The sequence below is a fragment of the Lampetra planeri genome, chromosome 30 (genome assembly GCF_965212315.1).
Source record: "Lampetra planeri chromosome 30, kcLamPlan1.2.h2, whole genome shotgun sequence".
NCBI lineage: Eukaryota > Metazoa > Chordata > Hyperoartia > Petromyzontiformes > Petromyzontidae > Lampetra > Lampetra planeri.
In genome coordinates, this window is record NC_136136.1 from 4,007,365 (window position 1) to 4,295,722 (window position 288,358).

Here is a 288,358-nt window from a genome sequence, read left to right on the forward strand (position 1 = left end):
GGGCGGCCGTGCGCGTTGATTGGCGGCGCGCGCGGCGACGCGCAAGCTGCGATGTGGCGCAGGGAGCGCTTTGTCCGAGAGATGCACACACACACAGATACACACACAGAGAGATGCACACACACAGATGCACACACACAGAGAGATGCACACACACACACACAGAGACGCACACACACACAGATAGATGCACACACCAACAGATGCACACACCCACAGATACACACACACAGATAGATGCACACTCACACACAGATACACACACAGAGAGATGCACACACACACACACAGATACACACACACAGATAGATGCACACACACACAGATGCACACACAGAGAGATGCACACACACGCACAGATACACACACACAGAGAGATGCACACACACACACAGAGACGCACACACACACAGATAGATGCACACACCAACAGATGCACACACACACAGATACACACACACAGATAGATGCACACTCACACACAGATACACACACAGAGAGATGCACACACACACACAGATAGATGCACACACACACAGATGCACACACAGAGAGATGCACACACACGCACAGATACACACACACACAGAGATGCACACACACACACAGAGACGCACACACACACAGAAAGATGCACACACCAACAGATGCACACACACACAGATACACACACACAGATAGATGCACACTCACACACAGATACACACACAGAGAGATGCACACACACACACAGATACACACACACACAGATAGATGCACACACACACAGATGCACACACAGAGATACACGCACAGATAGATGCACACACGCACACACAGAGATGCACACACACAGAGACGCGCGCACACACACACACAGATAGATGCACACAGAGAGAGATGCACACACACAGAGAGAGATGCACACACACAGAGATGCACACACACAGATAGATGCACACATACAGAGATGCACACACACACAGATGCACACACACACGCAGAGAGATGCACACACAAAGAGATGCACAAACACACACAGAGATGCACACACACAGAGATGCACAAACACATACACAACAGCAACAACAACCGCCATTAGCCACTAAGTGGCGGTGACGTCATCACGATGCTTGTGCCAGGCCATGTAAACCTTGAGGCCACGTGAAGTGTCGAACGCCCGCTGGCAGGAGGTCACGGGGCAGACCCAGGTGCCACGGGTCGACTGACTGAGATGACCGAGATGACTAGCTGATGCACCACCTGTGCCCCCTACTGTGCCAATTTGCTGTGCTTTAGCCACCCGGCGCCGAGCTCGTTGTTGTAAGCATCGCTCCTCCATTGTTGTTGGAGGGCGACTGCCTCCAACTGAACAGTAGCGTCCTTCACGAGCCTCCTCCACAGAGGCCGATCTTGACACCGCTGGTACCAGTCATCGGCAATTCTACTCAGCTCCACGTCCTCCTGTACCACATGACTCCATATCTTCTTTAGCCCGTGCCGCGCCCGTTTAGCCCCCTCGATCCGGCCGAACAAAAGCTGTTTAGTCATGCGGTGGCTGGGCATGCGGGCTACATGACCCAGCCAACGCAGCCTTGCCTGCCGGAGGAGCTCACCGATGGGACTTTGCCCAGATCTTTCAAGAATATGTGAGCTCCTCACACAATCCAGCCTGGTTAAACCCAGGATGGATCGTAGGCAGGCCAGCCTAAATGTTTCTAACCGGCGAAGATGCTCCATTAGGGGGGTCCACGTTTCGCAAGCGTAGAGAATGGAGAGAATGACTGTGGCCGAGAGGACTGAAGCTTCGTGCAGAGCGACAGACCAGGTAGCTTCCACACAGCGTTACGCAACCCATGAAAAGATATTGCCGCTCGACTGATTCGGAGTGAGACCTCTGTTGTTAAACTGGAGCCGGTCAAAAGCACACTGCCCAGGTATGGGGAACTCTCCACTCTCTCCACAACTGCCCCATCACCGATTGGGAGTTGTGGGGCCGTAGTGTCCGATGGTACAAAATACCCAGGCAGCTACCTGGTCTGTCGCTCCACACGAAGCTTCAGGTCTTCTCAGCCACAGTCATGCCCTCCTTTCTTTACGCTTGCGAAACGTGGACCCCTGCAAATGGAACATCTTCGCCGGTTAGAAACATTTAGGCTGGCCTCCTTACGATCCATCCTGGGTTTAACCAGGCTAGATTATGTGAGCTCGCAAATCCTAGAAGATCTGGGACAAAGTCCCAAAGGTGAGCTCCGGCAGGCAAGGCTGCATTGGCTGGGTCATGTAGCCCCCATGCTCAGCCACCGCATGCCTAAACAGCTTTTGTTCGGCCAGCTAGAGGGGGCAAAACGGGCGCGGCACGGGCTAGAGAAGAGATGGAGTGATGTGGTACAAGAGGATGTGGAGCTGAGTGGACTTGCCGATGACTGGTACCAGCGGTGTCAAGATCGGCCTCTGTGGAGGAGGCTCGTGAAGGACGCTACTGGCCAGTTGGAGGCAGTCGCCCTCCAACAACAACGGAGGGCAGAGGAGCGACGCTCACAACAACGAGCGGAGCGCCGGGCGGCTAAAGCACAGCAAGTTGGCACGTGCCATCTGGAGAGTGGAACAAAGCAAGGTAATAGAAAGGCACTTGAATAATGTGTATATATATATAGATATATATGGACGGAACACGCGGCCCATCGATCGATCCACTGCTGGTCGTGAACGTGTTGACGCGGAGTGCACGGACGCACTTGCGACTCCCGTCGATTACAACAGACGAGAAGAGCAATCGCCGCTACTCGCTTGGCTCTACTTTTATTGGCAGTCCCTTATCAATCCACCGCGTGGACGAGGTGCCTCCCTACACACAAACACACCCAGTGCCGGACTATCCTTGGTACACATGATGCTACGGGCCCCGCACTTTCAAGGGCCCCGCGCTAAATGCTTTCAAGCTATCAATTCCGGTGCAGTGATTCTGCACTTGCTCTATTACTATAGTACTATACTGCCTTAAACTTTTATGAACGACTGGGTGTTTAAAGTAAGCGATTTGTTGAATTATCTGGCTGTATGGCAAATTTAAAAATACAATGACTTTACTATGCAAGTGAAACAATTTGTGTTTTAATATTTGTTTTTTTATTTTATTTAGGGCCCCTTTATACCATATGCTCCAGGCCCCGCACTAGCTTCGTTCGGCACTGCACACACCCCATTGCCGTTCATCGGTGGCTGTGTTTGACCAAACTTCGCCGGGCAGCTCAGTGCGGTGGCGGTGGGCAGCAGTAACCGGCTCGGGCATCGCCAGGCGCGCGACCCCGCCGGCTGCCGCCGGGATTCGTGAACCCCCTCCCCCCCCGGGGCCACGCCGCTCTGCCTCCCAAGGGCGAGCTGCGCGCCGCGTTAATGCGACGCCACAAAAGAACCCCGACAGCGTGGCGCTTTGTCGGCGGCGCGAGCGTGTTGCGTGCTTGCGTGTGGGTGGTGAGTGGGCCGCAGCGCTAATGGTTGCGGCGCCCTCGGATGTCTTTGACGCGTTTGTTTCGCCGAACATTTCATTCCCCGCACCACCCCCCCCGGTGGCGGGTGGAATGCCACGTGGGGGTGAAAGAGGGGGAGCGGTGGCGCAGCGGTTAGCGCGTTTCGCTACGAACTCGCCAACCCCCGTTTTGTTTCCTGGAAGAGCGTGGTTGACGTTGGTGGCGACTGCGGAGATATTTGGGGTGAGGCCTTCATTCAGCAGTGGATTTACGATTCGCACTGGCCACGCGCTGGTCAGTCTGTATGTGGGGTGGGGGAGGGGGGGTATCGGTGAACTTCGCCCACAGGTGCTCGATTCCAGGCCGTGACGAACAGAAGTGGCGGGTGATGTCCTCACCGTCGCCGGCTCCCCACGGTGAAGTCTGGACAGACGACACCCACAAACCACGTGACTTGGAGGCAAGCATTCATCCGGCAGTGGATTGCAAAAGCGGCTGTTTATTAATACTATTAATAATTCTAATTAATCCCACATGCCAGGCCATAGGGGCGCGCATGCGCGTGGCCGGGTTTCAAGATTCAGAATATGTATGTATACTGGAGGAATCCGATGAGCTATGAAGCGCTTTTTTACCCAAGTCCAGTAAACAACAACAACAACATGCATTGGAAATGTTACTTTGGTGCACAGAGCGCGGCGATTCGCGACGATTTGCCGCGGCTTTTATTTGAAGTGCCTTCGACTTGGTACAAATGTTGATTGTCTGTGGCGTCACCCCACCCCCTACCCCAGTGGCACGACGTTTCGCAACAGGAAGGGTGGGCAGGGTCGTTGCAAGTTGCGGACCCGGAGCACCGGCTGTTGTTGAATCGCTAAACAATTTCGAGATAAATCTTGGAGGGCATTTTCATGGCCGGATGTGTCTCATCACACGCGGCGAGGAAGTGAAATGGCTATCGGGCGGATGAATCGAACCGCTCTTGGCAGTCGCCGGTGATTCGGCACACGCAGGCGTGCGTGATGTGACCACGTGCGCCAATGTACTACGATGCAGTACCAACAACAATAATCATAATACTTTAGTCACGTGATTCACGAATATATTTACACAAGAATGTCAGTGTGTAACGCGCGTCACGTCACTCCACGTCGACCAGCCCCCCTCATTAATAAGCATGCACAGGTGACGTCCTCCACATGGACCCGCCCCTCAATAATCATGATCGGGTGACGTCACTCCGCATGGAGACCCCCCCCCAACCATTAATATTCATGAGGTGACGTCACTCCACATCGAACAACCCCCCTCATTAATAAGCATGCACAGGTTACGTCCTCCACATGGACCGCCCCCCCCTCAATAATCATGAGCGGGTGACGTCACTCCGCATGGAGAACCCCTCCCCCTCATTAATAATCATGGACAGGTGACGTCCTCCAAACGCGATCACCGTCATCGCAAACGTCCTCTGATGATTCGTATATACGCCAACATTACCAGCACCACCACCACCAGCACCAGCTGCTGCTGCTGCTGTCGTTGCCCCAATAGTCCTTCGCAACAGCCCGGGTGACGGCAATTAAGCGGTGGCGCACGTGAAGTGGTGACAGGTGGCTGGCTGGCAGAGGCGATGGGCGCGCTCCCACAGATTCCACCCCTGCCGCTTCATCCTACGCACGAACTGGAACGTGTTCTTTTTTTTTTACGGGGTGTTTTTTTTCTCTTCCATTTCCTCCCGCTAAATGATGGCTCATCGCCGCCCACCCCACCTCCACATCCCCCACGCTACGAGGCTACATTGTTAGGCACCTGTTCAATTACAATTTCATTACGGCCGGGGCTGCACTGCGTGGCGCGGGGCGGGCGGGCATCGCGAGGCCACGATAACCCCGGCAGCGGAGATTTGGGCGAAAGCCCTCTCGTGAATAATTCGCCGACAGTGTCGAATTAGTGAACCCAAATTGGCGAGAGTCGTAGTAGTCATAATAATAATTTAAATCCCCCCCCTCCCCCCTGTTGCCACACGTTTCAGTCGAGTGCCGTGGGAGGACCGGTAGTGCGGGGGTTGATGAATCGCACCTGGATGTGATTGTCACGTGGTCTGAGACTGCTAAGGCTGTCGGTGATTGGCAGTACGGCAACTTAGGGGTGCGCTGAGCTCTCCGACGTGTGTCCTCGGGTTGTTTGTCAGTGATGGTCCGACGTTTCGCTCCGTGTGCTGGGAAGCTGCTTCGTCTAACGAGCTGGAAGATTCGTTTCTTGAAAAGGCTATCGGCACGTGCGGCGTAAACGTCGGACATGGTGCAAAACAACCACAACAACCAGACATTTGAGAGATATACAGCACACGTTTTTTTTTTACCAATTCAGAGTTGTGTATGTTTGTTGTGGTGAGCGGTCGTGTAGCGGTTCGCGTATTGCGCTACGAACCCGGCGACCCGAGTTCGATTCCCACAAACGGCCAATACCAATGACGATTATCCGAACCGGTCCTGGGCCTCCCCTACGTCGACTCAGCCTCTATTGACTATCTAGTGGGATGCGCAAAAATAGTGCCACTAGGGAGACAAAGGCGGCCGGGCGTGGTGCTGGCCACCCACCACCTTTTATGCCGTTCCGGCCGCTTGCTAACATCACTTGCCCAACAGTCTGTTAAAGCTATACTGGGGCATCTTTGTCTATGCATGCTGAATTTCTTTCACACCGTACGTAGCCAACCGTGATAATAATCGGAGGTGCGGGGGTAGGACAACAACCTAAACACAATGTACGCTCAAGTGCAAAGACAAAGATACCCCATATAGACTTCCACCGACTATTGGGAGCAAGTGCCAGCGAGCGGCATTGACCCGACGTGCTACACAGGAATCCCCTGTACAGAGGTTTTTTTGACTCGGAAAAAAATTCCTGGAAAGAATACGTTCAAAATCGGAGAGCTTGGCAATTTGAAATTTGGCAGTGATTAAAACGAAAGCAGATCATCAAAATTGCATTGACGACACATCCCAATGTAGTAAAAGCCTTTGAAAAAACATTTATTGAGACCAAGGAAGAATATTCTGAGTAACGAAAGGTGATCAGTAGCGAGTGTTTGTTGACTCAAATACACAAATGGGTTGAAGATTACTCTCGTTGAGGTGGAATTGGCGAGAAGGGCCCTCCTGTTCATGAGACCCGGGGAGGCTTGTGTGGGTAAATAGTCATTCAGAAACGTAACACGTCTTAGTTTATCACATTAATTTATATCTGAGTAGCAACACCCCCCCCCCCCATTACCCAGCTTCGCACATCTCTCTCTCGTTTAAACCTCCCTCGCTCCACACTCACGCGGCGTTTAATGTTCATCAGCTTGAAGTGGTCGATTGGCTCTGACATGGTGTATGTAGGAGGGGAAATGCTCTTAGAACCAATCACGTCGGCCAAAGTGTCGGCGTGTGTTCAGCACGCCTGGCTGTACTGACGAGTCCCAAAGGGGCGTAAAGAGGAGCTGAACGGCTCAGTGAGGCCTTAACCTGGTCAAATAAACAGTTTCGTGAGTAAGCGCTCCAAATGTCCGTTCTAGCGAATTCCGCTTGCCGTCGTTACGTTGCGCGTAAGAACAAACAGCGGGCGAATGCCCCCCGAAGCTAAGCAGGACCCCCCCCGGTCTGGATTGCGCTCGGATGGGTTACAACGATGCATAATACAGGTTGTCATAGCCTGCGTGGGCTACTTCTAGATTTGAAGCTTTCGTGACTGCAATGATTCATATTCTTAGGTTTTTTCGTTAAAGTCACTTAGGTAAAAAAATAAAATTAATAAATGTAAAATAATAAAATAAAATGATATTTTTATTTTACTTTTATTCATTTTAATTTTTTACCTACGTGACTTTACCGAAAAACCTAAGAATATGAAAATGCGTGGGCTACGTTTAGTGCAGCGAAATCCATTGTTGTACTGTACTCCCGCGGCTACGGTTCCCCCGACGACGCCCAGCCCATCGCGGCACCTCCGATTAGCGCGGTCGGCTACGTGCGGTGCGAAAGAAATTCGACATCGCGTCCATACAAACCCGTAGAGTCCATTGCGGTGAAACTCTGTCGGGCAGCCGCCGTCACAACCCACGCGGTATTCAGGGCCGGGTTGATAGCAGGGGGTGGGTGGGAGCTATACAACAATGAAGAGCGTGCACATACTGAAAGATATCTCTGTAATATCTCTGTAAATCAATAAACATCTAGTGGAAAGCCGTGGCGGTGCCGCGCAGCGCTCCTCCGTGTGACGCCTTACGCAACATCGGCGCTGACAGGCCGCTGTCTCAAGCAGTCAGTCGGCGGATACTCCCGGCATCATCACCCCCCCCCCCCCCCCTCGTGCAGCTGCGTCGCACAATGAAGGGTACAATTTGGATTTGTATCGCGTCCTAAAATGCAACGCTCTACTGGACAGCGGTACATGGGCACCCCGGGAGGCTACGTTTATGTTTTAAAAAAAAAGTATTCAATAATGAGGAGACAGTCAAAAAGCAGAGGAAGAGGGGAAGGTGTTCGTTTTAGCGTTTGAATCAGGGGCAGGGAGTTGACAGCACGGATGGCTGAGTGAAGGGAGTTCCAGACTCTAGGTTCCCCTAGGAACCTAGCTGGTGTTGTGTGTGAAAGACAAAACACGTTTTATTTCACCAGGTAAGGCCCACTGAGCTCTGTACAGCTCTTTTTTCAGAAGCGACCTGGCTGCACATGACAACTCGACGAAGTGGCTTATCGCGTGGAACTTTACAGCAACCAAATATTCTAAACGCGCGTTGATGCTAAACGTGGATGGAAAATCCGGAGGACCAGGAGAAAAAAAAGCCACGCGATCACGAGGAGAAAGACATCGCAAACTCCAAATATCGGAATTGAACCCACGACCTCCTGCATACCATGAGTACTGTGGAGTCGAAAGCAGCCACTGCGGTAACGTTGCCCACACCACCTCCTACTGCCTTGTGAAGGCAATAGGTTCTCACTAACAGCAGTTACCCTAGAAACCTCGATGGCTAAACATGCATATGTATGTGTGTGGATTGGAGCTGGCAGACTGTGGTGCATCTGCCAGTCATCTCAGTCAAGCCATGGCACCTGGGTATGTCCCGTGACTTCCTGCCAGCAGGGAGCCTTCCACAATTTCAAGCGGCCCGAAAGTGCACCTAGCCTGGCACAAGCGCCGCTTTGGTTTCACAGCCATTTGGCGGCGATTGACAGCTGCTGCTTTTGTATTGGGCGAGGGCTTCATTCCATCGCTGACGGAGCCTTGACAGTGTATTAAACCAAGCGTGACTTTGACTCATTTCACCCAATTAATTTATATTGCATGTCTGTGCGTAGAAATCTGATGAACACTTATGAATACCCAGGAGGGTTGGTGTGCCACGCAAACTGGAATCGCATTTTCAAAAAAAAAATTCGGAAAACTCTTGACGGGAGCTGCCATGGCATGAACAAAATACGTCACGTTGCTTTTGTATCAAAGGTCAGGACTGTGGTCCAAACGGCTGCGCTTCCTTGAGTGTAAGGAAAAGTAAGTGGGCTAGGGCCGGATGGCCACGTCACGAGAGAGCGATGACAGCTGCTGCCGCTGCCGCTGCTCGAGACGAGCGACGGAACAGCGACCCAAGCGGAATCGGGCCGAGAGGCACGTTCATTGCGGAGATGGAGCGAAGATATCAACTGGCGAGCAGCAACTGGGTGGATGCTCGCGTCGCGAGACCGCGAGGGTGCGCGGCGCCGTCTTACGTAGGCAGGGCTTCATCCAGCAGTGGATAGCAGAGGTGGGACAAAGTCATTGTTATGCAAGTCCAAGTCGAGTCGCAAGTCATCAAATTCATGACTCGAGTCTGACTCGAGTCCAAGTCACATGACTCGAGTCCACATCTCATAGGTGGGACAAAGTCATTGTTATGCAAGTCCAAGTCGAGTCGCAAGTCATCAAATTCATGACTCGAGTCTGACTCGAGTCCAAGTCACATGACTCGAGTCCACATCTCATAGGTGGGACAAAGTCATTGTTATGCAAGTCCAAGTCGAGTCGCAAGTCATCAAATTCATGACTCGAGTCTGACTCGAGTCCAAGTCACATGACTCGAGTCCACACCTCTGGTGGATAGGTTATAGGGTTTTGATGACGATTGCGCTGCCTTCACATCTCCTCCGTAGGCGGCTTTCATATGAAACTTATCGCAGGATCCCCCGGGGTCCCATAAGCCCCCGGCTCTCGCATAAACTGCGTTGCGACGTAATGTTACGTCTGTTGAAGGCGAACGGCACGGCGATCTGTTCCTCTCGACGAGCTCTACAGGATGCGCTAATCGAAGTTTCAAAGTTTTGTTTCTTCTGCGCGTTCGTCCTCGCTGCGCTTGGACGACACGACAACAAGAATGATCCGCGCCAGGCGGGTCGCGGCGTTCGTGTGCGCGGTGGGACGGAGTTGCCAAAAATAAATAAATTATTTGCGATTTTTACTCCTGTTTATTCGGGACCCCGGGGTCCCTCTATGAGGTTCATTATGTACTGTATGAATGTTGAACTTTTTTGGCACCGTACGTTTGCCAACCGTGCTTTAATTGGAGGTGCGAGGGAAGGACAACAAACTTAACACAAAAAGGAGTTCTAAAGAAATGAGTTTTCAATCTAGATTTAAAAGTTGCAAAGCTTCCTAATATATGAAGGAAGAGCGTTCCAGACGGCCATAGAATCGCATCTGGGGACATGCCAGAAGACACAAAGGCAGACATGTACATACACATACGCAGACGATGAAGGAGGGGCAGACACAACCGTGAAGAAAGACGGAGAGGACGTGATAAGCTGTGGATCTAGAAGAGAGTACACAGAGAGACGCAAAGAGAGGTGAGACGGAGACACGTGAAGCCAAACAGAAAGACAGGAATAAAAACAAGTGAAAGTGACTCGCAGAGAGACAATTTGACGGACAGATATAGAGGAATGAACAGAGTCGATAATGTCCTGTAATTAATCAATTCCTTTCAGCATTTGGTTCAGATCTTAATGATGGAGCTGTATTCAGGCTCCGCTGTGTTTGTTTAACATGTAGGCTTCCGCGACCAATATTATTCATAACAAAGGTTAGATCGCTTAAATATCAATGTGTCATATTCTTGGTTCTTTCGGTAAAGTCACGTAGAAGGGAAATAATAAAATAATAGAAATGAAAACATTTCTTGCTGTGGATTTCACACCTGATGATGATTGCTTGTGTTGCAGTCGAAACGTCGTGAGAATTTTTATTGTTTTTATATTTATATTATTTTATTTTTTCCCTTCTACGTGATTTACCGAAAGAACCAAGAATATGAATCCCTGCAGTCACGAAAACTTTAAATCAAAAACTATAAATGTGTCGTTAACCCACCACCACCACCACCACCCGAAACAGCCAATTAGTAAAAAGTTTGTCGCGTAAGAAACGTGCCAATGAAAGACTACTTCAGCACCCGGGTGTGTTGGACAGCAAGTCCACAACAATTTGCAATCTCGAGTGCTGTGACGTTTCCCGCGGGTGATTGCAACCAGCCTCGCCAGGATAACTTGGCAGCGTGCTGGAGTAGTAAACGAATTGGCACGTTTCGTTGACGTGACGAGCCTTACTATAACTGCCTGCCACGTGTCGGTCGGTTGTGGGTCAACGACACGTTTCAATTTGCGTGATCTAACACAAATATTACTAAAAGAATCAACCTTTATTATGGATCGGCTGGCTATGTTTATGGGGCGAGCACCTGCCAGGGGTGAAATGTAATTTCTGACAGCGCTGATCTCTGCAGAGGGCACAGTCCGCATCTGTCTGCCTGACTTCTTCCTTTCGCCGATAACCCCTCTTTGGCTTCTGTCCAACAATATATATATTCCCAGGAGCAGCGTTTTTTTTCCTTTGTTTGTTTTTTAAACGGTATACAACATATCGCGGCCTTTTGTCATAACGTTGAAAGGGAACGCCAACGTATAATAGCGTCGTTATCGTTGCACTATTGTAGTGTTGCACGTGCACTATTTGGGGGATATTAAGACCTTGATCGGCCTCACAGTGCGGTGCAGGACTTGGCGTTCGGTTAATTCGTTGAAAGAAACGTCCAAATTATTCACATCGACTGCTACTTAAAGTCGCACAAAGACACAGATCACCCCACGCGGTCTTGTCGACTGACGGGGCGAGTGCTGTTAGCGAGCACGTGTCAACGCCGGCACGGTCAGCACGACCACGGCCGGCCGCATTTTGTCTCCCCAGTACCTGGGCAGGAGGGGGTAGCTCTGGGGGTGATCGCTCCCTTCCCTTGGAGACCCCGCGTATTGGTATTGTGCTGATATTTACCAGAGAAAATACATTCAATACATATATATTAATGTTGGGCCCTATTTGAAAAGGATGATAAATGTTGAGACGCCCCATCCCCACCCTGGATCCGTACCCATATTTTATACATCCAACAACGTACTAATTTAAGGCTGAGTTGACCTAGTGGTGGCTCAGAACTGGCTCGGATATCGCTCGCCACCGATGTCGTCCGTGTATGGGAATCGAACTCGTGTTGCTGGGATTTTCGCGCAATGCGATAACCACAGCCCTACGAGCCACACACGCACACACGCACGCGCGTGCACGCATGTATGCGTTTCACATGTACCTACATACACGCACTTGTGCATACATGCTAAATGTAAATGTCTAATATTTACATTGAGGCGGATGAGCCAGATGCTTGCGTCAGGAGTCGCGGAGCGGTCCATAGCTGTTGTGGTGGTGATGTCTCATTCGTATTTATGAATATGGCATTGAGTCATTGTTCACGTACAGTGCCTTCATAATACAAGTGTACATACAAAGATCACCCGTATAGCCTTAAACAGACTGTTGGGGCAAGTGCTGTTAGCGAGCACCTATGAAGGCCGGCACGGCACACGAGGGGGTGGGTGGTCAGCACCACGCCCGACCGCCTTTGTCTCCCCAGTGGCGTTGTTTTTTAACACACCGCACCAGGCACTCATTTGAGGTCGAGTCGACGTAGGAGAAGACCAGGATCGGTTCGGATAATCGTCACCAGTGTTGGCCGCGAGCGGGAATTTGAACTCGGGTCGCGGGCTTCGTAGCGCAGTGTAGCGCTAAGCGCTAAGTGCTGCGGCTATCCGGTGTGGGACAGTGGTCATCCAGATCAGAGACCGGAGTGCAACGTGTTAGGACGCAATGCCTGGTCGACAAATACGAAGGAGACATCAGGGCGATGCCCTCCGCTACTCCTGCCGCGGTTGTCTGGGCTCAACCACCTGAATGTGAAGTTGCAATTGTCGCTCTGCATCGACATCAGCCGCGGTACGAAAGATGGAGAAGGATCCGATGAAGAGGACCGCTCCCTACGTACAACAACAACGACCGGCATTCGCCACTAAGTGGCGGTGACGTCACCACGACGCTTGTGCCAGGCCATGTGCACCTTGAGGCCACGTACACACACACACACACTCGTGAGCGTCACCCAATGGGCACACATTACACTGGTCAACACACTTTTTCTGGCATAAGGTATTCCAACGGTTGTAAGGTAATTTTGGGGTGCTGATTCCAAATTCCTGGCATAAGTTTTTGTCTATCACATCAGGTTTTTGAGATATCAAATATTGCATTTTCAATAAAAACTGCGGAGGAAAAATATTAAATAAATGTGGATATCTACATAAAATGATATTATAAACACACTATCCTAAAAATACAGCACCATATTTTAACACTAAAGCAGTCACTGACTCGCAACAACTTGCAATCATAAGTGACAGAGTTAATTTCGGGTAAAATCAATGAAAATGGGATATGCCGATAGCATAAAAATGAGATGTGATAGAGCAAATCTGAGATCAGATTTGGAATCAGCACCCTGAAATTAGTCTAAAACAGCTGCAAAAGTCTAGGCCAGAAATAAAAATCTTTTTTTTTGTTGACCAGTGTAATCAATGCATAATCAATACATTACGAATGCATTATCAACCTTCATGGAAAGCGCCACAATGGTAAAATGTAGACATCTTACTGATGTTGAAGAGAGCCACAAGTCGGAAATTAGTCTAAAACAGCTGCAAAAGTCCAGGCCATAAAAAATGTTTTTTTTTTTTTGACCAGTGTTAGTAGTGTACTGCGAGGGGGTCAAGGAACCCTTTGGCTTGATTGCGAGCCTGCCAAAGCCGCCTGTCACCGTGAAGCCGGCCCATATGTGCCGGCTTCTGGCCCATTAAGACGCCAAGTAATACGCGGGCAGTGCGCCTGGCTGTCAGACCCGTGCTCTCATTGTGTCCACGTGAGTTTGTCCTGAAGCGAATTGAAGGTGGCTTATTATTATTATTATGTCGGGTCTGGAGTCCTTGACCGGGGGGGAGGGGAGCGGGGTGGGGGGAGCGGAGAGCGGCTTGCGAAGTGAATTCAGAATTGTCGAGCGCGCATCTGTAATTATTGGGAGGACAGAAGTGGCCATTTCCACGAGGAATTTGCCATGGCAACTGCTGCGTCACGAATTTGGCTCGCAATCAGCTCCCCGCTAATTAGTTCACGCAGCCTCGGAGATGTGGAATATTTGACCTTTCCGGTTTCTCACCCCCCCCCCCCTCCTCCTCCTCTGCCCCTCCCTCCCCAACATCTCCCACCGAGCCATCGGCTCACCCTCTCCCGAACCTTCTCAACCACGCTCCCTCCACTCCCTCTGCTACTTCTGTTTCCTCGGCCCCTCCAACCGCCCTCTATCCCCTGCTCTCTGTGCGTCGCAATTCCACTGAACCCTCGGCTATCCGGGGTGACAGCGGGAGCGAGCCATGACCCCGAAACAAACACACGGACACTGTCAAACCCATGCGTAACTGAGGCTATCGAAACGCATTTGATCGCCCACCGAGGTGCAAAGACTGTGACGACGCAAATCGTCGTCCGCATTTCATTGCCTCACAGTGGTCGCTTCGCCTGCCGCCGCGATGGAGGTCGCGTCCGCACCGAGCCACGGACCCTCCACAAGTGGGGCAGCAGCTGGTAATTATTAAGCCAAAGCGTGCGTAAAGACATGTTCGGTTTTTTTTCATCTCTCTCTCTCTCACAATCTCCGGTTAATAGTGCAAGCCCGATCGTCTACTCGCGAATACTTGGGATAATTGAGTGTGCACTGTGCTCTCGATTATAACCTCAATGCGGCGACGTCACTGGAGTGCGTCTTATATAACGACAAGAGCTCCACTATTTGCGATTTTTTTTAGGTCTGCGTCTCCCAGCTCGTCTTCATTTTGCCGATCGAGCATCGCTGGTGGCCCGTCCCTTGCGCGCGCCTGCGGCTGGAACCTCGAATTTACGAGCGTCGCCCATCATCAATACTCAACGTGCACCTAAGTCCCCCTCCCTCTCCGTATCCCTCTCTCTGTCCCGCGATTATCATATTTCGTTTGATGGTGATGGAAACGCGGGCGGCAACGCGCGCGCTCGCGCATCTCATTGCTTCCGCGATGTACAAAACGCTCCCCGCGGAGAAAACCAAAAAAGATCACGATCCACGTCGCTGCCCCGATCTGCCTGTCCCGCTCACTTTCACCGTCGCGACGCGGGCCGGCCTCACGCACCGTTGCCTTCTCGCCGCGTCTCGCTCCCTCTCGGAGCCGAGCCGCGAGCGAGACGTTTTTTCGGAACCCCGGGCCAAGAAGGCCCACTGCGGCGAGATGTTAATTACCTCGCCTGGTATGCAGGATTCATACTCTTAGTTCTTTCGGTAAAGTCACGTAGGTAAAAAATTAAATTAAAATTAATAAAAATAAAAACAATAAAATCACGACGTTTCGGAGGCAACACAAGCTTCCGTCTTCAGGTGAAACTGTCACAGCAAAAAATCTGTATCAAGTGATACAGATTTTTTATTTCATTTTTTACCTACGTGACTTTACCGAAAGAACTAAGAGTATGAATCCTTGCAGTCACGAAAGCTTCAAATCTAGAATTGGTATGCAGGAGGTTGTGGGTTCGATCCCGACCCTGACGCCCGTTGTATGATTTGGAGTTTGCATGTCTCTTTCCCCGTGGTCGCGTGGATGCGTTATAAACATGCGTGGACGAGTATGTGGCTGCTATGCATTTCCACGTGATAAGCCACTTCGTTGAGCTATAATTTGTGGCAAGGTGGCTTTTGAAAAACAGCTCTGTGGCTCAGTGGGCCTTACCTGGTTAAAAAAAATCGTGTTTATTTTAGAAGCCATCCTCGTGTTCGCTGCCCATACCACACACTTGTAAGCTCCCAGCCACAATCACGCCGCTTTCTTAATTCCTGACCATTCGGGCTACGCGTCCGGACTGTGCCCTTCTCGGGAGGAGCACCTGGGGCAGCCTCCCTGCCCCCCAAATATGCCAATTTAGTAAGACAATGTTCTTCACTCATTTTCTCAGGGGGGCCCACATTCGCCTGTAATCTATCAGTGTGAGGGCGGGTATTTTCACATTCGTCGGGGGCGGCACTAAAGCCCACCAGGTGGCCGCCAGTACCCCGTGGGCCTTGCGATGTAGAACACTGCAAGAACTTGTGGAAAAGAGACGGTGCGAGTAAGAGGCGGGCGCTTGGCGTGCCGAGCGTGTACGCGAGCTCGCGTACAGCGGCAGGGGATCGGACAGCAGGATCGTTTCCGCCATCTACCCCCCGTTACCCCCCCCCGGGGTCGCGACACCCTCGCCCGGAGACAGCCGCTCGCCGATAACGTCCCCGCGGCTCGTTATCGCGGTGCGGTGCGGTGGGGCGGGTGGCGAGTGGCGAGTGGAGGTTGGGGGAGGTGGAGGACTCCGACCCGTCTCGTCTTCTCGTTCCCCAGCGGCCACGTGGCGGGTGAAAAACACCGGTCAACGCACTTTGTTCTGGCATAAGGTAATTCCAACGGCTTTAAGGTAATTTTGGGGGGTGCTGATTCCAAATCTGGCATCAGTTTTTGCCTATCGCATCAGGTTTTTGAGATATCAAATATTGCATTTTCAATAAAAACTGCGGAAGAAAAATATTAAATAAATGTGGATATCTACATAAAATGATATTATAAACACACTATCCTAAAAATACGGCGCCATATTTTAACACTAAAGCAGTCACTGACTCGCAACAACTTGCAATCATAAGTGACAGAGTTAATTTCGGGTAAAATCAATGAAAATGGGGTATGCCGATTGCATAAAAATGAGATGCGATAGAGCAAATCGGAGATCAGATTTGGAATCAGCACCCTGAAATTAGTCTAGAACAGCTACAAAATTCCAGGCCAGAAAAACATATTTTGTTGTAGTTGGCCAGTGTAATTAGTGAGGATAGCAGCTCGGAGGTTTGCTTGCGTCGGGCGGCTTGGCGGGCGAGTGGGGAGCGCGTCTTGTAGAACACGACTACGTGCCGCTCCGGTGGAGAGTAATCATTGCGAGACGCTATTTACTATTTAGTGGAGCCAGCGTCGGAACGCTCCGCGCGTGCGAGATCGCGTTAACCAGCAGAGATGTTAACTTCGAGATGTTAACTCCCTTGCCTGGTATGCAGGAGGTCGTGGGTTCGATCCCGACCCTGACTCACGTTGTACATTTGGAGTATTGCTGCGTCTCTCTCCCCCGTGGTCTCGTGGATTTTTCTCCGGGTCCTTCGGGTTTTCCATCCACTGTTAGTGTATATGCTGAGAGTATTTGACTGCTATAAATTTCCATGTGATAAGCCACTTCATTGGGCTATAATTTGTGGCCAGGTCGCTTTTGAAAAATAGCTGTATAGCTTCAGGGGATCTTACCTGGTAAAATACAAAATAGTTTATAGTTTCACAGGTTCTTGTTAAAATATAAATGAAGAAATGTGAAAAATGTTGCTGTAAATGAATCTCAAACAATATACAAGAATTATGGAGAAGACGACACGGCCGTTGTGCATTGTGCAAAATAAAAACCGTCAGCAGTTCTCGTCTTAGGTCACCATCGTCAAAATAGTGTCGAGTGAATGTGGCCAACTGGCAGCAGCAGCGATGGACAACTGTGGAACCGGCTTTGTTCTTTGTTCTAATTGGGAACTCATCAGTTCGAGTACTCTCACCAGAGCTCGCTGCTGCGAAGCCTGCCTCTGGGAACCCCACACACACGGCTACATTGAATTGTTCGCACGTCGCTAATAAACGACGGTTGCAAGCGAAAAGGGAAACATTCATTTGCATGCCGATGTCAGTGAATAACATCTTGGTGTTTGGGTGTCCTTGTCCGTCAGGCAGCAAAAATACCACGAGTTTAGAAAAATGTGTGGAGGATTAATTTCCATCTCCGTTCACACATTCAGCACAACTGCCATCTGTTTACCCCGTGTCCCATTATTTGTTCATTGTGAAGCCAGTGAAATTACACAGTACCAGCTGCAAGCTTGCAGTCTATAATTCAGTTAAATTTGGGCAGGGGGGTGGGGGCACAGCGCGGTTCAAGATTCGCTTGCCTCACAGCAAGAAACGCCTGGGTTCGATTTCTTGACTCGGGTGCCCCTCTGCGTGGAGCTGGTGTCTTCTCCCCCTGTTCTCCAGGGTCTCTGGTTTTTTTCCCATTGCTAAAATTGAAAAAAAAAACGCGATGTCTAACTGCTTTCGGCCAAACATCCCAATGCTGAAAGAAATAAAAAAAAAACCTGCGTATTATTATGAATTACACACGGCCGCATCGCTGCCTACCCCGTACGTTGTGGCAGGACCCTCCTGGAAAAGTAGTGTCTCGAGACTCGCCGAGTGTTCCGTGGGTAAACAAACGTAATCATCATCATCATCATCACAACAATACATGCCCTGGTATGTGTGACGTGCCGAACAGTACAGTTGTCTTAAGATTTCCCCCTACTCACTATCATCGCGATCATCATAATTGTCGATGTTGCTATGCAATCTCGGTTGGCCCAATATCCCTCGGGCTCCTGCAAATCACAAAAATCTCTCTCCTCCCCACGGGCTAATCGCGTCGCTCCGTCTCCATGGTGATGATCATCCTTCCCCCTCCTTCTTTGTGCTGCCAACCCATCATCAGTATCACCGTCATCATCATCAACACTCATCGTCGTCTGCGTCTGGCCACTATGCGCGTGCTCTGTGCTTTTCTCGAACAGACGACTCGCGTCCCGTGATCCGCGTGTCCGGCTCTCCGCCTCGCGTCTCTCGGTGCGACGCTGAGAGACGCGCGACCCGACACGTTACTTACTTCGGAACACACACAAAACACCTGAAGAGCTTTTCAGATTTTTGTCAGCGTCCGTGCCATCGATAAGTCACGCCCAGGTAATGCGCACCAATAATAAAACAAAAAACATTTTGCTCCAGGTACGCCGGTGCGCGGGTTTTCATTATGAAAATTCATATTTATTTTCCAACGCGCTCGCGCGTTTCCCGGTCGTGACCCTTCCAACGACACTGAATGCGACGCGTTGTCTCTCGGGACCAAAGTAGACTTCTTTGTAATGTTGCGGGTCGGATCGTGTCGCGTACAATGCCCAATGTGCGTCGCACGCCCTCGTACACCCAACGCTCGCCGAGTAAATGAAGCTGTCGCGTGAACAAAAAACGCGCCACATTTGCATTGCTTCGGCACGCCAGGTGTGTCGAAGGGCACCGCGCACACGCGAACACACGCACCCGGCCCACGACGCGCGTGCGCGCGCACGTACAGACAAAGATCCCCAGGATAGCCTTGGCAGACTGTTGGGGCAAGTGCCGTTAGCGAGCACCGATGAAGGCCGGCACAGCACACGAGGAGGTGGGTAGCCAACACCACGCCCGGCCGCCTTTGTCTCCCCAGTGGCGATGTTTATACACCGCACCAGGTACTCATTTGAGGCTGAGTCGACTTAGGGGAGGCCCGGTTAAGATAATCGTCACCGGTGTTGGCCGTCAGCGAGAAATCGAACTCGGGCCGCCGGGTTCGATTAGCGCAGCGCGCTAACCGCTGCACTACCGCTCCCCACGTGCACACGCGCGCGCACGCGAGCCGGACGCAGGCATCTCACGAGCATTTCACGTCCACTGGCGCAACCTTCCCGCGCGCTCCCCTGCGCACGGAGGGGTACTCGGCAGATTAGAGTCGGCGCAAGGTCATCCAAGGTCAGGCGCTAATGCGTCCGCGTCGCCCCTGTGTCCGGGGGCCTCGCGCGCCGAAACGACACCTCGCCGACGTAACGCCGCCGGGCTGTGATGGGACCCGCGGAGCCCCCGGGGGTTTCAGCCCCCGGGGGCTCCGATGAGGACGCATCTCGTCGTTGTTTTAGTTCGCCCGCTTCTCTTGCCGCGCGCGACGGTGTTGCGATGTGTGCGGTGTGTGCGGTGTGTGCGGTGTGCGGTGTGTGCGGTGTGTGCGGTGTGCGGTGTGTGCGGTGTGTGCGGTGTGTGCGGTGTGCGGTGTGCGATGTGTGCGGTGTGTGCGGTGTGTGCGGTGTGCGGTGTGCGGTGTGTGCGGTGTGTGCGGTGTGTGCGGTGTGTGCGGTGTGTGCGGTGTGCGGTGTGTGCGGTGTGTGCGGTGTGTGCGGTGTGCGGTGTGTGCGGTGTGCGGTGTGTGCGGTGTGTGCGGTGTGCGGTGTGTGCAGGGCGAGCGGGCGACTCGAGGTCGTCTCTCGCCGTCTCTGGCTCCCTCGGCCGTCGTGAATTACCCCCCCCCGCCCCGACCCCCCCCGCCCCGAGCCCCTGGCCATTGTTCTGCGCGACTCTAGAAACCCTCCTCCCCACCCCCCACTTTCCATTTATCTTTTATATATTCATTTAAATATTTTTTAGAACACAAAATAATTTAAAAATAAATGGGAAAGCCCTTATCGCGGGGCAAGCAAGGACTTTCCGAGGGTGTTAATATATTTTTAAAATTGTGCCCCGCAGCTGACGTTGGAAGAGACTGAGAGAACGAGAGACGCCGAGAGAGAGACACCGAGAGAGAGACTGAGGGAGAGACACCGACAGAGACACCGAGAGAGAGACTGAGAGAGACACCGAGAGAGAGACTGAGAGAGAGAGACTGAGAGAGAGACAGAGAGAGAGAGACCGAGAGAGAGACTGAGAGAGAGACACCGACAGAGAGAAACCGACAGAGATACCGACAGAGAGTGACACCGACAGATAAACGTTTGACTTTTAAACCACTTTTATTGCTGCCAGCAGCAAAAGCACTGGAGCCGATTTCGATACAAGTCACATCGAATACAGCATCACGTCGCAAAACACTACCCACGGCACGTGGCGCTGCACGTGCCACGCACAACACAAACAGGGCGTCGATACGCACGCCACGCTTGACGAATAAGCTCATTAACAAAGTGAAATTCAGAATGCCGTTTGCGCTGGTGCAGAGGGCTTGACCCCCCCCCCCATCGTTCGATGAACACGAGCGTGTCACCGGCATTGGAGTGGTACACCTCGTGCTCCAGCTGGAGCCGTGCCTTGAGCAGGCCACGGAACATTGGCACCGCAAAGCAGCCACCGCCAGAGAGACCGAGAGGGACTGAGAGAAAGAGACAGAGAGACCGAGAGACTTTGACTTTTAAACAACTTGTATTGACGCCAGCAGCAACAGCACTGGAGGCGATTCCGATATGAATTACACAGTCGCCAGCAAACAAACGCTATAAATCCACGCGCTGTGACGCTAAAAGCACCGCGCACAACACGAAAGAAAAGTCACGTGGTGGTGGTGGTGGTGGTCATCGCGCACGCCACTGTGACGAGCGTGCGCTTCAGAAGGTGAACACGAGGGTGCCGTCCACGCTAGTACAGAGGGCTTTTCCGGCTCCCCAGCGTTCGAAAAAGACGCGCACATCACCGAGAAAGAGACCGAGACAGAGAGACCGAGAGAGAGAGACCGAGAGAAAGAGAGAGACCGAGAGAGAGAGAGAGACCGAGAGAGAGAGAGAGATTGGGCCCTGGCCGACGTGTTCTTGAGTGACTTAATTAGCGCTCGCTCGCGCCTGTAATGTAATTGGCGCGGTGGTGGAATGGCTTGGGCCTCCGTCCTGACATCTTAATGACTGAAAATAATGTCCTCTTTTTAAAAAAATTTTTTTTTAACATTTTAAAATTAAACCGAGCTACTATGCGCCCCTGCGGAAATTGTACGAGGCGTTGTCGCTCGCTGTGGGATTTAAGTGAGATCCGGAGCGAGGCGTGGGGGGAATGCTGAGCCAGCGGAGAGTAGTGGGAGCTCAATTACGTGGTTCTAAAAAAGATCAGACGACGATTGTAAGGGCCCCCGCTATTGTTTCTTTTGCTTTTTTAACGGATAACGAGCCGTGCGACTCGTACAGCGATGCCAGCGATTGCTAGAGAGAGAGAGAGAAAAGACTCGACTTCATTCTGATTCGTTTCACGTTAATTGGAAGTCCAGGGTGGCCCAGAATATAACCTAGAAATAATATTCATAGCGATCATCATTTTGTACGTTTGATATTCACGTGGTATCCATTCTTCTATCACAAGGCTCATCACGAACGTGCCGCGTTTCACACACGGGTATCATCAGCGGGTACGATGTTACCCTTTGCTTTTCCGAATAAGGTCATTGCAACTCATTAATTGGCTGAAAACATCTTAATATGTAGTCGATGGCAGAGCTCGGGCTCAACCCCTGGCTGCCTTTCAATTATCGGTTCCTTTAGTGTTGATGCCTCCGCATCAACGCGCTCGGCCACGACACCATCCGAACACTCGCAAAGTGACGCAAGTCTTGTGGGGGGGGGGGGGGGCTGGGTGGCGAGACGCGTGTGACCGCTCCATGTGACCCCAGACTTTCAATCTCTCACCGTGACAGTCGCAGCCCGCTAGAAAACGTACGTGTGCGTGTGTGTCCACGCGCGCTTGCACGCACTCTCTTCCGCGCTGTGCCCCCCCCCCCACCCGCTTTTCAAAGTTGTGCCATCTGTTAGAGGACCTTTCCCGTGACAAGGTAAACGTTTGCAGTGGGAACATTCGCCGTCGAGCCTTTTGATTGATTGGCCCATCTGTGCCGCAAGGAGACAATGTTTTTTAGCAGGTGCCCGGTGCATCGAAGTCAAGTTTGTGAATGCCCCACACGATTGCTCTATCTCGCTCTCTCTCTTCGACTCTTGTCTACCCCCCCCCCCCCTCCGCTCCCGGCTCCTGGGCACCGCCGCTCACGTTGTTGTTTTGTTGACCGGATTACCTCTGCGCTCTACCCCCCCCGCAACGCACCCCTACCGACCCCCCCCCTACCCACCGCTCACTCCATCGTCTGTGTCCCACTGCCCGTTGGTTTTGGCTCCTAATGCGGCCGCCAATTAGGGGGCTCTGAAAGGCAACCACGTGGTCGCCCAGAGAAGGAGTCCCACTTCGATTCTCCTAAAATGTGTGCACTGCGGCCAGTGGCGTCTCTCTCCTCTCGTCCGTAACATATCTCTGCATTTCATCGGCCGGCCTTGACCACTCGATTGACAGCAGTATACCGAACCTAGGGAAGTAAGTATGATCGCGTATTTTTATTTTAACGGATGGCATCGTGAAAACGAGATGCGAGTTTAAAAGAGGTGGCTTGGAAAATTATTTGATCATTTCTCCAAAGTGCTGTGCGGCCGTGTTATTCAATTCCGCGTTTCAGCTTCTCTGCCCGTGCAAAATAATAATACAAATCAGTTATTACGAAGTCCTCGCTTAACGCGTTTTCGCTATACACGGTTCTTCTCCAAGGGAACACTTATCGCGCAGCGTGGAACACGCACCGTTACGACGCGGCGTCTGAGAGGTCGACGATGAACGATACAGCATGTGGAGACATACCCTCATCTCAGTTCTTTATCCCGCCATGAAATGGCTGCAGGCTGATATTCTAGTGCAAATGTGACATGTATCTATTCACAGCCCTCTTAATGTACAAAGTAATTCCTCGCTTAACGAGGTTTCGCTCAACACGGCACTGTTTCAGACACCCGTCTACCGCGTTAAACGAGGGGATCACCGAAGCGATAACCTGCGACCCTTTGTGAGTCATCGCTGCCCGATGCGAGTGTCTCTCCGTGCCCTGGTTGGCCGTGCAGATTCTTTGACCGTACGTCACCACGAGCTGGCGATGTCCTTCGCCACCGATGGTAGCCACGGACAGGAATCTCACCTGGGGCTGCCGCCGACCGAGTTCGCGACACAGTTGCAACAGCCACTCTGCCACCGCCGCTCCCCCGTGGGCGATGATTGTAACCCGTAACAAGTTTCCGTAATTCCCGGCTTTATTTCGCCGCGCCGGTGACATTCCTCGGCGGCGTTTAGTTTTAAGTGTCTACGCCGTCGCAAAAGGCACGCGCATCCCCCGTGCCATCTGCGTGCCCAGCCGCAAGCCATATGCTTGTGTCTCGACGGGAGGCGGGCTGCGCCTACTAATTCAATCAAGTGGCTCATCTCAGCGCTTAATGAAGAGGCACGGAATCGCTTCGGGACGATGCCTTCGCCCACGCCGATCCTCTCGCCCGGTCGCCCATCGCCGCTTTCATCGCCGCGCCTCCTGCGAGCGGACGCGGCTCGAAGTGTGGTCAAGGTCAAATAACACCCCCCCCCCCCCACCGGCCACCACCGCGTGACCCCCAGGTAGCGCGTGGGGGAGGGCATCGTCCAGTGATGGTGACCGTGGGCGCGTGTTCGCGATCGAGTTGCCCGTTTTGGTGTTTTATTTTTTTGCGTCACTCTTCTCAACGAGTCGCGATTCGACACGGAGAGTCGATTCCTTTTTTATTTGTTCGTTCGTTGTTGCTATTGCGGCGGTCATTTGTATCTATGGCGTTTGTTGAACTTCTTTTGCACCGTACGTAGCCGACCATGCTAATCGGAGGTGCGGGATAGGGGGGGGGGGTAGAACGACAAACTAAACACACCAAAAGACAAACCATCACGTGCGAGGCACTGTACGTGAGGAGAGGCCACAGCGGTGCCGTGGACTTGCGATGCCGGTTCGATCTACCGGCGTGGCAGTAGAAACAGTGGGGCAAATTTATTCAATCACCCCCCTCCCTGCACAATATGGTGGGGAAAAGTGTGGGTACTCCCTTGTATATAATTAATGTATAGCGTAGTGGGATGCTGTTTGCACGAATGGCGCTATATAAAATGTAAGTACTACGACCTCAAAGTGGAAGAGTAGACCAAATACCCTCCCGAGTTCGCTCTAAACGGAGGGCCGTTGGGTCGCTCTCGTGGAGGCCAGCAGTGGCGCGAGTAGGCAATTGCAGGGCTGCACCTTTGCCTTTGCTCATCGACGAATTGATCCATCGTTATAGCCCGTAATGTCCACGCAAGGTCGCCCTTCGCTATCAAGCCATCGCCTCGCAGCGCATGAATTAAAATACACGAGCGCGCGCGCGGGCGGGCGGGCGGGCGGGCGTGTAGTTCTTGACGCAGCGTGACCCCGGTGACCTGGGCTCGAATCCCAGCCGTAGCTAGCATCGGCAGTGGTGGGCCACGCGAACCCCTGCCAGCCCCCTTTAACCAACCCGCGAAGTCCGCTCAAGAAACCCGCCCGTGATCGACGCGGCGTTGACAGAGCCTTCATCCAGCAGCGGAGTGATGAAGAGCTGTGAATGTGTTGCCACGGCTCGGATCGAATTCGCCTCGGCTCGTCTGAACCGAACAGAAGCGCTGACGGGGGAAATGCACGCCTCTTGAGCTTGTGTGTTCGCAACATTCAGTGGGGAGAATTGCATTAGGCGCGGTCTCATCCATTGTGTTGTTTCGCGCACAAAAAGGTCGCTATTCTGACGGGAGTGTCCGAAGCATTAGTGCCACTCAAGTGACAAATGCATTGGCGCCGCGCGGGATCAAGCAAATGGGCCCGCGCGCGCGCGCGCGTGTGTTCATCCGAGCAACAACGGTAGCAATCGGAAGAGGAATTGAAGCGTTGTCATGATGGCTTCACGCCACGTGTGTGTGTATTCAACAAACAATAACCACGCCGCTTACCGAATCGCCCGGATATACCTGGCACATGGCAACAGGTGTGCTGGACGTGGTGTGCCGTTTTGGCCCCGCCTTCATTTCAGCCGGGCCCCTTCGTGTCGGCAATCTATGGGGCCGTCCATAAATGACGTCACGCGATTTTGGACGATTTTTGACCCCCCCCCCCCCCCCGTTCGTCACACGCGTTGACGATGGCGAGGATGGCGATGTACAGAATGACACGTGGGATAAGCCGCAGGGGCTCACGACTCGCAAAATGGCCACTCTGGCAAGTTCCCGTGCAGACGGAAAACGGCGCTTGGGGGGGGGGGGCCCGGGGCGGTTTTGGATGTGAGCGGCGGCGGTGGCGGCGGCTGGGGAGCCGAGCGAAACGGAAGATTGATTAACTGGCGCCGTCAACGCCACCGTCGTGGGCATACGGAGTCCCCAGCCGCTTAGCCAGGGACCGTGAGCGGTAGGAGAGTGGTGAGGATGAGGGGAGGAGGGAGGGAGGAGATACGTGTTTTTCGTGTGATGGGTACGGTGCATGTATGCAAAAGGTTGTACATAGAAGAGGACCTGATGCAGGCAGTGATGAGAAAGAAACTGGCAGTATACATAGGATGGGCAACCACAGGAACATTACAAGTGTTGTTGTTGTTTTGGAAAAATGGAAGGAACCGGAAAGAGAGGGAGACCTCGCAGAGAATGACTTGACGAGAGGAAAGTGGAAACAACTGACGAGATATACAGTAGACATCTACGGGTCATCTGTCCGCGGATCATAATGAAGATGCTGGAGTTCTTTCGCACCGTACGTAGAGCCAACCGTGCTCATCGGAGGTGCTGGGGGGCGGGGCGGGGGGGCAACAAACGAAACGCAAAAAGCAGTTCTCAATAAGAAAAGAGTTTCAAGGCGAAGCAGAATTTTTACGGCTTGGGATCGGAGCGAGAGAGAATTGAATGCGTGAGCGCTGCCGGGCTGCAACGACGCAGTTTCCGTCTGTGGTGCGAGAGGGCCTGCGTCGACCCTTGGGGGTCACGTGCGACCGTTGGCACGTGGCGGGTCGCGTGGCACGTGACACGTGACGGGTCTCGTGCACGTGGCACGTGGCGGGTCACGTGGCACGTGACGAGGAGGGAGCTCGTAGCACGTGGCGGGTCACGTGGCACGTGACGAGGAGGGACCTCGTGGCTCCTCCGTTTCCCCGCGCTCTCGGGATGAGCACCTGCTGACCGGAAGCAGAAACGCAAAGGTGGAGAGAGAGCACGAGGGGACGTATCCGTAACCACGTCTGTCCAGCGGCTGGACGAAGCACCGCGCGACACAAGCGGAGTGACAGCGGCGGTAGTAGTAGCACGGGGCAGTAGCGACTGTTGCAAAATTATCACTGAAGGTCAACGCAACAGAAGTGCAACAGGGCCGACAAGAACCTCGAATCCGGCCCCGCAAATCGGCCAGTTTAAGACTCGATTTAGAATCCCTCATGGACGGAGGAAGGAAAATCCACGATCGCGGAGACTGGCTCGCTGGAGGCTCCGTCTCCCTAAACATCGACTGCTGGGGGCACGTGCTGTCACAGAGCAACACGTGGAGGCGCGCCTCGGCGTAAATTGGGTCCCTTCACCTATTCGTGGATAGATCATGGCCCGGTGATAATGATGATGATTGGTGACTGGACTCACGCGATCTAAGTCACGAGAAACGGATAACCCAGTTTAACCACGGGCGGCAAAACCTCGGATCTGAACGCATGGGCTCATGAGCTGTCTCGGCTCGGGTGATCGCACCAATCGTCGTCATCACTGAACATCTGTGAAAAAAAGAGCTTCACAGCTCATCGGATTTCTCCAGGATAAATAAAGATTCTGGATTATGTCTCTGAACCCACGTGAGCTGTCTGGGAAGCGAGAGAAGGCGGCGTCCCCTTAGTGAACGACATCGCCTCTGAGGCAATGCCCCGCGTTAGATTTAATTGCCTTGGCCTTTATAAATGTCAGCCTTCATCAATGTAACCCTCCCGCTGCCCGTGTGAAGTTGGCACACGGGACGGACCACCTGTTGGTGATACGACCGCGTAGGGATTTCGTGGTCGGGCTCGTACCGCTTCTCTCCTCTGCTGTGTCTTCGGGGGGGGTCGTGCTCGCCACGGTGTTGTCCGGCACGACGTCCGACGTTTTCGCCTCCAGCGTGCTGCAGGAAACTGAATTCGACCGGCTGTGTGTGGATTCGTGCAATTGCTTGCGACAAGAGAAGTGCCTGCAGCAAACCGCACTAGCGGGGAGACTGGCCTACTATTCCACGCTTGGTCATCACGTCTCGGAAGAGTTTGGAGTAACCCACACTTTACCACACCGCCCCACACTTTAGCCCGCACCTCCGATTAACACGCTTGGCTACGTACGGTGCGAAAGAAGTTCAACATATAACATAGATAGGCCGCCATGGTGGCGAGACGTTAACTACCTCGCCTGAAGGAGATCGTGGGTTCGATCCTGACCGTGACGCCTGTTGTATATTTGGAGTTTGCGGTGTCTCTCTCTCCCCGTGGTCGCGTGGAATTTTCTAAAGCTCCTCCGGTTTTTCCCTCCACTTTTAGAAACACGCGTTTAGAGTATTTGGCTGCTGTGAATTCCACGCGATGAGCCACTTCGTTGAGCTATCATTTGTGGCAAGGTCGCTTCTAAAAAAATACCAATATATAGCTCAGTTGGCCTTATCTGGTAGCATTAAAGAATATAGTTTGGTTTAAACACCCACGTGTGTTCTGCGGATCAACTAACTGCGGTGACCGCATGCTGCTGGGTGGACGGAGGCAGGGCGCGGTGGGGGGGGGGGGTTAATGAACTTGTCCCCAACTTCCAAGGCGGGAGATCGAATCAAACCGGCGACCTCTGAATTGCAAGTCCAGTGATGCGAACCGCCACACCCTGGCTGGCACCATCTTCCATTCGGGGAGTAGAAGAAATCGCTCGGCTTGTTCGAACTGCGAGGAAATCGGCTCGCGACGATGCCTACTGGGATGGCGAGGGAGTTCTTACATCGCAGGACCGCGGGAGATGGCGATGGCTTTGGGAAAGATTTCATCCAGCAGTTGATCCATCATCGTTCGTGAGGCTTTGGCTTCTCGTTGGAAGAAACCGGAATACCCTAGAGACAACCCACCTCACGTGCGAAGAGGTGGTTACTCAAGGCTCTGCACAAATAGATTCAAGAATCCACTCACTGCAACTGCCACTTCCTGGCCATCTTGTCGGCCAAGGTGGCATTGGCAGCTCTTACCAGGCAGACTCCCATCTAAGCACCGAGCCGGCGCAAACCAACTTCGCATTCAAACTATAATGAGGTGGAGCCTATGAATGATTATTTAGGCATAGGCTGGTTTTCATTAAAAGCTATATCTCTATATATCCACCTTAATGTGGTTGTGTTTGCTTTAGACATGGCATACTTTTTCCAAATACATTGTTACGCGGCTATTTTATGGTTGTACGTAAAACATTCTATCTACAAATCCATTCTAATGATCCATTTTAAACAGCAAACATTCCAACACGTGTATTTATGGGCTTATTATGCATGTTGTCTGCAAGCTATGCAGATGGGAATATAAATTGAAAATACACTTCAATAATTCTTCGAACGAAATGCAGTGTCACCGCGAAACATACGCCTGCAATACTAACATTCTTCATAACCCTTGTCATCAACGGCAGCAGTTTCAACATTATCATAGGCATCATCATCTTGATTATCTTCAGCAGCGTAATCACGAATTCATCATTGTTATCTTCAGCACCATCACGACCATCTTCATCAATAACAGCAGCAGCATCAGCGCCAGCATTATAGCAATCACATGTTATTGTGCATACTCACATTTCTCAAATTCTAGACGGAAGATCAAATATTCCGCAGAAATTTAATTGAGTAAATATGAAGATGTTCATTTTTCTTTCTATTCAAAACAATTCATCACCTGTTTAATTTCTCACCACATTAAATATTTAAACAAGCACGCCTTTACTACCATCATATTTTTTACCACATGCTTGCTGAGCACAGACTTAGATGATTATTATGACTCTGGCTACCCATGCAAAACTCAAGATTTGTTTCCAAGAGGGTCCTGCCAAGGTAGTTGCTGTAGTAGGTGGTGATGTTCCTGTGTGCATCCACAATTTGGTAACTCGCGGGTAATGTTTCAACATGGGGATATTTTTGGCCATTGTGTGTTTAGCGAAATGATGAAACCGAAAAGCCCGGAGTTACCCCACGCAGAACAGTGGGGGAGATCATACAGACTGCACACGGAAAATTATCCCAGTCAGGAATCGAACCGAGTCCCTTCGTGGGTGTCAGGCACGAGTGTTAGCGCTGTTGCCACTCTGCCACCCCAAGGGCCAATCAAAAATAATTGCAATCGGTGGGTGGTTAGCCCAGGGGTCAGACAGCACAGAGACAGCACCGCTCAGAACCTGAGTTCGAATCTGGGTCGCGGCCGCCTGGGGGGGTTCTTGAGTGCAGCGAGTTGATGGCGGCGAGACGCGTAGAGAGAGAGAAGGGAGGGAGGGAGGGAGACGCCTTCAGACGAACCGCACGTCGTCGATTACACGCGCAGCACTGTACGTGTGTCGTTAATCTTAATTAATCTTTTAATTAGCCCCGCTCATTTGTGCGCGCGTGAGTGTGTGTGCGTGTGTGTGCGTGAGTGTGTGTGTGCGTGCGCGTGTGTGTGCGTGCACGTGTATGTGTGTGCGCGCGTGTGTGTGCGTGAGTGTGTGTGCGTGCGCGTGTGTGTGCGTGCACGTGTATGTGTGTGCGCGCGTGTGTGTGCGTGAGTGTGTGTGCGTGCGCGTGTGTGTGCGTGCAAGAGTGTGTGTGTGCGCGCGCATGTGCACGTGTGTGTGTGTGCGTGCGCGTGTGTGTGCGTGCACGTGTGTGTGTGCGTGCGCGTGTGTGTGCGTGAGTATGTGTGCGTGCACGTGTGTGTGTGTACGTGTGTGTGTGCGCGCGTGCGTGCGTGCGTGCGCGCGTGTGCACGTGTGTGTGTGTTGCGAGCGCCTCTGTTTAATTCGCCATCATTTGAGGACGTGGGTCGAATTCGTTCTGCCGTTGACCGAAGGCGCCTGGAATGCGCGCCGCGACATCGTCAAGGTTTCCTTTGTACGGAAATGCCAATCCGCAAAAACAAAAAATGTGAATACGTGTTGGGGGAAGAAGGTGGGGTTTGGGAAGGGGGGGGGCAAGCCAACATTTTAACGCGATCGTCTTTTTGCGCAATCATCGGTGAACTCACGCCACTTAGACAACCGAGCTGGACTTGCGTGCGGCCTGACACCTGGATACGTACCCTCGCTCATCGTCCCTGACCCCCCCACTTCAACACCCCCCGAAGCCACCCGGCCACCTCCCTAATTGTTTCTCTTAAGTGGTATCTTGCTCGGCGCTTTTCTGCTGCGCAAGGTTAAGTACAGGACTTGCAAGCGTGGCCGCTGCCATGAGGAGTGCGGGCGTGCAAAGAGCCGCTGCCTAAAAAGAACGGGCCCAATCGTTGACCTGGTTTCTCCTCCAAATCGTTGTCGTCGTCATCATCATCGGCAGCAGCGGCCGTGGTCAATCCACTGCTGGCTTGAAGGCCTCCCCAAGAACGGAGCCGTCTCCCACAATAACGGCGACGCAACGTTCGATCCACTTCAGTGCTTGCGCCAAGAGCCGCTCCGTTTCATTTTTTTCTCTTAAACACGGCAGGCGTGAAGGATTATAATTAAACGTGCCAATGAGAGCCTGCATACTAATGCCCCCCCCCCCGGTTTTTCCTGCCAGTATTGGCCAGCCCATTAAATATGGCCTAATGTTTTTTCCGATGCGAAGCATTTAAACTCGCCGCTCCGCTCTCCGTCGATAGCCGTTCTGCGCTCCGGTCCACTCCGTCGATTTGTCTCAACACTTCGCCGCTTACTCAGCCCCCCCCCCCCAACCCCAATCCCCGTGCGCACGAAATTGGCGAATGCGCTCGGCCAAACTTTTGGTGACCTTGGCGGGTTCGTCCCCATTGATTCCCGTGGGGGGGGGGGGGGGGTCGATGCGAACGTGTTCGGCTGCGATGAGTTGTTTGGCGGATGGGCGACGGTTGTTTTAAAGAATGAAACGCCGTGGAAAGTTCCTTCTTGGCGGATGACTTCCCCCTTGCAAAGCAAGCGGGGGGGGGGGGGGCGAGAGGTGGTGGCCCGGGTTAGGGTTGGAGAGGTCAAGAGCGCTGACTTGAGTTGCCAACCGCTGAGGGTCTGGGTTCGCATCCAGGCAACTTGTGTGGAGCGTTGAGTGTCGCCACCTCGTGACGAGTGGAGGGTGTTTTGTTGTTGTTGTTGTTGTTGTTGTTGGGTTTTCGGGTTTCCTACCACAAATTGAGGGAGGACCTTCACTAAAAAAGAGTCTTGAGGATCGCCAGTAAACAAAGAGCATCATTAATATGATCAATTGCGGTACAGGTTTCCCTCGCTTTATGCGGGACTAGTAGATGCGTTCCAAAAATCAGGGCGCACAAATCGAAACCGCACAAGGAGACGGCTGCCTGCCGAGTAATGCACACGGTACACAACACAGTACACACACAGTACACACACAGTACACTACACACAGTACACACACTACACACAGTACACACACAGTACACACAGTACACAACACAGTACACAACACAGTACACACATAGTACACACACAGTTCACTACACACAGTACACACACTACACACAGTACACACACAGTACACAACACAGTACACACACACAGTACACACACTACACACAGTACACACACAGCACACACAGTACACACATCACACACAGTACACTACACACAGTACACACACTACACACAGTACACACACACAGCACACACAGTACACACACAGCACACACAGGACACACACTACACACAGTTCTCACACAGTACACACAGTACACAACACAGTACACAACACAGTACACACATAGTACACACACAGTTCACTACACACAGTACACACGCAGTACACACAGTACACGCACGGTATATAATGTTGTCCCCCGTCCGACATATCAATTAACCACATAACAATTTATTGAAACGCATAATATAGCGTAGCGAATTTCGGGTACCGCATATACATCGCAAAATCGCACAAACCGAACCCGCCTACATCGAGGGAATCCCGCACAATGATCAAATATAATCGTTATCGGCCCCATTTATCTTTTTAAAGCACCGCCGGTGGTGGTGCAACCATACTTCACCACGCTGGTCACTGCAAGTTGCCAAAGGCTGTGGTTGTCCAGGACCGGCTCTGACATTGGTATGAGCCCTTTCTCTCTCTGTGTGTCTCTGTGTCATCTCTCTTTCTGCTTATGTGTCTGTCTATGTGTCTCCGTGTCTGTGTTTTGTCTGTCTCTCAAATTTAGCTATCTTTGAGATAACGTAATCAACCAGGTAGGGGTGTTGTATATCGTTTGTTTTTGGATATGAATCACAGTTCCTATGGCTTTATTTTGGTGATTTTGAGGACGGTTTGGTCTGGCCATGTTTGTTTGTTGAAGTACAGAGTTGTCCTGATAACTTTAATCTACATTGTCTTATGGTTGTTATTGTTTGAATTGCATTCCACTGGGAATTTTTGCACACAGTGTTGAAATGCGGTGTTTTTTCTGGAAGACTTTGCTGTTTTTTCCAGGATTTTTTGTTGTTGCGTGTAGTCACTTTAAGATGTTTCTTGTTCATGTTTTTGTTTTATTGCGGTTGCACCCGAGTCAAGAGCCACATGACTCACGGGGTTATACACCTAATAAATGAAACTGAAAAACTGAAAAAACATCACTCGCTCAGCGATGTCTACCACGGGCCCCGCGTCGCTGGCCTGGTAAACCACCGTGCCCAACCATCGCCTTCATCACCTTGACTTGTAACGTTGATCCTTAAGCGTGCGTCGATAGTGCAAGATTGATGTGCAGTTTTATTGCGGGGCTGCTTAGTGTGTTGTTGTTAGGGGCGGTTTCTTCATTAGGGCGATTGGGCGACGCACCACCAATGTCATTCAACCACAGAGTCACGCTAGCCGTCACTGTGCCTCTGGATATAGTCCAATCAGCGTCATGCTACGTTCTGTGGAGTAACGCCTCTTTTTGGGCGATTTCCCTCCAGCTGAGAATCGCCCCGAGTGGCCCCATAGACTTACATTCAAAGATGTTTTTTTTCGAACGGGGGCGCTGCAATGCATTCTCTATGGCTTCCGGGAGGGCTCGCCCTAACGTGCTTACGTCATCATACGTGCTTACGTCATCATACGTAAGCACGTTTCATCCAACACAATTATTTGTCGCCACCTAGTGGAATCTTTAATAAAAGAAACATGAGTGGTTTGTTTTAATAGTGAGTATAGAAACAAACAAGATGTATTGTAAGAGTCACTTTATTTTTCATTAATATTAAAGAAGTGAAGTTGCCTTTACATGCTTAAGCTGTTAATTTATCCTTTGCATGGGTGGACCTTATCCTTATCAATCATCCAGGCATTTGCCCCCCCTGATAGATTTTGCAGGAGCCGCCACTGGTTGTTGTCTTTGTGTGGTTTGGGACTGTTGTTGTTGTTGTATTGCTGCCTTGCCCAAGCTTCGCTGTCGAGTGGAAAGATCTGCAGGAATTGGTATACTTATGCATTTTGAAATTAGAGACGCTATTCATTTTCAGTGACTTGCTTGCCTTTCCTAAACGTTTCACTGCTATGGTGTTTCGTATTTGTTTGTTGTAACTTTCTGACCCGTCCCCCGACTGGACATCAGTAAAAAAAAAGAGCTTCATAGCTAATCGGATTTCTCCAGCATAACTAAATAAATATTCTGAAGTCGGGCCACACCTCGCCACACCAATGAGGCACCGACACATCTCCCCCGAACCTCTCACAGCCAGCGGCTTCCACATTCACAGCGGGACGCACGAACGGCTGGGGAACTCTGGGAAAGCGATAATTAAACACTCGCACAATTGACTAATCAATATTCGCAAGGGATGGCCCATCGGCAGCCTCTGGGCCTCTTTGAGCAACGTGCACCAGATCACAAGTTGATACCAAAAGGCTTCCTTCTCTGGATGTGCGCTGTGTGATTAAAACAAAAACCGGTATTCTTGTTTCAAATCCGCATTGTGCATCTTGTTCCATACTTTCGACGACCAACTGACGTCTCCGAGTTTTGAATCGAGGTGAAATCCTGATTGTGCTGTGGGCGTCGCGTCGCGGGAGGAATTGGCGACGCAAACCCTTTGCGTTAGTTTTTCTAGGGATATCTCGATTTAGACGCTGGGTTTTATTCTATCACTTCATGACATTTAGTCACGTGTCTTTTTTGTTGTTGCAGAAATGTCAGCTAGGAACGCAACCCCCGATTTTAACATTACGTCCGTGGGACATTAGATTTCGCTTTAAGTAATCTCGAGTGAAGTGGCGTTTCCCAGGAACGCAACCCCCTTTTACGTGTGGCGGGGATATTTCCACATTAGATTCTGACTCCTTTTGTGTGTCCGTTCAACGAACAGTCCGCACCTTCGATGAGCGTCGTTGGCGGCTACACACATTGCGGGGAAGACGTTCAACATACGTACATGATACATTACGGCGGCTCGCACAATAGCTTCACTTAGTGGGCCGGCTTCTGTGCAGCTAGTACCACGCTCGGTCTATTGTTCCAATTTTCTATTAAACATTGGCAAAAAAAAAATCTTATTTTTCTTTCAGATTTTTTTTCCCGTTTCCATTTATTTACCTTCCCCGCACCCCTCCCCGTTTTTTTTTTCCACGCGGAGAAAGGGCCAGAGGGCAACTTGTCTGAAAATCAAATTCATTGTTTTTTTGTCCGGGATGAACAGAACATTGGGAAATTACCCGTGCTCTCGGAGACGCGCGCTGTGGAGGATTTGGCTCGTGAGGCCGCGAGTGTTCGCGCTCAAGGTCCCGACATCTCTCGAGGAAATTGCACGGCGGCCGCGCGACGCTTAGAAAGAATTTAGATTTTTTTTTGCGTGCCAATTTTCGCGAGGCTTCATCGTATTTTTCCGCAATAGTTTCATGGCTTTCCGCTCGGTGTGTGTGTGTGCTGTGTATGGGGAGCGGTGGCACAGCTGGGTAACGCGATGCGCTACGCACACCGGCGACACGAGTTGGATTCCCTCTCACGGCCAACACCAGCAACGATTATCTGAACTGGTCCTGGGCCTCCCCTCAGCCTCAAACTGAGTACCTGGTGCTGTGTGTAAACATCGCCACTGGGGAGACAAAGGCGGTCGGGCGTGGTGCTGGACCACCCAACGCCTCGTGTGCCGTGCCGGCCTCCATAGGTATTACTCGCAAACATCACTTGCCCCAACAGTCAGTTCAGGCTCTATCGGGGATCGTTGTCTTGTTCTGTTTCTACACACAAATATGGAAGTACCCACATTATACCCCGCCACACACGATCGGTCGCTCGTCTGACAGTATTACTTTTGAATGGGGCCGTGTACGCACGCACACATGGGCACACACACACACACGAGTGCATTCAAGCGAGCACCCATCGGAGAACATGTGTGCGCACACACGCACGCGAACCCTGGCATATATTCGCAATTCTCTTTTTTTAATGGGGTCACGCGATCGATGGCGGCTCGTGTGTGTGCGTGTGGTGGGGTAAAATGTGGGTAACCCGCTCCTTGCAAGACGTGTGGTGGGGTAGAACGTGGGTTCCTCCCAGCCCACGGAAAAGTCAACCAAAGATGGTCATCTTCTGATGCTTCTCTCGCGAAGGGTTCATCCCACCAGCGGTGGAGCGAGCGAGGCGTTGCCGGGTTGGGCCTTGTTACCACCGCTGCCTGTTGCAAGGGGCTTTGTAATTGCCTTCGCACAACGTGTGGGTTTCCGCTCCGATACGTATACGTGCGTGTCCAATGTGCTAAGCTGCGTCGTGTTGCGCGCTCAACATTCGCGGTTGCACCTTGCACGAGGGAGCCTCGGTCCCAGCAGGGCATCGCAACAACAACAGAACACGACTGAGCGCGCGCGACAAATGATCTGTGCGGCAGTGTTTTTGATTTATTTTTAGTTGAGCATGCTTTTAAAAAATAAAAATCTTCTCCAATTGGCTGTGATGCAGGATGTCAATTTGACATGTGAGATCATTTTTCATGTCTTGTGTTTTCTTGCGTGTTGGCTGTGTGTTTTGTGTCTGTGTTTTGTGTGTGTCTGTGTGTTTTGACTGTGTGTGTATGCGCGCATATCTGTGGTGTGAGGAGCGATGGCGCCGCTGTCAGCGTACTGCGCTACGAACCTTCCGATCCGAGTTCGATTCACGTTCACAAACAATAACGAACATTTTTGTAATCGATCCTGGTCCTCCTCGAGGTTGACTGAGCCTTAAATGAGTAACTAGTACGGTGTATAAACATCCCTGGTCCTGGATTAACACCACATGGCCGGGCGTGGTGCTGGCCACCCATCCTCTAGTGGGCCGTGCCAGCCTTAATAGGCGCTCGCTAACAACACCATTAGGCCAAAAAGTCTGTTCACCCTTTCTCGTTCCGAGACGACTGCAAGTTGCAGAGTGAGGTCATGTTCACCGCTGGAGAGGTCGCTGTGTTTAAAGACACTGTACTCACCGCAGAGAACTGTAGCGACACGACCGCGCTCTATAATAGCTGGCGCCAAACTGTGCCACTCGCCCTTCCGCGTGGCCTTATGGGAGCCTCAGTACGTCTTCAGGTCGGAAGATATTTTATTTGAGGTTTTCTTCCGATTCCGTTCCGATGACGTGTACGGGTGCGATGGGAGAGAGGAGGGGGGGTCTTTCTTTGTTGCTTGTGTGCGTGTTCCCGTGTACGCGTGCAAGTGCGTGTGTGCACACGTTTGTTCGCAAACACAGCGGTGGTGTAGCGTTCAGCGCAATGCGCTACGAACCTGGCGCCCCGGGTTCGATTCCTACTCACGGCCAACACCAGTGACGATTATCTGAACCGGTCCTGGGCATCCCCTAGGTCGACTCAGTCTCAAATGAGTATCTGATGCAGTGTGTAAACATCGCCACTGGGGAGACAAAGGCTGCCGGGCGCGGTGTTGGCCACCCACCCTCTCGTGTGCTGTGCCGGCCTTCATAGGTGCACGCTAACAGCACTTGCCCCAACAGTCCTTCAATGCTATACGGGGGGATCTTTGTCTTTGTGTGCCACACGTGTGTGCGTCCGTCCACGCGTTCTCCTGTGTGCTCACCACCCCCTCCCCTCCCCCTCCACTGCTAGCCTGGCCCTGCACCCAGACCGCAGCCTCGTCGCTACGGGCCAGGTGGGACGCGACCCGTACATCTGCGTGTGGGACTCGTACAACGTGCAGTCCGTCTCCATCCTCAAGGACGTGCACACGCACGGAGTGGCGTGCCTCGCCTTCGACGTCACGGGACAGGTATCCATCCGCGCACAAACATAGTTCCCAGAGCGGGATCGTTGGTGACGCAGTCGATAGGTGTGTGACGTCGCGAACGCTGCACAGCGAAGGCGGTCGTGCCGTGTGTGCTGGTATTGGCACCGGCACTGCCAATGCAGTAGCAGCAGCATCGTCTGCCTAGTGGGTTAAATGTAAAATCGTTGGCACGCGTGATGGTTGTTGGCGATGTTCCTTCCCCACGTGGCCGCGTTGCCACGTGGGGCTTTGCCCAATTTGGCCATTCGCGAGTAATTTTTCCTTTTGCAATTTCAGAGAAAAAAAAATGTAATTTGGACCGTGTCACCAGCACACTTAGGCCTGCTCAGTTGCGAGGTGTTAACTACCTTGCCTGGTATGTAAGAGGCAGTGGATTTGATCCCGACCCTGATGCCTGCAGTATACTTGGAGTTTGTTCCTTCCGTGGTCACGATGATTTTTCTCCAGGTCCTCCGGTTTTCCCCTCCATATTCAGAAACATGCGTTTAGAGTATTTGGCTGCTATAAATGTCCACGTGATAAGCCACTTCGTTGAACTATAATTTGTGGCCAGGTCGCTTTTGAAAAGGAGCTGTATATCTCAGTGGGCCTTACCTGGTCAAATAAAACATAGTTAATAGTATTTTTCGAACAATGTCACGGGTCCTTTAACGGCTGCCGTAAAGCAGACCGCACGTAGTATTTTTGTTTTAAATCGACGCACACCGCAAGTATTAACCAGGGCGGCCTCTGGCTTCGAACCGCGAACTTCTGCAACAGCTGGCAAACGCGCTACAGCCGCGCCACCACCATGCACCTGCAGCTGCTGCCGCTGCTGCGTTTAAACAAACCATTTTAATTGGAATGTTTCACGGCAATAATGATTTTCGCGAGCCAATTATTGTATTGTTGTGTGAATTAATGAATCTACTCCGGTTGAGTCGTAGGCGTGTTGACAAAAAAAAGAGAAAGATTTCGAAGCGTTAGCGCAGTGATTATTTTGTTTTCATTGGCAAAAAAAATAAATTGCGCAGGTATTTCCGTGAGCCTGTTCTAGTTTTTTTAACGTTAAACTTCATCCGGTGACGGTGGTTGCCGCCATAACAACACGGCTGGCTGAGGAAGGCCACATGGCCTACCGGATTAGCACGGTGGGCTACGTACGGTGGGAAAGAAGTTCAACATATATACAGTCCAGACCACCTCACCCACCATCCCAAATGGACGGCTCAAGAAACCTATTGCGGATTGTGGGATTCTTGCTTTCTCAGTTTAGAACAAAAAGACGCAGATAAATAGATGCGCTGTTCGTAAACAAACAGCCTCTTGGTGAACGTTTCTAGAGAGAAACGGTTCCGTAGTTCTCGTTGTCGTTGGCTCCACCGCAAGCCGCATCTGTGGAAACAAAAGAGCTTCACAGCTCATCGGATTCCTCCAGAATGAACAAGAATTCCGATTCCGACACCTCGTTTTCGTGCGGCGTAAGAAAAAATAATCTGGCGACGATCGCGACGCGTTGCCCCCCCCCCCCCCCCCCCCCCAATAGACGAGCGAGCGACAACGACCGAGAATGCCAGAGGCCTCCCTAACGACCCCCCCACCCCCACTCCCCGTCTCTCATCAGCTGCTCGTGTCCGTCGGCCTCGATGCCAAGAACTCCATCTGCGTGTGGGACTGGAAGCGTGGCAAGCCGATCGCCGCCGCGCCCGGGCACACGGAGAGGGTGCGTGAGCCGCGTGCCGGCAAAACTCTCCCCACAATTCACGCGCAACACGACCGCAGATCGATGGACACAGGGACGGGTTGGGGAATCGAACGCGTGCGTTGCTTGGGTTCGTAGCAGAGGTCGCAACCGGGTACCCGATACCCGTACCCTACCCGATACCTGGCTACCCGTACCCGGCCGGGCACGGATACGGGTAGCCGTTTGCGACCCTGGTGCGGCCGGGTACGGGTACGGGTAGACCGTGAGTCACTGGTGAGTAACTGTTTGTCACTCATTTCCCAACGTCTTGTCTCTTCTCACAATTCAAGTTCCTAGAATCAACCCACTCGCGCCTGCAACATGGCTTCATCCCAGAGGTCGCAATCACGTACCCGATACCCGTACCCTACCCGTACCCGGCCGGGTAGGGTACGGGTACGGCCGGGTATGGATACCCGTTTGCGACCCTGGTGAGGCCGGGTACGGGTAAGGAATCAAAACCCGTTTGCGACCTCTGGTTCGTAGCGCAGCGCGATAACCGCTACACCGCCGCTCTCCACGCTTCACGCACGCGCACGCGCACCGAGTGACGTATCCCAAGACAGGTGGCTGTGAGCTGGAATCGAACCCGAGCCTCGCCTCAGCTCGGAGCGCAGCGCGCTGACCGCTGTGAATGCTGCGGCAACACCCGCTCTCACTCGTCTCAAACGGTGTTAGACCAGAGGACGCCAAAAGCCTTTTGGCGTCCTGTGGTCTAACAGCTTTCTTTTGAGACGAGGCTCAAAAAGAACGCTGCCTCTGGTGTGGACCAATCAGTTTCAAGGACAATGCATATATTATCAGAGTACGTTTTTTGTTTGCATTCTGACCGCAAGCATTAATTGCAGACATGATTCCTTGTAAAATGCTTCAGTTTGGTGTTTTAACATCTTCACACCTGTTTTGTTGCCAAAAAAGGGGAAAAACCTTTAATCACAATAATATTATTAATTCTAATTTTCTTTTCTTACAATGCGGTAGAGAAGAGGGGGGGGGCAAGATTGGGCTGAATTGCTACGTCGTAATTGCTTTGGAATTTGTGTTGCCACGGATACCTTGCTGGGTGCATTCTTGCATGCGTGCGTGCGTGCGTTCAAATGAAGCTGATGTTGATTTGTGTGCGGTAGGGACGGATTTGGCTGAATAGCCCTCACCGTTTTGAAAACCTCCATATTCGCACGTGTGTGTGTGCATCTACCTACTCCCCGGCACGTTAACGCGCACACGCACGTTCAAATATTGCCAATTATAATTAGTCAATTAGAACTATACATAAGCAAGCATCACGCATCAACCACTACCGTGAAAACCTGACAGGACCTTCCCCCCGTGTGAATCATTACCGCTGTAAAAATAATAATAATAAACTGAACTGTTATATTCACTAGGTAGATCCCACTGAGCTATGAGCAATTTTTCAGAGGCGAATTAGCCACACGTGCCAGCTCATCAAAGTGGCTGATTATCGTCACCGCACGGGAAGGATTTAGAGCAGCAGCCAAATAATCGAGACGCGTGATGCGTCTAAAGGTAGAGGAGGGCAAAGCCGGAGGAAACCGGAGAAAAATCCACGCGGCCACGGCGGGGAGAGAGAGAACTCGCGGACTCCAAATGTGCAACAGGCATCGTCAGGGTCTGGGATCGAGACCTATGACCTCCTGTGTACTAGGCGAGGGAGGTAACATCCCAAACTCGCCACCATGGTGTCAACAATGAGAACAATATCTTCTGTTGATATGAGGCAGGAGCCCACTGAGTCTGTAAAAGCCCTTTGCATCCGATGAAGACCTGGGTCAAAACAAGCGAACGCATAATAATTGCTCGAGTTACACCAATTATTAAAGCATTAAAAAGTATCGCAAATTAAATATATTTAAAAATGCGGGGGAAATAAAGTACCAGATCAAACGTAACAGCAAAACGGAAGAATAAAGATTAAATTAAAAATTTAACGGAGATTGAATCTAAGGGAAATTAGATTGAACGTGCAAATTAAAATTCTCAACAACAAAAAAGCGACTGAAACGAAGAGCAGATTAAAAGCAAACGGCTGTACGTATTTCATAACACTCGAGTTTCTATGAAAAATAGATTCCTCGGCGTGCAAATTCGACAATTGTAATTCGACGGCACTTACCCGTTCACCCAGTTAACCCTTTCCCATTCCGATGACGTCCGTCGGTTTCTTTTCCCATTCGGAAGCGTCGAGGCCATGCGGGAGGGCGTGTGTCGCAGTCCGGCTGCCGGCTATCATAGAGTGCGTGACCGAGCACCCTTCCAAACCTCCAGATACAAGCCCTTATTATAATTTTTTAGATTTGACGCTTTCGTGACTGCAAGGATTCATACTCTTAGTTTTTTCCGTAAAGTCACGTAGGTAAAAAATGAAATTAAAATTAATAAAAAATAAAATAATAAAAATCCACGACGTTTCGGAGGCAACACAAGTCTCCGTCGACGTATACCTCGTGCTCTCTTTTAGCCCCGCCCCCCCCTCCCAATACGTTCCATTCATTGGCTACCACATTCTGATAAGCCCCCCCCGTCCCCCCCCTTAACTTGTATTTAAGAACGTGCATCTGGAATCCCTGCCTCACTTGATACAGCAAATCTGGCTGTGACGGTCCCACCTGATGACGGAGACTTGTGTTGCCTCCGAAACGTCGTGATTTGTATTATTTAATTTTTATTAATTTTAATTTCTTTTTTTTTCCTACGTGACTTTACCGAAAAAACTAAGAGTATATAAGCCCTTATTTGCCTATTTCCAAAAAGTTTAATGTTTACAAAATATGACCCTCCTCCACCGCCTCCCCCCCATGCAACCCTCCCAACATCGGTGAAGTTGTGCCTGTGGAACTCTCCAAAACAACATTTTCATAGCCCTCGGCCGAACCACTGATTTTGGGGGGTGTAGAATTATTGCCCCCCCCCTCCCCACCAAAAAAAATTACTGGAGGGCTAAAGAAAATGCTTTTCAGATGTTTGTAGCAAAGAATTCGAATTCGATATGTATACATAAAATGTTAGTTCTCTAGCCGTTCTAGAACCATCTAGAACGTGATATGTATACAACACATTTTAGTTATCTGGACATTCTAGAACATTCCTACAACATGATAAGGGGGGAGCGATGCTGTGAACTCTGCGGCCCGAGTTCGATTCCCGGCTACGGCTGACATCAGTGGCGAAGGATCGTCCCGTCGGTGTCGTCGGGGTAGAACAACGACCACAACTTGACAAGAGTGCTGGGGAAGAGGGCATCATTCGAGCAGCAGATTGACAAAGGGCAGTGAAGCAAACCAATCACCTTACTCATACAGTCACTCAGTACGATTGTGGATATACAAAGATCCCCCGTATAGCCTTAACAGTCTGCTGGGGCAAGTGCTGTTAGCAAGCACTTATGAAGGCCGGAACGGCACACCAGGGGGTAGTTAGCCAGCACCACGACCATAGTGGCGACGTTTTTACGCAACCAAATCAGGTACTCATTTTAGGCTGAGCCGACCTAGGGGAGGCCCAGGACTGGTAAAGATAATCGTCACTGGTGTTGGCCGTGAGCGGGAATCCAACTCGGCTCGCCAGGTTCGTAGCGGAGCGTGCTCACCTCTACACTACCGCTCCCAACAGCAACAACCTCTAACCTCTACAAAACAACACAACAACAAGATTATAAACACACACACACGCACTTACAAACATATTGCAGCCTGTTGAAGAGCGACGGTCACGTTTTAATTTAGGTACAAGCGCCAAAGGTGCAATTCCGCCGAGGCGTTTGGCCCTCACCACTTTAAGAAGACCTCCTTAAACGATGGCGTCACCTGTCAAGGTCTCTCTGCGGAAACTCGCTTGGAAGTCGGATTAGATTTGGTATTTTCCGGCGCAAATCTGATCATGATTTAAATTACGTTTTCGCGAAAGAGTGAGAAAAAAAAAAGATTCGACGACGGACGCGTCAACGAAAGTGATGGGAAAAAATGAAATCCGCGGTGCCATCGGCGTCTGTTCGGATCACGACGTGTCGCGGATTGTGCAGGAAGATAATGAAACTTCCCTTTCTCCGAAATGTAGCAGCGGCTGATTGCGTGAACGCGGTTTTTAAGCTAATTATTGGGGGTGCGATGAAAGCGACAACGATCTGAGCGGTTCGATCTCAGACGCTGGGGGAGGTCGGTGGGTGGGAGCTGGGGGAGGGCGGTGGGGGGGGGGGGGCTTGGTGAGGGCGGTGGGGGTAGCTGGGGGGGGGGGCGGTGGGGGGGAGCTGGGGGAGGGCGGTGGGGGGGGGGGGCTTGGTGAGGGCGGTGGGGGTAGCTGGGGGGGGGGCGGTGGGGGGGAGCTGGGGGAGGGCGGTGGGGGGGGCTGATACAAACCATCGCGCTCGTTGCTTCTTTCGTGTATCTTGTCAAAAATAATAGGCTTGCGTTTTGTTAAAAATACATATGTACGGCAAGATGGTTTGAGTGCGTGCGAACATGTGAAACTTGTGGAATTTTTCTTGCAGATTTTTGACATATCCTGGGACGCGTACCAGCCGCATCGCCTGGCAAGCTGTGGGGTCAAGCACATCAAGGTAACGGCATGAGGAATACATCCATCCACGCTCTCTACCCACTTGGGGGCACCGCGCTGGCGAGATGTTAACTACCTCGCCTGGTTATACAGGAGGTCATGAGTTCGATCCCGACCTGACGCGCGCTGTATATTATTTCGAGTTTGTGGTGTCTCTCTCCCCGTGGCTGTGTGGATTTCTCTCCGGGTCCTCCAAATTTTCCTTCCACATTGAGAATTAACGTGCCGTACATTTCCACGTGATAATCCACTTAATTGAGCTATCTATCACCTGGTCGCCTCTGAAAAAGTGCTTTAAAAGTCAGTGCGCTTTACCTGGTAAAATAAAAAATAAATGTAAAAGCTTAAAATAGTTTAAAATGAAGGCCGATTCATGGTACGGTTGGTTTGGTTCCAATGTTCAAAGCCCCATGCAGCTGTGTCTATAATATGTCTACCGTCTATTTTTTTGTCAATGGTAATCGTGCCTGGGTAGCACATGTCACGAAGGGATATGATGGCAGATGATCAATAATAAAAAAAACGGAGTGGGCATCCAAGAATCGGGACGCACCAGCACCGCCATGGAGATGGAGCGATAAAATCAGCTCGTGTGCAGGAGTTTCGCGGTGTTGTTGCTCTGCAAGACTGTGAGAGATGATGATGACCTGGGGGGGGGGGGGCCCTAAATGTTTAAAAACACGTAAATATTAAAACACAAATTTGTAACTTGCATAGTAAAGTCATTGTATTTTTTCATTTGCTATACAGCCAGATAATGCGTAATATTGCTAACCTCAAACACCCAGTCGTTCGTAAAAGTTGAAGGCAGTATAGTACTATCGCAATAGAGCAAGTGCAGAATCACTGAACCGGAATTGATAGCTTGAAAGCATTTAGCGCGGGGCCCTTGAAATTGCGGGGCCCGTAGCATGTGTCGCTACTTTTGCTCCGAGGATAATCCGGTACTGCCCAGCAGTGGATAGATCACGGCACGGCGTCTGCTGCTGACGACATTTTCAATTACAACAAATGTCGGCGAATGGTCAATTGGCGCGCCCCTTGCACCTGCTGCACGGAATTGGGCGGCCGAGTGGAAAGTCTCCGTGTCCCAACCATTCTCCCGCCTAATTGCGCAGATCATAAGGGGACCTCTCGCCCCTGCTGCTATCCCCGGCCCATTCATGTTCACTTATCAGTGAGCGGCCAGCCATCCTGCTCATCCGCGCGGCTTTTTATAGCACGGCTGCACTTACCTTAATTTTTTTTTTCCTTCGCTACCTTCTCCACCGCCACCACCACCGCCGCCACCGCCGCCACCGCCATAATTCCCGGCACAGAATCGCGGCGGCTTTTGCCGTTAACCCTTAAAACGGGCGAGGAGAGTCTGGAGCGAGCTGCCAATGAAACGTGGCTGCCCGTTTGGTGTCGCCATGCTGTTGAATGCGGTTGGCTGCTGGCTTCGCTAAAAGTAAACTCAACTATTTTTTGTTAAAATATTTTACCAGGTAAGACCCACTGAGCTACGTGTAGCTCCTTTTCAGAAGCGACCTGGCCACAAATGATGGCTCGACGAAGTTTGCTTATCGCGTGGAAATGTACAGCAGCCGCCAAATACTCGAAACGCGCGTTGAATTCTAAATGTGGAGGGAAAAATCGGAGGATCCGGACAAAATTCCACGCGGCCATGGGGAGAGACACATATACAGGCGTCAGGAATGTGATCGAACCCACGACCTCCTGTATACCAGGCGAGGTAGTTAAAATCAGGGCCACCGCGGTGCCCCCCTTTGCCATGGCTAAGGGGGGCTTGGCCACGATTTACCAAGGGCACTCACTGAGCCACGATTTGCCAGCTCGCGTCATCACTCAAGCACGGCGGGCAGGGCGAGACCTCTCGACACGAGAGCACCGTCGTCAGAGCCGGTCGGTCGTGGAACACAACGGGCATGGCCCACTGCTCACGTTCGTTCAGCTGTGGCCGTGTATCGGAGCTCGTGGTTCCGACAAGCGCGCCACCACCCCCCCCTTCCCCCCACCCCACCCACACAAATTCACATCTCTACGAATAATATGTAGGAGCGAATTGTGTTAATTGACAGAACACGTAATTACAAAAATGAACGTCATTGGCATTCAATATATATATATTTCGCACAAAGGCTAATGAAGGCGAAACTAAAACTTTAATTGGAGTTTGTTTGTCATCTCGCTAAGAAATGTCTCCGAGCCTCGGCAGATGGCTGCGCTCCGACGTGCAAATTGCACGTCGGAGAGTCAGCGACCGCTTCGGCAAGTGTGGTGTCTCCACGGTTCTCCGCGTACGGTCACGTCAGTGCCGCATTATCCTCGTTGCAAAAGTAGCTACATATGTAGCTACGGGCCCCGCACTTTCAAGGGCCCCGCGCTAAATGCTTTCAAGCTATCGATTCCGGTTCAGTGATTCTGCACTTGCTCTATCACTATAGTAATCTACTGCCTTCAGCTTTTACGAATGACTGGGTGTTTAAGGTTAGAGATTTGTCGTATTATCTGGCTGTATAGCAAATGAAAAAATACAATCACTTTACTATGCAATTTAAAAAAATGTGTGTTTCAATATATTTTTAGGGCCCCTTTGTAACATATGCTACAGGCCCCCGCACGAGCTTAATCCGGCACTGGACCACGTCACATCGCCCTCCAGCGCTCACCACCGTCGTTAGCTTTTTTCTTCTTCTTGGTTCTTTCGGTAAAGTCACGTAGAATGGAAATAATAAAATAGTCGCTCCAAGCCTGGAGTGTGTCATTCAGACTCTGTCTACTCGACAGACATGCTCTCCACCTGAGGACGGCTGCTTGCGTTGTGGCCGAAACGTCGTGAGAATTATTTTATTATGTTTTCTTATTTCCATTCTACGTGACTTTACCGAAAGAACCAAGAAGATGAATCCCTGCAGTCACGAACGCTTTAAACCGTCGTTAGCGTCGTCGTGCAGAATGTGAATAATATTTTTTTTGCGTCGACCCGCGCCGCCCCTCCGCCGTGTCGCACAAGAGAGAGGGTCACTTGCCCGCCGTAAGATCGGCGATTCGTCAGCAGCAGTGGCGTCGATTTCGAGCGAGCCTGACTGCCGATGGGACACTGTTTGTCGAACACCGGTTCAGAGTTCGGTTGCCTTGAATCGATGCGACTGAAATTTCGCACTCCCAGAAGGCTGGGCATGCATCTGACCACGATAGCTCATATGGTATTATTATTATTACTTTTAAAAACAAATTAATTTCACCACGTAAGGCCCCACGGAGCTATATATCTCTCTTTCAGACGCGATCTGGCTGTGACATATGATAGCCCAGCGAGAAGCGGCTTATCACGTGGAATCGCAGCCAACTACTATTAAACGCATGTTTCTAAATGCGGAGGGAAAAACCGGAGCACCCGGAGAAAAATCCACGCGACCACAGGGAGAACCCGAAAACTCCGAAAATATAGACGTCAAGGTTGGGATCGAACCCACGACTTCCTGCATACCAGGCGAAGTAGTTAACATCTCGCCACCGCGGCGCCCATTAAACCCAAGCGTCGGGCATTCGGGCTAATGCGAAGTGCTCGCTCGTAAATAAAGATTGACTGGGTGACCCCTTTGACCTTTTCTCCTCCCGCCCAAGTTCTGGACGATGTGCGGGAACGCCCTGACGCCTAAGCGCGGGGTGTTTGGCAAGGCGGGCGACCTGCAGACCATCCTGTGCCTGGCGTGCGCCCGCGACGACCTCACCTACTCGGGCGCCCTCAACGGCGATGTGTACGTGTGGAAGGGCGTGACGCTCGCCCGCACCGTGCAGGCCGCGCACGCGGTACGCTCGCTCGCTCACAGGCCCACTCACCCGCTCGCTCACAGGCCCACTCACCCGCTCGCTCACTCGCTCACAGGCCCACTCACTCACTCGCTCACAGGCACACTCACCCGCTTGCTCACTCGTTCACAGGCCCACTCGCTCGCTCGCTCACAAGCCCACTCACCCGCTCGCTCACAGGCACACTCACCCGCTCGCTCACAGGCCCACTCACTCACTCGCTCACAGGCACACTCACCCGCTTGCTCACTCGCTCACAGGCCCACTCGCTCGCTCGCTCACTCGCTCACAGGCCCACTCACTCACTCGCTCACAGGCACACTCACCCGCTCGCTCACAGGCACACTCACCCGCTCGCTCACAGGCACACTCACCCGCTCGCTCACAGGCCCACTCACCCGCTCGCTCACAGGCACACTCACCCGCTCGCTCACAGGCCCACTCACCCGCTCGCTCACAGGCCCACTCACCCGCTCGCTCGCTCGCTCACAGGCCCACTCACCCGCTCGCTCACAGGCCCACTCACCCGCTCGCTCGCTCGCTCACAGGCCCACTCACTCACTCGCTCACAGGCCCACTCACCCGCTCGCTCACAGGCCCACTCACCCGCTCGCTCGCTCGCTCACAGGCCCACTCACCCGCTCGCTCGCTCGCTCACAGGCCCACTCACCCGCTCGCTCACAGGCCCACTCACCCGCTCGCTCGCTCGCTCACAGGCCCACTCACCCGCTCGCTCACAGGCCCACTCACCCGCTCGCTCGCTCGCTCACAGGCCCACTCACTCACTCGCTCACAGGCCCACTCACCCGCTTGCTCACTCGTTCACAGGCCCACTCGCTCGCTCGCTCACAGGCCCACTCACCCGCTCGCTCACAGGCCCACTCACCCGCTCGCTCACAGGCCCACTCACCCACTCGCTCACAGGCCCACTCACCCGCTCGCTCACAGGCCCACTCACCCACTCGCTCACAGGCACACTCACCCGCTTGCTCACTCGTTCACAGGCCCACTCGCTCGCTCGCTCACAAGCCCACTCACCCGCTCGCTCACAGGCACACTCACCCGCTCGCTCACAGGCCCACTCACTCACTCGCTCACAGGCCCACTCACCCACTCGCTCACAGGCACACTCACCCGCTTGCTCACTCGTTCACAGGCCCACTCGCTCGCTCGCTCACAAGCCCACTCACCCGCTCGCTCACAGGCACACTCACCCGCTCGCTCACAGGCCCACTCACCCACTCGCTCACAGGCACACTCACCCGCTTGCTCACTCGTTCACAGGCCCACTCGCTCGCTCGCTCACAAGCCCACTCACCCGCTCGCTCACAGGCACACTCACCCGCTCGCTCACAGGCCCACTCACTCACTCGCTCATAGGCACACTCACCCGCTTGCTCACTCGCTCACAGGCCCACTCGCTCGCTCGCTCACAGGCCCACTCACCCGCTCGCTCACAGGCACACTCACCCGCTCGCTCACAGGCCCACTCACCCGCTCGCTCACAGGCCCACTCACCCGCTCGCTCACAGGCACACTCACCCGCTCGCTCGCTCACTCACAGGCCCGCTCGCTCGCTCACAGGCACACTCACCCACTCGCTCGCTCACAGGCCCGCTCGCTCGCTCACAGAACCACTCACCCGCTCGCTCGCTCACTCACAGGCCCGCTCGCTCGCTCACAGGCCCACTCACCCGCTCGCTCACAGGCACACTCACCCACTCGCTCACTCGCTCACAGGCCCACTCACTCGCTCACAGGATCACCTGCACACTCGCTCACAGGCCCACTCACCCGCTCGCTCGCTCGCTCACAGGCCCACTCGCTCACTCGCTCCCAGGCCCACTCACTCGCTCACAGGCACACTCACCTGCACACTCGCTCACAGGCCCACTCACCTGCACACTCGCTCACAGGCACACTCACTCACTCGCTCACAGGCCCACTCACCCGCTTGCTCACTCGCTCACAGGCACACTCACCCGCTCGCTCACTCGCTCACAGGCCCACTCACTCACTCACAGGCCCACTCACCCATTCGCTCACTCGCTCACAGGCCCACTCACCTGCACACTCGCTCACACTCACTCGCTCGCTCACTCGCTCACAGGCACACTCACCCGCTTGCTCATTCGCTCACAGGCTCACTCACCGGCACACTCGCTTACAGGCCCACTCACCCTTTGATTCATTCCCAGGCCCACTCACCTACTCTCGTACCATTGCTACACCAGTAAGAAGAGTGAACTTGCTTGGGGGGTCAAAGGGACATAAACTAAAAAAAAATATTTTACCTGGTAAAACCCATTGGGTTAAATAGCTATTTTCCAGAAGCGACCTGGTCACTAATGATAGTCCAACGAAGTGGCATATGTGGAAATCTAAAGCAACCAAAAGACACTCGCTCACAGGCCTACTGACCCACACACAGGCCCACTCACAGATCCATACACGCACACTCGCTCACAGGCCCACTCACCCACTCACCAACTCAGGCAAACACAGGGCCACTGACCCACACACAGGCCCACTGACCCACACACAGGTCCCACTCACCCACACTCGCCCACAGGTCCACTCACTTGAGTTCGGGAGTTGTGCTCATGTTCAATGATGACTCTGAACCAGTAGAGGACATTCCACATTGCCATGCACGTGGTTGATCTTCCATGGGAATCGCTGTTGACACCACAAAGTTATTTTGCTTTTATCGACCCTGGATGGATAATGGGATCGATTCGATAGATCGATCTGTTTGTTATTGCTCTGCCGCTAATCTGGATAATATAATCTTAACAATGGTAACAATTGAATGGCCACTAACTTAAACTTAACTTAGAGACCCTTTGTAAATCCATTGGTGGACAGGAAGAGCTCTGCGCTCCGCGTCGGATTTATTTATTTGACTCTTGAATTGAATCGTAGTCCAGAATATGCATTAATTTGCTGGCGTGATAAATAGTTTCTTGTTTGGCAAAATCGTAACAACGAACTGAGACACCGAATACGCCTTTGCAAGCGGTACCTGGGGTGAAACGTGGGCGAGTGGAGATATTTAAATGGTGGAAGGGGGTGGGGGCGGAGAGGACATTATAACATAGGAAGCTTAAGCAGCGTCAAAATACAACCGAAAGTGCTCCAGATGATTTACGTGACGTCCTTCAACACCTACATTTGGGTTGTTTTTGTTCGCAGCATCTCCTAAATGCAGCAATTTCTACCGCTGTAATCAGAATAATAATAATTGAAAACAAAAAACGCCACGCGGAATTTTACGCGAAAGTCGTTCACAGCGGGGATAATGGAGCAGCTGCAGAGCGAGTGTGCGGCACTTATCACGAGCGCGTTGTCAAAGCTGCAGGGATTTCATGAAACATTCTTAATTACAGCAGCAGCAGTGGCAGCAGCAACAACAACAACAATGCAACAGAGGGATGGGCCGTTTCTGTGAAAGGGTAGCCTGCCATGCCAGCATGTCTCCAGTGGAGCCCTCTTCTTCGCGTAACCATCGCCGATTCGTTTTCTGGAGGCGGTGGGGGGTGGGGGTGATGGTTGTGCCTGCGTGCCGTTGGTTACGATGTCCGACGTTCGGCCTGCGCGTGTCCGGGGCTTCTCGAGGAAGTGGAGCGGTTGGCACCGGACATCGTGAAGCACGGGGGTGGCGACTGCCCCGTGGGTTATTCGCAGCGGCGCTCTGCGGCACGCGGCGTGGCTGGTCGCACGTCACGTGCCGGAGCCGTTCAAGTTCAAGTTCATTTATTAGGTATAGAGCCCTGTGAGCCATTCGGCTCTTGAATCGGGTGCAACCGCAACAAACAAAAAACAAAAACATGAACAAAAAAACATCTTAAAGCGAATATGTGACTGAGTGCAAACAGAAAATCCAATAAAAGACAGCAAAATATGGCGGAAAAAACACCGTACACCAACGCTAGCAGTGCGGAAGAGAGTGAACCTGGGTGGAGGGTCAAAGGGACGTAACAGCTTTAAACGAAACTGTGTTTTATTTTTGTATTACACCAGGTAAAAGCCCCACTGAGCGATATAGCACTTATCACGTGGAAATGCATGGCAGACAAATATTCGAAACGCGTGACGCTGATTCTAAATGTGGAGAGAAAAAACGGAGGACCCAGTGAAAAATCCACACGACCACGGGGAGAGAGGCACGCAAACTCCAAATATACAGCCAGGCGTCAGGGTCGAGATCGAACCCAAATCCTGCTGTATACCAGGCAAGGTAGTTAACATCTCACCACCGCGGTGGTAAGGGGGGGGGCACATTTAGCGGTGCGTAGCCCACCTCAGCAGCCGCCTCGTGCCAGCCCTGGTTGCGGGACCCACCGTTAGAAGAGCGACCGGGACACAGCATGGCGCAAATGAAGCGGGCAGTGACAAACCCATCTCTTGATGCGGCGGCTGGCATTGGCAGCATGGCAGTAGGAGGGGGTGGTGGTGGAGGAGGGCGGCGGTGGTGGTGGTGGTGTGGGAGGAGGGGGGTGGGGTGATGGAGGCGACCGATGAAAAAGAATAGCGTGGCGTTGGATGTGGAATTCTGATTGCCTCCTTGCGCCGGGCTTGACTGACCTCTGTTAAGAAACCCCAACCCTCCCCTCGCTCCCTCCCGCTCCGCCTGCCCATCCGGTTAGAGCCGCTCGCTGGCACGGGTCTGGCCTGTGTATCATTCTCGTATTCGCCGGTCCGTTAAGGGGCCCATTGCTTGGTTTAAACGCGCACAATCAATGCCACTGATCTCCTCCCTCGCTCAACTTAACCCTGACCCCATTAGAGAGAAGCATGGTCCCAGCAGCCTATGAGCAATTTTTCCTATCGTTGTCATGATTTTAAATGTTATTTCTAGCCCTGTCAATTTTCCAAAGCCACAAAGCCGCCCCGGTGGCGATGTAATGGCTCGGACACCGGATTTGCAGTCCAAGAGGCGACGGTGCGACTGGGTGGTGAGTTCAGCAGTTCCACTGCTGGATTATATTTTTTCTGCCTGAGGACGACCGCTTGTGTTGCGATCGAAACGTCGTGATTTCTTTTCTTTTATACCTACGTGACTTTACCGAAAGAACCAAAGAGTAACCTCTCCTTGTATACAGGAGGTCGTGGGTTCGATCCCGACCTTGACGCCTGCTGTATATTTGGAGTTGGAATGTTCTCCCCGTGGGCTTTTTTTCCGGACCCTCCGCTTTTCCCCTCCACATTTAGAAACAACACGCGCTCAGAGTGGGTGGCTGCTCTAACATTTCCACGCGATAAGCCACTTCGATGAGCGGTCATTTGTGGGCCAGGTCGCTTCTGAAAGAAATAATTATACGGCTCAGTGGGCCTTACCTGGTAGAATAAAAACACAAAATAGTTTCGTATAGTTTATACTCCATCTCCCGGCGCTGGGGTCGAAATCGATGGTGCAAGTTTTATTTTGTTTTAAATCCTCCCCACCGCCTCCGTCCACTCGAAGCAGGAGTTTGGCGTTGTGCGGTGGGGTAACGCGTGGGTTAACACCCACCGCGACCGAAATGTCTTTGGCGCGCCCCTTGCCGCCAGCATGGGCCCGAGGAGGCGTTTGCGTGTCCGCGTCTCTTCTGCCCGCTTTTGTTTGCGGAGCCGCGCTTCGGATGACGCTGACGGCGCTTGTCACGTCTGCGCCTGAGAATCCTCCTCTCGTGCGTGCACACACGTGTGTGTGTGTGTGCACGTGTGTGTGTGTGTGCAAGCGCACGCGTGTGTGTGTGTGCACGCACACGTGTGCGTGTGTGTGCCGCGTCGATGTCGCTGAACGATAATTGTTCCGCTTAAAGCGTCGCAATCATCACAAATTACAGGGCGCCGACCGGTATAAGTTTTCTTCGCGCGTAACCTTCACCTCGCGAGCTCGTATCCGTCTAATGAATTCTGCAAACGATCGGCTGTTGGATTGATGGGGAGTCCGTATATCGTGTTTGCGTAAAATGTACAGCGGTGTTTTTTTTTCTTCAAGGGATTGATTTCCCCGCCCCCTTTCCTCCTCCCCTTCACTCCCCACCCCCGATTCCCGCAGTTATATGTCAATTGTGTTATCGACATCACATCACGAGACAAAGGAATTCCCGTTTGTCACTCGTGCAGACAGCAGTGTATCACCTTGTGCCTGAGAACGGCCTTGGAAGATGACGTTATTACGAATACACTTGTGAATTCACTTCCACAGGTCTATCCTACGGCATACGTGAGTGCATGCATTTTCATATTCCCTGAAAATGTATGTTGAACTTCGTTTGCACCGTACATAGCCAAATGTGCTAATCGGAGGTGCGAGGAAGGAAAACAATCTAAACACATGAATCAGTTCTCAATAAACGACTTTCAAACTAGGTTTGCTTTTATAAGTGCATAGCTCCAAGTGGCTTTCTAACATGGGAAGGAAGAGCGTTCCAGACGGCCGCACAAGCGCATCTGAAAACGAACGATGCAGTGACCGTCTTCCCGTCAGCTAACCAATAGCCGCTGCGAGAATGTGATATCGCATATTCATCTCATACTTTATCTCGTTTGTACAATTTTGCCAACGCAATTACCCCTATAATGCACACGCATAATTTGCATTGAATTTTAATTAACGTAAATAATTGAGTCTCACGCGCACGATTCCACACGTGCATCTCGAGCGTAAGAATTGGAATTCAGCCGATTAATCTATGCATTGTTACGTTACATTTTTTCATACGGCGGTATTAAAATGTATTTTTTATTTTTATACTTTATCTACTGGTGTTGTCATTGGTGTGGCTGAGCTGAGACCACGTTTGCTTACGGTGCAGCGGAATTGTGGGTTTTGAAATATAATTCTTCGTACACATTTTCTTTTTCATCCGGGTGCGAAAACATGTTTTTTTTTAATCTCCATAACAAAAATTACGTGCCGTTAATTTTCTCCATCAATGCTTTTGTTTATTTGTTTTGTTTGCCACGCACGTAATGCGTGTGCCGCTCATCGTACTCTGGGGCTGCATCGCTATCGCCAGCTGTGCGAACAACAACACGAATAACAACACGAATAACAACACGAACAACAACACGAACAACAACACGAACAACAACCAAATGTCGAATGCAAAGGAGGAATATTCGAAAAATCTGGTGAACACCAGCAATCGTCAAGGTGGATGTTGTCGTCACCCCCAGATGACGACAACGATAACACAACACAACTTGACGCGCTCAGCCTGATGGCTATTCTTTGCGTTGTGATCGAAACGTCGTAGTTTTTGTTATTTTCTATGAACCAATCTACGTGACTTTACCGAAAGACCCAAAGAATATGAATTCCAGCAGTCACGAAAGCTCTCAGTCAAGATTCAACCCGATGGCGTCGATAGCGGCCAAAATATATTACCAGCGTGTAATAAAATGTACCTGCAAATATCTCGATTGGGATTGTACACGGCAAGAACGCCCCCCCCCCCCCTACCTAACAGGCACTTACTGCCAAAACGTGGCAGAACCCCATCCCGAACAAAGCATTGAAGCTTGCCGTGGGTGTATCAGCGTGCTCAGTGGTCGTGATAATAGGCTATCGTCGTACCCGTGTGTCCGCGCGTTGCACAGTCGGCGATCTTCAGCTTGTACGCGTGCGAGGAGGGATTCGCCAGCGGAGGACGCGACGGCTGCGTGAGGCTCTGGGACACCGACTTCAAGCCGATCACGACCATCGACCTGGCCGAGAGCGACCAGGGCTACAAAGGTAACGGCACGCACGGAGCGACAAATACACACAGACTGACGTGGAGACAGGCTGACATGCAGAGAGGCACACGCGCACACACGCACATTGACACACAGACCGGGAGACAGACAGACGTAGAGACAGGCTGACATGCAGAGAGGCACACGCGCACACACACGCACATTGACACACCGCAGACAGACCGAGAGACAGACAGACGCAAGCAGACAGAGGCTTTGTGCCGTGAGAACATTTGAAGAGCTAATAAGTCACTTTTCAAGGGAGTCCAGTCGAGTCGGGTGGTGGGGGGTGGGGGGTTAAACCGGACTGAGCCCCCCCCCCGCCCCCCACTCCTGCTGCAGGCTCATCCACTCCTTGTAAACTATTCTCGTCAATCTTGATTTGAAGCTTTCGTGACTGCAGGAATCCATACTCTTTGGTTCTTTCGGTAAAGTCATCTGATGACGGACGCTTGTGTTGCGACCGAAACTTCGTGCTCTCTTATTCTTTTTCCTATCTACGTGACTTTACCGAAAGAACCAGAGAATACTCTCGTCAAGGCACCAATGATTCGTGCCGTGTTCACCGCTTCCAATCGTCGTCTGGCGCGTTGTCTCTCTCGCGAGTGCCTCTCCCGTCGCCAACAATCTCGCCCACGCTCCGGGCTCCTCCACCCCCCGCCGTGTAAACCCCCCAGCAGCAAGCGCGCCACGTCGCTTGTCGTCTCGCGCGTTTGTTTCGTCTTAGCGGCGCCACGGTGGCGAGATGGTGACTGCCTCGCCCGGTATGCACAGGAGGTCGTGACCCCGACGCCTGTATAGTTGGAGTTTGCGTGGTCTCTCTCTCTCTCTCTCCCCGTGGTCGCGTGGATTTTTCTCCAGGTCCTCCGGGTTTTTCCTTCCACATTGTGTGGAAGAGTTGTTGGCTGCTATACATGTCCACGTGATCAGCCACTTTGTTGGGCTGTAATTTGTGGCCATGTCGCTTCTGAAAACGAGCTGTTCAACTCAGTGAGCCTTACCCGGTACGAAAATAAAATATATAATTTAGTTTATAGTTTTAGGTTATTTTAACTTGCGTGTAGTGCCTTGCGGTATGAAAGGCGTATCAATAAAGATTATTATGATTTATTCTGCCTCATTTTTACCGTTTTGTTCGCTCCACTAGCCGTAACGTAAGGATTTCATATCGCTTGCATCAACCGTAAAACAACCAATTCGCGTGTGTTGACTTTGAGCTTCTTTCGCACCGTCCATATCCGACCGTGCTTCTCAGAGGTGCGGAGGATAGCACACGTCGCAAACGCAGGGTTCAATTCCCAACTAGGACTTCCTGTAGAGTTTGTATGTGCTCCCCCACAGTACTGGATTAAGTTAGTGCGGGGCCTGTAGTATATGTTTTAAAGGGGCGCTAAATAAAAAAAAAACATAAATATTAAAACACAATTTTTTTACTTGCATAGTAAAGTCATTGTATTTTTTCATTTGCTATACAGCCAGATAAATACGACAAATCGCTAACCTTAAACACCCCATCGTTCATAAAAAAAAGTTGAAAGCAGTGTAGTACTATAGAAATAGAGCAAGTGCAGAATCACTGAACCGGAATTGATAGCTTGAAAGCATTTAGCGCGGGACCCTTGAAAGTTCGGGGCCCGTAGCGTGTGTAGCTACTTTTGCTACGAGGATGATCTGACACTGCTCCCCTCCCTGTCCTTAATGGGTTCGCTCAGCAGGCGACTGCCACCCGATTAAAAGCGAGCGATTCGACGCGCGAGTCACGAATGCAGGGGCAGTTTGAACGTTTGTTGAATCACAGCTTGGGAGCATCTTTCACGGACCCTAGTGTCGAGCAACTTCAACTTCTTTGACCCCATGACCTTGGGCGAGGCGATGTTCGGCGGTGATGCAGTGGCGCGCGACGATTTGAAATTGTTTGAAGCGATCGATGACGAAAAGTCGTGCGTTGGCACGCAACAAAAATAATTTATAGATTTTTTCGTATTATTATTATTACGTGGCGAGACAAACAAAACAAAAACATCGCTCCGGCTTCAGATGTTTAAAGTGCCATCTCCTCTCGGGGCTCGTTTGTCTTTGTCACGGTGTTCGTCTCGCACGGACCGCACCGTCAAATGTTCATCGACGATTATGCAGCTCGCTCGTTATCATTTTTCTTTCCCCCAACTCCCTCCCTCCCCTCCCGCGTTTGTTTCCAATTAAGAAAGTTTGGAGCCTCGCTCGGTTGTAAAAATACAGTCTCCGCCTGCCGTGTCACGGTTAAACATCGTATCTGGCGACACGTCTTAGTATTCGGCCTAATTAAAATAAATTACCACTGCTCCGTAAATAGCAACGTATAAAAAAAATTGGCGTATGAAATGTTATGTTTTTCCTGCATTCTATCGCTTTGGGACCCCCGCCGCCGCCTCAACACCCCCAAACCACCCCCCCAACCACCCCCCACCACTCCCCCCACCACCACCGCCACCACCCCCCCCCCACCATCCCTCACCACCCCCCCACCACCCCCCCACCACCCCCACCACCACCCTCACCACCCCCAACACCTCCACCACTCCCCCAACCACCCTCCCCACCACTCCCCCCACCACCCCCACCCCCCCAACCCCCCATCACCCTCCCACCACCCCCCCACCACCCCCAACACCTCCACCACCCTCCCAACCACCCCCCTCCACCACTCCCCCCACCCCCCACCACCCCCACCACCCCCCCAACTCCCCCCACCAACCCCCACCACCACCCCCACTACACCCGCACCACCCCCCACCACCCTTACCACCCCCACCACCCCTGTCCTCCCACCACTGCCCTCTCCATGTCCGAACGCGCGAGTAGCTCTCGAACCAACGCCGCCGACAGCCTCCACGAGACGTCTCGTCCGTCGTTGTCCGTCGTTGTCTTCCGGCCTCCGGCTGCCCGTCCCCCGTGTGTTTGCGTTGTTTATTCCGTTACCATTCCTCCTCCTCTTCTACCTCTTCGCATCGCTCGCTCGCGCGATCAACGCAGCGACCTCTGGCCCCTGCAGGGATTAACGTCGCGTGAACCCAATCACATACAACACATAGGACTCGAAAACTCCCTCCCTCCTTCCCTCCCTCGCTCTCATCGATTGTTAGGCACGCGATCACGCGCGTGTATTGTTAGCTTCAGGATCGATACTAATGGCAGAATTGACGCCTCTAACTGGAATAGTGGCTGGATGTGTGTGTTCCTGTCTCTCTCGCGCGAGCTAGCAACGTACGCGCGCGTGTCCGTCTTGATCCTGCGTGCGATTCAAGCCGATGGACTTTAAAAGCCGCGCGCCGCTAAACGAAGGCGATTTTTTTGTTGTCGCTGCTGCTGCTGCTGCTGTTGTTGTTGTTGCCGTTGCTGTTGTTGCTGCTCTCGTTCGCCCACGGCTCTCTTCGCTGTGCGAGCGCTCCGACACGCGGCGCGGCAACCCTCTCGATGTGGCCGGCATCGATGAACGCCGCAGGTCGTCACCGCAGACTCACGCCCGTTGTGATTGCCACCCTCTTCCGTTCGCGTTCTTACTTTGAGCAACGGCAGTCGGCCCGATATGCCCTCGGTGTTTCTCTTGTAAGCAAACTTGTAGTTGTGCGACGATCCGTCTAAAAGCAATCTGCCCCAGGGGATTTGTGTATTTAACGTTGAGCGATGTTTGCGCAATCTTCACAATTGCTCACGTGACACCGTGGTTTTTGTGCTGATTATTGTTTGCTTCATCCGCTGTACTTGAATGAATTTGTTTTCCATTTCGTCATTTCTGGTGCACCCCAGGTCACTCGACACTAAACCGGCTTCTCAAATGTAGCGTGTTCATGGTTTCAACCTGGTTACCAATGTCTGCATAAATAATAAGTCGTAATACAATTTTTCTCTTTTTTTCCCTTCAAGTAAATCTCAGCTATGAGAATGTAAACAATGTAATGGGCGCTGCCGTAGCGAGATGTTAACTACCTCGCCTGATATGCAGGAGGTCGTGGATTCGATCCCGACCCTGACGCCTGCTGCTGTATATTTGGAGTTTGCGTGTCTCTCTCTCCCCGTGGTCGTGTGGGTTTTTCTCCACGTCCTCCGATGTTTCCCTCTGCATTTAGAAGCATGCGTTTAGAGTATTCGGCTGCTATAAATGTCCACATGATAAGCTACTTCGTTGAGCTATCATTTGTATGAACGTACGTATGTTGAACTTCTTTCGCACTGTACGTAGCCAACCATTGCTAATCAATGGGCCTTACCTGGTAAAATAAAAAAAAATAGTTTAATGTCATATTCTTGGTTCTTTCGGTAAAGTCACGTAGAAGGGATATAATAAAATAATCTAAATATTAAAAAAAAAAGCTCACGACGTTTTGATTGCAACACAAGCAATCATCATCAGATGTGAAATCCACAGCAACCTCCTCGCATCCCAACCAAAATTTTCTTGCTGTGGATTTCACACCTGATGATGATTGCTTGTGTTGCAGTCGAAACGTCGTGATAATTTTTTTTATATTATTTTATTATTTCCCTTTTACGTGACTTTACCGAAAGAACTAAGAATATGAATCCCTGCAGTCACGGAAGCTTTAAATCAAAATTTAGTTTAATGTCAGTTGCTAATTGGCGAACGCGTTAAGTCGTGAGTAGATGGTCCTATCTCGTTCAGCGATTACAAAGTTAAAATCCATCGCATGAGTCATTCCTTTTTCGTTTCGTCCAGCGTAGCTCTTCTGCGAGCAATGCAGCGTACAGGCATCATCGATTGACGAATTGCCGTGCATATGATTTGCTCTCATCATGAGAGATAATTTCTGCAGATGTAGAAGCACTGCGCACGAGTGCTGTATTTTTTTTGGGCCGCACCCATTTAATGGGGCACTTTGTTCTGTTTGTTTACGGTAAAACGAGAAGCCCATGCCCTTAAACAAAAATGAAGAATTCGAATATTGCGCACACAACAAAAAGCCATTACAATGACGAATGCGGTGCACACGAGACGCTAAATCCTCGTCTATTTTTAGCCACACCTACTGTCTCGTGACGTTCATTTATTACAGTAATTTATTTTTTTCACAGATCCACTCTCCCCACGCGCTAAAGCACAACCGATAGTCCGTGGAGACAGCTTCTTCTCTCCCTCCTCTCCTCCTCCTCCTGCTGCTCCTTCACTCCCTCCGTCCCTCCTCCACCCTCCTCCCCTCCCCCCTCTATCTGCTCCTCCTCCCATCCATCCCTCTCATCATTCTCCTCCTCTCTCGCCTCATCATCCGTCTCCCACGTCCTCCTCTTCCTCTCCTTCCCTGCTCCACCCCAACCTCCTCGCATCCCAACCCCCTTGCCCCCCCGTGCGTCTGCCGTTCGCTCGCCCACGGTGTGACGCAGGGTGACTCTGAACCATGGATAGCTAGCATGGGCCCCACACGGTTTTTTAAGATTGAGGAGGGCTTTTAACAACATCGAGGAGAAATGCGATTTAATTCCATATCGATGCTCTGATTTTACGATGTTCATTATAAGACAATGATATATACCGATATATAAAACCGCAAACGCGTCGCTGTGGAGAACATAGCGTGAAGTGTTACGGATAGTTTCAACGAACTCGTTTCGCAATATCTATCGGGGACTGCGTCATTGCCTATAAACAGTTGTCAGTTCGTCAGCATTGGTTGCAGCAAGCCTGACTTCTGATGAGACACTGCATGTCGAAACTGGTGCAGAGGCGTTTGATGTTGAACAAATGTTGCTGATATTTAACTAAACTATAAACTTAACTTTTTTTTTTTGAGCAGGTAAGGCCCACTGAGCTATATCTACATCTTTTTCAGAAGCGACTTGGCCACAAATGATAGCTCGACGAAGAGTGGCTTATCACGTGACAATTTATAACAGATAAATAATCTAAGCTCTTTGCATATGGAAATGTGAATTTTACCACAACTCAATCTATCGGTGCCAAGGTGAGTCTACGGGTGTTCATGCAAGTCGATCAATCTCCGTTAGTCTGCGTGGAAAATCTTGTCTCCATGCAACTCCATGGATCTCTATGCATGCCAATACGGGTCTCTAAGTCTACGGCTCTCTATGCATGTCTATGAGTCTCTAAGTCTACGGGTCTCTATGCAAGTCATTGGTGCTGTGGCCGAGACGACCGACTCGCTACACTTGGGAACCCCGTTTAATCAAAGGCAACTGCCGCTCGGATTTTAATGCAGCGTCTCAGCGGGTCCCTGCCCGGCACGTGGCCGCCTCCTCCTCCTCCTCCGCCGCGTCTCCCCGTCACAGCTTCACTTTCTCCGCGCTCGCCGGCTCATTTATGCCGGCCTCGCGTAGCGGCACCATGGTGCTTCGCCCGCCTCTTGCTGCCACGCGATCACCTCGATTGGGGGGGTAGTGGGGTGGTTGCAATAAAAAAAACACGACGCCGTACGGCTCCCGCAGCAGCAATGCTCGACTCGATTCCGCGCACGCGTCTAATCGGATTAGAGCGTCTCCTAACGGAGGGCGTGTTGCTCCTTTGAATTGTGTCACCCCCCCCCCCCCCGTTTTCACTTAGAAACTTTCGTGGTTCCCGTCCCCGTGTCTCCCCCCCCCCGCGCGCAAGGACTTTCCAGAAGCGTTGCTTAATGCGTGCGTTGGCATCTTCCCCCCTCCCCTCCCTCCCCCCTTAGTGCCTGAAACTCTTGCCTCTGAGCTTTCTTGCCCGTATCGAGGCTTCTTTAACAGTGGCGTCTCAAGGGGGTACGGAGCCTTGCAATCACCGAACCGACGCGCTTTACAACGTCCTATGTGTGTTCGTGGTTGTATGTGTGTGTGTCTGCGAGCGAACCCAGGGTCAAATGCTGCATACAGATAATGTGCTCAACAGCACGCTATATTAGATGCTCCCAAATCGCGCTGTCTCCCTGTCCCTCTACCTTTCTGTCTCCTGATCTCCACGGCTGTCTGTCTCCCCATCGATCTCCCCATCGATCGCTCTTCTTATCCCGACCTCCGCATCTCATTATCTCCCACGTATTTCCATCTCCCCGTCATCTCCCGAATCTCCCCGTCTCTTCGTCTCCCCCCCCCCCCCCCCACGTCGCCCATCGTCTCCCCGTCCCCTCCCATCTTCCCGTCACAACTCCGTGTCTCTCCACCTCATTCCCCCATTGTCTACCGCGATCATCATCATCATCTCCCTCCCCCACCCATCCAAACCTCCCGCTTCCTCACCCTCTCCTGCCACCCCTCCACCCATATACCCCCCCCCACCCACCCAGGCCTGTCTCTCCACCTCTCCCATTCCCCCATCGTCTCCCGCGATCATCATCATCTCCCCCATCCAAATGTACGATCCTCCCACATCCTTACCCCCCACCTACCAACCTGCAACCCCCGCCCCTCCCGGCCCCCTCCCCCCCCCCCAGGGCTCTCCGTACGCAGCGTGTGCTGGAGGAGCGACCGCATCGCCGTGGGCACGCAGGACAGCGAGATCCTGGAGGTGGCGGTGCGCGAGCGCGACTCGCCGCTGCTCGTCATGCAGGGCCACTGCGAGGGGGAGCTCTGGGCCCTCGCCGTGCACCCCGCCAAGCCGCTCGCCGTCACGGGCAGTGACGACCGCTCCGTCAGGCACGGACCCTGCTGACCCCCCCCCCTTCTCTCCACACACCCCCCGCGCTCCTCACCCCCCACCCCAGGACTCCCCCCCCACCCCCCCACCGCTTCCTCACCAGCCTCTAGCCCACTCCGCTCTTCGTCAACGAATCAAGCAAGGAGTTTGACTGGTGATGCAGAGCCGGATTATGACATGCTGGGGCCCTAAGCTATGTCAAGCTTAAGAGGTTCTGTCGTATTATTTTTTCAAAATGTGTATTATTGGAACAGAAAGGGCAATGGAAATATAAATATGAAAGCTTTGTAATTGCATATTTTGTTGAAACTGAAACCATTTTAATTTTGCTAGGTAAGGCCCACTGAACTCTTTTTTTAGAAATCACCTGGCCACAAATGACATCTCAACTAAGTGGCTTATCACGTGGACACTCATAGCGGCAAAATATTTACGGTTAATTATTTAATTTATTTGTCTAAATATGGAGGTAAAAACCATCACACGGTGGCCTCCCTATAACCCCCCCACCCCTACCCACCCACCCAGGCTATGGAGCCTTGCCGACCACGCGCTCATCGCTCGCTGCAACATGGAGGAGGCGGTGAGGTCGGCGGCGTTCAGCCCCGACGGCACGCAGCTGGCGCTCGGCATGAAGGACGGATCCTTCACCGTGCTCAGAGTCAGGTGAGAGCGCGCCCCCCCCCTCACCCCCCCCCCCGATGGTTACCTGCCCCCCCCCCCCTCGGCCCCCACCGACGGTGCCACCTCAAAGGAGCTGCGGGAAGTGGCTCCGAAAGGGATCGAGCTACCGACGGGGATACATTAACACTAAACTATTTCAATTGTAATCTTTTTTTTTATTTTACCAGGTAAGGCCCACTGAGCTATGCAGATATTTTTCTGAAGTTAACGTGGCCACAAATGATAGCTCAATAAAGTGGATTATTAAGTGGAAATTTAGAGCAGTAAAATACTCTAAATGTGTTGTTTCTAAATGTGGAGGGAAAAACCGGAGGACCCGAGAAAAATCCACGCGACCACGGGGAGAACATGCAAACTGCAAATATCCAGGCGTCAGGGTCGTGATTGAACCTACGACCTCCTGTATACCAGGCGAGGTAGTTAACATTTTGCCACCGCGATTCCATTCACGATCTCGCGGCCCTGCCTCCGGCAAGACCTGCCCACATTTACTTAGCCACGCCCACCCAACCACTATCACTACTCACAGCGAATTGCCTTGCTCCTCCTGATCCGGGCCCTACCGACTGCTCATAGGCCCCACCCACTGCTCATGTAGCTCCACCCACTTCTCGAGTCGCCCCGCCCACTGCTCAGGTTGCCCCGCCCCCTACTCAGGGTAGCTCTGCCCTTTGCCCGCATCATGAGTTCAGTAAGAGGCCAGAGATTGGGAACCAAATGCTGATTTTCACAAATCCTTCGCAACGACCGTGGCAGGCTTCTGAAAACACGGGTGTTGTCCCAGCTAAACCGAAACGTTTGATAGCCTCATTTAAAAGGACGTATGCAAGGTTGCCACATTGGCATAATGGGTGAGCATGGCAAGGCTTTCATCCAGCAGTGGATCTTTACAGACCAGTGAAATCCTAAGAGTGACATTTTTTTTTATTTACCCAGGAAAGCATCACCCGAGTGTTTTTTCACCAATCAGGTCCTGTGCTGTGGAGGTTTGGCTATGTTCATCCGGAGTGTTTTACAGTGTCAATTCCACAAGCCAGGGACAGCCCTCTTCATTGGTAAGCTGCTGAGGGGACAGCCCTCTTCATTGTTAAGCTGCTGAGGGCCCAGGCTGCCTCACGGCCAAATCTTTCATTGGTTTCTCATTCATTTAGTTATTCATAAATATATCATCCATCACATTAACTAGCAACGCATCGATACATGGGCATTTACTGCCCTTTGTCAATCTCACCGCTGGATCAGGGGCCTCCACATGTCACGTGCATTTTGGGGCTTATCTGACGATACTTCACTACGCTGGTCATTTTGAGTGAAGGCGGAGAGTGTCCATGTTGGAGCACAGTGAAGTACAATTTTGAACATTTCCTGAACTGCCCGCTGCAGACAACGTATTTCCGCAACAGCCTGCGACTCCTGATCTGTGCATGGTGGTCGCCCAACAACACGCGATCCAGGCTTCAACTTGGCTTCCAAGAGTCGGCTATATTGGGCACAATCCAGGTGATTTGGTAATTAAATAATGCCCTAAGTTTACTCGTCTTTATTTTTCCAGGAGAGCCTCACTGAGGCTTGACACATTTTTCAAGAGGTCCCTGCATTGGAATGTTCAGCCAAATTTATTAACCCTTTTCCGTTCCTAGACATCTGCAAGTTGCAGGGTGGGTTCCTATTCGCCGCTGAATCTCGGTAACACGTAAGCGGTTCAGCGTTAATTTTATTTGGAGAGGCGTAGCGCCGCTATTTTTAAGACCTTGTACTCACTGCAGAGAACTGTAGCAACGCGACCACACTTTACGAAGCTGGTGCCAAACTGTGCCACACGCCTTCCCGCACGCCCTTGTGGGAGCCTCGGTACCCATCAAGTTATTTTATTTTAAGTATTTTTCGTTCACTGAAGAAAAACTTATGACGTACACACACGTCATCGGAACGGGGAAGGGTTAATGAGCGTTTGGCTTCGTGTGGGAAGAATTTTGGGAATCTGGAGAAAATTCACCATGGATATGAAGGGGTAATTCTCAAAGCTCCATGCAGAGACATTCAATAATCTATTGCTATACTGCCATGTCCTTACCATCTTGCCTGGTAAGTGTCTCTAAGGTGACAGCCGTTCTCTGCATTAAGTATTCCTTCAACACAGTACTGTTGCACGCTGCATTTAAGTGCAGCCCCATTTGCAAGACCCAAGTTATTGTGATGAGGAAAGAGAAACTGCCCTTCTGTAAATTATCGGGCGTGTGGGAATTCACAAACGCTGCAAAACGGATCGCTTAGGTGTTTGTGTGAGGATCTCGCGCGCCACCAAATTGAAACCGAATTCAATTTATAAACCTCGGCACAATCCGTGCACCCAACCCATCTGTCCTAAAATGCTGTCCATCAATCTCTCATTCCCCACCCGCCTATACCATCACCTTCAAGAGCCTCCCTCCCTCCATCTCCCTCCCTCCCACCCTGCCTGCCCACACCCCCACCACAGCTCTTACACGCCGCGTAGATAACGCAGAAGACGAACACGCAGCAAAGTGTGCTTTGTCGTAGGACGGTGGAAGAGGAGGCCAAGAGGATTCGCTCTGGAGGAATTCTCTCGAGCTCTCGCTTCAGGGAGGCAGGCGTTGGGGGGGGGGGGCGCATTAGGGAGGCGGGGGTTAGGGGGGCTTTAGGGAGGCGGGGGTTAAGGGGGCTTTAGGGAGGCAAGGGTTGCGGGGGGGGGGGGTTTCTTTTGGCAGCAGTTGAGGGGCGCTGTCCTTACCGCACGCGCCACCGATGGTAGAACACCGCTCAGCCATCACGCTTCACCATTGCGCCACTCGGTATAACCTTGCGCCAACCGGTGAGGCTCTCGCGACGTCACCACTTATTTTCGTTGTTTCTTTTTCTCTCCCCCCATCCCAACACCCCCCGCCCTCCCGCCCGCCTCAACGGCTCTCGAAACAATTTTTCAAAACTCGGGACGCGAGCAGCAGAACTAATTTCGCTCTCAAGATTGAGAGATTTATTTCCACGTCATTAAACACAAACTCGCTACCCCCCCCCTCCGCCCCCCCCCGTCCCTGCTTCTCCCCACCTCACAAAACCCGACTCGGCACTCTCGGCCGCGCCATTAACTCTTCTTCCATCGGGGAACGAGCAGCTGAGAGCAGTAGGGATGGGAGAGTGGGTTGGGGGGTGGGGATGGGAGAGTGGGTTAGGGGGGGGCTGGGTGGGGATGGGAGAGTGGGTTGGGGGGTGGGGATGGGAGTGTGGGTTGGGGGGTGGGGATGGGAGAGTGGGTTAGGGGGGGCTGGGTGGGGATAGGAGAGTGGGTTAGGGGGGGGGGGCTGGGTGAGGATGGGAGAGTGGGTTAGGGGGGGGGGCTGGGTGGGGATGGGAGAGTGGATTGGGGGGTGGGGATAGGAGAGTGGGTTAGGGGGGGGGGGTCTGGTTGGGGATGGGAGAGCACGAGACGGTGGAAGATGAATGTAAGTTTCTCTCCCCAACCTCTCGTCCTCTCTGTCTTCCCGATGTGCCGAGGAGCGTGAGTCATGGAGCTTCTCTCCGACGCCCGCGACGCTTCATCACTGCTCGAGCAACATACGCGAGCTTGCCCTGCCGTGCTTCCCACTCAGTGTGTGCCCAACATTTGCTGGCGGCACATACGCGCGCTTATTTCCTGGGATATTATAACGGAACGACCGCCAAATCTCTCGCCATTCATTGAAATTCGATTCAAGGATCGGTTCTTCTTTTGAAATGTTGCAGTTATTGTAGCGGCCCCTATTAGCTGGCGGGGGTCAACGTTAACCTTATATGAATTAATAAAAAGGGCAATGATTGTTACACACGTGAGTGCAGAGGTGCGTTGATCGATTGAGAGCCACCGATAAACCACAACACCTTGCTGACCTCGTCAAGGAGCCTACAACCATCATCACCTGAACTCCGGTTATCCCTGCAGGAGCAGCAGCAGCTGTTGGCTGGCCATTAGACAAAGACGGTCACCACACTGCGCGCTTTCAGATGCGCTACCGCGTCCGTCTGGAACGCTCTTCCTTCCGATATTAGGAAGCGACTAGAGCTATGCACTTTAAAATAATCTAGATTGTAACTGCTTTTTGTGTTTAGTTTATTGTCCGGGAATCAAACTCGGTTCACGCGGTTTTACAGCACAGGGTAATGTTAACTACTGCACCACCACCTCCACCCATTATTTGAGTTGGCCGTACGTAGATTTATATCACAGAATAAAAACAAGCAAGTGGGTTTCTGCATCACAGTAACACCAGCTGTGTGAATCACCTCCAGGTGAATACACAAAAACCAACCTACATTTGAATGCATGCTTAGAGATATCGTGAGTCATAAACGGCATTGTATTTTTTTTATTTCGAGGCCGGCGTGAGGTGCATTTCTACATCTGCGGATCGTGAGAGACGGGTGGACAGCTTGGGAAAGCCTTCATCCAGCAGTGGATTGACCAAGGCCCACTTTGTTGATGATGAAGATGATAATTACTCCAAGAATGTGACCTCAGAATCACCTTTTTTCTTACGTCTGTCTGCGGTTTGGGTTCCACGGGCGGTGCAGAGCTCGTGCCAGAGAACGCTGTCGCGATAGCCAGATGAAGCTCTCAGTTTAACGCGTGTGCTTTCGCGACCAATTTTATCCATAATAACCTTTTTTTTTGCGTGGTTTAATCACGAGCAAAACGTCGCCTTCGAATTGTAAATGTTTTACTCTCCAACACACCGGCGTGTTGAAGTGGTCCCCAATTGCCACGTTCTGTTCACGCGACAAACCTCACTAATTGGCTGCGTCGGGTGGTGGCAGGGTTTAACGACACATTTGCATTTACGCGATCTAACCCAAGAACGCAACCTTTATTATAGATGGAGCTATGTCAGGCAAAGGTGACGCGGGGGTGGTGGGGGGGGGGCGGTCCAGAGAGGGGTGGCGGCTATAGAGGGGGGCGGCAGTTGTGGGCATGAATGATGGAGTCACGGTGCAATCGCTTTAACAACGAGCATACTGCCCGAAGCTCCGAAGCCATTACTGACGGCTCATCCCGCTATTAATTCACGAGAGGAGACAACGCGATGCAATGCTCCCGCTAGCGCAACCGCGTCTGGCCTCGTGCCTTTCAGACGCGCAAAATTGAATCACGTCCCCCTCTATTCCCAGCCCTGCAATTTTTTGCCCGTTGTTAAGAGCGAATGAGATGAAGATTTCAGACGTGCGACGAGGGGTGGGGGGGGGGGCGCGTGCCGCCCGCTCGTCGCTAATCGGCCGCGTTCGGTGCGGTATTTTTTTTCTGAATGCGTTTTCAATGAATTCGGCTCCTGTGGCGTAATTAGCAAGTGGGGGGGGGGGGTCCCTCCGTTTTTCGCCGGCCCCTTGCGACGCTGGAGAACTGGCGACTGAACACGCAAAAAAAAATGATCTAAAAAAAAAACAAGGAGCCTTGCGGAGATTGCTAAGTATTAAACATTGTGACAGGCCCCACAAGACCACATATGTCTGCTTCGAAGCAGGGCAATAGAATATATTTCTTTGGAAATTACATTCCGATTGTGCGAGACGGAGAGAGTGCACGAGCGGTGTGGTTGTCGGTTTTTCAGGAGCGGTGGCATAGTGGTTCGCATCGCTGCGTTACGAACCCGGCGATCCCGGGTTCGATTCCTGCGCACGGTCGACACCAGTGACGGTTATCTGAACCGGTCCCGGGCCTCCCCTAGGTCGACTCAGCTTCAAATGAGTACCTGGTGGGGTGTGTAGTAAACATCGTTACTAGGGAGACAAAGGCGGCCGGGCGTGGTGGTGGCCACTCACCCCCTCGTGTGCCGAGCTTGCCTTCAAAGGTGCTCGCTAAGAGCACTTGCCCCTACAGTCTGCAACAGGCTATAGGGGGAGGGTCTTTGTTCGTAGATCTGTGTGGGGGGGAGAGCTGTGGCATGATGAGAGCACTGTCATATGAACCCGGCGACCTGGCTTCTATTCTCTGCCGAGGCTAATATCAGAGGCAGTTTTCCAAATTGGTCCGGGCCTCCCAGGAATCACAGCTGATGTCTTGCTCAAGTTCGGATGGAGTCGGTGCACGTCTTCCCTGTACAGCCTTGAGCCAGTGGTGACAATTCCACATTCCTGGGGCAAGTCTCTCCATAGGGTAGCCGCTGTTGACTTACCTCCAAAGCGTTACCCATTCTATCAACACCCAACCGGGAATTGAATTCGCAACCTTCCGATTGCGAGCCGCTCGCTCGTACTGCTGAGCAACCTGTCTGGATGACCCCCAGGTCGACCTGGCCTTAGTTTAGTACCTGGCGCAGTGTGTACCCATCAGTACTAGGGAGACAAAAGCGGTCGGGCGTGGTGCTGGTCACACAACCCCCTCGTGCGCCGCGCCGGCCTTCATAGTTGCCGCTCGTAGCACTTGCCCCAACAGTTTGTACGGCTGTTCGTGGGGGGTTTTTTAGTCTTTATATTTCTGTGTATTTCTTTTCGTACCTTTTTCTTTAAAAATATGTACGCATTGGAGCGCAAACTGATGCTTTTTGCGAACCCGGCCAAGAGATATTAAGCATTTAGCCATTCGTTTACACGTATTTCTGCACTTGTGCATGGCAATACGTTCAAGAACTGAATGCCAATGTTTAGGTCTGCTGGTCACGACGAGAGGGTATCCTCCGGTTTTTGTTACTGCTCTGTTGCTAAACTACATTTGTTTTATGTTACCAGGTAAGGCCCACTGAGCTATGTGGCTCTTTTGCAGAAGCGACCTGGACACAAATGACAGCTTTAACGAAGTGGCTTTTCACGTGGACACTTATAGCAGCCAAATACTCTAAACGCGTGATTCTAAACGTGGAGGTATAAACTGAGGCACTTGTGAAAAATCCACACGGCCACGGGGAGAGAGAAACCACTAACTCCAAATATACAGCCGTCAGTCGAGATCGAGCCCATGACCTCCTGTATACTAGGCGAGGTAGTTAACATTTCGCCCCCAACTGAAGGAGCGCAGACTACAGGTGTGTACTCTGTGGGATGCATGGCCACAGTTGCACAACCGTGTCGTGTCTTTACTTTTCCAATTAAAAATAGCCAATTGGGATGGGACGTAATGCTTATGCTGTGGGTGGGGCACGGGTCCCTGACGTGAACATATGGACTCACACACGCAAGCAAAGCACGCACATCCAGCTTCGAGCCAAATTCCAAGAAATCGTCTTGGAGATAATGCGAAGCCCGAGAAAGCGATTGTGGAACAGGTGTGGTAATTATATTTGTGTGGGGTTATGTGGAGTTGAATTAACCGACAGTTTTTCTCCTGTTGCCAATTTCAGTCATGTCCTTGAGCAAATTGCATCATCCGTACAATGATCAGCCACGATCAATCTGCCTCTGGATGATTGGAGCGGTGGTGCAGTGGTTCGTGCAACGCGCGAAAAATATAGAAACCTGAGTTTGATTCCTGGACATAGCTAAAGTCAGGTGGCAAGTGGTATCTGAACCGGTCCTGGGCTTCCCTATTTAACCAACCTGAACTTAACCAGCGTGGTGAAGTATAGCTAAACTAACTGACATGGCGTCGGGAGGCCTTCATCCAGCAGAGACTGCTCAGAGACTCAACACTGCCCCGTAGACTCAACAATGCGCATAGACTCAACACTGCCCCATAGACTCAACAATGCGCATAGACTCAACACTGCCCCGTAGACTCAACTCTGCCCATATACTCAATACAGCCCCATATACTCAACACTGCCCCATAGACTCAACACTGCCCATAGACTCAACACTGCCCCATAGACTCAACACTTCCCCATAGACTCAACACTTCCCCATAGGCTCAACACTGCCCCATATACTCAACACTGCCCATAGACTCAACACTGCCCCGTAGACTCAACACTGCCCCGTAGACTCAACACTGCCCATAGACTCAACACTGCCCCATAGACTCAACACTTCCCCATAGACTCAACACTTCCCCATAGACTCAACACTGCCCCATAGACTCAACACTTCCCCATAGACTCAACACTTCCCCATAGACTCAACACTGCCCCATAGACTCAACACTGCCCATAGACTCAACACTGCCCCATAGACTCAACACTTCCCCATAGACTCAACACTGCCCATAGACTCAACACTGCCCCATAGACTCAACACTTCCCCATAGACTCAACACTGCCCATAGACTCAACACTTCCCCATAGACTCAACACTTCCCCATAGACTCAACACTGCCCATAGACTCAACACTGCCCCATAGACTCAACACTTCCCCATAGACTCAACACTGCCCATAGACTCAACACTGCCCCATAGACTCAACACTTCCCCATAGACTCAACACTGCCCATAGACTCAACACTGCCCATAGACTCAACACTGCCCCATAGACTCAACACTTCCCCATAGACTCAACACTTCCCCATAGGCTCAACACTGCCCCATATACTCAACACTGCCCATAGACTCAACACTGCCCCGTAGACTCAACACTGCCCCGTAGACTCAACACTGCCCATATACATTAAGCAGTCCCCGTCAACCTCCTTTCGCTACGTTTTAAAGCCTCGCCTCTTCTCCATTGCCCATTCTCTTCCCTGCCCTGTTGTGACCCCCCACGTGGCCTCTGTTACGGTCACTCATTCCTCGGCCCTTGCACTGCCCCTGCCATCTAATCCATTCTATTTTTTTTTGTCATCGCTCTGAAACTATGTTACAGAGCGCCTTGAGATAAGGCGCTCCCTCGTATGAATACGAATCAAGATAAATGTTTTGAGACGCGGCGATTCGTCGCCCCATCTCTGTTTTATACACGAGGATGCCCCGCACCGAGCCTCAATTCCTTTCCGAGATACCAGTGCCACCAGCTGCGCGCCTAGGCCTGCTCGGCTTGTGCCCTGCGCGGTGGCGAATTCTAAATCTCGCCCCGTGTGTTGGTGTGGGGAGGGGTGGCCACGGAACAATAAAAAACAACGAAACGTCAATGTGTACGAAGCGACGCGTCGCGGTTTGCGTGCGTGCGTTCATCTGGGCGGGCGGCAACGGCTGGACATTGACACGAAACGTGGTGGGCCCTGCTTGCTTGCTTGCGTATTTTCTAAATTTGTTTAGTCTTTGCGCGAGCCAAATTAACGCGGCTTACGATCGCATCGACGCTCCTGCGGCAATGCCGTTTTGGACGGCACGTTATCCACGCGCATGTTGTCCGTGTGCGGTTATTCATTTATATTCCCTTTGTTTTTTTTATCGACGCAATTTACCCCACCGCCCCCACCGTTCCCCCCTCCCGCCCACCCCATTCCCCCATCCATCCGTCCGTGGTTTTTTTTTTATAAACCGCTGATGCGGCATGAAGGCCATCAAAAGCCTAAAAGCCACTCCACGGCACGCGGCGACTGGTCTGTAATTGCCGACCGGGGGAGGGGGGGGCGCTGGTCGCCCCTGAGTGGTTGTTGACTCTCCTCGTATCGACGACGACGACGCCGCTTCCTTCAGAACGAAAGGGCTCGCGGGGCGGCTCCCGCGAAGTGTCCTCATGACCGACAACCTCACCACCCACCCGCTCTCACCACACCCACCCTCACCACACCCAAGACACCCGCCCTCATCACACCCGCCCTCACCACAACCACCCTCACCAGACCCACCCTCACCACACCCGCCCTCACCACACCCGCCCTCACCAGACCCACCCTCACCACAACCACCCTCACCAGACCCACCCTCACCACACCCTCCCTCACCACAACCACCCTCACCACACCCTCCCTCACCACAACCACCCTCACCACACCCGCCCTCACCACACCCACCCTCACCACACCCTCCCTCACCACAACCACCCTCACCACACCCGCCCTCACCACACCCACCCTCACCACACCCTCCCTCACCACAACCACCCTCACCACACCCACCCTCACCAGACCCACCCTCATCAGACCCACCCTCACCACACCCTCCCTCACCACAACCACCCTCACCACACCCACCCTCACCACACCCGCACTCACCACACCCTCCCTCACCACAACCACCCTCACCACACCCGCCCTCACCACACCCACCCTCACCACACCCTCCCTCACCACAACCACCCTCACCACACCCGCCCTCACCACACCCACCCTCACCACACCCTCCCTCACCACAACCACCCTCACCACACCCACCCTCACCAGACCCACCCTCATCAGACCCACCCTCACCACACCCTCCCTCACCACAACCACCCTCACCACAACCACCCTCACCACACCCGCACTCACCACACCCTCCCTCACCACAACCACCCTCACCACACCCGCCCTCACCACACCCTCCCTCACCACAACCACCCTCACCACACCCGCCCTCACCACACCCTCCCTCACCACAACCACCCTCACCACACCCGCCCTCACCACACCCACCCTCACCACACCCTCCCTCACCACAACCACCCTCACCACACCCGCCCTCACCACACCCACCCTCACCACACCCTCCCTCACCACAACCACCCTCACCACACCCACCCTCACCAGACCCACCCTCATCAGACCCACCCTCACCACACCCTCCCTCACCACAACCACCCTCACCACACCCACCCTCACCACACCCGCACTCACCACACCCGCCCGGCAATTTCCACCCCCGAGTTCCGTCCGCCGCGAGCGGCCGTCGCTGGTGGGAAAAACAAAAACCCGGCGGGTGGAGTTGGCGCGGGGTGGGGGAGGTGAGGGGGTGGGGGGAGGTGCGGGAGGTGGGGGGAGTGGGGGAGGTGGGGGGTGGAGGGGGTGGAGGAGGTGGGGGGGGGTGCGGGAGGTGGGGGAGGTGGGTGGGGTGGGCGAGGTGGGAGAGGCGGGGGAGGTGGGAGGGAGGTGGGGGGGACCTTCGGAGCGCTCGACCCCAGGGCGCCGCACCTCTTCCACCACCCCGCCCGCCGACACGCGTGCGCTCTCTCGCCGCCGATTGATTTCCACTGCGCGCCTTCAGCGGCCGCTCCGCTCTGCTCGGCTTGGCCGTTGCCCCTCAGCTTCACGCGCGCGCGAGCTGCGGGGAGCGGTAGCGTGGTCGGTTAGCGCTGCGCTACGAACCCGGGGACCCGAGTTCGATTGCCCGCTCACGGCCAACGCCGGTGACGATTTTCTAAACCGGTCCTGGGCCTCCCCTAGGTCGACTCGGCCTCGAGCGGTGTGTAAACATCGCCGCTCGGGACACAAAGGGGTCCCGGGCGTGGAGCTGGCCACCCGCCCCCTCGTGCTCCTTGGCGGCCTTAATGGCCAGTGAGGGCTATAGGGGGCGACCTGTCTGTCGTTGGTATGGAAAACGCGTGGGGAGTGCTGACGTATCGGTCAGCGCCGCCGCGCTATGAGCCCGGTGACCTGGGTTTCATTCCCCTCTGCCAAGGGCAACATCAGCGGCGCATATCAGAATCGCTTTCTGGGGCCTCCCCTATGTCGGTTCGACCTGAAGTGACTACTTGGTGCGGTTTGTCAAGCCGAGCGCAGGTGCACCGTTAAGGGCCTCCAAAGGCTGCTCGACAAAAGCAGCACTTGCTCCCGCAAATCCGTAACCCTGTATTGGGATCTCTGCATGCGCCGTGAACTACATGGGACCTCGGCGGAGGCCTCGTGTTATGCCATCGGCCGTGCCCGTACAGTGCTCGCCGAGCTTGCATTGGCTTCCGGTTGCTGCCCGAATAAGTGATGAGATCGCACTCACTACACACAAAGTGCTTTCCACGAACGAGCCACAGTGCCTTGCTCATCTCGTCAAGGGGCACAAACCACCGTCACGCGCATTCCGGTCATCCTCGCAGCAGCGACTTTTGGCTGACCATCGAACAAAGACGGTCACCGCACCACCGCGCGCTTTCAATATGCGCTTCTGCGGCCGTCTGGAACGCTCTTCCTCCCGATATTAGGAAGCGACTGGAGCTATGCACTTTTAAATCATCTCGATTGAAAACTCTTCTCTTCAGAACTGATTTTTTGCGTGTAGTTTGTTGTCCTTCCGCCCGCACGGTGCGAAACAAGTTCAGCATACCGACATCGTCGGGACATGATCACTACCCGGCTCCCTGCTGGACGTCTGCTGGAAATAAAAAGAAAGAGCTTCATAGCTCATCGGATTCTTCTCTCCCCCCCCACCCCCCGCCCTACCAGGGACATGTCGGAGGTGGTGCACGTTCGCGAGCGCAAGGACCCGGTCCACGTGCTGCGCTTCTCACCCGACGGCGCGTATTTAGCCGCGGCGTCGGCGGAGGGCGGCGTGGACGTCTACTCGACGTCGCAGCGCTACAAGAAGGTCGGCGAGTGCTCGCCGGCACCCGCGGGTGAGAAGGCCGTGGCTCGGCACATGGGGAAGGAGCGGGCAGAGCGGACGAACACGTGCGCGGGAGAACGGCGGGCGAGTGAAAGGCATCGTGTTTGGCGGCGGGCGTGGACAGGACGCGTCGTGAGAAAGGCATCGGAGACTGGCAACGGATGCGGATCGAGCGCGCGGGAGTGAGGACGGATTATTGCGTCGCGAGACGCGCGAGAGACGACGACGGCTTGGGAAGGCCTTCATCCAGCAGTGGATAGACCGCGGCTGACGACGAGAACGGTTGTCACTCACAGCGCCCTCGTTGTGCAAATGTGGCCTTTTCTGCCCGTTCGAATAACGGAACGCTCGGATACGGGCGACACAAAGGCCTCCTCCCTTCGATTTTCCCTTCAGCTCCACGAGGCGGACCAACGCCTCCATGGCAACAACTGCGTTCTTGTTCTTGGTTCTTTCGGTAAAGTCACGTAGAAGGGAAATAATAAAATAAAAATAAATAAATCAGAATTTATTATTTAATAATAAAATAAAAAAAATAAAACAGATTTTATTATTTTATTATTTCCCTTCTACGTGACTTTACCGAAAGAACCTAGGAGATGAATCCCTGCAGTCACGGAAGCTTTAAATCGAAATTTCACTGCGTTCGTGTTCTCGCCGCAGGCGCCTGCTCGCTGCAGGGGGCCGTGGGGGCGTCCGGAGTTCCGCTCGACGGCGGGATGGCCCTGGGGCCAGCGGCCGTGACGCCGGGCGCCGTGGTGGCGATAGGTCTCGGCGGGCCGGCTGTCGGTGGTGGTGGGGGCGGTGGTGGCGTTGGCAGCGGTGGCGGTGGTTTGGCTGTGCCGGGCGGCCCGGCTGTGGTGGTGCACATGGACTGGACGTTGGACGGCCGGTTCCTGCACACGAACGACACCAGCGGGCACCGCGCCGTCTTCAGGATGCCCTGTGAGTGGGCCATGCACCGCCGGGCATCAACAATCGATTGACGGTTCATCCTTAAGTGGGACATGCGCGTGGAGTTGTTTTGTGGTTGTGGGTGCTTTCATATTGTTTGTGTATTACTTTTGGTTTTTGGCTGTTTCGTGGGAATGAAAAAATAAGTAAATAGCTGTGGGTAAATAACGATGATGATGGTGATGATGATAAAATAACGACTGACAATGGCAATGTTTAATGCCCACCATCGTCAAGATTAGCTGGGACTCATCCCTGACTACCTCTCCCATCTCATCTCCCTCATCTCACTCTACTACGCTCTACGCACTCTCCTACCTCTCCCCTCTCATCCCGCTCCACTCCCCTCCACGCACTCTCCTACCTCTCCCCTCTCATCCCACTCCACTCCCCTCCACGCACTCTCCTACCTCTCCCCTCTCATCTCACTCTACTCCCCTCCACGCACTCTTCTGCCTCTCCCCTCTCATCTCACTCCACTCCTCTCCACGCACTCTCCTACCTCTCCCCTCTCATCTCACTCCACTCCTCTCCACGCACTCTCCTACCTCTCCCCTCTCATCTCACTCCACTCCCCTCCACGCACTCTCCTACCTCCCCCCTCTCATCTCCCTCCACTCCTCTCCACACACATTCCGCTCCAGGAACTAAGGCTTTCAATCGAAGGTCCTATTCATTCAACCATTGCTCAGTAGAATGTCACTAATTATCCTCCACTATATCCAAGGTCTGGAACTCCATCCCCCCAATCGTCCCTGCTGTCCACTCCCTGCCCAGGTCCCAAACTAAACAACGTCCTTTGCCCTCTACCTACGGCTGACCACTTTTCAACGTCAAATCAATACCACCCGCACCCCCACTCCCCGCGTTACCGCCGTACGCATGCACGCTGCGTTGGCGTTTCGGTGACGTTCGCCCGTGTCCCGCGGCCGCAAGTCGGCAAGGTGCTGACGGAGAAGGAGGAGCTGGAGGTGAGCCCGTGGGTGTCCTGGACGTGCCCGTACGGCATCGAGGTGGCCGGGGTCCACCCCAAGTACGGCGGCGGTGGCGGCTCCGTTGGCGGTGGCTGCGGTGCGGGCACCAACGTGAGCACGCTGGACGCCAACATCGCCGGAGGGGTCCTCGGGGCGGGCGACGAACAGGGCCTCGTGCGGCTCTACCGCTTCCCCAGCTTCAAACGCGGTGCGGCGGTCACGCATGTCACACGCGTGTCACACGCATGTCACACGCATGTCACACGCATGTCGCACGCGTGCGGCACGCGGGCGGCGCGGGCATGACACGGGCACGTGACATGGGCGCGTCACGGGCACGACACGTGCATACACACATGTCGCACGCATGATACAAGCATGCCGACCGTGGAATATATTGCAAGGCCCCCGCCGATGCCCATAGCATACGTCACACTCGAGTCACACGCCTGCAACACGCGTGTAGCGCGCACGTGACACACACGTGACACTGCGTGTGACATTGTACACGCGTGCAACACGTGATATACACGTCACGTACGCACGTGGCACATGCACGACACGCGTGTTTGACATTGCTCTTTCACTCTACATGTGACCGACTGCCTCCGTGTACGGAATCTCAGAATACGGCCACGTTTGTAGGTGTAAACATTGCGGTTTACATGTTTTGAAGCAAAAACATCCTAATTGTGTTGTGTTTATCCTATTCGTATATGTGGTGTACGTCATGGGTTCACGTGACCTCTCGCAGCCACTAGTGGCTGCTGCATTCACCGCAACGTCGCCACAACGTAAGCAACAACAAAAGATAATCGATTGTTGAGGCAACCGCGACCCTGAATGGGGATAATTCATCAAATGAGAGCGTAGGCCAAATGCTCCAAACGCCTCTCAGAGACAGACAATATTTCACACATTTACGCGTGTTATTTAAATAAAAAGTCTCAAACGACATTAGCGTAAATTTCGATTTAAAGCTTTCGTAACTGCAGGGATTCATCTTCTTGGTTCTTTCGGTAAAGTCACGTAGAAGGGAAGTAATAAAATAATAAAAATAAAACATTAAATTTCGATGAAAAGCTTTTGTGACTGCAGGGATTCATCTTCTTGGTTCTTTCGGTAAAGTCACGTAGAAGGGAAGTAATAAAATAATAAAAATAAAACAATAAAATAATTACATTTCGATTTAAAGCTTTCGTGACTGCAGGGATTCATCTTCTTGGTTCTTTCGGTAAAGTCACGTAGAAGGGAAGTAATAAAATAATAAAAATAAAACATTAAATTTCGATGAAAAGCTTTTGTGACTGCAGGGATTCATCTTCTTGGTTCTTTCGGTAAAGTCACGTAGAAGGGAAGTAATAAAATAATAAAAATAAAACAATAAAATAATTACATTTCGATTTAAAGCTTTCGTGACTGCAGGGATTCATCTTCTTGGTTCTTTCGGTAAAGTCACGTAGAAGGGAAGTAATAAAATAATAAAAATAAAACATTAAATTTCGATGAAAAGCTTTCGTGACTGCAGGGATTCATCTTCTTGGTTCTTTCGGTAAAGTCACGTAGAAGGGAAGTAATAAAATAATAAAAATAAAACAATAAAATAATTACATTTCGATTTAAAGCTTTCGTGACTGCAGGGATTCATCTTCTTGGTTCTTTCGGTAAAGTCACGTAGAAGGGAAGTAATAAAATAATAAAAATAAAACATTAAATTTCGATGAAAAGCTTTCGTGACTGCAGGGATTCATCTTCTTGGCTCTTTCGGTAAAGTCACGTAGAAGGGAAGTAATAAAATAATAAAAATAAAACAATAAAATAATTACATTTCGATTTAAAGCTTTCGTGACTGCAGGGATTCATCTTCTTGGTTCTTTCGGTAAAGTCACGTAGAAGGGAAGTAATAAAATAAAAAAAATAAAACATGAAATTTCGATGAAAAGCTTTCGTGACTGCAGGGATTCATCTTCTTGGCTCTTTCGGTAAAGTCACGTAGAAGGGAAGTAATAAAATAATAAAAATAAAACATTAAATTTCGATGAAAAGCTTTCGTGACTGCAGGGATTCATCTTCTTGGCTCTTTCGGTAAAGTCACGTAGAAGGGAAGTAATAAAATAATAAAAATAAAACAATAAAATAATTACATTTCGATTTAAAGCTTTCGTGACTGCAGGGATTCATCTTCTTGGTTCTTTCGGTATAGTCACGTAGAAGGGAAGTAATAAAATAATACAAATAAAACATATTAAATTTCGATGTAAAGCTTTCGTGACTGCAGGGATTCATCTTCTTGGTTCTTTCGGTAAAGTCACGTAGAAGGGAAGTAATAAAACAATAAAAATAAAACAATAAAATAATTACATTTCGATTTAAAGCTTTCGTGACTGCAGGGATTCATCTTCTTGGTTCTTTCGGTAAAGTCACATAGAAAGAAATTAATAAAATATTAAAAATAAAACATAATAAAATAATTATTTTATTATGTTTTATTTTTATTAAGTCACGTAGAAAGAAATTAATAAAATAAAAATAATTATAATAAATTTTTTTTATTATGTTTTATTTTTATTATTTTATTAATTTCTTTATACGTGACTTTACCGAAAGAACCAAGAAGACATTAACGTCGTTTGAGAATTGCTCCGCGTTGCTAATTATAATATCCTCGCAATGGGAGCAAATGACCTGTCGTGCGTAGCGCTTCCACCCGCGGCGTCAAGTGGCGACTCCGATGAAGAGACGAAGTGACGGGGGGGGGTGGAATAAAAACCGGCAGTGCCGCATTCCGCCAAGGACGCGGGGTGAGGAAGCGGCGCCTAACGTTTTCGCGACATGGGGACTGTGCGTCGTCGTCGTCGTCGTCGTCATCATCATCATCATCACCGTCATGGTCGTCATCATCATCATCGTCATCATCATCATCATCGTCGTCGTCGGCATCATCATCATCGTCGTCATCATCATCATCATCGTCGTCGTCATCGTCATCGTCGTCATCATCATCATCGTCGTCATCATCACCGTCATCGTCGTCATCATCATCATCGTCATCGTCGTCATCAGCATCGTCGTCGTCATCATCGTCGTCGTCAGCGTCGTCGTTACGCTTGTGTCATTACGCGGTCGAGGCTGCTGAACGGACATTATTTGCCACGTTGGGGGGTTTGCGAGCGTGCATCGTTGAGGAGGGGTTCATCGGGCGAGGGTGGAACCCCGGGGCGCCTCAGCCGGTCTCGGCCGGCAACTGTCCCGAAACGTCGATTCCGCAATATTTTTGGGAGCCAAGGCACATCGCAAACCCCCCCCACCCTCCCACGCCCTGACTGTGTGTCGGCGTCGTCGCGATGCTGCGGTGCTGAGCGAGTGCCGTGGTGTGACTTGTGTGTGATGATAATGTGTGTGCATGGCGTGTGTGTGATGCTGTGTGCGATGCTGCGTGGTGCAGTGGTGTGGTGCAGTGCTGTGGCGTGCACGATGATGTGTGGTCCTGTGCGGTGGTGCTGTGCGGTGCGCTGGTATGTGTGGTGCTGTGTGATGTGGTGGTGCATGTTGTGTTATGTGTGTGGTGCAGTGGTTCTGCGTGGCGCTGTGCTCTGTGGTGCGGTGGTGGCGTGCGGCAGCGTGGTAAATATTTGTTCGCGTTTCCCGTCCTCCTTGAATGACAGCACTGCACTCGAATTGAAAACTTCCTTGTCCTGAAGATGAACGCCGTCTGTGATCACAAGGGACGCACAGACGCCTGCGACCACAAATCACGTGACCGCACGCGTGACATCGGCGTTCCCGGAGCGAGAAATGAAACATCGCGTCGAGCTTTAGCATCGTCGGTGGGAAAACTTGAATCGAATCACGGAAATCCACATTCCGCTGCGCCCCAAAGGAGCCAATGATCATCACCTTGCGTCGTCACCCGCCGCGACGCTTCGATATGAAAAAAACGAAATCGGCCGTCGAACAAAAACAGGGGAGCGACAATGAAGAGCTTGCAACATTCGCAAAGCAGCGGAGGGCAGCGAGAGAGAGAGGCTCGTTGCCTAGAATCGCATCGAGACAGAAAGAGACAGAGAGAGGTGGGGGGGGGGGGGGAGCGGACAAACACGTGGATCAGCAAAGGGAGCCACCACAAATCAGCGACGTCGTATTGACCGTTAATAAACGTAAGTGGGGCTTGAGTCGTTAGGAAGGATGATGGCGGGCGGTCGATAATGACGACGACGACGACGCGGGCGTGGCACGTGGCACGTGCTGCGTTGCTGGCGTGCAGAGCTCGACGTCGAATCGTGAGCACGTGACATCGCAGGGTGCCATCACGTGGTCATCCGCAGCTGGGCCCATTGCAATGCAATGCAGTTGTCGCAGCGTTGCAAACGACGTCTGCAGCGGGTGACCCTGCTGGTGACCCGCTAAGCAGGTCGGGACTAAGTCGTTTCGACTGATTTGCCGATGGGGTCAAGGTGACTGCGATGAACGAGGCTGGACCTGCACCCGAATGGCAATCTCTGCGGGTACCCGCGGGCGATCCGTGGGGAACCCGCTGGTACCAGCAGGTGGTCTGTGGGTAACCCGCTGGTACCAGCAGGTGATCTGTGGGTAACCCGCTGGTACCAGCAGGTGATCTGTGGGTAACCCGCTGGTACCAGCAGGTGATCTGTGGGTAACCCGCTGGTATCCGCGCTGATGCAGGATTCCTCATCGCGGCGTTCGGCAGCCAGACGGTCAGGTTGGTGCGACACTAAAAGAGGTGGCCGCATTGTAGTTGCGTTATCCCGCTGGAGTGGGGGGCGGGGGCAGGAGGTGGTAGGGTGGGGGGCAGTTCAGACTCTCTCAAGGGCCCTCGCTCGTAATTTCGCCCCGCGATAATAAATTACGGGGGGGGGGGGGGGGGGGCTCGCCGCTCCGCGCTCTTGAGAGATTGCACGAGCTGATGGTGACGGGCATCCAGCACAGGGAGCAGAATCGATGGGAGAGTGGCTGAGCGAGCGAAGAGGTGTGAGAGAGTGGGGGGGGAGGAGGGAGGGGCGGGGGGAAAGACGCTCAGGGTGAGACGAGAAAGGGGGGCGGGGATTGAGGAAATCGGAAGGGAGATGGGGGGGGGGTAGAGAGGGAGTTGGAGAGACGAGGGGGTAGGGGAGGATGAGACACGAGTGGAAAAACGGGGAGATAGAGAGGGGGGGGGGGGGAGGCAGAGAGGAGGGGGATTAGGAAGCAGCTACCCCGTGCTTCGTCTGCACGGTTCCGTTAGGAGCCGTTCCCGAGCCGTGCCGTGCTGTGCCTTTGTTGGTTCCAGCTCAATTATCTGTCCCGTCACCTTAGGCCGTCGTGGTGTATTGTACCGACAAGTGGCAGTGAGTGATGTTTTGTTTATATTAATAATACTGTCATGTATTTATATGCCAATGTTACATTTAAGCTGATCGATGAACACAACTATTCGAACGTGGCAAGGGGGCGAAAAACAACCCTACTAATAATACAAACGAGGCGGTAAAAACAAGACAAATAAAATACATCATTGGATTGAACCGCGGCTCTCAATCACGGCGATTCGTGAAACCTCCTTGGGTTGGGCGTTGGGTTTCGGGTTGTCGGGGCTCGTTCGCCCGCCGGTGATCTTCGTAATTACATTCATTCGGTCGCTCGTCTCAGAAGCGCCTTGCACGCGCCATGCAGTGGCGGCATCTGTTTCATTAAACGGACGCGTCGCCTGGATGCGCCTCGAGCTCCCGTCATTCCGCCAGTGCGCGCGTCTCTCGCGATGACAATAACTTCAGGTGTTGTGCGCGACGACGTGCAAATGAATCAAATGATTGGCTCGCCGGGTAAGCTACTTTACTCGCGTTTAAACCCTCGTGTTACATCCAGGACTCAAGATGACATTTGCTTTGTTGATTACGGTGAGAGAGAGAGAGAGCGGAATTAATCGGAAGATCGCGTGGATCGGCGGAGGGACGTCGTTTTTACCTTTTGGGGTAAAAAAATAATCAAAGTTGGGCCCTGGGCAGGACGCGTCACTCGATGACCGCTCACTGCGTCGCGCGGCGCTTTCAGACGCGCTTCTGCGGCCGTCTGGAACGCTCTTCCTTCCGATATTAGGAAGACACTTGGAGAAATGCACTTTTATTTCATCTAGATTGAAACCTAACTTCTTTCGAACTGCTGTTTGTGTTTAGTTTTGTTGTCCTTCCCTGTTACCAGGTAAGGCCCAGTGAGCTAAATGGCTCTTTTTTTCCAGAAGCGACCGGTCTACAAACGAAGTGGCTTATCACGTGGACATGTATAGCAGCCAAACACTCTAAACGCACGTTGATTCTAAGCGTAGAGGGAAAACCCGGAGGACCTGGAGAAAAATGCACGTGACCACGGGGAGAGAGAGAACATGCAAACTCCAAATATACAGCAGGCGTCAGGGTCGGGATAGATCCCGCCGCCTGCATACCAGGCGAGACAGTTAACATCTCACCACCGTGGCGCCCTCATGGAGTTCACATGGAGTGCTCTTACCAATAACACCCGGTTAACCCAGCAGCATTTGCTTCACAAGCGCGATTCTGCTACTGAGACCCAGAAGGTCAAAACCGGTCCAGAGTTAGCCTCAAACAAATGCTCCCGGATCATATCTGGTCTAGAAAGCCGATCGGCTGATGGGCCGCGCCATCGTTTGTGTTTCCGCGTGGTGACACTCGCACAAACCGGGCTGTACGTGTTGTCGCTCTCCGCGTGTTCTCACGACGCCCGCCGTGCACTTACCTAACACGTTTCTTTTTCTACAAATTGCATGTTATAAAATATATACCCCGAGGCCTGTTCGGATCCGATCGCGCCCGCCAGGTTACGGCAACGGTTGGTGGCTCTGCCCTGAGCTTGGCTTTATTGGGTTCGTTCCGATTCAATCGTAGCTCTTTCATCGCCACCCCCCCCCCCCCCCCCCCCCGGGGTTTCTCCTTGCGCCGCTGTCAAAGTTCTTCGCTCGAAAGCCGCAACGCCGCGCAATCGCCTGCGGTGCCTTTTTTGCTTTCACGCAGTGGTCACAGGCGTCGGCGCTTGGGTGGAAAAAACCCGATTTTTCCAGCGGCAGGCATCGGGTTTTTTCTTTAATACAATTAAACCCGATTTCGGGGAATTAAAACCTGGTTTAATGAATGCGAAACTCTGATCCAAGGCTTAGGCTGCTTCCTCGTCGGTGCTGCTATCGTACTCGGGGCCGTCGGGCACGGGGTAGCCGTAGAATGCGGCGGGCAGGTTGGTCTTGATGAACACGAGCTTCTCCTCCACAATCGTGGGTGCCAGTGAGTTCCTTCGCTTGGAATGGATGAAGCCCATCGTTGAGAAGTGCGGTTCTGCTAATTAGAACCAATTAAACCGGATTTCTCCCAATCTAAAATGATCGGGTTTAATATAAAAAGACAATCAAACCCGATTGTAAAACAACCCGACTGTGCCACCCTTGCGTCGGTGAGCGGCTGGCCAATTCACGGACGACGTCGTTCCCACGTTCGTCCGTCCGACTGCTGAGCCGTTAGCAAACCTCGTGGATGTTCGCCGTCTGATTCTATTGGAATCCAATTCCTACTAGGGACGGGCTTTGTGTGCGCATGATGAAAGCTCATTCGTCAGGGGCGCTTTTCCACCTTGAACACCCCGTGCTGTGATTTACAATCGGAGCACAAATCACCGTCGTGTGCTCCGTGTGCCGAGCCGCGTTCCGGCCAGGCTGAGAAGTAGCGCTATCGGTTAGAAACAATTTTGGTGAAACAATGTTTGTTGCACAAAATACGTTATTATCACCACGTTCACAAGTCGTTAACATAAATCATTGATGGTCATCATCGTGATAAGCAGCCGGCACGATCGAGAACCCGGGTTCAATGCCAGGTTGTTTTCGGTGGCGTTTGACTAAATCAGAATCTCAGGTGCAGTGAGTTGATCTCAGCTTGGTCACCAATGGAGTGCGCTTGCCATTTAACGAATACCCGTCAAGTAAATTTTGGATGTTTTACTTACATTTCGCAAAAAATTCCACTTCTTAGAATGAATGACGTTGGGTTGACTGCCATGTGATAAACATCCCTTTGGCAGGAAGCCAAGTGGGGTTCAGCGGTCAATTGGAAAAGATCTAAGAAGTGGTTCTGTGACATCCATTACCATGGCCCGTTCTCTGACTAGGGCCACTGCTCTCCGAGGTTTTAGAATTTTGGAATAAAATTGAAAGACAGAAAAAAAACTCGAAACAAGGCCTACATTGAAGTCCATCAGCCGGGGTTTGTCCCTGCCAGCCGCACCACAACGAGTCCACCTCCCGCTTTGAATTTGGAGCCCTGCGTGAGTGCATGGGCTTCGTGATATTGACAACTCCCACGGTGAGAATTGATCAAAGGTGGTCGGGGTGCGGTGGGGAGGTGCAAGAAAGCTTAGATTTCCAGGGTGAACATAATCAATATTTATTGGGAGAGCCATTGCCCAAAGCTTTGCCTATTATATATTTTCGCTTATTAAGGCCACACACATTGTTATTGAGGAACGTGTTAAGTTTTATTCTTAATTGTGCATTTGCACCACTGCCAACGCAGCATCATCACCAATTAAATCATTGTTGAAACGGTTTAATTATATGAACAGAACCCATTATTTGCTCTTCGTTCGCGATTGCTATTACTTTTTCTTCTTCCTCCTCCTCCTACGCGCTTTGTGAACGACGCGACCACGAGTCAAAGCACGGCTCCGGAGGCTCAGCGCCGTCCCACCGATTCATCGCGGGCAACTCGGCCGCTTCAAACAAACAAACGACGGCGGCCCCCGCGGGACACCCCTCGTTCGCTCCGCAAGACTTTCAAAGTTCATTTATTAGGTATAGCCCTGTGAGCCATCCGGCTCTTGAATCGGGTGCAACCGCAACGAACAAAAAAACATGAACAAGAAAACATCTTAAAGTGACTATGTGCAAACAGAAAATCCAAGAAAAGACAGCAAAATATTGCAGAAAAATCGCCGTACACCAACCCTGTGCAAATATCCCAGTGGGATGCAAGTCAAACAACAACAACTTTGACCGATGATATCGACGATGGCTTGGGGAGGCTGTCATCCAGCAGTGGATTCATCGTGGCTGACGATGGCGGTACATACTGGATAGATATAAACTATCGGGGGGGGGCATCTTAAGATTTACGCAGGAAAGGTTTATTGAGCTTCACGACTACTTTTCAGGAGGGTCATGTCTTTGGGATGTTTGGCTAAACCCATATTAATGAGCCTTGGCAAGCGGGATGCAACAAGAGTGCCCGGGTTCTAGCCCACCATGGATACGAGGAGGGGAATACTTAGAGCGCCACACAGATGGATTAAACATTCACGAACGCACTGCCATCTCTTGCAATACTTTGTGGCTCTCCGATGGTGTTGTTTGTCGGCTTGAACTGCCCACTGTTGGGCGTGATGTCGGGGCGTTTCGCCTTGTTCTTGCCAGGAGCTTCTTCGATGCTGGGAGCTTAGGGATGTGGTGCAAAACGTCGGTACATAGTACCGGTGCACACCTGAAACGCTCGTCGCGGGGGGGGGGAGCTCCTACAGCGCGAACCGCACCCCCCCCCCCCCCCCCGCGGCGTTAGCGGCAGCAGCCTACCTACCCAGTCATGTCGGATCGTTCATTACCCCCTCGCTTGCGTGAGAGCTCACACGCGTCTCGGCAGAGGGGGTGGCCCAGCGTCGCGCAGTCGCGAGCCGCCGCGAGCCACGTTGTAGGCAACCGCGTGCCCGTTCTCCCCGTTTCAGCCTCGCCACGATCATTTACCAGCAAAGGAGCGGCGGAGCCGTGGAGGAGAATGCGTCAAATTAAACCCGAGGAAGAAGAACAGAAAGTATGCGCCGCCCGCCGTAGATTATCACCGCTCTCACACGGCGCAGACCGCCGCGCGTGTGGGATTAATGGCAATCGATTGGCCCGGTAACTTCCCCTGATGAGATTTCATTAATTGTCTGGGAAGGAAACAATCGCTGTGCTAGATTTTAATTTGGATAACTGTGAGCAGCTTTCTACGCCCGCCCACGACCCACACCTCTCATAATCTCTGTGGGGTTCCCCCGAGTGCTTAAGAAACTTGGGCTAAGTAAGTTAATTGTTCACAAAACCTAATTGGCCAACCAGCACTTTCTGTACTTTAATTGTAAAGGTACCCTTGGTGGCATTGCATCATCGTAACACATTTTCCCGTGTCCTAATCTTTATATTTTTTTAAATTTTACTAGCTAAGGGTCAGTGAGCTGTAAAGCTCTTTTTCAAAAGCAACCTGGCCACAAACGATAGCCCAACGAAGTGGCTTATCGCGTGTTTCTAAATGCGGAGAGATTAACCGGAGGTCCTGGAGAAAAATCCACGCGACCACGGGAAGAGAGAGAGAACATTCAAACTACAAATATGCAGGTGTCAGGGTCGGGATCGAACCCACGACTTCCTGCGTACCAGGCGAGGTAGTTAACATCTCGCCACCGCGGTGCCCCTGGGTAAGGGTTAATCACCCACCCGGAGTGCACCCAACGCCTGTGATGTCGGTGGTGAGTGATGTCCCGAACTGGTCCAGGGCCGCACTGCTTATGTGATGTGGATTCTCTCCGTTCTCGTGACGCGATGATGACAACGTCGCAATTGGGATGGGAATTGGGAAGTAGACTTAAATACACATTGAATGCAAATGCCCTTACTGTTGATGTTGTTGCTACTGTTGTTGTTTTTGTTGTGATTTGGTAGTCGATGTAGTCGTATTGTTGTTGATTTCACCGTCGTCAGCCGATGATGATGATGCTGATAACGTCTTCGACGTCACTTTTATTGTCACTGCCGACGATGCTGTCACGTGTTGCCACTGTTGTTGACGCTGATGACGACGACGATGTCACTGTGGGCGATGATGTCATTGACGCCGTCGCTGTCGCCGCCCGTCTTCGCGACAGGAGCGAAGTTCCGCAAGTACGTGGGCCACTCGGCGCCGGTGACGTGCGCCCGCTGGTCGCAGGACAGCGCGTGGCTCGTGAGCATCGGCGGCACGGACCACTCGCTCTTCCAGTGGCGCTTCATCCCCGAGGGCGTGCCCGTGTCCGACGCCCCGCCGCAGGGTACGCCCTTCACCGTACCCACGCATCATCATCATCAACAGTAGCAGCAGCAGCATCATGGTCCATCGGCAGATAGCCCGTCGTAGGTGTCCACTGCGCATTTTGTTATTCGGACGTCGTCACGTGCGTTGGATTGCCGTCCTTTTTTCGCGGCCGACGTATCGTCACCCTTTCGCCCGAACCTGCTGCTTTATCTCCAGGCTTGGGACTGTCTCAGATACCCGCTTGGATTGAACCCAAGTCAGCAGTCATGACAGAGGGCACGTGACGTACGAGCAAGGCCGGCGCGTCTCTCGGGGTTTTACCCGCCGGGTAGTCTTTTCTCCATAAACTCGGGGCTTGTTAAAGGTGTCCCTTTTGGGAGATGTGATAACTCACTGGCGGATCCCTTCGCCAAGAAAAAAAATATTCTGTCCGCGCGACGACCGAGTTCACATTTTTCACGAAAAATGCTAAACCCATAAACCGGTCACCATGTACCGTACCGCGGCGGCTTGCTTAGAGCACGCAGTAATTCAGGTCCCATAAACGTCTCAACGGAAATGTCACGAAATCAGCGTCCTGATCGTTTTCAAGAAATCGCTTACACTTTTTTTTTCCAACATCCATATTATGCTGCCTTGTGCCATCCGCCTCGTTGAGCGATCGGCTTGCATTGGAATATAATTTGCGTGCAATTTACCTAATTCCTAAATAATGGATTCAGACGCACGATTTTGTGAGTGCAGCGTGAAGGCCAACGGGCCAACGGAGACTCTAGCGCGTTTGTTTATGCGCCGTGGACACGAAAAGGAGTTTTGGTTGTGATTGTTTGTTCTCTGCTTATGAGGGTGGTGGTGGTGGTGGCTACAAAGACAAAGTGGGGAGCGGTGGTGCAACGGTTTACACAACGCTGCGCTACGAACCCGGCGACCCGAGTTCGGTTCCCGCTCGCGGCCAACACCGGCAACGATTGGCTGAACCGGTCCTGGGCTTCCTCTAGGTCGACTCTGCCACAAATGAGTACCTGGTAGCGATGTGTTAACATCGCCACTGGGGAGACAAAGGCGGCCGGGCGTGGCGCTGGCCACCCACCCCTCCGTGTGCTGTGCCGGCCTTGATAGGTGCTGCTCGCTAACAGCGCTTGGTCCCAACCATCTGTTAAGGCTACACGGGGGATCTTTGTCTGTTTGGTGGTGGTGGCTGAGCAGTGGTATTGGTTGGGACATGTGCTCTCGGCTCGCTTTGCGACGTTCATCACTAAATTGGCCTGGGCTGTCACGGAAGCCGGGCCGTGATCGCCACGGAAGCTTCATCTTGCGGCTTAAGAATAAATTGAAGCGGGGAATCATCCGTGCATTGTTTCACAGCCTTGGCTGACCAGCACCATTGTCCAAATATGTATTGTTTGTGGGCAAGATTGGATGCAAAACGCTCTCACAATGGTGTCTCTGTTTTGTGAAATATTTTTCCCTTCACCTTACGCTCATTCTTCTTATTGTCGCGGCAAACGGCTCGATTAAATGTCGCGCCGTGCAGCAGCAGAATGATGAGCATATGCGCGTTGGTATGTGTGTGAGCGCATGCGTTGGCATGTGTGTGTTGCGCGTGCGTTGGTATGTGTGTGTGCGCGTGCGTTGGTATGTGTGTGTGCGCGTGCGTTTCCGTGTGTGTGCGCGTGCGTTGCCGTGTGGGCGAGAAAGAGTGCACACTCGGGAGTCGCAAGGCAACGGGCGCGAGGGTTTCGCGTGCACGTTGCAGAATCATCATCAGAATATTTATTCAGGCTGGAAGAATCCGATGAGCTGTGAACCTCTTTTGCACGGATGTTTTTTTCCGAGCACTTACTGCAATTTCCAAGAAAAAATCACCTTCCATTGCGCGGTGCGACCCCCGTAACGGAATGGAAGCTCCCTTAATTTACCGGCTCACCGTCTTGTTTTTTTATTTAAGTTTGTAATCGATGCCCACGTCGATTTTTTTGGCGCTCCACCGTTCAACCGTGCGCGTGGCCGGGCACCGATGCCAGCACACTCCCGTTGGCCCCGGGCTGCAGCTATTCGTTGGTTAAACTGATGACACGTGCTTTGGAATGGTGAACCCCGTGACCACCACCACCCCCCCCCCCCCCACACACAAATATAGGGAGCTGCTCATCCAGCAGTGGATTGACAATGTATAATATTTATAACACCACGTTTGAGTCTAGACATTATTACCGCTGTATATTCCGTATTGGATGGAATGGTTGGCGCACTGGTTAGGGACCACTGCTATGAACCCGGCGGTCCGAGTTAAATTTACAGCTACGGCTATTATCAGCGGCAAGCGATATCTGAATCATTCCTGGACACCCCCCTCCACCAACTCCCATCCCATCAGCAACCGCCACTCACAGGCCTGGTGATGTGTAATCACACAATGCCAATGATTGAGGAAGCCCTGATTCATCAGTGGATTTGCACTATGGATCGGCATGTAAAATCATTAATAACAAGGCTATGCCGAACAAAGGGCGCAGGCGTAACAAGCGAGATAGACGATGCACACTCGAAGGGCACTGTGAACAACATGTCCAGTATAGACGGCACAGAGAGTCTAATCAGTTCTTGAACCAAATCACGACCCAGGATCGTGACAACCGATGAAATTTCCCGAGTGCTTCTGCAGTTGTCTGGCTCGTGTGCAATATTACAGCACTTTGTCAGTCCACTCCCAGATGAAATACCTCCCTCCCTACAGGGCGGTGATTGTTTGAGCGCACTTGATCGGTGCGGAACATTTGAATAAAGTGGCCGGCAGAAGTGGAAAGGGTTGCGCCCTCACCGGTACGGAATCCGCGGCTGAGAGGAGAGGGTTTTTGTTGTCGTCGTTGTCCGTCACTTCGCAAAGTGGTCTGGCCGCCATTTAGCCCGAACGGGAGACCGCGCCGTGGATCGTGCTATGGCGCAGCGCGGCGAGTGGCCAAGGTGGGCCGATTCATGGTAAATACACGCGGCACCTGGTCAGTGTAGTATGTGCAAAATGTGCGTGTCTTTTTTTTTACTGTCACTCTTGCTCGATCGTGCTCGGGTTGTGTGTGCTGATTGTCGCCGTGTCGTGAGTCGAAAGAAACACGTTTGCGTGAAATCCCTGGCAGTGAGCACAGAAGGAGATATGCCAGAACTACATTCGAGTGCAATACTGTTCAGTTTTAGACAGAATCTGCATTCATAGAGCCGTGCAAGACGGCGTGCATGATAAGGCGCGCGTGTGTGTAGATGTGGGGAGAAGTAGTCAGCGCGCTACGCTATGATCTCCGGCTACCCGAGTTCGATTCCCACTCACGGCCAACACCAGCGACGATTTATCTGTACTGTTCCTGGGCCTCCCCTAGGTCGACTCAGCCTCAAATGAGTGCCTGGGGTGGTGTGTAAGCATCAGCACTAGGGAGACAAAGGCGGCCGGGCGTGGTGTTGGCCACCCACCACCTCGTGCGCTGTGCCGGCCTTCAGAGGCACTCGCTAACAGCACTTGCCCTAACAGCCTGTTCAAGACTATACGTGGGGATCTTTTCCGTTGTATATAAATTCTAAATGCTGCCTATATATTTTTTTTGGTAGAGTCACTGGCGATTGGGCTGGGACCATCGGCGTAATGTATCCTCGCTTTAATCAGAAAAAAAAACCGGTGTGCGGTGTGCGTGTGTAAACTCAGGGGTTGGTTGGTGAATGTGCGTCGCTGACACGCGCACCTTGTTCTCTTCCCGTGCCTCCTCTGCTTCCGATGACCCAAACAGAGACGTACACGGAGTCTAACAGCGAGGGCTCCGACTCGGATTTGTCCGACGTTCCGGAACTGGACTCTGACATCGAGCAGGAGATGCAGATCAACTACGAGCGGCACGTGGGTGGAGCTCCCCGCGACGAGCAATTTCACTTCTGCGCCCTGTAGTCCCGATGGGGGGCGGGGATGGGAGCGGTGGGGGAGTGGTTAGCGCACCGCACTACGAGCAATGGCACCTGGGTTAGCCACTGACCTATGACTCACGCCGGCACTAATGCCGCCGGCACGAATGGCAAAAAAAAAAAGTCAAATTGTGTTCCGTGCTGAAATGTACAATATGGCAGCACTCGTAAAAAATTTTTTAAAAGATAATATCAACTTGTAACACACTACGAGCAATGGAACCTGGGTTAGCCACTGACCTATGACTCACGCCGGCACTAATGCCGCCGGCACGAATGGTAAAAAAAAAAAAGTCAAATTGTGTTCCGTGCTGAAATGTACAATTTGGCAGCGCTCATAAAACATGTTTTTTTAAAGATAATATCAACTTGTAACGCGCCGAACAACATTCTCTCTTTCTCTCTCTCCGTCATCGTCAGGACAAGATCCAGAAATTCAGAGTGACGGTCCCTCTGACAGTTAATTTGTTTGGCTGTGTCATGTTGTGCAGGGCTCTCAATGGCACAAATTTGGGCACGCCACTAAGTGACCGAACATTAAACAAATCTGATGAAGTTGAGAGTTATCGTTCGTTGTGAGTGAGTCGACATTAATGCCTTTTCAACTAAATGCTTAATTTCAAAACCAATTAAAAAAAATATTTGGCAAAATAACTGCTCAGTGTGCTTCCATATCATCTGTTGTCCAAACCAAGGTAGTGCCCATTATCCCTAACCCTCTCCTTCACCCAAAGGGGTTCACTGTTGGAAACATATTTGCACTGCAGTATTTGCCCATGCTTCTGAGCAACGCAGTCACACAATTTTTGGTTAAATTAGCATTTTGACTTTTTAGCGTTGTGCTGCGTGCATGCGCGCATGTGTGTGTGCGCACGTGTACGTGCATTGTGCTGCGTGCGTGTGTGTGCTCGCCCGTGCATTTGTGCGCATGCATTGTGCTGCGTGTGTGCCTGTGTGTACGTGCGTGCGCGTGCGTGCGGGCCCAGATCTACAAGGAGGACCTCCCGCAGCTCCGTCAGCAGAACCGCGAGAAGAAGCGAGCGGCGACGTCTCAGAGGCGCGAGCGGGCGCCCGGCAGCAGCCTGCGCCTGCACTTTGTGCACGGGTGCGTCCCCCGCTCACGCACTCGCGTTCCCCGCTCCGTGTGCGCGTTCCCACAATGTCGCTGAATGTGGAGGGAAAAGCCGGAGGGGCCCCGGAGCAAAAATCCACACCGCAAACTCCAGATATACGGCAGGCGTCAGGGTTGGGATCGAACCCACGACCTCGTGCATACCAGACGGGGTGGATGACATCTCGCCGCCGCGGGACAGTGCGGGTGGGCTTGGGGCAGGCGGCCGTCGTGGCTAGGCAGCCAGGTGGCCTTGGTGGAGACCAGCGACGGAGTTGCAGCGCCCACCCTTAAGGGACACGTCTCATCGACGGAGACGGAGCAGTGAAATCGTCTCGAGCGCCGGAGCTCGAATGGGTCGTTACGTCAACGACATCGTGAGCGATTGCGACGTGAGTTAGTGGGGGGCGGCGAGGTATGGGGGGCGAGGTTGGTGCCTTCATCAAGCAGTGGATAAACCGTAGCTGACGACGACGACGCTGCTGCTGCTGATGAGGATGATGATGATGGTGGCGGTTAGCGATGCGCTGTCCTTTGGCTCCACATTTACGAGCTCGCACACTCCGCCGGAGCTCCCGGCCGTCGGGCAGTTCGCTCGCATCGCTGAATAAAAACAAACCTTGAAATGAAACAACAAAACACACAAACACACACACACACTCCTCTGCATGAATTACGTTTCGCGTGGCATACGTTTGGCGAGGGAGGGGTACGACAGTGGCGCAAGTGGATGGGACGCCGGGCTATGAACTCCGGCAAAACCTGAGGTTGATTCTTGACTGTGGGTCAAATTGGTTGTGAGGAATATCTGAACCGGTCCTGAGCTCTCCCTAGGTTGACTCGGCCTTAACTGAATAGCTGGTGTGGTGCGTAAACATCGGCACTGGGGAGATAAAGGCGGCTGGGTGGTGCTTTCTCGCCACACCACCCCCTCGTGTGCCGTGCCGGCCTTCATTGTTGCTCCCGATTATCACGGTTGGCTATGTATGGTGCGAAGGAAGTTCAACATAATACGCATACACTCGCGCCAACGGTTTGTTAAGGCTTACCGGAGGGTAAGCGTGTGTGTGTGTGGGGAACTGTAGCATAGTGGTTAGCGCGCTACGCTACGAACCCACTGACCCGAGTTTGATTCCCACTCACGGCTAACACCAGTGACGGTCCTGGGCCTCCCCTAGGTCGACTCAGCCTCGGGAGACAAAGTCGGCCAGGCATGGTGCTGGTCACCCACCCGACTCCTCGTGTGCCGTGCCGGCCTTCACAGGTGCTCGCCGACAGCACTTGCCCCCGACAGTCCGTTAAGGCTTTACGGGGTATCTTTGTCTTTGTGTACGCGCGTGCGAGCAGGTACCGCGGTTACGACTGCCGCAACAACCTGTACTACACGCAGACGGGCGAGGTGGTGCACCACGTGGCGGCCGTGGGCATCGTGTACAACCGGCAGCAGCACACGCAGCGCTTCTACCTGGGCCACGATGACGACATCCTCTGCCTCGCCATCCACCCCGCCAAGGACTACGTCGCCACCGGGCAGGTCTGCGGGCGCGTCCGTCCATCCGTTCATTTGTCCAGCTGCCTGTCCCTCCGTCCGTCCATCAGTTCGTTTCTCCCCTTGTGTATGAACGTCCATCTGTCCATTCGTCAGTCTGTCCAGGTGATGATGCGACTGGCGGTCCTTCCGGCTGTTCGTCTGTTCGTTTTGTCCAGCTGTCTGTCCCTCCCTCCGTCCGCCCGTCTGTCCGTTTGTCCGTCCGTCATCTGCTAGCCATGGCCTCGTAATCCGCTCCGCCAGTGACAACATCGCCACGGGCCAGGTTGGAGGGCACCTGCTGATGTCGTGGTTGTTGTCCTGTTTGTCCATCCGTACGTTCTTCTGTCTGTCTGACTGTTCTTCTGTCCTTACGTTTTGTTCATCCATTTGTACTTCTAATCGTTCATCCTTCCCGCAGTCCGTTTGGCTCTTTGTCAATCTTTCTGCCCATCTTCATGTCTGTTTGTCTATCAGCTTATACATCTTGTCCGTCCGTCTGTTTGTCCATTTGTAACATCCATTTGTACATCCATCCATTGGTTTGTCCTTCAGTTTGTCCATCTTGTCCATCCACGTGTTTTTTTTTCAGCCCATCTGTCCATTCATCCATCTGTCCATCCCCCTATCCATCTCTTCATCCACCCATCTAGCACTCCATCCACCTCTTCATCCATCCAATCATCTGTCCGCCTGTCCACACACCCGTCCCGCACCATTCGCACGTCCATTTGTCCAACGCGCCCCGAGTCGGTTTTCGCCACCCTTGCTTGCTCGACCCGGTGCGAGCGACAGCGGAGGCTGAGAGACGCGTGGGGGGCGGTGGGGGCGCCGTGCGCCCGGTGTGGTTTGCCGCAGGTGGGGCGCGACGCCGCGGTGCACGTGTGGGACACCGAGACGCTGCGGCCACTCGCCGTGCTCAAGGGGGAGCACCGGCGGGGCGTCTGCGCCGTCGAGTTCTCCGGTACGAGCCGTAGACACGTCACCGCGCCACGTCGGAGCCACGCTCACTCACGCCGAGCCATTTGTACTCGGGGGCATATCTCAATGTGCAACCTGCAACAGATTTTCATCGTATTTGCGGTCAAAGTAATTTCTATGTGTGTGTGTGTATGTATATATTAAATTCTCAAATAGATATTCATCCAATAGGATGGGGGCGTGGGCAGGGGGTGGGGGAGTGGTTTATGTGCAGTCATTGGTGACCGGGCTGGCACCATCAACTCGACGCACGCCGGTTCAATCTCGGGCGACTGAAACCTGGACTCAAACCCATGAACCCCGCCCGGTGGCAGGATCCCCGGCCTGCGCGCGGCTCCACTCTCAACACAGCCCCAGCCTCGCGCCCGCGTCCTGAGCCCAGCTGCCACGTTTTTGAGGGGAGGCCTCGAGAGGGAGGGGATTATCCTAAAGCTCATAATTCCCCGGCAAACGTGATCGCTATTAGCCGCGCACGCGCACACACGCGCGCACACACGCTTGGTGTTGCGCTCCCATGGCCTAATTCACGCGCTGGTTTGGGACGGGAGCTCCGGCAAAGTCGCCGATGTTTGAAGCTAATTTGGCTGTCCCTTTTTCTTTCTTTCTTTTTTCTCTCTCTTGCCAAAGAATCGGCGCAAAAATCTTCGCGGTCAATACAGCTGGCTCAAGTCCCCACCGCCCACACACGGCCCAGTGTCCCAAAACGATCATTCCATACCAGCTTATAGCAGACACTGATGGAAAGTGTGACTGAGCTTCCAGAACCAGGAATATTAAAAAAATTATACTGGTAGGAACCTTCTGGTTCCACCAGCCCACAGGGGATTATTGTGTCCGTCTGTCTGTCGTGCATCCAAAATGGGAGGGGTGGGGCTGGAGGGAGAGGGGAGGGTGGGGAGGGGCTGGGTGGGGAGGGTGGGGCTGGGTGGGGGGTGGGAGGGGTGGGGCTGGGTGGGGAGGAGCTGGTCACCCCGTGGTGCCCTTATAAAACTCAACGTTTAACCTACTCACGCCGGCTTGTGCCCGCCCTCACAGTCGGGCATATTTGCGGAATACACCACGCCGCCGTTGACCCTGGCCATTGACCGAGCAACCCAACGTTCCTACCAGCTCCCTCCGCAGGAATGTGTTGTAAACATTCCGTCGTCAATTCACTGGCGGATGAAGGCCTTCCCAATGCGTTTGTTCGACCATACTTCACCGCGCTGGTCATTTTGGGATGACTGCTAGGGACCGGTTCAAGCATCACTCGCCACTGATGTTAGCCCTGGTCGGGAATCTAACTCAGGTCGCTGGGTTCATAGCGCAGTGTGATGACGTCTTGCGCCCGCCGCTCACCCCTCGTTGTCTTACGCACACAAGCGACACCTCTGTAACCGAAGCGCGCTTCGATTTCTCATCGCGTACGCTTTTTATTCGTGATACGTTTCACGACAGCACGACCGGGAGGCTTGCTACTTTGGCGGTGGTGGCCGGTGATACGGAACACCGTTCGATTTGTGAATGCGAGCATTCACTTCCATCCCCGGTGGCGCACGTTCATGTGAAGTCGTCGCGTGAAATGCGTTGACTGCTAAGACGCCAATGTGTGCGGATGTAATATAGCGAACGCTGTTTTCAATGCGCACATGACGCGCTTATAAATGTATATATATACGAACAACAAAAATTACCAAATTTTCCATTACAATGTTGCTGCTATCCTCCGATGAGCACTGTTGGCTACGTACGATGCGAAAGAAGTTCAACGTACATACGCGAAATGAACAAATATCCGTGCCGATTTAAAAAAAAAATTTGCAGAGCAGTGCCATCACCCCTGTGTTTATGTTAGATGGCAGCCGGTGCAAGGTGCTACCGCTGAGCTCCTTCTGAGAGCCCTCCGAGAGACATGTTGATTGCGTTGCTAATCAAACCGAAATGTTTACTCTTTAATTCACGGTGCTGTGGTTTCCTCGATTAAAAACGGAAAAACTAATTTTGCTCCGATGCTATTTCGTGCGCTCAGCGGTGACCCAGCTGAGAACCCCGTTGTAGTCGCAGGCTGCTGGATCATGGATTTGACCTCTGACCCACCCGACCGCCTCCACATCCACCCACGTTGCAGCCATCGTCCCGCTTAGCCACAGCGGGTTGAACGAGCTTACCGCTGCAGCTGGAAAGAAAATCCATAATGGAGGTTTTTTTTGGGTTAGATTGCGTAAATATAAATGTGTCATTAAACCGGGCAATTAGTAAGGCTTGTCACGTAAACAGAACGTAGCCAATTCGTTGCTCGTACAGCACACCGGTGTGTTGGAGAGCAAAGCCACACACCCCGGTGACAAACCTTACTAGTTACTAGTACAGCACATCAGTGTGTGCGGATTTGCTCTCCAACACACCGGTGTGCTGTACTAGTGACGAATTTGCACGTTCTGTTTACATGACATCTGTGACACACCTAGTTGGCTGTGTCGGGTGGTGGCGGGTTTAACGACACATTTATATTCACGCGATCCAACCCCAACAAAAAACTATCATGGATGAACGCCTGCGACGGTCTCATTCCCGCAGCCGGTGCCGCCATTGTGTAATCACAAACAACTATTCTCAAATTCACAGCCACAATTCAACGTCACCGTTGCCCTAATCCGTTAGCCGGCCGACCACCTCCATGCGTGTTTGTTTTTATTAGTGACGCTGTGATTATTGTTGTTGTGGGTGAGGGGCGGGTGGGGTTTGATTTTTTTTTTATTCCGTTGGAGCGCAAAAAAACAAATTGAATGTAAGGTGGTGAGCCGGCGTGACTCCGCGAGTAATGACTCTCGTTTGTTATTAAAAGCCCACGCGGCATACCGTGCGTGATGCGGCGGGCATCACGCAATGCCAAGCACTGCGCTACGAACCCGAGCACCCGAGTTCCATTCCCGACCATGGTTCACATCGGTCGTGGGGGCCTCCCTTAAGTTAAAGGTGCTGCCCTGCGATTGGACATCTGAGACACACCTGGACATCTGTGACACACCTGGAGATATGAGACACACCTGGACATCTGAGACACACCTGCACATCTGTGACACACCTGGACATCTGTGACACACCTGGACATCTGAGACACACCTGGACATCTGTGACACACCTGGAGATCTGTGACACACCTGGACATCTGTGACACACCTGGAGATCTGTGACACACCTGGACATCTGTGACACACCTGGACATGTGACACACCTGGACATCTGAGACACACCTGTACATCTGAGACACACCTGGACATCTGAGACACACCTGTACATCTGTGACACACCTGGACATCTGTGACACACCTGGACATGTGACACACCTGGACATCTGTGACACACCTGGACATCTGTGAATAATAACTTAGTAGCTCAGCACTGGGGAGACGAGAGACGGCTGGGCGTGGTTTCCTGGCCACACCACGCCCCCGCTCGTTCGCCCCCTACGTACGTACGTGTGTATGTCGAACTTCTTTCGTGCCGTACGTAGCCGACCGTGCTAATCGGAGGTGCGGTAGGGGGGGGGGACAACGGGGCGCTCGTGCCAGACGGCTCTTGCCCCCTACGGTCCTAAAGCTTTCGTGACTGCAGGGATTCATCTTCTTAGTTCTTTCGGTAAAGTCACGTAGAAGGTAAATAATAAAATAATAAAAATAAAACATAATAAAATATTCTTATGTTTTATGGTTCATTATTTTATTATTTAAAAAGAAAACATAATAAAATATTATGATGTTTTATTATGTAATATTTTTATTATTTAATTAGTTCCCTTCTATGTGACTTTACCGAAAGAACCAAGAAGATGAAACCGCACGGTCCTGTTGAAGGCTGCGCCGGTTGACCTTCGTCTCTGTTGCGTGTGTCCGTGACGCAGCCGACGGGAAGCGGCTGGTGAGCGTCGGGCTGGACGATGCCCACACCATCGTCGTGTGGGAGTGGAAGCGCGGCGAGAAGATTGCGTCGGCCAGGTGACGGGGGGGGGGGGCGTTACCCTTTGAGTTTTTTTTCCCACCGTCATTACAGAGCCAAGAATACAGCGGGAACATCAAAGCAAGGGCAAAACTTGAGTGGTACTTTTTTTTGCGACAACTCGCACGTGGCTTGCGCGCACAGTTAATGTAGATTCGATCTCTCTCTCTCTCTCGTGTAGAGCTGAATGAGCAGCAACTTCCAAGTCCATGTCCAGATTGGTTATAGCCATGAAACGGCTTCTTAAGTTGATGTGCGGTGGATTAATTCAGCGCCACGCGTTTCACATTGCTTCGCCATGTCGGTGTGCATCTCGCGGAGTATGCTAAGCACAAAGACAACAATCCCCCGTATAGCCCTTTAACAGTCTGTTGGGGCGAGTGCTATTAGTGATCACACACACACACACGTACAGAAACACACACAAGACAAAGGTGCTGCAGTTGGACTTTAGACGGATGACACTGTTAGCAAGCACCTAGTACGGCCCATCGTTTTTTATTATTTCCTGCCGTTTGTCAATCCACTGCTGGATGAAGGCCTCTCCCCCCCATGCCACACCACGCTTTGTTTCATCATCACGCTGGACGGTGAAGGTCGGACGTCCAGGAAACCGGTTGGGATGTCACTCACTCGCAACAGGTGTGAGCCGTGCCGAGGCTCTCGAACTCACCTCACCGGAGTTCAGAGTGCAGCGCTCCAACCACTGCGCCCATGTGGCACACGGGCTACTTGTTGACGAGTTACTTGCGAGCTATTTTTTGTTGTTGTACCAGAGAAGGCGCGCTGAGCTGTGCAGCTCTTTTTCAGAAGCGACTTGGCCACAAGGGATAGCTCAACGAAGTGGCTCATCAGGTGCAAATTCATAGCAGCCAAATACTCGAAACAGACGTTGATTCTTAATGTGGAGGGAAAGACAAAAATCCATGCGACCACGGGGAGAATGTACAAAAACTCCAAATGTACATCAGGCGTTAGGGTCGTGAGCTCGCATGCCGGGCGAGGTAGTTAACATCTCACGACCGCGGTGCCCCATATGGATGGCATGCGAGGTGCGGTCTCGGGCAACCGATGGCATGCGTGGTGGAGTTTCCACCACCTCACTCGGCCGGCCACCATTTGCGCTTTCTCTGCTGCAGCCTGAGAAGTGAACGGAGAAAGCCGTGCCCAATCCAGGCTCACCGCAGGAACCGTGACGATCGCCTCCATCCACTTTTGAGACGAGGAGAGAGCGAGTGAGAGGCGGCGGAGCCACGTTTATGAATTCCGCTTGCGTGGGGCAAAAATATCTGTCCCTCCTGAGATGTCCACCGACTGAAATGCTTTCCTCCGACGCCGCATTTTCACTTATTTATTTTGACTCCGCTCGGAGATTTATTTTGGCTGAGTGCTTAATTCGTTTAATGACGCCGCTGGGAAATTACGCCTTGAATTCAAGGGGCCCGGGCAGATTTAGGGCTCGCACGCAGAACGCGCAGCAATGGTTGACTAATAATGCAACCCGCTCGTCCATCGCATGAGCAGCAATTTTTTATAAAAAAAATTACAGCCCTAATTGAAATCAAATTCACCCCAAAATTGCACACTTCGGCTACACAATGGCGTAATGTGTATTGCAATTACACCGGCGTTGAACTACAATTCTGATTGTAAAAATTATCTGCGTAAAGTTTGGGCGAGCGATGGCGTAATGGTCCGCGCGCTGCTCTACGAATCCGGTTGGACCCGAGTTCCATTGGCAGCCGTGGCAACATCGGTTGCGAGCAATATCTGCACCCCCCGCCACCCCCATCCCCCCCCCCCCCCTCACCATGCTCCCGTACTTTACCAATCCTCACTGACCATCGTGGTGAAGTATGGTCAAAATAACGCTAATGACTGGCAAGTGTTGGCGACTCCTTTAGGAAGTGAGTTTGCCGAAGGAACCTCAACAATTTGTGAGATGTTACTGTTTAGTTCAGTGTTCTTCACTAATTTCCAGAGTGGGGGGGGGGGGGGGGCACTTTCTCCGATAAGACATCATCAGCGTGAGGGCCGCCACACCATTTGAAGCCGTTGGGGGTTTGACAGCAGCACGATACTGATGATCGGGTTTTTTTTCACAATTTGTGTGATTGTCGAGCGCCGCACATCACGGGTCGCCCAGTGGCCCTTGGGGCCCTGCAATGAAGAGCACTGGTACAGACATTCGAAAGCCATCAGAAATGTCACTCGACAATTTACAAAGCATCACCCTTCCTACACCGGTGCAGGAGCCGCAGTAGAGAGCCGTGCAGTCGCTGCTAAATCCACGCCACGTGCCTCGTCCCAGAAAGTCGACGGATTATCAGAATCTTTATTTAGACTGGAGGGAAGGAATCCGATGAGGTGTGAAGCTCTTTTGCACAGATGTCCAGTATGGGGCACGGGGTCACCGAGTTACAACAACAGCGACAACAAACGACACAAATCATCGTTTTGTCGCTGGGACGCCTTGACGGGGGATTTGTCCTCATGATCGGGACCCACGGCGAAGTCGTTGGATCTGGAGACCAAATCTCCGTGACTGGCACGGTCACGCGGGGAGGCCTTCATCCTGCAGTCAATTGTCAAGGAAACGTGGAAATCATTCTTATTTTTGTTATTATTAGTATTATGCTTGCATCGTGCAATTTTGGAGAGTCTCGCACACGGAGCCGTATTGCGGGGGAGGGGGGGGGTATGCAAACACGCAGCAACCGCGCTTGACTTGACGCCCTAGATCGAAACCTCATTTCTTCAGAACTGCTTTTAGTGTCTAGTTCATTGTCCCCCCCCCTAACCCTCCCCCCGCCCCGGACCTGCCATTAGCACGGTCGGCAATGCACGGCACGAAAAAAGTTCAATGTACATACAAAAGAGTAGTAGGTTTGTACCCTTTAAACTGGTACAAAACTGACACCTTTATACAAGGCATCATGTTTGCAATAACCGCAACACAAGCAGTCAAAATGCATGTTGACTGCTTGTGTCAAAATGCATTTTGACTGCTTGTGTTGCGGTTATTGCAAACATGATGCCTTGTATAAAGGTGTCAGTTTTGTACCAGTTTAAAGGGTAAAAACCTACTACTATATTTTGCCAGTGGTAAAGGAGATGTCTCATAGTACATACAACAGAGTTTGAACGTTGGGCACGGGCCCCGTCGTGCACCAAGACCACCAGGGTGGGAGCGGAGCACCGACGGACACCGCCCCCCCCCCCCCCCCCGTGACAGCTGTCACATCGCGCGGTGCCGTTTCGACGCAAGCGGCCTCGCGCTGAAGGCCAGCGGAGCGTTCGGTTGTTTGCCGTTTGTCTTGCGCTGGTTTGTGTCGTCGTGTGTTTTTTTCTTTCTTCCATGAACGGGTCAGCGGCATCATTGGAGCGGCGGTTATCGACGATTCAACTAATTTATTCGCATATCGACGATTGCTTTAGGTAATCATAGAATCGACATTAGTCTCGTAATTAACACGTATTTTTTTTTTTACATACAGCGAGCGCCTTTGAGATATATCGACGTGGAAGATGCCTTATGAAATAAATATATACAGTTCAATCATTATTATTTTTACATGAAGTAATTCCGCCCCCTGTGGTTCGACAAACGTGTTCTGACCTCTTACATTTCCTTTTGACGTTTGCCGTCTTGAATGTAATTACATTGCTGCAGCCTCAGCGATTGCCGATCTTTCCAGGGGCTCTTACTGGTGGCAACCCTGTGCTCTTTGCCAAAGGCCCGTACACCAGAGGTCGTATACGGGTTTTGATTCCTTACCCATACCCGTACCCGGCCGCACCAGGGTCGCAAATGGGTACCCGTACCCGGCCGGGTACGGGTACCCGTTCCCTACCCGTACCCGTACCCTACCCGAAATGAGTGACAAACGGTTACTCATCAGTGACTCACGGCCTACCGGTACCCGTACCCGTACTCGGCCGCACCAGGGTCGCAAACGGGTACCCGTACCCGGCCGGGTACGGGTAGCCGGGTATCGGGTAGGGTACGGGTATCGGGTACCCGGTTGCGACCTCTGCCGTACACGCTGGCGCTGGTGAATCAGTGTGACTGTTGCCCTGTTACAGCCACGAGCCACCTACGTCTGCATCGCATTCAAATGTATATACTGTGTGTGTATTTGCTCTCTCTCTTTGTTTATGTCCTGGCCACCACGGCAGGGGTCACAAAGAGAAGATCTTCGTGGCCCGGTTCAACCCTCACGACGCCGACAAGCTCGTGACCGTCGGCATTCACCACATCAAATTCTGGCAAGTCACTGGTGAGCTCTCCACCAGGGATGGTGGCCACACGCCACTGGCGGTCAGTCCTGACGTGTGACCGGTTAACGTCACGTGTGCGGGGGATCGGGGGGGGGGGGCGGCAAGGGGGGGGGGACCTGTGGACCCAATGCCCCTTGTGTGCGTGAGTTGTGGTCGAATGTCTCAAATGTCCATCAATCTGTCCGGCCGTATCTTGTTGGGTCCTATCTCGTGTCCTCTGACGTTCATCACGCGAGAGTTTTTTGTTCCCTCCCCCAAATGAAATAAGGGTCGTGCGTTGGCAGATACGTCAGGTGTTCCCACCAGGAGGAGTCCGCTAGGACTCGTCGCTCGAGACTAACGACGGAGTGGCTGCCAAAGTTACGGGCGCCGCGGTGGCGAGGTGTTAACTACCTCGCCTGACATGCAGGAGGCCGTGGGTTCGATCCCGACCCTGACACCTGCTGTATATTTGGAGTTTGCCTGTCTCTCTCCCCGTGGTCGCGTGGACTTTTCTCCGGGTAATCCGGTTTTCCCCTCCACATTCAGATTCAACATCACGCGTTGAGAGTGTTTGGCTGCAATTCATTTCCACGCGATAAGCCACTTCGTTGAGCTATCGTTTGCAGCCAGGTCGCTTCTGAAAAAAAAGAGCTGCATAGCTCAGTGGGCCTTACCTGAATAAAATACAAATTGTTTCATCGCTTAGGGACCACACAGAGATGGAACGACACAGATCGCTACGACCGCGTGGGTGTTCGCCGCTGTGCAGCAGCGCGGCTCTCCGGCGTTTCGTCCGCGGTTGTGCCGCGGGTTGTTCGGCACGGCGTCCGACGTTTCACTCCACGTAGCAGTGAAAGGGGAACCGAAGGAGCTTCCAGTACATGGGGGGGGGGTAGAAACGTCGGGGGAGGATGGGTGGTAGACGGCTTGCCACAACAATGCGCGGAACGACCCCAACAGGTGGCAACTGCCCGCGGACACCTTCAACTGGCAGTGGATAGACCATGGCTCGCAATGCAAGGCAAGGTGCTTTTATCAGAATCTCACGAAGCTCTTCCAGCGCCGAGCGAGGTGAATGCCGACCTGTAGTGGCGCCGACGACCGTGGTGTAGGACGCTCGCCAACAGCGGCATCCCTCAATGAGCAACGGCCGCCCCCGCTCACGACGCCGTTGTGGTGTCGTTCGCGCCCCCACCCCACCCCCCTCCACCGCAGGCGGTGGGCTGACGTCTCGGCGCGGCGACTTCGGGGCGCTGGCGCGGCGCGACACCATGATGTGCGCCGTGTACGGCAAGGCGGAGGACACGGTGTACGCGGGGGCGGCACGCGGGGACGTCTACCTGTGGAAGGGCGCGACGCTGCTGCGCACCGTCAAGGCCCACGACGGGCCCATCTTCAGCATGCACGCCCTGGAGAAGGTGAACCTGGCGCGCCGCATCGCGAGCTCGGCTGACAGGTCGGCTCCTCCCGCTCGCCGCCCTCGCTTAAGTTGACTCGGTATTAAGCGAGTGCTCGGTGCGATGCGTACAAAACCCTGGGGAGACAAAGGCGGCCAGGAGCGGTTGTGGCCACCCAGGCCGCTCAAGTGCCGTGTTGTTGGCCTTCCTTCGTAGGTGCTCGCTAACGGCACTTGTCCCAACCAGCTGTTAAGGCTATACGGGGGGCCTTTGTGTTGTGTGCAGGAGGTCTCCCGTCCTCTTGTGCGGCCCGCGTGGTCCGGAACTCCGGTCAGCACAAACTCCACTCCAGCAACCGAGGCTTCCCGTTCTAGTCACGGTGGCGAGATGTTATCTCCCTCGCCTGGTATGCAGGAGGTCGTGGGCTCGATCCCAACCCTGACGCCTGCTGCTGTATATTTGGAGTTTGCATGTTCTCCCCGTGGTCGCGTAGATTTTTCTCCTGGTCCTCTGGTTTTTTTCCCCTCCCCGGTTAGAATCAACATGCATCTCAGAGTATTTGGTGCTGCTATAAATTCCCACGTGATAAGCCGCTCGGTTGAGACATCGTTTGTGGCCGGGTCGCTTCCCAAAACGAGCCGCATAGCTCAGTGAGAACTTTCCTGGTGAAATAAAAAAAATATTAGTTTAGTTTTAGCTTTAGCCCCCAGACAACTCTTGACTTAAAGCTTTCGTGACTGCAGGAATTTATATTCCTTGGGTCTTTCGGTAAAGTCACGTAGATAGGTTAAAAAAATAACAAAAAACTACGACGTTTCGATCGCAACACAAGCGTCCGTCATCAGCAAGAGGGGAGGGAGGGTCAACTTTAGCTCAGCGGGAGGTCTCGCTGGCTCATCCTTCCTCCACTGTCCTCGCCGTTCTGCAACTCCCTTCACCCGCACCATCTACGCTGTCAACTCCTTGCCCCCACGGGCTCTAAACCTTCTTTGGGGTTATGTGTTTTTTGTTCTTCTTCCTCTGTCTATTTCAACAAACACCCACCCAACGATGCTGCTGCACGGCCCCTTGAGACGCGGCTGCGTCGTGCCGTGTCGTCCCGACGTCGTTGACCAGCGTCGGACCCCGCGCGAGGCGGCCCAGTCCGGCCGTTGAAACTTTTTTTTTCCATCGAACGGAGCCTCAAAGATTCTTTCTCTGCCAGACAAAAGCGGCACAGCCATCAAACTGTCAGGCGCGGCCTTTTAACGCCGCCGTTTTCAACACAAAAGTGGTCATCATTTGTCAGCAGGCATGCACCTGCCGTGGCCCCTGTCTTACCAGACAATAATGCGTTTGTCAATTTTTCTCTATTTTTTGGGGGGTGGAGGGGGCGTTGGGCTTGGGACAGTGGTGGTGGTGGTGGTGGGTTGGGGCGGGGATAAATGGTGCCAATACGAGATGAGATTCTGTGTTGGTATTGTCATATCTAAATCGGTCAACCGTCCGACAGCCCAAATCGATATTGTGCGTGTCGGGGCTGTCTTCTGCGTGAGACGGGCAAAGTAACTTTGATTTTGGGACGGCGCGCCCCCCCCCCACCTCTCTCTCTTACCGAACGCCTATTAATGGCCTCGGCTGTTATGTCAATAGCCAAACACCTTTGAGGATTGCCCGAGCAAGCGTAACAAAATGATCCACAGCACTTGAAGAAGCACTTTGTTCTGAAAATAACTATTACCGTATTCCTTGGATTATGACGCAACTTTATATTTTTACTGGGGGGGCCTGCGAATTCGAGCAAAAGTTGTCGGGCGATCGTTGTAATACGGTAGGCGCGCATGCACGTGTGTCTGTGCGCGTGCGTGTGTCTGTGCGTGTCTGTGTCTGTGCGCGTGCGTGTGTCTGTGCGCGTTGCGTGCGTTCAGCGCTACGCTGCGCTACGAACCCGGCGACCCGAGTTCGATTCCCGCTCACGACCAACGCCGGTGACGATTACCTAAACCGGTACTGGGCCTCCCCTAGGTCGACTCAGCCTCAAATGAGTACCTAGTAGGCGGTGTGTAAACATCGCCACTGGGGAGACAAAGGCGGCCAGGCGTGGTGCTGGCTACCCACCCCCTCGTGTGCTGTACCACTCTTCATAGGTGCTCGCTAACAGCGCTTGCCCCAACAGTCTGTAAAGGCGACACGGGGGGATCTAAGTGATCATTGTCGTTGTGTTTGTGCGTCGGCCCCGGCGTGTGCGTGCGAGTGTGTGTTTTCTTGTGTGTACGTAGGTCTGTGTGTGTGTGTGTGCAGTTCTGTGCGTGTGTGTCTGCAGGTCTGTGCGCATGTCTGTGCGTGTCTGTGTGCAGATTTGAATAACTTAATTGACACTGGCCAGAGGTTTGGGGTGCTTCTTATTTTCCGGAGCGTCTTATAATTCAGGGAACATGCTACACCTTGTGTGTGGTCACACCAATGATCACAATACAAATAACAACAATAAGAATTATTTATTCATTTACAAAGTAAAGCCTTCGCTTTCCCAAGAGCACTGTTGCATGCTAGGGGACTCTCTGAGGCTTTTCGTAGAAAAATGCAGAAATATTTTAGTCTGACCATTATCACGCTTGTCAACAATGTATTGCCGTTTGTAAATCCACGGTAGGATGAAGGCCTCCCCCACACCACCGCGTTCGTTGCGGCGATGGTTTGAGCGTTCCTCGTCACGCTGCTCAGTGCGGATTGGCCCTTGTCGGTTGTCACGTGACGATGCCCTTGTCGGTTGTCACGTGACGATGCATCGTCACGTGACAACCGCATGCACGTACAACGCTCCCTGCGTGTGCGTGGGAATCGATCGTTGTCCGTTCACATACAACGCCAAGTATTCGTACTCTTAGGTTTTTTCGGTTAAAGTCACGTAGGTAAAAAAATAAATAATAATAAATAAATAATAGAAATAAAATAATAACTCACGACGTTTCGGAGGCAACACATGTCTCCGTCATCAGGTGGGACCGTCACAGATAAAATTTACTGTATTAAGTGAGGCAAAATTCCAAGAGACAAGCTCTTAAATACAAGTTAAGGGTGGAGGAGGGGGGAGGGGCTTATCTGAATGTGGTAGCCAGTGAATGGAACGTGTTGGGGGGGTGGGCGGGGCTAAAAGAGAACAATCGGTGTACCTCGACTTCGGGTTGGCTGACAATCCAAATACAAAAAAGGAGAGGAGAGTACTGTTTAACGCTGGGGATGTCAACACTCAGTAAAGTAGAATAGTACCTGTCAAATAAGATGGTCCAAATATGTGTAGTTAAATGTTTTTTACATGGTTGATAACGTCTTTCCAATGAAGTATGCGTTCAGCAAAGCTTCACTGCGCCCCAGCAGAACGCGCAGCATTCACGGCGATGACAAAATAATAATTTGATTCGCAATCGGTGGCACAGCTGTTCAAGTGTGCATGTGGTGTACACACGCCTGTCAACCCGTACGGTTCAGCCGTATTCTTGTGCAGGGAAATTGAGTTTTCAGGTCCGTACGGCGTACAGCCGTTTCAATACGGGGAAAAATATGTCTATTTGTTTGTGTTTCTTCCTTGTGATGGGACTTTGTAGGATGAACGTTGAGATGTATAAGGGGCACGGGGGTGACCAAGAAGGTCTGAATTGGTCTGTTCTAAGGTATTGGCACTGATAAGCAGTTGACAGGTTTGTGTACAACTGCGCTGAGAGAGAACCGGGCACTGGGTTAATCTCCCCTTGCGCATGATGGCAACGACAATGCGTGCAGGTCTGCTGGCGACGACGAGAGAGAGCCCTCGGGAAGAGAGAGCGAGTTCGTGTAAGTTGTGCCGTTCCTCCTCGACTGGAATGAGCTCAAGACCACAGTGGGTGTAACTGCACCGTCCGTAGCGTGGGCGGGCATGGCCAAAGTCGTGGCTGGTGTCTTCAATTATTATCCATTCACGGAGGGGATGCTGCGTGTCGGCCTGCTGGTGATGTTTCCGATGCTGTCGATGGTTCCATCGCCCTTGTCTTCGAGGTGGTGGAGGAGGTGGAATGTCAAGGCCCGGAGGTGCGATGTTTTGGTCTCGAATTAGGTGTCTATTTACGGGCTACGGAGAAGTGGGGAAGGTGGAAAGGGGAGGGGAGGGGAGAGGAGGGGGAGATAATTTAATTCCTTTGTAGCCAGGCTGATGCCAAACCACGGAGAACTGCTGCTCGTGAACCAATCATAAAAATTCGTAGCGGAGGCAAAACAAAAAATAACATAGCATCAATTAAAATGTTTCACCTGGATGAATCCCTTGAGGTGGACTCATGTGGTTTGCGAGAGGTGTCCAGGAGTGTCGATTGGCACGTCCATGGCAAAAACAAAGCACGTGACAGCGACGTGCACCAGCGACGCGCGTGAATTGTCACGCGCCCAATGCCGCCTCTCCAAGCTCGCCGTGTGGCCGTGCCCAGGGCGGTGCGAGGTGTGAGTGGGGCCCAAGGTTGTCGCTCGTTCTAGGGGGCTGCGGTGAGGGTGGGGGGCCCTCTTTGTCTATCCAGTTCCTTGCCCTCGGCTGCTTCACCTCCACCTCTGCCCACAATGCCAAACACTCCATTGCTCTTCAATTCCATTACTTTCGGTTGTTTTTTATATTGTGGATTCGTTATAAAAGTTGAAATACACATTTAAAATGATTGCAACTGTTTGGATTTCGGCCCATAACTGGCAGTCATCGCCAACCTGCTGGTATGACTTTAACGATCAAATTACACGAAAGAATGTTTCTAATTATCGGTACACTTTGATACCCAGAAAGCCTCACAGTAGGTTCCTGCCAAACTTTCGCAGTCCGAGGCAGAGAAATTTGGGGAAAATTTGGACCATGACACCGGCGCACGAATGACCTACTCTTGCGAATCACATGACGGGATATTTAACGTCCGCTGTGAAGAAGACGGCGCGTGGTGTATTTGCATGGTTTTCTACGGCCGCAGTGTTAACCAGGGCGGCACCTGGTTTTGAACCGGCAATCTCTGCGTTAGGCGGTGAAGGCGCTACCAACTGGGCCCCTCGAAATACAAAGGGTACAGCCCTGCAATCCCGTGCCCACGTCACTGCTGGCGGAAGGGCCTCTGCTAGCAATAGCCATAGAGACCCCACACTCGACCGTACTTGGGCCTACTCCTCCAAGCTGGTCGAACGTCTTAGTGGGGGGGGGGGGGGGGGGGTCAGCCAATGACCCCCCCCCCACCCCGCGGTAATCCGGCTCTGGTTTCGGTGTCCTTCTTCAGGGCGCTGCCGCAATGGGCTAATGGAGACGGACGTTGAATGCTCCAAAACGCTCGCCTCGCTCGCCGACGGGAGACTGCGCGGAGCGTTACGAGCGCCGATAAAATCCAGCCGCCAGCTGGCCGCCCGCCCCGCCCTGGCGCGGCGTGAAACGGGAGGAAGGGATTGGGTTTAAAAAAAAAAAACTTACGAATGTTACGTTTACGGCGTACCTTAATGAGGTTTTAAGAGTGTGTTTTACGGTCAGATTTACTGCCGCCTTCGAGTTTCTGCACGGGTTCATTATGCTCGCGCGCAGGAAATAGCGGTGATGAAACGCCATAAATCGGGATTTGGCGATCGCGAGCGATGGACGGAGCCGTGCGGCGTTTGTGAGACCGTGAATTGCGGTTCGTTTGACGTGACTATCCGGCACGGTTGAGACGCGTGCGCGGTTCCCGATCGGCGTCTGAACATCATCGTCACTCGTCATTATCCGTGGTCTATCCACTGCTGGTTGGAGGCCTAACCGCGCCATCTCCATCCCTCACGGCCCTGCGATGTCACAGCCCATCTCGCGCCCGTGGGTTTTCACTGGATGTGCTCCGCTTTCCTCCCACGTATACAAAAAAAAACATCAACTGGCTGAAAACATGATAATTGTTTTTTTACCCTTTTATCTGGCAACAAAACTGACACCTTTTTTACAAGGAGTCATGTTTGCATAGACCACAATACCTGCAGTCATAATGCAAACAAAAAACACAACTCTGATAATGTATGCACTGTCCTTGAAGTTGATTGGTCCACACCCGAGACAGCTTTCCTTAGAGCCTAGTCTCACTTGGTGTTGGACCAGATGACGCCAAAAGGCGCACGCCTTGTGAGACTAGGCTCTAAGGAAAGCTGTCTCGGGTGTTGACCAATCAACTTCAAGGACAGTGCATATATTATCAGAGTTGTGTTTTTTGTTTGCATTATGACTGCAGGTATTGTGGTCTATGCAAACATGACTCCTTGTAAAAAGGTGTCAGTTTTGTTGCCAGATAAAAGGGTAAAAAACTAATTATCATATTTTTTACTGGCAAATGAGGTTCCAATGGTGGCTGAAAACATCTTCATGTATGGAGGACTGCAGAGCTTCGGCAATTGATTGTGGCGCCGACTCACCGGCAGGCTTGCCGCCTCGCGGCTCGTGTCTGATCGTGAGATGGAAGCTTGCCCCGGACGATAACGACCGCTCTGTGTGTAAAACTGAACCGTAATGACATCGTTGCACGAGGAGAAAGGCTTCAACGCCATTGCTTTTTAGCAGCAATGAATGCACCGATTTGAGTAGAGGGGGGCTGAGCTTTTAGCAGCGGGGGGGGCAGCCCCCTCATGCTCCCCCACCCCCCACCCCCCCCCCACTACTCCGGGGCTGACCTTGTGTGCGCATGGTGTTGTTCCTCTCGCTAGGGGTTCGTCACGGGAGGGAAGGATGGAATCGTCGGACTCTGGGACGACAACTTCGAGCGCTGCCTCAAGACGTACGCCATCAAGAGGTCGTCGCTGGCGCCGGGCTCCAAGGGTAGGCCCTGAGAGCCCTTCGCCTCCTGCCCGTCCGTGTGTCCGGAGAGAGAGAGAGAGAACTCTCGTGTCAAACTTACTCGCGTAGCCCATCTTCCATCGGAGTTTGTGGATGGGCAATCTTCATATCACCGTACAGGAGTAGCCCGCCTTCCATCTTTCCCTGGGACAATCTTCACATGAGCCTGGCGTGTACATCTGCCATATGTGTACAGGAGAGAGATAGTTTTCTTTCTTTATGTGATAATAAAAAAAATATTTCCAAAAATGCTACGGATTCAGCAATAACACCGTGGCTTTAAAATAATGTATAGATAATGTAGTTAACATTTCAGGCAATGGCCATTCTCCCTAGATAACCTGTCATCTTGGTAGAGTACTGTATAGGAGAGAGTCTTCATATGTAGAGCGGATAAGCAGCGCACTCACTGATGCACTCACTCACATACTCACTCGCTCACCCACTCACACACCCACTCACACACCCACTCATCCACTCATTGACGCATCCACTCACACACCCACTCACTCACCCACTCACTAACGCACACACTGACTCGCTTATCCACCCACCCACTCACCCACCCACACACTCACTCGCTCACCCACTCACTCACGCACCCGCTCACACACCCACTCACTCACCCACTCAGGCACTCACTCACGCACCCACTCACTCACCCACTCAGGCACCCGCTCACACACCCACTCACTCACCCACTCAGGCACTCACTCACGCACCCACTCACGTACCCTTGAATAAACAAATGCTGCTCGAAGCTCATACTGACACAGACACACTCACCCGTGCCATCAATATAATGCATTTTTAACGCTCTGTGGGATTTGTTTAATTATTATATACAAAGCTAAAGGGGAATATAAAAATAGACATGTAGCATCACAACGCATTCGTTTGGCCTCCTGCGGAAATCATCGTAATGCTTAACGAGCCTTGCCCATAGTGCGGCAGCGTAACGTTACGCAACCGCAATAGCCTAAGCCGCCGGACAAATTCGCGGGGGTTGACCCCGTGCGTGGTTGACCCCGTGCGGGGGTTGACCCCGTGCGGCGTTGTTGTCGGCACGTGGCTTGACACGCGCGGTGCCGCTGAGGACCCCCTGCGGCTCGGCCTCGCGCTGCGGGAGTGGTGAATGAGGGCCCAGTTTGGCGAGGGGCGTTCACGTCACTTGTGCGTGTGGGGGGGCAGCGGTTGGCGCGCTGCGCTGCCAAAGCCGGCGACCCCGAGGGTTCGATTATCAGAACCGGTCCTGGGCCTCCCCTAGGTCTACTCAGCCTCAAATGAGTACCTGGTGCGGCGTGTAAACATCGCTACCCGGGAGGTGAAATGCGGCCGGGCGAGGTGCTGGCCACCCATCCCCTCCCCCACTCGTGTGCCCTGATGCCCTTCGTAAGTGCTCGCGAATAGCACTTGCCCCAACAGTCTGTTCAAGGCCATATGGGGGATCTTTCTCTGTGTGTATATACTGTATATGCAAAACTCCCTTCTGTGTTTCCACGCAAAATATATTTTAGTCCCACTGGATTTCTGGACCAAATATAACGCAGCAGCATTTTTCGAGATATTATCTCCCTCGCCTGGCACACAGGAGGTTGTGGGTTCGATTCCAGATCCTGATGGTACCTATTGTATATTTGGAGTACCGCCTGGTCTCGCCCAGTGGTCACGTGAATTGTTCTCTGGGTCCTGCGGTTTTCCCCTCCACATTTTAGCATCAACACGCGTTTAGGTTATTTGGCTGCCACTACAATTCCACACGTGTGGTGAGGACGATACCAGCAACTTCGATGAGCTACCACGTGTGACAAGGCCGCCTCTGAACAACGGCTACGGATTGCCAAGATGTTAACTACAGTACCTCGCCTGGCATGCAGGAAGAGGCCGTGGGTTCGATCCTGACTCTGGCGCATGCGGAGTTCGCGTGCCTGATACACAGGCCGGCTGAATGGCGCTCATCCGGAAAGCCGGTGGATAAAAACACGTTTACGGTGAAGCATTCTGCACAAGAGTTGCGCTCATCTATATTTATTCACTTGCTTCGAGCCGTCCGTGCACCGCAGCGTACGGCAGAGGTCGCAAACGGGTTTTGATTCCTTACCCGTACCCGTACCCGGCCGCACCAGGGTCGCAAATGGGTACCCGTACCCGGCCGGGTACGGGTAGCCGGGTATCGGGTAGGGTACGGGTATCGGGTACCCGATTGCGACCTCTGGCGTACGGTGCGAGCGCCGTGCACGACTCGCCGACTCCGACACATGCCTCGGGGATGACGGTCGCGCGATCGCCTGCCACGCTTCTTTTTTGCGTGGGGGGAAATCTTTTCAAAGCCAATTAACGCATCGGCACCGTCATGCCCCCCCCCCACTCATCGCAAAAGGGGACACCCCCTGGGGGAGTTGAACATTTTAATTAAGCGCCAGCGTCATCCTGCCCTTTCACCTTGCGGCGGTTGCCTTATTGGATTAACCGCAACCTCAAACCAAAGAGCCTCCGGTGCCTTTCGGACAATACCAATTTGTCGGATGTAATACTGAGCCGGCAGTAAATGGGACTGTTTGGGGGGTGAGGGTGTGGGTGGGGGGGGCTTTAGACTGGGGAGAGAGAAAAAAAACCCTACAGTTGTGGGTCACTTTCGCCTGATAAGACAACATCAGCGTGAGGGGCTCGCCACACATTTGAGACCATTTGGGGTTTCCATAATAGAGGTTTTTTTTTTGGTTGAGAGCGCGAAATTATCAATGTGTCGTTCAACCCGCCACCACCACCCGACACGGCCAATGAGTAAGGTTTGTCACGTGAACAAAACATGCCAATTGGTGCTTTGACAGCAACACGACGATGGTAATGATGATGGGGGGGGGGGGGTCTTTTCACTCGTGTATTATCGGAGAGCCCGAAGGCCTCGCGAAGAAGAACACTCGACTACGACCATCGTTGGATATTCCCCCACCACCCCGTGCTCCCACTAGCGCCGCACTCCCCAACTCGTGCGCCTACTGGGCAATCTCGTGCAGTCGCATGTCTCCCGGCTTGAAAGCTCTGCAAATGGGCCTTAGGTAGTGAGATCTCTTCACGATTCACCAAGTGCTGGATGGCAAGCTGGGGACACGAAATAATAGGAACGTGAGTCACTCCAGCATGAAATTGCTCATCGATGCTTTACGTTGTTTTGATCATAATGTTTTAGTTTTGTATCGCGTTGTTCTCGTTCATGCAAACCGCATCTCACAGTCGCTGCGGAACGACAGGGAAGCGGGAAGCCAGACGGTTGAGCCGGCGCCAACATTTTTTGCCAAAGCTTTGCGGTCCTCTACATATTATAAGAGGCTTTCAGCCAAATAACGAGTGCTGATCCAATCGATCTTGAATTCGTAAGTAAAACTGCCATCTGCTGGCTGAGATGTGGTAGTGGCGCTTGTCCGTTCACTTCTCATCGGCCGTGCCACTCGAGATGAAATGAATCTGCAATGGATTTAGGGCTGCGTTTCAACTCAAGAATCGATTAATCATGTTTTGCGTCTCGTTTTTATTTTACGATGAACTATAATTTTCTATCAGAAATGATAGCCCAACGAAGTAGCTTGGTGACCACCAAAGCATAGCAGAGGGGAGTTGGTCGCGATAGAGGGGGCACTTAGTGACCACAAAAACATAGCAGAGGGGAGTTGGTCGTGATAGAGGGGGCACTTAGTGACCACGAAAGCATAGCAGAGGGTAGTTGGTCGTGATAGAGGGGGCACTTAGTGACCACGAAAGCATAGCAGAGGGGAGTTGGTCGCGATAGAGGGGGCACTTAGTGACCACAAAAGCATAGCAGAGGGGAGTTGGTCGCGATAGAGGGGGCACTTAGTGACCACGAAAGCATAGCAGAGGGTAGTTGGTCGTGATAGAGGGGGCACTTAGTGACCACAAAAGCATAGCAGAGGGTAGTTGGTCGTGATAGAGGGGGCACTTAGTGACCACAAAAGCATAGCAGAGGGGAGTTGGTCGTGATAGAGGGGGCACTTAGTGACCACGAAAGCATAGCAGAGTGGAGTTGGTCGCGATAGAGTGGGCACTTAGTGACCACGAAAGCATAGCAGAGGGTAGTTGGTCGTGATAGAGGGGGCACTTAGTGACCACAAAAGCATAGCAGAGGGGAGTTGGTCGTGATAGAGGGGGCACTTAGTGACCACGAAAGCATAGCAGAGGGGAGTTGGTCGTGATAGAGGGGGCACTTGGTGACCACAAAAGCATAGCAGAGGGGAGTTGGTCGCAATAGAGGGGGCACTTAGTGACCACGAAAGCATAGCAGAGTGGAGTTGGTCGCGATAGAGTGGGCACTTAGTGACCACGACAGGGTAGCAGAGGGGAGTTGATCGCGATAGAGGGTGCACTAAGTGACCGCCGTGTGACTGGGCCGCACCTACGAAGGATGGCCGTGGCTCGAGAGAGAGTGTGAGAGCATCGGCGCGTGGAGATCGCGGTCGTGACCCCCTGTCGCTGCGCTCTGCCCGAGCCAGGCCTGCTGCTCGAGGACAACCCGTCCATCCGAGCCATTACGCTGGGCCACGGACACATCCTGGTGGGCACGAAGAACGGCGAGATCCTGGAGGTGGACAAGAGCGGCCCCATGATGCTGCTGGTGCAGGTGGGACCACGGCTTGAGCCTCTGGCATGTGACGCCTTCGGCTTTCTCTGCGGATGGGAGCAGTCAGGCCTCTTTGGGAAGGGGTGGGGTGGTGGTTGGGGAGGGGGAGGCTTTTGACTGCGAAACAATACTTTTTGGAATTTGCATGTTTCTCTCTCTCCCCATGGATTTTTCTCCGGGTCCTTCAGGGTTTTCCCTCCACATTTGGAATAGACATGCATTTCAAACTATTTGGCTGCTTTCCACGTGATAAGCCACTTCGTTGGGCTATCAATTGTGGCCATGTTGCTTCTGAAAAATAGCTCTATAGCTCATTGCGCCTTCTATGGTAAAATATAAAAAAGTTTATAGTTTAAAAGATGTACACATTTAGGCAAAGGGGAGGGGGGGGGAGTGGGGGAGGTACATGTGTAAAAATTTAGGGCTCTAAATTTTGTCATGATAATTTGGGGGGTGGGAGGGAGTGTCTCCCCATCCTCCCATCATCAAAGGGAGTCACTTTGCCTTAGGCCTAGACCAGTGCTGGGGCAACCCAGACGAGTCGGTGGGCCACTCGATCTCCACCTGAGTAGGCCGCAGGCTTGGCATCGTGATCGTGCAATCATCGCGACCCCACGCATCGCCCGAGACACACCGAGACCAGGCCACCACGAGCGACTCCACGGGACGCAGGTTGCCCACCACTCGTGTAGTGTATAGTGTTGTGTAAAGCGTGTAAAGCGTGTGTAGTGTAAAGCGTGTGTAGTGTGTCGTGTAGTGTAAAGCGTGTGTAGTGTAAAGTGTGTAGTGTAAAGCGTGTGTAGTGTATAGTGTAGTGTAAAGCGTGTAAAGCTGTGTGTAGTATGTCGTGTAGTGTAAAGTGTGTAAAGTGTGTGTAGTGTATAGTGCAGTGTAAAGCGTGTGTAGTGTGTCGTGTAGTATAACGTGTGTAAAGTGTGTGTAGTGTATAGTGTAGTGTAAAGTGTGTAAATAGTGTGTAGTATGTCGTGTAGTGTAAAGTGTGTAAAGTGTGTAGTGTATCGTGTAGTGTAGTATGTAGTGTATAAAGTGTAATGTGTAGTGTAGAGCAGCGATGTTCAACCTAGACGAGTCAGTGGGCCACATGAGTGGCCCTCCACGGGGGGGTCAACGGGACCCAGGTTGCCCACCCACTGCGGCCAACATTGTAAAAGGTCAAAATGCAGCCCTACAATTTCTGGCTCTTGCCACTGCTGACAAAAAGGGCCTCCATGACAGAGACAAGTGCAAGGAGCCCCTCTAGAGAGGATTTTGGCCTACTCTTCCACGCGTGCCCAATGGTCTTAGCGGAGGCAGGGGTATCCACCTCTCGACCCCATCACACAAGACCTGCCAATCGGCGAACTGTTGCCAACCCACCATTGGAACCTCATTTGCCAGTAAGAAATATGATAATAGTTTTTTTTATCATATTTTTTACTGGCAAATGAGGTTCCAATGGTGTAAATGCTTACCCCGAGCTTTCATACTCTTATGGTGCATTGTCTTTAAGTTGTGCGCCTTTTGGCGTCATCTGGTCCAACCCATGTGAGACTAGGCTCTAAGGAAAGCTGTCTCGGGTGTGGACCAATCAACTTCAAGGACAGTGCATGTTTTTTGTTTGCATTATGACTGCAGGTATTGTGGTCTATGCAAACATGACTCCTTGTAAAAAAAAGTGTCAGTTTTGTTGCCAGATAGAAGGGTAAAAAACCAATTATCATGTTGCCAACCCGTTTTGCTGCTGCTGGGTGGGCACCGGTGGCATCCCACATTAAATTCACAGCCGTCGCGTGATACCTTGATTTGGGCTCGTCATTTGCAGGTTTCATTATCGTTGGCATGAGCCAAGCCAGTGGGCGCCCGTAGTGTCGATGTGTGCACTCTGCAAGATATGGTTCCGAGAAGCAGACTTCGCAGCAGTGAGCGTTGTGCCGTACCGATAAATCCCAATCAGTGCGGAAACCAGTCCACGGTTGCCTTTGTCTCACTGCTGCTTGTCAGCTGGCCACACGTGCTCAAACATCTTATTTCGACGGTGACCTAAGTCAAGAAGAGGACCACAGTGCAGTTCCTCAGGAACTGCTGATGGTTATCGCGTAATCCACGAGACCGAGCTTTTGGAGTGTTTTTTTTCCGCGTTTCCGCGTGATATTTGAAACTCGATCAGGGCTGCGTCAATCGTTTGTCTCGGCCCCTTGATTGTCATTTATCTTCGTTGTCGTTGACACCGGACCCCAGGGACACATGCAGAGTGAGGTGTGGGGCCTCGCCGCCCACCCCCACCTGCCCATCTGCGCGTCGGTGAGCGACGACAAGACGCTGCGCGTGTGGGACCTCTCGGACAACCACTGCATGCTGGCCGTGCGCAAGCTCAAGAAGGGTACGGCCGCCTCGTTAGGCCTTTCCGCACGTTAACGTCCAAGCAAGGCCTCGCCGAGTCGTCCCCCCCCCCCCCCCCACGAAGCTCCTTTTCAGGAGAGTGCTGCCAAGGCTTTCGCAGGAGGCGGCAGGGGGGGCGATGTCTCTGCCATGATGTGTGATCCACGGTTAGTTGATTTGCAGCAGAGGTCGCAAACGGGTTTTGATTCCTTACCCGTACCCGGCCGGGTACGGGTAGGGTACGGGTATCGGGTACCTGATTGCGACCTCTGATTTGCAGGTTATTATTCAGCATCGCGATGTCTGTCGCTGACATCGATTACGTTGCGTGATGCTCGCTTTCAGCCGTGGGAGGAAAGAGAAGGAACCGGAGGGAAGCCGTGCAGAGCAGGGGGGAAGCATATAATGCTGTGAGGGCCGCGGGTGTTAGCGCTGCACCCATCATCATTCACCCGTCATCATTCACCCATCATCATTCACCCATCATCATTCACCCATCATCATTCACCCGTCATCATTCACCTTCAGTATCACGAAGTGGATTATGCTAACCGATGTTTTTTGTTGATCTCATTTAATGAGTTTCTTTATTATATAAATGAGCTTATTCGGAAGTAATACTTCGTGCTAATTCAAGGCTTTGTCTGTTACCCAATACCTACGAATATGTAAATGTTTACGTGCTGATTTAAAACTGTTCATCAGGAAATATTTTTCAAATGTAATTCTTATCACGCCCAATGGTGTAAAGTGCAGTCTCCAACTTTTATCCACTCTCTCTAACCTCTCTATTTATTAGCTATAAAGAAGGGGCATTGCCCGAAACATCGCCGAGTATTTATTTATTTTTAAGGCCATAGCGTTGTTGAAACAACGAATTCGCGTCGAATTCGTTGTTTTTTGTTCTCGTCGGCCGTTATCAATCCACTGCTGGATCAAGTCCTCCCTCGCCAGGCAGTCGCCCACCTCGCGTGGTCTCGCGATGCAGCGATCCACACAGCACCTGCGCGTGCGCACGCCGGCTGGGCGGTGGTCTAAACTCTCGACAAAGGAGAGAACGTTCCAGAGATCACATCCACAGCGGAGCACGGGCCGACGACGACAGGTCGCGTCGCCGCAGTCAGATCGATTGTTGCATCGCGCGACTGAGATAGATGGTGATGAGTAGGCCTTCATCCAGCAGTGGATACATCATGTTGATTTCCTGGCTGCAGCTGCATCGTCTGTAACAGCACGGCTCTGACTGCATCACTGTCAACTGCATCCACTGTGACTGCCTGTGTGACCGTCATCCAGGAGTGGGTAGATCCTGAATGACGATGATGACGGCTGAGCCGCCTTTCACCCTGTGCTTCCCAGGTGGCCGCTGCTGCTGCTTCTCATCAGACGGGAAGGCCCTGGCCGTGGGCCTGAACGACGGCAGCTTCCTGGTGGTGAACGCCAACACGCTGGAGGACATGCTGTCCTTCCAGCACCGCCGGGAGATCATCACCGACATCAAGTTCTCACCAGGCTCGTGATGCCGCCATTCCGCGTTTACCGATTCCTCTCCGCCCGTTCCACGTAGCCCAGCCCGTCGTGGTTTCACACCGAAAGACCACCGGGCCATTTGTCACATGGGAGGGTCCGTGCAGATTTATGGGTGGCGTTGTAGCGGGAGTGCAGCGGCAGTGCAGTGGTTATGCAGCGGCAACGCTCGTACCACACGGCGAGAAAGCGCCCTGGGTTCAATTCCCGACTCGGGAGCCTTTCTCCGCGAGGTTTGTGTGCCATGAAGTTGGCAGAACCCTCCTGAGAAAGTGTATCGTGACTCAGTGAGGCTTTTATGGCAAAACCTCATCAGAGAAAATAATAATAGAATGCTAATTGAGTCGTGACACACTGCACACGCCTGATGATCGGTAAACGTTCCACGTGACGATAGCTACATCACTGACCCACGATCGTCTACGTGTCCTAGTCTATCGGCGGTCCTATCGACTAGCAGGGGACCTACAGGAGCTACATTAGTCTATGAGTCGCTGTATAAGTCTGTGGGTTTAAATGTGAGCATATCGGTCACTGTGTAAGTCTATGGTCCCAGCGGCGCCGTGTACTTGGCATGGGCCATGCTACAAGTAATGAACTCATCTTCTTGGTTCTTTCGGTAAAGAACCAAGAAGATGAATCCCTGCAGTCACCTGCAGTCACGAAAGCTTTAAATCGAAAAGTAAAGAACTGGCTTCAACTGCTCCTTTCCCTCCCCGTTCGTGGCCCGGCACCTCTGGCCCCTCCGGCCAATGGACCCCGGCGCAGTCACACCGCCTGCACACTCGACAGCCACGCCGACGGAACACCCCCTCCCCTCCCCCCCTCGTTCCCGCGGTGCCATCGTGGGGCTCCCTTAACACGTGGCCTCCTCTCTGCGCGTCGTTCGCAGACCCCGGCAAGTATCTGGCGGTGGCGTCGCACGACGGTTTCGTGGACGTCTACCGCGTGCTGAGCAGCAAGCGCGTCGGCACGTGCAAGGGCGCGTCGGGGTGCGTCACCCACCTCGACTGGGACACGAAAGGTGCGCGGCGATCGCCGTCGCCGAAACGGTGCCGAACGCACCGTCGCGCCGCCGCTGCCGGGGCCGCTCACCGCCGCGCCGTTGTCCGCCGTGCCGTGCGAACGGCTCGTTTCGTCGCTCGCTCTCGCCGTAGCGACGCGGGCTATCCCAACGGTGCGGGCTGGTCCCACGTTCGTTTGACCGATCATTGCGTACTTAAGCACCTCGCCGCGGGTAATGGGCGCGTTGCCGGTCACGCAATTCCGTCGCCAGAACCATCACGAGCGTTGCTTCGTAGAACGACAAAGGCCACCCGTACAGCCTTAACAGCCTGTTGGGGCAAGTGCTGTTGGTGAGATAATATGAAGGCCGGCATGGCACACGAGGGGTGGGTGGCCAGCACCACGCCTGGCCGTCTTTGTCTCCTGAGTGGCAATGTTTATACATTGCACCGGGTACTCATTTGAGGCTGAGTCGACTTTGGGGAAGCCCAGGACCAGTTCAGATAATTGTCACTGGCATTTACCGTGATCGGGACTTGAACGGGTTCGAAGTACTCGCTGCACCACCATCACAACCCTCACCAATCCATCATAACCTCGACCCCCCCTCGCCCAGCTCACAACACCACCACCATCACACTCCCACCACCCAAAACGCACCGCTATCCATCGCCACTTCCTATGCACCACCATCCCACCACTCAACCGGAGTTCCCATCGGTCACCGTGATCCCCAGCTGCCGCTCGCCCCACCCGTGCTGTGAACCTCCCCGCCTGCAGGGAAGCTCATTCAGGTGAACACGTCCACCAGGGAGCAGCTGTTTTACGAAGCGCCGCGGGGAAAGCGACAGAACATCCATCCGCACGAGGTACCGTGGGATAATGTTCCCAAGCGTCCCGGTTTGGCCGGGACAGCCCCGGTGGCTTCAGAATGATCGTTTGTCCGAGTGTCCCAAAGGTTGAGTGAAAATCGGGAATTTGTTCCGAGTGTAAAAATGTCTGGCCTCGTGCTTTACTCACGATGTGGGCAACGGGCGGGGCTACCAGAGTAATAGGCGGAGCTACCTGGGCGGTGGGCGGAGCTACCTGGGCAGTGGGCGGAGCTACTTAGGTGGTGGGCGGAGGGCGGAGCCACCTAGGCGGTGGGCGGAGCTACCTGGGCGGTGGGCGGGAGCTACCTAGGTGGTGGGCGGAGCTACCTAGGTGGTGGGCCGAGCTACCTGGGTGGTGGGCGGAGCTACCTAGGTGGAGGGCGGAGCTACCTGGGTGGTGGGCGGAGCTACCTGGGTGGTGGGTGTGGTTTATTTTATTCTTGGGTAAAATGACACCGTTGCAATCCCAGTATGCACACTTTTGTGTGTGCACGTATGCTGACCGTTCCACCGCGGCAGCATCATGTGTGGATGCGAGGCTCGTGAAGGACGCTACTGGGAAGTTGGAGGCATTCGCCCTCCAACAACAACTGAGGGCAGAGGAGCGACTCTCACAACAACGAGCGGAGATCCGGGCGGGTAAAGCACAGCAAGTTGGCACAGCTGGTGCGTCTGCTAGTCATCTCAGCCAACCCATGGCACCTGGGTCTATCCCGTGACCTCCTTACAGTGAGCCTTAAGACACTTCACGTGGCCTCAAGGTGCACGTAGCCTGGCTCGGGCACCGTGGTGACGTCACCGTCACTTAGTGGCGAATGGCGGGTATTGGTATTGGCGTACGCACGTGTGTGTGTGTGCAGGCCGAGCGGCTTTAGTTTGTTTTATGGACGTGGGCGTGTGTGTGTGTGCGTGTGGAGCTACGCTCACAACAACGAGCGGAGCGCCGGGTTGCAAAAGCACAGCAAGTTGGCACAGTAGGGGGCACAGGTGGTGCATCAGCCAGTCATCTCAATCAGTCGATCCGTGGCACCTACTGGGTCTGCCCCGTGACCTCCTGCCAGCGGGCGTTCGACACTTCACGTGGCCTCAAGTTGCACATGGCCTGGCACAAGCGTCGTGGTGACGTCACCGCCACTTAGTGGCGAATGGCGGTTGTTGTTGTTGTTGGACGTGTGTGTGTGTGTGTACTCGCGTGGGTGCAGGCCGAGCGGCTGGAGTTTGCGTCGTGGACGTGCGTGCTGGGCCCCACGTGCGAGGGCGTGTGGGCGGCTCACAGCGACGGCGCGGACGTGAACGCGGCGAGCCTGTCGCGCGACCGCTCCATCCTCGCCACGGCCGACGACTTCGGATTCATCAAACTCTTCCAGTACCCGGTCAAGGTGCCTGCTCTCATCACCATCGTCGTCATCGTAGTTAGCCGGGGTCTGTCCACTGCTGACTGAAGGTGTCCCCAGGGCTCGCGCACCACGGCTCTCCCGTGTAATATAGCCGGGCAACTGGCGAAACGGAGCTACCGTGCTTGTCGAAAATCAAATGAGCTCAGACGTTCTATTCCGAACCTGCCAAGTTTCCTTTCCTAGCCCCCTCGATCCAGTGCACGTGTCCCCCACCCATTAAAACCTTCGCCCGGTGACGTCAACAGCGGTTCCCTGCCTGCCACATTCCATGCCTCCCAAGATGCTTACCCTCGTCGTCGTCGTTATCTCGCCGGCCATAAGATATCCCGCTGCTGGATGAATGTCTTCCCCGAGCTCTCGTTATTTTGGTCCCGGTCCTGCGCTGCGACGAAGTTGTCGAGCTCCCGCACGCGAGCCAATTTCCTTGCTCCACATCCACGGTGGACGTCCTCTCCGTGAGCTCCCATTGGCCGCATCTCAATCGTCTTATCTAGGTGAGGTCACTCGGGAGGTCGTGGGACAGCCCCCACCTTTGGCAATTCCGCATTGCCATGGCAGGGGCAATGACAGAATAAGCTGTTGTCACCGTGAGCGTATATACATATTCTCACTGTTGATGAATAATGCTGTGAGTGTTGCCATTATAGTGATACTTTTGTTATTATGGTGGTTTGCAGCGGTCCGCACACTGCGCGGATACCTAAGTTGGATTCCTAGCCATGGCTAACTCCAGTAACATCTGAGCCGGGCATATAACTCCCGCCTTTCAACGACCCGCACTGACCAGTGTAGCAAAGTCTGTGCAAACAACCCCCACAATGTTGGACTTCTTTACACTTTGTCAGTATCAAAGTGTAAAGACGACTTCGACGCACTCGTCCTGGGAAGGATTTCTTTATGAAGGAGCCACGTGCTCTCCCTCGGACAGGCGAAGACGCCCACTGCAACAGCCCCGAGTCTCTCCCGCGCAATTCCCACGCCCCTATCCCGTGGCCACGCCCCTGTCTCGTGACCACGCCCCTGTCTCGTGGCCACGCCCCTATTCCCGAACTCTCTCGCTGGCCCGAGACCACTCGCTCTACAGGTTGACTCTATTGTCATTACAAAAGTATGAAAAAATAAGAATAGGTTTCATCCTTGCTGGAAGGCTTAACCTATTCTTGTTTTGGCAAAAATGTCCCATTTTGTCGCTGTTCATCCCGAGCTGTAAATGGCCTGACAGTGGCATTGTCCTTGTGCTGTTCGCCTTTCGGCGTTCTCTGGTCTCGCACTGGTGAGACTAGGCCCTAAAGAAGGCTGTCTCTGGAGAAGACCAATCAGTTCCAAAGACAATGCTTATATTACAAACATGCTCTTATAATGAATTATCGGAGCATATTTTGTTTGCATGTTCACCACAAGTACCGTGTGTGGTTAATGCAGACTCGATTCCTTGCAAAAGGTTTCTATTTGATATTTTAACATCTTAACACCTCCTGTTTTATTGCCAGAAAGGATAGAACCTATTCTTAGTTTTTCTAGATTCTTTCGCACCGTACGTAGCCAACCGTGCTAATCGGAGGTGCGGGGAAGGACAACAAACCAGGCCATCAACCAGCATTTACTTAATCATCAGCAGCAGCCATGGTCAATCCACCTCTTGACGATCCCGCGATGCAGACACTTCTCGCATATAAATCCAAGGGTGCCACTGTCGCCCGCGCATTTCATACTACATCAAACTATTCAAACGCGGCTCGTGCGGTCTGCGCCGACACACTCGCCACGTAAAACTCTCCATCCGATCTCTCCCGCGCCACGCGGCGTCGCTAGCTGGCAACTTCTCTCCGAGCGCAAGCCGCCGCCGAACCTTTTGCCCGGCGGGCCGCGGTTAATCAAGCACCGACAAAGCGTGGAAATTAGTCGCTCGTCATTAAGGGGGAATAGCATTAAATAAATGAACAAAAACAACAGTCTAGCAGCTAATGTGGGGGACGGGATCGCAGTCGAACCGCTCCACCCCCCCATCCTCCTCCTCCCAGTGGGGCCGTTTGGCGGCGGATGATTTGACATTGCCTCTCAGGTCGGGAAATGCTGAGCATCGTGGTAGCTTAATTATTAATTGGCGTAATAACGAGAGCCATCTCTGCGCAGCGGGCGAGCGTTTTGCTCCGGGTGGAGTTGTAATGTCTGCTCGGGCTGCCTTTGAACATTTAATATTCGGTGAAGCGCAATGCGCACGCGTGTTTTCGCAGAGATACTGCCAGAGCGAGCTGATTATTGTTGATTTTTAAACCGCAGTTGCTATCGCGTGGCTTTTTCTCCGGATCCTCCGGTTTGTTTCCCTATGGATTCAGAATAAACATGCGTTTAAGAGCATTTGTCTGCTATAAATTTCCACGTGGTTGGGCTGTCATTTGTGGTCAGGTCGCTTCTGAAAAAGAGCTGCATAGCTCAGTGGTCTTAGTAGTAGTAAACCAGAGCACGTGTTTTGGGGGGCGGCCCTCCTTTTGATTCGTGCATTTAAAGTGAGATGACAGAACAGATATACAGACAGAAGTGATACGTTTGAGAGATGAATTTGCATTTCTCTTTTTATCAGGATTCTATTCCGAGACGACATCCAGGTGTCAACTGCTTTACTTTTGTCCTGAATCGGTGGGCGAGTGTTTGGCCCACTGCAGTTGTATGGCTCATTTTTCAGAAGTGACCTGGCTGTCTAAAATGATAGCTCAACCAAGTGGCTTATCATCACGTGGAATTTTTTAGCGGCCCAAAAAAAATGTGACGTTGATTCTGAATGTCGAGGGAAAAACCGGAAAAAATTTCATGCGACCACGGGGAGAGGGACACGCAAACTCCAAATATACATTTCGATTTAAAGCTTTCGTGACTGCAGGGATTCATCTTCTTGGTTCTTTCGGTAAAGTCACATAGAAGGGAAGTAATAAAATAATAAAAATAAAACATAATAAAATACAATTCTCACGAAGTTTCGGCCACAACGCAAGCAGCCGTCCTCAGCTGACGCTGTATTTCCGACAGACCTGTGCTTCACCTGAGGACGGCTGCTTGCGTTGTGGCCGAAACGTCGTGAGAATTGTATTTTATTATGTTTTATTTTTATTATTTTATTATTTCCAAATATACAGCAGCAGGCGTCAGGGTCGGGATCAAAGCCTACGACCTCCTGCATACCAGACGAGGTAGTTAACCTCTCGCGAGCACTGCAGCCCGGCGCTGCCGTAACCTCCCTCCCATGCCACGTCCCTCCGTGCCGCACGTTTGCAGGGAGCGTACGCGCGGTGCAAGCAGTACGTCGGGCACAGCGGTCAGGTGACCAACGTGCGCTGGGCGTACGACGACAGCCTGCTGCTGAGCGTGGGCGGTGCCGACACGGCGCTGGTGCTGTGGAGCCACGAGCGCGAGCGCACGCGCGACTTCCGCCCGCTCGACAGCGAGGAGTCCGACACCGACTCCGAGGAGGACGGAGGTGCCCCCCGACGTTTTGAAAGCGCCACCGAGCTCGAATCGCTCTGTCTTGTCTTCGTCGGTTGCCGTGGGCGGCTCATGATGTCGTAATGTCTTGGGTGTTTTGTTGATTGTACCCACGTGTAGATACTGTATCGACCGCACCTCCAATTAGCACGGTTGGCTACGTATGGTGCGAAAAAAGTTCAACATACGTACAAGAAGTTCAACATACGTACATGTTGAACTTCTTTCGCGCCATGAGTAGCTAACGGTGCTAATCAGAGGTGCCTATATATGCGATGTAAACCACAAAACGAATTATGAATTGTAATCTTGCTCGTGAGTCTGCGTATGATTGGTTTAAAGCATTAACTGCTCTGTCATGGCTGCCGGTCTCTGCAACATGGGGTCACGAGAACGCTCATGAAAGTAGTGAATTCGGGACCGTAGAGGCAGATACAGAGCAACCTCACAGCACAGTCGAGGACCAAGCAGCCCTGGCCCAACATCAACAACAACCACTAAGCTCCCCAGGGGTAGCCAGGGGCACCATCAATGAGTCTCAGGGGCAGCACCAACGAGCCCCAACGGCACCATCAATGAGTCCCAGGGGCAGCACTAGCGAGCCCCAAGGGCACCATCAACGAGCCCCATGGGCAGCACCATCAATGAGCCCCAGGGGCAGCACCAGCAAGTCCCAGAGGCACCATCAACGAGCCCCAGAGGCACCATCAATGAGCCCCAGGGGCAGCATCAATGAGCCCCACGGGCACCATCAATGAGCCCCAGGGGCAGCACCAACGAGCCCCAGGGGCACCATCAATGAGCCCCAGGGGCACCATCAATGAGCCTCAGGGTTACCATCAATGAGCCCCAGGGGCAGCACCAACGAGCCCCAAGGGCACCATCAACGAGCCCCAGGGGCACCATCAATGAGCCCCAGGGGCAGCACTAACGAGCCCCAAGGGCACCATCAATGAGCCCCAGGGGCAGCACCAACAAGCCCCAGAGGCATCCTCTACGTAGTTCACGTCGTCCGTCACCGACGGCCGACGTGAGCCGGCGCCGGACCGCTCATGCTCCCCGCCGGCTCTTCTTCTCCTTCCTCGTCGATGACGCCCCTGGGGTTGGGTTTCCTCCATCCCGCAGGCTACGACAGCGACGTGGAGCGGGAGCGGGTGAGCGACTACGCGTCGCGCTCGGCGCTCACCAACATCCGCCCCATGGCGGGAGGCGCCAAGCCGCACCTGCAGCCCAAGGAGGCGTCGCCGGACGATCGGTGGGTGTCGCCGGCTTGCACGCGCGAGCGAGCGCTTTCGACGGCGGCGTCGAGCCGCGTTTAAAATGGGAGGCCACGCGTGGTGCTTCTTCTTGTTCGTGGCGGACCAATCGCGGACTCGGCGAGGAGTGGCCCCGATTTGCCGTCCACCTTCGGGACGGACGGCTCTGCACGTCATTGTTGTTGTTTTTCGATGTAAAGCTTTCGTGACTGCAGGGATTCATCTTCTTGGTTCTTTCGGTAAAGTCACGTAGAAGGGAAGTAATAAAATAATAAAAATAATAAAAATAAAATAATTACATTTCGATGTAAAGCTTTCGTGACTGCAGGGATTCATCTTCTTGGTTCTTTCGGTAAAGTCACGTAGAAGGGAAGTAATAAAATAATAAAAATAAAACATAATACAATTTCGATTTAAAGCTTTCGTGACTGCAGGGATTCATCTTCTTGGTTCTTTCGGTAAAGTCACGTAGAAGGGAAGTAATACAATAATAAAAATAAAACAATAAAATAATTACATTTCGATTTAAAGCTTTCGTGACTGCAGGGATTCATCTTCTTGGTTATTTCGGCAAAGTCACGTAGAAGGGAAATAATAAAATAATAAAAATAAAACAATAAAATAATTACATTTCGATTTAAAGCTTTCGTGACTGCAGGGATTCATCTTCTTGGTTCTTTCGGTAAAGTCACGTAGAAGGGAAGTAATAAAATAATAAAAATAAAACATAATAAAATAATTAAATTTCGATTTAAAGCTTTCGTGACTGCAGGGATTCATCTTCTTGGTTCTTTCGGTAAAGTCACGTAGAAGGGAAGTAATAAAATAATAAAAATAAAACATAATAAAATAATTAAATTTCGATTTAAAGCTTTCGTGACTGCAGGGATTCATCTTCTTGGTTCTTTCGGTAAAGTCACGTAGAAGGGAAGTAATAAAATAATAAAAATAAAACAATAAAATAATTACATTTCGATTTAAAGCTTTCGTGACTGCAGGGATTCATCTTCTTGGTTCTTTCGGTAAAGTCACGTAGAAGGGAAGTAATAAAATAATAAAAATAAAACAATAAAATAATTACATTTCGATTTAAAGCTTTCGTGACTGCAGGGATTCATCTTCTTGGTTCTTTCGGTAAAGTCACGTAGAAGGGAAGTAATAAAATAATAAAAATAAATCGTAATACAATTATTCTCACGACGTTTCGGCCACAACTCATGCAGCCGTCCTCAGGTGAAGAATGAGAAACGTCGTGAGAATAATTTTATTATGTTTTATTTTTTTTATTTTATTATGTTTTATTTTTATTATTTTATTACTTCCCTTCTACGTGACTTTACCGAAAGAACCAAGAAGTTGTTGTTGTTGGTCTCGTTTCTGGTTCTCACACGCACCAATATCGGCTCTAGTGCCACCTGTTGGTAAAACAACATAGTTGTCGTTATTTAAAAAATGTGTGAAATTGTAAGAGGATGTTGATTACACTTTTGAAATGCACGATTGATCAATGATCCATCCATTCTGTAAATATGCAAAATGCCTTAAAACATCGATTGTTGGACTTTGTACGTCTCATCGTGGAGTTAAACTTAACCCTGGACTGCGGCTGACGGCATAACATGTGTCTTTGGTTGGTCTCTTTGTCCTGTCTTTGTGTTTGTCTCTGTCTTACCATCAATGCTGCTGCCTGTGCGTCTCCTTGCATGTTTGTCTGTCTGTATATCTGTGTTTGTGTGTGTCTGGCTGTCTTTCCGATGCGTCCGTCTGGCCATTGTTTGGTCTGTCTGTGTGAATCTGTGTACATTTGCTCATCCTCTCTCGCTTGGCTGCCTCCCCCGCGGCCTCGCTCTGTGAGTCGATCCTTTGTATGCCAACGCTCTTTTACAGAGGAACCAGGTAGGGTGACACGTGTTAATTATTTTTTCACATACACTCTACTCGCATGAGACAACCGATGATGACGGTGATGGTCATAATAATGATGGTCGTAGCTCTAATAATAATAATAACAGTGCGTGTACCTTGCGTTTCACTAGGCCAGTGCTCAGCCGCTCCCTCGCCATGCCCGACAAGGTGCAGAAGAACAACGTCGGGAAGAAACGCAAACCGATCGAGGTTAGAAACATCTTGCGGTCCTGTCCGCTGGTCCGTGAATAGATTTGGGTGGAATCTCACGCTATTTTTTGCGCTACGTCATGCCTGAAAGCAAAAAAAAAGTGTATTCATCTATGAGACCTTTTTTGTCGATATAAAAATTACGGCAAAAAAACGACGAGGCTTTACCCTTTCTGGCGATAACACAGGAGGTGTTAAGATATTCGCTTGTGACCTTTTGTTCGTTTCTTGTCCTCGTCGGCTTGTCCTCGTGAGGGTTGTGGCCACAGCACATTGAGTAGGGTGGTCTTGACCTCCCTCTCCCCGGCGACAGACTCTAGTTCTTCCTGGAGAATTCCCAGGCATTCCCAAGCCAACCGAGCGACATAGTCCCACCAGCGTGTCCTGGGCCGGCCCCAGGGGTCTCTGCTCAGTGCGACGTTGCTGCTGCCCGGTAGAGTTCCAGGGGGAGTCTACCGGGGGGGCATCCTTACCAGGTGCCCGAACCACCTCAACTGGCTCCTCTTTATCCGGAGGAGCAACAGCAGCTCGACTCGGAGGTTCTCCCGGATGACCGAGCTCCTCACCCGATCACGGAGAGTGAGCCCGGCAACCTTGCGGAGAAACCTCATTTTTTCCCCTTGTACCTGCGATCTATTCTTTTCTGTCATTACCCAAAGCTCATGACCATAGGTCAGGATAGCAATTTAGATCGACCAGTAAACCGCGAGCTTTGTTCGAGAACTCAGCTCCCACTGTCAAGGTGTCCAAACACAAAAAAGCATTCGAAAGCGCGCGATGCAGTGACCATCTTTGTTCGATGACTAGCCAAAAGGTGGTGTAAAGTGCAGCCTCCAACTCTGAATATTCACTCCATGATCTCTCCGACCAGTGTAATGATGCGCTGTGCAGAATGCCTATTGCCCGAAAACGTCGCCTGCTACATAGGCCACAGCGCAGCAGCGGCAGCAGAAGCGGAACATCGCGACGCTGCCCCATCCATCTCCCATCTCCCCCCCGCCCCCAACTAGGACCTCACGCTGGAGCACGTGTTCGGCTACCGCGGCTTCGACTGCCGCAACAACCTTCACTACCTGAACGACGGGGCCGACATCGTCTACCACACGGCGTCCGTGGCCATCGTGCACAACCTCGCCACGGGTACGCGCCAGAGGTCGCAAACGGGTTTTGATTCTTTACCCGTACCCGTACCCGGCCGCACCAGGGTCGCAAACGGGTACCCGTACCCGTACCCAGCCGTACCCGTACCCTACCCGTACCCGGCCAGGTACGGGTAGGGTACGGGTATCGGGTACCTGATTGCGACCTCTGGGATGACGCCATGTTGCAGGCGCGGCAGTGGCGGCTCCTGAAAAATCTCTCAGGGGGGGCAAATGTTTGGATGATTGATAAGGATAAGGTCCACCCATGCAATGGATAAATTAACAGCTTAAGCATGTAAAGGCAACTTCACTTCTTTAATATTAATGAAAAATAAAGTGACTCTTACAATACATCTCCTTGTTTGTTTCTATACTCACTATTATTACACTGCTTACATCACATTACTCGCTTAATACACTGCTTACTTATACTGAAATTTTGCTCTTCTCTCTTTCAAAGTAGCAAAGTGATCAATTACTCTCTCATTGAAAGCAGGCATGTTCCTGACTAGTTCCCTCTCCATGGAAAGCATAGCCATTGCATTCAGACGTTCATGTCCCATTACATTTCTCAGGAATGTCTTGATTCTCTTTAAGGTTGAGAAACACCTCTCAGCTTCAGCAGTTGTCATGGGAGTGGTTATGAGGATGTTCAACAGAGCAACAGTCTCTGAAAAAGTATCCTGGAGGTTGTACTTCAGCAAAACCTGGTACAGCGCTAGTGCACCACAGCAGCCCTTGAATTCTAGACTCTCATAAATGACAGACAGTTCAGTCTTCAGCTTCGCCTTATTTAACATAGGGTATGTCCTGACAGTGATGTTCAGAGCCTCAACAGGGAACGTATGGCCATGCTGTTGAAACATCTCTCCTTGTAGCAGCGTGGCACTTACAAGGTGGTCGGTAAAGGAGAACCTTTCTATGGTGTGCAATATAGTATATAATTTACTGTTGGGTTTGTCTATGGCAGTATATAGTAGGGTGTAGACTCGTGTGATGTAAGATAATAAAGTTTAGATGCAAGCATATTTTTTTTTTTTACGACGTAGAATTGTAATGTATTACTTACTGTTAGTAACTCAACGTATTGTAGAGTATATTTAGTATACTGATGATAATATGTAGTTTATACTTTAGTTGTTTACGTGGTGGTTTTAGTTACTGCAGCTACATACTATTAACACTCCTTCCCTTCATTAATGCTACCCTTATCCCCTCCCTTTGATGCTGCTAATCCTGCATAATGCACGGGCATATGCAGTACTAGTCACATACCTGCATTTCCCATAAATATGCTAAATTCCTCTTGATATTTCATATTCTTTTGTTAAGGCTCCCCCTTTCTTCCCCCCTTCCAACCCAGCTTATATACATGCTCCAAGCACGTGTGCTGTTTCATTCAGACGCTGTCGCCTCGACAGACCTGGTTTTCACCTGAGGACGGCTACTTGTGTTGTGGCCGAAACGTCGTGAGAATTATTTTATTATGTTTTATTTTATTATTTTATTACTTCCCTTCTACGTGACTTTACCGAAAGAACCAAGAAGATGAATTCCTGCAGTCACGAAAGCTTTAAATCGAAATTCCACTAGGTGGCGAAATTTGTCTACTGAAACGTGCGAGACGTATGATGACGTAAGCACGTTAGTGCGAGCCCTCCCGGAAGCCATAGAGAATGCATTGCAGCGCCCGCCTTTCGAAAAAAATCATCTTTGAATGTAAGTCTATGGGACCACTCTGGGCGATTCTCAGCTGGAGTGAAATCGCCCAAAAAGAGGCGGTACTCCACAGAACGTGACATGACGCTGATTGGACTATATCCAGAGGCACAGTAACGGCTAGCATAGCTCTGGTTGAATGAGATTGTTAATGTGATTGAAAAAGTCCCTTTCACACATTGGTGGTGCGTCGCCCAATCGCCCTAATGAAGAAACCGCCCCTGAGGCGCGGGTGGGTTGATTCTAGGAACTTGAATTGTGAGAAGAGACAAGACGTTGGGAAATGAGTGACAAACGGTTACTCACCAATGACTCACGGCCTACCCGTACCCGTACCCGGCCGCACCAGGGTCGCAAACGGGTACCCGTACCTGTACCCGGCCGGGTACAGGTAGCCGGGTATCGGGTAGGGTACGGGTATTGGGTACCCGGTTGCGACCTCTGGTACGCGCGCACGCACGAGTCCACGCACGTGGACGTTGAACTTCTCTCGCACCGTACGTAGCCAACCGTGCTAATCGGAGGCGCGTGGGAAGGACAACAGGTTTGGCTGACCACGCCTCGCCACCGCTGTGGCGAGATGTTAGCTACCTCGCCTGGGTTCGAGCCCCACCCTGATGCGTGCATATTTGGAGTTTGCCATGTCTCTTTTCTCGTGGTCACGTGGATTTGTCTCTGGGTCCTCCGGTTTTTCCTTCCACAAATAGACCTTTAATGGTTTTAATGTTACTCACTGTATGGTATTGATGTTAGTGGTGGCTGGATTTAAAATATATATTAATATATATATATATTTAACACCTTGGCCCAAACTATAGTGTTCCAAGATACACACATTATTATTTACATTTTATTGTTATTGCGATCAAAATCAGCCATGTACATCCTCATTTAAAGTATAAAAAATACAATACATCTAAAACTATTAAGAAATCAATTGTCAATAAAATATATATAAACCAAGATATGCTTTATTTTAAATGTAAACAGAGCTATGTTTAGAGTGTTTGGCTGCTAGAAATTTCCACGCGATAAGCCACTTTGTTGACCTCTCATTTGTGCGCCAGGTCACTTCTGAAGAAGAGCTACAGAGCTCAGTGAGCCCCTTCCTGGTCAAACGAAAATTGTTTCAATAGTTATTAGGTGACGGAGTGATTGACCCGCGTGCTCTACTGTCGCCCAGGTTCCCAGAGCTTCTACCTCGAGCACACGGACGACATCCTTTGCCTGACCGTCAACCAGCATCCCAAGTTCAAGAACGTTGTAGCCACCGGGCAGATCGGTACGACCCACACCCTCTGTGGCACCACGCACATCTCGGCCCCGATCGCTTTTTAAATCCTTTATATTAAGTTCACTTGCTTGCTTGCTTGCGCGCTTACGACCGTGCAAATCTTTCGGTCGTTTTTTAACCCACTTCCCGTGATCCAAGCGAGCTGACATTTTGCACACAGACTCGTTGTGCGTGACAATTTATTTTCGTGAACATTTTTTTCCAAAATTTTCCACTTTTTAGGAAAAAAAAAATTTCATATTTAATTTAAAATACCAATGTGATAAAAATGAAACTCTTACTCAAGAAAAACAGAAATGAATAATAAAATTAATTAAACCGATGCCACGCATATTAAGGATTTATAGTGAAAAACTTTGTTTTTACGGGTTAATTTTTTTTTCTCTGCCACCCCATCCGCCCGTCCCCCACCCCCCGGCCTTGAAGTCGGCCTCCCTCGTCACGTCGTTGATTGGTTTGTTGGGAAACGTTCGCAGGGCGGCGAGTCAACCGCTGCTGAAGCAGACTTCTCAGAACTGCCAATTAAACCCAGCCAGCTGGGGTGGTGATGGTGGTGGTTAGCTCACGGCCCCCTGAACCCCCTCCCCCCGCGCGTGACCCCGAGTTTAACGACCGGCCACGGCTAACGTGAGTGGTGAGCAATATCTGAAGCGGTTTCTGGCTCCTGCCCACTTCACCAAACTTGTAGCCAATTCTCAAACAACCCGCATCGTGAAGGGTGTGATGAGGAGGAGGCCTTCATCCAGAAGTGGATTGACAAAGGGCTGTAAACGATTATATTTTACCAACGACTCAGGTTATTGCATTGATAAGAACACAAATATTAACAATTGTGCTCTAGTTGCATAACATAACAAGCCGTTACCAAATTAACTTTCACAATGAACAACAGGTTAATATATATAATTAAAAAAAAACCTGATTACCGTCACCGAATGGGAAAGAATCTTCTTGACATTTCAGCCGAATGACCTTCAAAAAATAAATAATGAGAGATGCACGGCACGAGAGAGAGAGCGGAGACGGCCTTGATTATACGGGGGGGGGGGGGGGGGGTGGCGAAGGTTTGTGCTTGGTGGTGGGTACGGTTAATACGGGCGCACGGTCGGTGGAGTGGTTGGGCGATGTCGGCCTCAGCGGAGACGACGTGAGTCTCCCGCTCAAGCCGCTGATTGTCTCGCCGAAGAGCGCCGAGTCTCCAGAGTGTGAGCGCTTCTGATAAAGGGCACGCGGGATCTTACCGCTGTGGGATTAATGCAACGGTTTAATTAAGCAGCCCCGTTGGAGGAGAGGGAAATCGCCATATTGAACCTAATCTTACCAAGTTGGTTTCATTTCGGAAGCAAGGAAGGGCCGAGCCTAGCGAGTGCTCGGATGGGCTTATAACTGGAACAAAACAGGTGCTATAGGCTGCCGCGGGGCTACGTTGCCAGCAGTGGGCAGCGCAGCAGGTTCCACAGCTGCACTGCACCATGCGAGTAGCGCGTACGGTACACACGCGCTATGTTGTCCCGGGTCCGACCGCATAGCCTCACGTAGCGTGAATTCGAACTGCACGTAGAGAACTTTGTGCTCGAAATAGATTAGCCCAGGGGGTAGGTAACCAAAACAACGAGAAGAGACATTCTTTTTCGGATTCGGTAAAAAAAAAATACGATATTTCAAGAGCCGCAATGCACGGTGGTGGTGGTGGTGAACGCGAGACGGTGGTGGCCCTTAATAAACAACGGCCACGAAGCGGTCTCTAAAGAGCCGCACGCTGCTCCGGAGCCGCAGGCTGCCGACCCCTGGGTCAGCCGTAGAGACGGCGCAAAATCGCACCAAGCGAACCCGCGTGGAGCGATGGAAAGCCGACATCTGTCTCAAGCGTTCCGTGCGGTTCAACCCACGTCACGCTCGTGAAGGAGGCAACGGCTCGGGTCATTTCCATCGCCCGCCTTCATATAAGTTCGATGCTTGTGCTATTGGGCCTAGTCACATGTTAACTGCGCGTGTGCGTGCGGATATATTGCGTGGGGAGCGGTCGTGTAGCGGTTAGCGCGCCACGCTACAAACCCGGCGACCCGAGTTTGATTCCCGCTCACGGCCGACACCGGCGCCGATTATCTGAACCTGTTCCTCCCCTGGGTCGACTCGGCCTAAATTGAGTGTGAAAAAAAACGGCCACTGTGGAGACAAAGGCGTGGTGGTGGCCACCCACCCCCTCGTGCGCCGTGCCGGCCTTCATAGGTGCTCGCTAAAAGCACTTGCCCCAACAGCAGTCTGTTCAGGCTACACGAGGGGATCTTTGTTTATATTGTGCGCTTCATTGGCCAAGTACCGGGCAGAAACGAGCGAGTGCGATGGGAGGTCGTCGTGTTCCGACGTGCGTCGCCGGTGCTGCCACTCGCCCCTCCCCCCCCCCGCTGGCCCTGCCACCAACCGGGGCCCCCACCGATCGCGACATCGCACACCCCCGCTTCTGCCGTGTCCGTGTTAGCCCCCCCCTCCCCCACTACCCCCCCACTACTCCATCGCCGCCCGCCCCCCACGTGGCGGTGACGTGGCCCATGGGTAGAGGTCGACGACTCGAATCCAGTGGCCGCCCCGATTAATACTGCGGGAGCAGGAGCAGCCATAACAGTCCCACGAGCCGTCTGCTTCGCGGGGGACGTGAAAGATCCCCCGACGTCATTCGCCAGAGTGGGCGTCTTTTGCATAAATTGGATAATTACACCGCATGTTACGTAATTGGGGTTATACACACAGCAGCAGCAATCGTCAACCCCCGTGCTGGTAGACCGATGCTCCCGGTCGCTCATGCAAATGAGACTCTCCTGCTATCTTGAGTTCTCACCTGGTTGAGTAAAATAAACTGAACTAACTTAACGTAACCCCCCCCCCTTCCCCCGTGACAATGTCGTATGCACTGCCGCCCCCGCCCCACCCTTCCCACCCCCGCTGGCTCCCCGCTCGATCTGTGACTCGAGAATCTCATTAATGTGCTCCCCCCCCCCGCTCTCCTGCTGATCATTTCCCTTTCCTCGCTTCTATCGCGGAACCTCTCGCACCGCCCCGTGCCGCTCCATCCCCATCAACCATCATCCCGCCCTTTTGACCATCAACCCCGTGAACCTCTCCCTTGCACCGCCTGGACCCATTTCCTCGATTGCCCCTGAACTACTCTGGCCACGCCCTTCTCCCCTACCCCCCCCCCCCTCCTTAACGTGTGACCCCCCCCCTCCCCATCGCCATGCTCTCTTGCCCCCTCTCTCTACGCTCACCTCGCATCCCCATTTCGATGCTGTGCCGTCGCTTTCCGCTGTGCAGGTGATATCACTGACATGGCAGGTAAGAGCTTTCGTGGCTTGCTCGTGGACCCACGCCCGTTGATTGCTATGCATTTTCACGCTCGGTTGCGCCGCGCGGCTGAAGGGTCCAATTTTTTGAGAATTGTGTTCAATAAATTTACGCAACCCTAAAAATAAGCGCAATGGCCACGTTCATTTGTGGATAAACGCCTGTGAATGCGCGTCCTGGGATTGTCTGTCGTGAGTTTGAAAGTTTTGTTCAATAGAAAAACGACTTTAAAGCAATGGTCAAGTGAGCCCAAGATGCGCAGGGCAGGTGCGTTGTTAGAGTTAAATACGCGCTCGTTTTTATGGTTGCAAATTTGCTTTGAACAAATTCTTGGTTCGTAAGCCCGTGTATTGACTTTGATACCTTGACGTCTTTGACGTTAAACAAACGATTGAACACATATATATATATATAAAAAAAACTACGATTGTACGTGGCAAAATCTACAGAATACAATTAAATCATGGACTCCCATTCGGAAGGCCCTCAAACACTGAGACCATCCAATCAATCCGTTCCGGTAAAGCTGTGACCCTTCGTTGTGGCTTCGCAGGGAGGCCAGAGAGGTCGAGTATGTCTATGCGCTACGAAGAAGGATCATTTGTTCCAAACATCACCGATGTTATATATGTATAATTGCTCTTTTAAGGCCACGGTGTTTCTGACGCAGGGAACGCGTGCTCACGCACCACCGCCCAACGCAGCGGCGTCGCCCAGCGATTTATTCAATCGGAAAGCAGCGTGGGTTTTTTCCCGTCTCGGCCGTTTGCTCATGTACGCGTTTTGGGCTCCTCCGTAAGCCGTTCGCATTCCTCGTTGGACCTCGGTGGCGATCGCCCCGCGCCCAGAGCCAGGCGGTGCTGAGGCCAAGCGAGATGTGATGTGCGAGACCGGACCTCAATCTCCGATCGACTGCGCGTTCAAATCCCACGTCCGATTTCAATTCGGTTCCCCAGCTATTTGGAAGCCTTTCCCATCATAAAGGCTGTTTAATAATGTGCTATATAATGTTGATTTAAAGCTTTCGTGACTGCAGGGATTCATGTTCTTGGTTCTTTCGGTAAAGTCACGTAGAAGGGAAACAATAAAATAATAAAAATATCAAACAATAAAATTATCACGACGTTTACATTGCAACACAAGCAATCATCATTATCAGGTGTGACACCCACAGAAAGAAAATTTGAAGAAAAAAAACGCTACTTTTTTCAAATTTTCTTGCTGTGGTTTTCACACCTGATGACGATTGCTTGTGTTGCAATCGAAACGTCGTGAGAATTGTATTGTTTTATATTTTTATTATTGTATTCTTTCCCTTCTACGTGACTTTACCGAAAGAACCAAGAATATGTGCTAGATAACGTTGATAGAAAAATATTAGTGGAAAGAAAACAAAAGGTAACAATGCACTTGCGATCACTTTCCTGGGACGTCTTGGGCACCCCTAATGAGGGCCTGGATGGACGGACGGACGCATCTTCTAATATCTGCCTCACGCTCCTTGCGGACCAGATTTTCAAAGAGCCGGTGACGTTCAGTTTTTTCGGACGGTCCGGTCGAACTCGCGCCCGTCACTTTGTTGCGGCTATAGAGTTAGCGAGCGACGGATTCCGTCAGCCTGTCACGCCTTTGAAAATTTGGTTTGGCCAGGGGAGCGTTGTTGTTTTATTTTCCAATTATTATTTATATAACATTTCAATGCACGTTGTACCAAGCAAGCATGAGTCTCTGTGAACTGCTGGTCCAACGGTAGGATGATTGTTTTGGTCTCATTCATTATTAATTGGGGCCTTTTGAATGATTGTCTTCATTATCAAAGTCTCTTCAATGCACCGGCCTATAGAATGTTTCCCCACATGGCTTAGTATAGCTGCCAACGTGGCTCCAGTCCAGCTGGGAGGTACATCTCATCCGAGCTTTGTGGCTTGCCAACACAGCTGCCCGTTCATTCATTTTTTAAAATGTAGGTTTCGCTTCCTGCCCCCCTCCCCCCCCCCCCCCGTCCTCCCACAGTAATATTACACTTTTTCAATCGACATCACTTAATGCGGCAAAGGAATCTCCATGCATAACTCTGCAGCGAGCAATGCAGCACGCTCCTTGGAAGATGACACCACGTAACAACTTCTGAGATCGCTTCAGTTGCAGGCCTGTTTATCCGTGCTCGGGGCAAGCCTTTTAATAAGTGCTCGCACACTGCCTCCCTGAACACATTGTCGGCGACATCACTGATTCCGGTCTTCAGGCCTTCGAATGCCGAGCACATGGACATGTTCCTAACTTCCACCGTTCCACCGCTCGCCTTGTCGGGACTGAGTCTTTGAGCTGCAGTGAAGCAATGACTATCCCGATTAGAGGCACTGATTATCCCGATTAGATGTCTGATTTGGCTGTTGTTCACAATTTCACCCAAAAACAAAAAACTAAAATTGCTCGTCCCACTCGTCTCCGTGGATCTTCGTCTCGTTTCGCGTGCGGCAACAAAATCATCGCTGAACGCTCCCTGTGCACGCCCGGCACACCGCGAGAGTACTCCTCGGCGCAAAGTAAAACCGGGACCGGCTCGCAGCTCCCGACTCGGACTGGAGCCGTGTGCGCTGCGGGCGATGTAGAGTGGGGGGGCCGGCACTGCTGCACGTGTGACGTCGTCGTCGTCGTTGTCACGGCGTGGACTAGGCGCCGAGTCCACGCGAGTGACGGCCGACAGCCCCCCCCCCCCTCCCCACGTGCCGTCTGCACGCCGCTGTCGCAGTCGTCCTTTAGCTAGCGCCAATAGTTTAAACAAAAAATGATAGTGATTTGCGTTGTGGCTCGATGAGAAATCCGGACAAATTCTTGTTTGTTGATGAATAGGTATGTAAGGATTAGACGTATATTCACTGATGACGTAACATTATTTTGGCTCGCGATACACACACACCGAATCGTGCATGTACGAACTTTTATTTCTTTTAGTTTCGGCAAATTATATGCTAATGTTAACATTTAGGAGAACGGTTTGGAAAAACTTTGCAAACAGGAGAAATAACGAGTGCCATTTAAATTGGAAGCAATTATGCCGATTTTTCAATTTAACCGCTGGGTCGGTGAATCAACACTCGCCTATTGCCCGTGCGTGCCGTGTGCTCTTAAAGTGCGACCAACATCTGCAAGAGTGAGCCTCCGTGGATTCGTCTGGATTCATGATCATATCCACGGAGAAGGGGGGCCGCCTCTTATCCCTGTCGGTCTTTTCCGCAAATCCCATTTACCAGTAGGAATATTACAGGTTGAGAGGGCCGCAGGTAACGTGGGTTCCATGGCCGCATCTTTCCTTCTCTACCGCGCGGACATCGGCCCGTTTGCTCTCGCCTGGTCGTCTACAATGTCCTGTGCTTGTGGCCGATTCGGAGAAAACAACAACGCATGCCCCGCGCGCCAATGGGGTTGATCGTGAGTCCACAAGCGGCAGAGGCTTTGCCCCTCGTCTCGATTTGGACTCGTGCCAGTGAAGAGCAAGCCAGCGGTAGGTTTCGGTAATCGCCGTTCAGCGACCGTCTCATCGACACCACGATGCGAGATGGTCGTATTTCGATGTCTACCAGTTCATCCACCTGCCGACTAGCCCACCAGCCAACCTGTCTACCAGTTCATGCGTACACTTTCCCCCCAATTTTATTTCACCGATTGTGTTATCGGCATCATACCACGAGGTGAGATATGCCTTCTGATCTTTCGTGGGGCAGTCCAGTACTCCCTTGCGAGAGACCGGTCCAGAGAGGTAGATATCACATAACTACCTCTGAGATCCCTCTAAAGTGAAAGAGGCGGTAACACTTTCCCACTCACCCTGCTACAGAAAGCAATGTTCATCACATGGCGGCCAATCTGATCAATCTTCATGCTCGGTGCTGAAATGTGGCCAAATTAAGTTCCCGAAACCAAGTTTATTGACCTGATAGTTGTTTTCCCTCTTTCTCTGCGGTCTGGGCTGAGACCATCCACTCACTGCACTTGAGAACCCAGTTCAACGCAGATGCGAGCAATGTCTGCTCGACACACGCGAGCAAGGAGATCGTAGACAGCGGCGTGGTCTTGTCTAAGGCGGGGGGGGGGGGGGGCGAGCGGGCGGCGAGGGGTTGGCGAGCTGAAGACGAATATTTTTTTCCACTGGAGGAATCCGAAGAGCTGTGAAGCTCTTTTTTCTCAGGTGTCCAATCGATGAATTCACCGTGCCATTCCTTGTCCTGGCTAACATCTCTGAGACGTCGATGAACGGAACGATTCGGTGCGTTGTCTGTGTAGCGTGGGCTTCTGAATCGGGCGCGGTTGTACCGAATCGCACCGCATCTTACTACCTCCCTAATCATCGCAGGGTCCTTCAACATAACTTCGATGGCAATAGAACATCAGTGGAATGTGCATGCGTGTTTGTATATCTGAACACACACACATACACATATATATATACCTGTGGGGCAGTCAGCCATTTGTGAAACCAGATATTGAAAAATGCACAGACCGTGTTTCATTTCAATCTTGCCACATTTTATAGTCCAGTAGAGTACGCCGTAGCTACAATATACATATATCCCATAATACGATTGATTTTGAATGAAGTGACTATAAGATTTATTTTAATAAGTACAAAGTTTGTTATATCACGGCAAGGTGAGCATTCTATTTGGTGACACTGTGTTGGTACAGTGGTGCAAGAAGCACAAAAAAACAAAAACAACTAACTCCAAACGTTCGTCAATAAGACTGCGTGGGCCTTGGAAGATAAAATGTAAATTCGGCGACGTTTCGGGCAACGGCCCTTTTCCATGACCCATTGGCGAGGTTTCCCACAATGGGCCAAGTTTTAATATCCAAGTTCTCAAACGGTACTGACCGCCACCTCGTACGTAGACGCTCGATCCCGTGTGTGCGTGCATGGCATGTCGCATATGCTCATTCAACACGAATGGTCAAATTCGACGCTGACTTTGCATCGTCTGGACTACGCGTCGCACACTCCACGTGTGTGCGACGTAGTGCCTGCGGTGGCAGCACCAGCAGTGGCGTTGGAACGTATCTATGAATGTGCGTGTGTTTGTCTTGCGTGCAATCGCGTGCATGTACCTGTGTGTGTGTGGGCCTTAACGTGCACATAGCCTGGCACAAGCGCCGTGCTGACGTCACCGCCACTTAGTGGCGAAGGGCGGTTGTAGTTATGGGACCTTCATAGGTGTTCACCAACAGCACTTGCCCCAACAGTCTGTCAAGGCTATACGGGGGGATCTTTGTCTTTGTGTAAGGGGAGCGGTGGTGTGGCGGTTAGCGCGCTGCGCTACGAACCCGTCGACCCGAGTAAAATTCTCGCTCACGGCCAACACCAGTGATGATAATCTGAACTATTCCTGGGCCTCCCCTAGTTCGACTCAGCCTGAAGTGAGTACCTAGTGCGGTGTGTAAGCATCGTCACTGGGGAGACAAAGGCGGCCGGGCGTGGTGCTGGCCACCGACCCCCTTGTGTAACGTGCTGACCTTCATAGGTGCTCGCTAACAGACTCGACGGGGGATCTTTGCGTGTACACGTGTGCATGTCCGTGTACGTGTTCGATTGCAAGCCATTGAACACAGACGACCACCGTGTCGCATGCTTTCATACGCGCTTCTGCGGCCGTCTGGAATGCTCTGCCTTCTGACATTAGGAATCCACTAGAGCTGTGCACTTTAAAATTTAAATTGAAAACTACAATTTACTTAGAGCTGCTTTTTGTAGAGTTCGTTGTCCTTCCCCCGCACCTCCGATTGGCACGGTAGGTGGCGTACGACGCGAAGGAAGTTCAACGTACGTGAAGACACGCGTGCGCACGTGTGTAAGCTCGCGCGCGCGTGCGTGCGTGCGTGCGCGCAGGTGCCGTGCCGAGTGTGCACGTGTGGGACGCCACCTCCAAGCAGACGCTGGCCGTGCTGCGCTGCGGCCACGCGCGCGCGGTCTGTGGCGTGGGGTTCAGCGCCACGGGGCGGCTCCTCGTCAGCGTCGGCGCCGACCCCGAGCACACGCTCACCGTGTGGCGCTGGCAGGAGGGTGAGAGACAGCCCCCCCCCCCCCACACACCTCACACGTGCAATCGATACGCTACAACCGCAACTCAGATTTGCACGGTTGGCACACTCAAGCTACCACTAAACTGTAGCTCTTTTTGAGAAGCGACCTGGCCACAAATGATAGCTCAACAAAGTGGCTCATCGCGTGGAAATTTATAGAATCCGCCAAATACTCCAAACGCGGGAAGAGAGACACGCAAACTCCAAATATACAGCAGGCGTCAGGGACGGGAACGACCCCACGACCTCCTGTAGCAGAATCAGAATCTTTATTTATACTGGAGGAATCCGACGAACTATGCAGCTCTCGTTCACAGATGTCCAGTTGGGGGCACTGCATCAGAACATCACATTAACAAACGAGATATGAGTGCAAAGTATAGAAAGGGTAAACAAATACATATACACACACGCACGTCAAACTAAACAATTTTGTTTCGTATCTCACCTCTCCGCTAGGCGCGCGAGTGTCGAGCCGAGGGGGGTCACAGCGAGCGGGTGTTCGCCGCCGAGTTCCGCCCGGACTCGGACTCGCAACTCGTCACCGCCGGCGTCAAGAGCGTCAAGTTCTGGACGCTGGCGGGCGGGGTCCTGCTCGCCAAGAAGGGCGTCCTGGGGCCCGTCGAGGGCGCCCGCGTGCAGACGATGCTGTCGCTCGCCTTTGGGGCTGTGAGTGTAGCGACAGCCGCCGTGGGGATTACCGGCGGGGGGGGTGGGGGGGGTGGGGGGGGGGGTGGTGGGGGGGTGGTGGGGGGGGTGGTGGAGGCGTGGTGGGGGAGGTGGTGGGGGGGTGGTGGAGGGGTGGGGGGGGGGTGGTGGGGGATGGTGGGGGGGTGAGGGAGGCATGGTGGGGGTGGTGGGGGGATTGGGGGGGGGTGTAGGCGTGGTGGTGGGGGTAGTGGAAGCGTGGTGGTGGGGGTGGTGGGGGGGTGGTGGAGGGGTGGGGGGGGGTAGTGGGGGGGGTGGTGGAGGGGTGGTGGGGTGGGGGTGATGGGGGGGGTGGTGGGGGCGTGTTGGGGGTGAGGGGGTGGTGGGGGGTTTGGGGGGGGTGGTGGAGCGGTGGTGGGTGGGGTAGTGGGTGGGTAGTGGGGGGGGGTGGAGGGGTGGTGGGGGGGTGGGGGGATGGTGGGGGGGGGTCAGTGACTGTGGGGTCGATGATGAAGCACGGGGAGTTTGTAATCGTGGAATGGTTATTTTTGGGAATGCGGGAAAATGTAATCTTGACATGTCAAAGATCACATCAGGGTGACTTACCATGGAGAGTTAGGTAATATAATTCACTTTAGGGTGGCTAGGTGGCTCAGCACGTTCATAATGGCCGTGTCAGAGACAGTGAGCCAGCACCGCTGAGATTCTGAGTTCAAATTCCAGGTCTGAGTGTCACGTGATTAAACCGCGTTCTCAAGTGCAGAGGTGGTGGTCTTAGCACGGTCGCAAATCAACCGCGTAGAGCCAAAACGCGCGATCAATACAGCTGCGTTGGGCGAGGTTTTTTACATTTGACAAATCTTAACTGTAGCCACACAACTAAATCCAAAGCATGTCTCCCGGACAAATGACCTAACATCGGTGATGTTACATGGTGCAGATGATGGGGAGGGGGGGCGGGGGCACAATGCAGGCAATTCGATCTTCGTGCTCGAGTTTCACTTCCAAAGGAACTCTCAGTTGTGCGTCAACGGTGTTTCATCTCCTGTCCAACCGCTGATGATAACTGTAACGCCTCTCTGTGCCTGACCCCCACGTCCCACCCTCTTTCTTACCCATCCCTCTCCTCCACACACCTCCCACTCTACCTCATCCCAATCTCTTTCCAATTGCTCCACACCCCCTCCACGCACCCCCCCCCCCCACCCCGTGACCCGCAGAACAGCCTGACGTTCACGGGCTCGCTGAGCGGCGACGTGTACGTGTGGCGCGAGCACGTGCTGGTGCGCCTGGTGGCGCGCGCGCACACGGGCCCCGTGTTCTCCATGTACACGACGCTCAAGGACGGCCTCATCGTCACCGGGGGGAAGGAGCGCCCGTGAGTCGAGTGTGCGACGGTCCGCTCGGCCTGCAGGCCAGCCGGCCAGCCGGCTAGCCGGCCGGTCCGCCAGCCGGCCTGTCTACGAGTTCATGCACCGGTCTGCTAGTCAACCTGAGCACCATTTCATCCACGTCTCTACTAGTCGATCAGCCAGCCTAATCTTAACTGCCCATTGCCCCGCTCACACTTGGGAACCCGCTTTAGTCACGCGCACCTGAAACCCAGGTGCCGACTCGCTGCCTCTGTGCCCCGTGAGCCACCTGGCCACCAACGCCCCACCTTTCAGCAGCCGGCCTTGAGCGGCGTTCCCAAAGGGCACGGGAACGAACCCCCGTCGGTCCGTGCCTCCGGTCTCCCACCGCTCCCAACGCGTCGGTCCGTTCCGCGGTTCGGCCCCCGTTGCCCGTTCTCTCGCGTCCATCCCCGACTCTGGCCCCGTCGCCTGTCGCCCCCCTCCATCAAGGAGCAAAGAGGGCGGCGCCGTCAAGCTGTGGGACCAGGAGATGAAACGCTGCCGAGCCTTCCAGCTGGAGACCGGGCAGCTCCTGGACTGCGTACGCTCCGTCTGCCGGGGAAAGGTAACAACGTTCCCGATTTCATCGCCAATCGGAAATCTGCCAATAATAGCCCCTTTTTGACAATCAGGCCTCTAGATTTACGCGTGCCTCTGTGTGTGTGTGTATGTTTTGTTGGTGTATATGGATGTATGCGTTTAGGGAGCCTCACTAGGTGCTCGCTAACAGCACTTGCCCTAATCGTCTACACAGCTATAAGGGGGGAACTTCGACTCTTTATTTGAGCGGTGGTATAGTGGTTAGCGCACTGTACTACAAAACCAGAGACCTGAATTCGACTCCTGGTCGTGGCCAAAATCAGCGGCGAGCGATATCCGAAAACCAGTCCTGGGCCCTGGCCTAGGTCGGCTCGCCCTGAAATGAGTTTCCGGTGTGGTGCGTGAACGTCACCGTGCGGGTGTTTAAAGCTCGGCCGAGCGAGAAAAAACGAAAAAAAACGAAAATACTATAAATAAAAAACTGAAAAAATACCGCAAAACCATAAAAAATTGCGTAAATACCCCAAAACCACTAACAACTGAAAAAATTACCCCAAAACCACTAAAAACCGAAAAATACCAAAAAAACACGAAAAAAAAAAATAAAACGAAAAAAACTATGAATAAAAATAAAAAACTTTAAAAATACCGCAAAACCATAAAAAATTGGGTAAATACCCCAAAACCACTCATTCTTTCACGGGGCCACGCCAGCCTACGTGGGCCCGCAACGCTCGCCCCAGCGGTCGACGCGAGGCCACACCCGCGATCGTCGCCTTGCCGCGTGCCCGCGTGCGTGCTCAGGGCAAGATCCTGGTGGGCACGCGCGACGGTGACATCATCGAGGTCGGCGAGAAGAACGCGGCCTCCAACATCCTGATGAGCGGGCACACGCGCGGCCCCATCTGGGGGCTGGCGGCCCACCCGTCGCGCGACGCCGCCGTGTCGGCCAGTGACGACGGCACCGTGCGCATGTGGGACATCGCGGACAAGGTGCGGTGGGTGCCCTGGGGGGGTGGGGGGGAGGTTGGGGGCACACGCACAGCGTGGGGTGGGCACTGTGATATACGATCGGAGTGGGCTGGGAGCGAATCGTCGACCGATCATGCAGATGTTTGCCAATCAAACAAAACGGGGGGGGGGGGGGGGTGGGCGTTTCACACGACGCTCCACTCACCAGTTGGATGACTTTGCTGGCTAATGAATCGACACGGTGATTAACCATCGATGAATTGATACTCTGACGTGGCTGTCGGATCGGCTGCGAGCAGAATGGAGACCGTAGACACCGATTCGGGGTTCACGAGACCGGCAGGACGCGTCCGACGCACATTGCCATTTCACTCACGCGACGATGCGACTTTAATAACAATTACACGGGTCAAACACAGAACTCGGCTTCCGATCCCTGACACCGTTGGAGCCCTGCAGTCGATGAGAGCGACGTCCCCTGTTCAAGTTCCCCCTCTCCTTAGCCTGGCGCCTGGCCTCCTCCAACCCGCGGGTCTCGGTGCAGTCATACTGCCTGCACACTCGATAGTCGTGCCACTGACTCCACTAACTCCCACAAACCTGCCCCCCACCGCCGCCCCCCCCCACCACCCCTCGTCGCCCCCCCCACCCCCCCTCGTCGCCCCCAGCGGCCCGTCAACAAGGTGAGCCTCGGGCAGGCGGCGCGCTCGGCGGCGTACAGCCCCGACGGCGACATGGTGGCCATCGGCCTGGAGAACGGCGAGTTCATCCTCCTGGTGGTGGCCTCCATGAAGGTGTGGGGCAAGAAGCGCGACCGCAAGTCGGCCGTGCAGGACATCAGGTGAGCGAGCCGGGGAGCGTGGGTCAAGCCGGGGAGCGTGGGGCGAGCCGGGGAGCGTGGGGCGAGCCGGGGAGCGTGGGGCGAGCCGGGGAGCGTGGGTCGAGCCGGGGAGCGTGGGTCAAGCCGGGGAGCGTGGGTCGAGCCGGGGAGCGTGGGTCAAGCCGGGGAGCGTGGGGCGAGCCGGGGAGCGTGGGTCGAGCCGGGGAGCGTGGGTCAAGCCGGGGAGCGTGGGTCAAGCCGGGGAGCGTGGGTCGAGTCGGGGAGCATGGGTCCAGCCGGGGAGCATGGGTCCAGCCGGGGATCGGTCCCGCTCAGCGGTTTGGCGCGCTGCGCACATGCCTGGCTCCCGTTCCCGGCCGCGGCCAACGTCGGTAGCGAATGTCTGAACCCCTTTTTTGGGGGGAGGCGGTCGGCCTCGGCGTGGTGCCGGCCCCACCACCGGCCCAGCGCTGCACCGGCTCACATAAACGGCACGAGCCCCAGCCGCCCGTGACGTCGCCTTTGCCTGCGCGTGTGCGTCTGCGCGAGCGCGGAGCCAGGTTCAGCCCCGACTCGCGCTACCTGGCCGTCGGTTCGTGCGACTGCGCCGTCGACTTCTACGACCTCTCCCAGGGCCCCTCGCTGGCGCGCGTCGGCTACTGCCGCGACGTGCCCAGCTTCGTCATCCAGCTCGACTTCTCCGCCGACGGCCGCTACATCCAGGTGAGCTCCGTGCCCCCGGCCGCGTGGGGAGGCCGGGGAAGGGGGGGAGACTCTGATTGGCGCGGTTGGCTACGTACGGTGCGAAAGAAGCTCAACGTACGTACGTGAGCAGAGTGTTGGGGCGAGCGCTGTTAAGCGAGCGCCTTGCGAAGGCCGGCCACGGTACACGAAGGGGGTGGGTGGCCAGCACCACGCCCCGGCCGCCTTTGTGTTCCTAGCGGCGATGTTTACACACCGCACCAGATACACATTTGAGGCTGAGTCGACCTAGGGGAGGCCCAGGACCGGTTCAAATACTCGCCACCGGTGCTGGCCGTGAGCGGGAATCGAATTCGGGTCGCCGGTTTCAAAGCGTAGCGCGCTAACCGCTACACCACCGCTCCCCACAAGTTCAACGGACATGCGCAAGTCCGCTGGGGGCGGCTCGTAGCTCGCTCAGCCCCCTAGGTCAACTCGGCCCCGACGGTCGATGGCGGCGCCGTTGAGTTGTCCCGACGCCCCGCGTGTTGACGGTGTGCCCCCCGCCCACCCGCCCCCCGCCCTCCCCCCGCCCCCCCCCCCGCCCCCCGCCGTGGGCACGCTGCACCAGGTCTCGACGGGTGCGTACCGGCGCGTCGTGTACGAGGTGCCGACAGGGAAACCCGTGCCAGAGCAGACCGTAGTCGACCGCATCACCTGGGCGTCCTGGACCTGGTACGTGTGTGTCTGTGTGTGTGTCTATGTGTGTGTCTGTGTGAGTGTCTGTGTGTGTGTGTCTGTGTGTGTGTGCGTGTGTCTGTGTGTGTGTCTGTGTGTGTGTCTGTGTGTGTGTGTCTGCGTGTGTGTGTCTGTGTGTGTGTCTGTGTGTGTGTGTCTGTGTGTGTGTGTCTATGTGTGTGTCTGTGTGAGTGTGTGTCTGTGTGTGTGTCTGTGTGTGTGTGTGTGACTGTGTGTGTGTGACTGTGTGTGTGTGTGTCTGTGTGTGTGTCTGTGTGTGTGTCTGTTTGTGTGTCTGTGTGCGTGTGTCTGTGTGTGTGTCTGTGTGTGTGTCTGTGTGTGTGTGTGTGGGGAGCGGTGGTGTAGCGGTTAGCGCGCTGCGCTTTGAAACCGGCGACCCGAATTCGATTTGAGTCTATCTGAACCGGTCCTGGGCCTCCCCTAGGTAGACTCAGCATCAAATAAGTACCTGGTGCGGTGTGTAAACATCGCCGCTGGGGAGACAAATGCCTAATTAGGTACGCATGTTAAACTTCTTTCGCACCGTACGTAGCCAACCGCGCTTATCGGTGGTGCGGGGGCGGTGCGGGGAAAGACAACAACACTAACCACAACAAAAGCAGTTCTAAAGACATTAGTTTTAGGCTACATGGTGGGGGAGGGGGGGGAAATCCTTTGTCTTTGTCCGCGTGCGGTGACCGAGCAGCACACAGGGTGAGGAGGTGCTCGGAATTTGGCCGCGCAACGCCGAGAAGTGCAACGTGAACTGCGCGAGCGTCTCCCACTCGGGCCTCACCGTCGCCACCGGCGACGACTTCGGCCTCGTCAAACTCTTCGACTTCCCGTGCCAAGAGCGATTCGTGAGCTCCCGCGTCGCGTCACGCCCCCCCACCCGCCCCCCGCGCGCTCGCGTTCGCTCCGCGCGACGTTGTCCCAACGTTTCTTCCTGGCCGCGCGTGCCGGGCTCGCGTTCTCGTCCAGAGCGGGACGACGTCGACCAGGATCATCGGGGAACCTCGCAATGTTCGCGCCGAACCCACGTGGCTCACGTCCGCGTGCCGGGAGCGTGTTCGGGAAAAAGCCGCTGCGTCGTAGAGAGCCGCCGCGCGGCAGCACGAACGCGACAACCCACGCGGTCGTACGTCAGCATCCAATTATCGGCTCGTTGAAACCACCGACGGCGCGGTTACGCGAGGTCGCCGTGCCGCTGTCTCCGTGTGCAGACGAAACACAAGCGGTTTACCGGCCACTCGCTGCACGTGACGGCCGTGCGCTTCTCCCAGGGAGATCGATTCCTGCTCACGGCAGGAGGCCAGGACAGCAGGTACCCTCGTCCACAAAAATAACCCCCCTTCCCCGAGCACCGAGCCAACTCGCCACCTATTAACGCCGGTACGGGGCATTCTGTTCTACCTCCGTGTGGATTGACAACAGCAGATTAAAGACGTCGCTGTAGATTTGTTATCCACGCCACTTGTCTGCTCCGAAGCAGAGCGGATCTCGTCCATTCCCCCTTCAAAGGAGTGAAGGCAGCAGCAGCGGAGTGTTTCCAATGTGGCCGATGGTTTGAGATTTGTGGCCACACTCGCAGGGCACTGGAGCATGAGTGGGTGGTGTGCCCAGCACCACGCCTGCCGATGTTCACACACCGCACCAGCTACTCACTTAAGGCTGAGTTGACCTAGGGATGGCCTTGATTCGAGTTAATTAAGATATCACCACTTATCCGCTGATGTTAAGCGGGACTGGGAAGTGGGATTGCCGGGTTCATAGCGCAGTGCGATGATCACCCCACTTGCTGTACTGCCATCTCCAGGCCATCTCACTCGCAGCACAGTGCTCTTGAGAGTTCGACAACAGTCCAGTGATCCGCCGACCTCTGCCTGCAAAGTGACGGGTTCGACACGCACTGCCGCGCGTGTCCTGTACGCTATAGCTGCGGGATAGGATTATTGAGGGTTTAATTCACTGGATGCAGGTGCTAGCCTTTGTGTACAGAAGTACCCTTATTTCTTCGTTTTCAAAGTAGTCATTGATATTGTTATCATCAGCTTTCTCTTTCGCTTAGATTGTATCGTTACTTGTGAGTGTAGTTTTACTTTTATGTACAGCGCTTTGAGATGCTTCGACATGAAAGGCACTTTATAAAATGCAGGTTGTTTTTATTATTACATGGAGGTGGAACAATGGCAGTGTTTTCCGCACTGCGTTATGAAACCGCCAACCTGAGATGGATCCCGGGTCACAGTTCACATCGGTGTGCGAGTGATACCTGAGCAGTTCCTGCCCCCCCACCCACCCACCCACTACCCATCACCAACCCGCACTGACCAGCGTGGTGAGGTATGGTCAAACAACTCCCATGACCCGCATGGCACGGAGAGGCTGTCATCCAGCAGTGGACTGACAATTTGCTGAAATGTAATCATGTACATATATTTTTTCATTATTATTAAAACTATTCACTGGACCTGATTTGGTTTTCCCGCGGATTCCACGCACATTCACTCAGCGATGTAAAGCAGTTCATCTCCGGCGTGGCGTGGACGAGTTCCGAGACATCCTGCGTGCCTTTTTTTTACCTACGTGACTTTACCGAAAAAACCTAAGAATATGAATCTTGCGTGCCCATTTCCCCCCCCGCCCTCTGTCTCTCTCTCTCTCCACGCAGCGTGTTCGTGTGGAAGTGCCAATGATCGTCGTGCGATGGGGGAGCTCGGAAGACGGGGTGCGAAGCTGCCCCCGCCGCTCCCTGGGGGCCCACCGCTGCGGGGAAGGAAAGAAGGAAGGAGCGGTGGCGCTTATGCCATCCTTGCCGGAGCGCGGCACACGCGTGTTTGTGGGTTCCGTGCGGCGCTCGATGGATACATTTTTGGCTGACGCCGATCGAAGTGTCTTGGCTCCTGATCGATGGGTTCGGTTCAACTCTCCGTCGAAGGGCTGCCGCGGCAAATGCGTGCTCGGGTCGCGGCTCTGGCGGGTGTCGTTAAGCCATTGAGCCTGCTTTCGAAAGCCCTTGGATTGGCGGTGGGATGAACGGGTCCGCTGTTTGCGGTAAGACTCGGCGGTTACGGAGGCTTGCGATCGCAGGTGAAGCGAAACTCTCCGCGATTTCACGAGCCGCGCGGACTGACGTGTAGCGATGCCTACGGACGTTGCATCGATCGCAGAAGCTCGAGCAGGTTCGAGCCTGGTGAGCACGGGGAGCGTTGACCACCAGGGGCTTGCCAGGTGTTGTAGGCTCAGGCTGCAAAGTGGCCAGGAGATGGCAGTGTTGAGTGTCACCACTGAGCACGCTTGGTGGGTTCTCCGGATACGCTGGTTTTCTGCCACGTGAAGCCAAACACACAATAATGCTGCAGAACCCCACCTAAACAAGCCCTGAAACTCACGGAGGCTTCAATGGCTAAATCTTTGGCATTGTTACAGAGGCGCCCGCCGTGTTTGGCTGGCGAGTGTCACTGCTGTCCATCCCAACTATGTCAAGGTCAGTTCTCGAACGCGAGAAATTAATTCCACACCCACTGGCCTCGGGAGGGGGCGAGCTCTCGCCCATCGTCTCGATTGCGCGCCGACATCGGCCTCTGCCCCAGTTCTTTTCCACGTAACATTTCCGCTTGGGGGAAAGTCGTTAATGAATTGCACGGATGTGGGCCACAGCATAATTATGTACGACCTGGGTACGTACGGCCTGCGCACGGCCTGGTAACGTACGGCCTGCGCACGGCCTAGGCTGGCCAATGCTTTTACCCCTTTTCCGTTGGCACCTTCCGAGCGCCACCCTAGCCACAAAGCCCTCGGCAGTGTAACGGGTGGTTTTGCGCCCACCGGCTATTTTGCTGGAGCCGAGCCAGAACACAAACCCTGAAGCTGTGGCCTCACAATACATTCTGAATCTTTGGCTCAGTGCCAATAGGGGGTGGGGGCAGGGCTGACGACGCATCTGTATCGTGTGTGACGTCGGTCAGTACGCCGTGAGGACAACGGCGTCACGGCGTCGTTGCCCACGCGGCGCGGGTTTGCGCTGTGGGAAAAGGGGTTTTTCGTGGTCTGAAGTTTGGATAAGAATCGTCGGTCCCCCGATGTATGTGCCTGTGGTGATGCTGCTGCTCCTGCTGCTGCTGCTGCAGCCATTTCTTGATGGCAAGACGCAGCTGCGTGGAGACGCAGCTGTGTGGAGACGCAGCACGTTGCTGCCGATGCGACCGCCGCCGTCGCCTCGACGTTTTTGCGAAGCGCGGAGGGTTTAGCGCGGCCGTGTAAAATATCGTAGTCCCTTCGTCCAATGGACCCGTGTACATACGACTCAATGAGGCGCAGCGGTAACGCTACCAAACGTCCCAGTTCGGCCGGGACAGTTTCGGTGGTTTCAGAAAGTGTGTCCAGGTGTTCTCGAAGCTTTAATGAAAATCGGGATTTTGTACCCCGGTTTAACATTTGGGGATATTGTGCTCCTTACTCATGATTTAGGGCGAAGGGCAGAGCTACATGTGGAGTGGGTGGGGCTACCTGGGTAGTGGGCGGGGCTACCCGAGCAGTGGGCAGGGCCAACGTCAGAGTGGGGCTGAGCCATTTTCTGTGAGCGGGGCTAGTGGTTGGGTGGGCGTGGATATGTAAAAGTAGGCGGGGCGTGAAAGTGGAGGAGGCTCCCAGAAATGTGGGCAGCTTGACGCGGCGGTTGGCTTGAGGCACGTGTCAATAAGTCAATGGCAGTGTTGTGTACTTGTACGTGACCTGTGCATAGTTAATATTCGTGTACGAGAGCGGCTGTGAGTGCGTGCACGCGCGCCCGTGTGCAAGTGTACATTCAATGAATGGTGGATGTCGTTCACCTGAATTTATATCAGTAAATGCCGAAAGTTGCTTTAATTGGGACTGCGTGAAAGGCCGTGTGTGAATTAAGGGCAAGCTGCATGAGTGTTGAAGATCTCACCGGATACTGACCCAGCCTATCTAGACTCAATCATCTGTGGGTAAAAACAACAAAAAACACAACCCCAAAACTACAATCGCGAGTGTTGTTAATAATCGTATCACAGTACCATGTATTATTATCATTTACAGCAGGATAAGTGGAGAATGTGTGTGCGCGTGTGGATCATTTTGCCCTGTGTGGCCTTAGCGTAAACGTCAACTCCATCTCGCCATGCCGTTCGTACAGATTCGGTGTTAATTAACGGCGTCTCGGTCGATCATTTTCTTTCTCTTTTCCATCCTCCGATCTCAACATCCTGCACCGGACACAACAGCCCGTTTGGCTTGCCAGTCATCGTTATTGCAGCCTGGTGAAAATACACGGGGACTTGATTGCAATTGAACTTCGTGGATGTTGTTTATGTTAGTGTACATATTACGTATCCATCGGTTTGGTGCTATTGTGCTGCGGGCTCTCATTTACCGATTCGTTCGTGTACTCAATTGAGGCTAATGGATATTATTTTAGTCCTTTAACCTACCGGGGCGAGGTTGATGTTAAATATAAACCGCTGCAGTCATTTTATCTCCGTGGGTTGTCGCAAAGTAAAATGTCTTTTTTTATTTGTTGCTAAGACAAAGACACCGCTCGTTATCGCGTGGTGGTAACGCAGGCAAGCGAAGCAGTGCCAGGAGACTCGGTTCATCACCTTTAGCCACGATCCACGGCTGGATGAAGGCTTCCCCACAGCCGTCGGCATCTCTCTCGCGCGTGGTCTTGCGGTGCGCCAATCCATCCCGTGCGCCCGAGATGTGATTTCAATCCTCCATCTCCGCGGTAGGCGTCCTCTCGCCTATAATAAGAGGACCGCTTTTTTTTTTCTTTGCTCCTCTTATCTTCACTTGAGCGCACGTAATGGGATAGGATGACGTAGTTCCACTAGGCCACGTCCAGGTCAATTACGCAATTAAGTGCGGATGATAGGACGGTGGCTTTGCAGCCACTCCTGGCTTGCGCCTGTTATCCTTGCAAAAGCGCAGTTGACAGGAATAAGGAACTGAAAATACGGATATGAGGAATTTTCTCTTGTCGATTCAGTGGGCCGCGTAAAATTAGAAATAGCGGGCAATAGAGTAGCGCGGCGTTCTTCATTGCAAGGCCCGCGGGGGGAGGGGGGGGGCACTGGTGGCCCGTGGTGACCTTTCATGCGGCCCCCGACAATACACAAAGAGTGAAAACGCTCACATCACCCTCGTCATCGTGCTGCTGTCAAACCCCCCCAATGGTTTCAAAGGTTCGGCGGACCCTCGCTCACACTGACGACGTCTCATCATGAAGAACGCCGGTGTAGCGGATAAGGGGGAGTTTCACGGCCCATCAGTCGCGTTTGTATCATTGTTTGTTTGTTTTAAGTCGGCATGCCAAAGTTTACTATGCACTAAACTCGTACCAGTTCACTGTGCTCCCTGTGCGTGGCGTGGGCCGAGTTGTGGATGCGGTTGCCATGCACTTTCCAACCGTTCCATCCTTCGTGGCTTCAACGTGACACAACTTGTTTGCACATGCGCGCGCATACGTAATACGTGTAACACACATGTGCACCAAAATTACTACATAATACGTACCGTAGATATGCATTACTCCGCATGCACGCACGCACACGCGCGCGCGAGTACAAACGTGCACTCGCAGTGTAGCGTGGTCGGAAAGGGTCCTGAGACAAGAAATACGCCGCGCCCCCCACTTCCCGATCTCTTCATAGCTCAAACCCTGGGCCCTCCCATCCCGTGGGCGTTGGCGCAGTTGCACCGCCTACACACTCTCAATAGCTACGCCGCTGCTCACGCACTCGGACACATTAAATAAAAAAGATGCATTTAACACCGGTGCAATATAATCTTTCAGTCATTTTTCGGCTTCATTACGTTTCGAACTGTGGGACTCGACACTATCGTCAGCTATTGTTTTGTTGTTGTTGCTATATTTGAATTATTGCGATCGTACTTTTTAACTCAATAAACCAGAGACGTGTTTTTTTATTTTGCTTATCGTGTTTCCCCACGGTGTCACCACAAATGAAATAACCGCGGGCGTGTCCCCCTTCAAATTATGACATCTCAGTATTTCTGTTTGGAACAAAAGATGTTGAATTTGATTCAAATGCCGAGCGCTGGTGTTGCTTTCATCTCGCGGTTTACAACTTCAATGTCGGAATTGGGGTCACGGTGGAGATGGATCCGTCACGGTAACTCGACCGCGAAATCCGCCAAATCGGTGATTTTTTTTTATTCCCAATTTACTAAACCGGTTTTGGTTTGTCTTCACGTGCTGTTCAAATCAGATTTGCGCTGCCCGATGCAGCAGAAGCTTGAGATAATTTTATAGTCATTAAATTCAGGAATTTTTTTTGCTATTTTTTTAACGTATATATATTTTTTTGCTGTACACAAAAGCAAAGGCCCGCCGCTGAACATTGAGCGACAACAATAGATACATTTTCTCATTTACGTAATTACAATTTATGATTTTATTCACTCAGCATGTTGCCCCGGATGTGTTTTCGGGTTGTGCCGAATGTATGGCTGTGTTCGTCAGATCCTGAAGAAGCTTCCGGCACGTGGGGCGAAACGTCGGACATCGTGCCGAACAACGCGGCCACGATTCATGCCCAAATACCACGTTTGGAGAGTTAAAATTAAGCATTTTGATTTAAAACATTGTTCAAATAGTTTTGTTTTTGGTTTACCATTCAATTGAACTAAATTGAGCTGAAATTTCACTCACTGAAATGCACACGCGCACACGTATATAAAGATATACTCCACACGTGAATAATATACGTAACTTCTTTTATATATATGGAATCTAAAGATATATAACACCTGGCAATGTATATAGTAATGTGTACACGCCACACAACATGTACATACATAAGTGCGGTATCTCAATTGTGTCTGCAATGTTGTACATACGTCTTGTAAATAATCTACGAATGAACGGTCATGCATGTACGCGTTACTGGTGAGGCGCACACGGCTCTGTGTCCTCCATCCATCGGTACGAACATCACTACATCGCGCAAGTTGTTACAAGGCGTGCACGCGTCTCTACGTTTGTCATGTGCGGAGCCTCAGATGAGAGAATATCTGGTGCGGTGTGCAGTCAACGTCGGCACTACGGAGAGACAAAGGGGGCCGGGCGTGGTGCTGGCCACCCACGCCCTCGTGTGCCGTGCCGGCCTTCATGGGTGCTCCTAAACAGCACTTAGCCCTCGCAGGCTATACGGGGGATATTTGGTGTGCGTCGCCAAGTACCGGTATACATGCAGCGTGTACCAGACGCGAATGAGTCCCACTGACGTTTAGGCGTGCGCAGTTTACATACATACACGCGGCTATACACATTGGCTTGGCCACACGGTTAGTGGCGTGCTGCAGTGTTAATGCTGTGCAGTGCATTACACTGAATGCAAATGTCTCGCACACACACAGAGCGAGAGAGAGAGAGACAAAAGCTACGGCTGAGTAAAACAGAGGCAGTGGGGAGCCACCTCAGATTTAATCGTTTGTGAAAATCACATTTCAACCTCGAGGCTGCTGTACGCCAACACAGGCGCTAGGGTGCAGTCTTGATCAGAGTTGCGCGGCACGGCGCACTTGGCCACGAATTTGAATCGACAATCTCACGTCCCCGCGTGTATTGCAACACTGTTGGAGCGAGGCCCAGCTGAAATATAACATCCGTGAGATTATTTCATTGCACTTAAGAGGAACCACAGAAATGCAATCACACTTTTTTTTGTGACTTCGAAATTGATCATTTTCATCCCATCCCATGGGTGAATTCAAACCACATAGAAGTGAATTTAAACCACATGGGTGAATTCAAAACGCATATGAGTGAATTTAAACCACGTGGGTTAATTCAAACCGCATATGAGTTAATTCAAACCGCATATGCGTGAATTTAAACCAAATGGGTGAATTTAAACCGCATATGAGTGAATTCAACCCGCATATGGGTGAATTTAAACCAAATGGGTGAATTTAAACCGCATATGAGAGAATTCAACCCGCATATGGGTGAATTTAAACCAAATGGGTGAATTTAAACCCCATATGAGTGAATTCAACCCGCATATGAGTGAATTCAAACCGCACAGCGAATTCCCTGAAGAAATATGTTCATCCCATATATGCGAAATCGCACAAACTGAACCCGCATAGAACAAGAGAAGCCCTGCATATCCCATTCTCGCATTGTATAACCACAGGGTGGCCTCTTTCGTACATGTCTGTATGCTCGTGGGTGCGCGTGTTGACACTTTTGTGAGTAAAGTACGAAAGATAAACCCGTTAATTTCCCCAAAAGCCTCTCTCGTAATTTATCGATGTACGCCCCACAAACTCAACGTGAGATGTAGCTTTTTTTTTCTTAATGACGTATAATTGTACACCGGTCATGCGCGACATTGGATGGCGTTTAATAATCTATACGACCTCATATAAAAATCGAATCGGAACGTTCGTCGGCTGATCGAACGTAAATATGTATATGCGCATACGAGTGTGTAAAATGCCATTTCACAAGTACTATACAGTTCTGTAAGAGTCAGCGGTGTTTTAAATTGCTCTCGCAATGAAGGTCTGGGATTATTACGGCCAATTATAAGGCATTGCGTTTTTTTGTTGAATTAACTTACCACTTTGTGGAGAGGTCATTTCCAAGTGTAGGGTCTGAGTTGCAACACTGGTTGGCATCACAGGGTTGTTATTATTTACGATCCGATTTACATCAGGGTGGGACCGGTGGCACTCTGGATCGCGAGCGACTTTCCTGCAGGGAAGAAGCGGCAGATCCCAGCGAGAATCGAGCGGCAATATCCACGCGAGCCAGCTCGGGATTGGTGCTCGCTGGGATTCTGAGCCCAGTTTTCACTTCCACAATCAATCAATGAGTGTTTAGATTTCGATTTAAAGCTTTCGTGACTGCAGGGATTCATCTTCTTGGTTCTTTCGGTAAAATCACGTAGAAGGGAAAAAAAATATATAATAAAATAATTTTCTTATGTTTCGTTTTTATTTCATTACTATTTTATTATTTCCCTTCTACGTGACTTTACCGAAAGAACCAAGAAAATGAGTGTTCAATATAATTTGCCGACAGTTTGAGGTCGTTGAACAAAATGATGCACATGGTGTTTAGCGCAGGGGTCGGAAACCAGAACATCAAGAAGAACCATTTTTTTCGAATTCGGTAAAAAAAAATCTGTATTTTAAAAGCTGCAATGCACTGTGGTGGTGAATACGAGACGGTGGTGGTCCTTAATAAACGATGTCACGAAGCGGTCCTTAAAGAGCCGCAGTTTGCCGACCCCTGGTATAGCGTGTAGATCTTAAGCCTTCTAAACCTCCACATCTCCACCATGTAGGGCTATCCGTGTGCCCCCCCCCCCCATGTCTTCAAACTAAAACGGAACTATTACATCTAACGCCGTGACGTCAAAGCGCGCCCCCCCCCCAAATCGCGGGGCCCGGGGCGGTCGGACCGATTCGCCGTACTCTAGGGATGGCTCTGCCACCTTGCCAATGGCGTCCCACATCATCATTAGTCCACTACACATGGACCTGAGCAAAATTTGGTAACACCTAAGGAAGCAAGCACATATTTAGTCGTACCCGTTCTTTTTTTTTTAATACGGCCACTACGAGTGAATTACACGATGACACCACTCGTTTGAATTGGTCACACAATTCATTGTCATTGGCCGCGTAAAGGAATTGGAATCGCTAAAGTTCTGCCACCTGAGATGGTACAGACGAGTGAAATATCTGGTCGAAATCGAGCGTGCGCCGTCGAAGAGCAATCAAGCTTGTTCGGTTTAACACAAAGATACAAACCCATTAGGGGCACGTTGCTAACATTTCACGCATGCAGTTCAAACTGCCGTCTTTAATTTTGTTTCATAGTGGTTGATGCGCGTGTGGACGCCCTGTATTTTATATGCACTCACGGCGAATGACATTTGAACATGTTCGCTGTTATCTACTGCCTGACACAAGGTTGGAGCTGAGAATTAAAATTATCCTGAACCACCCGACCTTGCCTCCGACCCCACATTTCAAGGGCAGCACCTATTAATATATGGCGGTGGTGGCGGTGGTGGTGGTGATGGCGGTGGTGGTGGCAGCGGCGGCGGTGGCGGCGGTGGTGGCGGTGGTGGCGGTGGCGGCGGTGGTGGTGGTGGCGGTGGTGGTGGCAGTGGCAGTGGCGGTGGCGGCGGTGGTGGCGGTGGCGGTGGTGGCGGCGGTGGTGGTGGTGATGGCGGTGGCAGTGGCAGTGGCGGCGGCGGTGGCGGCGGTGGTGGCGGTGGCGGTGGTGGCGGTGGTGGTGGTGGTGGCTGTGGTGGTGGTGGTGGTGGTTGTGGTGGTTGTGGTGGTGGTTGTGGTGTTTGGCCCGTGGCTTGTCGCTGTCCCACTGCGAGGCGGTTGTTGCGTGGCGTGTGACGCGAACCGTCTCTGCCAAACGGCACGTCAAATACAAGTTTTATTTTAAGCTAATTCGCAAACAAACAGACACACAAAAAGCGTCATTTGTATCGTTAATATTAACACGCCGCGTTATTCGTGTGCCTTAAAGTGTCGCCTGTCATAGCGATGGTGAATTTCTACCGCTTGCTCAAGTTGGTGGCAACGGTTGTTTGCGACACGGGGCATTGAATCGTTGGTGTCAACAACCAACGGCAGGTACGAGGGTAACTTGTGATACGAAGTTAGATGATGTGTTAACGTACTTCACATTAAAGCTGGCGGAATGTACGCACATGTAGGATGGACAACAGCAGGGACATCAAAAGTGTTGTTGTTGTTGTTGTTTTTCGTAAATATGTAAGGAACCGGAAAGAGAGGAAGACCTCGCAGAGAAATTACTTGACGAAGACATCGTAAGAGATCAGTGCCAGAAGGACTTGGCCACTACTTGAGCCACATTGGCACAAGACGGAGGAAAGTGGAAACAAATGACGAAATGTGCAGTGGACACCTACGGGGCTACCTGCCAATGGATCGTGGTGATCATGGATGATGATTAATGGTTATGCCAAACAGGCAGCCGCACCTGGGTTCGAATCTGGGTTTCAACTCTGCACGGTTAACCCAGGGGTCTCAAGTGTAGAGAGTGGATGGTTGTCTCAGCCTTGGCCACCAGTAACAGCGCAAAACTACCCTATAACGGTGTAGTTTGTGACTTAATCTGGCTAAACTCTACCTGTAACCGAGAGATACATTGTTTTAAAACGATGTGAAAATCCGTTGGAACTAAAAGTTGTATTTCCGGTACGGCCTGGCGATATTCACCGATTAAAACCTTCATTCACATCGGTAACATTTACTTTTGATGACCATTGTTCAGTTTTCACAAAGCACTGCACCCTGGCTCACGCTTGCCTCTCTATATGCCACAATTCCGCTACAGATTTGCCTTCGATGGTTTGCCTTAGGTGAGGGTCGGCCACATGCGGCTTCCGGAAGCCGCACGTGGCTCTTTAAGGACTGTGCTTCGTGACGTTGTTGATCAACATCGTATCGCGGCTCTTGTGATATGTTGCCAACACCTGCCCGAGGTGTACATAACTCCGATGTTTGGGTTTTTCCCCCCCTACAGTTATACTCTATTACGTGGATTATTCACACATAATAGCGGCCTCGCAGTTCGCACGCCCGTGACGTGTGTGGGCAGAGCGGTACGTGAACGCAAGGCACCAATTACATCGGCAAATGGCCCGCTGTCATGGGATTCGTGAGCCAGAAATTTGCATGCAAAACGGATCCCTCAATTATGAGTCAAGAGGTGACTAGGCATGGTCATCATCATCATCGATCCACTGCTGGATTAAGGCCGTCGACATCTCTCAGGGTCTTTGTGATGCAACATTCCATCCAGCGCACGAGTAGGTCTCATTGCTGCAGCTCCGTTTCTGTTCCCTGTATGGTAGTCCATGGGCCACAGGAGAAATCGGTGCCACTTCAGGTAGCCAAACTTCAGTCGCACCCACTTATTGATAAGGTGAAATGCGATTGAGTTACTGGATAACGCCCACTCACTTCAGGTGGTTCTCACACAAGTCGCCGTTATTCGCCACGTAAGGCGATTCGAACCACTGTTCTTCTGCCTCGTCTGGTGGTACCGACGAGCGAAACACCTGATCCGGACTCATGGACGATAACAACCTTTTATTGCCTGGCGCCATCTAACACCGACACAGTATCGCAAAATAATGTTTTGTATTTTGTTTGTTTTAAAAAAGAAACCCCAAAGTCACTCATCTCTGATACTGCACCCGCATTAGTGCTGTTCGTCGCTGGACCCTGGGCGTTTTTGAGCCTGTGCTCAGCAACGGTAGCTATAAATAACGACGTCAATGTTTATCAAGGGTGCTGTCGTGTAAGGCCGTAAGCTTCCAATTACAAGCAATTTTTTTACGCCTGCTCTTAATCGCGATGCGAATTGCGCAAACTCACGCGTGTCCTGCGGCGTGATGACTCATCTAATTGCCTCGCTAGCGATTACAAGGGGGCCAGTCACGTGTGCTGACGCTGACGGACCAATTAACCTAATTGCGCAGATCAATTAAAGCCAGAAGGTGGGTGAGGAGAGGGGGGGGTCATCTCTGATCCTATTTGGCACGATCATTCGACCGACACAGCCATCCATCGCAAGCGACATGGCTGTACATGGCCCACACCGATAGCCAAACTGCAGCGAGTCTGCATATTGTGAGTATTTACATAAATACACCCATACATAGGTGAGGTTCGTTGAACCAGGTGGGAACTCTAGACGCCAGGGCCGTCTCGTTTACAACGGCGACCTGGGACATAGCCGCCCTCGAGAGGGGCACGCGAACAGCACTTGCTCCAACAGTCTGTGAAGAGACGACACGGCGAGCTTTGGTTTGTTGTGTCGCTGTGTCGTCTACACGCGGCGCGGCGTGACGAGGCCTTCGTCCAGCAGTGGAGCTACAAAGGGGCCGTAAGTAATCATTTGACTCGTTACGCACGCCGCACGCCACAGGGACCACGCCGCTTCTGCACCACCGATGTCAAACACGCGCAGATTTGCGGTGTAACCCAATGGGGGTTTTAATGTCTCGCCGAAGAGGGGTTTTTTTTGGTAGTTTTGCCGCTTCGCTGCTCGACTGGAGTGCGCGTCGCACCTGACTCTTGATTAGCGAGAGGGACATTGCACGTTGGTGTGCCGAGTACCCCACTTCTTCTTATTCTTTACCAGGGCTCGCAGATCCCGATGAATGTCAGCCCTTGCTGAATAACTCGTGGCCATGGACAGGGGGGGGGGGGGGGGCAGTGTCCATTTTTTTGTGTCAACGAAAGTTCTCGCAGTGACGAAGATATTCGTCAGAATGGGAATGTTTGTTGATACTGGAGGAATCCGATGAGCTATGAAGCTCTTTTCTCTCTCACACATGTCCAGTAGACGTGTGTCTATATTTTTGTAATCACCGAGCGTGACGACAGCAAAATACTCTAAACGCATGCTTCTAAATGCGGATGGAAAAATCGGAGGACCTGGAGAAAAATCCACACGACCACGGGGAGAGAGACACGCAAACTCCAAATATACAGCAGGCGTTCGTGTCGGAATCGAACCCACGATCTGCTGTATACAATGCGAGGTAGTTAACATCTCGCCACTGTGGCGCCCCAACACTTACCACCACTTTTCCGAACTCAAAAATTAGACGCAGCACACGAAATGCTTGACTGCTTTAGTTCATTAGATCAAGCGGTCGGGTAACAAATATAATCCGAAGACTTGACGAAAACCCCGCAGGCTGTAGTTGCGCGAGACGACGACTGACTCAAATCAAAGTAAAAGCAACTGACTAACCCTGGCTTGACGCTCGCCGAGGGCCAGTGTGCGACCATGGAAGAGGGATCTGCAGAACGACCCGCGAGTCACCTGGAGCAGGACTTTGAGATCCTGAGACGCGCGTGCCTCGGCCGGGGAGAGCTCTTCGAAGACGACGCCTTCCCACCCGGACCAGAAGCACTGGGCTCATTGGATGCCGACGCGGAGAATATCCACTGGCTCAGGCCGCAGGTAATAATCGCCGTAGCATAGATGTGTATACTATAAGAGGGAAAAAACGTGTTCCCGCCTGGATTCAATGTCTGCCTGGCTGGCACGCGGTGGTGACGTCAACCGCACTCCACGGCGTTGAGCTCCGGCCGTGGATTCCGCGCAAATGCGATAGAGGAGAGGGGTAGAGTGGTGTCAGGGGTGGAGGAGTGACAGGGGTAGAGGGGGTGGAGGGGCGAGAGGGGTAGAGGGGTAGAGGGGCGAGAGGGGTAGAGGAGTGACAGGGGTGGAGGGGCGAGAGGGGTAGAGGGGCGAGAGGGGTGGAGGGGTAGAGGGGTGGAGGGGTAGAGGGGTAGAGGGGGTCGAGGGGTAGAGGGGTAGAGGGGTGGAGGGGCGAGAAGAGTCGAGGGGGTAGAGGGGCAATAGGGGTAGAGGGGTGGAGGCGTGACAGGGGTGGAGGGGCGAGAGGGGTAGAGGGGTAGAGAGGGTAGAGGGGTAGAGGGGGTAGAGGGGGTCGATGGGGTCGAGGGGTAGAGGGGTCGAGGGGGGCGAGAGGGGTAGAGGGGGTCGAGGGGCGAGAGGGGTAGAGGGGAGTGTTCCCCTTGACGCTGACACGTGCGTGTCCCTGTGTCTGTGTGCGACACTGGCCAGGAGATATGCCCCACGCCGCGGTTCATTGCTGAAGGGGCAACTACCAGCGACATCTGCCAGGGCGAGCTCTGTAAGCACCACGGGGGCCACTGCAAGGCCCCCACACTGAAAAATGACGTCACGCACCTAGGGGGGGGGGGGGGTCAGACATTTGTGACGATGTGTGACGAGAGGGGGGGGAGGTTGAGAAATGTGACGTCACATCAAAATGCGCAACTTTAAATAAATATAGACAACACGTTCTACTTAATTAAATAGACTTTTAATAAATGTTTTCTCTTACAACGTTAGAGTGCAGCGCAACATTAAATACGCACTACAATGACAATAGTTTGAAGCGATTTGAAGCGTGTTTTATTTTCTAAATGGAAATATTTTTTTTTGGGGGGGGGGGGGGTAGAGCTTTGTGACGTCATATTTGAGGGGGGAGTCTGACTTTTTGTGACGCCGTGTGACGAGGGGGGGGGATCAAAAATCGTCCAAAATCGCGTGACGTCATTTATGGACGGCCCCTTATCGGGCGAAAGTGGCCGCCCCCTCTGGAAACGAGTGATGATCAACTGCTGTCGGACGTTTCCGATGAGCAGCAAGGGGCTGTTTGGAAGATGTTACGACGCTGGCCACGACACTACCGCTCGCCACACACACAGACAGAGGCAAATATCCGAATCGGAATCTTTGTTTAGACTGCACGAGGAATCCGATGAGCTATGAAGCTCTTGATGTTTTACAGGCTTCCAGTCGGGGTTGGTCAGAAAGTCACAACAACAACAAACGATAAAAAAAAACCGATAGGAGTGCAAAGTATGGGGAAGGTACATAAGTCGCGAAAATAAATACAAATAAATGAAGTATATTAGTACAATTTGCGTAAGTGCATCAATTCCTGCCGATTTTTCAACACCAAATGTAAGCTTGGACAGGGCAGCAAAACAACAAATCCCTCTGCAATAGCCATAGCAGACTGTCGGGACAAGTGCTGTTTGCGAGCGCCTACTTGCTGTACTGCCACCCCTGGTGTGTGTGGTGTAGCGGTGAGCGCACTGCGCTACGAACCCCGGGGGAACCCGAGTTCGATTCCCGCTCACGGCCAACACCAGTGACCATTATCTGGACCTCCACTAGGTCAACTCGGCCTCAAATGAGTACCCGGTGCGGTGTGTAAACATCGCCACTGGGGAGACAAAGGCGGCCGGGCGTGGTGCTGGCAACCCACCCCCTCGCGTGCCACAGTGCCGGCCTTCATAGGTGCTCGCTAACAGCACTTTCCCTCGACGAGTCTGCCAAGGCTATTTACGGGAAATCTTTGTGTCTTTGTTGCAGGGGACTGCTGGCTCCTGGCTGCCCTCTCCTCTCTCACGATGTACCGCCGCCTCTTCGCCCACGTGGTGCCCGAGGGGCAGCACTTTGGAGCGTCCTACTGCGGCATCTTCCGTTTCCGAGTACGTGCAAATTGATTCCTCGCTCGAACGCATCCAAGTGGTGGTTGCAGTCAGTGCCGGATTATCCCTAGTGGCAAAAGTAGCTCCATTATGCTACGGGACCCGCACTTTCAAGGGGGCCCGCGCTAAATGCTTTCAAGCTATCAATTCCGGTTCAGTGATTCTGCACTCGCTCTATTACTATAGTACTATTCCGCCTTAAACTTTTATGAACGACTGGGTGTTTTAGGTTAGCGATTTGTCGTATTATCTGGCTGTATAGCAAATGAATAAATACAATTACTTTACTATGCAAGTTCTAAATTTGTGTGTTTAATATTTACGTGTTTTATTTTAATTAGGACCCCTTTGTAACATATGCTACAGGCCCCGCACTAGCTTAGTCCGGCACTGGTTGCAGTCGCAGTGGATGCGTTCGCCAGAAAAGAGTGCCGCGTTCGGCGACAAAAAAAAAACCCGATTTCCCCCATCAAAGATGTGACGATGAAGTTTGGCGAGATAGCGATGTGTCACGAGGCACACGCAGTGGGATGGCGGGACAACAAACCGAGGGCACGCCACCGCGTTACTCTATCAGTCTGCGTCACTGCGTCATCCCATGTACTCTATCGCTGTACCGCTCAGCTGTGCAGCTCAAGAAAAGTGTTCGTCTTTTTCGATTTAAAGCTTTCGTGACTGCAGGGATTCATCTTCTTGGTTCTTTCGGTAAAGTCACGTAGAAGGGAAATAATACAATAATAAAAATAAAACATAATAAAATAATTCTCACGACGTTTCGGCCACAACGCAAGCAGCCGTCCTCAGGTGAAGAACAGGTCTGTCGGAAAGACAGACGAAACGTCGTGAGAATTATTTTATTATGCTTAATTTTTATTATTTTATTATTTCCCTTCTACGTGACTTTACCGAAAGAACCAAGAAGAAAAAAGTGTTTGTTGTTGACCGCTTAGAAACCGCGTTATAACGGGCGCGTTGCGCGTTATAACAGTACACATTTAACGTTATAACGACGCTCGTTCCGCAAATATAACGATACGCGTTCCGAGTCCTAACGGACAAGCGGATTTCTTGTCGTTGTTGCAAATGTTGTATTAGTTATCCTTGTACTACATTCGGTCATTGCGTTACAATGAGCATTACGGGGGTGGGGTGGGGGTGGGGTTTGTAAGGGCCGTGTGTGTATCGGTGTGCAGTCGCCTCAATGAATGGGTGTTCCCGTCCCGTGACAATTAGGCGGCTTTATGAGCACATTTCATCGCATCATCTGCAATCATGTATGTGTGTAGGACTTCCTTCTCACCGTACGTAGCCGAGCGTGCTAATCGCTGCACTCGGTGTGTCTTTGTTTGTTGTACGCCGTGTTTGTTGTGTGTTGGGGGGTGCTCCTGTGAACGTCTGGAGCAGTGCGTGACGCAATGGTTAGCGAACCTAGGTTCGATTCCCGGCCACGGCTGACGTGTGTGTGTGTTGAACTTCTTTGGCGCCGTACGTAGCCAACCGTGCTAATCACTCGCTCACATCGGTAGCGAACCGGTCGCGAACCCTCTCCTCGTCACCCACTCAGCCTTAAATAACTTGCTCGGCATGGTGTCAACACATCAGCACTGGGGCCACATCGCAGCATGCCTCGCCGTAGGTGTTCGCAAGCAGAACTTGTCCCAACAGTCTCTAAAGCGGAGGGGGAGGGGAGACCTTTGTCTTCACGAGTTGTGTGTTTGTGTTGCCACGTGTTTGCTGAATGTTCAGGGGGCGACCATAAATGACGTCACGTACCTGGGGGGGTGTCAGACATTTGTGACGATGTGTGAAATGTGACGTCACATCAAAATGCGTAACTTTAAATAAATACAGTATAGACAACACGTTCTACTTAATTGAATAGACTTTTTAATAAATGTTTTCTCCTAGAACGTCAGAGTGCAGCGCCACATTAAAAACGCACTCCAATGACAATAGTTTGAAGCGATTTGAAGCACGTTTTATTTTTTGTGGGGGGGGGACAGCTTTGTGACGTCATATTTGAGGGGGGGGTCTGACTTTTTGTGACTCCGTGTGACGAGGGGGGGGGGGTCAAAAATCGTCCAAAATCGCGTGACGTCATTTATGGACGGCCCCTCATGTGTGTTTTTATATTCGTGTCTGTGTGTCTTTGTGCACGTGTGCGATTCCGCACTCGGCTGCCTGCCACACGCGCCACCGCTCCCCCAGTGTGGGGATCGGTGGCGCAGCAGTTAGCGCGCTGCTTCTACGAACCGATTCCTGCTCACGGCAAACACCAGCGACGATTCTCTGAACCGGTCCTGGGCACCCCCGCCCCCCTAAGTTAACCTGTGTGTAAACATCAACACACCGCGGGGAGACAAAGGCGGCTGGGACGTGGCTTTAGCCACACACTCGCCTCGTGTTCGCCGGACTTCGCAGGCGCGACTCGCTTAACAACGCCCCCGCACCTCCGATTAGCGCGGCTGGATACGTACGGTGCGAACGACGTTCACCCAACACAGCCTTTTGAAGGCTACGGGGGGGGGGGGGATCGTTGTCTTTTGTTTGTCGCAGTTCTGGCAGTACGGCCGCTGGGTGGAGGTGGTGGTGGACGACCGGCTACCCACGCAGCACGGCAAACTCGTGTACGCCTCCTCCAGCGCCAGGCACGAGTTCTGGAGCGCTCTGCTCGAGAAGGCTTACGCCAAGTGAGACGCACACCAAGGCGAAGATTGCCCCCCACCGCAAAACCACCCACCCACCCAACGCCCCTTCCACGTGTCGCCTGGAACAATCGCCCGATGAAGCTCTGCTTGTGATCACCGGCGGCTACGTCGTACTCGACTCGTGCATGAATGTTGTGTGTTTTTACTCTTCGGCACACCGGGTGCACGAGGCGAGGTAGTTACGTGGTTTTTCGAACGCTGTTTTGAATATGTTTCATTGTAATTAGTAAGCTCAGTTTGATTGATTTGAACAATCTGTTTTGTATTTACGTTGTTCTTTCTTGGGGGGGGGGGGGGGGTTTATATAAGTCCTCTTGGGTTTCCAACCTCACCTACACATTTTTGTTGTTACTTTGTTATTTAGTTGTTGTCGTTGTTGCACTGTTTGTCGTTCGCTTGTCTCTCTCTGTTGTTTTGTGCGAACAAACATCTGTTTTGTTGGCGAGCGTGAAGAGGGAGGGAGTTGATTTGGCGAGGGTGCCACTCAAGACGCTCGCGGTCGTCACCTCGACCTTGGTCCACAATGTCCCCCCACCAACCCCCACACCCCTCCACCCCCCACCCGGGTCGCAGGGTGAACGGCTCCTACGCCGGCCTGCGGACGGGCAAGATCGTCGAGGCCATGGAGGACTTCACGGGCGGCCTCGGCGAGTCGCACCCCGTGAGCCCCGGCGACTCGACCCGCCTCTGGAGCGCCGTGCGCTCCGCCCTCGCCGCCAAAGCGCTCGTCGCCTGCTTCCTCAAGGTGCGGCGGTGGCGGTCTCGGTGATTCTCCCCTCGTTTAGACCGGCAGGAGGCAGGCAGGCGGCAGGCAGGCAGCAGGCAGGAGGCAGGCGGCGGCGGTGCTTTGGTCCGGCGATTCGTTGATTCCTGGACGCGGCCCACGCAGTTTGCGCGAACGTCAAACTTATTTCGCACCGTGCGGAGCCAGCCGCGCTGAGCGGAGGTGCCGAACTGATGATCGTGGTTCATAATGGAGGGTTTTGTTGGGTTATATATTTCTATTTACGCGATTAAACCCCCAAAAAAACCCTTTATTATGGATGATATTGGTCGCGAAAGCTTACAATGTCAAAATGATGATCGTGGTGTCGATGGTTGATGCATCTTGACAATTCAACTGCGTTCGACGATGCGATTGTGCGGATGATGCGGCCGTTTGATGATGATTCACCTGTGATCTATGACGATAAAACTACCAATTATTATTAACCCGCGCCAGATGATGACGACAATTATATCAATATGGCAATGATAATAATCGTCACCTGTGGCAGGTGATGATAATTGATGATGATAATTGATGATGATGATGACGATGTCGACAGTCCAAAGACCCGGCCCAGGTGGGTCGGGTGAACTCGGAGGGCCTGGTGATGGGTCATGCGTACGCGGTGCTGGGTGTCGACTCGGTGAGCTCATGAGCACGCACATAAACACTCACACGCGCCTAAACACTCACCGCCTAAACACTCACGCGCATAAACACTCACATGCACATAAACACTCACACGCACATAAACACTCACACGCACATAAACACTCACACGCGCCTAAACACTCACCACCTAAACACTCACCGCCTAAACACTCACGCGCATAAACACTCACATGCACATAAACACTCACACGCACATAAACACTCACACGCGCCTAAACACTCACCACCTAAACACTCACCGCCTAAACACTCACGCGCATAAACACTCACATGCACATAAACACTCACACGCACATGAACGCTCACATGCACATAAACACTCACACGCACATAAACACGCGCGCGCCTAAACACTCACCACCCAAACACTCACACGCGCCTAAACACTCGCACGTGACCACGCTCGCAGTCATCGCCAATCCACTGCTGGACGAAGGCCTCGCTGCGCATGCATGGGGTGCATTACGATCATTCCACCACAACTCGCCAAGGCTGGCCGGTGCGTGCTGGCGAAGCCTGTGAGCGTAGACGTGGAAGCATAGACGTACAGCACAACGATCCAAATTTCGATTTAGACTCTGTCTCCTCGACAGACCTGCTCTCCACCTGAGGACGGCTGCTTGCGTTGCGGCCGAAACGTCGTGAGAATTATTGCATTGTTTTATTTTTATTTTTTATTATTTCCATTCTACTTGACTTTACCGAAAGAACCAAGAAGACACAACGATCCACTTTGCTCTCCAGCCCCTCCGCTGACGACGTAAGCCCCTCGGCAGCCCACGGCGCCGGTAAAAGTCTGTGACGGAGGCAGCCCGTGCACGCGATAGCGAGGCCCTCTCGGGCCGCGGCACGGAGCGGCGCAGCGTGGCGTGACTAACGAGCGGCGTCCCTGACCCCGCCGACGCGCGTCCAGGTGACGGTGAACGGCAGCAGAGTTCGCCTGCTGAGGCTACGGAACCCCTGGGGCTATCAGGAGTACAGCGGCTCCTGGAACGACTGGTGGGATGCCATCACGTGTCGCCCCCCACCCCACCCCCGTCTCACTGTCTCCATCCCTGTCTCACTCCCCCCCCTCTCTCACTCCCCCCCTCTCTCACTCCCCTTCGCTCTCTTCCTTTCTCTCACTCCCTCCCTCTCTCCCTCCCTGTCTCACTCCCCCCCTGTCTCTGTCTCCCTCACAGACTCCGATTTTAATGTTATTGACTTTATTTTTTTTTATCCCGAATCGTGATTATTGATATCGGTGCGAAATAAGTTATAGAGACATACATACAGACATACATACAGGCAGCCATACAGACAAACAGACATGCATACATACAGACATACAGACAGACAGACATACAGACAGACATACAGACCGACAGACAGACATACATACAGACATGCAGGCAGGCAGGCAGGCAGACAGACAGACAGACACACATACAGACAGACATACATACAGGCAGGCAGGCAGGCAGACAGACAGACAGACAGACACACATACAGACATACATACAGAAAGACATACAGACATACATACAGTCAGACATACAGACAGACATACAGACAGACATACAGACAGACATTGCTGAGGGGTGGGGGCGGTGTGTGGTAGGGGGGGGGGAATTATGTTGTCCTTGTTCATATAAAGAGTATGATGCTGTTGTTTTTGTATAATTTTCTAATGATGATGATGACGACGGTTGTGCAAGTGGTTTTGTTTGAGCACATGGAGAGCAAAGGCGCCGTGCGACCACGTGGTCGCCTCCTAAATACCCGTCGGGTCATTCCTCACTTTTGTAAAACACTCGCGCGTGAAGAATGCTAAAATATCGATTTGAATATATTACAGACGAAGAGCTTATCGCAGCCAATATCACCATTCAGAGTTGATCGTTTTTGGATTCGCGCGCGTAACGATCTGACTAAATCTGTGTCGTAAGACCCTCCACCACCCCACCCAACCAACCCAATGCATTGAGCAGACCCCTTCCGTGACCTCCTTCCGTTCCTCTCTTAAAGCCTCAACCATTCTCCATCGCCCATTCTCTTCCTCTTCGCTCCCACCGCCCCTCCACTCCTTCCCATCCCTTCTCTAAACCCGCCTCTATTGGGGGTCACCCAATCCTGCACGCCCCTGCCCTCTCGATCATTTCTTTGTTCGTAGCGTTGTGTTTTTTAAAATGATGTTAAGCGCCTCGATCAAAGTCGCCATCTGAACACAATGTAAGGTACTAATAGGGGTTTTTCCCTTTTTTCTGGCAACAAAACTGACACCTTTCGCAAGGAATCATGTTTACATTAACCACAATACTTGCAGTCAAAATGCAAACAAAAAACAACACTCTGATCATTTATGCACTGTCCTTGAAACTCATTGGTCCACACCAGTGACAGCTTTCATTAGAGCCTAGTCTCATACGGTGTTCGACCAGATGACGCCACAAGGCGCACAGTTCAAAGACAACACACTATCAGAGTAATGGGAGCTCGGAGAAAGCATCTACATTATGAGGCCTCCTTTGCCAGTACAACAATTTACTAATAGGGTTTTCCCCTTTTTTTCTGGCAACAAAACTGCCCTGCTCGCTGTGCTGTCTCGCCGCAGCTCTCCGGAGTGGAACGCGGTGTCCTGCGAAGAGAAGCAGAGGTTGAGGCTTCAACGAGAAGAGGACGGGGAGTTTTGGTGACCACCAGACACCACTTTATTGCCCTGTCCCCACGCAATTATTCCCCCACTCCACCGCTCGCCCTCATTACAAACAAGGCACGCGTGATTATTATTCATTAATTTATCCGTTGTTCCCCCCGTGGGATTTTGTTTTACTTCATTTGGTGGGGTGAGGTTATCATTAGCCTGCAAAGCTTTTAATAGGGGTTTATTTTAAATGTCTGTTTGTAGCGCTGTACAGCACATTGTGACCTCCGGTGTGAAAGGTGCATTGCAAGTGTTCTTTATTTTCTTCTTTTTCATCATTATTATTTGCGCACACTCCATCAAATGAAAAACTGCAAGGACATTACGCAATGTCGTCTAGAATACTTGAGGTCCAAATCACCGTCGTTCAGTGGAGAGATGATGTAGCCCAGGGGATGGGTAAAAAGGAAAAGGCGCTTTGCCCAGGGACCCAACCACCTCCGTAAGGACACATATTGTGTAATTAGACCTTTTTTGGCGGTATCAAAGTATTAAAAATAAGAATATGTTGCTAGAAATAAAACTAATAAAATACCATTTTATTTTATTTGTAAAAGACATTTTATTTGTAAAACAAAAAAAAATGGATTAATTTTATTTCATTTCTAATTACGCAAACTTTACCGAAATAACCACAGAGTATGGATTCCTGCAGTCACGAAAGCTTCAAATCAAGATTTTAAAATATGTTCTACCCTTTCTGGCAGTAAAAAAAAATGTGAAAAGATGTTCAAACACCATTAACCTTTTGCAAGGAATCAAATACTACATTAACCACAGACAGTACTTGTTGCGAACATGCAAACAAAGCATGCTCTTATATCATAATATATGCATTGGCTTTTAAAAACTAAAGAAGGCTGTCTTTGGCGTAGGCCAATTAGTTTCAAAGGCAATGCATATATTATAAGAGCATGGTTTGTTTGGATGTTCACTTCAAGTACCGTGTGGTTCATGCAGACTTAATTCCTTGCAAAAGTAGTCATCTATTTGGTGTTTGAACATTTGAACACCTCATGTTTTATTGCGAGAAAGGTTAAAACCTATTCTTACACGTGCTGTACTTTGAAAGTTAAATTGTACGACAATTGAGAAAAAAAAGTTTTGCTGGCTGTCTGGCGGGCGGGCAGGCAAGCGCACTTGCACACATCTACGCGATGACGTGACCCACGCGCCGCTCCGTGTGCAGGATGTCCTGGTGCGACTTCGCGCACTGCTTCAGTAACGTGGAGATCTGCAGCCTGAGCCCGCACGGAGGAGGTGCCACTGGGTGGGCCCTCGCCACGCACGAGGGCCGATGGGTGCCAGGGTGCACCGCGGGGGGATGTCGCAAGTTTGAGGGCGAGTGCCATCGTCGTCGTCGCCATCATAATTTTCATTGTCATCATCATTGCCTTTGCCACCACCACCATCATCATCGTCGTCGTCGCCATCATCATTTTCATCGTCATCATCATTGCTTTCGCCACCACCACCATCATCATCATCATCATCGTCGTCGTCATCAGCGCTGCCACTATTTTCGTCGTCGTCGTCACCGTCATTGTCATCGTTCATCATCACGATCGTTATTTTCAGCGTCATCATTGTCTTCACCGTCAAGATCATCTTCATTGTCACTATTGTTCTCGTCATCAGAATCATCATAGTCTAAAGTACTAGCCGCAGCATGCAGTGCTTGAGCACGTGGTGATCATGACGATGATCGTAACAGAGGGGCAGCAGTTCAACATGGCAACTGGTGCATGTGAGATGGTGACACCTTGGGCAGGCCTTGATCCGGCAGTGGATATATCATGGCCGATGATGATGCATGTAGGTATGCGTTAACAGCTTCAAATGAATACCTGGTGCGGTGGGTAAAAACATCGCCACTCATGTGCCGTGCCGGACTTCATAGGTGCTACTCGCTAACAGCATTTGCCCCAACAGTCTCTTACAGACTATACGGGGGATCTTTGCCTTATTAACATGTGGGGAGCGGTAGTGTAACGGTTGGCGTGCTGCGCGACGAACCCGGTGACCCATCATCAGTGACGATTACCTGAAGCGGTCTTGGGCCTCCCCTAGGTCGACTCGGCCTCATATGAGTACCTGGAGCGGTGTGTAAACATCGCCACTGGGGAGACAAAGGCGGCCGTGCAGGTGCTGGCCATCCGCCCCCTCGTGTTAGCGAGCGTGGTGCTCGCTAACAGCACTTGCCCCAAAAATATGCGATGGCTACACGGGGGACATTTGTCTTTATGCGTTAACGTGTAGATTCCACGTGGTGTTTGCCATCCAGGCACGTTCTGGACGAACCCACAGTTCCGTCTGACCCTGTGCGAGGAGGATGACGACGACTCCGATGATGACGAGGATGGGTTGGAGGGCCGTGGCGACGTCACGTGCACGGTGGTGGTCGCGCTGATGCAGAAGGACAGGCGCGTGCTCAAGCGCGGAGCGCGCTCCACGTTCCTGCACATCGGCTTCAGCATCTACAGCGTGAGTGGGGCTCTGCGCGTTCGTAACGTGCACCCAGAGACGTGGGTGCACTATTGTTTTATATTAGCACGTTCACAGTGTGCACCCAGAAACACGGCTGCGCTATTATTGCATACGACAGATTCACAACGGGCACCCAGAAACATGGGTCTGCTAGTATTGTATAAAGCGCATTTCCAATATGCACCCAGAAACATGGGTGCACTGTCAATGCATATGGCACATTCATAATGTGTACACATAAACGTGGGTGCACTATTGTATGAAGCAAATTCACAAAGACTACCCAGACACATTTCTACATATATGCACTTCCGTATATTAGCACGTCCGCACGGTGTATCCAGAAACATGGGTGCGCTTCGAAAACTATACAAACAGCAATCATCGCCCTCTCTACTACAAAACACTCAGCAGGACCCTCCTGAAACAGAATTGAGACAGCGTTTTTCATGGGCAGCAAGCATAATAATCATACGGTATTAATAATTTGGTTATGTTTCTTTTGCAGATTCCTCCGGAGGCAAGTCAAGTGCACGCTTCGTATGTGGTTTTGTAATGATCGCGAGCGAGCGGATGAATAACGGCCAGCTCGTGTATGACCGCTCGCGTTTGATTCGTAGTGTGGGGCACGACTTTGTATTGCACTGGATTGCAGAGGATTATGGAGTTGTATGTAGATGGTTGAGTAGTGGGTGAGTCGATTTGTGTTGGAAACAAATTGCAGAGGTTTGATTTGTGAGACGTAACTAAATAGTGTACTTGTAATAAACGTATGGTTTCAAATTCTGAATAATTATCAATGCCTACCTTATTGTAGACCAATTCAGACGGTATTGATCACCCCGTGCCCTAATCTCAACCTTCATCCCACAAAGTCCCATCTCAAGGGAGATACAAACAAATATACGTACAAAAAACGACATTCACAATTTTACAATGTGGATTTGCTCTGCAACACACCAGTGTGCTGAACTAGTAACGAATTGCCACGTTCTGTTTACGTAACAAACCTTACTAATTGGCTGTGTCAGGTGGTGGCGGGTCTAACGACACATTTATATATTTACGCGATCTAACCCAAAATAAGTCATATTTAAAAATACTTTTTTTCAAAACACGCTTTAATGAAATGTACCGTACGAGTAATGGCAGAACTCCACGACTCCTGGAAGTGGCCCCGAAGCTTGCCACAACGTAAGGGGGCCGTGGTGATTTACAGCCAACGTCAGTTGAGCGTGGACAATTAGACCCAAGCCAAAACATAATATATAAAAAATATTGTTTTAAAATATATGTTTTAGATTTTTTCATGATAGAATATTAGTCGTGTCATCAGTATGACATAAGTATACCAAGTTTTCAGTCGATAGCACATTGGGAAGTGGGTAAAATTGAGTTACAATATTTTTTGAGTCTACGACAACAGACAGAGTGAGTTAAATAAAAGCGTGTAATAAAAACAACTGCATTTTGGATGATATTGTCAGCGAAGGCCTCCGACGCGGTGCTAAACAGCTTCCAATTCGTTGCCATTCGACTGCTTCAGGAGTAGCCTCGTGGATTTATTTCCGATCGCCGCTGAACGATCCGACTCGCCGTTCGTTCACCACACGTTGCAACCGCCTGCCTTGCACGTCTGTAAAACTCGCCCTCCGCCACCCACGTGCGCAGCTGCAGTCCGTCCCGGGCCGCCTGCCCGCCACGTTCTTCGCGGCGGCACGACGCGTCCACGAGAGCCGCGCGTTTGCGAACGCGCGCGAGGTGACGGCGCGCATCGTGCTGCCCCGGGGACCCTACGTGCTCGTGCCCTCCACCTACCGGCCCGGCGAGCCCGGCGACTTCTTCCTGCGCACCTTCGCCAAGCGCGACAACCGCTCCTGGCGAGTGCCGGGGTTCCCATGGGGGGGGGGGGGGTGGTGGGTATGTGGAAGGGGGGGGGGGATCTCATCGCGAGCGACGAGGTCGCACGACGCTTCGGGGCACGACGCAAACGCAGGCGCTGCGCGAGCGGTGGAAGTCGCGGTGGTTTACACCATTGGTACCTCATTTGCCAGTAAAAAATATGATAATTGGTTTTTTACCCTTTTATCTGGCAACAAAACTGACACCTTTTTTTACGAGGAGTCATGTTTGCATAGACCACAATACCTGCAGTCATAATGCAAACAAAAACCATAACTCTGATAATGTATGCACTGTCCTTGAAATTGATTGGTCCACACCCGAGACAGCTTTCCTTAGAGCCTAGTCTCACATGGGTTGGACCAGATGACGCCAAAAGGCGCACAACTCAAAGACAATGCCTCCTCGTAAAAAAGGTGTCAGTTTTGTTGCCAGATAAAAGGGTAAAAAAACATTTATCGCGGTGGTTTGTTGGCTGTGACCATCGCGCGGCGCGCTCGGATGCGCTTCCGCGGCCGTCTGGAACGCTCTTCCTTCCGATGTTAGGAAGCTACCGGAGATATTAGGAGGGTCACTGGGAGTTTTGTTACGTTTAAATCTAGATTTAAAACTCTTATATTGAGAACTCGTTTTTTCTGCTTGTCGTCCTCTCCCCCCTCCCCCCACACCTCCTATTACCACGGTGGGCTACATGGGAAAGAAGTTCAACATGTATACATACGTAGCAGCGAAACGTAATTCCATGCTGTTGTCGCGTCGCGTGTGACCCATGGTTATTCGGTGTCTCTCTCGGACCGGACTTCCCAGGTGTATGGAGGCACCAGACTGCACCTTTGACCCAACGGTGAGTCGCGCATCGGGCTGTGCACGTGCCTTCTCTCAACGCCACGTTTACACCGATCCTTGGTCAGTCATTTGGGTTGCCGTGCCCATCTCGTGAGTAGTTCATCACCGTCATCATCATTATCTTCATGAGCCGAGGTCTATCCACTGCTGGATGATGGACCCTCCCACTCCGTCGCGATCACTCGTGCACTACCACGCACGAACTAACTTCGTCGCTCCATCTCCGCAGTGGTGGGGAAGCAGTTAGCGAGCTGCGCTATGAACCTGGCCACCCGAGTTCGATTCCCGCTCAAGGCAAATACCAGTGACGATTATCTGAAATGGTCCTAGGCTTCCGCTAGGTCGACTCAGCCTCAAATGAGTACCTAGTGTTGTGTGTAAACATCGCCACTGGGGAGACAAAGGCGGCCGGGCGTGGTGTTAGCCACCAACCCCCTCCTGTACCGTGCCAGCCTTCATATGTGCTCGCTAACAACACTTGCCCCAACAGTCTGTTAAGACTATACGGGGGGCTCTTTGTCTTTGATGGTGGTGCCAACCGGTGACACATCTGCTCCTGACCCGTCTCTGGTGCCCAGGTCGTGTTCGCGGCACCGCCGGCACGTCGCGGGGAACCTATCGAGCACCTCTTCTCCACGTTCACGAGAGACGTGCGTTCCACGCTCCAGGCCACGCGCGGTGGGAGCCCCCCTTCGTCACACTCCACTCTGCGCCGGGGCGCGCCCAGCATCCAGCTTTTCTCTGCGCACAGACCCGCCGTTTCTACCTATTCTATTCTATTTTGGATTGATAAAGCACCTTAAGCTAAAGGCGCTTGGCAATGTCTCCATTCAGACGCTGTCGCCTCGACAGACCTGGTTTTCACCTGAGGACGGCTGCTTGCGTTGTGGCCGAAACGTCGTGAGAATTGTTTTATTATGTTTTATTTTTATTATTGTATTACTTCCCTTCTACGTGACTTTACCGAAAGAACCAAGAAGATGAATCCCTGCAGTCACGAAAGCTTTAAATCGAAAAATGTCTGCATACTACGGTGAAAAATGGCAAAATAAGGGAAGGATGGGTGGGGTAGCTAACGCCGTTAGTGATCGGGTATGGACAAGGAATGAGATGTGACAGCAGGGGAAGGAGGCGATGGTGCAGGGGGTTGAAGGAGGAATGGAAGGATGAGACTGATTGAAGCCTCATCCACTATCACATTCATGATGCCTAAGAGTCATCGTGAGTGTGTCATTGAACCCGACACCACCCAACATAGCCAATCAATTACCAAGGTTTTGTCACGTAAACAAAACGTGCCAATTAGTGCCTACTCCAGCACACCGGCGTGTTGGAGAGTACAACCACAACATCTACAATTTGAGTTCGAGGTTTCGTTGGTGATTACAACCAGCTTCATCAGGCGGTGTGCCAGAATTGTGACGTTTGCAATTGGCTGTGTCTGGTTGTGGTGGCTTAATGACACATGTATATCTAGGGGATCGAACCCAAAATAAAATATTACATTTATCATGAACAATATTGGTCGCGAAAGCCGAAAAGTACGTGTTTTAAACTCGTGGTCATCGATGGGTGAAGATAAAGGAGCGGCCGTGCAACTCCCCACTCACGCCACTGCGGGCGGAAAGGCCTCCACTAGAGGGAGCTTTAGAGCGCCCCCTTGTAACGGGCAATTGGCCTACTCTTCCACGCCGACCAGGCGTCTTTGAAGAGATGATTATTATTATTGATTCGGTATGAATGTTCAGGACTGTCGGCGCATCTCTCCGCAGGGGAAGACCATCTCCGCTCCCGACTTTGTGGCTCTCTTCAACATCAGTAAGATGTCTACATTTGACCATTGTGGTGCTTTCCATGAAGGTTGATAATGCATTCGTAATGTATTGATTATGCATTGATTGCGCATTGATTGCATTAAAGATTATACATTGTGTATTGATTGCGCATTCATTGTGCATCGATTGTACATTGATTGCGCATTTATTGAATTGATTATACATTGTGTCTTGATTGCGTATTGATTGCGCATTGATTGCGCATCGATTACGCATTGATTGTGCATTGATTGCGCATCGATTGTGCATCGATTGCATTGATTGTGCTGGATGTTTGCAATGCGTGATTCTGCCTCCACCGACTCATCTGAGCTCCGCGTCGATGGCTTTTTTTTTCTCCTGCAGAGCACACGGGCTCCGCGCGCCTCGACGCGCGTTCGTGCGGCGCGCTGATGCCAGACGTGGTATCCTTTGTCTCGGCCCAACGAACGACTTCAACAAAGCTCAGTGAATGGGTCCCCTCCCTCCCTCTCTCTCACTCTCCGTTACCTTGCCGAGCCCTATGAGCAATGCTCTAAGTGAGCTGGCGTCAACAATCGCCCAAGCTCTGCAGTCCTCTTGTAGAGTGAGGCGTCGTCGGCCACTTAGTGAGCGTGTACGTGCCAGTGGAGACACGAGCACCCGGAAAAACCTCACGGCGTGCGAGGGGGCAACACTCAATCCCGTACAGATGCAACAGGTGGAGTCCACGTCTTTGCTGGCCAGGGAACGGTGGCAGCGCGATGCTAGCGGGAAGGCAGCTCCGCAACATCTGCGTGATCCGCCAACAGTGCTGCGTTACAGGCGTGCGCTGCCGCCAACGCCACCTGGCTATCTATGCCTGCATTGTTGGGCAGGATACGTGGCACGGACTCAAAGCTGGGATTTACCACCGGTGTCTACTCAAGCTCCTTACGCTGGTATTTAAATCTCTTCATGGCCTTGCCCCACCATTACCTCGCTTCCCTCGTCTCGTTTCACGTCTCCTCCCGCTCCCTCCGCTCTCAATCTCTGTCCCTCACCGTCCCGCCCCCCTCTCCTTGTGCACAATCACCGTTTACCGCTCCTTTTCACTACTTGCCACCCTTGCACTGGAACAAACTTCCCCTCCACACGAAGCGAGAAGCACCCCTCCCCCTGTCGAGTTTCCGCTCCTGCCTGGCCCCATCCTTCATCCCTCCATCCCTTGGCACCTCCGTAATTCTGATACCCACTAACCGCCCTCCCCAAAACCCCATCACTTTTAGTTACCCTGCTTGTACCGCTCATAACCCTTTGTAAAGCGCCTTGGATAAAAGCGCTATGCAAATATAACATTGGATTAAACCTTAATCTCGGATGCATTCAGCTCGGAGGCAAAGACGAAATGGACATTGCCGAGACCAAGACGTTTGCTGCCCAGATAAAGAAACTGCAGGTAAATGGCCATTACTTTTAAAAATAATCTCATCACTTGCATTTTTTTGCGTAATTCATGTTTGCGATAGATAGACCAACACACCTTCTAGACGTGAGCAACTCGCTCAATCACTGCCAAAAAAGCTTTGTCACGGCGACATTTGAACGACGCGTAATATCTATCCATTCGTGACGTGCCATGATTTTCTCGTTGCGTAAATCCTTTGCCCGCAAACGAGACGGACGTTCCAATATGCGACGTAACGACATTTTTTTTTCCAAAGACAGACGAGACGCGATTGTCGCGGCCGTCACGGCGTCAATTGCAGGGGGCGCCTGCAACATTTTCACCTTCGGCGGCGGCTCACGCCCGCGCTTCGCTTTACCCGCAGGACGTGTTCGTGGCGTTCGACAGGGACGGCTCGGGCGCCATGTCCTCCTACGAGCTGGGCCAAGCGCTCGAGAACTCGGGTATGGCCGGCGAGGGTAGCGCAGGCGGTGCAACTGCACCGGGCCCCACACGGACTGCTGGAGGACCATAGACACCCGAGTCACCAGATAGGAATAAAGTGGACGGTGGCGGTGGTGGGGGTTGTGGGTGGGGCCCACATCGCATTACTCACACCAGGGCCCATGCCAACCACAGTACCGTACAACACCTCTGGGTTACACTGTGGCAGATGTGGAGTAGCTAAGTGTTACAGTTAACACCTGTCCAGGTACTGACCCGGACAGTCCAGGAGTGCGCTCCGGGTGGCAGGGCTCGCTTTGTACCGAGATCTGGGACCAGGGTTGCTGTTGCCAAAACCCCGTCACATCCCATCATTGGACTTTTTGGCTACTTTATGTTTGCCACAGATGGACGGGCTTCTCTGGAGCTGCTTCCAAGTCGGAGGGGCCTTCCGCCTAGCGGTGACGTGTGCAACGCGGTTAAGACCGCGCGGATTAGATAACGACGGTTTTTGTTTTAATCTGCCCGGGGTTTGGTTTGCAGTTGGGAAAGGTTGTGACACAACCCAGCTTCGTGAGACGACGTAGATGCAAACTTGCACCTGCGATCAATCGCACCGCACGTTTGAAAGAAAAATGTCACATCGACGGGCAGAGCAAGCCTACTTGCTGTACTGCCACCCCTGGTGTGTGCGTGGTGTGGCGGTGAGCGCACTGCGCTACGAACCCCGGGGGAACCCGAGTTCGAGTCCTGCTCACGGCCAACACCAGTGACCATTATCTGGACCGGTCCTGGGTCTCCACTAGGTCAACTTGGTCTCAAATGAGTACCTAGTCCAGTGTGTAAACATCGCCACTGGGGAGATAAAGGCGGCCGGGCGTGGTGCTTGCTACACCCACCGCCTCGTGTGCCGCGCCGGCCTTCGTCGGCGCTGCTTGCCGACAGCCACTTGCCCCAACGGTCCGTCAGGGCTACACGGGGGACCTTTGCCCTTTGTTTCCTCGCGCGCAGGCTTCCGTCTCCGCTGGCGCGTGTACGAGCGAGTGTGGGAGCGTTTCGCCGGCGCCGACCGAGCCCTGGACTTCACCGAGTTTGCCGTCTGCGTCGCCGCGCTCCGCCGGCTCTTCGGTGAAGTCACCGCGGGAGCGGCGAACGCCGCCGCCGCGAGCACCTGTCTTGTCTCGTCGTTTTCGTCGTCGGTTGTTGTTGTTGTTGTAGGCGTGCGCGCGTGTACACCGGCACTATAACGGTGCGCGTTCCGCGTTATAACGGTGCGCGTTCCGCGTTGCGCGACCAGCGTTCTCTCGTGCAAGAACCGCGTAATCGCGAAAACGCGTCGTGTGAGCGCCACGCGTTAAGCGCGGACCTGCCGTATCCAAAAAGTGTCCACGATTTTACCCCGATCGTGCCATGGGCATTATGCGGCGAGATCAGGAGTCCATTCGGAGCTCTAGCACAGCAGTGCATCATCACGCCCTGTTGTTGAGAGAAAGACCCGTGGAAGCAGATATTGCAGAACTACCTTTGAGATGCATTCAAGTGGCACAACATGCGCTAGGGGGCAGCACTCTCCCATTCACTTTCACACTGAGAGCAATCATGGGACCTCCCTCGCCACTATCAACATATGTAGCTGCTCACCCCGAGCTCTCAATGCCCTGAGAGTGGCATTGTCCTTGTGCTGTTCGCCTCTTGGCGTCCTCGGGTCTAACACCGTTTTGAGACGAGGCTCTAAAGAAAGCTGTCTCTGGTGTGGACCAATCGGTTTCAAAGACAATCCATATATTACCCGAGCATGTTTTATTTTGTTTGCATGTTCACCACAAGTATATGTGCTTCATGCAGACATGATACCTTGCAAAAGGTTTCTGTTTGGTGTTTAAACATCTTAACACAACTGTTTTATTCCACCATTGTAACCTCATTTGCCAGTAAAATATATAATTGGTTTTTACCCTTTTATCTGGCAACAAAACTGACACTCTTTTTTACAAGGAGTCATGTTTGCATAGACCACAATACCTGCAGTCATAATGCAAACAAAAAACATAACTCTGATAATGTATGCACTGTCCTTGAAGTTGATTGGTCCACACCCGAGACAGCTTTCCTTAGAGCCTAGTCTCACATGGTGTTGGACCAAACTGTTTCATTGCCCGAAAGCGTAAAACCTATTCTCATTCTGAGAGTAATGCCCGTTGCACGACAGTCTGCCCGGTATGTTTAATTCTCAAGTTTGCCAATTGAAGTGCAGAGCGACCATGTATGATGTGTCGGTGGGCTGAGACCATCAACTTGGAGAATCAGGTTTAATCACGGGCGGATGAAACCCGGATACACACCGAGGAATCTAGCGATGCGACAATCAGTGTCTCTGACAGCTGAACCACCAAGCCACCTGGACATTAATCAATGTCAGTGACTTTTATTTGATTAATCGATTCGCATAGGCTATGCTTAAGAACATACACACCGAGATTCGCATGTTTCCATGCTCCCTATAGCTACCGGTGTTGTTAACAAGTTTATTTTGTATACGTTTGAAATGCGACGATGCATTACAGGGACCTACGAAGCACAAGCAAAGGCCGGTGGGGACCACTTCCCGGACATAAACGAGGTACGGCAGCTTGCCCCGCACGCGCGCTCACTCGGAATGCGGCAAGTCCTCGCCTTGACGCGCGGCGTTCACACCACAACGCGTTTTCGCTCCAACGCGGTTGTCCCGCGGGGGAACAGTCGGAACAACGCAGAACGCACCGCGGTTATAACGCGGTATCTGAGCGGTTTGGTTACGAACTACTTTTTTGAGCTGCGCGGCTAAGCGCTACAGCGGCGTATCCTCGGTTGTTAGTCTCGCCATCTCGCTGCGTGTCCGTAGTAGTGCATCATATCTCGCCGAACGTTATCGCTACATTATTTATGGGGAAATTGTTCTCGCTGAAGGCATATTTCCACGAACGCGGCACTTTACAGGAATGCATCTACCACCGCCGCCGCCACGCTAAACGAGGACTTGCCGTATCGCTGTTGTTCGACACGGTGTCCGACGTTTCGCTCCGCGTAGCTGGGAAGCCTCTTCAAGGATCTAACGCCGGAGTGCGCCGGGCAGCTTGTGAATTCGGTTCCTGAAGAAGCCTTGCCGAGCGAAACGTCGGACACCGGCGTAGACGCAACCGTGGCGAGCGCTTGGACGGTGGCGAGTGGCGGCCAAGAATTGACTTCGAGAAATTGCTCCCCGGCCCTTGTCGCTGTCTACTCCCTCTTCTCCTTCTCTCCCTGCCGTGTGCCCTCTCCCTCGCGTCGCAGTGGCTCCTACAGCACGGGGACCTCGAGGGAGGCACGGGAGGAGAGCGCCATCCGGCGTGACCGGCGACGGTGGACGAAGAGCCACGGGCAGAAGGCGATTTAAAATATAAGAGTTTTAATAATATATATATCTATATAGCGGGGATGTGACGACGAATATATTTGGAGATCCGAATCAGTTCTAACGTGGGTGTGCACGCCCCCCGCAATGTGACCTCGGGTCGTTACTGTCAGAGCTCAGTGAGATCTGCGGTTCCCCGAGCCGACTGCAAACAACTGAAACCCACTTCACAGCTAAGTCGCACGGGCGGTTATCCGTAGCGCCAGGGTATTTAAAAACAAAATCTTACAATGCAGAATTTGTTTTGCCCGAACAGACAATGATGTGGGCGCGGATAACTTTTGCAAGCTACACCGTAACGATGCTCGTTTGTAAGCGGAATCCCATTCCTATTCCGAGAAGCGGCAATACAACAGCAGCAGGGACGCTCTTCCCGTGAGTGGCTGTTCCCACCGCAAGCGAGGAGAGAGGCCGTGGGCAGCTGTGTCCGTATCCTACTGCAGCCGCTTCGGGGGATGGATTTTTCATCTGTGGCGGCGATATATTAACTACTTCGCCTGATATGCAGGACGTCATGGGTTTGACCCCTGACCCATATGCCTGTATATTTGGAGTTTTCATGTATCTCTCTCTCTCTCTCTCTCCGGGTCCTCCGGTGTTTTCCCTCCACATTAAGAATCAACACGCGGCTGCTGCTATACATTTCCACGTGATAAGCCACTTCGTTGAGCTATCATTTGTGGCCAGGTCGCTTCTGAAACAGCGCTCTATAGCTCAGTGGGCCTTACCTGGTCAATAAATAAAAATATCTATAGGTCATTAACTTCGTGTTCCGGCCGATTTCGTCTCCGGAATGAAATCGGCCAGATATCCTGACGCCGTCTTTATTAGTCCACGGAGCGCCGTTGCGTGTAGAGAAGAGCACAACAACTAGGACATTTATTTGGGAAAAGTTTGCTCCTGTTTGAAAGCGAATGCAATTCGTGTAATTCAGGGCTACTTGCTCTAGGTGGCGACGCGACACGTGCAGAGGAGCTGCACGAACGCCTAGAACTTCCTTTCCGGAGGGCAATCGGTGGGCACGCTTTTTTTTCTTTGTTTTTTTTTCTTTGTGACGATGCAAAATGCTTTTGTTATTTTTTTGTAAGTCACTTTCATTCTTCATGTCACCGCCCGACGGCGAGAGTTGCCCTGCGCCAGTCGGCGCTCGCAACCGGCGTGGTGAAGAAGGCACGGCTAGTTGCGGAGATGGGGGCCGCGTCTGAAACGCGACCCCCAAAATTTATGTTGCAGAGCGAAAGGGGCAATTGGTCACGCGCGGAGGAAGAGAGGAAAGGGTCTCTGTGTACGTCTGTGGGGTTCGATTTGAGTCGTTGGGTCCCTAATGTGAGTCCCTTGAATCCGAATGTGGACACTGTCCATTTGTTTTAGTTAAGACGAAAACCGCCCAAAAAGTGCACGCAATACAGATTCAGAATCGGAGTGAGAACATGTATTTAGACAGGAGGAATCCGATGAGCTATAAAGCTTTTTTTTTCCACAGATGTCCACTAAGGATAGCATTGCAGAGTTAACTAGCATAGCAAAACAAATTACCGGGATAGCATTGCAGAGTTTCAATCGTCCTTCAACCAAGAGGAGGGTCCTGCAGTGGGATGCTTGGCTAATTCCTTTTTTAAATTAGCGATTTCCATCCGGAAGAGGGGAGTTGGCACTGCCGTGCACGGGTTCGATTCCCACTCACAGTCAACACCCGTGACGATGATCTGTTCCGGTCCTGGGCCTCTCCTAGGTCGGCTCGTCCTCAAATTAGTACCGTGGTGCGGTGTGTAAACATCGCCACTGCGGAGACAAAGGCGGCCCGTGCGTGATGCTGTCCACCCACCCCTTCGTGTGCCGTGCCGGCCTTCATAGGCGCTGCTACTGGCGAACAGTGCTTGGGTCCCAACAAAGGGGCCAATTCACAGTCGTCGTCCCCCTCCGCCCTGCCACCACCCCCCCCCCCCCCCCCCCCGTTTGAGTAAAGTTGCAGGCAAGCTGGCTCTAGGAGTTGCACGAAGTTCAGTTCATTTATTAGGTAAAGCCCTGTGAGCCATTCGGCTCTTGAATCGGGTGCAACCGCAACAAACAAAAAACATGAACAGGAAACATCTTAAAGTGACTATGTGCAAACAGAAAACCCAGGAAAAGACAGCAATATATTGCAGAAAAAGCACCGTACACCAACGCTGTGTGCAAAAATCCCAGTGGGATGCAAGTCAAACAACAACAACCACAAGACAACTTAGATTAAGGCCATCAGTCTAACTCCGTACTACAACAAACAAACTTGACCAAACCAAAAAAACTTTTCGAAATCACCAAAATAAAGCCATAAAAGCAATGAAACAGTGATCATAGGAACGGTGACCGAATTTGTTCCGATCCTGGGCGTGATGCACCAAACCGATGCCTTCACCGAGTGTTAACATCCACAGTGTTTAACAGTAATCTCTTCATTGTTCTTTGATCACCGCTCGCCACGTTTCCATTCATTGTGTTGAGCACTACGTGATGTCTTTGATCACCGCTCGCCCTCCGTCCCGGCGCGTCTCCATTCATTGTGTTGAGCACTGCGTGCAGTCTTTGATCGCCGCTCGCCCTCCGTCCCGACACGTCTCCATTCATTGTGTTGAGCACTGCGTGCAGTCTTTGATCACCGCTCCTCCTCCCTCCCGATACGTTTCCATTCATTGGCTACCACAGCCTGATAAGCTCCCCCCCCTCTCCACCTCCCTTCAACTTGCTTATAAGGGATTACATCTTGAATCATTGCTTCACTTGATGCAGCTAATTCGGCTGTGACGGTCCCACCTGATGACGGAGACTTGTGTTGCCTCCGAAACGTCGTGAATTTTATTTTTGTTTTGTTTTATTTTACTTTCATTAATTTTAATGTTTTTACCTACGTGACTTTACCGAAAAAACCTGAGAATATAAACCGATGCCTCTGCAATCCCCGGATCGCAGATGTGAGTCACCAACTTCGTGCGGATCCATTAACGCCGTTTGTTTGCGAGCGCGCGCCACAAGTGCGATACCATTTTCGTAGGGCATTCCGTGTACTCGTTTGTCCATCTTGTTTGACTTTCCAAACCCTCGATATGCACCCGATTTAACGGCGCTTGTGGGACCAATTCTAAGCCGATTGAAAATGCGGCGATGATGCCCCGATTGCATTGTGCGCGCGCACGCGTTCCTGCGTGCCTGCCTGCCTGTGTGTGTGATTTCATGAATCGATGTTCTGTTGATGGGTCAGGGTTTAGTGCACTAGAAAACGATCTTTTTCGATTTAAAGCTTTCGTGACTGCAGGGATTCATCTTCTTGGTTCTTTCGGTAAAGTCACGTAGAAGGGAAATAATAAAATAATAAAAATAAAACATAATAAAATAATTCTCACGACGTTTCGGCCACAACGCAAGCAGCCGTCCTCATGTGAAGACCAGGTCTGTCGGGGAGACAGCGTCCCTTCTACGTGACTTTACCGAAAGAACCAAGAAAATAGAAAACGATCGTTATACACCTGGGTGCAATCCCCGGTCGTCTTGTGTGTACGAGACCACGGCAGCGATTTGCAAGAGTTTTGATATTCGTATCCGAACCTAAGTCTCAACCAACCCCTAGGTTGACCCAGCCCCAAAATGTGGGGCCGATTTATTTTTAGCAACTCAGAGAGAAACGCGTGGCGCGAGCTTGGTGCGTGATGAATCGAACCTCACTCGTCTGCCGTGCCGACCCTTAATAGGTGCTCGCTAAGAGCACTCGCATCAGCGGGCTGTTGGGACGAGAATGTGGATCTTTGTCGTGGGTTTTTGCTCAAAACTCATTTCATGGGCGCATCGATCGAGAAGGGGCACCGAATAAATGCGTCTTTAAAACGTATACAATGAAAATAAAGTTATCAACTATCTTGGGGACTTGGTTCATTGGCACTGTATATGTAAAAAGAAAAGTAGCTTGTCATTAGCACTGCCCTACAGCAGATAAAACACATGCATAATGTGACTCGCAATCTGTAGGAAAGTTTTGCTCCGTTCTGCATGTTACGTACACACGCGTATGAAGACACAGTACACATAACAGCACGCAGATACATAAACACACTGACACACAACAGCGACAATGATCACCGCCTATGGTACAGGAGGGGCTAGTGAGGTTAGCACCACGCCCCCGATTGCCTTGCATATTTTCCATTTACTCGTGCTGGTACACCGCACCAGGTACTCATTTAAGGCTGAGCAAACCTAGGGGGAGGCACAGCACATATACCACGTGGAAACGGCGCTGCCAGTGGCCGGGAATTCGAACCCAGATCGCCGGATTCCTAGCGAGTTTTGCGAACTAATCCGCCACCATCCGATGCGTGTGACTGTTTAAGGAAATTTCCCTTCTGTCTGAAATGTTACACTCGTGGTGATCCACAGCCTCCTGTCAATCCATTGTTGGATGAAGACCTTCCGATCCCGTGTCCTGCGGATTAATTATCCACAATGGGCAGTGCTCGTTGATGAATTGCGGGGAATTTCCATGACTGGTTGAGATATCCCTTGCCAACGACGTGAGCCACGGCCTGGATTCAAACCCAGGTCACCGGGTTCCTAGCACTGGGCACTAACGACTGCTCCCACTAAACGTCAGCCCGATGCGCTTACGCAAGGAACTGTTTATTATCGAAAACTATTGGGTTTTCTTTCGGGTTATTATTTGTGATTATTACCATCGCTTCATTGGGCACGCGCCCGATTCACATGCTCTGCCGAATAGGAATTTTCCGTTTGTGAAATAGCGTTTGTGTAATCCACTCGAAAAGTGTATATCTCTTTGGGTCAAGTTGCCCTCATTGAAAGTATCATTGTTGCGTGGTGTTGAATCAACAAGGACAAAGATCTCCCGTGTAACATCTACAGACTCTTGGGGCAAGTGCTGTTAGCGAGCACTTATGAGGGCCGGGGGTGATTGTGGTCAGCACCACGCCAATCTGCTCCAGTGCTAATACTCATACACGGCACCAGATACTCGTTGAAGGCTAACTCGACCTAGGAGAGACCCGGGACCGATACAAATATCGGTCACCGCTGATGGTGGCCATCGTGGCCCGGAATAGAACTGAATATCTAGGTTGATAGTTGGAGTGCGCTAACCACTGCGCCACCGCTCCACACCCCCCCCCCCCCCTCCTTGACCGTGTGGACAGTTTACAGACAATACGGTGACTTGACCACGGAAAGACCTAGGAATTGGGTTCGGATATTATCGCGTTGATGTTAGTCGCGGTTTCGAATCGAACCCCGGGTTCCTTGCGCAGTGCGCAAACCATTTGCCACTGAAACCGCCCTAAATAACACGACCCAGCTACGTGCATTCCACCCAGCTCGCCAAGCCCCACCCCCCTCTCTCTGTTCGCCTCGTAATCGGATCACAGAGGCCGGCGCGATGCATCTGCTGATTGTTTGACCCGCATGGAACATGGGCAGCGTCCTGCTCAGGATGTTCCGTCGCGTTCGGTTTGTTGTAACCCGACGAATGTTTCCAACCTCCACCACCCACACCTCCCCCCCACCCCTTTTGACAATTAAGCTGACTTAACGTGCCTCTCGCTCTGAAAGTATCCTCTTTGCACTATCACCGTCGGTCAATGCCGGATTATCCTAGAAGCAAAAGTAGCTACACGCGCTTCGGGTCCCGCACTTTTAAGGGCCCCGCGCTAAATGCTTTCAAGCTCTCAATTCCGGTTAAGTGATTCTGCACTCGCTCTATTACTATAGTACTATACCGCCTTCAACTTTTATGAACGACTGCGTGTTTAAGGTTAGCGATTTGTCGTATTATCTTGCTGTATAGTAAATGAAAAAAATTTGTTTTTAACATTTATGTGTTTACTTATTTATTTTAGAGCCCCTTTATAGCATAATGCTACAGGCTCCGCACTAGCTTAATCCGGCACTGCCGTCGGTACAGATGACGGCGGAGGCTACGCCCTGGCTCTCCTGTTTAACTCGCAGCAGTTATCATCATCATCATCAGCAGCAGCAGCAGACATAGTCAGTCCGCTGCCGGATGAAAGTCGCAGCCATTTGTCGCCATCGCGTGATGCAGCAGTCTACCAAAGACGAAGATTCCTGAGTATATCCTTAACGGACTGCTGGGAAAAGTACTTGTAACGAGCACCGATATTAAACCCGGCACGGCACACAACCGAGGATCCGCGGCAGCCTTTGTCTCCCCAATGTCGAAGCTTACACACCGCTACAAGGTGCTCATTTGAGGCTGAGTCGACCTAGGGGAGGCCCAGGACCTAGCACGTCATTTTTTTTTTTATCGCTCGGGCGCGTTCCACCCCTTTGGCTGCCGCTCCGTCATTAGCCTCGATCGAGGGCCATCGTCCACTCGCAGTCTGTGACGCGTCCTGCATGTTGCCGTCGGCCTTGCGCGTGTTTCTCTGAACGCACGCATTCCTCCGCCTCCTCCTCGTCCCGTCTCTCCGGGCGCCTTTCTCGATGTTGACGTCGAAAGTTGTTGAATGGGCGCGCGCTCACCCCCTGACTCGCGATGCAGAAACGCGGCCGCTGGCGACAACGGCGACGATGAAAGGGGGACGGAGACTGGAAGGAAGGCGGGTGGGGGGGTGCACAGAAGCGTGGAAAAATGCAAGCCGCGAATCAAGAGTCGCGGAAATAGTTATTTTTATTTAGTAACTAGGGCACAGCTCGTTGAGAACAAATGATTACTTTCTAAGGGAGACCTTTCTGCAACATACACCGCAGTACAGCAACGAAATGAAATGAAATCGAAAAAAATATATAATCACAAGTTTTTTTTGTATATAAAAAAATAAAATTGTTCTACGAAATTTTCCATCGGTGGAAATGTCAGGGCAGAGAATTATTTCCAGTCAGGACCCTCGCAGCGTCGCGCCGCGTTACAGAACGGCCCACGGAAGGAGATACCACAGAGCTACATCCGAGTCCCGAGTCGCGCGCATGAAACGCCCTCCTTTTGAAACATCACAATCCGTGTGTGAAGTACGAAGCCTTCTCACTTAGGTGGGGCAGAGATTCACATCGTGGTTGGTGGCGATCGAGATATGGCTCATTCACACACACACCGAATGGATGAGACTTTCACCCCACGGTGTTTTTTGCACAACCAGCTACCCCGGACCACTTCTCGGGCAGGAGAGACACTCTCAGACTCGGCCTATTTACGCTGCTAAGGCCCCGTTGAGCTAGGCAGCTCTTTTACAAGGACACGATCACAGCCAAAGACCCTCCTCTCTCTCTATTCGCACGCCGGCAAACATTTTCCTTTCCTTCCGATGCTCTTAAGTTTTTTTCGGTAAAATCACGTAAGAAAAAATAAATAACTAATAATAATTCTTACAAAAATGTTAGAAATAATAATGTAAATACAATTATAAATCACGACGTTTCGGAGGCAACACAAGTCTCCGTCATTAACTTAATACAGTAAATTCAGCTGTGACGGTCCCACCTGATGACGGAGACTTGTAATGCCTCCAAAACGTCGTGATTTATGATTTTATTTCTATTATTATTTCTATTATTGTTAATGATGTATTTTTGTAGTATTTATTTATTTATTTTCACCTACGTGACTTTACCGAAAAAACCTAAGAGTATGAATCCTTGCAGTCACGAAAGCTTCACATCTAGAATTTCCTTCCGATGTTTGGTGAAAACGCATGCAATAGCGAATCCACCATCGCGATGCATTATTGCATCCACTTCTTAATATTCTCTCTCTCTCTCTGTCCCCCCGTGGTCGTGTGAATTTTTTTCTCCGGGTCCTCCCGTGATTCCCTGCACTTTTAGACACATGCGTTTAAAGCATTTGGCTGCTATAAATGTCCACGTGATGATAAGCCACTCCGTTGAGCTGTCGTTTGTGACCAGGTCGAGTTTGAAAAAGAGCGATGTAGCTTAGTGGGCCTGACCTGGGTAAAATAAAAAAATATCTACATATAGTTTTAGTAGTTTCAATTCAGTCCCAGTTGTTTGATCACCACTCACACTCACGCCGCACCTATTGCCAGACAGTGGAAAACCCGAGGTGGAATCTGTCGATTCACAGAAGGAGTCGGAGTGTCACAGAGGACGCGGTGGCAGCAGAATGACTTAAATAAATAATTAAATTAAAATCATCGGTGGAATTTTCCGAGACGCCCGTTACGTGCAGCAAAGTCACCACCGCTCTCTTTCCTCGAAACCCGACACGCGCTGAGAAATCCATTCAACTATGCGACCGTCATAGAGGTATTTTTGTGGGTTCAATCGCGTAAATTTCAATGTCACTAAACCCGCCAGCACCCGACGCTGCCACTTAAGTTAGGTTTGTTACGTAAAAAAAAGTGCCAACTAGTGACTACGTAAGCACACCGTTGTGTTAATGAGTGTCGGGTGGTGGCAGGTTTAACGACACATCTATATCTATGCGATCTAACCCACACAAAAACCTTTATTGTGGATAATATTTATCTCGAAAGCCGACGCGTTAAAGTAACCGATTTACATGGACCGTTAGGTTTAAGGGCACGTGCATTGATTCTGAATCGTGTGATCATTGGCGAGTTCTGCTGCAGCTGGTATGCGTTCCGTACAGCCGAATGGAGCGAGCGAGATGGAACCAACGGGACGGGACATACGATGGCTTACACCACAAATGAGAGAGTGCGAATTTTTACAAGTGAGTCGATCCTTTCATGCAATTGTTACATTTCCATCACATCGCAGGGGCGGGTTCGTGAATTGTTGCACGCCTAATATTTACCCACAGTGCCTGATACCGAGTGCAATCGTTCTCTTAATCCATCCACCATATGCCATACAGCACGGTTGGCTACGTAGGGTGTGAAAGAAGTTCCACATAGCCTGTGCAGATTTCTATTTTATTTTTGCCTACTACCTATGCCGTTGGAGGACACTAGAATGCCATGACTCGTGGCAAAACATCGCTTTTGGTGTTTTTTTTCAGGGGCACCCAGAGGTCAGCAACCAAGAGGAAACCTAAAACCAGATGGTGGTGCTGATGTTGAGACGGTGAGAGTGCCCCTTGAAGGATACGTCGTCTGTGTATCACGGGGAAGAGCTCCAGCCAGATGGCGGTGGTAGTGATGAGACACTGAAGGTTGGGTGTCAACTTGGAAACCAACCGCGGGATCTGGCAGAAGGAAGGAAGCGACGGCGAGGTTTGGTGGCATCGGCATTGGCCGCGATGACCTCCTGACCTTGACATCAGCACTCGAGTGCGGGGCCGGGTGTGTGGAAAAAAAAAGCGCTCGCAGCGGCCAGTAACTGTAAGAGAGAACCCAGTGGAAAATGTGATGGCAGATTTTGTGAGTGAGTGTTGTGTGTGTGTGTTATGGGTGGGGGGGGGGGTGACGTGTGTGTAGGGGTTGGAGAGACGAGCAGTGGGGAGCAGGATAAGTGCCTCTGAGATAGGAAAACGAGTTACAAAAAAAGAACGCCACGCGTTCCAGGCGATGAAGATTGTCGAGCAATACGCGATAGGCGTGCCGGTTGCGTAAGTGCGGCGGCGGCGTCGAGGCGCACACAAAGGCGCTAAATATAAAGGCAGGTGTCATCGGGAGGGGATGGGGGGGAACCATAAAAAAGCCCAGCCTGGAACCGTCGCCTCGCCAAACTTCTGCCACTGCTCAGCCGTCATCCTTCAAATCTCAACGAGCTCAATGTCAGCTGCGGATCACGGCAAATACCAGCGAGCAGATAGGGAAGACGCCCCCACCACTCCTCATGCACCACCTTCTCCCCTCTCCTCCCTCCCCACCTCCTCCCCCAACCCCTCCCTCTCTCCTACCCCAACCCCTCCCCACCTCCTCCCCCACCTCCCCACCTCCTTCCCCACCCCTCCCCTCCCTCGCCACCTCCTCCCCCACCCCCTCCCCACCTCCTCCCCTACCCCTCCCCACCTCCTCCCCAACCCCTCCCCTCCCTCCCCACCTCCTTCCCCACCCCCTCCCTCCCTCCCCACCTCTTCCCCCACCCCCTCCCCTCCCTCCCCACCTCCTCCCCCACCCCCTTCCCTCCCTCCCCACCTCTTCCCCCACCCCCTCCCCACCTCCTCCCCCACCCCCTCCCCTCCCTCCCCACCTCCTCCCACAACCCCTCCCCTCCCTCCCCAACCCCTTCCCTCCCTCTCCACCTCCTCCCCCACCCCCTCCCCACCTCCTCCCCCACCCCCTCCCCTCCCTCGCCACCTCCTCCCCCACCCCCTCCCCACCTCCTCCCCCACCCCCTCCCCACCTCCCCCTCCCTCGCCACCTCCTCCCCCACACCTCCCCTCCCTTCTTCCCACCCTCCCCCACGTACGAAGAGAGGTCCGGGTAAATGAAATCACAGCGCGCATTTAAGACGCGAAAGAAAACAACAACAACAACAAGGCACAGTTAATTACATAATGTCTCGATGGCTGGCTCGGAAAACGAGGCGAGCAAATCGTATTTGGTTGTCAAGGCGAAATCGTCGACCTCCCCACGTGGTGCGGTGGTGCTTGAGGGTGGTGTGCCCCCAACCGATGAGTTCGATCCCCCGCCTGTGGCTTTTGACAGTCGAGCCGCACACGATGGATTCTGGTTCAGAGTGACTTTGGCGCAGGTCCAACTTGGCCCCAAGACCTACGCAGAGACCCTAAGTCTCGATCTTTCTATTCGTTTCATGCATCTCGTTTTTAAATCTCCCCGATTGTATCCCGATTTGCGCCATGAGACAAAGCGTCGATATTCGATCACTCGCGGTGCAGTGACGCCTCTCCGTGTCCGGGCTACGGTCCACAGAAGCAGAACTCTTTAAACAACCTCTGATGCGCACACTCGGAGGAAGAATATTCCCACCCGCACTTTTCTCTCTCTCTCTCTATCTCTCTGCATTCCCACCTACTGAGAGCAAATGTCTCGTGATATGACGGCCAAACCGATACCTTTTTAAATCCTTTATATTAAGTTCGCTTGCTTGCTTACTTGCTTACGTGCTTGCGTGCTTGCTTGCTTGCTTACGACCGTGCAAATCTTTCGGTCGTTTTTTAACCCACTTCCCGTGATCCAATCGAGCTGACATTTTCCACACAGACTCGTTGTGCGTGACAATTTATTTTCGTGAATTTTTTTTCTCCAAAATTGTACACTGTTTAGGGAATTTTTTTAAAATATTTAATTACCAATTGCTTAATGCTGGCAGACAATCATCTGACCCATAGGTGGCAGCCATCTCAAGCCAGAGGACGAGAAGACTCTAGCCGCCACGCATATAAAGGATTTAGAGTGAAAAACTTTGTTTTTACGGGTTAATTTTTTATATATTTCAATTCTCAAAGTAGGAATTTAGCCAGATTGAGTGAAGATGCACATTTAATATCACGGGGGAATTTTGTTGTTGTTGTTATTGTTTGAACGCAGTCGTCGGTGACGGGACTGAGGCCGGTAAACTCCCTTCACTTTAGAAGCCGGTCCAATCGCAACGCGGCGGCCGAAACCCGGAGTCGAACCCAGGCTAAACCAGAAGGCCGTCATCGCTGCCCTCTTGACCTCGGAGGCACCCAACCAACGGCGCAGCTGTACATCTCTGGTCAAGCTGGCCACGTGACGAAACCATTCCTTTGATGTCTCACGTTGAGTGGGGGGGGGAGGGTTCAGTGGTCAGCACCAGGTAAAGCTATTGTATTGACCCCTGCCCGAATGGTTGCGCAGCTCAGCACTGTGTGCGTATATATACCTGGCGGTAATGGGTACAACACCCCCCCTCCCCAGGTCTGAAATTGGAAGGGGGGTGGGATGTTTGCCTGCACTCAGCTGGTACCGCAGCCTATAATAAGTACGCGGCCGAAAAGTCTATATTGGACGTACAGTGTTTACGTAAGAGAGTCGAATATCTGTACACGGACTTTGCTTGCACACCGGCAGTGTTCCACCTCATTCAAACAGCTGTTCTCCCACCCCTCCCCCCCACATCAGCACCTGCCTTAATAGCTCTCCGGCCCTCCCTCCCCTCTCTCTCTCTCTCTGTCTCTCAATCGTTCGTGGAATTTCTGATAAGATTTTCCCGGTGCCTTATCAGGAGAGGCGTCTTACCTCGAGGGTGAGCGGGCGGGCGGGCGGGCGGGCGGGCGCTGCCGACAACCGACCGAGTTCAATTGATCACAGATTCAATCCCTGCCACTTGGTTAGTTCAGTAGGTTTCGGGTAAATTGCGTCACTCACCGAAGCAGTCCCCTCTCACGTAGAGGGGGCATTGAAGGCTCGGTCACGGCGTCATTCGGATCGCTAGAGAATTTACTCGTTTGCCATGGTTACAGAACGACGTGTTTTTATTTTAAATGTGTGTATTTATACATGTTGAACTCTTTTCGCATCGTACGTAGCCAACCGCGCTAATCGGAGGTGCGGGGTAAGGACAACAAACCAAACACAAAAAGCAGTTCTAAAGAAATGAGTTTTCAATCGAGATTATTTAAAAGTGCCGTAGCTCCAGTGGCTTCCTAATATCGGAAGGAAGAGCGTTCCAGACGGCCGCAGAAGCACATCTGAAAGCGCGCGATGGTGCGGTGACCGCCGTCTTTGTTATGATCAAATTCTCACGTGGCGGGCCAAATCCGAGGAGAACATTGGACATTATTTAGCGAAGGAGGAACGATGTTGACTCTCTGCCAGCAGTTATATGGATTGTCACAATGCAGGCGCACGCTTCAACGCAATAACCGATTCCCTATAAGACATTATGGAGAGACTACTCATGGATCCAGAGGCTACTCGAACCCATTAGACACAACGTACAGCATACGAACGCACATATATACACGCCAATAGATTCAAAAGCACACACGTATCGTGATCTTCAGAATCACTCACGAACCGATGCAACGCGACCGTGGAGTCATTACCCAGCCACGTCAAGCCCGTCGGGGAAAGCGGCCGTGCGCGGAGCTGTCGGTAGGACACCCGACAGCTGTAATTTGCGTTACGCGTCGATTTAAATTTGTCCAACGGAGCTCTTGGCGCACGTGTTTATCTTTCCCCCTGGCTGACGTGCCTTCTTGCATTGTGACAGCACCGCACGCTCCCACGTGTCGGATCAGCCTCCCTCTCTCTCTCACTCTCTCTCTCTCTCTTTACGATCAGAGGAACAAGAAGATTCTAGATTTCTAGATTTGAAGCTTTCGTGACTGCAAGGATTCATATTCTTAGGTTTTTTCGGTAAAGTCACGTAGGTAAAAAAATGTAATTAATAAAAGTAAAATTAAAATACAAATCACGACAAGAAGATGCTCGGTGTAATCGGCACTTTGCTTCGTTCATCATTTCGTTTTTTTTAATGCTTTGCTTTACGTAACCCCCCCCCCCTTTTTTTAAATGACAGATTTAACAAAAGATTTTCGCTCTGCTCTCCTTTCCCCTTCCTTCTTTCTCTACCCCCCTCTCTGCCCCCCCCCCTCTCTCTGTACCCCCTCTCTTCCTACTCCATGTCGCTCATTCTCTCGCTCTCTCTCTCTCTCTTTTAAACTACGACAAGTGCTGCATCTGCACGCAGCCCTTCTCGCAGTCCAACGGCCTCCGACGGGTAGCTCACATCTGCATGCAGAGCTCTCCGTCATCTGCCACCGAGCACACGGCCTCCTCCATCGCCCACTGCTCCTTGAAGGCCGGCGCGGCGTGGGTCAGCCGCGCATGGCGGAACTCCAGCCACACCCTGGCTCCGACCAGAGCGCGGAAAATGCTCAGGCTGCTGGCCGAACGTTTCCCCTCCAGCGCCACCTTCCTCGCCCTGTATATGGCGAGCTTGGCGTAGCTGGCGAGCACGTTGACCAGCCCGCTCTCTCTCTCTCTGTGCTGCGTCAAGGCGATACATTCCCGGGACCTGCCTGACCTACCGGACACAAAGTGGAGAGACCATTTCTCTCCCCTCATTGCGGCCGCCCCTCAGTGGAAACAAATGTACAAGTCTCCCCCGTAGCCAAACGCTGCGGTGACCTCCAGTGGAGGTTGGCACACTGCACGTGGCCATCGGCCGTGTGGCTCAGCCGAATCTCGCCAGGGGTAACAGACTTGTGCATTTCCTGCGGTGCCAGGGAGGATCTGCCCCACCGGTACTTACACTGCCAGCGGCTCAAACCAATGTTCCGTCTTTTGGGGGACATTTTCAGGAAACTGGGGGTACCCTTCTACAACAGCAGCTTCGTATATGGGGTGCCTTACCTGGCTAACAAGCGCCATGACCTCGCCAACTTCGCCTGTGCTCAGGCGAAGATGGCGGTGTACAGAACGAGAAGAAGATGCTGCAAGGTGACACTGACGGCTGCTCTGTGCTTCCAGTGTTCAGAGGCCTGCTCAAGGCGCGGCTCTGGCTGGAGCACGCATACCACATACATGTCGGTGATGTGCACGTCTTCTTCGAACGCTGGGAAGCCGGAAAAGCCCCTCTCTGTACCAGCGTGGACGGCACCCTCGTGTTCACCTTCTGAAGCGCTCGCTCGTCACCGTGGCGTGCGCAATGACCACCACAACCACATGACTTTTCTTCGTGTTGTGCGCGGTGCATTCAGCGCCAAAGCGCGTGGTTTTGTAGCGTTTATTTTCATTTGTTTGCTGGGGACTGCGTATTACATATCGAAATTCGCCTCCGATGCTGTTGCTGCTGGCGGCAATAAAAGTTGTCTAAAAGTCAAAGTCTCTCTCTGTCCCTCTCTCCCTGTCCCTCTCTCTCTTTCCACGTGGACCGATCATCCTGGCACTCGTGCCCCAATAAGGAAGCTATTGCCGCCACCACCATCAACCACCATCGGTCGGTAGGTAACAAGGCTGGCAACAGAAGAGACGGCATTATTTGACCGCTGGAAACTTGGAGCGCTCATCAGTCAACCGTTAGAGGGGGGGGGGGTGTGCTGGGCTCGTTAAATTGTCCGTGGCACGCGTCGGCTGGAAGCCGGTCAGCACTCGTGGTCCGCTAACCACGGACCCTCATGGCACCCTCGGTCTCGTCGCCAGGGATGTCGAAACATCGTGGACAATGGTGTGCAGCATTCATTCGTCCACGCGTCGGGCGCTCACTCATCACAGGGCCGGCTGGCCAAGCCACAGCAGCGCCTTGGTTTTATATGCGAGGTGCTTCTTTGTCCGCGGACCTTCGACTTTCCGAAAAATATTATCCCAGCGACATTTGCTTAAGCAGGAAAATCACTGGAGCGGTTTCAAGCTTTTGGGGGTGGAGGAGCGGGGGGGGGGGGGATCTGTGTGAGACCTGCTGCTGATGAGACCCAAAAATTCGAAACCATTTCAGAGCTCGTTATAGTTTGTCTGCGAGCAAATCATCGCCCTAAAGGTGCCCAGTTGCATCACAACTGTGACGCTGATCAGACTTTGAACCTGGCTAGTACTTTATACGTATGTATGGTTGAACTTATATCACGCCATACGTAGACAACCGTGCTTATCGGAGGTTCTGGGGGGGGTGGGAGGTCAACAATCTAACGACAGAAGGAGAAAAAAACTTTATGTGTTTTGTTTGCATTATGACTGCAGGTATTGTGGTCTATGCAAACATGACTCCTCGTAAAAAAGGTGTCAGTTTTGTTTCCAGATAAAAGGGTAAAAAACCAATTATCAAGAAAAAAACTGTTCTAAAGAAGCGACTTTTAAATCTCGATTTCAATCTGTGAGGTCACTCGGGTGACCGCGAGGCCCTTACTAGGGGTTTTGTAAGCATCTACGCTGCGAGGTGGCTAAGCGGAGGGCATTTCTTACTTGTCACTCCCCCGCCTCGCACGCGCGGTGGATTCATCTCCGGGCTCTCTGGGTTTTCTTCCCAAGCGACGCCAAAACACTCGCGAAATGGAAATGGAGCAAAACGATCTCAACGCAGCAGGAACCTCCTGACTGAAACAGAGGGACTGACCACTGACTTCAGTGAAGCAACCACTGCTCTACTCGTGACGCAATCATACCTATCAACCTCCTATCAGTGCCTAACTTATTACAGACCATCTTCTTGGTTCTTTCGGTAAAGTCACGTAGAAGGGAAATAATAAAATAATAAAAATACAACAATCATTTTATTATGTTTTATTTTTATTATTTTATTATTTTCCTTCTACGTGACTTTACCGAAAGAACCAAGAAGATGAATCCCTGCAGTCACGAAAGCTTTAAATCGAAATTATTACAGACCAATTCAGACCTTCGTGATCACCCAGTGCCCTTACAAATCTCAACGTTCATCCTACAAAGTCCCATCACAAGGGAGAAACACAAACAAATAGACACATTTTTTTGCCCGTATTGAAAAGGCTGTACGCCGTATGGACCTGAATTCTCTATTTCCCTGTTAAAGAATAACGATAAACCGTATGGTTTGACAGGTGTTGCGTAATTATCTGGCTCAACTACTTCAATGCAACATTATTGTTGCTGCTGCTGTTGTTGTTGTTGTTGTTTTTCACCGTCAACAGCCATTGTGGAGTGAGTTATCGGTCGTTCAGACGAAGGGCACCGAATATGGCCCCGTCCGTGAACTTCACGCGGCAGGGCCACTTAAGGCAACGCGTACAGCTCAATAGGCCCCACCATAACATCCCAAAGATGAACGGCTCGTGGGGAAAGAGACGCTCTGTGGCTCGCCAAGCGATGCTCCCCTCCCCCACCCCCCTTTGGAGTCTCTCTGCTCGATGTTCGGCCGGTGCTGGAGAACGCCAATGAGTGTGTGAGGTCGCCCTCGTTAAATCCGAGGACACGCCGGCCTCACTCAGCGTGCGCGCGTTAGGAACGCTCGCCTCGCCTCGCCTCTCTCTCATCACGCTCGCCTCGTTCAACGCTCCTCGATGATGACGTCTGCGGCGTTAATTGCACGACCGTTGGTGTATTTTCCACGTCAACAACAACAACATCATCATCGCCTATACGCCATGCTCTGTCCACGGCTGGACAGGGCATGCCTCATTGCTGCGCTTTGTTTTACTGTCCCCCGCCCCGTCCCGCTCCCGTCAAACCGTCGCGTTTTCGCCCGGTCTCAAGCGATGCGATGCGACGTTTGATGCGCAAGTCGGCGTCTGGTATCCGAGCGCCGCACTGCACACAACGCCGTGGGCATGTTGAGCCTTTGTCAGGAGGGGAGGTCAGTCCTAGGCAGTTCACTCTGCGCCGGTTGATTAGTTGCTTTGGGGGTGATTTTATATTTGCTTCATTGCTGCGCTTGGATTTGTATTTGTTTTCGTTGTTTTGTGAGCCGGGGTCACTCTTCTTGCAAGCGTGGTTTTTTTTTGCGTGTGTTCCCGGATCTGTCGTGGTTTGTGTACGCAATGTGATTTACTCACTTCGTGACACCTAAACTATTTTTGTTTGACGAATGTAAAATAGACACATTGTAACTCCCATGTCTTAATTGTCCCGTGAAAGGTTTCAGATTGTGTCTTTCGAATTTGATTTGCTTACGCGCTGGATTTAGTTTTCTGTTTTTCCGACTGCGTCTGATCCCCGAGGGATCTGAGTAATAGTTCAATACGTGCAGCACTTACTCTATTCACTGCTGGATGAAGGCCTCACACACCATGTCGATCGTGGGGGGTTTGACTGCACTCCCAAATGAGTTTGTGTACCGAATTGTTGTTTTTTTGCGATTAATCAGGGTCCCACGGCTGAGATGGAGCACCCTTGCCGATGACGTCTGGTAACTCAGCAGCATATCATTGCTGTGACCAATTGCCAAATCGTGCTTCGAGTGAATGCGTTGGTGGAGACAATTGCTGGCAGATCCGCCTGCCATAAAATTACCTGTCCATGAGAGACGGCCTATGGGAGCCCCAAAAGTTGAAAGGGTTTGTATTTTGGGAATTCGACAGCAAAAGCCAGGACTTGTAATTCCACAGTGGCGCAACGGAACTCGATTTAACGTGGTGCCCTTTTAAATAAAATCCTATCAAGATTAGCAGACTCTTTTGAAAGGCGAGATGCGGGAGTGTGTCCTACTTCCAAGTTGCTCACAGAAAAAAATACCCTTTGTACAATTCGGATGCGATGGACGATGTGTACACGTCGGGATTTTGGGGGCTGTGACGCCATCCGCTGTGTGACGCAAAGTGACGAAATCTCGCGAGATTTGGCGGGGCTGTCGCCGTGTGACAGGGCCTTCAAATGGCTGGTCGATCAAATGGCGGAAACAATGTGGTAACACTGTAGCTGACCGCAGAAGTTACTGGGCAGCTCCAAGTGAGAAGTGAATCAGTCAATTCCGTGAAAACGATTCCTCGTAAGCATGGGACAGCCACCTTGGAGACGACTCCGACTTAGCCTCAGTTGACCGGATAACTCTTGAAGTTCTAGTTGTCCATAAAATCGAGTTAAAATTTTTTTTTAAAGAGAGTGGCATTTCCACGATTTGATATGCCAAGTTACTCGAGTTGTCACGTGAGTGGGTCGGCCTGGGTGGGTCACGTGTGCAGATTGGGTGAGGGCCGATCGTCGAGACAGGCATTGGGGTGGTCTCCGTGACTCGGGAGACCAGGTGGAAGAGAAGACCTCGGAGCAATGGCGGGGCACTGTCGGGCAAAATCTTGGAGGTCATGCGTTCTATTCTACAGCAGCTGCGGGCTCGATCTGGTGGCGGAGGGGAAACGGCATTGGTGGCGAGGCGTGGATGCGACATCAAATGGCTTTAGCCACGATGACTTCTTGGCATTGCCGACGTGCTTTGCGCAGGTGTTTTTAGACATGCGTTAATTGTTAAATTAAATGTAAAGTTGAATGTTTCCGCTGCTAACAACGTTGCATGTCTGGTGATGTGTTTTGTGTATTTTACCAGGTAAGGCCCACTGAGCTATACGGCAATTTTTCAGAAGCGACCTGGCCACAAATGATAGCTCACACGAAGTGGCTTATCGTGTGGAAATGTATAGCAGCCGCATACTCTCTAAACGCGTGATGTTGATTCTAAATGTGGAGGGAATAACCGGAGGACCCGTTGAAAAATTCACGCGACCACGGGGGGAGAGGCACGCAAACTCCAAACATACAAGAGGCGTCAGGGTCGGCATCGATCCCACGACCTCCTGCAAACCAGGCGATGTCGTTAACATCTCACCACCAGCAGCGCCCCGTGACCGCTCGGCTCGAATTCCCAGCGACTGAGCCCCGGTGAAGCGAAGCATCGACCCGGATCATTTCGCGCTGCGGTCCAGAAATTTTGGATGGAACTCAAAAGTTCAAACTCGAATTCTGGTGCCTCGTAGCAACGCTTGCTCCCGTCGAGCTGTGATGAGACACTCCGCCGCACCGCCGCGAAATGTCATTCAGCCCCTGTTAAACCACTGCCGATCGATTTTCTTCTTGAGTCACCGACGGAGGGACGAGTGTCAAAAAAACAAGACCTATTGATCACTCACGCAGCACGCGTTTGGGAATCGGAACGCACGTGACGTCAGAAATGAAGCTGCTACCTCGCAACTCTCCGGAGGTCCCACGTCACCTATTTAATGACACTTTTTTTTCCCCCCAGTTACGTTTCAAAGTTGTGCTGCTGTCAGCATCATGTCGTCATCCGATGAAGACACTTCCCGTTCGGAACTATATGCGTCATCGCCCAGCGCTAGAGATCGGCCAGTGGAAGATTCTTCCATTCTTCCATCCTCGGCTGTGTGGTGACACATTCTCATACCTCGCATTATATCGACAGATATTTTCGTCACATTTAATGGGGGGGGGGAGTGAGTTTCAGTGGAATAATTTGGTTAATGGGCTGAGACCATCTGCCGGACATACCGGTTTAATCATAGGTGGCCGATATCCGGATTCGAACCCAGGTCTTAAACGTTGCCGTGGGACCCTGATATCGCTGTAAAGATGAAGCGTCGAATCAAATTAAGGCAGGGCCGTGTGTGTGTACGTGTGTCTCAAAGTAACGTGGCACGCGTTTCATTATAATCATCGCGCAGTGTTTAACGTGGCCTTGAGATTGGTCAACTCTGTTGTACGAGGTCAAAGGCCACAGAAAACACTGCAGGGCGTCACGGTGGCGAGATGTGAACTACCTCGCCTGGTCTACACAGGAGGTCGTGGGTTCCATCCCGACCCTGACGCCTGCTGTAGATTTGGAGTTTTCGGTCTCTCTCTCTCTCAGTGGTCGCGCCAATTTTTCTCCGCGTCATCCGGTTTTTCCCGTCACGTTCAGAAACACGCGGTCGGAGTATTTGGCTCCTGCAATACGTTTCCACGTGATAAGCCACTTCGTCGATCTATCATTTGTGGCCGGGTCACTTCCCGAAAGAGAGCCACATCGCTCAGTGGGCCTTAGCTGGTCAAATGAAACGTTGTTTAGTTTACGGTTCAGTTTAGATTCGGCAGGAATTGAAACTGAAGTTTCGCTGGCCTCCACTAGAAGACGCTGTGGCTCTGGGTTTGACAAATGACCGTCAAAGCGTCGGGTGTGGAAAATGACAACGGGTGGAATTATAATGGTGACATCGCGGTTTAATGGCTGCATCGCACGAATCTCAGCATCTCAGTTCCGTGTAAACTTGCATGCAAACATCCCTTGGGGTAGAGCGGTTGGGACGGCAGTTTAGTGCCTGGAACGATGATACCCGTCCATCCAAGGAGTTCGAGTCTTGGTCATCATTGGCAAGTGATGTCAGAACGAGTCCTGTCTCCCCCACCACCCTTACCACCTGCCACCCCCACCCACAACCAGCCGCCGCTTCACCAATCCGTACTGACCAGCGTGGTGAAGTATGGTCAAAATAAACCAATCAAGACCGACATGGCGTAGAAGAGGTCTTCATCCATTGGTGGATTTGGAGTGGCTGGAATGTATCGAGTACAGCGTTGCACGACCACGTCACAACGTGATAAACGGGAGAGACAAACAACTGCAGTATTTATATATTTTTAAAAACATATATTGTTATTATCGAAGCAAATCCTGTAGCCAGAATGCCATCAAATAGTCAATTTGTCGCCATCAAATTGTTTAAATGTATTTACTTTATATTCTTGGTTATTTCGGTACATTACTTTACCCAAAAAACCAAGAATATGAATCCCTGCAGTCACGAAAGCTTTAAATCAAAATGTATTTACTTTGTTACACGGATGCCGCTGTCGGTTTCCCGGCTGTTTTACAAGCGGGATCCGTGGTGCGCGAACACGGGGACAACGAAGACTAAAACATTGCGGAGAACGAGCACAGCGGGGTCCTGAAGGAATTTGCAGCAGCAGCAACAAATATTTCGATTTAAAGCTTTCGTGACTGCAGGGGTTCATCTTCTTGGTTCTTTCGGTAAAGTCACGTAGAAGGGAAGTAATAAAATAATAGAAACAAAACATAACAAAATAATATAATTCTCACGACGTTTCGGCCACAACGCAAGCAGCCGTCCTCAGCGTATATATAAGCTTATATATACGCTCCAAGCTTGGTGGTGTTTCATTCCTCACCTGAGGACGGCTGCTTGCGTTGTGGCCGAAACGTCGTGAGAATTATATTATTTTGTTATTTTTTGTTTTTATTATTGTATTACTTCCCTTCTACGTGACTTTACCGAAAGAACCAAGAAGATGAACAACAAAAATAATCATCGTACGAGTCATTTAACGGTCGTAAACGAAACGCACGGGAATATATAACAACAACAGCAACTACAAATCACGTTGGTGGGTACAGATGCAAGTAAGACCTCTGTTTATAGAACTTTGCTTCGAACCAACGGATAGCCCCAACCTGCCTGGCGTTCGGGATATCCGTTTAGCCGCTCTTCGTTTCAAACTTAATTTGGAGCTTTCGTGACTGCAGGAATTACTCTTTTCGTTTCCACACAATGGCACTGGCTACTACCACACAGCCCCAACCGTGGTCTCGCCACAAGTTGCCACACCGGTTGGTGATGGGCAACAGGCAGCAGTGTGGAGGGTTGGGTTTGTTGGAGGTTTCGAACACCAGTGTTTACCATGCAGGAGATGCTACACGATCTCCCGTCGCGCCCGTAGAAGCGACGACGCACGCTTATTCAAACTAAACAACAACAACAACAAAGCTCTCCACCCTCTCGCTCACCCCCGGCAGTATGAATGGGCAACACCGCGGTTACTCGGTCGGCAGGTCGCGCGTGCGGTGGGCTAACATCTGGGGTCCTCCTTGAATGGGATCCGGACACTCCGTGGAAGATGCGGGACACTGTCTGCACCAAATGGAGCATTAACGAGAGTCCAACGTGAGACTGGCGGTGCGACATGTCATGAACGATCGCACCGAGCGGGTAATACCGGTAGGAACCACCTGGTTCCACCAGCCCACAGGGGATTATTGTGTGCGTCCGTCCGTCATGCATCCAAAAATGGGAGGGGCTGGGTGGAGAGGGGAGGGTGGGGAGGGGCTGGGTGGGGAGGGTGGGCAGGGGCAGGGGTGGGGAGGGGAGGGTGGGGAGGGGCAGGGGTGGGGAGGGTGGGCAGGGGCAGGGGTGGGGAGGGGGGGGTGGGGAGGGGCAGGGGTGGGGAGGGTGGGGAGGGGCAGGGGTGGGGAGGGGCAGGGGTGGGGAGGGTGGGGAGGGGCTGGTTGGGGAGGTGCCCTTATAAAACTCAACGTTTAACCTACTCACGCTGGCTTGTGCCCGCCCCCACAGTCGGCCATATTTTCGGAATACACCACGCCGCCGTTGACCATTGACCGAGCAACCCAACGTTCCTACCAGCTCCCTCCGCAGGAATGTGTTATAGTGTAGCGAATTTCGGGTACACATGTTAACCGTGTTTCAACGGCGACCGGAAACAAATGCACGCGGCTCCCTCCTGAAGCGGTCGAACGGGATTTCAAATCTCGGCATCAATTTGTCATCTGTTGCAATCCCCAGAAATGCCACACGGAGGAGGAGGAGGGGTAAGAAGGAGACGAAGAGGACTCATGCATCCACTCGAGACGCTCCGGCCAGCGTGCAGGATCTGACCAAACACTCTCTCTTGGAGGGGCTCTCTCTCTAAAGTGCATCAATAATAAAGGAGGGCCACCTTTACGTCAACAGTGGTTTCACCTTCACCATTGTACGGCCACCACCTTGGTTCCAACAAACTGGCCAGACCGGGCTCGTGATAAGCGAACCGACGAGCGATTGGGTTCATTGACACCAGCGATTCGTTCACCACGCAGCTGGTCTACGCCATGCAAATGCAGGGTGAGTCATTACGCGGAAACTGTGAGTAACACTCGGTGCTATTGCACACGTGTCTGTGGATAATTGCGCGATGAGCCAAGGGAAAGAACAACCGAAGAAACGTGAATGTTGTCAGCTGATGTCCGACGGAAAGGGTGAGTGTGTGTGTGTGTACTTTAATTGCGCGTTTATGGCGTAAGCATTACTCTTACCTAACCCGACTGGCGCGGGTGGGCCGGCCCGCTGTGGAGATGGAGCCGTGAAATTATTTTTTTTTTGCCGTTACATCGCAAAGACAGTGAGAGATGGCGACGGCTTGGGGAAGACCTTCATCCAGCAGTGGATTGATCTTGGCTGCAGATGAATCCTTTCGACGGAGGGGTGTTTTTTTTTCGTTATAAATTATGTTAATACATGTTATTGCCATGTTAATATGTGATCATTCAAAGCTGCCGTGATGCTTGTTGTAGGCATACTGATTACAGTCACTGTAACAGTATTGTATATAAAAAATAAAATGATAACGTAGTTGAACTCCCAAACGCGCTGGACTGGAAGTTGGTCAGGTGGTGGCAGTACAGCAAGGATGGGTTAGTGAACTCTTTTTTATGGGAGCCCTCTGAGCAGCATTATCCCCTCGTGTGTGTGTGGGGGGGGGGGCTTTCTCCGGTTTCTCTGGGAATTCGCCAAACATCAAAACGTAGCAGAGCTCTCCTGAAGGGAGTGAAAACCCGTGATATGTCCTCATTCGACATCGCATTCTGAAATCTCTGAACTCTAGCGCAGGGTCCTTCACTCATTTTCAGAGAGAAGGGGACACTTTCGCCGATAAGACATCATCGGTGTGAGAGCCGCCGCACCATTTGACAACATTGGAGGGCTTGACAGCAGCACGATGATGATGGGGGGGGGTCACCAATTTGTGTTGTCAGGGCCACGCAATAAAGGCCACCAGGGGCCGCCAGTTGCCTGCGGGCCTTGTGATGAAGAACGTCGCTCTTAACCGAGACGCTAAACTCCCAACGGTACTCATGAATAAGTACACAGCCATATATAAATATATATTATACATATAAATATATTATCTTTAGCCATCAGCAATTGATCCTTTCGGACTAATGAGAACATATCATTCAAGAAGAATGTGTTTAATTACGCTCACAAAAAAAACTTTAACAAATATGCAGCCACGAAAGCTTCGAATCTAGTTTAAATGTTTTTTTTTATTTTCTTGGTTCTTTCGGTAAAGTCACGTAGAAGGGAAATAATAAAATAATAAAAATAAAACATAATTAAATACAATTCTCACGACGTGTCGGCCACAACGCAAGCAGCCGTGACTTTACCGAAAGAATCAAGAAGATGAATCTCTGCAGTCACAAAAACTTTAAATCGAAATGTTTTTTCTTATTAAATAAAAAATATTTTTAAAACACATCCAACAGCCTGGTCAAGTATGGTCAAAGTTCAATGACCGACGGAGCGTTGGGAGACCTTCATTCGGCAGTGGCTTGACAATGTGACAGTATACATATTTTTTATTTGTTCAAAATCATGCACGTACATACACGCTCTTTAAGCACTCGGATACATGTGCGCATTCTTGTTCAACAAGAGGTGTGAACATCGTTGAGATTTGTCTTGTCTTTTTTTTAAGTACTATTTGCTGTGCCACATGGTTCAGAAACACGGCCATTGGCGATGCGTCGTTAACTTAAAACTTGAACCGGGGACCTGTCTGGATTGGAACTCCGAGCGGCGCTCGGCATTTAAACCTTGACGTAAGGCTCAAGTTGAGTTTGTCAGAAACAGTTGACGACTCGAGAAACCAGGAGGGTGTCATCCGCGACAGTGGTGAGCTGGGGCACCAAAAATTACAAAAGCAACAGAAGAAATAAAAGGCGGCGCAATGAAGTCGTTAGAAGTCAGAAGACAAACACATTTTAACAAAAATCGCATGAGTGTGCCCATGGAGTACGGCCATTGTCCGAAACGTCCCCGTTAAAATAAATATTTAAAATGTCACAGTGTTGTTGACGGATTGAGTTAGTTGTTGTTTGTTGACGGTGCTTGTGCATCACTGCCAACGTAGCAGGATCATCACCAACATGAAAACAATATTTTATTTTACCAAGTGTAAGGATTGAGTTAGTTGTTGTTTGTTGACGGTGCTTGTGCATCACTGCCAACGTAGCAGGATCATCACCAACATGAAAAAATATTTTATTTTACCAAGTGTAAGGCCCACTGAGCTATACATCGGTTTATTTTCAGAAGCGCCCTGGCCACAAATGATAGCTCAACGAAGTGGCTTATCACGCGGAAATGTACAGCAGCCAACCAAATACTCTCTGAATGCACGTTTCTAAATGTGGAGGGAGAAAACTTGACGCGACCACAGGCAGAGAGAAGAGAGACACGCAAACTCCAAATACACAGCAGGCAGGCGTCCAGGGGTCGGGATCGAACCTACGACCTCTTGTATACCAGGCGAGGTAGTTAACATCTCCTAGCCACCGTAATGACGGTGAGAGATAGAGACGCGCAAACTCCACGTATACAGCAAGCAGGCAGGCGGCAGGCGTCAGGGTCGGGATCGAACCTCCGACCTCTTGTATACCTGGCCAGGTCGTTAACATCTTACGGCGCAACACGGAAAGAATATCGCGAGACAAGCGAGGCGTTCATTGCACGCGGCGGTTGTGTTGGTTGGGTTGAGGTTAAATCCACGCGAGATTATGTAACTATACTCGACGCGAACAAAATGCCCAAGCCATGAAATAAAAAAAATTGGGTCTAACCGCCCCGCCTCCCTCCCCCACTCCCCTCCACTTCTACCCTCCCCCCACCACCCTGGGAGCCGCATTTAGAATTTGCCGGTGACGTGGGGTGATGTAGAGAGGGGCGGGTGCTGACGGCACGGCGGCCGGCGAGTATATAAGGCGGTGTCCGTGGGCGAGAAGCGAGCAGTTTGCCACTCCGCTTCGGGTGTTCAGTGGCTCGATAACTTGGTGCATTATCAAAAGAGATAACTCCAAGCTCCCCCCCTCCCCCGCCGTGCTCACTCACTCGCTTGCTAGCCCATCCCACCCGCGGATCCTCACTCCCGACAGAGAAAACGTGCCCTTGTGGAGTTTACTGAGCAACAAGCAAAGCTCACCCGGTGAGTATGCGTGCTGTGCTGTGTGCTTGCTGGTCGACTAGGCTTCGAATGGGTGCCCCGCTGCCGTGTGTAGACTTCGCCACTGGGGAGACAAAGGCGGTCGGGCGTGGTGGTGGCCAACCCACAGCCCCCTCGTGTAGCCGTGCCGGCCTGCGTAGGTGCTCGCTAACATCACTTTGCCCCCAACACTCTTGTTAAAGGCGATGTGGGAGATCTCTGAGCGCTGGTGTTCTTTGTTCAGCGTCACCACTGGGGAGACAAAGGCGGCCGGGCCGTGGTGCTAACATGAGCGCACGTGGTCTCATCACCCTACCCCCACCCCCAGTGCCGTGCTCGCCCTCCTGTTAATAGGAGCTCGCTAACAGCAGTTGCCACCCCCCCCCCCCAAACAGCCTGTTGGTGGCAGGAGTTGTGAGGCTGCAGAGGGCGCGTGGAACACTCTGCGTTTGTCCGGCGCCGTTCTCGTCCGACGATTTATCTAGCTCTCGCTCGGGCACTTATAAAGAACAGGACACGATGTCTTCTGGGTTTACGATTATATCCACGGCGCGAGATTTCCACAGGTGATGCAAGATTTAAGTGGCGAGTACAAATGTGGTCTCTTTGATTGAGAGAATTTTCATACCGTAATTTTCTTTTTTTGAAAGTAACATGTTTCAATGATGTTATTCTAGAACGGTTGGTAGAAAGGGCGATATGCGTTTGACACGAATACATGCGGGGCAGTGATTGTAAGCAAGTACCCTTAAGGAAAATCAAAAGTCAAAACGGCTGTCAGTCAAACGATGGCCAACGGCACGTGACGGGCGCGGAGTTCGCTTTTCGATTCGTCCCATTTCGGCAGTGCCACCCCCAAAATGTTCTTCGCATCGCTCCAAGCCTCGTGCTAAACACTCGCACACATTACCGCCACCATCGGTGAACCGAGAAATTCGCCCCCTTCCGTGGAGTCGTGAGTCGTGACGCTAAACGCCGGCAGAGAGCAGGCAGAGAGCCACGCGATCGTTCCCGCTGTGACTTCGCGTTCGTTGTTCAGCGCAGTCGATGCCCTCTCCCTTTGGCCTGGCTCCAGTCGGGAGTGGGGTGTGGGTAGGCAGTCTCGCACAAAACGGAAGCTTGTAAAAATCTTAACCGAAAAAAAAGACGGATCGTTCCGTCGAAGGACGGTGGACTCTTTCGCGCCGTACGTAGCCAGCCGTGCCAATCGAGGTGGGGTGGTCGTTGTCTGTGGGTTAAACGCGCTCTAGAGCGAGAGACACTGATCGCTGCACGTGTTCCACCTGCAGGGTTATAGTGGCGGGCGGGCGGGGTGGGGGGCACGTGGTCTTGCGATTGTGCAGCTTAACGAGGCCGCAATTGCAACCTCCGTTGTGATTGGTAACTCGTGGGAGCTCTTTTTGTCGAGGCTAAAATAAATGTACGGTGTTGTACGATCAGGTTTTTTTTTATCTTCCGCATTGTTGGTGAACGTGAAAATTGTGATGATGGTGATGATTGTGGTGGCGATTATGGAGACGGATTTAGAGGCAGAGGGGTCCGTTTCAAACAAAACTATTCGGGCGGAAAAGGTGAATCGCCAACCGCGTGTGAATAATATGACGTGAAGAATGTGATTTGTTCCTGGCTGCCAACTGTTAGCCCGGAGGGAAATCATCTCGTACACTTCCATATTTAGAATCTTGCCTCTGTTTTTAGTTTTGCGTTCGAATGTGTACAGGCTCGTGTTTTGAAATGGACGTGTTTTGAAATTATTATTCTCCGTTCGTCCGTATTTGAATCTGCGTAGAAATGATTGCCTGCCGTCTTTGTATGGACTCTGAATATAGTTTGTGGTGATTATTGATGACAATGGGGGGGGGTGATAATATTGATGATGGCATCGCATTGATGAAACTACAGCATCAATATCAAACATCCTCTGTGGGCAGTAATACCACCACTACGGCCACGTCGCTTTTCGCTGTTGTAGCCGCATGGGCCCTCTGATGTGCGTTCGGGTTTGCTCCGCGTGGCGTTCGGCGATAGATCTGACGTTTCGCTCCACGTGGCTGCTGCTGCTGTTGCTGCTGCTGCTGAGAGATCCGTCAGCTCTTGAAAGACAAGCTGGCTGTGCCTGTCATCCCGAGCCGCTGTGTGACCTGGGTCCGTGTTGCATGTTTGCCTGCGTGCTCCAGCTCACACGGTACACCTGTCCCCGGCATCGCCACTGGGAGAATGACCGAGCTGATGATGAGCCAATCCGCCATGGAAGACCTGAGCTTCAAGACCCGCGACGCGCGCCTCCCGTTCCAGGTGAGGCCCCCTCGGTCGGTGAATGTTTGCGAGCGCCTATTAAGGGCGGCAGCGCACGACATGATGGGAGTGGGGTGGGGGGGTGTACGCGTGTCTGTTAATTGTTATGTTAGCGCGTGGCTATGCCGAATGAAATATACTCAAAATACATCGAGTGCATATTTCGATGTAAAGCTTTCGTGACTGCAGGGATTCATCTTCTTGGTACTTTCGGTAAAGTCACGTAGAATGGAAACAAAAAATAAAATAAAACAATAAAATAATTCTCACGACGTTTCGGCCACAACGCGAGCAGCCGTCATCAGGTGAAGGCCAGGTGACGCTGTCTCCCCCGACAGACCTGGTCTTCACCTGATGACGGCTGCTTGCGTTGTGGCCGAAACGTCGTGAGAATTATTTTATTATGTTTTATTTTATTATTTTTATTGTTTCCATTCTACGTGACTTTACCGAAAGAACCAAGAAGAATACATCGAGTGCAGTTTAGAAGTCGCAAGTTTGGGGGGGGGGGGGTGAGTAGCCGTACCCGAGGCAGGAGTTAAACAGAGCTGGTCGGGATGGTAGCAGCGTCATTTAATGAACAGACGAAAAGCGCAAACTTGTAACCAACCCGAGCGCATTTGGATCATCCGAGTTCAATAGCCGGCCCACGGCGAGGATGTGTGGCGAGCGATATCCGAGTCGGTCTTGACTCACCCCTACTCGCTTTACCAAGCCGCACTCCGCAGCGTGGTGAAGTATGGTCAACCATCCACTCCACCCTTTAATCGGCACGGGAAGACGAGCCTTTCCAACCAGCAGTGGATAGAGACGGACGAAGGGCTAGTGAGTTATAATATAATTAATAATTAAACGGCCCCTGGCTCTGAGCCACTTTTCTCTTAACCCGCCCGCCCCCCTATCGCGTGTCACTTCGGAAAAAAAAAAGTTTTGCCTAGCAACTCGGATAGAATTACATCACCCGCGCATTGACTCTTTCCCAAAAACAAAAAAAAACCCTCTCCTGCTTTGCCTCCTCTTTCCAATTTCCCCGGAGATTGCTTGGAATTTTTATTTTAGTTTTCCAATTAATCTATGGCCTCGGTAACGCTGACTGTACACAAAGGGCATTATTATAATGTCCCAAGCAAGCAAGCAAGCCCATAGGCCGTGCCGTTAATGACTCAAATGTTCCAACGCTGCCGCAATCCACAGGGATAGACATCCGTGGAAGCCTAACCCTTTCTCAAGCGGATGGATATTTGATTTGTGTATATTATTATTCTTTGCAACAAAAAAAAACACAAGCCCCGAGCTGGGAAGAGAGACGTTTCTATAAACGACGTGTGAAATATACGGTGCGTAAAAATAGAATGTGCTCCCAAAAGTCGCCCAAGCCTCAAGGCAGCTTCCGCGGATTTTTACGCTGTCAGATTAATGGGATGTGTATATATAGGCTTATACTGTATATGGAAAAAACGGTCTCGTCTCATGAAATGTGAACTCCTGCGTTGACTAATGAACCAACGATAGGAAAAAAAACGTTGATTGACCACACGCACCTCGAATCACCAGTCATCAGCACCACCGCCACCATCGTTATCATCATCATCCCTATCATCATCATATCCACGACCTCCATGATCATCAATCACCTCCACGACAATAATCTCACCATCAATATTATCATCGTCCGTCATCTTCGTATTCAATACATTATCTTCTCCCCTTTAATCGACACCATCGATCAAAAACTCTTATCAATTAGCGCCATTACCATCACAATCCCAGAATTGTTGGTGCCTTACGTGAGCGAGGAGCGGTGGGAGGAGGATGGCTTTTTGCGCGCAATAGGGGTGGGTTAAATGTGTGACTGAAACCCGAGATGTTCTCTGTTGGTAAGTGAGTTTTGTCGACGCAGCAAGTTTGGCACAAAGGTAAACCTAGTCCATGATAGCTCATGACTCGGACTCCAAAAGCCGTCCCCGTACCGAACACGGAGGCAGTTAATGCGTCACCGAGTGGAACTTTTCAACGGCAGCTCAATCGGCCCCCTCTCTCCGAACGCCGGCCCGGATCTTTTCCACGCGTCGAACAGCGCGCCGCGCTATCGGCGTGCCCCCCCCCCACACACGTTACAAACCCGACCGGCCAATGACTGGCTGACGATGCGTAAGACGGATTAGCCAACTGCTAATGGAACTGCTAATGGAATGGCTAACGGTGGTGAGGGGGGGGGTTGGGTGAGAGGGTGGTGAGGTAGGGGGGGGGCTTTGTCCAATGGAAATAAAACGTTTGACGGAGGGCAGAAGTTTGGCCATACTTCACCATGCCGGTCATTGTGGTTTGGTGAAGGAAGGAGGGAGGAGTGGGAATTGTGGGGCGGGGAGGGACGCGACCGGTTCCGACTTTTGACTCGCCACTGATGTTAGCCGTGGCCGGAAGTTGAACTCGGGTCGCTGGATTCAGAGTGCGGCCCAGCTGAACCCCCCCCCCCGCCGTTCCACCTCTCCACCCAGCGGGAATGACACCGATCCAGAATTCTCTCGATGCGGCAATATTTGCCGGAAAACATCGTGCCGCAAATCCCCATGGCGGCGACGAACTTCGACTGCCGGCTAGTGGCGGCGAGACCGGCGTCCTTCGCCCATCCAAATCTTTCTCGGCCACCGAGGGACGCCCTTACTCGACGACCTCCCCCGCATCTCTGTGCCACAGTCGGCGCGAGTTTCACGTCGCAGCCACGGCTATCGTCGGTGGCGAATTGTATCCGAGCCGGCCTTTTTGCGCCGCACCCCCTTCGCCGTCCCCGCACCGACCGCCGTGAAGTGTACCAAAACACACGCCGCACCCGCCTGCACCATAATCCACACGGCGTGGACGACGCGAGGGTTCGCCTGCCCATCCTGTCGCTTTCTCGACGACCCCTCGTCCGAATGTCCGAGCGAGGGCGGGCAGCCACAGACGGTCGGGCTTTCCGATTACGCAATCTGCGTCCCCTCTGTAATCCCCGCGCGGCGTCCCTTGTTCGACCTCTTCGTGGCGTCACGGACGGCGGCGGCGATGCCAGCTCGCGCGGGCGATAAATCTCCACCGAGCTATGCCGATTATGTAAGCGGGGGGCGACTGCCATCGCTCGGGAAGAGGGGGAGAGAGTGAGGGAGCGGTGGGAAGGAAGGACATCAGGGGTCGGTTACATGAAACAACCGAATTAAATGCCGACGACAGGCAGTAGCGTGCTCGTGACATTTCGATCGTCCCTCCTTTGGGGACGTCGGTGTTTTACGCAGCATCACATGCCACGGTTTTCAGCACTCATCGCACGAGAGTCCGGTGCCCCGCTGGGTTTGCAGTTTTGCTCGGCTCCACGCGGGGTCGGTGGGTCGGTTGGTGGGTGGGTGGAGACCAAAGACGGAGGTGTTTATTCGTTGTCTAGCTGGAGAAGCACCCCGGGCACGAGGAGTGGAACGTCGGACATGGCGCCAAACCGCGCGCAGTACAGCCCGAAAGCTCTGCGGAGAGATTTGCGCGTCGGTCGGTGGCTCTGCAGAGTCTCTGTGTCTCCTGATGCCTCACTTTAGATGATGGCAAAAGTCAATGGTACGGTGGACGGATGTCACTCGCCATTGATGTTGCACCATGACCAGGGATTTAACTCTGGTTGCTGAGTTCCATAGTTCACCACCCCGCCACCTCCCATCCTCACGACCCCACACAGCAAAAGGAATTTTTCCGCGGAGGGGACTGCAATTTTTTTTTATCATGAAGATAGAATAATAAATTGCTTAATAATCAACTGCCAGCATTGCACCTTGCACGAGTCGGACGTCATATTCATTCCAATTGCTGGACCCACATCCAGTAGCTCAGAGGGGGTAGAAAAGCGATTTAAATTTGGGGGTGGGGCTGGGTGGGGCTCGTTGGGACTCGGTTTGTGCGTACCGGGCAACTGTTGCCACTCTCTTAGTTTTGTTCTGCGACGTGCACACCGACGGTGGAGTGGCGGAGCGTCACGTGACACTGGCGGCACCACGGCAGGACCGCCACCTATTGGACCCTCGTGTTCGGCGAGGGTAGAGCCGGCCACTAAAGAATCCGCCCCCACCCCCTCTCTCTCCTCCTCCCCGCACCGTGTCCCGGCATCGTCGCGGCAGATCTTCCCGGACCCGTACGACACGTACGACGGCTACTGCCTAAGCACCAAGGGCCGCCTGCCCTCCATCGTGGTGGAGCCCATCGACGGCGGCGAGGTGGAGAGCGGCGAGCTGCGCTGGCCGCCCGAGGGCATGCTGCTGTCCGAGGAGGAGTATGAGGAGGAGGAAGAGGAGGAAGAGGAGGACGCCTTCCCCTCGGCCAGGGACGACCTCGCCAGGGACAGGGAGGAGGACGCGGCCGCCGTGGCGGCCAGGGCGCACTGGGATCGCGTGGAAGGTGAGCGGCGGGCGGCTGTGCCGTGTCCGTGCCGTGTCCGTGCCGTGTCCGTGCCGTGTCCGTGCCGTGTCCGTGCCGTGTCCGTGCCGTGTCCGTGCCGTGTCCGTGCCGTGTCCGTGCCGTGCGTCGCGAGCGAGCGATTTCGCGCAGCGGGGATGAGCTCTTGGGATCGCGACCCGGTTCGGCAAAGTCTCGGATGAGTCAGGAGACTTTTTTTGTCTTTGGAATCGGGTTCTGAATTAAAGTTTGGAAAACAAATGTATCGACCCATCCTGCCCCTTCGCCTGCCCTCAGGTCAATGTATAAATACACAAGCTAATGTAATATATACAATTACCAAACAACTGTATCGACAAAATAACTGTATCGACTCAAAACAAAAGCTTCATTGTTATTTTTTTTTATCAGCAGCAGTTGCAGTAATTCTCTGTCCCCTATTGGACAATCGACCCCCTATTGCATAAGCGTGCGATGCTGCAATGTATAGAGAGAAGAACGCTAACAACGCATATTGAATGTCGAAAGCGTCTCAATTCCAATGACTCTCCAGACGCCGTCCCGATGTTTTGCTGACTGTCGCGGTGCCTGTCCCCTACTTTGCCCACCAACCCACTCCAGGGGTCATCGCGTCGGTGGACAAGGAGCGGGAGTCGCCCCCCAACAGCAGCGGGCCGTCCACGCCGGTGGAGAAGTAACGCCGCTCGCGCCGGACGACGGCGGCGCGGCAGGATGTGCCGGCGGCGGCGGCGGCGGCTGCGGCAGTCGGCGGCAGTCGACTTGGATCCGGAGTTTTCGTTTTCGACCGTCCGTCCGTTCGCCTCCTGTCGCTGGCACGGGGTGGAAGAGGGCGGGGGGGGGGAGGGGGGCAGGGGAGGCGGGGGCGCTGCTGCCCACCTCTGCTCTGTGCCACGTCTCACCAGCGTTTTGTTTTTCCCCGAGCGAGTCGCCCGCTCACTCGGGCCGTGGATTGGCAGCCGTGCGCGAACGGGAGAGAGATGGCCCGGTGGACTTGACTCGAGAGAGCGGCGCGTTGTTGCATCGCCGCGTTGCGCTGTTGTTGCGCGCGCGAGCCGCGGCCTCTCGTTGTCGTCGTGAGCGGAACTTTGTTCTGTGAGAGAAACGAAGAAGAGGGCGGCGCTTCCAAGCATCGTCGTAGCGATGGCGGCGGCGCGACGGGTGCTTCGCGCTCGTCCGCCACGCGACCGCGTGGCCGCGCGTTCTCTCCGGGTGTTGTTTTTTCTCTTCGTCGCGTACGCGGATAAACGATCCTTTTATTCTTAGGAGACCAAAATGAGCGAGGCTTTGGTGGCGGTCAGGCTCGGCGGTGTAGAAGCCTGTTTGCGTTTTCGAGGGTGTGGTATTCTAGAACAAGCTAAAAACAAGCAATTTAGAATTAGGCGATTTTTAGATTTAGTTAAAAAAACAGCTATAATTTACAGTTGTCCTCTCGAAGTTTTGCAGAAAAATTACATTTTGTCTAAAGAGTAAACTTGTTCAAGGTATGTACAACAACCCCCCCCCCTCCCGCACTCCACGCCGGTGATAAGTTTACTGACGTAGCGTGCAAGTCTTCTCGTTCGGTGGGACAACAACCCTAACCCTAGCACCCGTAGAGCAGTAACAACTCCTGTAGGTCGTCGACAGAAGACGTGCACAGTATTTATTGAATCTTCCCCAGGGGAGGGGAGGGGGGGGTGTCTAACCCCCTTTCTCATTGTCGTGTGTTGGATCATTGTGCACATCGACCACTGTCTTCGGGAGATCGTTTGCGGTAGCGTGGACCCGATTTCTAACCGCCGAGGGTTTGAGTTTGTTGTTTTTGGAAGTGGTTGTACAAAAAGTAGAAACAAAATAACCCTAACGTTGTGTATGCACATTACACGCTAATCTTGTGTCTTTTTTTATTTTATTAAAGAAGCACAACCAGCCTTAAATAAAAAAAAAGCAATATTGTATAGTTCTGTAAAGGCTGATGTTTGAACTGTAATGAACTAAGTTAACACGGAGTGGCAAGGGATGTTACGGTGCAGTGCGATGGTGAATTGGACTGCTCTGTCCGTTCTCTTTTTCCTTCCTGTTGGGGGATGTTTATTTTCTCTTTATACTGTAAACGAAGTTGTGTCTTTTACCGATGCAATATTTTTCGATATGCGTCTCTCCCCGTGTTTGTTGTTGTTTGTTTGTTGTTGTTGTTGTGGTGTTCCCCTGGGGGGGGGGGTGGGGTGGAGAAGTGTAAGTTTGTTGTTGTTGTTGTTGTTTTGGAATAAATTAATAACCCGTCGACGCGCTCGTCTCTGCCATTCGTGTCGTGCGGCGCGATTGGTGGGTGGTTGTCTCCACGCGTTTCGTCCCTCTTGCAAATTAATTGTACGCACACTGAGATTCCCAGTCGACTGAAGGAAAAAAATTTATACAATAAAAAAAACTATATAAAAAAAAATTCATCGAATTAAAGTTCGTTTGGAAGAAAAAAACATCTACAGGATTGGTGATAAAATAATTACACGTCCTTCCCAAAAAACAAAACACTAAGTCTTCTTGGTTCTTTCGGTAAAGTCACGTAGAAGGGAAGTAATAAAATTATAAAAATAAAACACAATAAAATAATTCTCACGAAGTTTCGGCCACAACGCAAGCAGCCGTCCTCAGGTGAAAACCAGGTCCGTCGAGGCGACAGAGTCTGAATGAATCATTCATTCAGACTCTGTACACAGAATATGCCAATTCTTTACTAACCCAAAAAAAACTTACGGATGTTAATGGTCGCGAAAGCCTACGTGTTTAAATTGTATTCATATATTTTTATATTTAAAAAGGCGTTCTTCCCGCATCATATTGTAAGCCGTGGTGATGACAGTTACATCGGGGGGGAGGAGGGGTGGGGGCTATCTTTGATCTTGCTAATGTGTCACTCGGGTCGCCTTGCCAAACTCACCTTTTATTTTTTCAACTGCCCTCTAGGCCTACGTGCTTTCACCCAATTCTAATCGCTGCACATAGCGTGTCTCTCAAGCCGTGGTGACCTTTGCTTCATCGTTGATATGAAAACGACTTTTAAAGTTTGCATTTTGTTTATTTTTCCCCGCAAATGACCAATAGTTCCTTGCAAGAGGGGTGGGTGGGGGTGGTGGAAAAAGAGCCGGGGGGAATTACCGAAGTTGCGCCCAGTGATTTAAACTGAACGTTAAAAAAATTAACCCGTAAAAACAAAGTTTTTCACTATAAATCCTTTATATGCGTGGCGGCTAGAGTCCTCTCGTCCTCTGGCTTGAGATGGCTGCCACCTATGGGTCAGATGATTGCCTGCCACCATTAAGCAATTGGTAATTAAATATCATTTATTTTTTCCTAAAAAGTGTAAAATTTTGGAAACATTTTTTCACGAAAATAAATTGTCACGCACAACGAGTCTGTGTGCAAAATGTCAGCTCGATTGGATCACGGGAAGTGGGTTAAAAAACGACCGAAATATTTGCACGGTCGTAAGCGCGCAAGCAAGCAAGCAAGTGAACTTAATATAAAGGATTTAAAAACAAGCCCACGCTGGTGACATCCTCTTTCGTGAAACTGCGACCGGTTGTGAGCCGGTGTCGTAGCCAAGACTCTGCCTCGCGTTTTATGTTTACCGTCACGTGACCAGCTTTCCTCTCCCAATCTCATTTGTATTCACGCCATCCCAGCGACGTCTCAAATTCAGATTCATTGCATGCCTTCTTACCGAAAAATCTGATCGCCACCGAGAGACCGACGCACATTCTAATTGTTATACCTCTAGAGACGAACGTTATAGTAGCGAGATATATTTCCACGCGCCATGACCTTCCTCACACATGTCGGTGATTATGGTCTGATGTCACTCCAGAGCTGTGCATTACAGATACACTCAGTCGCATGCAATTGTTCAAATTTGCCTCTGCGCTTCATTTGCGAGCTCGTACCTAATAATTGTAATTCTAATTTCCCCCATTCAATCTGTTGTTTCCTCATTATATGTCCATAAAATAGAACTTACCTTTCCCTAATTATTCTTTAGAGTCATGTCTGCGCTTAGCCTAAAGTAATAAATGAGTCTAGTGCTAACTAATTGCGCGTATCAGTGAACAAAGTGGTTTGCCTTTTGAGGAGTATGATACCGATGCAAACAGAAATCGGGCAAAGCCTTTCATTTCGAGTTGCTGGAGTACAACACATACAGTTATCAGCAAATGTTACTAAAAGACCCTTGCAAGTGTTGTCCATGACTTAACACTGGAGACCAGATTGAGATTAAGTCCACACAGTCTCCAGCTGTTAACCGATAGCATGCACACTACACAAACAAACAAAATATAAAGATCCCCCCTCCCCCTATAGCCTTTCACAGACTGTTGGGGCAAGTGCTGTTCGCGAGCACCTATGAAGGCCGGTACTGTGGCCAGCACCACGCCCGGCCGTCTTTGTCTCCCCAGTGACGTTTGCACACCGCACCATGTACTCATTTGAGGCTGAGTCGACCTAGCGGGAGGCCCAGGACCGGTTCAAATAATCGTCACTAATGGTCACTCACAAGCACGCACATTGGCACACACATTGACACGTACGCACACACTTTCACACATTCACACACAACGATTCCTTGACACGTTCACAACTTGACACAATCGCACGTGCATTTCACACATTTACACACAATTCGCGCGTACACATCCAGCCGCACATTTCACAAATTCACGCACACTCAAATTCACACACACGCAGACAGTTACACATTCACGCAAGACTTCCATTTGCATGCACATTCACCCGCATTTTCATCACACGCACGCACAGACAAATATCCCCCGTATAGCCTTAACATTCTGTTGGGGCAAGTGCTGTTAGCAAGCACCTATTAAGGCCGGAACGGCACATGAAGGATGGGTGGGGGGGGAGGGAGGTAGCCGCCTTTGTCTCCCCCGTGTTGCTGTTAACACACTTATTTGAGGCCAAGTCGACCTAGGGCGAGCCCCAGGACCGGTTTACATAATCGTCGCTGGTGTTAGCCGCGAGCAGAGTGTAGCGCAGCATGCAGGCTGACCACTGCGCTCACCGCACCCCATACATTCACACGAACTGATCGATTCGTCTATTCCAGGGCTTCTCAACCTGGGGGTGCACGCACCCCCAGGTTGCGAGATATGGCCACATTTTTTTAGAAGGCAAATCATCGGAAACGCAAATGAAGCACTGGGCAAGCAAGTAGACAACTACCTTGTTTCATCAAAACCTATGCATTCGTAAACGTTATTACACGTTAATTCTAGATTTTAATCTTTCGTGACTGCAAGGATTCATACTCTTAGTTCTTTCGGTAAAGTCACGTAGGTACAACATGAAATAAAAAAAAAATCACCCCTTTTTCTCCATCAAGTGTTTTCTTGTTATTACACGTTTTAACGATTCAGAACCATGGGCTGCTGTCAAGGTTAAGAACCACACTGGTCTATGCACACGCACGCACGCGATGCACTTCATCTGCAGCACCCCCTCGGCTCGAGTTTAGCAGCAGCAGCAGCAGCAGCGCCAAGCGCCACTTGGAATTTGCTCGCTATCAGCGGCCAACACCTCGCTCGGGGCGCAGTTTTCCAACCGCAAGCTTTGCGGTCGCTCGCTTGAAATGACGGAAATTACGGCAGATTTGTCAGTATTTGTTTGCACACATCATGTTCAGTCGAGCCAGCCACCGCATCCTCTGCCCGCACGGCATACAGTGCACGGCTATGTCACGAGTTGAGTCTTCTGTGCACTTGCTCCCAACAGTCTGTCAAGGCTACACGGGGATACTTTGTTTTGTGTGTGTGTGGGTACAACAACGGAATAAATCGTAGCCTTGAACGTTGCAGGTCACACTTCGGCCACGTGGCTCAGGTTGCGAGGTCAAATCCTGGTGGGAGTGGAGGATGTTTGACTCAGCCCATCATTCCTCTGGGTAGGTGGGGGGTCGATAAAATAATCACTATTTTGTGGGGAAGTCAACGGTGGTTATCCTACTACGGATCGAATGCCTCAATGCTTAATTGAGGCGGCAAGCCCCTTTGACGTTGACAGTTTCGGTTTCGATTCCAGGGCCCCCCCTGATTATCCCAGCGAATGTCGTGTCACGTACGCACGTTCAGCGTAGTTCTTGCCGTGCGTAGCCAACGGTGCTAATCGGAGTTGGGGGTGGGGGACCATAGTAATAGTCATAACCATAATACTACGAGTGGTGTGCTTCAGTGGACGTTAAAGACCCTTCGTCGTCGTCAGTCGCAATGGGTTAAAGGTCATTGTGTGCCCGTGTCAGGGTCCAAATGTGTTCAATTCGAAACTCACCCCGCAAATGACTCAATTGGGATTATGCACACAGCAGCGAGCATCGCCTCCTGCTGGCAGACTAAGACCCAAAGGTCATTCTTAAAATTGAGACTCATCCTGGTCTCTTGGGTGTTCTCAACTGGTTAAACAACATGTTGTTTGTGCGCGTGCGCAGTGTACAGTGGCGAATATCTGAACCGGTCCTGGGCCTCCCCTAGGTCTACTCAGCCTCAAATGTGTTCCTCGTGCGGTGTGTAAACATCGCCACTGGGAAAACAAAGGTGGCCGGGCGTGAGTTGCTGGCCACCCACCCACTCGTGTGCCGTGCCGACCTTCATAGGTGCACGCTAACAGCACTTGCCCCAAAAGTGCGTTAAGGCTACACGGGGGATCTTTGTCTTTGTGCAGGGCCACCAATAGCGGAGGGCACAGGAGGGGACATTTGGTCTCTGGGCCTCAGACGAAAGAGGCCCTCGCAACGAGGCATGTGGATGGTGGAATCAAGGGGGGCCCGCATGGCATTCTGCCCCAGGCCTCCAGGAGCCTCTGGGTGCCCCTTGGAGTTTGTGTTGTCCTTATATCCACCCACCTCTGTCCGCCCAGCAATTTATAAATGGGTACACCACAGTTAGAAGAACGGTGGGCGGTATAATGTAGGTACTCTCACCTTTTCAAAGACGTCTAGCCAGCATTCGAAGAGTAGGCCAAATGCCCACGAGAATGCCTCTGTTTTTTTAAATAGCTCGCTCCGTCTAGCGGAGACAATTTCGCTAGCAGTGGCGAAGGAAATTGCAAAGCTGCGCCTTTATCTTCTACATGCTGGGCCCTCTGTGGTACTCAACCCACACTAGCCAGCGTGGTAAAGTATGGTCAATCAGCCCCCTTCATCCAGAAGTGAATTGACACAGGGCTGTGTAAAGTACGATTATTATTATTTTTATTAAATGTAACAACTTTCCTAGCTGATCATTACAATTAGCTTGTCTTTGTGCGTGCGTGCGCACAATGCAGAGGATAATATTGGAACTGAACAATTAAGCAATTAGCGATTCACAAACCGGATTGACAGCATGCACAATTTTGAGTGCAAACGTTTGAAGACTAATATATGTATCCATATTAGTGCACGGGCCAGAGCAGAAATTGATAACACTTGATGGAGCAAAAGGGGTTTTATTTTTTGTCCGACCGATGTGTTTGTGTGGCCAATCAGAGCAAATTATCTGACAAACCCCCACGGATTTCAAGTGGTCATCACGTAATTCACCGTCGTTGACCACGTAAGGCAATTGGAGCCACGAAAGCTCCACCACCTCAGGTGGTACCGACAAGTAGGCCTCGGCAAGGTAAGGTAAAAGTGTAAAAACAACGAGCCTACCTTTACCCTACCTTTTACCTTACCACAATACAATCACTCTACCCTACCTTTAACCCTTTAGCAGGTAAGGTAAAAGGCAACAAGCCTACCTTTTACCCTACCCTTACCCTTACCCCTTGGCATGTCGACACCTTTACCCTTTACCTTTACCCTTTTACCCGGTAGAAAGGGTAAATTACCTTACCTTGCCGAGGCCTACCGACAAGTGAGATACCCGGCATGGGCTCGTGGAAGAAAACTAATCTATTCTGCGTGGCGTCCCACTTTGCTCTGTGTTCATTTTCACCTTAGTTGTTTGGAGTTGAGGGTGGCGAAGTTTCGGCTAATTGGACCCACACCTTGACACTGTATCTTCCCCTATTCAATCCACTGCTAGACGAAGACCTCCCCGACACCCAGTCTGTCGCGAGAGTTTATTTGACCATACTTGACCACGCTGGTCATTGCCGGTTTGGTGAATTCTCCTCCTTCTCTCATGCATATGGCAATTCGGTGTAAACTAGACGTCAGAGGTTGAGTGTCTCTGTGCGAGCCGTGTGGACAATAGCTTGGGGGAGTGGGCGCGAACGACGCCTGCCCCAGTCCGCCGGAGAGCCGGCCTCTTAGAATGCGGTTGTTCAAGATGTATGGCCCATTGTGCGGTGATGTTTGGCAGCGGCCACTGTGAGAAGGCGGGGCGGGGCGGGTGTCATCTTTAGCGTCCCACGTGTGGAAGCGACGTCCGCAAGCAGCAGCAGTGACCAAAAAAAGTCGCCGTTCTGAAGCCGTCTATGCCATGGGTGGAAAAAAACCCGATTTTTCCAGCGGAAGGCATCGGGGTTTTTCTTTAATACAATTAAACCCAATTTCGGGGAATTAAAACCTGGTTTAATGAATACGAAGCTCTGATCCAAGGCTTAGGCTGCTTCCTCGTCGGTGCTGCTATCGTACTCGGGGCCGTCGGGCACGGGGTAGTCGTAGAATGCGGCGGGCAGGTTGGTCTTGATGAACACGAGCTTCTCCTCCACAATCGTGGGCACCAGTGAGTTTCTTAGCTTGGAATGGATGAAGCCCATCGTTGAGAAGTGCGGTTCTGCAATTAGAGCCAATTAAACCGGATTTCTCCCAATCTCACATGATCGGGTTTAATATAAAAAGACAATTAAACCCGATTGTAAAAAACCCGACTGTGCCACCCTTGGTCTATGCAGCTACCGTAGTTTCTCGTGGCAGAACAAAGAAGCCACGTGGAGCATCGGTGGGGTGGGGTGGGGGCGGGTGTCCTCGAATCTTGGCAGAACTCGCCGCGGTGTGAATGCGGTGGCCCAGAATCGATCCATTGCCCCGCGTGCTTCAGCCTCGCGTGACGACGCGTGCGGCCGATTCATTGCTTTGCAGGACCCCGGCGTGCGTTAGCAAGCGGCTGACAGCAGCAATACCGCCCTCAAATGCGACTCATCTTGTCCGACGGTTGTAATTACACGTGAAGCAGGAATGATCTCCTCGCCTCCCGACTCGCTCTAACTGGAAGCCGCACGAGGAGGTGTGAGGCCGCGATGACGGTGGTTGAAGAGACAATCGTTAAACCGGTAACCGAATTTAGAGTCACGAACTGCTTACCGTTTGCGGTAGATTGCAATGAATGAATGCACGGATTGGCACGCACGAACATACAAGTGACCACGTGGTAAATGATGCCTCCTGTTCATGGAGCGTGATGTCTGAACTTGCCCCTGGGCCTCACTTTATCAACTCGCGTTAGCCAGCGTGGGGAAGTATGGTCAAGTAACCTCCCCCCCCCCCCCCCCCACGACACGATCGCGGGGAGGGAGCCCCTCATGATCCATAAGTTGATTGACAAATCTGTACACGAACCTGTAAACTCGTATTCATTAAGAAGCGAGCACATTTGTTGCATATGATGCCAATATTCACAATCATGCGTTACAATCTGTTCCGCCACATCTCGCACCAATTCTGCCGTGAGCTTTTCTGTGACCATACTTCACCACGCTGGTCAGTGCCGGTTGGTAAGGAGTGACGTTGACCGTTTTCGGAAATGGAACTCGGATGGCCAGTCTTAACAGCGCAGTGCGCTCACCACTGTCCCGCCGCTCTGAATCGTGGCATGTGGCCCGAGCTGCGTGAGAAAAGCACGCGGCTTCTGGCGCTCGCTCCAGCCTGCATCAGTGTGTGTGTCTTTGTTACACGTCGGGGGAGGGGGGGTTAGTAGGGAGTGGTGGCGCAGTGGTTAGCGCACTGCGCTACAAACCCAGCGAGCAGATTTCGAGTCCCGATCACGACCTATAACAGCAGTGCATATTTGAGCCGGTCCTGAGCCTCCTCTAAGTCGACTCAGCCTCAAATGAGTACCTGTTGCGATGCGTAAACCTCGCCACTGGTGACCGAGCGTGGTGCTGGCAACCCACCCCCTCGTGTGCCGTGCCGGCCTTCATAGGTGCTGCTACTCGCTAACAGCACTTGCTCAAAAAGTCTGGTGAGACTATAGGGGGATCTTTGTCTGTGTGTGTGTTACGAGTGGGGCTGTTGGGGAGCGCTAGTGTAGTGGTTAGCACACGGTGCTACCGACCACCCGAGTCCTATTATCCCCGCTCGTGTCCCTCCCAGAGGGCGACTCACAATATTTGAGTTTGTAAACATCAGCACTGGGAAGACAAAGACGGCCGGGAGTTTCGTTGGCCACACCACCCCTTCTTGTGCCATGCCATGCTGGCCCTCTTAATAGCTTCTCGCTAATGGCACGTACCCCAACAGCATGTTAAAGATTTTACGGGGAGGTCTTTGTCGTTGTTTAATAAATTCAGTATATGCATGTGTGCATGTGAAAGAGTAGAGGGCACGGGTGGTGCATTAGCCAGTCATTTCGGTCAGTCAACCTATGACATCTGGGTCTGTCCCGTGACTTCCTGCCAGCGAGCGTCCGACACTTCACGTGGCCTTAAAGTGCACATAGCCTGGCACAACCAGCACTTAGTGGCGAATGGCGGTCGTTGTTGTTGTTGTTGTGAAAGACATTGGACCGAATATGATTGCAAGCCATGCACAACGAACAGGTGACAATTGCACAAATTGTTACTCCCGGTCAAGGCCGCGCCACTCTCGATAAAAGGCGATACGAGCTCGTTGGCTTTGTCCCCAGCCCTGTGGTTTTTGTTTCTATGCCAACTTTTGTTATCGGAATTTCCTCCCGTTCGCTCAGTTCGGCGTTTCGCGGAATATTCCGAGAAAGGTATTGCTCGCCACGGGTGGAAATTTGTATTTACAAGCCTCTCCGGTTTGATATACTTTTTTTGGTGGGGGGGGGGGGTTACCGAGGGTTGCGACCACAATCCATTGGTTCATCGTTTGCACGTGGACTTTAAAGAATGCTATTTATTGACAAAGATAATTCTACAAAAGCTGAAACGGTGCGCACAGAAGAGATGATAACAAGATAACATCGATTAGCTGGGACCTGTTAAGTGGCTTCTTGGGCAGGACACGTAGCTAGGTAGGAGTATGGCTGGCAGAGTTTCCAGACTCACGATGGGAGTGGTGGCCAAACGGAGGGAATCAAACTTCAGAGAACTCCATCACGGAAGACGGAGCGGTGTGAGGCTGCCGATTTGAAACACTTTTGCCGGATAACGAATTCAAACCCGAATGGCACCGGTTTGTTGCGTAGGCTTTCACGACCAGACAGCTGTGCTCTTGTTGACAGCCTGATGATGCTGGATGTGACCTCTGGCGAAACGTCGGACAAAATTGTCACATGTTTGCTTGCTTTTAAATATTCTGCTTGTTTACTGAAAAACTAAATTTGGTCACGTGGCAACTTCATTTGATTGGCTGTGTTGCTGGGTGGTCGAGCGTTCTATATTGTTTATGTCATTGGACCCACACGATCTACGACAAAATAAACTAACTATTAATCAAATAATTATGTTCATAACAAAAGAAATTGAGTTTGAAAAAATGTCGACGCTTTTTTTCCCATCGTTACACGGCATTCTATGGGTCTTTCGGTAAAGTAACGTAGATAGAAAATAATAAACTAATACAAAAAATAAAAAAATCGTTACACGGGTAAAGAGGCTCACAAATCGGCAGCCTATCGACTAACGCGGTAGGGCAGGAGAGTTCCCGAACTAAATATCGTGATCTGACACCCATACCACAGTCAGAGTAGAACCGATAAACAAAACTGTAAACATTTTGAAGAACGCAAGCGATGCGTATGGGACAGCAGCCAGCCCCTTGTTGTTCTACTGGTTAGGCCTCAAGTCCACGCTGGGCTGTAACCACAGGCTTGGATATAACCACAGGCTGATATACCAACACAACACCATTTGGATCTATGTAGCGGCATTTAAATGGGCCCGCATCTCAAGACGCTAAACAGCAACTTATTTTACAGAGAGAAAGGCAGTCTCTCTCTGAATCTATGGGTCTCTTTGTGAGTCTATGACTCTTTGTAGGAGTTTAAGGCTCTCTGTGGGAGTCTATGGATCCATATGGGAGTCTATGAGTCTCTGTGGGAGTCCATGGGTGTCTGTGGGAGTGTATTGGTCGATGTGGGAATATATGGTTCTATGTGAGTCTATGGGCCTCTGTGTGAGTCTATGGGCCTCTCTGTGTGTCCATGTGTGAGTCTCCGGGTCGCTTTGGGAGTCTATGGGCCTGTACAGCAGGAGTGGGCACATTCGCTTTATAGAGAGCAAGAGGCAGTCACTCATGAGCAAAGGACAACACAAGCGCAAGGGATTCAGCCGGGCGTAAAAACGATCTCGTAAAAACGTTGGCGTCGTTAAAACTTATGGCAGCCAACGAGGCACGCGGTATGGAAGAAGAGACATCATAAAGCGGGTTGGTGGCCCTGAGAGTCACGTTTCAGAGGTGCGAATCTGGCAGGCGTCTCTGCGTAAAAGAGGGACTTTGCTTCAAACGTTGATTTGCTGGAAAAATGTAAAACAATATTTTTTTTTATTTTACTGCGCCTTTGATGTTGAAAATTGGTGTCAGGTTTTCCATCCTAAAAGTAATTTTCAGGGGACAAAGTAGTTTGTTTTCCGTCATAAAAGTTGTGTACTGCGTAATCTTGGTGTGTGTTTGGAGCTGTGTTAGCCTTGTTTAATGATCGACAAACACATGATGATGACGATGGTGGTGATGATGGTGGTGTTCGTCTTGAAGGTGGTGATAGTGGTGTTTGTGTTGGTGGTATTGGCGGTGATGGTGATGACAGTGGTGTTAGTTTTTGGTAATTCGTGTTGATGTTGCTGTTATATTCGGAAGACTCTATAATTACGTAAAGGGCCACTTTGTTCCTCTAACTCCCTCCCATAGCCTCAGAAGTGACTCCTTATTGCAGTTTAAAAAATCTATTTGTTAAAGCTTTGGTTAAAAAACAAAAAAACATATCCATGTGACTGCTCCACGTTTATGGAATACCCTCGCTGCTCATCTTCTTCTTTGTTTCCTGCCTTCACTCCCCCTCTTTCCTTCCCTCTTAGACCAGAACGCGCGCGGCTTACTGGCACCTGTGCCTAACATCGTTTATTTCTGGCACCGCTTCTTCCCACGTATTTGCACTCTTTGTTAGAGATTCGCATTTGTCTTGTCAATAGCCGCAAAGTAACATCGTGTGCTACTTGTGCGGTATTCCTCAAGGGCCCTGTCGGACTCGTTTCTCTGCTGCAATGTCGATGGTTTTGTTCGTGTCTTTGTTGCTGCAGCTGCAGCTGCTGCTGCTGCTGTGCTTACGCAGTACCACGGATCTCCCGTGTAAAATAGCCAGGCAACTGGCCAAACGGGATCGTCCGTGCAACAAATCAAAAAGCAACTTAAACATCAACAGAGAGTAGTCCTGCATTGTGATGTAGGCTATGTTTTTAAGCTACGGGAGGAAGCCAGGAAGCCTCTATTGTAACACGCGTGCAGAACAAGGTGAGAAAACATACAAATGCCATAGCTTACAAAACGATGACATAATGGAAGGATGTAGTTGCCAGCAATTGAGAAACGAGTGACAGAGATAGAGGGTGGTAATTGGGGATTACGAAAGGGTAGCGGAGGGGAGGGAAGAGAAAGAGAATAGCTGACAGAGAAGAGGTGATGCTTTAAGAGAGGTGCGGAAGAGGGTTGAGGAGGGAGACTGCTTCATGTACGGGGCAGTGTTGAGTCTATGGGGCAGTGCTGAGTCTATGGGGCAGTGTTGAGTCTATGGGTCAGTGTTGAGTCTATGGGGCAGTTTTGAGTCTATGGGGCAGTGTTGAGTCTATGGGGCAGTGCTGAGTCTATGGGGCAGTGCTGAGTATATGGGGCAGTGTTGAGTCTACGGGGCAGTGTTGAGTCTATGGGGCAGTGCTGAGTCTATGGAGCAGTGTTGAGTCTATGGTGCAGTGTTGAGTCTATGGGGCAGTGTTGAGTCTATGGGGCAGTGCTGAGTCTATTGAGCAGTGTTGAGTCTATGGTGCAGTGTTGAGTCTATGGGGCAGTGTTGAGTCTATGGAAGAGTGTTGAGTCTATGGAAGTGTTGAGTCAATGGGACAGTGTTGTGTCCACGAGCAGTGCTGATGAATGTAAAGGGGAGGTTTATTCCAGTGGAGGAGTGCAAGGAGGGAGATTGAACGAAACACCGGATTGGGCACTCGCCAAAGTAGGGACCGAGAGAGACGGAGAAGATTGTGAACGCAGAGGACGCGTGGAGGGGACACGGAAGGGGGGACGGTTGAGGACTGCGCCAGAGGCCTTCACCGGCAGAAGAGCGATCGCGGCCTCCGATACCGACGAAGACTTCCCATCGAAATTTGTCTTTGCCAACAGTCGCTCGTTCGTCGCGCTACACGGCCAACTCGCAGTCCCGCCCTACCCCCCCCCCCCCCCAGTGCACGACGCGTACCTCTCGCATCTCTCGAAGGGGCGCGTAGCAAACGGCTTATCTTTTATTTACGAATTTTCATTTATAGACGGAAACGCGCCGTCGCCTGCGCACGTGGCGCACAGGGAAGCGCGCGCGCGCCGGAAGAGCCGCCGGTGATTCGTCCCGGGAACAGAGAGTGACTTCAGCGAATTTCGGCGCTCGATAGTCCTGCGTTGTCTCGAGTTGAACTTTGAGGGCAGCGACGTGGAGGGGTGACCGAGTTCGATTCCCGGTCACGGGGGGGGGGGGGGGGCTTTGTGGACTCTGGACAAGTTACCGCACGCAAACTTGCTGCCTCCTTTTGAAATGCACTTTGCGTATCCAGTGATCAGACGGTTATGCGCACGATACGGGCATAGGGGAAAGGCGCAGCCCTGCAACGGCTCGCTCAAGCCACTGCTGGCGGAAGGCCATCCCATTCTAGGAGGCTCTAGAAGAGAGAGCCCCCACCCCCACCCCCCTTGAGAGGGTGGTTTTGTCCGCTCTTTGATGCTCACTTTTTTTCAGGTGGGATCCGCATTCACAAACGTTTGGACCATTCCGTGAAATTCGGGGGCGCGCCGAAAATGTTTCGCCGTGCAGCGGTGGCTTCTGCGCGTGGCTGCCCGTGCTGGCCAGCTCTGCGGAGGCAGCGAGGGTTGGCGGATCGCACGTAGATCTTGTGCAACCGTTTGAAGCAAGCCTCACTGCCGATGCGCGGCAATTGCACGGATGCCGAAACCGACCCGGAGTTTTCTTTTTCTCTCTCTCTCTGGAATGAGAACAATGCCCGCTGAAATGAGATTTAATTGTTGGTTAAAAAAAAAACAAATTTCAGCCAGTCGCGGCTGCGGAGGGCTGCACATTTTACCTGCGACGTGCACGATTCTAAAAGCACTGATCCATAACACACCAACGATTCGATGTATGTATTGTGAGCTTAAGACGCTACGTCGATCGATACATCTATGCCATCACCAAGCCCCGACTGTTGTTGTGCTTGGGTAGGGTGGTGTAATATGTCATATGTCGTTGGACTCTTAGGGACCGTCCATAAATGACGTCACGCGATTTTGGATGATTTTTGACCCCCTCCCCTCGTCACACGGCGTCACAAAAAGTCAGACCCCCCTCAAATATGACGTCACAAAGCTCTGCCCCCCCCCAAAAAAAAATATAAAACATGCTTCAAATCGCATTAAACTATTGTCATTGTAGTGCGTATTTAATGTGGCGCTGCACTCTGATGTTGTAGGAGAAAACATTTATTAAAAAGTCTATTTAATTCAGTAGAACGTGTTGTCTATATTTATTTAAAGTTGCGCATTTTGACGTGACGTCACATTTCTCAACCCCCCCCCCCCATCGTCACAAATGTCTGACCCCCCCCAGGTGCGTGACGTCATTTATGGACGGCCCCTTAATCAACATGGGCGGTGTAATTTAGCTGTCTTTCAGAAGGAACATGGTCACAAATGATTGCTCAACGCGTGGAAATTCATCGCAGCAAAATGCTCTTAACGCGTGTTTCTAAATTCGTTGCACCAGGGCCCAAGCAGTCCAGGCTATATGACCACTGCCTGGAGTCACGTATTAAACGTTATACGCTACATGTAAAAAAATGTCATCGTCCGCGTAGAGTTTCCTATCTCGGGATTTTATAAGATAGAGCCATGAAGTTGCCTATTTCTGGATAGGGCATCGGGTGCACGCACACTGTGGAAAATCCGTGAGCATCGATGTTCTTCGCCTGGGCAGACTTTACGAGGGCATGTCAGGGCAGCACATGTGTCATCGCTGGCTGTGCGTGCACGTGTGTGCACGTGTGCGTGCGTGCGTGTCTCTGTTAAGCGGTAGTGTCGTGGTGAGCGCGCTTCGCGACAAACCCGGCGACCCGAGTTCGATTCCCGCTCGCGACCAAAAACGGTGGTAGACATTTCGACCGGCCCTGGGCCTCCCCTAGGTCGACTCGGCTCGTAAATGATTACCGGCTGTATCAAATATCGGCACGGGGGAGTCAAAGGTGGCCGTGCGGTGTTGCTGGCCACCCAACCACCACGTTTGCCGTGCCGGTATCGATCGGCGTTCGCTAGCAGCACTTGAGCCTAAACAGCCTACCTCGCATCAACTGGACATCTGTGAAAAAGAGCTACTTATCTCATCGGATTTCGCAAGGATAAATAAAGATTATGATTCTAAGTCTGTTAAAGGCTATACGTGGGGGAGTGGCGGGGAGGGGGGGAAATATTTTTCTTTAATGTGTGTGTGTGTTTCTGTGAGCTGCCACACCGGGCACACACTTGCAGATAAATTCTTTCCTAGCCCGGCTGCGGACAGCTGTGGAAGGCATCCAAAGCGGTGCCCCCCCCCCAACTCCCCCGGGGTTATGCGAAGCGCGTGCCAATCATTACCCCGGGAAGGTTGAAGCTGATGAACTCATTTTACACTTCGCACGCACGCAATATCGCCGGGGCTTGGCGTTCACACGCCGCCCGCACGGAGCGTGCCACCTGTTTCCCCCCCCCCCCCCGCTGAATGTACCAACAAAGCTTTTTTTTAGTTTTTGGATGGGCAATTGTTGTTCGCGAGTGGGCCACAAGAGCCTCTCCCGGGCCTCTCTCCCGGCCTTCTTCTGCCAGCGGTGGCATGAGCAGGCATTTGCAGGGCTGCACCTCGACCGAATTGGCCTGTTTGTTGACTCGCTTGTGATCGGCACGACAAGATGCGTAAACTCACAAACGGAATCCTCAACACGGGCATGTATATACGGGCCTGTACGCAAAAAGACAAAGATCCCACATATATATTTAAAAGGCTGTTGGGGCAAGGCTAGCGAGCACCTATGAAGGCCTGAACGGCACCCGAGGAGGAGGTTAGGTGGCCAAAAAACCACGCCCGGACCGCCTTTATCTTCTTCTCAGCGCTGAAATGTACACGCCGCACCAGGTACTCATTTGAGGCTGAGTCGACCTAGGAGAGGTCGAGGACCTGTTCAGATATTCGCAACCGATGTTAGCCAAGTCCAGCAATCAAACTCCGGTCGCTGGATTTGTAGCGCAGCCTGCTAACCACTACACTACCGCTCCCCAAACTATTAACAGCAACAAAAGTTGCCGTTCGCCACGAAGTGGTGATATGTATGTTGTACGTATGTTGAACTTCTTTCGCACCGTACGTAGCCAACCGTACTAATCGGAGGTGCCGTCACCTCGATGCCTGCGCTCGGCTATGTGCACTTTAAGAGCACGTGCAGTGCCGAAGGCTCGCGGACAGGAGGTCAAGGGACAAGCCCTCGAGCCAAGGGTTGACTGAGATGACTAAAAATACCTCACCTGTAATCCCCACTGTGCCAACTTGCTGCGTTTTATTCGCCCGGCTCTCAGCTCGTTGTTGTGAGCGTTGCCCCTCTGTCCTCCGTTGTGGCTGGAGAGCGATTGCCTCTTCAACTATCCACTAGCGTCCTTCACGAGCCTCCTCCGCAGAGGTCGATCTGGACACCGCTGGTACCGGTCATCCGAAACCGCATCAGTCCATCTCTTCTCTCGCCCGTGCCGCACCCCTTTAGCCTCCTCCGTCCAACAAACAGAAGCTGCTTGGGCATGCGGTGACTGGGCATGCGGGCTACATCATCCAGGCAACGCAGCCTCGCCTGCCGGAGGAGCTCACCGATGGGAGGGTGTCCAGATCTTTCAAGGATCTGACTGGCAACCACCGCCCGTCGGTGGTGGCCAGTGGGTAAGACTGTGGTGTGCTGTGAGCAATGCCACTTGGGGGGGGGGGGTGATGTTTATAATCATCAGCTGCTCCCCTCGTTGCGCTCGCAGCCACAGCAGTGGCCAACGGGGGGCTCTGAACGGGTTCGAGAGGCTCTTGAGCTCACAGACCCCCAGACAACCACCATCACCACCAAATACAGGAGCGCTTTCTTGCGAGGGCACACAGTGTACACGCTATACAGTTACATGGAGCAAATAACGTTCAGTCGCATTGCTGAACACTGAGTCTCACCCACCCATATCGCATTGCAATCAAGTGCAGTTCAACCTCTGGCTCACGGCCACTCCAAAAGAGAATAATAGCGTTGAGGTGGCCGGGTGGCTCAGAGGTCAGCACTCTGAGCTGCCACTGCTGAGGTCCTGGGTTTGACTCCAGGCCTGTGTTGAAACCGGATTGTCAAGTGTGGTTAGTTGATGGTCTCAGCCTTCTCACACAAAAAACCCATCCCATTGTTGGCTAAATTGCAGCTTCTTAGATATAACAAAATATCGATGGGTCTGCCACGTGCCAAACCTTACAGTGACCAGAAGTCACTTGGAGGAATGCCAGCAGTAGCTCTGCGTTGTCCACTTCCGCGGGACCGTTCTCTGGCACGACACGATGCACTTGCTCCGCGAGTGTTCTCAGCGGGTTTCTTCGCCTCATTGCGTGGCTCCGCTTGCTCAGATCAGGATGAACATTTCCTGGAATTCGACTTCAAATCTATTTAAGGATAAAAAAAGGAAATGGCATTGCCTCGAGGCTCCGCAACCTTGCGTGACTTTCCCCTGCCAGCCAGTGGCCTTTAAGCGCTGCCAATGTCATAATTCGCGGTTTGATGGAATTGGCACAACGATAAATTAGGGTAGTCAAAGTATGCCGGCAGGATTGTGTTATTTGTAGCAACGTGAAACAAGCCTCTGGCCCCTCGTTAGTGAAGTATGTTCGAATAACCCCCATGGCTGACACAGCATGGAAGAGGGCTTCATCCAGCATTGTTCTGGAATAAAGATACTCTGTAATGAATACCCGTTGTGTTTTAAGTGAGCTGAAGATGGCCACCACTGGAGACGTAATACTGCATGCACTAAATTTCGATTTAAAGCTTTTGTGACTGCAGGGATTCATCTTCTTGGTTCTTTCGGTAAAGTCACGTAGAAGGGAAATAATAAAATAATAAAAATAAAACATCATAAAATAATTCTCACGACGTTTCGGCCACAACGCAAGCAGCCGTCCTCAGGTGAAGAACAGGTCTGTCGGAAAGACAGCGTCTGAATGAAACACCACCAGATATGGGATATCTGCATTTTCCATGAATATGCTAAATTCCTCTTGATATGCAAATTATTTTGTCAAGGCGCTCTTCCCCCTCCAACCCAGCTTAAATATACGCTCCAAGCCTGGTGGTGTTTCATTCAGACGCTGTCTTTCCGACAGACCTGTTCTTCACCTGAGGACGGCTGCTTGCGTTGTGGCCGAAACGTCGTGAGAATTATTTTACAATGTTTTATTTTTATTATTTCCCTTCTACGTGACTTTACCGAAAGAACCAAGAAGAACTGCATGCACTGTGCCTTCACTATTTGATTCGGATTCAAAAGCCATTCTCTTGCCCTTGCTGGCCCCCCTGTGGACATGTAAGGTGCCTTGCAGAACGTGCCTTTATTTTAGAACAGAGATCGGAAGGCAGAGCTGCTGGCGTCTGTAGCTGAAGCTTAACAAGCGCTCCCCACCTCAGCCACCCAACCACCCGTAACTGCCCTCCCCCAAAAATTAGATAAATGTAGCTGTAAAGTGTCCACAGGTTGATAATTGTTTTTTTACCCTTTTATCTGGCAACAAAACTGACACCTTTTTTAAGAGGAGTCATGTTTGCATAGACCACAATACCTGCAGTCATAATGCAAACAAAAAACCTAACTCTTATAATGTATGCACTGTCCTTGAAGTTGATTGGTCCACACCCGAGACAGCTTTCCTTAGAGCCTAGTCTCACATGGTGTTGGATCAGATGACGCCAACCCCATGTGAGACTAGGCTCTAAGGAAAGCTGTCTCGGGTGTGGACCAATCAACTTCAAGGACAGTGCATACATTATCAGAGTTATGTTTTTTTTTGCATTATGACTGCAGGTATTGTGGTCTATGCAAACATGACTCCTCGTAAAAAAGGTGTCAGTTTTGTTGCCAGATAAAAGGATAAAAAAACAATTATCATATTTTTTACTGCCAAATGAGGTTGCAATGGTGTCCACAGGTTGGTGAGCTGGCGTCACCGAGACTCTGGGTTCGAAGACGGGTGGCCTCGGCCACTTGTGCTGAGTCGAGCTGATCGAGTGCAGCGAGTTGATGATGGTGTCAGTCCACTCGTCGGTGATTGATTTCAGGAGGTCGTCGCTAATTTCGGCGTTTCACTTCGCGCGCGTCCCGTTCCGTGTTTTTGACCGGGGTCTTCTTTGCGGGATTCACACTCGCACACAAAGACAAATATATTTCCCCCGCCACCCCGCGTAGCCTCTAACAGACTGTTGGTGGCCAGTGTTGTTAGCGAGCTCCTACGAAGGCCGGCACGGCTACGCGAGGGGGTGTGGTGTCATCAGAACCACGTGTGGCCGCTTTCGTCTCCCCGACGACACTCATGATGTGTCCACACCGCATCAGGTCCAAGACTCGTTTAAGGCCGAATCTAACCTTGTGAGCGGGGATGAAACTCGGGTCGCCGGGTTCGTAGCGCAGCGCGTTAACCACTGCGCCACGATTCAGCCCACACACCAAGACAAAAATCCCCCTGTACAGCCTTAACCGACTTTTGGGGCAAGTGCTGTTAGCGAGTAGCACCTATCAAGGCCGGAACGGCACGCGAGGGTGTTGGTGGCCAGCATCACGCCCGGCCAACTTTGTCTCCCTCGAGGCGATGTTTACACACCGCACCAGCTACTCATTCGATGCCGAGTCGACCTAGGGGAGGCCCAGGGACGGGTTCATACAATAGTCACTGGCTGTTGGCCGTGCGCGCGGAAACGAACTCGGGTCGCCGGGTTCGTCGCGCAGCGCGCTAACCACTGCGCCACCGCTCCCCCCCCCACACACTCATTCCTGGCACGTGCCAGACACGGCTCGCGCGTGCACGCGCGCGCTCTGTGCCAGCGGCGCTGCGAGGCGGAGCGGCGTGAGGGGAGGGCGAGGAGGAGGAGGGGGGGGATGGGGCTGGTGATGTAATCCGGTTTGGGCAGTGAGTGAGGAGCGTTGTGCGTGTGCGCGCGCGCTAACTTGGCGAATTGGGATTACATGGCAGGAAACGAATAACGAGAGCGATGGAAGCGGCTCGCGAGAGCGTGATCGCTGTTTGTCTCTGACCGCAAGTTCTGTGTGCGTGCGTATGCCTCTTGTGGTAGGGGGCCGTCCATAAATGACGTCACGCGATTTTGGACGATTTTTGACCCCCCCCTCCCCCTCGTCACACGGCGTCACAAAAAGTCAGACCCCCCCTCAAATATGACGTCACAAAGCTCTGCCCCCACCCCCAAACCATATTTCCATTTTTAAAATAAAACATGCTTCAAATCGCTTTAATCTATTGTCATTGTAGTGCATATTTAGTGTGGCGCTGCACTCTGATGTTGTGGGAGTGTTGTTATAACAATTCTATAATTATTTAAAGTTGCACATTTTTACCTGACGTCACACATCGTGACCCCCACCCCCCCTAGGTGCGTGACGTAATTTATGGACGGCCCCTAGTGAGTGCGTGTAAGGGAGCGGCAGTGTAGCGGCTAGCGCGCCGCGCTACGAACTCGGCAACCCGAGTTCGACTCCCGTTCACGGTCAACGCCGATGACGATTATCTGAACCGCTCCTGAGTCTCCCCTATGTCTACTCAGCCTCAAATGAGTACCTGGCGCGGTGCGTAAAAATCACCGCTGGAGAGACACCCCCTCATGTGCCGTGGCGGCCTTCATAGGTGCTGCAACTCGCGAAGAGCACTTGGCCCCAACAGTCTGTCAAAAGCTTACGGCGCGGCGGATTGGGCATCTTTCTCGGTGTGTGCATCTGCATGTGCGCACTTGCATCCAACACCCACCAGCCCGGGTCTGTCTACTGCCGCCGCATGAGGGGCCGCCCACATCCCCCCTCGCCGTGTCCCACTCCCGGACAAAGACCAGCCGCTTTTCACTGCGCGCCAGCTGATTGTCTCTCCACCCCCACATCCGTGCGCGTGCACTCTCTCCCGTGCGCGTGCACTCTCTCCCGCGCGCGTGCACTCTCTCCCGCGCGCGTGCACTCTCTCCCGCGCGCGTGCACTCTCTCCCGCGCGCGTGCACTCTCTCCCGCGCGCGTGCACTCTCTCCCGCGCGCGTGCACTCTCTCCCGCGCGCGTGCACTCTCCCGCGCGCGTGCACTCTCCCGCGCGCGTGCACTCTCCCGCGCGCGTGCACTCTCCCGTGCGCGTGCACTCTCTCCCGTGCGCGTGCACTCTCTCCCGTGCGCGTGCACGCTTTCCCGTGCGCGTGCACTCTCTCCCGTGCGCGTGCACTCTCTCCCGCGCGCGTGCACTCTCTCCCGCGCGCGTGCACTCTCTCCCGCGCGCGTGCACTCTCCCGTGCGCGTGCACTCTCCCGTGCGCGTGCACTCTCCCGTGCGCGTGCACTCTCTCCCGCGCGCGTGCACTCTCTCCCGCGCGCGTGCACTCTCTCGTGCGCGTGCACTCTCGTGCGCGTGCACTCTCGTGCGCGTGCACTCTCGTGCGCGTGCACTTTCTCCCGTGCGCGTGCACGCTCTCCCGTGCGCGTGCACTCTCTCGTGCGCGTGCACTCTCGTGCGCGTGCACTCTCTCCCGCGCGCGTGCACTCTCCCGTGCGCGTGCACTCTCGTGCGCGTGCACTCTCTCCCGCGCGCGTGCACTCTCCCGTGCGCGTGCACTCTCGTGCGCGTGCACTCTCTCCCGCGCGCGTGCACGCTCTCCCGTGCGCGTGCACTCTCTCGTGCGCGTGCACTCTCTCCCGCGCGCGTGCACTCTCTCCCGCGCGCGTGCACTCTCGTGCGCGTGCACTCTCTCGTGCGCGTGCACTCTCTCCCGTGCGCGTGCACTATCTCGCAAGCCGCACAGTGACACTTCTGAGACGTTGGCTTAGGAGATTGCATTTCTCTATCCGCAGGAACACCAATCGCGCGCTCTGTTTTGTTTGCATAAATCCACAGAGGGAATTGATTTCATGGGGGGGGCGGGGGTTATACTTTCCCCCCCCCCTCCAGGTCGCCAAGTTACGCGCGTACTGCAATCTTCCGTGATCAGTGCATGGATAACTCTTGCTCCGGGAGTTGAAGCTTCGCCCCCTGTATGGGATAACAGCTGTGGGCTTACAGATACAACTTCGCCTCGTTTCATGCATACGTAATGCCATGCACAAAAGGTTAAAGATCCCCCCCAGTGTAGCATGAAACAAACTGTTGGGGGTGAAAGTGCCGTCAGCGAGCAACCTGCGAAGGCCGGTACGGTACACGGGTCGTCACCACGCCTGGCCGCCTTTGTCTCCACTAATGCGATGTTCATACCCACCACACCAGGTATACTCGTTTAACGCTGAGTCGACCTAGGATGGGGTTGGGGGCCCAGGACCGGTTCAGATAGCCCTCACTGATGTTGGCTGTGAGCATGGATCGGACTCGGGGTCGCTGGGTTTGAAGTGCGGTGCGCTAACCACGGCTCACAGCTCCCCCACCATTGCGTATCAACACTCGTACTAAGCTCCATGCAATGACATGCATGCTTACAGGCACGCGGGTATGTACATGCTGACATGTATATAGATACATCATGATGTGTACTCGGCTGACATGTGAGGCGTGGAATGCTTGCTGACAGCAGGTCACAGGATATATCCAGACGTGTTGCAGCAGTATGTCAATGTGTTTGGTAAACCCATGACACATGTTGAGATAACCCATGGTAACTGTTAGCATGTCACTATGTCAGTGACATGCATGCCACCTGGGTTAACTGTCATTATGTTGAGTTAACCGATGGTAACTATAAGCATGTCACTGTCAGTTAATCCATGACATCTGGGTTAGCTGTCAGTATTGTGAAGTTAATGCACGGTAAGTGTTAGCATGTCACTTTGTCAATTAATCCACGACACGTGGGTTAACTGTGAGCGTGTCGAGTTAACCCATATAATCCACGTAGCACTTGCGCACAATCCGATTTCATCGCTACGTCGCCCTGGTGGTTGACGTCCTCTGGGGCGCATTCCCTCCTTTAGCCGCAGTTCCATCGTTAGTCTCGACCTCGGGCCATCATTTAGCAGCTTTTGGCTCAGCCATCGAACAAAGGCGGTTCGCTGCGTCGTCCGCTTTCAGATGCGCTTCTGCGGCCGTCCGGAACGCTCTCCCTTCTGGTATTAGGAAGCCACTTGGAGCTGTGCACTTCTAAATCTAGATCGCGAAAACAATATTATTGCGTGTTTTAGTTTGTTGTTCTTCCCCCGGCACCTCCGATGACCACGATTGGCTAAGTACGGTGCAAACGAAGTTTAACATACCGTGCATCCGTTCCAGACAAATGCCCTGCATGCCCAAGAAACCACCTGCAGCACTGCCCTGCGCAAGGGCGCCTTCGGTCGATGAGACGTCTCTCATTTGCACGTGTTCTCTGATCCGTGTGTGTCCCTCTTCCCACATCTCGGTATAATTCCTTGCGTGAATCTCTCCCCATTTCCTCTTTGTGCCATCGTCACTTTTCTCTTCCGACTGTTCCCTCTTTGCCCGAGTCCGTGTGCTCGGCGAAACCGTTGAGACATTTTAGTTTTTATTTTGGGAGTTTTGGGAAAATATAAAATAAAAAATTCAAAGGACGAATGCAACGCGCGGCTGTCAAGTCTCGCGCGCTGGAACGCCACGAGTTTGAGAGTCCTGGCACGGCGAGAGGTAACAAGTTCAAGGTGATGTGAATCAATAATGTCCTGCTTATGTAATGTTACATTAGCTTTGCTCGCATCCAATGTGTGCTTCTGTCTGCATGCGTGTTGAACTTTTTGTTCGCACCGAGCAACCGTGCTAATCGGAGGTGCGGGTGGAAGGACAAGAAAATTCATCGCAAAAAGCAGTCTTGAAGAAGTGAGTTTTCTGTCTCGCAGTCACTCACCGTGCGCCACGCGCACACTCACGAGATGCGCACCACTGCATCGCACCCAGCCGGTCACCGTTGAGATGATCGCTCTCGCCAGACACTCACCCTTACCAGCAGACACTGGCACACCCCCCCCCCCCCCCCAGACACTCGCGACGCACCATGAGACGAGCCCCAGCCCCCGTTGATTTGCCCCATTGTCACGACAGGAGGCATCTGGGCCCGGCCATTGTTTGCCAAAACATCGGACGAAGGGCACGGCACATTGGCACACGTAGGACTTGAGGCTCTTGGATGTGGCAACAACAACAACAACGACGACAACGCGATACGCTGTGATCCAGCTCGGACAAAAGACACTGATCCCCCCCCCCCAACCTTGGCTTACAATAAGCGGACAAGAAAGCTTCCTCCCTGCGTCTGTTCCCTCCGCGTATCAACAAATCGACGCTTTGTTCACAGTTCACACTTCCCCGCGAGGCACGCGCGGCCTCCTGGGGGTGACAACCCCAGCGACACGGGGTCCAGGGCGAGCAACCTGTGGGCCGGTTTCGACATGCGGGGTTCTCACCAGCAGTCAGACCCCCCCCCCACCCCACCCACAAACATCTTGGTTAGACTTACGGAGACATGGCTGTGAGCCAGACCCTATTAAGGCCGGCAAGGAAGGCATCCAATGAGATGGTGTGGTCATTGTGGGTGCGATTATTCGCTTACTCCGCCTCCCTCGCCTCCCCCCCGATCTCACCGCTCCATCTCCGTTGCGGGCGTCCTATCGAGCGTGTTCTCTACTTTGGTTGCCACTCTGCTGTTACTCTCGTATGTATGTGTGTGTGTACGTACGTACGTTGGACTTCTTTCGCACCGTACGTAGCCAAACGCGCTAATTGGGGGTACGGGGGAAGGACAACAAACTCAACACACACAAAAACTGTTCTAGAGAAACGAGTTATCAATCTCAAGAAGCGAGTTTTCAATCTCAAGAAACGAGTTTTAAATCTCAAGAAACGAGTTATCGATCTCAAGAAACGAGTTATCGATCTCAAGAAACGAGTTATCAATCTAAAGAAACGAGTTATCAATGTAATGAAACGAGTTTTCAATCTCAAGAAATTAGTTATCAATCTAAAGAAGCGAATTTTAAATCTAAAGAATCGAGTTTTCAATCTCAAGAAACGAGTTATCGATCTCAAGAAACGAGTTATCGATCTCAAGAAACGAATTATCAATCTAAAGAAACGAGTTATCAATGTAATGAAACGAGTTTTCAATCTCAAGAAATTATTTATCAATCTAAAGAAGCGAGTTTTAAACCTAAAGAAGCGAGTTTTCAATCTAAAGAAGCGAGTTTTAAATCTAAAGAAGCGAGTTTTCAATCTAAAGAAGCGAGTTTTCAACCTCAAAAAACGACCACCGCTGGCACGATCCCTTCGCGCCATGTCTTACCCTGCCCCCAATCCCGCTTTCAGGTCATTCTCGCCGACATTGCTGTCTCGAACTTGTCTGTGTGTCTGTGTGTCTCTGCGTGTGTCTGTGTGTGTGTTCTCTCGTCCACGTGTGGGGAGCGGTGGTGTAGCGGTTAGCGCGCTGCGCTATGAACCTGGCGACCCGGGTTCGATTCCCGCTCACGGCCAACACCAGTGACGATTATCTGAACCAGTCCCGGGCCTCCCTTAGGTCGACTCAGCCTCAAATGAGTACCTGGTGCGATGTGCAAACATCGCCACTAGGGAGACAAAGGCGGCCGGGCGTGGTGTTGGCCACCCCCTCCCCCTCGTGCGCCGTGCCGGCCTTCATAGGTGCTCGCTAACAACACTTGCCCCAACAGTTTGTTAAGGCTATACAGTGGATCTTTGTCTCATCCACGTGTTCCTGCCTCTTCGTCTCCCTCACAGTGGCACGCATGCGCACCTCCTACTTGGTTTTGTTCATCCTTTGCCACCGTTGTCTTCGTCAATATCCACGTTCGATTTGAGTCGATTTTTATTCCATAATTCGTTTGATGTTTTACGGTCCTAGGCATTGCCTGGGGTGTTATTGGTAGCGTTCTGACTGAGCTCACTTGTGTGTTTCCCCGTCAGCCAAGGAGATGTCCCGAGCTTTGTGTGTTTCCCGATTGCCTCGTTGGAGACCAATGCGGCAGGGTTCCAATTCCAATTACCACCACCGTTGCACGCACACACACAAACAAAGACAAAGATCCCTCGTGTAGCCTTAACATACTATTGGGGCAAGTGCGGTTAGCGAGCACCTACGAAGGCCGGGCACGACACACGAGTGGGTGGGTGGCCAGCACCACGCCCGGCCGCCTTTGTCTCCCTAATGGCGATATTTACGCATCGCAGCAGGTACTTACTTGAGGCTCAGTCAACTTAGGGGAGGCCCGGGACCGGTTCAGATAATCGTCACTGGCGCCGCGCGCTAAACGCTCCGATAGCGCTCCCCCCATGCATACACACGCACACACACGCACACACACACATACACGCATACACACACACACGCGCGCACACACACACGCACACAAACGCACGCGTCTCTCGTTCCATTCATAAACTCACAATCTCCCGTCGGGCAACAGCGACTCATTAACGAGTCCACGGTGTAGGCCGAGAGGGCTCGGGGATATTGGAGCGCAAAGTCAACGCGACGATAAATAATTAAATAATTACATATTTAACTCGCCGCTTTGTTGCAGTCACGCGGCAACTCCTGAAACGGGGGCCGCGCGTGATTTCACCTCTGTCATGAAATGTTATTCGGTGTACGTATGCTGAACTTCTATCGCATCGTACTTAGCCAACCGTTTTAATCGAAGGTGCGGCGGGGGGGGGGAGGACATCAAACTTATCGCAAAAAATAAACGTTCTAAAGACAGTCGCTTTCAATCGAGGCGTAAAGAGTGCACAGCTTCCCTTTAGAGTCCTCGTAGACAGCACGGAGTTTGTGGCCATGCGCGTGGCTTTGAAATCCAGCGCCTTGTGGAGGCAGCGAGGGTCGGTGGATCGCACGAACGTTGTGAAAGATCCCTTCCCGCTTCCCGTGGGCGTCGAGGTGCCCATACCCTGCCTACGTGACTTTACCGAAAAAACCTAAGTCACGAAAGCTTCAAATCTAGAATCAGGAGAAGGAGGTTCATCAGAGAGCGAGGCATGTGTAGTCGTCAGCTGTTCCCTCTGTAGGGGATACATCATTGTCCCCTCGCCACGTGTGGGGGGTTTTCTCTCTCTCTCTCTCTGTCTGTCCACGTGCTCCGGGGGTGTCCTCTCACCACGTATAGCCTGCGAACGCTGATCATACAGTTGGCTGGAAACATCTCAAAGTGAAATGAAAAGCGAATGCAGCAGGAATCTCCTGAACAAAAAAAGTCATTGGACTCGGTGCGGCTCTCTTGGATAAATAAATACACAATTCTTATGAGGGCGGAATTAATACATTAAATAAATACATCCCTTTTTTATTCTCCCTATGAAACATTATTGACGTCCTTCAGTCTAATTCGCTTTCCAGACCAATATTCACCATCACCATCAGCAGCATCATCACCAGCACCATCACCAGCCGCAGCAGCACCAGCCATGCTCTATCCACTGCTGGATGAAAACCTCTCCCGGTGCCATCGCCTGAAGACGGAAGCTTGTGTTGCCTCCGAAACGTCGTGATCTAATTTATTTTAATTTTTTACCTACGTGACTTTTACCGAAAAAACAAAGAGTATGAATCCTTGCAGTCACGAAAACTTCAAATATAGAATTAGTGCCACAACGGTTTTCGCCATTCCGCGATCCACCTCGCTCCGACGCAGCAGCCACGTTTCGCCGCTCCGTCTCCCCGGCGGGCGTCCTCAATTTGTCTGCCATTGTACGGTGCGCAAGAAGTTTCGACATGCAATACCGTCGTACATACACACCCCGGCAACAGTCTCAACCGTTGGTCATCGTTTTCCAACAGCATTTGTCTTAAGCAAGCGAACACCGGCATTGCACTCACGATGCTTAACTCATGGCACGTGCAGGGCGGTGGCCGTAGTGGTTCCTACGTCACGCGACAAATCCCACAATCCCCGAGTTTGATACCTGGCTAGTAGGGCTCGCATTTAACATCGGTGGCGAGTGATGTCTTCATCGGCCCTACTCGGGTTTGTCCACCTTTCTTCTTGCACAGAACCAACCCGTGACATGAACTGTGCAGTTTTCTGCAATGAAGTTTGATACAGGGCCCGTACCGTATCTCTGTACGAATCAATTCCTGCCACCTGAACACGGAAGTCGATAACCTGTACTGGTTATAATCAGGAACAGGTGGCAACCCTAGGTCCTGCCCCCCGCCCTCTCGCATCCCCCCCCCCACTTCCCAGCCCACCGCCCCTCACAATCTATTAAACAGACTTGACTCTGGTGATGGGAGCCAGAAGGTCGGGACCAGTCCACAGTTTGCTTACTTAAACAAATGCTGCCGCTTAACATACGTGTGGAAGGCGTAGAGGCCAATAGACTAAACAGACACGCTACGTTTCATCTGTACGCAGAGTTTAAAGAATGACCATCAATTGTTTAAAGTCGTGCATTTCACAGGATCATCTACTGCGCTGCTCATATAATAACATACTCAAATCACGATAATAATCATAATATCAACCAACACCTGATTTTCCATCGGCCTGGTTTTTCCCAGACCTCGAGTTGACGGGCAACGCAAACCGGTTAAATCTGTGGCGTTTCCGTGACCTTCCCAAGTGGCTTGAGTCATCGGGTGCGAGTGTGGAAGGCCTATCCCACATTCCGGCTTGGGGCGGTGTTCTTAATGGCAAGGGCCCCGCCGGCCACTGACGGCTCCTGGTGGCCTTTAGTGCGGCACCTGGACGTGCGGGCCCCCAACAAGACACACAGAGTGATAACACCACCCCATCATCATCATCGTCGTCGTCGTCGTCGTGCAGCTGTCAACCCGCCAATGGTTTCAAATGCGTGGCGGGCCCTCACTCACACACTGATGATGGCTTATTGGCGAAAGTGCCCGCACCCACCGCCCACACCTCTGAAAATGAGTGAAGAACACTGGCCTAGGCCGTGCCAAGCAATGGTCCAGGAGAATGTGAACTCGTGCCCGAAATGGCTGTCAACTCGCGAGGTGTCTCTAAAGCGATGGAGAAATTAATTAAACGTGGCGTGGTGGGCAGGGAGACAATTCGAGTGTGCGCGCGATCGCGAGTCGGGTGGCCACCGCTTCCGTTGTTGATCCCACCTGGCGGCATGTCTCTGAGTCGGCCTCGGTCTACGATCGAAACCGTTGCGGTATCCTGGAGTAAAGTTCAGCAACAGCAACAACAAAAAACTAAACGGTCCCAGAACTCGGCACAAATCAATTCCTGCCACCCGAACACAGACGCCGATTTTCGGACTAGTCCGGGTCAAATGTGGACAGGTGGCAACGCTAGTTGCGTGCTTCACAGAAGCAGGTAATGATAGGTGAAGGAAGTATAGAAGGTGAAAAGGTCCAAAACATTGAATTGGAGATTGTGTGAGCAGTGATTAAAGTTGACGGTGGAGTCGAGTGTTTGATATGATCACGGAGTTCGGGCCAACGGAGATGTGAGACAGCTGATAAATCAATCATCAACATCCTCATCATCATCAGCCACTGCTGGATGAATGCCTCCCCACGTTGCCGCCAGATTTCACTATCATATGCCGTAATAATCCACGGAGCACGAGAACAGCTGATTTCATTACTCCACCTCCGGTTGACTACGAAAGGAGTCCACCATACGTACGAGCTGTGCGGTACGTTCCATTCCTTGACTGCTGCTCCCTTATTAGTCTTGACCATTGACCATCGTCGCTTCTAGACGTGCCGCGTCCTGCCCAAGCCCACGCTAATCTGTTCCTAACAGTTTGGATGATGTCATGAACCTGCGTATTATTATTATGACGGCCACAACACCAGAGGCGATAACAGTAACATCGAAATTATTTTCTCTTTTTTGGAGAGGGCCCCAAAAAGAATGCCAGAGCATTTGCGTGTTCTCATCCCGCCGGCAGCCTCGTTGGCAAAATAACTCGGCAAGGGCTCTGACGGATCACCTTGCGAGAGGCCTCCGCTATCAATTAACATTCCTCTCGCTCCGAGTCGGCTAGCCCACCCAGCCAGGGCTTTCAAACGCCGCGCCTCTGAAGCGGCCGCTTGTTCTGCTCGCTGACATGGAAACATTCCTGTGCCGCCCGTAGGAATGTCACAGTCAGATCAGTGCACCAGAGAACACTGTTTACTCGATCATTATTTTAACTTTACTTTCTGTGTGGGGGGGGGGCTGTTGGATAGTGGTGCGCCAGGATATTTAAAAAAAAATTATTCTCGTTCCGAGCATCTGTATTCAATCACTCCCCGATAGAAAGCGTGGCTACTCTGCGTTTTGGTTCGGAGCTATAAAAAGAGCTGGAATGAGCTCGTAAAAGACACTTTCCACACCAAATTGGGTAAAGTCTTTTGATGTTTTCTGAATTCCTCTCCTGGCCGTGCCGTGCCATGCCTGGCTCCCGCCTCGCGCTTCGAGTGGCGGTGCCCAGCCACTACCAAACCGGGCTTTGGCAAGGCCCTCTAAGGCCGCGCGCCTTTTGGGTTCAATAAACGATTTATTTAGCAAAATGTTGTTCTTGTTCCTCCTTTGCCAACATTTTTGCCATTTCTAAAAAAAAACAGGCAAGTGTGTTAATTTTTTTTTGCTATACTCGAAGTCTGCGGGGGAAATAAAAAAGGTACAGAAATGCTTTCATGATGTTTGCTTGCCTCCCCCACGGTAGAATCAATAGCGGGGCACTACCAGCGGCTGCTGTGTACGTTATATAGGCCAGTGGGGCATTAAGCAGAAATAAATGCTCTTTGAATATTTATTTTACAACCAATTTGTTTGATATATTTTTGATTGTTCCCCCCACCAAATTTCGTTTAAAGTGTGCCATCTGCGTCACGTCTCGAGACAAAGTGTCCATTTTTTTGACGCGACAGCGCCGCGCTCATTGAGCAGTGTCGGTGAACGGCCCGTGGAATGAGATGTCGTAGAACTACTTCTCAGATCCCCCTACAAGTGACTTTTCAAATCGGAAAAACGAGGCGTTTCTACACAGAAATGCGTGTTGCATAGCAATCAAAAACCTGTTTAACACGTAGACTTTCGCGACCAAAAATCTCGATTATGAATCAAAAACTTGTAAATATACAAAGCTCTGAGAAGCTGGAATATATCCACAGCGAGTGAACAAACAAAATATTATGTTCTGGGTTTTTATTTTGCGTAGTCATTGGTGACCAGGCTGCGACCGCAAACTAGCCACACTTGAGAACCGAGTTTAATTGTGGAAATGTCCATGTTTCACATGATCTCGTTAAAACAATTATTGTTATTGCTGATTGTTTACCCAGGGTCCCGGGAAAGCATCACAGAGTCTCAACACTCAATTATAGGAGGCTACTGCATTTGGTTGCAACTTAGCCATTCCACAGCATTGTGATTTGGGCCGAAGTGATGACAGCCAGGCCTCTGGCACTTTGACAAATTGCCCTTTTGCATTTCATGCACATTCATCAAAGGCCGTTAATGCCCTGAGCGGAGTCAACTGTCAGCAGGCGATTTTTCTGAGCTTCCTCGGCCGCTGCTAATTTGATTAACGGCAGATTGCTCTTCTACCTAGTTTCCCAGAGCCGATGTTAGTTGACACGTGAATTTCGGCCGCTCGGATTCTTTCACTTTTCCGTAGCTGCCAAACCCTATTTTCACCCCCCCCACCTCACTAACTGCCCACCCAGAGGCCAGTGTGCCGTAGCATTGGTTGGCTCTGATACAAGGAATGGAAAAGGAATGCGATTTAATGTTGGCCGATGAGCTTAAGTGATGATATCTCCAAGGAGAGAGTTGTACAACAAGGGTGGCGTTGTGTTGAAGTCTCTAGATTTTTGCTTCATATGGCGCAGTAAAGATCCCGTACCCTGACTCCTGTTGTATATTTGAAGTTTTCGTGTCTCTCTCCCCGCGGTCGCGTGGATTTTTCTTCGGGTCCTCCGGTTTTTCCCTCCACATTTAGAATCAACATAGCGTGGTTGGCATGTGCCCTGGTGCAATGAATTAACCAGAGCTCCAATTTCCCCACCATTCCCCCCCCCCCCTTCCAATCTTCATAGCCGGGTGTCTGGTCCCATCCGACCCGTGGGCCCTGGTGCAGTTGCACCGCCTGCGCACTCGATCGCTGCTCCACTGCCAGAGAGGTCAAATGAGGTCAAAGTGGAAGCGGCCGCATGGCTCGGTGGAATCGGAGCGTTGAGCCGGCACCGGCGAGAACCGGGATTTGAATCCGTTCTGCTTGTTCCGATCGCCTGTTGGCAGCACGTGCCGTTCGTTGATATCGAACAGCAGCCGTGGTTCTGCTGACCCGTCAGAAACTATGGGAAGGCACAGAACGCTCACACGCCAACGCACGCACAAGCAGCGCGAACCGAGGCTTTGCCATTAGTCTACGACGACGACGACAACAACATCTTTCACCCGGCCTCATCTTGCCCGGAGCGGGGTGCCATAGGCGAGCAGACGCAGGCGGTGCATGGGAGCCATCGCGTGAATTCTTCCCGCACCCTGCACGCTCACGGGAATCGCCTGTGAACCCGTAAGCCTGGAATGCGCCCTGTCTCGTCAGACGTCGGGAAGCTCACGCAGCCGTTGAGCCCTGGAGGGTTATCGGATGGGTGGCCCACGCATGCGTACAATCGGGTTTTGTGGGGCTGCATTGTGGGCAGCTTAGAGCAATGCGGACGACTACACAGTACGTCCTCTTACCTGCGAACAGTTCCCACCTCGTACCTACGAACAGCTCCCACCTCGTAGCTACGAACAGCTGCCACCTCGTACCTACGAACAGCTCCCACCTCGTACCTACGAACAGCTGCCACCTCGTACCTACGAACAGCTCCCACCTCGTAGCTACGAACAGCTGCCACCTCGTAGCTACGAACAGCTCCCACCTCGTACCTACGAACAGCTGCCACCTCGTAGCTACGGACAGCTCCCACCTCGTAGCTACGAACAGCTGCCACCTTGTACCTACGAACAGCTGCCACCTCGTACCTACGAACAGCTGCCACCTCGTAGCTACGAACAGCTGCCACCTCGTACCTTCGAGCTGGGAAATGTTTGCTCCGAGACTGCCCGGCGTTAAGGACACCGTTTAAAAAAGAAAAATAAACACAATCAATTAATAGTTTTGTTGCAACAAGGGGCGGTGACGGGGCCCGGCGGCCGCCCTGATTAATACGGCCGGTGTTTTAACCGCAACATTACGCGCCGTCTGATTAGCAGTGGATGTTACAGGTCCAGTGACGCAATTCACAATGAATCATGCGCCGCGGGTGTGCCGGCGTCATGTGGTCCAAATGAACCAAATTTGACAACGTTTTCCCTACAAAATTACTCAATTGGGAATCTACAAAACCACAACAATTGCACCTCCCCCCTTCCACCACCAAATGTGAAAGCACGGCGGGACACCTCGTGAAAAAGGCATGAGATCCGGGTGAGGTTTGTGCTGAGTAAGCGAGCTGAGCGACCGTATCGTTAAATCGGCAAGGGTGTGGATGGAACGGTACAGACGAGACAAGAGGCTGCATGTCCAGGCCAATGGCGAAGGCGGAGGAGGAGGAGGAGAGGAGTTTCGATTTAAAGCTTTCGTGACTGCAGGGATTCATCTTCTTGGTTCTTTCGGTAAAGTCACGTAGAAGGGAAATAATAAAATAATAAAAATAAAGCATAATAAAATAATTCTCACGATGTTTCGGCCACAACGCAAGCAGCCGTCATCAGGTGAAGAACAGGTCTGTCGGGAAGACAGCGTCTGAATGACGCTGTCTTCCCTTAATGACGCTGTCTTCCCGACAGGCCTGTGCTTCACCTGAGGACGGCTGCTTGCGTTGTGGCCGAAACGTCGTGAGAATTATTTTATGATGTTTTATTTTATGATGTTTTATTTTTATTATTTTATTAATTTTCTTCTACGTGACTTTACTGAAAGAACCAAGAAAAGGAGAGGAGTTGTTCTGGCATCAGCGTGGGGAGGTTGAGACGCACGGTCATGGCTCGGGTCCGTGTCGGGGTTCGTGCACTCACGAGTGAGCCGTCGCCCCTCCCTGTGTGTCCACGTCGCCACTCTGCGGTTTAATTGTGTTTGTTTTTTCCAGAGGAGACCCCCCCCCCACTCACGCTCCCCCTACCAGCTCTTACTTCCCATTGACTGTTCGTCAACGCCTCCCATCAGCCACGTGGATGTGCGGTGTGGAGTGGTTACGAACCCGGCGATCCGAGATCGATTCCCGCTCGCGGTTAACCGACGCCAGTGACGATTGTCGGAATCGGTCCTGGGCCACCCCTAGGTCCACTAAACCGCAAATGAGTACCTGGCGCGGTGTGTAGACATCGCCACTGGGGAGACAAAGGCGGCGGGGCATGGTGCTGGCCACCCATCCTCTCGTGTGCTGTGCCGGTCTCATAGGTGCTTGCTGACAGAACTTGCCCCAACAGTCTGTTCAAGGCAATACGGGGGATTTTTGTCTTTGTATCAGTAAAATTGTGACCCAAATCGGATCACAAAATCGTGACATTGCATTGTTATTGAACTTCTTTCGCACCGTACGTAGCCAGCCGTGCTAATTGGAGGTTCGGGAGAAGGAAAACAAACTAAACACAAAAAGCGGCTCTAAATAAATTAGTTTTCAATTTATAACATTTAAAAGTGCATAGCTCCAGTGGCTTCCGAATATCGAAAGCGAGAGCGTTCCAGACTGCCGCAGAAGCGCATTCGAAAGCGCGCGATGCGGTGACCGTGTTTTGTTCGATGGCCAGCCAAACACAACATCGTAGTGTGCGTGCGGAGACACAGGAACGCAGACGACAGAACACGTAGCCAACTCTCGACCGGAGCGACGCTGCATCAGAACCCGCGAGTGGAGAGACCGACACCACCACCACCACCACTCGAAGGCACGATGTGTGGGCTCACGAGCCGTACATTGCGGGAGTAACTGATACACTGGCCAGATGTTTGGGATAAACAAAACATCCGAGTCAGATTTGGCACGGTACGTAAAATACAGGAATTAATATCTGGTACAAAAGATGTACGACCGAAGCTATCAACAGAAGGTGTGTACAGGATTAACTGCACGTGTGGAAAATGTTATGTTGGGCAAACAGGACGAATGATCAGCACGAGACTAAAAGAACATCAGATAAATATTATCCCAAATACAACTGTCAGCAGTAGCAGAACACGCGTGCCAACAAGGACAATCAATTGATTTTTTTTAATGTTGAAGTTCTGTGCAAAGCTAGCTACTACTGGCCAAGACTAATTAGAGAATACATCGAAATTGAAAGAAATAAAACACATTCCTGCGGAGGGAGCTGGTAGGAACGTTGGGTTGCTCGTCAATGGCCAGGGTCAACGGTGGCGTGGTGTATTCCGCCAATATGGCCGACTGTGAGGGCGGGCACAAGCCGGCGTGAGGAGGTTAAACGTTGAGTTTTATAAGGGCACCACGGGGTGACCAGCCCCTCCCCACCAAGCCCCACCCCTCCCACCCCTCACCCAACCCCATCCACCCTCCAAACCCAGCCCCTCCCCACCCTCCCCACCCAGCCCCTCCCCACCCTCCCCACCCAGCCCCTCCCTACCCTCCCCTCCCCACCCAGCCCCACCCTTTCCACCCAGCCCCTCCCCATCCCCACCCTCCCCTCCCCACCCAGCCCCTCCCTCCCCACCCAGCCCCTCCCCACCTTCCCCTCTCCACCCAGCCCCACCCCTCCCATTTTTGGATGCACGACGGACGGACACAATAATCCCCTGTAGGCTGGTGGAATCAGGAGGTTACTACCAGTAAAAATAATTTAACCGTTCGGATAGCTACCGCCTTCGTGCTGCATGAAGCGAATCATCAAATAATTCATTATTTAAATGCATGCCTATAAAGGGCACCATACATCAATTGGGATTACCGCTGGTACGGCTATTTTAATACACACAATAGACAAGATCAAAGGGCTCGCAGAATGCGCATGCATAATGTACATTGACTCATTAATCTCCCCCCCCCCCACACTTTGTGCAAGAGCGTGGAAGTGTTGTCACCACATCTCCGCCTCAATATAAGGAACGAAACAGGTGGACTTCTCCACAAATCTAGCTGTCGCCTGATGAAGCTAGTTGTAATTACTGGCCAAACGCCGCACTCAGATTATAAATGTTGTGGCTTGGCTCTCCAACACACCGGTGGTGCTGTACTAGTGACGAATTGGCCACGTTCTGTTTACGTGACAACCCTTACTAGTCGGCTGTGTCGGGTGGTGGCGGGTTTGAACGACACATTCATATTTTTACGCGTTCTAACCCACACAAAAAAAACTCTAATGGATAAATATTCACGTATAGAGTTTCACAAAGAATATAGCCACGCTCCCGAGAGAGAGAGAGAGAGGTGGTGGGGAATAATGAGATTGAATCGTCAACGAGGCGCATTGCAACGGTCCTTACTTTGTGATCGCAAAAAAATCTACACATGAACAACAACGCAGCGTAACCCAATTCCGTCCACGCGATGTTCTGCGCCACTCGACCTCTCTGACCCCTGACAGTCTCGAGGGTGAATGCTTCCCTCTCGCTCGCGGGATAATAATTGGGCCCCGGTGAAGGGCGCGGCTCGCTGTGGTGTCAATCCACGGCTAGATTCATAACGAGGGACAGTGTGGGGGGGAGAAGGCTTTGGACTTAATAGCTAGGCTCAAAAAGCTTGCTTAGCTTCCGAGATCCGACAAGATTAGTTGCACTCGGGGGTGATTTGACCGAATGTAAATCACCTACAGTAAAGCGACAACACCACTTAAACGTAAACTAAACTGAAAACTAAACTATTTTTTTTTATTTTTTTTACCAGGTAAGGGCCCAGTGAGTTATGTAGCTCTTCTTCAGACGCGACTTGGCCACAAATCTCGACGAAGTGGCTTATCATGTGAAAATATAAAGCAGCCAAATACTCTAAACGCATGCTTCTAAATGTGTCGGGAAAAAAGATCGGAGGAACTGCAAACTCCAACTATACAGCAGCAGGCGTCAGGGTCGCGATGGAACCCACGACCTCCTGCACACCAAGCGAGATAGTTAACACCTCGCCACCGACAGCTTTAATCTCGTAGCTACACACGGAGGTCGTGTGTCCTGAGTTGCCCCGCGTGACCGCGCGCCTTTCCGCGATGAGATTGTGGGTGCGCGTTTATCGCAGTGGCTTCGTGACTTTTCAGAATCGTGACAATTTCGCCGAGATTGTGCAAGTGGTGATGGATTGTAGCATCATCACATTTGTGATGTGCAACCGACACAAACGTACTCCAATTCCACCCCTCCTCTCCGTTTGCCCCACTCGACCTGTGACACCCGCAGTCTCACAGACAAGCGGTCTCTTTATTTCGTCTTCTTCTGGATTCTGGGTAATAATTGGGTCTTGGTGAAGCATTGGAGGGGGAACAAACAGGGTCTCGGTCCAGGGCTGGGCTCGTAATGGCAAATGGTAAGAAGGCATATAAGGCCGCGTTGCTTTTTGTGGCCTCGTAAATGGGTTTGGGTTTTTTTGGGGGGAAGTCGGAACACTCGTGGCTTGACGATGTGGACACACTCTTCCGGCTGCAATGCAGCACCTTGTCATCGTGCCGACTGGGGGTGCAACAACGTCTTGTGGGGTCTCCTCGTGATTCATCAACACGGCAGATGTCAGAATCGTCAGAGTCAGCATCTTTATTTCGACTCGAGGGAGAAATCCGATGAGCTATGAAGCGCTTTGTTCACAGACGTCCAGTATGGGGCGGGTCAGCAACTTACAACAGCAAACAATACAACAACAACGAAACGATCGGCGTGCAAAATAGAGAAAATGGTAAGCGAGTCGCTGAATATAAATAAAACATTGATAAATTAATAAGCATAATGGTTCGAGATCACACCAAGAAAAGACCGCATAGCAGTACTCCCTCAATAAAATCGTACATTAACATTGAACTGCCCATGCTACACAGGTGATGATCAACGTTACCAATCACGTTTACAAAACGTGACTGCTGTATCCAGCACCGATCTTCTGCTTCAGGATATAGTTTTGTTAGTATGCTGTCTAACATGCCACGGGACATCGTCGGTGAGTCGGCGCATGGACTAATATGTTACATTCTGCATGGACATCACGTCGGATATCATGTCGAGCAACGCGTAAAGAGATAAGCGCAGAGTTATTGCTGGGCACTGGTGGCTTACGAATGTAATCTGTAATCCGGTATTGTGGAGGTAGCGAGGAGTTGGTGGATCACGGCCGTGTTGCGAAGCCTTGCTCCATCAGGCGAAGGTGGCACAGGAAATCGTGGGCTGATATCGCCTTGTCCTTGTGTATGGGATCGAGTGTTGCCCCATCGCACACGTGGGTTTTCTCCGGGTGCTCCGTTAGCCAAGAGGACTCCAGAGCTTGGAGTGGGGTGAGGGTGTGGGGTGGAGTTTGGTTCCGGCTCACCACCTAGCCCTCGCCTTCCCCACTTGTCTGTGGCTCTTCGTGGCCTCGGGAGTGGGTTTCTGTCTTCGAGAGCGAGCGAAATACCTGCGTGCATCGGCGCCTTTACAAGCTGGAATTGTCGTTGTTGTAATTAGACAGATGGAGGAGGCCTTAGGACGGGAGAACAGTGCGAGGGGGTCAAAGAGAGTTCACTTCGAGTCGAACAAGAACATTGCCAGATAAAAGGGTAAAAAAACAATTGTCATATTTTGCTACTGGCAAATGAGGTTCCAAAAGTGTAAATGCTTACCCTGAGGTCTAATACTCTGATGGTGCATTGTCTTTGAGTTGTGCGCCTTTTGGCGTCATCTGGTCCAACACCATGTGAGACTAGGCTCTAAGGAAAGCTGTCTCGGGTGTGGACCAATCAATTTCAAGGACAGTGCATATTATTATCAGAGTTGTGTGTTTTTTGTTTGCATTATGACTGCAGGTATTGTGGTCAATGCAAACATGACTCCTTGTAAAAAAGGTGTCAGTTTTGTTGCCAGATAAAAGGGTAAAAAAACAATTATCAATTGCTCTGCAGTTCTCTATACATTAAGATGTTTTCATGCCACGTAGTGAGCGTTTATACTCCATGCGGGAGGAAACCGGAGCATCTTGAGAACCCCCACGCATCCCATACAAAAGAAATAGACGATGATTATCACTGGTCAACAAAAAAAAACAATTTTTTTTCCGGCCTGGACTTTTGCAGCTGTTTTAGACTAATTTCAGGGTGCTGATTCCAAATCTGATCTCAGATTTGCTCTATCAAATCTCATTTTTATGCTATCGGCATACCCCATTTTCATTGATTTTTCCCGAAATTAACTCTGTCACTTATGATTGCAAGTTGTTGCGAGTCAGTGACTGCTTTAGTGTTAAAATATGGTGCTGTATTTTTAGGATAGTGTGTGTATAATATAATTTTATGTAAATATCCACATTTATTTAATATTTTTCTTCTGCAGTTTGTATTGAAAATGCAATATTTGATATCTCAAAAACCTGACAAAAACTGATGCCAGATTTGTAATCAGCACCCCAAAATTACCTTAAAACCGTTGGAATACTTTATGCCAGAAAAAGTGTGTTGACCAGTGTTATCAGTCCACGCTTTGCTGCACTGCATTCTGCTGGCGTGTGATGGGTAATTACACTTCGATGCTCACTGGAAGGGAGTCCTCGCGATATTTTGCAATTTGTCCAATCCACCAAACCCCCTCGTTGCCTCCGCAGTGCTGGATCATTGGCCACGTGCATGAATACAATCAAACCTCGGCCAGCCACCGCTCCAGCCCCCGTGTATGTATGTTGAACTTCTTTCGCACCGTACGTGGACAACCGTGATAAACGAAGGTGCGGGGAAAGACAATAAACTGGACACAGAAAGACGTTCTAAAGTGCTCGAATTGTAAATGTTGTGGCTTGGCTCTCCAACACACCGGTGGTGCTGTGCTAGTAACCAATTGGCGCGTTCTGTTTACGTGACAAACATTTACTAATTGGCTGTGTCGGGTGGTGGCGGGTTTAACGACACATTTATATATTTACTGATCTAACCAAAACAACCCTGTATTATGGAGTTGTAAATAAATTTGTTTTCAATCTAGACGATTTAAAAGTGCATAGCTCCAGTCGCTTCCTAACATCGGAAGGAAGAGCGTTCCAGACGGCCGCAGAAGCGCATCTGAAAGCGCGTGATGCGGTGGCCGCCGTCTTTGTTCGATGGCCAGCAGCCAAACGCCACTGCTGCGAGGATGACCGGAGTTTGCCTAATGGTTTATGCTCCTTGCAGTGACATGGAAGCAGCTGATCTGTATTAAGATGGAACAATAAATAAGCAGACATTAACGTCCCCTCTCCCATGGTTCTCTCCACGTAAACAAAAATATATATCGGTTTTCTGTTTTTTACACATCCCATTCATCAAAGATATAAATGTTGAGAATAGTCCACCGTTGACAGAATAATAACGCAGGTCGCAAAACCACATTTCAACCAACAGACGAAAACGTGTGAAGAGCTACGCAGCCTCTGTGCATTATGCAAAAACCTTCAGCAGTTCCACAGCTTAACACAATGCCTTTCTTCTTATTATGTTTTATTTGTATTCTTTTATTATTTCCATTCTACGTGACTTTACCGAAAGAACCAAGAAGATGAATCCCTGCAGTCACGAAAGCTTGAAATCGAAAAATGCCTTTCTTGTTTAGGAAGTGCTCATGGGTTTTTGCATAATGCGCAGAAGCCGTGTGCTTTTTAATTTTACACGATATGTGTGTGTGTGTTGCGTGATCCACATTCCATTGGTCACACTCCCTTCTGGAAGGGCATTTTTGCTTTCGCAAAGAAAACTCTCTGGAGCAAGGTGTCAACATTCAGTGCCTCGTCAGCAGAGTGGCGTTTTGCTTTGAATCGACGCTCGTGAACGCGTTCAGAAAGACACCGCGTTCGCCAGCATGGGGTTGAACGGGTGGCTATTTCCACACGCAATACATTGGGACCCGTATCTGGCAGTTTACCAGCATCGATTTAAGCAAACATGACTCCTTCTGCCGATGAGACCTAATGCAGTTGTGTATCTCGAAACCGCTCCAGAGTTTTTTTTCTTGCGTCAAACCAACTTGCTGCTGAAATGACACATTTCCAGAAAGCCACGTGGCTGATATGATGCGTCAAAAGAAGACTGGTTTATTTGTTTTTATTTTTTGACGTTGGAAGGACAAATATATATATGTGTGTGTGTGTGAACGGAGACGTTATTTATTGTTGTCTGCTGTTACTTGGCGTTCTACCCAAGCGACGGGTGGTGGTTGTGTTGTCAGAAGAATAGCCCGAGCTGCTCACAGCGAGGCCGTGGTAAACATATTGGCGGTGGAGTGGGGGGGGATGGAGGGCACCGGAGGGACGGGGCGGGTGGGACACGGCCGCATTTAGAGATGAGAGCGGTAATTGCGAGGCTATCAAACGGGCGCCCTCAATTACCGAGGAAGCAGCTTCTGGCACAGAGGAGCGCGCGCGCGCGCGCGGGTGTGTGTGTGTGTTTGCGCTACAGCAGGTGTACACTCATTAATAACAATAATCATAATATTCTCTCCGCGTTATCATACACACTGCCCCCGTGCCTTTTAAAGGTCAGGTCAGGGGTGTGTTTGCGGTGACCAAAGCAGCGGTGGTGCAGTGATCATAGCGATGCACTACGAACCCAGTGAGCAGAGTTCGATTCCCGTTTGCGGCCAACACATTGGTGATGAAATATATGAAGCGGTCCTGAGCCTCCCCTAGGTTGACTCAGCCTCAAATGAGTATCTGGTGCGGGGCGTAAACAGGAGTACTTGGGGAGACAAAGGCGGCCAGGCGTGGTACTGGCCACCAACCCCTTCTGTGGTCTTAACCGGACCATGGCTCTACTCGATTAGTCCGGCTAGCCGATGTTTTACTGTGTTAATTCTAAATGGGGATTTGTTTAATTTCATGTTAAATATTATTTGTATTCGAGTGCTCACCAATTGGTCTGTCTACAGTGCTTACCAATCCAAGAGCTAACAGCAACAATTGACAGCCATGGATGTACGTGCCATATGTTGCTTACGATCGCGTCCTATAATGCCTACTTTGATGCATGTTATAGCGCTTACGGTAATGCCTACTTTGATGCATGTTATAGCGCTTACGGTAATGCTTACGAACGCTTACGGTTGCTCGTGCTTCCTAATGTTTGCTCGACTGCTTGCTGTAAACCCAACACATTCGCCCCCCCCCCCAAAAAAAACGATTAGTGTGAAGAAGGGCCATTGCCCGAAACGTCGGCTATGTATGTTTTTTTCCCCCGATATGAGGCCGCGCACAGTGCCGTCATTGACGAATGTGCTGGTGTGGTTTGTTATTTGTGCTTATGCGCCACTGCCAACGCAGCAGCGGCAACGGCATCGCCCTGACATCGGTGGTTTCTGACACCACAGGACCACGAGGGACTTTGACGGATTCGGGAGGCTGTCATCCAGCAGCGGATCGATCGTGGCCGACGACAATGACGATGAGCTCGAGAGCGTTGTTCTCGGCATATTGTCCGACGTTTCAACTCCCCGTGCCTGGGAGCTCCTCCGGACGGTCGAGCGCTCAGTTGAATTCATCTCTCGCCGGGTTCGAGCGTCAACCACCGGCAACAATGACAACGCGGGGTAGGAGCGGAAAACGCAGCGGGGGGGGGGGGGCTGCAGCCGCGAACACCTACGCAGCAATATTCTTAGGTTTTTTTTTTCGGTAAAGTCACGTAGATAAAAATTAAAAATTAAAATTAATAAAAGTAAAATAAAAATAAAATAAAAATCACGACGTTTCGGAGGCAACACAAGCTTCCGTCTTCAGGTGGAACCGTCACAGCACGCTTGCTGTATCAAGTCAGAGAAATTCCAAGAAAACAGTCCTTGTGTATATACTGGTTGAGGGTGGGAGGAGCCAAGGTGGACCCTGAATATAATTTTTGTGAGGTTCGGTGCGGCTGAAGCACGCTGCTAGGAATGAGCCTTTGTTGTGTAAACTAGGTGCGGCTGATGTACGCAGCAACCCCACAGAGGCCCGAGATGAATGAGCCCTCCCTCTGGTCAGATGTTTGCTTTGGGTCTGTTGGCCCAATCGAGCAAACAAAAGCCCCTGCAAGCAATCGAGTCAGTGGTTCATCCTTGGACCTCGTTACGGGATGCCATCATCGGTCAATGTCTACGACCTGGCTGCCCGGTTGTGCGGTATGGGTATGGACAATAGGAAATTAGAGATATCCGTTTGCCTGGTAAGTAAGGTTGAGTTGGGCTTGGGCAGGACACGTCGCGGCCACGTTGTCCTGAGTAATAATAATAATGGCCATCGGCAATGAGAATCATCAGAATGTTTTATTTTTATACTGGAGGAATCCGAAGAGCTATAAAGCTCTTTATCACAGATGTCCAGGAAGGGGTGGGTCAGAACGTTACAACAACACACAATCTAACACATATATATGAGTGCCAAGTATAGGAAAGGTAAACAACTAACTTAGAAATATCCAAATAAATCTAAGCAATTTTTTTTTATCTCACCAGGCAAAGCCCACTGAATTCCGCTCACGACCACGAACCACCAGTCACGATTACCTGAACCGGTCCTGGGCCTCCTCTAGGTCGACTTTGCCTCAAATGAGTACCTGGTGCGGGGTGTAAATATCACCAGTCGGGAGACAAAGGCGATCGGCCGTGGCGCTGGCCACCCACCGCCTCGTGTGCCTTGCCGGTATTCATAGGTGCCCGCTGAGAGCACTTGCCCCAACAGTCTGTTAAAGCTATGCGGGGGATCTTTGCCTCTGTTTCTTTCCGTGCGTTTTGCTATAAATGTACATGGGGAGCGGGAGGGGGCGGAGGAGAGAGAGAGAGGGGGGGGGCTGCCTCTGTGAATTGCCCAGCTCGGATCTCCCCACCTCCCATCCCCGCCACACCGAGGGATTGCGAGGCAGTGTAGCAGCAGCGGCAGTGGCGGCATTGGCGGTGAACGCGCGCAACGAGCCAAAAATACCCCCCCCCCGCTCCTCCCCCGCAAGCAAGCTCGCGTCCGCCAAGCACAGCGCTAAGCGGATTTAGAGCGCGCGCCGTTCGCAAGCCAACGCTCGTGCCTCTTGCCTCGAGCACACAGACAAAGGTTCTCCCAGGTAGTGTTGAACAGCATTTCGCGACGTGAAACAAATGCCTCGCTAATGTAAGGCTACTAAATATAGTGATGCGTGAAACGAATGCCCCGCTTGAAGCCGCATTGACTCAAGGCCCTGGACGCGTGACCGCTTTCTCTCTCTCTCTCTCTCCCTCTCTGTGTATTGTGTGGCCTTAGTTACCTGGTGGTTGGTGTCCACGGGGGATCAGTGGGTTTGATTCGTTGAGAACCACCACTGCGGTCGCGGGCAGGTGGTTGGTGCTGCAACCGCAAAGGCCTTTTTTGAACTACTCCCAATTCTTGTTTTGGGGATAATTAAGAGGCGATCAGATTCACCTTCTTAGGGTTTATTGGGTTTGACAACGCAGGGTTTGAGAGAGGGCAATTACCAGCTTTGATTCCGCCGATGAGCCCACACAAGGAGTGGCACCGGCACAGAATGCGTACGTTCGTGAACACATACTGTTGATGAACAGAAGTCTGGACTGCCAATAGGCTGTTGGACTAAAGATTTGTTTGGGTCTTTTTGTCCACGTGGCATTTGCACTAAAAAAGGAGCTCAATTATTGAATTGAGCACCTGTTAAGGATGACACGGCGGCACGTGGCGTGGAGCGGTGTGGTGAGCGACACAGTGGAAATGTGACAGACACACGCGCAGTGGAAATGTCACTCAGACACACACACGCAGACGCACTTGTGTCGGGTTGCATAAAAATAAACCCTTAAGCGGAATTTCCTTATCATTTGTATGCGTGTTGAACCTCTTCCGCACCGTGCGTAGCCAAGCGCGATAATCGGAGGTACAATTCATCCTTAGCTTGGGCAGAAGCGGGCCGACGTTCACTGCCATCGTCATCGTTATCTAGAAAGCTACGCAGGAGGATTGGAGCCTGGTTGATATTGTTGATGAGAGACAGGCCGGTAATACCAGCCGTGTGTTGTCAGCTGGCCAAGCCCCGCCGTCACGTTCTGGCCATCCTACCAGTGACCCAAGAGACATATATATTCAGTGAGAGATTCAAGTCCTCCCTGCCACTTTATGACATTTTGGCCAGATTTTGTTCGCAGCGGAAGCCGGGGGCTCGGGTGCATTCCGGTGCCTTTGCGCGGCCAGAAATCGAACTCAAGTCAACCGCGTTGCTGCCCCCCCCCCTCCTCCTCCATTCCCGTGTCGCTCTCGCTCATCGAATTGTAAGGGTTCGCAGGTCAACTTGCAGGACACACAGGGAGCCTAGTATTCGCACGGAACGGAGCGATGGACGCGGCCGCTTTAGAGATGAGTGCGGCGAGCGGGTTCACAGTGGCCACGTCGGATCAACTCCCCGGCTTGGCTGAGAGACTCGGGTTAGATCCCGGGCTCCGGCGACGAAGCCGGATTCTCAAGGTCACGCGCTGGGTTTTGATAGTTTAGGTTTTTGGGGGCTTTCTGTCGCCAAACACTGCGCAACCAACAACAACAAGAGCAACAAAACCTGCAGCGCGTGTTTTGTTTGTTTGTTTTTGTCGCTAATCTAAGCAGCGGTGACGCGATGATCAACGCGCTGCGCTATGAACCCTGCGAGCTAAGATTGATCCCTGGCCGCAGTTGACACCGCGGTTGACACCAATGGCCAGGGATGTCTGACCCCCGTTATCGGCCACCCTCCTTCACAAAACCTGTCCTCGGCCAGAGTGGTCAAGTATGAAGAAGAAAAAAAACCCCTCATCATTTATATAGTGTGATGAGGCCTCCTTCATCCAGCAGTGGATCTAAAAAGGGCTGCATGCATCGTTATGAGAGAGTTGTTTAATTACATACGGTGATACCACTTTACATTAATCGCGGACCACAATGAGAGAAAAACAATTAGTGAATAGAATCGTGATCCCAGAATGGTGACAATTCATTGAATCGTGACATTTGAGTCGTACTAATAATAACTTTCCAATTCGAACTTTGTTTTTTTTACTTAACCAGGTGCTTATAAATCAAGAGACCAGGATTCAATCAAATTTTCAAGAGGGACATGGGTCGGCAAAGTGGCAAATGCCAACAAAAAATGTATTTGGGTCATCATCACGCCATTCCGAAAGCGCTGGAGGTTTTATCGCGAAGCGGCTCCGATTTGTGCGCCTTTGTGAAAATATTTCCATGGTGACCGCTGCAGATACCCACCGACTTGCTCGCCTTTAGTTTATTGTCCCACCTCCGCGCGCCTCCGATTCGCGCTGTTGGCTACGCACGGTGCGAAAGAAGTATAACATACATATATACAAAGACAAATATAGCCCGTATAGGCACGTGATGGTCCGCTGGGGCAAGTGATTGCTCCCCACTGATGTTCTCTGCGGATGGGAATTGATCACGAGGTCAGAGTGAAGTGCCACAGCCTGCTGGGCTGTTGCTGTTGCTGCTCCAAGTAGCCACACGTGCCGACAACGAACAACACGATTACCCCCACTTACACACACACACACACGTATACATATATATAGATACAAAGACCCCCCGTGTAGCCTTCAATAGGCTGTTGGGGTAAGTGCTGTTCGTGAGCATCTATGAAGGCCGGCACGGCACACGGGGGGCGGGTGGGTTGCCAGCACCACGCCCGGCCGCCTTTGTCTCCCGAGTGGCGATGTTTGTTCACACGCACTAAATGCCCATTCAACGTCGAGTCAACCTAGGGGAGACCCAGAACCGGCTCAGATAATCGTCACTTGGTGTTGGCCGTGAGCGGAACTCGAGCTGGGGTCGCCGGGTTCGTAGTGCACTGCGCTACCCACTACACTACCTGCTCCCCCACACACAAGCGCAGATACTGTCCCCATGCGCAGGCGCGTACAGCTACAGAAAAGAATGCGCAAACATTTACCGTAGATTAGACATAGACGGCGAGCCATCTTACACATGCACACAATTATGTACACACGCACGCCAAAACAAAGATCCATCACACACACACGCACACTGGTTCCGAATGTAAACGCACGCATACTACACACGATGAAGATACCTGTACATACACACACAAATACAATACAATCGTCACTCACAAATATTTACGTGTACACACACACAAACCAGTGTTCGTCTACAACCACACTCACAAAGACAGATCTTCGCACACGCAAATATTTAGATGCATACACAAATACCCGAAGACAAAAGCAAGACAAAGATCCCCCGTATAGCCTTAACGTGCTGTTCGGGCAAGAGCGGTTAGCGACCACCTATGAAGGCTGGCACGGCACCACGCCTGACCGCATTTGCCTTATCAGTAGCGATTCTTACACACCGCACCAAGTACACATTTGAGGCTTAGTCGACCTAGAAGAGGCCCAAGACCCATTTCAGAGAATCGTCCCTGGTGTTGGCCGTGAGAGGGAATCGAACTTGGATCGCCAGGTTCGTAGCGCAGCGCGCTAACCAATACACCACCACTCCCCACAAACGCGTGGACACACACACACGACAAAGATCCTCCGTATAAGCTTAACAGACTGTTGGGGCAAGTGCTGTTAGCGAGCACCTATGAAGGCTGGAACAGCACACGAGGGGGTGGGTGGCCAGCAACATGCCCGACCGCCTTTGTCTCCCAAGTGGCGATGTTTACACACCGCACCAGGTACTCATTTTAGGCTGAGTCGACCTAGGGGAGATCCGGGACCGGTTCAGATAATCGTCACTGATGTTGGCCGTGAGCGGGAATCGAACTCGTGTCGCCGAGTTCATAGCGCAGCGCGCTAACCGCTACACTATCGCTCCCCACACACACACACACGTGGACACACACGTGGACACGCGCGTCTTGCAATCAGCGAAATTGCTCGCCACATGGTGTCCCATGTCCCTCTGCAGTGGAGCGCATCGTGGGGAGAGAGCTGCGACGGATTCAACGATGCAGGGAACACATCCCGCCCGCGTTCGCTCGGACAGTCCTCGGCCAGTACTCTCATGCCGCGCTCCCTCCGCTCCAAATACCATCCATCGGATTTTTCATCATCATCATCATCATCAGTCATGGTCACTCCACTGCTGGATGAAGGACTCTATTCAAACCGCTGCCAGCCAGGCAACCTCGTGTCGCGGTGCTGTGATCCAATTAATCCACCCACCACCCGCGCACGACTTGGTTTGACATCTGTGAAACAGAGCTTTGTAGCTCATCGGATTCCTCCAGTGTAAGCAGAGATTCTGATTTAATCCGCCGTACACGTCCATCTGGGACGCGTTCCATTCCATGGCTGTGCTTTGATTTCATTGGCAGGACTTCAACACTCACCCAGTTCTTCTTGATTCTTTCGGTAAAGTCACGTAGAATGGAAATAATAAAATAATAAAAATAAAACATAATAAAATAATTCTCACGACGTTTCGGCCACAACGCAAGCAGCCGTCCTCAGGTGAAGAACAGGTCTGTCGAGAAGACAGAGTCACCCAGTGTTTTCCGAGCTGTTGGGTGTCGACTGAAGTAGATGCCACGTGATAAGCGGCTCGAGTCATAGCGAGCGGTGTACTGGATGTGATGCGCACGGAAATATTTTCCCGGTCGGTGGTAAGATCTGTACACTGGAGTAGCAGGAAGCTACCACGTGGTTCGTAGCCACAACCATAGCGAGAGGTGCGGTGTGCCGAGTGCTGAAACATGTTCCGGGTGAGCGACCCAGACACACCCAGCTGAAACTACGCCCTGATAATTAATAGCGGTGGCACGATGATTCGATTAATTGACATCGATGCTTAAGGGTCGTGGTACCCGCGTCATCGTGTGCATTAAGAATCGATGTTCACGGGCTGTGCACAGAATGGCACAGGGAATGTTAAATAAAGGCTACTGGATCGAGAGGGGGAAAAATAAACCTCTATTAACGCAACATAATTTTATGAAAATCAATTCAGATAAGATGGTACAAAATGTGACAATTTTTTGTTTACTTTGTTTTGATTGAATCTCAATGCTGAATCCCAACTATCGAATCACTGCGAGCACAAATTGTGTGCACCACAATTAAGTGGTTATGCATTTGTTTCACAAGCTAAACAATTAACTTTAACCACCCCATGTCTGATTAGTGGAATGCATTTTTTTACAGAAGCATTTCCACATTCAGATATAACATAGATAACTAACGTTACCCCTCCCGAGCGTATCTTTTAGGACACACACACATCATGTGTTATGTGCCCTGGGCTCTTTGAGATAACATTTGAAAGCTCTGGTAAATGAGAAAATAAAGACTTCAAAGTTCCAGCTACGCGGCGCTTCGCGCTCTGTTGACGAATTCAAACGGACTGGAAGTGATATTGCAAATGATGTCACTCGATTGCTAGAATGGTGATCCCATGAATACCTTTAAAATCCTACGTATTTTTTTTATTTCATTAATGAAGCTTCAAAGTTGCGTCTGACAGCCAAAGTCATGCAGCCTCGGTGTGTGTCCGAGATGTGTCGATTTCGTGCACATTCCGGGGCGATCTGGATATTGGAACATACACAGTGGGTTAAAAGTCAGGACGCAGGGTAATTTCATTTATATAACACTGGTATTAAAACAATGTAATTGTGTTTTTTAAGTTAATATCTACCGACTATAATCATGAATATCTATTTATCTTTTTCGCTTTCAAATTACATTAAAAAATTAAATTCAATTTTACGGAAGACGAATGAGTTCAATTCGTTTCATGTCAACTAAAGAAGGCAATTGTATAATCTTCAAACAAAAAATCCTAAATTATTTTCAAAAAATAATTCATGCATTCACGAATGTAAATGGGAGTCAGTTTGAACATGTGTTAAAATAAATTAAATAACCCTTATGTGATTTGTAACAGACTAAACATAATCACCCAATGGTGTCCTGACTTTGGGGCCAATCTGTGTTCTTTCATTCCGTCTGTTTACAATAAGTCCCGGCGTGGGGTTTTGTGTAAATAATTTGTTGTTGTTGTTGTTTGCTCCTTATCAGCTTGCATATTCCTACCCTGGAATGTCTCGGGCTGTGGTCGCCCTTGTACAGAGCAGCTCAGCTCAATGAGCCCTCGGCAGCTGAGCTCAAGCCAAGAGTCTCGTCTCTACCTCTGCATGTTGAACTTCTTTCGCACCGTACGTAGCCAACCGCGCTAATCGGAGGTGCGGGGGAAGGACAACAAACTCAACACACAACGCAGTTCTAAAGAAGTGAGTTTCCAATCGTGATGATTTAAAATTGCGTAGCTCCAGTAGCTTCCTAATATCGGAAGCGAGAGCGTTCCAGACGGCCACAGAAGCGCATGTGGAAACGCGCGGTGAGGTGGCCGCCGCCTTTGTTCGATGGCGAGCAGCCAAAATCGGCGTGATGATTTATGCTCCTGCAGTGGCGTTGCTGTACGATCCGTTGTGCGGTGACCCTAACGAACGGAGTGCCGTGAAGGTTGTCCAAATAGACTGCACTGAAAGTGAATGGAAGTTGTATAAACGTAGCGGCAGTCGTGCGTACGCTGCGGGTTGTAAAGCCAAATTATTTTTTATCAATCCACTGCTGGATGAGGGCCTCCCCCATGCGCGCCTTGCGGGTCGTGGAGGTCGTTGTAACCATACTTCACCCCGCTGGTCAGTGCGGGTTGCTGAAGGCGATGAGCAAATACGCGTGGGCACAGGAAGCATTGAGCGCCGCTGCTCAATGCTGCCCACAGCTCCCATGAGTTCCTGGTCATGAAAACCAACGATGGCTCAACCATCGAACAACGACGGTCACTGCATCGCGCGCTTTCAGACGCGCTTCTGCGGCCGCCTGGAACGCTCTTGCTTACGATATTGGGAAACCACTGGAGCGATGGCACTTTTCAATCATCATGTAGATTGAAAACTCTATTCTTTAGAACTGCTTTTTAGTGTTTAGTCTGTTGTGTCTTCCCCCGCACCTCCGATTAGCGCGGTTGGCTACGTACGGTGCGAAAGAGGTTCAACGTACATACTACGCAGGCCTGAACGCAGCTTGGCTTCGGAGATCCGTTGAGATCAGGCGCATTACGGGCTATAAAAAACCAACGCTAATGTTTCATTGTTTACGTGAATGGTGAATGATGGTGGATTAACCGAAGCGCATTGCCCGCGTGTATTTGCATGTTCTTCCTCGCCGCTGCATAACTCACGCACTATGTAAGACGACAGAGTGGAGTGGTTCGATTGAATGCGGAAAGAGAGAGGTGTGTTTGTTTTGAGCCAGGTGTCATGCTAAATATAAAACCAGACGTCAGAGGAGCTTGACTTTAGACAAAGCAACTATACCATGATAATAATAATCCTCGGGCCTTTGACTTTGCATGCACGGTGACCTGCGTCTCTGTGTGCGGAGCAGTCCGCGTGGTGGTTAGCGTGCCGCGCTATAAAACCTCGCCACGCGAGTTCGATTCCGGGCCCTCATCTACTGCCAGTGGCGAGTGATATCAGAACGCGCTCATGCCCTCCACCACCCAACCACACACACACACACCCCATCCGCCGCACCCACTTCATGGTCAAACTCTCCCCGTGACCAACATGGCACGGAGAGGCCTTCACCCAGCCACGTGACTCATTGTAATCTGTTCAGCGCCTTGGGGGCCGTCCATAAATGACGTCACGCACCTAGTGGGGGGGGGGGTTGTCGGACATTTGTGACGATGTGTGACGAGGGGGGAAGGGTTTGAGAAATGTGACGTCATATCAAAATGCGCAACTTTCAATAAATATAGACAACACGTTCTACTTAATTAAATAGACTTTTTAATAAATGTATTCACCTACAACATCAGAGTGCAGCGCCACATTAAATACGCACTACAATGACAATAGTTAAAGCGATTTGAAGCATGTTCGATTTGGGGGGGGGGGGGCAGAGCTTTGTGACGTTATATTTGAGGGGGGTCTGACTTTTTGTGACGCCGTGTGACGAAGGGGGGGGGGGGTCAAAAATCGTCCAAAATCGCGTGACGTCATTTATGGACGGCCCGTTGGTTTAAGGCGCAAGATAAAATAAAAAGTAAGATGAGATAGTCTTTGTGACGTCATCCTCGTAGCTGAGGCTCGGGACCCACGAAAGGGCCCATTACCTATTGGTCTCGATCTTCTCCGCTTCTCATTGGATAGTCCAAACAACTTCCTCTTTCCCTCGTGACATTTTCGCGTTGTGTTTTGTTACAGATGTGTTGTTAATGAAATAATACATGAACAGCCCAAGGGCGTGTTTCACTTTTGTGAAAATAAAATGACCGTCTTGTTTTTTTTTGTAGTCCGTCGGCCTGTGGGCATTTAGGGTCAAAGTCCTCCACGAGCATCTGGCCGGGCAGACGCCGATAAAGGAGAGAGCAAATTCGAACGGCATGTGCCTGGTAGGGTGGAGGAGGGCACCTTTAAAAACAATGGAATGTGTTTTTTTTTATACCACGCGTAGCTTTGTTACTAGAGTAGTAGATTGCGCGCACGAATGTTATCATAATTGTAATAATAACAACAATGATGTTGGCAATCATTTACCTGCAGAATGGCCTCATTTGGCCTCAAGACGATTGCTGGGAAGGGTCCCGCTACTTTGGGATGTTTGGCCGATCCCGTCGATGAGCGTTTGGCTTCGTGTGGAAGATTCTCAGAATAACCCCGGAGAAAGTCGACCACACGTATATCCCCGCTCGTTGATTTATTTTTGACAATAATTGTTTTCTTTGCATACATCTATATCCCTGAAAACCTTGACTGTCAAGATCCAATTTCCCCACTTTACTAGATCGAACCCACGACCTCCTGTAAACCAGGCGAGGTAGTTAACATCTCTTAGCCACCGTGATGATTATGAGAGAGAGAGAGACACGCAAACTGCACATATACAGCAGGTGTCAGGGTCAGGATCGAACCCACGACCTCCTGTATACCAGGCGAGGTAGTTAACATCTCCTAGCCACCGTGATGATGATGAGAGAGAGAGACACGCAAACTGCACATATACAGCAGGTGTCAGGGTCAGGATCGAACCCACGACCTCCTGTATACCAGGCGAGGTAGTTAACATCTCCTAGCCACCATGATGATGATGAGAGAGACACGCAAACTGCACATATACAGCAGGTGTCAGGGTCGGGATCAAACCCACGACCTCCTGTATACCAGGCGAGGTAGTTAACATCTCGTAATCACCGTGGCGCCCTTCCCCGAGGTAGAGGAATACATAAGTGGGGGGGGGGGGGGGGGACGATATTCATTCATATTTATACACCGGCTCCATTAATTATTGATGCAAAGGAATTGCAAATTGTGATTATTATTTCGTGTTCGACTTAACCCGTTAAATATCGGTCGTCGTGGGACTGGCAGCCAGGAGATTTGGTCGCTTCTGATGAAGAAGAAGAAGCTAATAGCTCAGTGGGCAATATGTGTGTGTGTGTGTTTAACTTCTTTCGCACCGTACGTAGCCAACCGTGCTCATCGGCGGTGGGGGAGGGGGCAAAATTATCTTTATTTGGTAAGATACAATTATTTGGTAAGATACAAAAATAGCTTAGTTTCATTTGTATATATTTTGTTTTAGTTGTTTGTATACCTTTACCATCCTCTGCACTCCCATCGTTGTTTACGTATTATTTGTTATTGTAACATTCTGACCTGCGCCCCGACTGGACACCTGCGAAAAAACAAGAGAAAGAGCTTCACATCTCATCGGATTCCTCCAGTCCAGATCAACATTCCCATCCCGAATTCCTGCAGCGTCGCCTCCAGAGCAAGCGAGCGGCTTCGTGTGGCGCTTCGCGTGGCGCTTCGCGTGACGCTTTGTATGACGCTTCGCGTGACGCTTTGCGTGACACTTTGTGTGATGCTTCGCGTGACGCTTTGCGTGACACTTTGTGTGACGCTTTGCGTGACGCTTTGTGTGACGATTTGTCGTCACAGACCCCCCCCCCTCCCATGACCCTCCCCCCCTCCCCGTGCAAAGCCAGCCGAGTAATTTTTCCGCGAGCCATGCCAAGGCGCGCTGTCGCCGCTCTTTCCGCCTGACGGACGCCGCGAAATCAAAGGGAAGGTACCGCGGCGATGCCAGGGTAGACGTCGCACATCGCCAGCGACGTTACCCTCCCCTCCAGCACCGCCTCCTCCAAACATTCACTCGCGTCCAGGATGAATGGAATGGCATGTAGAGCCTGCTGCTGCTACTGCTGCAAGTGCTCCTGCTGCTGCCCCTGCTGCTGCTGCCACTGCTGTCACTGCTGCCGCTGCTGCTGCTGCCACTGCTGCTGCTGCCACTGCTGCAAGTGCTGCTGCTGCTGCCACTGCTGCCACTGCTGCCACTGCTGCCGCTGCCACTGCTGCTGCTGCCACTGCTGCAAGTGCTGCTGTTGCTGCTGCTGCTGCTGCCCCTGCTGCTGCTGCCACTGCTGCTGCCGCTGCCACTGCTGCTGCTGCCACTGCTGCAAGTGCTGCTGTTGCTGCTGCCGCTGCCACTGCTGCTGCTGCCACTGCTGCAAGTGCTGCTGTTGCTGCTGCTGCTGCTGCCCCTGCTGCTGCTGCCACTGCTGCTGCCGCTGCCACTGCTGCCACTGCTGCAAGTGCTGCTGTTGCTGCTGCTGCTGCCCCTGCTGCTGCTGCCACTGCTGCTGCCGCTGCCACTGCTGCTGCTGCCACTGCTGCAAGTGCTGCTGTTGCTGCTGCTGCTAATGATGTTGATACTGCTGCTGCTAATGCTGCTGTCACATCTGTTGCTAATGCTGCTTGTACTGCTGTTGTTGCTTGTGCTAATGCTGTTGTCACATCTGTTGCCAATGCTGTTGCTATTACTGCTGCCACTGCTGTTGTTGCTTATGCTAATGCTGCTGTTACATCTGTTGATAATGCTGCTGCTGCTGTTGCTGCTGCTGTTGCTGCTGCTGTTGCTGCTGCTGTTGCTGCTGCTGTTGTTGCTGATGCTATGGCTGCTGTCACATCTGTTGATAATGCTGCTACTGAAGCCAAACACTTAACAACAACGTCCAGTCATTTTGTTGTTGTTGTTGTTGTCAGTCCGTAACTCGTGAATTGTTCCGCGATGTAACATTTGAGAAACAGGAAGAAGATGACGAAGAAGCAGAAGCACATGTGCGGGTTGGTGACATCACGCGTTGACTGTTAAGACGAGTAAAGTGGCCTTGCGCGGGACGCGTGGCGAAAGGGGGGAAGCGGTGGAGGCTCCGCACGGAGTGACGGTCAAGCGGGAAGGGCCACGCGAAGAGATGGAGCGATGAAATCATCCCCGGAGCGAAGCTGCTGCGTGGATATTTGCAGCGCGGCACCGCGTGGAACGGTTGGCGGCAGTCAGTTTTTGGCGGAAAGTCTTCATCCAGCAGCGGATAGATGATGGTATACATTAAAGATCCGCGCGTGTGTGTGACACTTATGCGCACGTGTTTCACTGGCCCAGGTTGTTCCGTGCTCTGTACCCCCCCCCCCTGCTAACCCCCCTTATCTTGCCCTTCAGCCCACAAAACAACTAAAGACTTCCATGACGCGTTCGTAAACGACTTCTATTCAATTGAAAAAAAAAGACGTGCGTTCTCAATACGCCGACAAAGAAGCTCACGATCGAGGGTACGGCTAAGCCTGCGTCGGTTGTCGTGACTCTACGCCCTGGTACCCCCCCCCCCCCCAACAACAACAACAACAGCAGCAGCAACAACAACAACAACAGCAGCAACAACAAAAACAACAAAAGTAAAGAGGACAAGCCCTCTGCCTAGCCACGCGTGTCCCGCGAGAGAATTGAATGCGTTGGCTCATACGCGGCGGCGAGCAACGCATTCTGGCCGCACACTTCTGTCGACGGTGATGCGTGTTCCCGTTTTGGCCGATGAGTTTTACGCGATGGGGTATCTCGGACGACAGAGAGAGAGATAGATAGCGAGGGAGAATGTGCGTGTCATCCTTGCGCCGAGACCATGCTAATCTTCGCTGTATCGTTCCAATTTTAGTATATGTACTGGCGGAGCGAGATGTCGAGAGAGAGAGTGAGAGAGATAGCGAGAGACAGAGAGAGATAGCGAGAGTTACACGAGGGATGGGTAAGCGCAGCAGACGTGTTGGACTTCAACGGCTTGAGCTATCGAGTGCGTAGGCGGTGCAACTGCGGCAAGGGCCCCACATGGGTCAGAGCGGACCGAGCGCTCGTCTGAGATTCAGAAGGACGAAATCCGCTACCCCCCCCCACCCCCTTCCAAAAAATATCACAATCCACAACAAGATACAGATTTATCGGTCCCTAATTACCGGCGAAACATCACAGTACTCGCATAGTAAATGTTGTGGGTTTACTCTCCAACACGCAAGCGGGGTGCTGTGAACTCGTAACGAATTGGCGTGTTTTGTTTACGTGACGATCCTTACTAATTGGCGGGTTTAACGACACATTTTACATTTACATCTGAGCAATAATATTGGTCGCGAAAGCCTACTACGTGTTGAACAGATGTACACGTCCTTGGAATGTCGTCGAATAATGTGTGGACGATACTGGATACTAAGCGACACGTGAAGCCAATTACAATCGCGGCCGTGTTTTAATCCAGGAGCAAGAGTTTTAAAAAAGCACAATGCGTCAATTCGGATCAGACGATGCCAGTGATGGTCATTAAGGAGTAATTTTTTTTGTTATGGTTATAAAAAGTTAAAAGCATTTTCCATTAGATTTCATTTCAAATAAACAAATTATTTGACCTACTTCTCAATAACAAAAAAAAACATTTACGTTTGTTGGCCTACTACATGGAAGTTGGGTGGTGAGGTGTGGGTACGCCCACCTCTTGCAAGACTCCGGCCATGCAAGGAAGAGTTAGCCAAACGCCCTCTCATCTTAGAGGGCCCCTCTAGCGCTCACTCGAGACGAGACCCTTCTGCTAGCAGTGGCCCGAGTAAGACATTGCAGGGCTGAACCTTTACCTCGACGATGAGGGTCTGACCGGTCAAGTATGAGCACAGCCGTGATGCGATACAACGAAATGATGACATCGTCCTGCCACTCCCCACAGTGGCCCGTACAGATGCCAAACACGCCAGACAAAGACATTGCGTGGCTGGCGAATCACCATTCATAAATTGAAGGTGAGATAGAGACGCGTACACACAAGCGCACGCGCGCACGTTCGGCCAAACACAATTGCAACACCCTCCTCATTCAAACTTGATTTGGAGCTTTCGTGACTGCAGGAATTACTCTTGGGTTCTTTCGGTAAAAGTCACGTAGAAATAAAGAATAAATTAAATAATAGCATACGACGTTTCGATTGCAACACAAGCAATCGTCATCAGGTACAAGTGAAAGAGAAAACAAATCTAGTAAACTTAGAAATACAATGCAATACAACACAGAGAGTCGGCTAACACAACAGTCAACACCCTACCTGGTTGATTACGTTCTCCCAAAGATTGCTACATTTGAGAGAGAGACAAAACACAGACACGGAGACACACAGACAGACACACAAGCAGAGAGAGACAGCACAGAGACACACAGAGAGAGACGCACACATAGGCACACAGAGACTATCATCATTGCGCGTCATGATCCATCCACTGCTGGATGAACGCCTCCCCCCCCCAAAAAAAAAGCCGTCGCCATCTCTCGCGGTGTCACGATACAACGAGCCATCGAGCGCGCCTGCAAACGAGCCCATTTCATCGCTCCATCTCCGCGGTGGAGGTGCTCTGGAGCGCACGTGTTCCTCTTTCGTTTGGGCTGCCACTCTCGTCTTCGTCATCTTCGTCATCGTCATCCTCGACTCGTCATCCTCGACTCGTCTTCCTCGACTCGTCTTCCTCATCCTCGACTTCGTCTTCGTCATCCTCGACCCGTCTTCCTCATCCTCGACCTGTCTACGTCATCATCGACTTCGTCTTCCTCATCCTTGACCCGTCTACGTCATCCTCGACCTGTCTACGTCATCCTCGACCCGTCTACGTCATCCTCGACCCGTCTTCCTCATCCTCGACCTGTCTACGTCATCCTCGACTTCGTCTTCCTCATCCTCGACCCGTCTACGTCATCCTCGACTTCGTCTTCGTCACCTTCCACCCAAAGCGGCCGTCGTCAACCTCTGTGGCCGTGACGCGTCGTGCCCAAGCCCCCCCCCCCCGCGACTTACGATGTCGCCCGACATCTCTAAAGCTGCAGGTGCTTCCCAAGGTCGCGCTCTTGCGTAATGAGACGATCACCGTCGATCGAGCCCCCCCGCCTGCTTCAGCAAGACGCGCCGCATTCACATCTCCCACCGCTCCTCGCGTCGCTCTGGAGCGCGCGTGCTCCTCCTTAATTTTGGCTGCCACTCTCGTCTTCGTCATCCTCGACTTCGTCTTCGCGTCGCGAGGAGCGGTGGGACGGCTCAGCGCCCTTGGTCGATACGCGTTGTCGTGGCGGGCGATTTGCGTGTACGTGTACGGACTTCTTTCGCGCCGTACGTAGCCAGCCGCGCTAGTCGGAGGTGCGGGAGAAGGACGACACACTAAACACAGGAAGCAGCTCTCAGAGAAATGTGTGTTCCATCTAAATTTAAAAGTTGCACAGATCCAGCGGCTTCCTAACATCGGAAGGAAGAGCGTTCCAGATGGCCGCAGAAGCGCATATGCAAGTGCGTGATGTGTTGATCGAATCGCGCGCTGTGAGATGACCGGAATTCGCGTAATGGTTTACGCTCTTTGACAAGATCAGCAAGGATATACACACTGAATACATGTTCTTCATTGGGCACATTATATATCATACGTTGCTTGGAACGAGTTAAATAAAAACAATTATGCATGCTAAAGAAGACAGCTTTGTATTTTTAAGTCCTAAATTTATCACGAAAGATCATTCTTGTTGGAGGAAACCGGAGCACCCAATTTAACAGCGATTTCGACGAGAGAGTTCGTGAAGAGTATTTGTTTGCGCACACAGCGCTGCCTTAATGATCAGCTGCCCCTCTCTCGTCGCGCGGTCAGTGACTGCGCGCCCACGTGACAAGCAAACATGCCGGGCAAGGATTACTTTAAGAAGCAATGGAACCCAGACGCGGACGCATTCTGCCGCTTCACCCCCATTGCACCTACGTCCAAAAATTCCTTCAAAGTTTACATCTCCGAATTTACATGCGTGTTCTATTAGCCCTAGTTTAATTTAGGGTTTGGTCACTCCCCCCCACCCCCACCATCCATTACCCAGGTGAATCAAGAGTTGACCGAATCGCATCCACGGGGCGATGAGAATTCATCTCGACACTCGAACGAGCCCCGGGCTTGTTTCCACCTCTGCCCACCGCCGCCGTTCGCGCGCTGTCGCCGTCGTCGTGAAACTCCTCGAATTCGACGCGGAGTTTTTGTTTGTTTGTTTGTTTTGTCTCCAAGCAAAGAGTTTCCAGAACCTAACCGAGATAAAAATAGAGGATGGCCGCAAATGGACGTCCAAAGGAGGTTTGGAACATTACACAAAACTGGGGGGGGGGGGGGGGGGGTTGGGGTGTCGGCCTAAGGTGAACCTTGATCGTGGTTTGGGGGTAGATGGGGTAAAGTGGGGGGGGAGGGGGGGGGTTGATTCGGGGGTCAAGGCTCCCCCGTGGAAATCGAACCCGATACTCGCACCCTGCCCGTGAACATATTCAGAGGGGTTCGTGCCAACCGACAGTCCTGACGTGTCGCTATAGAATCACTCCGCCCTGCGTTTGCACCGAAGTCCGCGCGCGTGTCTGTGTGTGTGTCTGTGTGTGTGTCTGTGTTTGTGTCTGTGTGTGTGTCTGTGTGTGTCTGTGTGTGTGTCTGTGTGTGTGTGTGTCTCTGTGTGTGTGTCTGTGTGTCCGCGTGCGTGTCTGTGTGTGTGTCTGTGTGTGTGTCTGTGTGTCTGTGTGCGTGTCTGTGTGTGTGTGTCTGTGTGTGTGTCTGTATGTGTGTGTGGGGAGCGGTAGTGTGGCGGTTAGCGCGCTATGAACCCGGCGCGCCCCAAGTTTGATTTCCGCTAACGGCTAACACCAGTGGCGATTATCTGAACCGGTCCTGGGACTCTCCTAGGTCGACTTAGCCTCAAATTAGTACCTTGTCCAATGTGTAAACATGGCCACTAGGGAGACAAAGGTGGTCGGGGCTGGTGCTGGTCACCCACCCCTTTGTGTGCCTTTATAGGTGCTCGCTAACAGCACTTGCCCCAACAGTCTGTTAAGGCTATCAGGGGGACATTTGTCTTTGTTGTATGCGTGCAAGTGAGTAAGTGAGTGAGACAGAGAAGTGAATGTGTATGAGAGAGTGACAGCGAGAGAAGTGAGAGTGTGTGTGTGTGAGATAGTGAAAGAGAAATAGAGAATTGAGGTGTGTGTGTGTGTGAGATAGTGAAAGAGAAATAGAGAAGGGAGGTGTGTGTGTGTGCGTGTGGTGCTCGCCACCAACCCCCTCGGTTGCCTTAGAGTACTTGCGCCGAGGTCTGTTGAGGCTATACGGGGGATTTTTGTCTTTGTATGGGAGAGCAGAGTCTATGCGTGTGTGTGGGAGATGGGGCGGTAGTGTAGTCAGCGCGCTGCGCTACGAACCTGGCGACCCAGGTTCGATTCCCGCTCACGGCCAACACACAGTGACGATTATCTGAACGGATCCTGGGCCTCTCCTAGGTCGACTCAGCCTCAAATGAGTACCTGGTGCGGTGTGTAAACATCGCCACTGGGGAGACAAAGGCGGTCGGGCGTGGTGCTGGCCACCCACCCCTCGTGTGCCGTGATGGCCTTCACAGGTGCTCGCTAACAGCACTTGCCCCAACGGTCTGTTAAGGCTATACGGGGGATCTTCGTCTTTGTGTTCAGTTGGCATTGTGGGGAGCACAGGTTGGGCTTCTGCCAGTCATCTAAGGTAGTCCGTCCATGGCACGTGAGTCGTTCTCGTGACCTCCTGTCACGACACTTCACGGGGCATCAAGGCGCAGCTGGACTGGGACAAATCACGCGTTGACGCCATCGCTATTTAGTAGCGAATGTTAGTTGTTGAACAAAGGTGGTGTCATATTAATTGTTGTTGAGTCAAAGTGGTATCATAGTAGTGCTTTTTGTTGTTGTTGAGTAAAAGTGGTGTCGTAGTAGTTGTTGTTGTTGAGTAAAAGTGGTGTCGTCGTAGTTGCCGCACTGTGCTAAGAACCCGAACTGATTCTGGGCCTCCCCTAGGTCAACTCGGCCTTAAATGAGTACCAGGTGCGGTGTGAAAATATCAGTTTAGGGGGGGGGGGGGAGACAAAAGTGGCCGGACGTGGCCTAGACCACACCACCCCCTTCGGATGGCGTGCCGGCTTTCATAGTGGAGCCAAGAACAGCACTTTGCCCGAACATGTATAATGAGGCTCTATGGAGGATCTTCATATTTGTATTTGTTTCAGGCTGGTTTGCGTGCGCTGTGCTGTATAAACTCGGCGACCTGGGTTTGATTTCAAACCGTGGACATCACCTGGCTTGAGTCTCCCCCTGGCTCGCTCGGTGCGTCGATCATAGGGGAGGACAAAATCCACCTGTGCCAAGCCGTGAGTGTTACCCCCCCCCCACCCCCTCGTATGCACGGTGGGGGGTGGGGGGTGGTGTTCTCTGGATACGCCGGTTTCCTGTCACGTGGCCAAAATATTCATTGAGAGAATTGGCAAAACCATATCACAATGCACGACCCTCCTAAAAATAGCCTTTGGTAAATCATCGTTAAATAATTGGCGACACTTATTCGCTGCTACTAAAGTTTTTACACAGCAAAGTGGGGTTTCATGAATGGCTGGAGGAGAGGGGTGGGGGCAGAAGCGGTCCAGATATCACTCGCCACTGATATTGGCCTTGGCCAGCAGTCGAACTCATACGACCACGTTCGCAGCACGGCGCGTTAACCACTCGGGCAAAGCTCTCGCGCTACGATACTGGATATTCGACTAAATGTTGTGGGGGGAGGGGGTCTGTGTATGTGTGTGTGTATTTGTGATTTGTGGGTGTCTGTGGGTGTCTGTGGGTGTGTCGTCTTTGTCTGTGGGTGTCTGTGGTTGTGTCGTCTTTGTCTGTGGGTGTCTGTGGTTGTGTCGTCTTTGTGTGTGGGTGTCTGTGGGTGTGTCGTCTTTGTCTGTGGGTGTCTGTGGTTGTGTCGTCTTTGTGTGTGGGTGTCTGTGGGTGTCTGTGGGTGTGTCGTCTTTGTCTGTGGGTGTCTGTGGGTGTCTGTGGGTGTCTGTGGGTGTGTTGTCTTTGTGTGTGGGTGTCTGTGGGTGTCTGTGGGTGTCTGTGGGTGTCTGTGGGTGTGTCGTCTTTGTGTGTGGCCCTGGGGGAGCCGGAGTGTAATGGCTTGCGGACTGCGCTACGAACCCGGCGACCTGAGATTGACTCCCGCTCACGGCCAACATCAGCGACGAATGTTGGAGCCGTTGATGGTGTTTCCCCTGAGTACCTGGTGCGGTGTGTAAAAAAAAGCATCAGCATTGGGGAGACAAAGGCGTTCGGACGTGGTTTCAAGCCACACCAAGCCCCCTTATGCGCCGTATTGGCCTTCATGTGTGCAGGGTAATGCGAAATGCACTTTCCAAACAACATTCTGTTTAGGGTGTACGGTGGGGCGGGGGATCTTTGTCTTTGTGTGCGCGTGTTTGTGGTCTGTGGGGGTCTGGGTATGCGTGTGTGTGTACGTATGGGATGGGGGTGGAGCGGTGGTGTAGCGGTTAGCGCGCTGTACTACAAACCCGGCCACCCGAGGTTGATTCCCGCACACGGCCAACGCCAAGTGACGATTATCTGAACCGGCCCTGGGCCTCCCCTAGGTCGACTCAGCCTCAAATGAGTACCTGGTGCGGTGTGTAAACATCGCCACTGGGAGACAAAGGCGGCCGGACGTGCTGCTAGCCACCCACCCCCTCGTGTGCCGTTCCGGCAGCACTTGCCCCAACATTCTGTTAAGGCTATACGGGAGATCTTTATCTCTTTTTTGTATGGGGTGGGAAAGGGTGGGGTGGGGTCTGGCTGTCTGGCTGTGTTTGTTCCCCATGGCACACTTGACGTCGTTTCATTTTTAGTTTCCCTCCGAAGGGAGATATCACAACCCCTCCGTGGAGCTCGAAGCGTGCCATGTGTCAGTGCCTGCGCGCTGCTGAGCACGTGAAGCAGACGCGCTGTCAGCGAGTGCCTATTAAGGCGTGAGCCGTCAAGCTTGCGGCGACGCTGCCGCCTTTGCATGCGGCTAAACGGTGGCTTAGGAGATGTTAACTCACTCGCCTGGTATGCAAGGAGGACGTGGGTTCGATCCCGACGCATGACGCCTGTTGTAGATTTGGAGTGTGCGTGTCTCTCTCTCTCCTCCCGTATGATCGCGTGGTGTTTTCCTCCGGGTCTTCCGGGTTTTTCCCTCCACACTTAGAAACACGTGCGTGGAGTATTTAGACCTCCTGAACATTTCCACGTGATAAGCCACTCCGTTGGAACTATCATTTGTGGCCAGGTCGCTTCTGAAAAAAAAACACTCCAGCTCAAAGGGCCTTGCCTGGTAACATTAAAGAGTTTCCCCTGTGCTGACATTCACACACCACGCCACTCATACCAAGTGCTCGCTAATTACGTTGGCTGAATTGACCTAAAGATGAGCTTCAGGTTAGTATTTTGATCCCAGTCTCTAACGATAACGACGACGACGATGAAATACGCGTGACCTGAAGTCGAACTTGTGTCAAATTGTCTACGCGGCTGAATATTTCACTTTTGAGATTCAGCGCTTTCCGTGGGACATACGCAAGCGCACGCGTCACCAGGCAGGCAAAAGATGCGGGCAGCATAGCGCACATCCGCCTTTGTCTCCCCTGCGTACCAGCATCCACATACCACCGTACCAGGCACGACTCTTTCTGTTTCAGGTTGAGGTTACCGAGCTGCGGATTGCTATCTGCCGTGATGTCAAGCATTGCTACGCATGGCCTGCAGTCAAACTCGTGTGAAGAGTCTATTCAGCTGAAGATATGACTTTTTATGATTCAGCATTTTCCATCAGACATGCACACACACGAGCAGTTGTGCATCTGTGTGTGTGCGCCTCATTGCATCTGCGGCTGTATCTGTCACTGTAGCCGCCTTCGGCTGCCACGGTTCTGAGAAGCGTAAAATGTAGTGGCTTCTCTTCTGCAAGCCACATCGACTGTCCGATGATGAAGATGATGACAACGATGACGACGATGATGACGATGACGACGACGATGATGATGACGATGATGACGATGATGATGATGATGACGATGATGATGATAATGACGATGATGATGATGACGATGACGATGATAATGATGACGACGATGATGATGATGACGATGATGATGATGATGACGATGATGACGATGATGACGATGATGATGACGACGATGATGATGATGACGACGACGATGATGATGACGACGATGATGATGATGACGATGACGATGATGATGACGACGACGACAACGATGATGATGATGACGATGATGACGACGATGATGATGACAATGCCGCCATTTGCGGTGTTCTCTGCCGCACGCCATATCCCGCCCTTGGCCCATGCTATATTGTTAATTGACTTCATTACTGCCGCCTCCTACCGACGAACGACGGCGAGGTGGCATTGCGCCGCCGCGGTTCAAGGTTAATTGCGGCTGAGCCAGAATTGTTTTTTTGTTATCTCTCTCTCCCTCTCTCATCCCCCACCCCACCCCTCTCTCTCCCTCTCTCTGTTGAGGCTGTAATGGAAATGCTGAGCTCACACACACACGTGCGTGTGCGTGAGCTCGCGTGTGTGTGATCGTTGTATTTGATGGGGTGGGGGGAGGTGGCGAGGGGAGGGGTTTCTATTCAATCCGACGTGAATAAACATCGGGTCACCATATGCTTCACTTTATCCGACTCGACATTCAACGGCACGCGCTCGGACGCTTCGTCGGCGGAGATGATGATTGTCGAATTTCCATACCGGGAGCAAGCCCCCCCCCCCCTCAATTGATAAAAGAGCCAAGGATGGGGCTGCTTGCGGATTTTTCGTTGACCCGGTTGAGTTGCCCGCAACTGACAGCTCTCCTTTTGTGAGCGGTTGATGCGACGTAATAAGCTCCGAGTCTTATCGGATCAACGTTCAATAGCGCACAACAGCCAAAAAGTGAGCCGTGAAGGGCAAACGACGAGGGATGGGGGGGGGGTTTGCTCGTGTTGAAGCTGGAGGGAGCATTTCACGCTCGCTGTAGGTGACGCGGCGATAATGCACCGCGCGGGGAGGGTTGAGGCCCTCGGTTCGTGGCGGTTCGGAGAGGGAGAGAGGGAGGGAGCTGAAGCGAGCATTTGTTCACGGTGGTGGTGGTGGTGATGAGATGTTAATGGTTGATCATGATTGTGTCGATTATCATTCCTCATGATGATCATGATGATGATGATGATTATTATGATGGATGATGAAAGCAATGATGAATGATGATCATTATGATGATGATGATCGTTATAATAGATGATGATTATAATTACCATTATGACAATGATTATTATGATTATTTAACGATGATGATGATGATGATGATCGATATGATGAATGATGATGACTTTACGATGATCGCCATGATTATTATGATGCTAATTATTATGGCGAGGCTCATGATTATAAGGATGATGATTACGATCATCATGATTGATAACAATTATGAGGATTTTTATGAATCTGATTATGCTGATGGCTGTGATGACGACGAAGACAATGAATGACCTCGGGGAGACTCCTGCCAGATCCAGATCCCAATCGCCATCGGTGATGCGCATGACCTTTAGTCGAAATCGCGTGCAAAGTCTCTATGGTTGAATATTTTTCACTTTTGCAATGCAGCAGTTTCCATGAGTCACACGCGCACACAACAACAACAACAACCGCCTTTCACCACTAAGTGGCGGTGACGTCACCACGACGCTTGTGCCAGGCCATGTGCACCTTGAGGCCACGTGAAGTGTCGAACGCCCGCTGGCAGGAGGTCACGGGGCAGACCCAGGTGCCACGGGTCGACTGACCGAGATGACCGAGATGACTGGCTGAT

The 288,358-nt window shown here is 51.7% G+C and overlaps 3 protein-coding genes and 1 non-coding gene across 5 annotated transcripts; 3 read left to right on the top strand and 1 right to left on the bottom strand.

The window, feature by feature from the left end:
* Positions 1 to 36,678: 36,678 nt before the first annotated feature.
* LOC144728736 (echinoderm microtubule-associated protein-like 6) lies at positions 36,679 to 155,845 on the top strand. Its single transcript, XM_078608342.1, is given in 43 exon segments — positions 36,679 to 36,695; positions 37,676 to 37,835; positions 39,457 to 39,555; positions 44,084 to 44,152; positions 47,782 to 47,967; positions 55,561 to 55,696; positions 63,102 to 63,303; positions 63,833 to 63,970; positions 76,138 to 76,307; positions 76,961 to 77,242; positions 78,188 to 78,433; positions 89,170 to 89,331; positions 93,089 to 93,195; positions 94,244 to 94,362; positions 95,716 to 95,902; positions 96,755 to 96,860; positions 100,758 to 100,851; positions 105,032 to 105,132; positions 106,331 to 106,533; positions 113,203 to 113,314; positions 117,838 to 117,965; positions 120,204 to 120,345; positions 121,704 to 121,856; positions 122,764 to 122,895; positions 123,657 to 123,745; positions 124,951 to 125,127; positions 128,416 to 128,617; positions 129,748 to 129,877; positions 131,915 to 131,993; positions 133,004 to 133,133; positions 136,038 to 136,136; positions 145,369 to 145,542; positions 146,022 to 146,041; positions 146,043 to 146,231; positions 147,431 to 147,588; positions 148,055 to 148,169; positions 148,949 to 149,137; positions 149,785 to 149,957; positions 150,497 to 150,659; positions 151,249 to 151,352; positions 152,062 to 152,215; positions 152,579 to 152,679; positions 154,027 to 155,845. Coding segments are annotated over 43 exon segments (5,922 nt in total). The 3' UTR covers positions 154,052 to 155,845.
* Positions 155,846 to 166,212: 10,367 nt separating this feature from the next.
* LOC144728737 (calpain-9-like) lies at positions 166,213 to 187,560 on the top strand. Its single transcript, XM_078608344.1, has 19 exons — positions 166,213 to 166,389; positions 167,020 to 167,089; positions 168,343 to 168,461; positions 171,018 to 171,151; positions 171,743 to 171,914; positions 173,524 to 173,609; positions 175,204 to 175,281; positions 176,483 to 176,634; positions 177,578 to 177,777; positions 179,452 to 179,664; positions 181,107 to 181,178; positions 182,301 to 182,346; positions 182,709 to 182,767; positions 183,691 to 183,759; positions 184,133 to 184,226; positions 185,203 to 185,319; positions 186,756 to 186,811; positions 187,259 to 187,387; positions 187,501 to 187,560. Exons 1-19 carry the CDS (start codon positions 166,213 to 166,215, stop codon positions 187,558 to 187,560), a joined length of 2,103 nt encoding a protein of 700 aa, XP_078464470.1.
* Positions 187,561 to 210,556: 22,996 nt separating this feature from the next.
* LOC144728813 (protein LBH-like) lies at positions 210,557 to 221,462 on the top strand. 2 transcript variants are annotated; one of them, XM_078608485.1, is made up of 4 exons: positions 210,557 to 210,776; positions 216,093 to 216,210; positions 220,344 to 220,620; positions 221,239 to 221,462. In XM_078608485.1, the coding sequence occupies exons 2-4, from the start codon at positions 216,133 to 216,135 to the stop codon at positions 221,313 to 221,315; spliced, it is 432 nt and encodes a 143-aa protein (XP_078464611.1). In that variant the 5' UTR covers positions 210,557 to 210,776; positions 216,093 to 216,132; the 3' UTR covers positions 221,316 to 221,462. The 2 variants fall into 2 exon arrangements, with proteins under 2 accessions (XP_078464611.1, XP_078464610.1); XM_078608484.1 differs by lacking the exon at positions 210,557 to 210,776 and adding an exon at positions 213,712 to 213,918.
* Positions 221,463 to 278,210: 56,748 nt separating this feature from the next.
* Positions 278,211 to 278,316, bottom strand: LOC144728997 (U6 spliceosomal RNA). Its single transcript, XR_013587608.1, has one exon. It is a non-coding gene; the product is annotated as a U6 spliceosomal RNA (small nuclear RNA).
* Between the last annotated feature and the right edge of the window lie 10,042 nt (positions 278,317 to 288,358).

What these genes read in the sequence shown, in the direction of transcription:
- LOC144728737 (XM_078608344.1), top strand. Translation starts at nt 166,213, where the DNA reads ATGGAAGAGGGATCTGCAGAACGACCCGCGAGTCACCTGGAGCAGGAC. An exon ending in GCGGCATCTTCCGTTTCCGA is followed by an intron (nt 168,462 to 171,017) that starts GTACGTGCAAAT and finishes TGTTTGTCGCAG; the next exon opens with TTCTGGCAGTACGGCCGCTG. An exon ending in GGGATGTCGCAAGTTTGAGG is followed by an intron (nt 176,635 to 177,577) that starts GCGAGTGCCATC and finishes TTTGCCATCCAG; the next exon opens with GCACGTTCTGGACGAACCCA.
- LOC144728813 (XM_078608485.1), top strand. Translation starts at nt 216,133, where the DNA reads ATGACCGAGCTGATGATGAGCCAATCCGCCATGGAAGACCTGAGCTTC. An exon ending in ACGCGCGCCTCCCGTTCCAG is followed by an intron (nt 216,211 to 220,343) that starts GTGAGGCCCCCT and finishes TCGTCGCGGCAG; the next exon opens with ATCTTCCCGGACCCGTACGA. An exon ending in GCACTGGGATCGCGTGGAAG is followed by an intron (nt 220,621 to 221,238) that starts GTGAGCGGCGGG and finishes AACCCACTCCAG; the next exon opens with GGGTCATCGCGTCGGTGGAC.